We start from the raw sequence: 288,358 nt of genomic DNA on the forward strand, positions 1-288,358 counted from the left end.
TGGCTTGAATCAAAGGAGAAAAGATCTTTGTAAGGTCTAGTGATATCTAAGTTAAGTTTTTCCATTACAGATCTTGGCATAAGATTGTGTGAGGCTCCAGAGTCTAGCATGGCATTGTGTAGGGTTTTATCGTGGATGTTAAGACTGATATAGAAGGGTGGTACCCCTCCTTCAACTGGCTTTCCATTAACATCTGGTCCAAAAAGTAATTTAGGTTGATCATCAAATAAATTTACAGAATCTTCATTTTCAATGACATTTAATGATTTGCTTATCTGAGACCTGTAAGCATCATGTTTTACCAGTTCTGTCAAAGGAACCGAAATTTTAAGTTTGGCAACCTCAGCCCCAGATTAAAGGGCAAAGGTGCTTTATCTGTTTGAACTTTTGGATTTCTGGTAGCAATGTTTTCTATGTTTTCTTCTCTTTTAGGATTTGGGACATTCTTTGCTGATTTTTCTAACACAATCTTTGGGGACTCTTCCACTGTTTCCTTGGAGGGAAGAGAAGTGGAAGGTTGTTCATTATTGGGCTGATTATCAGACACATCCTCTATGGTGGGGCTGGGAGGATTTTGATTTGATCTAGACAGGATTCGAAGGGTTTTGGTTACTGGAGCTATTTTAATTTTGTCAGATTGATTAGGAGTTGTTTTCTGGTTTTGTTCTGGAGCATCAGTTTTTCTTCTGCTTCTTAAATTGTACTGTTTATGTACCTTGAAAATAGCAGAATCATACCCCTGTTTAAAATCGAATGATTCTCCTGTTTGGGTTTGGAATTGTTGGAGCATGTATGATTCTTGATCATCCTGAGTCAGGAAAACTTTTTCCTCATCATCTAGACCCATTAAATTTATCTGAGTATCTTCTTGGGGATCTTCTAAATGTGAGGCTTTTGCATAGTTTTCTTGGAAAGGTGGTCTGATATTCTGGTTAGGAATATTCTTTCCAGCATTTTGGTTCTGATTTTTTCTAAAGTTAGGATTTCTCCCTGAATTAGCCTGTTGGCCATCCCAAGGAGATTTCTTTTCAATAGTTTCAACTCTGTCCAATAATCTATCCATTCCTTTAACTATAGCATCCATATTTTGTTCAAAGGGTGTATTCTCTTCTTTTGCAGGTATTCTTCTCTCGTTCCTAGCTTTGGCTCTTTTGGAAAGTAGGTTAGCCTCAACACTTACTGCTACACTCTGCATTTCTTCCAGAGTGGGGGGGTTTCTTTCTCTTAACTGGAAAGCCATATCTGAATCAAATCCATCAGGAAGTTTGATTAGAGCTAAACTAGGTGGGGGTCTAAGGTCGAGTGGAATGGCACTATAAACACTATTGAACCTAGTGCAATAGTCTTGAACGGTTTCATGAGGTCCCCTTTTAAGGTTCTCATATTCAGATAAAATTTGCAAGGGGTCCTTCCTCTTCTCCCACCTATTCAAGAATTGTTGGTAGAGAAATCTTAAGCTATCTATACTTTGGGGAGCTAAAGATCTAAACCAAGTTCTAACTTCCCCAGTCAGACTTTGAACAAATATTCTCATTTGAACATCAACTGTGTCAATTTCATATATCTCAAAATAGTCGGTCATTTTCTTAGTGTGTTGCTGAGCTGTGTAGGTTCCAGTGCCATCAAAAGTAGTAATTTTACTTTGATAGTCTTGAGGCATGGCACCTAAAGGAGCAGGCATCACAAGGGGAGCATATCTATTAGCCATGATTCTAGGTTGGGTAGTAGTATGAACTGGAGTTGGGGTAACAAGAGGTGTTTGGGTTGTGGAGGAAGAATTGGAGGTGCTGGTGGGTTGTTGAGTGATGATTGGTGGGAGAGGAAGTGAAGGGATGAAGGGAGGGGTGGAGTGAACTTCAGAAGAGTGGGGAAATAATGATGAACTAGCAGAAAGTGATGTTGTTTCAGAAAGTTTAGGTGTCCTATCGGTGGTAAGAGATGACTGAGTGGAATCCTGCAGATATCGATCAATTGACAAATTGGCTCGTTGGGTTTCAAGTTCTCTGAGGAATTCTGGATCTTGGAATAGGTCCAATAGTTCACTATCAAATGTGGTTCTAAAAAGAGAGAATTCAAAATGTTTGTCAAAAGGAAGATCTTATAGAAAAAGCCACTCAACAGGACATGATTGTGATCTGTACAAAGGTCTGGGGCTCAATGAACTTTCTTGTCTTCTAAGAATTCTCGGAATCAGGTTGGGATTTTCAAACACAGGGGGAGGATTTGGATCAAGATTAGCCTTGGTGTAATGAGTTCTACCTAAAGTGAGATTTCAAGTCTTTAAATTGCCTTTTTTATGGCTTTTCAAAATAACTTCTAACAATCCTTTAGGATACTTTAAATTCAACTTTTATATTTCTCAAAGGTTTATTTCAACTGAGGATTCATTCGTCCCCAATGGAGTTGCCACTATGTTATCACTCAAATTTTCCTTAGAAGTTATCAAAAGAAGGAAAGGATCCAAGGCAACCACAAACCAATCTTTTAAGTATAGATTCTAGCCAATATACACTCAAAGAGGGCTCTATCTTTATGATTTAGCTATGTTTGAAAAGATTTTAGGCTAGCTATTAATCTTTAGTGAGGTTGTTTTGTTTGAGAGTGGTGGAGTTCTGAAACAAATGGGAAAACTAGACTTTTAGGCCATTGGGCTATGGAGTCAATCAGGGATAATTCACTGGATCAAGTCAAATTGCTGAGGTATGAGTTCAACAGGCAGGATATAAAAATAAAAACAAACTTTGGGGCCCGAATGGGTGATAGTTATGCTCAAAACTAGAGGGAAATCAATAATCCTAAAGTTAATATTAGAAAGATGGAAGGAAGATAGGTCAGCTAGCATAAGGCAATTAAGAATCCTATACCAGGGACTTATGAGAAAAACTACAGGGATAGAGGAGCAATTAAGAATTCCTTTATCGAAATAGCTTAGAAGAAAACATAAAAATGGTAAACTGTTGATAGCAGAGAGCAATAAAGCTAATTTTGATACACTTTGACTATTTTACCATTTAGATTTAGGATGCATGAAACATTGAAACATATAGAAAACAAATAAAATCACAAGGATAGAATACTTATTTGTGATCACACTGCACGAGAATCTAATGAAATGTCCTCAACTTTCATTCCTTTTCCAACAAAAATCCAAGTTTGATTACAAAATCTTTATCAGTTTGATAGCATAGATTTATAGAGATGTTATAGAATGCACCCAAAATACTTCAAATGAAGAAGTATTTATATAAATTCTGAACTAAAATATCTTGAAAAAATATGAAGATTGGTTTACAAATATCTCAAATTGTTTTTACAATAATAGAACTTCAAAAAAGGACATTCAAAACTAATGAATCTATTTGACACTACTTTTATGGGTTTATGGTTACAAAGAAGAGAAAGTCGAATTTGATACCAACTCTTAGCTGATGATGAAGCATCTTAGTCACTAACTACATCCTTCCTTTGTGCATTCTGCCCCAGAACATCTACAAACATAAAGTCCAATGATACGCTTTTATATCTCAATATGAGATAGATATGTAAAAAATGAAAGAGGTTATTGTAGATAAGAATATTTTTGAGATAAACCTCTCTCAGTTTCCCAAAATTCAGCTCCAACTATTCACAATATTCTCTGCACACAGATGTCAAAAACAGGACTTTGCACAAACTGAAAAAATAAGCTATGAATACATGCACTTATCTCCCTTTTGGTAATACCTGTGTAAAAAGTGGGAGAGGTGTTTGTAGATTTTCCTTTTAGGAACACAAACCTCCTCCATTTTTTCAAAATACATCTTGGATTGGTCACAATAGTTTCTGTAAAACTATGACTTAAATAGGAAATTTTTAAAGAATGTACCATTTCTGCTTTGATTTCATCTTTTAACCTTGAATTTCTTTTAACTGTTTTTCACTTTTATTTTGTATAAACTTCATTGTTTCTAGTGAAAGTGTTTTCATCTCTGTTTAACCCTTACTGCAACCATGTTTACTATTTATTGTTTACTTTTACCACTCTGTTTTTTCATCTGTCTTCACTTTGACATGAATTTGTATGCTCTGTAATTGTCTTCCTTGCTGTTTATCTTCATGCTAGTTTCTTTACTTGACTTGGTCTTCAATCTGATACTCTTTAACCCTGATACACTTTGACTGTTCTTTACTATGTCCTTTTAACTTCACTGTATATTTTAGGTTTTTACTGTCTGTTTCAACAATAAATCCTTTTAATTCCATGTTTCCCTTGCTTGTCTTTTTACTGTATGTTTTATTTTCCATCTCTATTTGAATAGACTTGATAACAATCTTGGAGTAAACAAGTCTTATGACTAGTATTAAGACTGTTTATCCAAGGCTGTGGTCTTTTTATCACCTGTAAAACAAAACAAACTGTTAGGAAAACGTTGGGTTGACAGGGAGGGTCATTAATGGCTTTAGTGAATGCTTTGTTGGGTGCACACAGTAGTCTGCAGTGGCCTGGAGTTCAACAACTGATGGTGGTTGGCGGTTGGGAGTAAGTTGCTGGTCTGGACGTACTCTGTGCGTGCATGGAAGGAAAAAGTTTCTTTTCTCGGTAAAAAGGGAAAACAATGAGTATTTTTGTTTTATGCACAATGTCAATGACTTGTGGCAGGTGAATGGGAAAATGATAGTTGGTTCAACTGACTGATGGGACACTTTGTCGTTTAATGGAGGTGGTAAGCAGGATTGATCGCACCACTTTTGAGAGGTTTGTGGTTTTGGTAGAGGGTTGCGCGATGCCACAAATTGAATGACACGTAGCATCAGTGAAAAGTCAAAACAACTTGTATCAGATGGTTAACATTCAACCAAAAGACCCGTGCAATATGGGTGAGATTCGTTGGATGAGGGAAGGCAGATCGAACGACAGTCGATAGCGGAAAGTGTTAGGGAGTTAATGGAGGGGGCCCGATGGAATAATCAACATAATTAAATGACTTTAATTATGTCGGGGATGACTGTATTCGTGGAGAGGCTATTAATTAATCCAGGTGACTAATTATTCCATTTTTAACACGTCGAGGGTTTTGGCTCTTAATCGCGGTTCGATTAATTAATCGAACTTAATTAACTTTATTATGGTTTATTTTCCAAACCATCGGGATGAGATATTTATTTATTTTGGGATTTTTATTAATAATACAAGAAAGGGTAATTTGTTTCGGGGGTTAAATAAATAATTAGAATTAAAAGTTAATATGAGCATGGAAAAAGAAAATTCGCTAAGTAAATGTTTCCGAAAATGCATTCATCATCCAACATTATGAATTAGGCTAAAATGTGTTTGGGGGGTTTTATGAAGAACCATTCATTTTTCCTAAGTAAAAGAGTGATTTTACCCTGGGAAAAGGATTTGAAGGGAATGAATGAATTATGGAGGGGATGAATTTTGATGAAGGGGCTTTATCACTTAGGCCTTACAAGTTATTGGGCCGAGGGTCTAGTCCCTCCAGAAGTTAGAGAAATTCTCTGAGCCCCTTTAACTTTCAGGTTGTTGGTGTCTTCAGTATTTATGGGAAATTAGTAAAATTTAGGGAAAAAAAGAGTGAGGAAGTTAATTAGTTTGACTTTTGTCCATGATGTAAATGTCTTTATCGTCATCCATATCTTTAAGTGCTTTTTATGATGAAAGTATATGACTTGATATCTGGATAATTATTCATCATACATAATTTTGCAACCATTCATCTACTTACCCTACCTACTTATCCTATCATTTTTTCTTCTTTTATTAGGGTGCACTTAAACTGGCAAAGCCTTATCAAAACCTTTTCTTTTCTTTTACAATGGAAATCTATCTAAGTCTATCCTTATTACATCCAAGGGCTCAGATCAAACTATTAAGCTCCTTTATTCACTCTACCTATCTACTTATCTGCCAAGATTAAATAGTTTGGTCATATTTTATTCTCTATCTCTAAGCATGAAATTCAAAACATGGAATAACCCAGATTAAACTATTTGGTTGCCATGGATTGTGGCATAAGTAACAAGTTGCACAAAATCATTATTGTACAAAAAGTAAAATAGTAGTGGCATTTGGTCTTGCACACTTTCATGGTCTTTTTATTTTTCTTGGGGTTCATTTTCTATTTTTTTCTGACCTTTTCAATCTTTTTGTCCTTTTATTCTTTTTCTAGGACATACCCGCTTTACATTTTTTAATTCTTGATTTTAAATATGGAAAACATTTGCAACAAGTAAAGGTATGTACATATTATAGAACTAAACCAAGTCAATCATGATATATGACACCTATTGGTATAGGAACATAATAGTGCCAACATATACATGTCTTCACTATGGGGCGTATAGTCACTTTCCACATATAAGAGTGACCACACAATGACATTCTCACCTCCATGAAGAATTGCATCATAATTTCATGCATAGGGTAGTCTCTTGGTGGGCATTGTTCCCACACTAGAACAATGTTGAAATTGGCCTAACCTTCACTAACCATCCTATTTCATATTTTCCTATGTGAATGTCATGACGATGGAGGTCCCTCGATGAGTAGGGTTACAACACTACAAAAATGATTGCACAAGCATGCAAAACCCATTTTAACCAAATCAATTGTATTGTGAGCCCCTCAATGGAGATTTCAAATATGGGAAAAGGCGTGCATAATAATTCACAACATTGATAGAGGAGTAGTGGATTGATACTTATCCAAACTATAGTCCCCACATACCACATTAAGCATCAATGAAGGGGAGGGCCCCATAATCAATCTTGGAAGTCGACCCTCTCACAACCACAATGTTAGTTCCAGTGATCCTATGGTGCGTATTGTTAGTGTCAGTATTTTCTTCCTATCATCAATGATCAAATATGCTTTTACCAGGTTTGTTAGGGGTCTCACTGTCAAATTTTATCATGTCACTAGGTTTTCAAAGTAAAATTTGGTCACTGGTTAGTTTTTCTAGGAATGTCTCTATTCTTTTAAAAAAAATCTCACATGCCAGTCACTTACATCACTCAGATGAGTGTATCATAATAAAGAGAATGTCTTCATCATATCAGTCATCATCATCACCATTTCACTCAGTCTAATGTCTTCATTAGGTCATTAGGGTTTCAAGGTCCATCTTCATTTCATGCATAAAATCCGGCATAGGATGAGTTGTGATAAGCAGCTCTTTTCAATAAATTTTTATGAGGTTTCATAAGTGCTTCATGGTTACAATCTCAAGGTTCCAAAAGGAAGAAGTTTCACTGTTCAAAAAGGTAAGAGAAATTCAGTTTTCAAGTCTCCAAAGTGGCCAAGTTTAAAAGGGTGAAAGTCATGTTTTGAAAAGGTATGTGGGGCCCATTTTCACTCAAAAGAAGATCATATTATGCCTATAAAAGCCCAAAAAGTCCCAAACATATTTCATTTTCACCCTCACCTCCTTTGTTCATTGAGCTCTCTCCTCCTTTGGTGAAAAAACACGAGTTTTCTAGCTAAAATTGGCAAAAATATCCTGGCACTCCGCTTATGTGAACTGCACTGCACTTCTGGAGGTGGCGCTACAGTTCTGTGAACTACATTGTGCATATGCCAATGGCACTGCACTTGGGACAACTTACTCACTCTTTTCCTTTGGCAAAGCAAGTGCAATGGTGAGTTTTTTTCATCTAGGGTTTATGTGAAATTTCATGCTTCAAAGCAAGTGCAATGGTGAGTTTTGTTAGATAAGACATTTCAAACTTTAAAATTGCCATCTCATACCTCTGTATATATATAAATCACCACATCACTCACTAATCAACTCATTTACTTTCAGTTTACCTCACCTTTTCACAAACCCTAGTTCATACCTATCACTTTGGACAATTTTCCTAGCAGGACTATTTTCTAAATTCTCTGACTCATCTCTCTCTCTCATTTCACTCCTTTCAAACTTCCTAAGTTTTCTACAACTCCTATCCATCTCCCAAAATTTCCCTATAATCGTCTTCCTTCCCTAACTCCCTCATTTCATCATTTCACTCATTCCTCACTGTTTTTCTATTTTTCTATCATCTAGGGTTTTTATCAAAATGGAGGGAGATTCTTCACCATCAAAAAAGAGAAAAAATCATAAAGGAGGGAGGATCTTGAGGTATGAACCTACAAAATGCAATGAAATCAACTCCTCACCATTCATTAAACAGTGCTTTGAATATGTCAGTTGCCTAGGGTTTTGTCAAAGGGTGGGTGAAGTAGGTTTCCATGAGTAGCTCACTGATTAGATTGCCACCAATCTGAAAGGGGAAAAGGCCATCATAGCAGGGATTGAATTTACATTCTCAGTAGCTTCCATCTCTCTTGCCACAGGGATACCTGATCATGGGGAGTATTGGTTCAAAGGCATGAGCTTAGACCTTGAACAATACCAACCTTTCTTAAAATCACCCTACAGAGAGGCTCATTCACACATCATCCCATTCAGGTACCTGTTGGAAAAGTATGCGCCATTGATGAAGGTTGTAATGAAGTTTTTCACTTGTGAGGGAAGAGTTTCTAGATTGTATGTGTACCACATCAGGATGCTAATGCATTGCACAGCTCTAAAACCTCTCAACATGTGTAATTATTTGTGTAGAAGCCTTATCAAAATGTCTGAGAAGGTACAAATGAAAGGAAAAGAGAATCACCCTAGCCTTTTCCATCACAACTTAATAAAAAGTGTAGTCCTCCATCAGTTGGTAGAAAGGAACATGGCATGGGATACCTTCATAGAAACAACTTTGCAGTGGCATGAAACTACTTCATCAAGTCATCACCAAGACACATCAAAACAATGGGTGGAGGTAGGATCATCAAGCAAGTTAGTGGAGGTTCCCAAGGAACCTAAACCTGAGATGAACATAATATATCAGAGAGGAAAAAGGCTTGGGTTTAATTCTCAAGTTGAGAAAAGGGCGAAACCTTCTACGTCAACACAATAGGGATAACATGTATAGGATGATGATCAGGGATCAGTATTTTACCTAAAAAATGAAAGTGTTGAAAATTTCTTCAGACCTAAATGACCGGATAGAGTTCATTGCCAAGATTCGAACGCCACAAACAGTTCAAAAAATAGACATTGTATGCAAAAGTTAGAGCTTTTGAAAGTTTGGTAAAAAAAGTCATAGTCACAGTTTGACTAGAGTTGACTAGATGCCCAATCAGTGTGCAAAGAATATTTTCCAGTTTTAGCCAGTGACACTGTGACAAGCTTCATCTTCATATTCTCCAGATGGTTTTTGAAGAGGTGACTTTGCCAATGACCTCCAAGGAATGAATAATTGTGGAATTTGATTATTTATTTATTTAATTAATTAAATATTATTATATATAATTATTATGTTATATTATATATAATTTTTTAATTAATTATATATATATATATATATATATATATATATATATATATATATATATATATATATATTAATTAAATATCAAATACATTAAATATTTAGCCAAAGCCTGCATATTTAAATTCATTCATGCGGTCAAATTCACATAATGGTAAGTTTTGGGCCATATATATAATATATTTAAAATTGAATGTGAAGAGCAGAGGGAGGGAGAATGGAACCCAAGACCTCCCCCGCCCCACCACAAAGGCTTTATCATACCAATTACAACGCGTCCATTGAAAAGGGATGCCCATGGCTAATATTTTAAAGCCTTACATTATGCCGATGGCGGGGTGGTGGGAGCTAGCCCTGTGGGCGAGCCCCCACCCCATGCAACCTTATGCGCACAACTAAGGGCCAGTATTAAGCGTGTTTAGAGCATTGTTAATGAATATTAGCAGTTAATTAATCTGTTGATTCAATTGGCGGAAATTATGGTGGAGCCACCAAATTCGGAACTGCTGCCAAACTTAGCGGACTTAACTGGAGTCTCTTTAGAGTTAGCAGAGGTTTTCTAGGGAAAAGATGTTTGAGCCATAAATTACTCAATTCTCAGCCAAATGTCTAAAATGAATATTCATTTTTGACTAATTGGCATGCTAGGAACTCATTAGAGTAGGTTGTAGAGGCAGAAGAGGTCATCTATAGGTGTTTTCGGTGACGTGAAGATTTTTGAAGCCAAGGTCCACCAAGTGTTGGAGACCATTCCCATAGTAGTTGGTAACCAAATTGAGTAAACAAATAGTAATTTATGATAGATTTGAATTTTTTAAACTCATTGGAATAGGTTCCAAGAGCATTAGGTTCATGTAACAAAAATTTTAAGACTATTGAAGCTAATACAAAGGCCCACACTATGAAGCTCGAGCAAGGAGATGTAGCCCAGGAGGGGTGAACTCCTTCAACAAAAATTTGTGTATTGAGTTTTGTTATTTGTGCTTGCTGTGTTTTTATATGTTGTTGTTCATCCATTTAAATTCATGCTTTTAAGTTCATGAAAAAAACTAAATTTCACCAAGTTAGATGAATTGACAATCACATGCTCATGGATAAACTCTTTACGGATAAGCAAACCAAAGTAAAGAAAATTTTATATCTGGAAATGATAATAGCACAACATTAACTAGCAATCAATTTCAGATCAGATGAGGAGCTAATTAAACATGATTTTGAATTAGTTGATTTGGAGGAAACAGATGAACCCTGAAACTTGCAACAAATTATCAAAGAGAAGGATTCCCAAATAAAATATCTCATGGAAAATATGGCAAGGGCAAGATTCACCATTTCCTTCCTTGAGCAAGAAAACAGTCAACTTAAGGCCAAACAACCAATCATGGAGAAAGAGAAATCCAAGGTGCTGCAATACGGAGGCAAAGGTAAAGCATTGTTGGAGGCTGGTGAACATGATGAATAGGAAAAAAAAGTTGGAAAGAAGAAGCCAAGGACCAAGGGACTCAAATCAGCATTGAAGAAAGAAAAGGAACATAACCTACTAGATGAAGACTTGGATAATGAAGATAGAATTTCCTTAGAGATCAATGAAGATAGAGAGTATTGGCTAAGTAAGGTCAATGGCCACCTAGAGAATCTTCATTACAAGGCCAACAGGGACAATAAGCTATTGAGGCACATGGCCTACCACTATCAAACCATAAACATGATTTGCAACATCAAGTTAAAGCAAATGAAAAAGAATCTAAAGGAAACCCTAAAAGACAAAAATGAGAGGGATAATTTTGAGATGCTTGCTGAAGCATCCATGAGAGAATGAAACACCTCATTTTGTACTTCATAACCAATTTTGAGAGTTTTCTGAGCATTTTTGTCTTTTTGAGAATTTTGGTGCAAAATTCAGAAATTGGACTAGTCACAGAAATGCAGCGCCTTGGCGCTATGCTTTTTCCTAAGGGCTCTAAATGAAAAGTGTCTTACATTTTTGGAAATATTATGGCCTCCTCTCAAAAACCATTTCATCATATTTCTTAGATAAGGCTTAGATTTTGAGAAAAACGTGAAGAAGGGGTAAAAAATCATCATTCTGCCACTCTTTTTGACAAGTGCTACGCTTTTGGAGACATGTTGGAAGAATCAATTTTTGAAGGCCTTACCATGGGTCATATTCAAAAATTCAAGATTTTCTAGAAACTAGATAGGAAAGGCTAGTTGACCATTCTCTCAGATTTGAAATTTTACCTCAGGAAGGCACCTAATAGTTGCCTCACATTTGGTGTTGCGCTTCTGCAAATTTCTGAGTTTTTATTAAAAATTTCACTATGTATTTTCTCAGGGTTTTAGTTTGACTTGGTCAAAGTTAAACTTGTGATGTAACTTCAGTAGTTGGAAGTTTAGATGATGTAATAATAAATAAATAGGCATGATAGGTTTTTTTTATGGTTAATTAGGCCTCATAAAGGAAGCAAAACTCAAATCAAAGTCTAAGAGAAGAGTTTGTTTTTGACCTTCTCACTCTCACTTGTTGGTTGAGAGAATCTTGGAAATAGTTCCACCACTTACTGGTTCGACTCCTGAAGGTTTGGAATCTATTTGATTGAGTATATATGTATCATTTCTCATTCAGAGAGAAGGGTTGGACTTTAGAGGAGAGACGTGTACCTTATGCTTTCATACAGTTAATCATGGAGCAGTTGCAGCGATTTTTCAGGAATACTTGTTCAGTGACTTTGTGGTGTTGTTTTCCTTTCATATTAGTTTCTTATTGATGAAGCTGTGGAATCTATTTGATTGAGTCTATATGTATCATTTCTCATTCAGAGAGAAGGGTTGGACTTCAGAGGAGAGACTTGTACCTTATGCTTTCATACAATTAATCAAGGAGCAGTTGCAGCTATTTTTCAGGAATACTTGTTCAGTGAGTTTGTGGTGTTGTTTTCCTTTCATATCAGTTTCTTATTGATGAATTCATCTCTCTTAACATGATTTTCTTTCTTCATGTGGTTTTCCTTACAATCATATAGGCAAAATTCTTTAGATTCAAAGCTCTGTTTATGTGGAAAATCATGTTTATGTATCTCTTCTTCTAGATTAATGAATTCATGCTAATACATGATCATTATGATTTCTTAAGATTTCAGACCTATACTACATTGACCAAATCTTAATTTCACCACTAAAAATTTTTATCTTGCTCCTCTTTATGCCTGCTACTACAAACTTTGATACCTTGACCTAATTGCTTGTTGTCATTCCCTGGTCCAGTAACCTAAAAACCCTAAATTTTCAAACACTCAAACAAAATCCATACATCTAGCCTAAAATCCATTTCTTTTCCAGTCATTGACTAAGAAATCCTTAGAGAGATCCCTCTCTGGTTTAGTAAGGCTAGCTGTTGAACTACAAGTGGTTTGAAGTTACCTCTTTTGATCTCCTCCTTAGCCTGGGACATTGTAGGGGATAACATTTTGGCATCGTTGTCGGGGAAATGACTAATAAATCATTCTTGGGATTAATTCTATTAGAGATTTCAAGAAAGACTAGTTCTGTAGGTGACAGCTTCCAGTATCTAAAGATAGAGTGATTTTACAAATTTCATCAGTTTAAGGTGTGAAAATCATGGCTCCTAAAATACATACTAGGTCAAATCTTGACCCAAATCCACCTTTTATTGTTGATGACCCAGAAAAACTACTCAAAAAAATCAAGTCACCTATCTCTGAAAGTGCAGTTGGAAAAATAAAAAGAACTACTTCTTTGCCTAAAAATTTATTCACTTTTGAGAACCTTTCTTTTGATATTCAGTTAGAATTATCTCTTTCAAGGTCAAAGTTTGAGTCTTGCCTTTTTGAAGTGATATTTGAACCTTTTCAATTTGATTCTCATCTCCTTTCTTCTAAATCCATATTTTCTAAAGCTGATCATGAACTGTGGTTGAACTTTCATAAACTTTAGAGTCTAGCTGGACAGCTACAAATTACCACTGAAAAATCTTACATTCACTATCAACTTGAATACCTAACTACTGTTTCATCCTCTACTACACCTCCAAATACATCAACCACCTCATCTCTTTTTCCACCACCTCCATCAGTGTCATCATATTTACCTACACAACCCATTGTAGTACCGCTACTACATCCTCCAGCAGTCATGGCTCGGTTCACCCCTTTGATCTTACCTTCTCAACTTGATGCTCTACCTCAAAACTATGCCCAAAGGCTCCCTCTGTTTGATGGAAGTTCAGAAATTACAGTCGAGCTGCATACTGACAAATTGATAGATTTTATTGATCTTGAAGAGATTGATGAAGAAGATGCTAAGATGAGAATCATAGCTCAGAGTTTTTTTGGAGATGTGAAGAAATGGTTTCAAAATTTGACAACTAATTCAATCAATAAATCTTAGAGGTTGATAGATTTGTTCTTAGTACGATGGAAAGAAATGAAAAATCCACTGCAGATTTTGGATGAGTACAATTCTATGAAAATAAATCAAAATGAGACAGTCCAAGAATTCACAACAAGGTTTAATATGGTGTATAATTCCATCCTTGACAATATGAAACCTCCTCCTGGTTTAGCACTTCTCCACTATCTTGATGCCTTCGACCCAGACATGGCATATCAGCTTAGGGAGAGAGACCCTGCAACTCTTGAATAAATGCAATGAAATGCAGTAAGTGTCAAAGTTAATATGCTCGTCAAGAAATATAAAACAAAGCCTAAGAGTCTTGAGAAGAAAGTTATCTTTAAAGAAGAGCCCTCCTCATCTTCTAATGTAAAGCTTGATATTTTAATAAAAACCATGGAAAGAATGATGGATAGAATGTCTATAACAGACCAATAAGCAGATCCTTCAGAAAGGAATCCAAATTAACGAGGACAACAACAACAACAGTTCAAAAATAAGTAGAAAGAGCAACAAAATCAGGATCCTCAGGTACAAGTAAGAGCTCCATTTCAGCAGAATTACACTGAAGGGCAAGATGAAGATGAAGAGGAAATTGTAGAAGAAAATCATTTCTTTGAAAAGGATGAGATGCCTACCTTTCTAACTGAGAAAGATCAGTTTTCTGAAGAGTCTTTTGTACCATGTGATCAACATCTTGTACTTGCAAGCGATGACCTATGGGCAGTGCAAACTAAAGAATACCAAAGAGGATATCAAAATGCTCTTAGTCATTTGTAGAAGCGGTACAAGTTGAGAAACATAAATGTACCTGTCACATTGAATGCTAAGAGGCAGAATACACAGAAGGATACACAAAGAAAAGAAACAACCCCTGCAAATCAAAATAAAGAAAAAGAAATTGTCATAATGAGCTGGGATAAAACTAGTGAAGCCTCTACTAGCAATGTGAGGAAAGATAAGGAGGTTCAAAGCAAAATTCATCAGAAGGAGTCTCAAGCTAAAAGGCAGATTGAAAAGAAGGACATCACTAAAAAAGAGGTAGAAAATAAATCTAATCTATTTAGTTTAGAGAATGAAATTTCCACGTTGAAAGTTTCAATTCCTATAACTGAATTAGTGAAGAATGATAAGTATAAGTTTGATATTGCTAAAATGATGAAGGTAGACAAGATGTCAGACACAGTATATATTGCCAATGATGAACCTGCAATTATGTTTGGTCTAGCCTTAGAGGGAAGTCATGAAGATAGTGAAATCCCACCTTTATATCTTAGCCTTAAACTTCATGATTTCATCCTCCATAAGGCCGTGCTAGACTCCGATTCCTCCCACAACCTTATGCTGAAAGTCATTATGGAAAAACTAGGACTGAGTATCACCTGGCCTTATCATTACCTCTACTCATTTGATTCAGGAAGAGTGAAATGTCTTAGCATTATCAAATATTTAGTAGTGTCTCTGGACCAAATTCCGGCTAAGAATGTGTTGATGGATGCAGTGGTCACTGATATCCGTCCTCGGTTTGGTATGTTGCTCTCCCGATCTTGGGGGGCAAAGCTAAAAGGAACCTTACAACTTGATTTTTCATATGCTACTATTCCATTATTTGGGAAGCTTGGAAAACTCTATCGGGAGAAGAAGATGAAATCCAGGATTAGTAGCAAAGAAAAACCGATAAATCACCCCATACATGTTGTACATACTGATCTAGACTCATTCATTTTGTATAGTGATATAAATTCAGTAGATGATGGTAGTCAACTTGTAGAAATTTCAAAAGTTTCAGGTGTCATAAGCAGTGTGCAAAAAGTTTTGATTGCTGAAGGAAAAGAAAAGAAATAAGAGTGTTTGCAACCAGTAAATTATCTTGAAAAGATTGTTGAGTTAGTGCAGAAAATAGAGATCATTGAGACAGCAAGTCATCCTCTGAATAATCAAGCAGTGAAACCTTCAGAAATTCTTTTTTCGAATGAAGAAAATGGTCTTTGGATCATGTTGTTTGATGGTGCATTGGGAAAAGAACGATCTGGGATTGGTGTGTGGATTCATGGTCCATTGCATCATTCATGTAAAATTCCATGCAATGTAAGAATGGTTTCTTATAAGTTAGATTTTGATTGCTCAAACAATGTGGTAGAATATGAAGCATTGATTGTCAGCCTCGAAATTCTGAAAAAATTAGGAGCAAAGAAAATTTTTGTTTCTGGCGACTTCTAGTTGGTAATCAAACAAGTGAAGGGGGAATACCAGGCCAAGCATCCAAGAATGAGAGCTTATTGCAATGCTGTCCTTGACATCCTTAAAACTTTTTTAGAATATACGTTGTCTCTTATTCCTAGAACTTAGAATGTTATAGCTGATTCTCTTGCTATTGCAGCTAGTATGGTGAAGATTCCCATTCATTCCAATCAAAAGTATTCAATTCATGTTAAACATCGACCAGTTGTTCCTGATAATATGAGATATTGGCATGTGTTTTGGGATGACAAACAGATCAATAATTTTCTACAGATGGAAGATGAATTCCAAAATTCCTGGATTGACGATGAATCTAATATGAATGATCCAAAAATTGAAGCAACTGAGATTGAAATATTGTAGCTGAAGGACAATAACATTCCACGAGGTATTGTACCTTTGGAAGAGTTGTTTGATAGAGATGATGTGTTGGCTTATTAGGGCCTGACCCAGGTTCAGAGTTAAGTTAGCCAAACAAATCCCGGTACTACTGGCCTTTTCGGAAACAGTTCGTAGAGCGTGGATTGAGGTCTCACACGAAGTAGTATGGGAGGGTGCTAGAACCAGGTTTCCACCCCTTGGATATGTCTGAGGAGTTCAACTGGATCACAGTTTGACCCTGCGTGTAGGTTGCTTCCCGCACTTTTCTGTACTTCCCAGCCTGATATATTTCCTTCGCGCAGCCCTACCCGGAGGCTGAACGTCATGCTCTACGTTATTACCCAAGACATTACTAGTATTCCAACATTAGTCAATTAGTTTTGCCTAATTGAGTGCTTTAAGTATACTTAACAATATAAACCATTCATTCAAGTGCGCGCAATAAATAAACAATATATTTGCAAATTATATCAATCATTCATTAACCCAAGAACAGATACACATAAGTATAACAAAACTTCTCTTTATTAATTCCTTCCTCGGCTACAGACTCAACTTCACCCTGCACACTTAGCTGCAGGGGTCCGCGCACTCAGTTGTGGAATATTAGGCCTCTGCGCACTCAGCTGCAGAGCCTTCTCCTACTCTACAACCAAAAAACACACTTTCACTTGCGACTTAATCACTTATACTTTTTCCTACTTCATCCCTTTACTCTTTTACACTTAGAGCCTCGCTTTATTTATACAGTCCCATGGTCCACGGGCCATGGGTAGGTCTATCCAACCTACATTACATTAAAAAACTAGCCAAACTAGAGTTAAGTTAGCCAAACAAATCCCGGTACTATTGGCCTTTTTGGAAACAGTCCGTAGAGCGTGGATTGAGGTCTCACCCGAAGTAGTATGGGAGGGTGCTAGAACCAGGTTTCCACCCCTTGGATATGTCTGAGGAGTTCAACTGGATCACAGTTTGACCCTGCGTGTAGGTTGCTTCCCGCACTTTTCTGTACTTCCCAGCCTGATATATTGCCTTCACGCAGCCCTACCCAGAGGCTGAACGTCATGCTCTAAGTTATTACCCAATACCTTACTGGTATTCCAACATTAGTTAATTAGTTTTTCCTAATTGAGTGCTTTAAGTATACTTAACAATATAAACCATTCATTCAAGTGCGCGCAATAAATAAACAATATATTTGCAAATTATATCAATCATTCATTAACCCAAGAACAAATACACATAAGTATAACAAAACTTCTCTTTATTAATTCCTTCCTCGGCTACAGACTCGACTTCACCCTGCACACTTAGCTGCAGGGGTCCGCGCACTCAGTTGTGGAATATTATGCCTCTGCGCACTCAGCTGCAGAGCCTTCTCCTACTCTACAACCAAAAAACACACTTTCACTTGCGACTTAATCACTTAGACTTTTTCCTACTTCATCCCTTTACTCTTTTACACTTAGAGCCTTGCTTTATTTATACAATCCCATGGTCCACGGGCCATGGGTAGGTCTATCCAACCTACATTACATTAAAAAACTAGGGCAGACAACCTTGTGACTCTATCATTCTTTCACACCTCGTGCTCACAATTCACGGAGCTTTATAATAAGATTCGGTCAAAGCTTGGGCTTTGAGCCCTAAAACATGCCTTGGGGGCATTCCATGCCCAACAGGCCCCCAACACAAACATCGTGACTCGCCCTCGAGTCACTCTGTCGGCACGACGATCTTTGTGCAGAGTCTCGCCAACTATTCTCGAACTGCGTGGAGGTTAGCAGTGCACTGAGCTGTTGCTTGCTGGATCTACTGCATACACTGTTCCAAGACCTCTGTGTTAGGAGTGCTTCTCTACATCTGTACTGGTATCTGCTGCATATGTTTATAGTCCCGCAACCTTGTCTGGATCCTTGGAGCGCGAAGACTATGTTTCTACTGGCTAGTCAGATAGTTGGCCCACTCATGTAGGGCTTCAAGCAGCTGACATTCACTTTGTCTGGGAAAGGTTCTCCATTTAGTTTTACTAGCTAGACCGCGCCTCCCTCTGTGACCTCCTTAACAACATATGGTCCCAGCCAATGCATTCTGAACTTTCCAGGGAACTTATTAAACTTACTGTCGTATAGCAGCACTAAATCATTTACCTTGAATGTGCGCAACTTAATATGGTGATCGTGCCAGGCCTTCTCACGCTACTTTTGCACCTGTTGATGAAAGTCGGCCAGGAACCATTCCTCCTCAAGTTCGTCCAACTGTGTGAGCCTTTCTTCCAGGGCTTCATGGTCCGTCATACCTGTGAGCGCTGCTATGCGCAAACTAGGTACAATATACTCCATTAGCATGATAGCTTCCATGCCATAAACTAATCGGAAAGGTGTTTGTCCCGTCAGTTTCTTGCATGTCGTCCTATAAGCCCATAGTACTACAGGTACACGCAGGTCCCAGTCAGTTCATTTCACATGGTGAACCGTGTTCAGTGGTTCGCGTATTTTGTCAAAAGCTTCTACGTGCTTGGCCTTACCATACTTCCTGGTCCCAACCGGAGGGGTCATTTGAACCATTGTCTTGCCCAATCCTATTTTTCGGTCATATTTCCTATTGCGAGGATGGTGTGCGTTCGTGCAGGTTGCACACCATACTCCTGTACCCATCTGGAAAGGTGGGTACACTGGCTGTTTCGTCTGTCATACCTAGCTTTCACCCACATCTGAGGCTTTCCAAACCACATGCACATCATCCTTCTGCATTCGCACCAGTCCTCAAAACTTCTTTGATATGTACCCCACCATCTTGCGGGTGTAGCATGCAGTACCCATTTTAGAGCGTCGAAATGCTATTTTTTCGGTACTTCTCTTTCAAATTTGTTAAGGAAATCATCCATATCCCTCAACCCGTCTTACAAAGGCAAATCTCTTACCTCTATTACCATGCAATGCAGTGACCTTGTCATCATGTTACAATTGAGTGTGGTTACCTCGCGTAACCGGTTATGCCATCATTCTATTTCCTCATCCGAATATGAGGTGCAAGAGCTTTCATGCTCCCACGAGAGTCTGCCATCCACTGTTGTATTCACCCAGTCTTTCTCCTGTGTGGTTATCTTATAGATACAGTCTAGATCATCGTCGCTATCATAGCCACATACTAGCTCTGTGTAGCGTGATCCTTCCGCAGGGTTTAAAGGTACCACTACGCACAATAACTTTTTCTCAAAAATCATATTACGCTTCTTTAGATTTATCACTACATTCATGTCAGTGGCCCAATCTATTCCTAGTAGCACAGGATAGGGATTGTTTTCATCAACAATCTCTATCACTTTGAAATCTGCTAGTGCACTCACACCTTCGATATCTACCGTTATTCCCTACAATCTTCCCATAGGTAGGATCTTTTGTTGGTTTGCCGTTCGTAATTGAATATGAGACCATTGCAGCGCAAGTCTGTCCATGTGCTCCCACGATTTCTTTGGTAGGACGTTCGCATTTGATCCTAGATCCAAAATCACTTGATCCATTTCATATTCCCCGATCTCTGCTGTCAATCTCATCTCTCTTCCTATTCGCATTGTGTGCTTCCTGAGCTTTCGAACTACGTGCAGTTCTCCTGCCATGGTTCCAGCACATCTAGTGATGAGTTCTCACAGCCCCTTCACAGCTTTGCTATCGCATAGCAGCTTCATGTATGTCTCCAAAAATGTAGTAAGCATTGATGGGTCCATTTTCAGTTCCAGTTTGTCTTTACTTCCTAAAGTGGAGGCATCTGCAAAGCTCTTCTTAGCTTCCGTGAATGTCTTGTTAGCGCGTTCTAAATCAAATTCTGGTTCCTTTGTTGGAGCCTTGTGAACCTAGGCACTCTCTTCAGGTTGCTTGCCTTTGTCATCTCCTTTTGTGATACCACTTCGGAGCATGATATTTACATTCGGGTCTTCCTCGTGCGGTGCAGACCTCATCATTTGCAGGTTCTGAGTTGGGGGAGGTTCGAGTGCTCCTTTATCGTGCAACCTCACTATCAACGTGGGACAATCATCCGTGTCATGATCAAACTGGGTACAATATAAGCATGATGGTCTCGTTGGATTTGTATAATCGCAGGCATAATGCTCTGGCCCTCTGCAATTGTAACATATCAGCTGTCCGCGACCTCTTCCTAGACCCATTCAACCTCGACCTCGTCCGCGCCCTTGAAATCTCGCATGCGCCATCCTTGCATTTTGATCGAGGGCCCGTGTTTCAGTTTGAACTCTGTAGGTAGGATTTTGATCCATCATTAGTTCATAACTTCTACAGGTGCACTCATCGTGGCCTACTGACCTATAGAAATTATAGAACAACTGCTGGGAATTCTGCGTATACTTTTGTAATAGATGGCAGTTATCTGTAGCATGCTTCCCTCCTATCTAAAAAATTATGCACCATAACGCAGGTGCCGCGCTCAGTCCTGCTTGTGCCTCTGGTCTCAATGGCATTGGTCCTCCTCCCGCCAGGTAGTTTGCGAAGACTGGACAATGGTCCTTGTCATGTCCCTGACCTTTGCACTTTACGCACCATACCTCCTCGCATGCTTCTGGGTGAGCCGTCCTATCTTGTTTCAAACTCTGCATCTCAAGGCACAAGTTTTTCAGCTATTCATGGATCTGTTGAACTCCCAAGCTAGGATCTTGTATTGGGGTCTCGTGCAGTCTCAATGCGATCTCCAAGGCCTCGGCCTGAGTGGTTAGCTTCTTTGTGACAACACATTCCTTATATGCGGCGTTAGCAATCCTACAAACCATGCACGGTTTTGCCCATCTGTCAAGGTCATATTGGCTTCACGAATTGTACACTTCAGTATCTGATCCAGCTTCTAGGGGGTGTCGCTTGGAAGCATCATGATTTCCTTAAATATAATGATCGACTATGTCTTTGATTTTGGCCTACTAAATTCCTTCTTTAGTACAACTTGGATATCCATGATCCCTATGTTCAGATTGTCATTAGAATGCTTAATGTACCAAGTCAGTGCGTGATCCTGTAGAGATTTGACCAGCGTTGCTTTCTTTATATTGTCATTTGTGACTCCTTGCGCTTCCCATATAGCCTTTACCACGAACCAAAATTGGTCTGGATCTTCATTCCCTACTCCTTTGAACACCGAAAACTTTATCGCGCTAGCCATATTGAACTGTGGTGGTGGAGGAGGTGGTGTGGGTGAAGACAGGGGTGAAGATGGTGAAACTGGCGATGGTGTAGGTGGGAGTGGTATGTGCGGAATTCACTGCTTTATCAAACTAATCGCACTTCTTGGTGAAACCTTTGCGATCTCTTCCTCACTTTCTTGTGGAGGTGAAATCAAGGGGCTAGTTTCTAGTTCTGCGCTACCTTCGTTTCTGTAGATCCTCACACTCCGCGTAGCCCCAAACATCAATTTATTCGCATAACCCACTTTTCACACAGTAGCATTTTAATCCAAGTGTTCAAATATTTAACATACTTACCTCACGGTCCTTTGAGGAAGCATTGTTCTGCCTTGCTATAGCTGATTGAAGTATCTACCATGAACTCGGTGATAAATCCTCCTATAATTCGATCGAGCCAGTGATCCACAATGCACGCGATCTTATCTTCTGATGCTTCCAGTCTGCACACCAACTCTGGAGTCCACACAATAGGTTTGTCGAGTTTACACCTTCCTTGACTGTCTGCTAGCTTCGTGATCCACTCGTACAACTCAGTAGGGAAGGATGCAAAGAAAATTTCATGGATTTCCATATATAAGTAGCAATCTAACCAATCTTCCTTTGATAATCGCGGATACTTGTTTTCCTGAGCCGCGAACTCATGAATTTTTCTATCCAGCCATTCTTCAATTCCTCTCTTTTTCAGATTCCAGTGATACGACATCAAACGTCTCTATGCTGATCCCGGTCCCAGCAATAGAACCATTTGTTGGCTTATTGGGGCCTGACTCAGGTTCATAGTTAAGTTAGCCAAACAAATCTATGTACTACTAGCCCTTTCGGCAATAGTCTGCGATGTGTGGATTGAGTTCTTACACGAAGTAGTATGGGAGGGTTCTAGAACCAGGTTTCTGCACCCTTGAGATGTCTGAGGAGTTCATCTGGTTCGCAGTTTGACCCGGTGTTGTGGGGGAAAGTATCCAACTCAGAATGACCCTAACCCACTCTAAGGGTGACAGTTCCTTAGCAACAGCTGAAAGCAAAGCTATCTAAAGTTTCTTCTTTATGACATGCAAGAGATAAAAGGAAGAGATCCACTTACCGATGTCTTGCGCAAATGGTCGATCCAATCTCCTTTGTTTGCCGCTTGCTCCCAGATCCAAGTCTTTTCACGGGCCCAGCTACACGAGATCCTGCGAATAAGACAAGAAAGGGAAACTACAAGAGGCATGCATTCATAATCGATTCAAGGATTAGCATAAATCAAAGATGCAAGTAAGACAATACACCATTGAAACACATGCGAATAGAAGAACCTCAAATGCTTTATTAATATATGGAAGTAAGGTTCAAGCGGCGATACAACCATGAGAGGTCCAATCCAGTATCACCTTCCCGACGGAGAGAAATCTCTTCTTCACCTCCCTCAAGCAATCACCCAATGCTCACAACTGTAAACCAACAACAATTCTTTGCACAAAATTCCGCCCTCCAGATCCCATGGGATGAGATCCTTATATAGAGTTTTGGAGTGAAGATAAGTCAGCTTGATGTGTGACTTGTTGTCCTCTTCAACTCCAGTTGTTCTTCAGTTCTTCACTCGGAGTTTCTGTCTTCCACTTGGAGTTTTAGAAGCTCTTAACTCATCATTAGGCGAATCTTATCATCAAGTGTCTTTTTAGAAGCTTCCTGGGCACTGGCACTTTGAGAAAAAGATTCCTCCACATGTCCAAGTACGCCCAATGCAGGTAGCCTTTGTTCTACTTGCTATGCAACGCAGGTAGCCTTTGTTGTACCTGCTATGCAGCGCAGATGCCTAGTGGAGCAGCTGCAATGATCCAAAACTGACATGTTATTGAGTGTTTTTCAGTGGAGAACTGATTTGCAGTGCTGTGGTTTGCTGACCTTGTTCCCCTAAGGGTAAGAACAACATGTTTAGGGACTTTGGATCCCTTAGATTATTGACATTTCATGCTCTATGCTGTAAGGCACAAAAATGTCTATAACAGTTGCCCCCTAAAGTATGAGGTCGGTTATTGGGTGAAATGCTTTATTAGGAGGATCCGAAGTTCATTCAATTGCTGGGAGGTGACCTGTAACAAAATACAATACAATACATTATCTTTTCATACTTTCTTTTCATGATCTAGCTGATGCGGGCATTTCCCATGATCAGCTTTATAAATACATTTGCCGTACATAAACAGACGATCGTCTGATAAGAGACGGATAATTCTCTGCTTTTAATTATCATCCTTTTAGTAGGATGCTCATCTGCTGCACATGTCTATGTTTTTATCTCCTGAATATCTATCGCAGCCCGGATGGATGAAACTAGATCCGGGGTCTTCAAACTTGTCCGATCTTCACTCTAGTACAAGTCGATCCATGTGAAAATTTCTTGAAGTCGAACATGGAAAGACATCGCTTGATTACCAGTCAATAATGTAAACTGTTAACAAGCACGAGAGGAATCACCGATAATGATGATGACCCTCAAGGTACTGCAGCACAATTCACGTGGCGTGAATATAGGATCTGACGTCGAACACCACGCAAAGTCTCCCGGTCGAAGGTCATTAATGTATACCTATCGCCAGAAGTGAGAAACTTGCCATTGAGGCATGCAAGCTTCAAAGTACTGAGGGGGTGTTCCTAGATCAACTTCTTGGATAATGAGCTGATGTCGACAAGAAGTGATCCGTCAAAGGAGGGCCTTAATGAATCCCACATCAGTGACACGGAACGGAGCTAGTGATGATGGTGAAAACGATCTGTGAAATATGATTCAGGGTGGCGGTCATGGAAGGATGAAAGATGATGTATGGTAGTGGATGGGACCCGGTTGACACTTTCTGAATGACATCTCTTGAACATATAACGACACTGATGTGATGGATCGGTAGCATTACCCCATGTATGGATGGTATGGCGAGACCATGGTGAAGGGACCGGTGAATGATAATAACCCAACCCGATATTTACGGAGGCCAAAAGTGTCATGTTCAAGAGCGACTTGCTACCATTAAGCTTTGAGGTTCTTCCCAATTTTTCCCCAGTCATTTCTGACCAGTACCTCTTTATTTTTGTCAAGCTTGAGGAGGATAACATATGCTTGATCTATAACCTGCCCTTCGGGCAAGCCCATCGCTATGTTTTAACGAGCCTAGCGATAGGGAAACTCGTTCTTGTCTAAAGACAAGTTTGTCGCTATCTAACATTTTTAACGAGCCCAGCGACAAAGACAACTCGGTCCTTTTCATTTTTAGAGAGTCTGAAAAGGGTACATAAAGTAGACTCCAGGGGTCCTTTTTCGTCATCTAATCCCTTAAGTCCGAAAAAGTATAAAACAATACAGAAGGGATGAATGTTCGATATCTTTATCGAGCCGAACCAGACAAGCGCTCGATCTTTTTGTGCACTAATCCCTCAGGTCCAAAAAGATTAAAATCTAGAGGAGGGATAGATCTTCCGGTCCTTTTAATGAGCTGGAAGGCCAAAACTCGGCAAACTTTTCATTTTTTTACGAGTCAGTGAAAAGAGCTCAAAGAAGACTCGTATTTTGAGGAACGAGTGATAAACAGGGATAGCAGCAGATTCCAGGTACAGGTTGGAATTTTCCAATCACGGCAGTATTACAAGGATGGCTAGGTGAAATCACTCTTCGCAGCTGTTCCTCAAAATAGGTAAACAATCAAGTGGATGTGAATGATCGGCTAAAGGAAAAGTGGAGGTGACGGTGCACAAACACGACCAAGGCTTTTATGGCTAATGAATTTACGGTCTCAAATGGTTATTTACCGGTTCATTTTTTCTGAATGAGCTTGAACACTGCGGGGAAGCCTGCTCACATGTGTGTTTATTTTTTAACAAGCATGAACCCTTGCGAAAACTGCTCGGTTTTGCATTTATTTTTTAACGAGCATGAACTTTGCCAAAACTGCTCGTTTTTACCAGTCATAAAGTAGTAAGGTCTCATGGAAGATTCCTATTGTTTAAAGAGCTTCATCTTCCTGCGCTTTGCCCCATACCCTCTTTTTATGCAAGCTGGGTATCGGCTAATCCTACGAGTTTAACGGGTTAGACCTACAGGTTTAAAGGGAGGACCTAAAAAACTAAAAACAAAATAGCCGCCCGTGCTTGCATTCCAAGAGGTTTGCATGCCCCCAGGTATAAAGTATAATTTCAAGGTTGCCCCTCCTCTCCTCCACTTCTGTTTTTCTTTGGGTGTTCTCATCTACTTGTCGTCTTGTCAGTCCTAATGTTAAGGATACTTGTCTTCTCGTTATTTTTAGCGGGTCTTACGCGGTACTTGTCTTCTCGTCAGCCCAGTTTTTAACTGATCTTTGCGACAAGAGAAGAACACTTCTCAATAGACAAAACATTGGTGGGTTTGAGGGAGGCTTACCTCTTTCAGGTTACCCAAAGATTGGTTTTATTTGCTGGCGCAAAGGAAACTCTTTCTTCGGCGATGTCTATCATTAGGATACACAAAGATGGTTACAATTTGTTGCAGCAATAGAATCTCTTTCTTTGGAGGCTGCCCCTACTTATCCTCTAAAACATTTGTTTTAATGGGTGAGGCTTCCCTTTTATCCAAAGATGGTTACTACTTGCTGCCGCAAACGGATCCCCTTCTTTGGCAGAGCCTACTTATTTAGACAAAGGTGAGTAACGGGCCCCCGTCCTCCCACATAACTTTAACAAAAGAATCTTATTCTAGAACAACCCCAATCCCAATTACCCCTTCTGAGAGCCCATCTCTCTCTTTGTCTTCTTGTCCTTCTTCTCCATGAAGATGGCTCAGAGGAAGATTCTCAAAGATGAAGGGGGGGATGGGGTACGGACTAGTCATATTCTCCCGCAGAAATTCTACTTTACACCCAAGGTTTTTTCTGCCTCCAGAGCAGACCAGGACGCATGCCCCCTGGGTTCCGGCCTTCCTTTCCCGAATCACTCGCGCTCATCAGGAAGAAGCACCGGAGGTAGAGACCTTTCTTGATCAAATAGACCATTCAGGATAGGTATGTGACTATTTGCGATGCGTGATCCCGGAAATGAAAGTTGGTCTACGAGCTTGACCATTCTTCCTTCGTATGGAAAACACATTATTCGAAAGAGTGAGGAGACTATTGCTTCCATGCAATATATGTAGTCCCGTCCAAGGAGTAGGTTATAATCTAAGGGTCCTTGGACAACCATCAAATTCATCTTGACGGCCTTCCCTTTCAAGGTAATAGGCACATTAGGTAGAATCCCTAATGGTCAACTGGTTCCCCTGTCAAAACTCGAGAGACGCCTTGTCTCAGGCAAAAGCGCCGGGCCACCCAGTGCTTTCCAAGCAATAGAGGACAGGATACTCACAGACGCCCCTTCATCAATGATAGTTCCAGCCATCACCATTTTGTATATTTGGACTATAATTCTAAATGGTATACTGGCTGGTAACCGGGGTCTGCCTAGTTGGTTCCAATCAAAGGACGCAACTAGGTTGCTTGGTGGTGGGACCGAATATACGGCCGGATATGATCTTGACGATGCTCCTTCCTGCGATAAAGGAGTGGGTGCTTTGCCCAGATGCTCATCAGAATCGGAGTTGACGAAAAGAATATGGATGGTGTCATCCTTATTCTCTTCGGCGGGGGTGTCAACTGAAGATGAATCCTCAGTGACTGTGGTGTTTGAAGATGAAACTTCTGAAGGGAGAACCGAGTCAACTGCCGTTTCGACCTTTGGACTTTCGTCCGGTCCGGATTCAGTAGGTTCACTTTCAGTGACTGACACTTCAGCTGGCCCTCTGAGCAAGACAACTGTATTTTCGACCAACGAAGGACCTGGCGCGAGTTTTTGATATCCAGGAGGAAGTAGCACCGGTGCCACCGGTTGATCTTCCAAAACTCTCTTTGCCTTGTCTAAAAAGGGACAACGGTGAAGGGTGTGATCGCCTTCACACAGTTCGCAGGGGAATCTCATCCCTCTTCGTCATCTGCGACCTTCACTTTCGTTGGTCGACGGTAAGCATTCAACCTGGTTGTCAGAGGTTGACGCTTCCGAATCGTGCAAACGAGGGGACCAGTCCCTTAGTATCCGGGGAATACTGGGACAATCACGGTGGAGGTGGTCTCCTCTACATATGACACATGGCGATTTGGGCCCGGTCCGTGCTGTGTGTGGGTTTTCGTTAGATGCCTTTTGCTTGCCCCCAGGCGCCTTTGGCTCCTTTTGCTTCTTTTCTTTCTTCTTCTTTTCCTTCTTATTTTCTATGGGAGCTCCGCTTTTGGCGGCTTGACCTTTCGAAGAAGAAGGATCGGAGGAAGGCTCATAAGAAGTGGAAGGCTGGAGGGTAGCTCTAGACTGGTCTAACTGTTGAATCGACTGTTCAGGAACCGTGGTGGTCTGAACTACAGCGGTCGAGAATAGCCAAACTGGCAGGCCAATTGTCAGTCCTGTAAGCGACAATGTGGCCATGTGGGGCGCACCAACTTCTCCCCAAGAGGAGAAAGGGCTAGGGGTCCCATGCTGTGGAATCCCTTGGTTGGTGTGTTCCATGTTCTCAACCTTAAGATCAACGTAGGAATAAGGGGTGATTATGTTCCGTTTAGAATGAATTTTATATGACGATGCTTTTTAAGACACAACTTGCTTTTTCACTTTTTAAGAGTCGAGAAAAAGCTAAAGATGACTCTAGTCTCCTTCGATGTATTAACGAGCCCGAAGTGACAAATGCTCGGATGGACTTTTTCAGTTATAGAGTTTGAAAAAGGCCAAAAGAAACTACTCTGGAGTTCTAGGCAAGGGTGTGCCAAACCTTTCGCGAAACCACAGAATACGTTTTACGGTACGAGTGGTCGATCTTCGTGAATGCTGTGTTCACTGCATCGCGATCAGTAGGGCGGCCGACACAGCTTCCTATGGATAAAGGCTTTGTTCCTATAGGGGTCCCCCAATATACGCGACGGTACGCGGGGGCACAAGTCCGTATTAGTGCTATCGTCCCTCAGGAGGAATCACCCACCTTCGTAGAGATCAACAGTCACTATGTTTAACGACGCCGGTTCACGTCTCTACCTAGACCTCTACTGTGTTTCGTTATGTTTCAAAGCGTTGTTAGATAAATTCAGTTCTTTTTAGGTTGATCTTGCTTAGAAGTTTGCCTTTACGGATCACCATGTGATGTATGATACAACTCCTAAATGCAGTCTAAGAATGATAAGCAAGCTTTTTCAATTCTTTCAACTTATGAAAACCTTAACTACTGAAGGAAAAGAAAGACATCATCTTTTCAAGCAGATCATAGAGCACACACTGATGCACTTTTCCTAAATCGACATGCAAACTGTCAAAATGCACATGCACAATGCAAGTATTTCTTTTCTTCTTCCTTAATGTTGATGTATTACAAAAAGAAAGCTGTTGTATAATTTCGAATTCAATTTCAAGTGAAAGAAAACAAGTTTTTGTCCAACAATCAAAAGAACACCTTAAGATTCACTCATTTCAACACAAGAAATACTGAAATTCGAACCATATAACGAAAGCAAATGCTCAAGCAGCTATGAACAGCAATAAACTAACTCTTAGAATCACAACGACACTTTCTCACAGGTCTAGATTCAAGAGGTCACAACAAGACTAGTTCACTTTCGCTATGGGAAACTGTGAATGACAGCAAGAAATACAATAAGAACAATCACGGTTTCTTCATACAACTGAGGCAGAATGAAGGAAAAGAGAAGTGGTTTCAGCTGGGTATACAGGTTGACAACAGGCTACAAAAACAATACTGAAAACTGGGCAACAGACAGTGGGGAATCCCAGTTGCACAAGGCAAAACTGGATCAGCGCAGGTGCTGCACTGTCAATCTGAGATGCAGCGCAGGTAGCCCCTTCGGGACCTGCGTTGTAGTGCAGGTAGCCTTTGTGGCAGCTGCACTGATGAGACAAGTCACGTCTCTCTCAGATTCCGGGTCACAGTTTGCTAAAAAATGAGCGGTTTTTGGCCAAATCAGAGGCTGTCAGTCAAGTATACACTAGAGGATGATTAAAGGAAGATGAACACTATCACAAAGAGCTAAAAAGAGTCCTTGTGGATCTGCTCTTCAAATCATAAACAGGCCCAGCACTGGGCTAGAGTAGCTGCCCTCTACTTTGCATTCGAAAGACTCGAATGCAGTTCGATTCGGTACTCTCTTTGTTCAAGAAATGAATAGCAAGAAACACAAGCTACCAACAAGACACGCTCCCCAGCGGAGTCGCCAGTCTGTTGTGGGGGAAAGTATCCAACTCGGAATGACCCTAACCCACTCTAAGGGTGACAGTTCCTTAGCAACAGCTGAAAGCAAAGCTATCTAAAGTTTCTTCTTTATGACATGCAAGAGATAAAAGGAAGAGATCCACTTACCGATGTCTTGCGCAAATGGTCGATCCAATCTCCTTTGTTTGCCGCTTGCTCCCAGATCCAAGTCTTTTCACGGGCCCAGCTACACGAGATCCTGCGAATAAGACAAGAAAGGGAAACTACAAGAGGCATGCATTCATAATCGATTCAAGGATTAGCATAAATCAAAGACGCAAGTAAGACAATACACCATTGAAACACATGCGAATAGAAGAACCTCAAATTCTTTATTAATATATGGAAGTAAGGTTCAGGCGGCGATACAACCATGAGAGGTCCAATCCAGTATCACCTTCCCGACGGAGAGAAATCTCTTCTTCACCTCCCTCAAGCAATCACCCAATGTTCACAACTGTAAACCAACAGCAATTCTTTGCACAAAATTCCGCCCTTCAGATCCCATGGGATGAGATCCTTATATAGAGTTTTGGAGTGAAGATAAGTCAGCTTGATGTGTGACTTGTTGTCCTCTTCAACTCCAGTTGTTCTTCAGTTCTTCACTCGGAGTTTCTGTCTTCCACTTGGAGTTTTAGAAGCTCTTAACTCATCATTAGGCGAATCTTATCATCAAGTGTCTTTTTAGAAGCTTCCTGGGCACTGGCACTTTGAGAAAAAGATTCCTCCACATGTCCAAGTACGCCCAACGCAGGTAGCCTTTGTTCTACTTGCTATGCAACGCAGGTAGCCTTTGTTGTACCTGCTATGCAGCACAGATGCCTAGTGGAGCAGCTGCAATGATCCAAAACTGACCTGTTTTTGAGTGTTTTTCAGTGGAGAACTGATTTGCAGTGCTGTGGTTTGCTGACCTTGTCCCCCTAAGGGTAAGAACAACATGTTTAGAGACTTTGGATCCCTTAGATTATTGACATTTCATGCTCTATGCTGTAAGGCACAAAAATGTCTATAACACCCGGCGCGTAGGTTGCTTCGCACACTTTCACGTACTTTGCAGCCTGATATACTGCCTTCGTGCAACCCTACCCAGGGGCTAAACATTGCGCTCTACATTATTACTAGTATTCCAACGTTAGTTAATTAGTTTTGCCTACTTGAGTGCTTTAAATATACTTAAAAATATAAACCATTCATTCAAGTGCGCGCAGTAAATAAACAATATATTTTGCAAATTATATCAATCATTCATTAACCCAAGAACAGATACACAAAATTATAACAAAACTTCTCTTTATTAATTCCTTCCTCGGTTACAGAATTGACTTTGCCCTGCACTCAGCTGCAGGGGTCCACGCACTCAGCTGTAGACTATTAGGCCTCTATGCACTTAGCTACAGAGCCTTCTCCTACTCTACGACCCAAAGACACACTTTCACTTACGACTTAGTCACTTAGACTTTTTCCTACTTCTTCCCTTTCCTCTTTTACACTTAGAGCCTTGCTCTATTTATACAATCCCATGGTTGGTGGACCATGGATAGGTCTATCCAGCCAAAATTACATTACAAAACTAGGGCGGACAACCCTGTGACTCTATCATACTTTCACGCCTCGCGCTCGCAATTCGTGGAGCTTTACAATAAGATTCAGTCAAAACTTGGGCTTTGAGCCCCAAAACATGCCTTGGGGGGATTCCATGCCCAACACGATGTTGCCAAAAATCCCACCATAGTTCCCATAGAAAAAGGTGTTGAGGATGTGAACATTGGTGCAACTGACAAGCCTAAGATTGTCAAATTGTCAATGTCCTTATCTCCTGAGATGAAAAGTAAGTACATTACTTTGATGGCAGAATTTTTTGATGTATTTGCTTGGGATTATTCAGATTTGAAGGTGTATGACAAGAACATTATTCAACACACTATTTCAGTCAAGCCCGATCAAATTCCATTTTGCCAGAAACTGAGGAGGATCAATCCTAAGTTGCTGTCATGAATTGAAAAAGAGGTAAATAATCTTTATAAGTATGGTATCATAGTTCCTATTCGATTTTCTGAATAGATGTCCAATCTTGTAACGGTGAGAAAGAAGACTGGAGAGATTCGTCTTTGCATTGATTTCAGAAATTTAAACAAAGTATCCTTGAAGGACAATTATCCTCTACCAAAGATGGATCATATTCTTCAGAGGGTGGTTGGGTCTTCCAGGAGGTCATTGCTAGATGGATATTTCGGGTATAATCAGATTTTGGTGCATGAGGATGATCAGCTGAAACAACCTTCACAACACCATGGGGTACATTCATGTACACAAAGATGCCATTTGTATTAAAGAATGCAGGAGCGACTTTTTAGCGCGTTATGGACATAGCTTTCGCCAATGAAAAGGATGTATTTCTATTTTTTTATTTAGATGATCTCACAGTTTTTTCTAAATCTGATGACGACCATTTACGTCATTTAAGAATTATCTTTCAGAAATGTAGAAAATTTGGTATATCACTTAATCCAAAGAAGAGCTTATTTGCCATGGAAGAAGGTAAGTTGTTGGGACATATTATCTCCAAGGATGGCATTCGCATTGACCTTGCAAGAGTTCAAGCCATTCAACAATTAGATTTCCCAAGGAACAAAAAAGAAATTCAGTCTTTTAATGGGAAAATCAATTTTTTGAGAAGATTCATCCCCAACCTCATTGAACGTTTGAAAGAGATGACATACATGCTGAAAAACGAAAGCAAGGTAAAATGGTCTTTAAATGCTAATAAATATTTCCATGCAGTCAAATTTGCATTATCTACTACTCCTACTCTGATTAGTCCAAATTATACTTCAGATTTCATCATATTTTCATTCGCCTCTGAGCATACCTTAGCAGCTGTCCTAATGCAAAAGAAAGATTAGAAAAATGAACAGCCTATAACATTTTTCAGTCGAACAATAACAGATGCAGCACTGAAGTACAAAATAATTGAGAAGCAGGCTTTGGCGTTGGTGAAAGCTCTCAAATATTTCCGAGTTTATATTCTACATTCTCACACCATTGCTTATGTTCCAACAACAGTTGTAAAAGAAATTCTTATGCAGATAGATCCAGAAGGTAGTTGGGGAAAATGGATCGCAACAATGCTAGAGAATGTACAAAACTCATAAAGGGACAAGATTTGGTTAAGCTCATGGCTAAATCTAATTTTCATGCATTGGATATCAATTCGCTTGCTGCACTTTCTAAAGAAGAAGAAGAAGACTCACAGTTACAGGTTTCCGACATGTTCACTTCACCTCCTTGGTACTCCAACATTATTTATGTATTGCAATATTTAAAACCTCCACCAGAAGTACCCAAAGGTAAAACCAGATCTTTAAATTTGAAAGCTTCAAAATATTTCATTCTTGATGTTGTTTTGTTTTCGAAAGACCCTCGCGGTGTGTTACTGAACTGTTTGGTTGAAAATGAAGCAAAGGATGTAATGAGATATTTCCATAAAGGATATTTTGGTGGCCATCGTTTTTGGAAGAATACAGCAAAAACAAATTTGAGAGCCGATTTTTATTTGCCTACTATTATTTCTAATGTATATGAAACAATGATGAGCTGTCATGAATGTCATATTTTCTAGGGAAAAATAAAACTTTTTCCATTTCCCTTGCAACCCATTTCAATCACAACTCCTTTCCAACAATGGGATCTTGATTTTATTGGTGAGATCCATCCTTCATCACCAGCACAACAAAAATGGATCCTAACAGCCACGGATTATTTTACAAAATGGATTGAGGCAATCCCTACAAGGCAAGGTACTGATTCTGTTATAATTCAGTTTATTGAATATAATATATTGTCTAGATTTGGCTGCCCATAGAAGATAATCACTAATAATGCTGCCGCTTTCAAGTCAAAGAAGATGGTGGAGTTTGTGCAAAGGGAATGGTCTGGCCGAATCATCCAACAAATCTTTGATTAACATCATCAATAATTTTTTAGAATTCAATAAGAATAACTAGCACAAAAATCTCATTAATTCTTTATGGGCAGACATAGTCAATACTAAGAAATCCATAGGTATGTCTCCTTTTCAGTTGGTGTATGGGATTGATATTATTTTCCCCTCATCTCTTATTGTCCCGGTCATGAAAATTCTGCAGGAAATGGAAGACGAAACAAATGATATGTATTGAAGGATAAATTAGATGATCCATTTACACCAAACTAGGGAGGAAGTTTTTCAAAATAGTTCTAAAATTCAGGAAATAATAAAAAAGATCTATGATCACAAGACAAAAGAAGACAATTTCAATCTGGGATATGCAGTTCGTCATTGGGATGTGAGGAATGAAGAAGAAGGAAAACATGGAAAGTTTGAAAATTTATGGAAAGGACCATACAAAATTTCAGCGTTCAGAGGAAAGAATGCTTTTCTATTGGAGGAATTGGATGGATAAGATTATTTAGGAGGATCGATCAATGGTAGGCTTCTCAAGAACTACCATACTTGGAGAAATTTCTGTAAATTCTCACCACCATTTATATACCATTTTACTTTTATGTTCAAGTGTCCAAGCGGCTATCATAGGAGTTTGAAGCCCGAGGAGAAGGACATAAGGCTTCTTTGATCAATTGCTACTTTTATTTTTCCTTTACAGTATAGTCAGTAAGTTTTCAATTTCAATTTAGTTTTCTGCATTTTTGACTCCATTGCCCAATGAATAAGGCTACCTGGTCAATGGTTTTCTTCACACCTCCAAGGAGATGTGTTATGAAACCAGCTCACAAAAAGATAGAAAAGATAGATCAATGTCTTAGAATTCAGCCTCTTTGATGGGTCAACCTCCTTTACATTACATAAATGAATAATTCTTGGATGATACAAATGACAAAACCTCCTTTCTATATATAGGAGTCTAAGGAGTCACAATATAACCTAGCCGACCTAACAATAATAATATAAAGCCACAAAAATAAAAATAGAGGGATTCTATGGGGCACAGTAATAACAATATGGGGACAATAGGGGCACAACAATATTGCTAAGGGATACAACTACAATAGTAATGGGGTATTCACTAGTATTATAGGGACCTAACATGCCCCTCTCCTTTAAAAAAGTGTTGTCCTCAATGCTTGAGCAGTTCTGGATGCTTCTGTATAAAATTACTCCCATGTGGAATCTTCAGCGGACAAGTTCTTCCACTTGATGAGATACTCCGAAATTGATGGATTTCATAGCTGTCGAGTTCTTGTTTCTATGACTGCTTCCGGTTCCAATATAATTTTTCCTTCCTCCTCAAGTTCTAGCAATATTGTTTGAACTGGGAGCTTATCGCCTATAACCTTCTTTAAACATGAAACATGGAAAATTAGGTGCACTCGAGAAGCTGCAGGAAGCTCCAATTTGTATGCCATAGTACCAATCTTTTGCAACACCTTGTACAAACCATAATACTTTGGTGATAATTTATTATCCTTCTTAACTTGCTTGAGGGAAATTTGTCTATATGGATGTACCCGTAGGAATACCCAATCACCTACATCAAAACTTCTTTCCCTGTGATGTTGATCTGCCTATTGTTTCATTCTATTATGTGCCAACACGAGGTTATCCTTTAAGAGTTGGAGGACTTGTTGTTGATGTTCGATGTGATGTTCCACTGCTTGAACCTTAGAATTTTCTCTTAAATATGATGTGATGGATGTTGGCTGATATCCATAAAGTGCCATAAATGGGGTCATTTTTGTTGCTGTATGGAAGGAATTGTTATACCACCATTCAGCTAGAGGAAACCATTTGACCCATTGTGTCTGTTTATCAGACACAAAGCAACAAAGATATCCTTCCAAACATTAGTTTACTATCTCAGTTTGCCCATTAGATTGAGGATGATAAGATGAGCTATGAGCTAACTGAGTACCAAGACAAGAAAATAATTCTTTCCAAAAATTTCCAGTGAAAATGGGATCTCTGTCACTTACAATAATCTTTGGGTTTCCATGTAGCTTTTGAATGGTTTCCATAAATGCAGTAGAAATTGTACTGGCTTTAAATGGATGTGATAATGCACAAAAGCATGCATACTTGGTAAGTCTATCAACTACCAACATGATGACACTCTTTCCGCTAGACTTGGGTAAACCTGTGATAAAATCCATTGAAACCTCCTCCCTCTTTCCCTTAGACTTGGGTAAACCTGTGATAAAATCCATTGAAACCTCCTCCCAACGTTGGCTTGGAATGGATAAAGGTTGTAATAGACCTGGGGTCTTAATTGTTTCAACTTTATTTTGTTTCCAAACCAAACATTCTTGTACAAAATTTTGAATATCCGATTTAAGGCCATCCCAAAAAAATTCCTTCTTAACCCTGTGGTAAGTTTTTAAAAATATTAAGTGACCTCCTAAGGGAGAAGTGTGCAATTCCATAAGAATCTTTTTTTTGAGTTGGGAATTCTTACAGAGGTATAAGCGATCTTTGTACCATAACGAATCATTTTGCCAGCTAAATGTATCAAATGTACTAGAAACTTGTTGTAACTTTTGAATAAATGCCCACACTTCTTCATCATTCTTCCATTCCTCCCTTGCTTTGTTTATCCAATCTGGTTGGATAATAGAAATGGCGCACAACAATGCCTCCACATCCTCATCCTTTCTTGAGAGTGCATCTGCCACCACATTTTGCTTCTCTCTTTTGTAGATGATTTCAAATTCATAACCCAGCATCTTTGTGACACACTTTTGTTGCTCTTCAAAGGATAATCTTTGTTCTAAAAAGTATTTAAGGCTATCATGATCTGTTTTTACCTTGAAGTGTCTTCCCATTAGGTAGGGTCACCATTTCTTAAGTGCATGTAGTATTTCCAACATTTCCTTCTCATAAATAGCTTTGTGTAAAAACTTTCCCTTGATTGGACGATTTTCAAAAGTAATGGGTCTTTCATCTTGCATTAAAACAACACCAATTCCATTTCTGAAGCATCACATTCCACAGTAAAGGTTTTTGTGAAGTCTGGTGTAGCTAAGACCGGTGCTTGGCACATTGCCTCTTTAAGATGTTCAAAGGCCTTTGTTGCTTCTAGAGTCCATGAACATGCATCTTTCCTCAATAATGTTGTTAGAGGTGCTACTATTCTCCCATAATTCTTAACAAACTTGCGATAATACCCTGTCAACCCGAGAAATCCTCGTAGATGCTTTATGGATGTGGGGATTTTCCATTCCTTAATGGCTTTAATTTTGCTAGGGTCTACCTTAGCTCCTTCATGAGATACAATATGACCCAGATATTCCACCTCTTGTACTCCAAAGAAACATTTGGATCTTTTTGTATATAATTGTTTCTCCTCCAATAGTTGTATCACCCTGTCCGATCTGAATTGGATCCATAGAAGACTGTCAAAGAACCATGACTGTATTAGGTCAAACAAATCTCTAAAGAATTTCAGAACAGTGATCAAAAACACCCTGAACCAGTGGCAATGGCATCCAACGTGGAACGATGAGGACCTCGGTCAAAGCGCGTTGACCAAGGCCCATGGAGACTGCGCGGGAGGCCGAAGTAGCCCCTAGGAGCCCCGAAATGGGAAAAAGAGGTGATTTTTGATGCGCGCATCGCTGGGCGATTAAGGACAAAATGGGAAAGCCCGAGCACTTGGTCGCGTGGGGGAACCGGAGGACTACAGGCGGAAAAGGGAAAAAGCACTAATCATACAAGGCAGGACCTGCGCTTTGGAAACCGATGGTTTTGATCGGGGCGCCCTTAAATGGTAAGAGGTTTTGGATGAGAGCGGAGTGATTCCATACAACGATCGACGCGTGGCAGGCGGAGGTGAGAGAAAACCACCATTGATCGCGTGCTATTGGTCGAGCAAGTCAACCGCGCAAAACATGCGTATGGCGTCGGATCTGGAGGGCCCAGATCGGACGGCTGAGATCGCACCTGATGGGAGGAAGCGGAATCGACAAGGAATTAAGCCGTGTTTTAAAGGGATTTGGAATCCATTTGACTGCCACGGTGGAGGAAGAATGCATCCATGACGTAACTGAAGAAATGAACTGACGATTCATGCTGGCGCCATTGAGAGGAAGACAAGTGGAAACTCCCTCAATGCTGATGATGACGCCGAACATGGAACTCCCAGCGTAGCTGCAGAAGGTGAATCGACGGAGGCGGAAGAGGAACCAAACAGGCATAGGGATTGAATGGCTAAAGCCATGAATAGAGGCAGTCGAATGAGAGGGAGTTAGACACAGAGAGATAGAAGTCAAGAGACAAAGAAGTAGAGCAGTGAACCCTTAGAGGAAGACTGAACACAGAGAACAATAAAGCAGAGCAGAGGAGATAGGGGGCCGAGCTAATGAGTAGCAGCATCGAGCACCAGAGAGCTTGAAGATTCAAGCCATCCCCTAGAGGATCTGTCCGGGCTGAGCACCACATTGGGCTCTTTCCATTATAGACCATAAGGTCACAGAGTTGGTAGGAAGAAGAAGAGTCTTTGTACTCTAGTGGCTTGGGGAATCCAAGACCACACTGTAAAGCGAATCTAATTCAGGAGAACTCACATTGAGTCCCTGTATTGTAAAATTCTCTACCTAAAGGCACAATAAAACAAGTCCACCACTGAAGCTGGACTGGAGACATAGCCCTGGAGCATAGGGTGAACTCCTTATTAAAAATTGTTTGTGTCTTTGTGTTTGCTTACTGTATTTCTCTGATGACTTTCCATTTTATTGTATATGTATTGGCAATCTGATCGATTCGTTGCTTCAATAACACAGAACACACACCAGCACATGAGTCCGTAATACCTTAGTTTAATAAATCTTTAACTGATGTCATTCATAGGGTGAATATGAGATCAAGTGGTATCAGAGCTCTAGGCTGTAAGGTTAGGCAAGCTTGTGTTGGTTAGTTGTGAATGCTCACAAGATCAAAGCTCAAATTAGGAGAAGGAGAGTTGGTGGAAACTAATCCTGAAATTGAGAGAGTCTATTCTTGAAAGACAATGTCAGAAGAAGGTTCTGTAGGGCTAGACCCTCAATTCATAGAGAGTTTCCTAGCTATAAATTCTATGGTTGAAGAAATGTACAGAGACTTTAGAAAGCAAAAGGTGGAAGATGCATCAGGCTCTAAACAAGATAAAGAAGAGGATGAGTCTCACTTCCATGACAAGTCCAAAGGAAAGGGGAAAGAGGAAATTTTTCTCACACCTCCTAATAGCCCTGTGCATAATAAGAAAGCATCTTTGATTAAGTTAGATGTTAAATTTGATTTGCCTATATATGATGGATAGTTGAATGCTGAAAAGTTGGACAATTGGATTAGATAGATTGATGTGTATTGCAGGGTATAGAACATAAACTCAGACAAGAGTAAGATTCAGATGGCAAGCCTACGCCTAGGAGGCATTGCCTTGGTTTGGTGGGAAGGTAGAACCCAAGCTAATATGAAAAGACATGGTAAGACCATCTCTATCTGGAGTGACTTTGTTTCTGCAATCAAAAAGCAGTTCTATCCATTGGTCTACATGCAAGAAGCCATGATGAGCTGGTAAACTCTTCGGCAGCTGGAAGGGAAAAGTGTGCAAGGGTATACTCAAGAGTTCAGAAAGATAGAATTGATATTGGGTATCTCATTAGGCTCACCAGGGACTCTTTTGAAGTACATTGGTGGTCTACAGAGCTACATGAGGCATACCATCCTTATGTTTAATCCCACTAGTATAGATTAGGTATATGTACAAGCTACTCATTTAGAAGCTAGAGGAAAGAATGGAAATCCAGAAGTTGGGGGACCATCCCAACCCATTGTATGCAAGAGCAAGGAGAAAAGAAAATAGAAGTGGAAGGCAAGGAAGGCTAACACTGCATAGAAAGCTAAAGCTTCATGCACTCACTGTAAAAAGGAGGGGCATGATGATGAGAATTGTTGGATTCTGCATCCAGAGATGAGACCTAAGAAGTCTGAGGGCAAGAAAAAGAAGACAACTGCAACTATTCAGAAAGATTTGGGGTCGGAATCAGGAGATGAAACAACCATAGCAGCCACAGGTATAAAAGGTTGTCTACTTTAGAGAACGCTGAAATCAAGAAGCATGTGCAGGAGTTGCTCAAGAAGGGCTTCATCAGGCCTAGCACATCACCATGTGGTTCACCAATCGTTTTGGTGAGAAAGAAATATGGCTCTTGGAGAATGTGCATAGATTACTGAGCACTGAATAAGATAACAATCAAGAATCGTTATCCCCTTCCTTGCATAAATGATCTTTTAGATCAATTGAAGGAAGTTGTTTATTTCACCAAGCTAGATTTGCACAGTGGATACCATCAGGTTAGAGTTGCAGAGCAAGATGCATGGAAGACTGCTTTCAAAACAAAGCAGGGATTGTATGAATAGCTGGTTATGCCTTTTGGCTTGACCAATGCTCCTGCTACTTTCATGAGATTAATGAATGATGTACTCAGACCTTTTCTTGATGATTTTGTTATTGTGTATCTGGATGACATTATGATTTTTAGTAAAATGTGGGAAGAACATTTAAAGCATATTAAGCAGACATTGGATGTTTTGAAAGGAGAAAATCTTTATGTTAAACTCTCAAAATATGAATTTGGCAAAACATCTCTAAACTACTTGGGTCATATAGTAGGGGGAGGTGAATTGAAAATAGATCCCTCTAAAGTGGTAGTCATTGTGAACTGGCCTAAAGCCAGGTCTGCTACAGAAGTGAGAAGCTTCTTAGGAGCAGCACAATATTGGAGGAAGTTCATTTCTAACTTCTCCTCGATTGCAACTCCTTGCATGCTTTAACAGGATTGAATAAGGTGTTTCAGTGAGGAGGAAAACATCAGAAAGCCTTCGACACCTTGAAAGAGAAAATTAGTATAGCACCTGTACTAGCAGTGCCTGATTTACAAAGACCATTTGAGATCCAAACTGATGCCAGTGACTATGCCATGGGAGCAATGTTGACATAGCACGGTAAACCCATATGTTATCATTCTGAGACTTTTATCCTGTAGTAGTTAAGTATCCTACATATGATAAAGAATTGTATGCATTAGTTCAGAGTGTGAAAAAGTGGAAACATTACTTAATGGGAAAAGAGACAGTAATACATACTGATCATCAGCCACTTCAATATCTACACTCCCAAACTAAGTCGCAGCAATCAAGACATTACAGATGGATGGGTTTTCTACAACAGTTTCATTTAGTCATCAGATATAAAAAGGGCATACATAACAAGGTTGCAGACATATTATCTAGACCCATTATAAATGCATCTACCATACTTAAGCATAATTCTGTGCTAAATGAAAGTTAGATTGAACAATATGCTCAGGATATGGACTTTAAATATTTGTATGCAACTTTGAGTCAAGGCAAAAGAGTAGAAGAACTGGACTATCATATAAAGGACCGACTCTTATACCATTATGGGAAACTCTGCATTCCATAAATCGAAAGAGTAAAGATAATTAGGGAAGCCCACACTTCTCTGATATCAGGTCACTTTGGAGTAAGTAAAACAGTTGCACAACTGCAAAGATTCTACTATTGGCCGAAAATGAATGAGACAGTTTCTAGGTATGTAAGAGGGTGTGCCATGTGTGCTAAAAGCAAGCCCAACAATAGAAAACTAGGCTTGTACATTCCACTGCCAGTTCCTTCTCACCCTTGGGAAAGTGTTTCCATGGATTTTGTTGGAGGAATGCCTAAATCTAGGAAAGGTCATGATTATCTATATGTTGTTGTGGATAGGTTCAGCAAAATGTGTATTTTGATACCTTGTAGTAAATAGATCACAGCTGAACAGACTGCAAAATTGTTCTTTGAACATGTATGGATTCATTTTGGATTACCCACTTCCATTATATCTGATTGTGACACCCAATTTGTGGGGAAGTTTTGGTCTAGTCTGTGGGAACTGATGGACACCAAACTAAAGAAAAGCATAGATTTTCATCCACAAACAGATGGATAGACAGAAGTAGTAAACAAGACCGTGATCCAGTTACTGAGAGGATATTACAGTAAACATCCTAAGCTTTGGGATGAACACTTGTGTTATGTGCAGCATGCTTACAATAGAGCCAAACACTCTTCTACACAAAGATCTCCTTTTGAGACCTATTTTGGTTTCATACCAAGGTCTCCTTTGGATTTTGTCTTTGGTAAAGACACCATGGTTGAAGGACACAGTGATGTGGACAAAGAAACTAGGTTCATTGAAAAGATCCAAGAGATCCACCAGGTAGTACAGGAACAACTGGAAAGGAGCCAGGCCAAGTACAAGGCTAGGCATGATAAGCATCAGATGGAGCATAGTTTTCAAGTTGGAGACCAAGTCTGGTTGTATATCAGCAAGGACAGGATGCAAGGTGAAGGTAAAAAGCTAAAGCCTATCAGGTATGGATCTTTTAGGATACCTGAAAAGATTGGTGAAAATTCTTTCTGCCTTGATTTACCAGCTTACATGCACATCTACTCAGTCGTAAATGCAGATTGCTTGAGATTGTTTGAACCTTCAATGATTGAGGACCCTGAAGAGCAAAGTCAATTGCCTTCTATTGATGACCTGCTACCTGAGTATCTTAATGAGTTGCAGGAAGACACAATGCTAGACAGGAAGGTGAGGACGACGCATAAGGGAGACGTTGAGTACCTCAGGATTGGGCTCAAAGGTTCAAAGCCGAGCAGCGCAAAGTGGATTGAGATTGGACAAGTGAAGAAACAGTATCCTCACTTAGTCGATGCTTAAAAACCAACTTTTGGTGGTCCAAAAGCTTTTTCAACGGGAAGGCCGTGATTCGAATTGGATCCATAGAAGACTGTCAAAGAACCATGACTGTATCAGGTCGAACAAATCTCTAAAGAATTTCAGAACAGCGATTAAAAACACCCTGAACCAGTGGCAACAACATCCAACGTGGAACGATGACGACCTCGGCCAAAGCGCGTTGACTGAGGCACATGGAGACTGCATGGGAGGCCGAAGTAGCCGCTGGGAACCCCAGAATGGGAAAAAGAGGTGATTTTTTATGCGCGCTTAGCGCTTAGTGCTAATCGCGCATTGCTGGGTGATTAAGGCAAAAATGGGAAAGCCCAAGCACTCGGTCGCGTGGGGGAACCGAAGGACCATGGCAGAAAAGGGAAAAAGCGCTAATCGTACAAGGCAGGACATGTGCTCTGGGAACCGGTGGTTTTGATCGGGGCGCCCTTAAACAGTAAGAATTTTTTGATGAACGCGGAGTGATTCCATACAACGATCGACGCGTGGCAGGCAGAGGTGAGAGAAAACTACCGTTGATTGCGTGCAATCGGTCGAGAAAGTCATCTATGCGAAACGTGCATATGGCGTTGGATCTGGAGGGTCAATATTGGACGGCTGAGATCGCCCCCGATGGGAGGAAGCAGAATCGACAAGGAATTAAGCCGCATTTTAAAGGGATTTGGAATTCATTTGACCGCCGTAGTGGAGGAAGAACACATCCAAGACATAACTGAAGAAATGAACTGATGAAGCATGTTGGCACCGTTGAGAGGAAGACAAGTGGAAACTCCCTGAGCGCTGATGATGACGTCGAACAGGGAACTCCCAGCGCAGCTACAGAAGGTGAATCAACAGAGGCGGAAGAGGAACCGAACATGCATAGGGATCAAATGGCTAAAGCCATGAACAGAGGCAGTCGAATGAGAGGGAGTTAGACATAGAGAGACAGAAATCGAGAGACAAAGAAGTGGAGCAGTAAACCCTGAGAGGAAGACTGAACATAGAGAACAGTAAAGCAGAGCAGAGAAGACAGGGGGCGCTGATCAGCAGAAGCATCGAGCACTAGAGAGCTTGAAGATTCAAGCCATCCCCTAGAGGATCTGTCTGGGCTAAGCACCACATTGGGCTCTTACCATTGTAGACTAGAAGGTCACAGAGTTGGTAGGAAGAAGAAGAGCATGTGTACTCCAGTGGCTTGGGGAATCCAAGACCACCCTGCCAAGCGAGTCTACTTCAGGAGAACTCACATTGAGTCCCTATACTGTAAAATTCTCTACCCAAAGGCACAATAAAACAAGGGCACCACTGAAGCTGTACCGGAGACGTAGCCCTGGAGCATAGGGTGAACTCCTTATTAAAAATTGTTTGTGTCTTTGTGTTTGCTTACTGTATTTCTCTGCTATCTTTCCATTTTATTGTCTATGTATTGGCAATCTGATCGATCTGTTTCTTCAATAACACAGAACACACACCAACACCTGAGTCCGTAATACCTTAGTTTAATAAATCTTTAACTGATTTCATTCATAGAGTGAATATCAGATCACTGTCAACCTATTCAACATGATCCTTCCAAGACTTACTGTAGTTAGTATATCATCAAAAAATACTAACACAAATTTTCTAAGGAAGGGTTTGAAAATGGAATTCATCAAACCTTGAAATGTAGAAGGTGCATTGGTAAGGCCAAAAGGCATGACTAAAAATTCATAATGACCCTCATGAGTTCTAAATGCCGTTTTCAGAATGTCTTCAATCTTCATTCTGATTTGATGATATCCTAAATGAAGATCCAACTTGGTGAAGTAAATCTATCCATGCAATTCATCCAGTAATTCATCAATGACCGAAATGGGAAACTTATCTTTAATAGTGATCTTGTTGAGCTCCCTATAATATGGACACATGCACCATGATCCATCCTTCTTGTGCACCAATACTACTGGAGCAGAGAAAGAACTTTGACTAGGTTGAATTATACCAGCCTCTAGCATTTCTGCAACCATACGTTCAATTTCACTCTTTTGGGCATAGGGATATCTGTACGGCCTGATGTTTGGAGGAACACTTCCTGGAATTAGATGAATAGCATGATCATGATCACGAATAGGTGGGAGACCTTTGGGAGTCTCAAATACCTTGGAATGATTGTCCAAGACTTTTTTGAGATCAGGAGAAATAGATGATTCCGATGTGGAAACATCTAGCAAACATAATTGTGCAATTACACCTCTTTGTTCATTTTTTAGAAGCTTTGTCATACCGTTAGAGATGATTATCTTTCTCGGTTTCCCTACAATATCCCTTAATTCAGCTTCCTTTCCTTCTGCAAAAAATTTCATGAAAGGTTCTTTAAAATTAAAAGCTATTGTACCCAAGGATTGTAGCCATTGGACTCTTAGTACAACATCAGCACCTCCCATTTGAATAGAAAGCATTGGGCTAGTCAATACATATTCTCCCATGGATAGCTTGATATTATGGCACTTTCTAGAAAAATTTATCATTCCTCCATTTGTAACCATCACTTAACACTCTGGTGCTAGATATAGGAAGCAATTCAATTCTTTTGCTACCTTACAATGAATAAAATTGTGGGTACTACCTGAATCAATCAACACTATTACCTTTTTCTTCTTGATTTGTCCTTCTATCTTGATGGTTTGAGGAGTGGTAATTCCAACCAATGCATTACAAGATATGGTCAGAATCATTTCTTCTTTATCTACACTTTTTTCCTGGAGTATATCCTCTTCTTTTGACCTTTCTTGCTCCTTTTCTTCTTCCTCTTCACAATCTATGTAGAATAATTTCTTCTCAGCACACTTATGACCTTTAGTGTATTTTCTATCACAACTGTAACAAAGCCCTTTTTCACTTTTTTCTTCCAATTTTTGTTGTGTCAACCTTATAGGTTGTGGAAGACTAGGGGCAACAACACTTCCATCTTTATAGTTGTGAGTGGTATGCTTCCTAGTTGCCATAATTTTGCTTTCCATTTTTCTTGCTAACCTGAATGCCTTCTCTAATGAATCAGGTTCCCAAAGGAAAACATCATGTTGGATATTATCCTTTAAAGTCCCTATGAACACATCAATCCTATGCTCCTTTGGAATATTTTTTACCCTTATGTTCAATTTTTGGAACTCCTCAATGTGCTCCATTATTGAACCCTTTTGTTTGAGACTTATCAATTGACTAAAAAAAGTGTTGCTTTTTGTATCCTCATAATGTGTTGTCAATTCTTTCGTAAAAATTGCCCAAATGATAATTTGTTTACGAGAGCAAAGCCATTGATACCATACAAACTGATTTGGGTCCAAATATAAAGTTGCAATACGTACCTTTTGTGTGTTTTGCACATTATTGAGATCGAAAAATTGCTCCATATATAATATCCATGTTGCGGGATCCTTGCCATCAAACTTCCTCATATCAATTTTTGGAATATGGTGGGTCTTCGGTCCAACATTAGAGTCTATGAAATCATGATTAACATTTATTTTGTTCTCATCATGAGTTTCCTTTACTACCCATTCACCATTAGTAAGCATTTCTTGTAGAAACTTTGCCAAATTTGTCTTCAAATCTTCCATGCCTGTCTCCAAATCTTCCTTCAAATCTATCTTCAAATCGTCCATATTAGCTTCCACATCATTCATCTTAGCTTCCACGTCATTCATCTTAGCTTCTACACCTTTCTTTAAACAATCCATATTAGCTTCTACGCCTTTATTTAAACCATCCATCTTAGCTTCTACATCTTTCTTTAAACCATCCATCTTAGATTTTGTTACTTTTTGTGCAAATGACACTTGTTGCACTTGGTCTCGTAATTTTGATATATCATGTTGCATTTCTTCCTCTTCTTCATGGGTCATGCTAGAGCTTTCAGGATGCTTACTAGGTGTTTTCATTTTCTTTCCTCGGGGCATCAATTACCGATAATAATGCTTTACTATGCCCTTTGAATTCCTTCAAACTAATTTTTCAAACCAAGCTTATGCAAAAATTTAAAACTACACGCCTTTTTTCACTTTGTAGGAGCTTGATATTGAATCTGATGTATCTTTTTAATTTCAGATCATCCAGCTCTAAAATTGCGATCTGCAGTAGCCCTCTGCGTCCTCTTTCCAATGCCACCAATCTGATCCAAATTGGATTCTCCAGGGAAGAGTTATGCCAAATCTCCCACAGTGACCTGATTATAGACTAGTTCAGTAGAGCATCCTTGTACGACATGCCACAAGTCACTGTTTCAACCTTTGGCTCTAAAAAATATATACAAGAAACCACTGTCCGTCCTCTTTCTATACCTTCTTACCAAATTTCAATCTGATGCTCAAAGAGAAAGTTATGACGATTTTCCCCAGGTCACCTGTTTGGAATGTAATTCAGGAGTCTGCAAAAATACCAACTTCCTTAGATCATATCTCCGCAAATATAGTGCGAAAAGCTCTGAAATTCGGACCCAAGGTTCAATGCGATTTCGTCTCAAATGGTTTTTTTTTAGCTTCTAAAACATTGCAGAAAAAAAGTTATAGCGAAAATGCCACGATGACCTATTTGGAGCAGTGAAACCCTAGAATCCCAAGCTCTGATACCAAATGTTATGAAACTAGCTCACAAAAAGATAGAAAAGATAGATCAATGTCTTAGAATTCAGCCTCTTCGAGGGGGAAACCTCCTTTACATTACATAAATGAACAATTCTTGGATGATACAAATAACAAAACCTCCTTTCTATATATAGGAGTCTAAGGAGTCACAATATAACCTAGCTGACCTAACAATAATAATATAAAGCCACAAAACTAACAACAGATGGATTCTATGGGGCACAGTAATAACAATATGGGGACAATAGGGGCACAACAATATTAATAAGGGATACATCTGCAATAGTAATGGGTAATCACTAGTATTATATGGACCTAACAAGCTGCCATCCCCAGCTGGAGCCAATGTTAGTGTTAGTCTTTTCTGCCTATCACCAGTGGTCAAATATGCTTTTACCAAGTTTATTAGGGGTCTCAAGGTCAAATTTTACCATGTCACTAGGTTTTTAGAGTAAAATTTGGTCACTGGTTAGTTTTTCTAGGAATGTCTCTATTCTCTTAATAAAAAATCTCACATGCCGGTCGCTTACATCACTCAGATGAGTGTATCATAATAAAGAGAATGTCTTCATTATATTAGTCATCATCATCACCATTTCATTTAGTTTAATGTCTTCATTAGGTCATTAGGGTTTCAAGTTCCATCTTCATTTCATGCATAAAATTTGGCATAGGATGAGTTGTGATAAGCAACTCTTTTCAATCAATTTTTATGAGGTTTCATAAGTGCTTCATGGTTATAATCTCAAGGTTTTAAAAGGAAGAAGTTTCATTGTTCAAAAAGGTAAGAGAAATTCAATTTTCAAGTCTCCAAAGTGGCCAAGTTTAAAAGGGTGAAATTCATGTTTTGAAAAGGTATGTGGGGCCCATTTTCACTCAAAATAAGATCATACTATGCCTATAAAAGCCCAAAAAGTCCCAAAAATATTTCATATTCACCCTCACCTCCTTTTTTCATTGAGCTCTCTCCTCCTTTAGTGAAAAAACACAGGTTTTCTAGCTAAAATTGGTAAAACTCTCCTGGTGCTACGCTTTTGTGAACTGTGCTATGCTTCTAGAGGTGGAATTGAGCTTCTGTGAACTGTGATATGCTTCTGCCAATGGTGTTGAACTTGGGACAGAGTGGCCCGAAACTTTCCAAAACTCACTCAAACTTGAAAATTAGGTTTTCATTCCTATTCTTTTCTCTTCTAAGCTATTCAACAAGTAAGTACCATCATCTTACTCACTCTTTTCCTTTGGAAAAGCAAGTGCAATGGTGAGTTTTTTCATCTAGGGTTTATGTGAAATTTCATGTTTCAAAGCAAGTGAAATGGTGAGTTTTGTTAGATAAGACATTTAAAACTTTAAAAATTTCCATCTCATACCTCTGTATATATATAAATCACCACATCACTCACTAATCAACTCATTTACTTTCAGTTTACCTCACCTTTTCACAAACCCTAGTTCATACCTATCATTTTGGACAATTTTCCTAGCAGGACTATTTTTTAAATTCTCTTACTCATCTCTCTCTCTCATTTCAATCCTTTAAAACTTCCTAAGTTTTCTACAACTCCTATCCATCTCCCAAAATTCCCCTATCATCATCTCCCTTCCCTAACTCTCTCATTTCATCATTTCACTCATTCCTCACTGTTTTTCCATTTTTCTATCATTTAGGGTTTTTATCAAAATGGAGGGAGATTCTTCACCATCAGAAAAGAGAAAACATCATAAAGGAGGGAGGATCTTGAGGTATGAACCTACAAACTGCAATGAAATCAACTCCTCATCATTCATTAAACAGTGCTTTGAAGATGTCAGTTGCCTAGGGTTTTGTCAAAGGGTGGGTGAAGTAGGTTTCCATGAGCAGCTCACTAATTGGATTTCCACCAATCTAAAAGGGAAAAGGACATCATAGTAGGGATTGAATTTACATTCTCAGTAGCTACCATCTCTCTTGCCATATGGATACCTGATCATGGGGAGTATTGGTTCAAAGGCATGAGCTTAGACCTTGAACAATACCAACCCTTCTTAAAATCACCCTATAGAGAGGCTCATTCACACATCATCCCATTCAGGTACCTGTTGGAAAAGTATGCACCATTGATGAAGGTTGTAATGAAGTTTTTCACCTATGAGGGAAGATTTTCCAAATTGTATGGGTACCACATCAGGTTGCTAATGCATTTCACAGCTCTAAAACCTCTCAACATGTGTAATTATTTGTGTAGAAGCCTTATCAAAATGTCTGAGAAGGTACAAATGAAAGGCAAAGAGCATCACCCTAGCCTTTTCCATCACAACTTAATAAAGATTGTAGTCCTCCATCAGTTGGCAAAAAGGAACATGGCATGGGATACCTTCATAGAAACAACTTTGTAGTGGCATGAAACTACTTCATCAAGTCATCACCAAGACACATCAAAACAGCAGGTGGAGGTAGGATCATCAAGCAAGTTAGTGGAGGTTCCCAAGGCACCTAAACCTGAGGTGACTAGAATATATCAGAGAGGAAAAAGGCTTGTGTTTACTTCTCAAGTTGAGAAAAGGGCCAAGCCTTCTACATCAACACAACAGGGATCACATGTACAAGATGAGGAGCTAATTGAACATGATTTTGAATTAGTTGATTTGGAGGCAGCAGATGAACCCTCAAACTTGCAACAAATTATCAAAGAGAAGGATTCCCAAATCAAAGAGCTCATGGACAATATGGCAAGGGCAAGATTCATCATTTCCTTCCTTGAGCAAGAAAACAGTAAGCTTAAGGCCAAATAGCTAATCATGGAGAAAGAGCAATCCAAGGTGCTGCAGCAAGGAGGAAAAGGTAAAGCAGTGTTGGAGGCTGGTGAACATGATGAACAGGAAAAACAAGTTGGAAAGAAGAAGCCAAGGACCAAGGGACTCAAAAGGGCATTGAAGAAAGAAAAAGAACATAACCTGCTAGATGAAGACTTGGATATTGAAGACAGAATTTCCTTGGAGATCAATGAAGATAGAGAGTATTGGCTAAGTAAGGTCAATGGCCACCTAGAGCAGCTTCTTGACAAGGCCAACAGGGACAATCAACTATTGAGGCACATGGCCCACCACTATCAGACCAAAAACATGATTTGCAACATCAAGCTCAAGCAAATGAAAAACAAGCTAAAGGAAACCCTAAAAGACACAAATGAGAGGGATAACTTGGAGATGCTTTCTAAAGAATCCATGAGAGCATGACACACCTCATTTTGTAATTCATGATCAATTTTTAGAGTTTTCTGAGCATTTTTGTCTTTTTGAGAATTTTGGTGCAAAATTCAGAAATTGGACTAGTCACAGAAACACAGTGCCTTGGCACTGCGATTTTTCCTTAGGGCTCCAAATGACAAGTGGCTTATATTTGTGGAAAAATTATGGCCTCATCTCAAAACCCGTTTCATCAGATTTCTTAGACAGGGCTCAGATTTTTAGAAAAGGGTGAAAAAGGGGTAAAAAATCGTCATTCTGCCACTCTTTTTGACAAGCGTTGCGCTTTTGGAGAGACCTCGGGAGAATCAATGGTTGAAGGCCTTCCGATGGGCCATTTTCAAAAATTCAAGATGTTTGGGAAACTAGACAAGAAAGGATAGTTGATCGTTCTCTCAGATTTCAAATTTTACCTCAGGAAGGCACCTAAAAGGGGCCTCAATGTTGGCTTTGCACTTCTGCAAATTTATGAGTTTTTATTTAAAAATTTCACTGTGTAATTTCTCAGGTTTATAATTTGACTTGGTCAAAGTTAAACTCATGATGTAACTTTAGTAATTTGAATTTTATATGACGTAATCATAAATAAATAGGCATGGTAGGTTGTTTTTATGGTTAATTAGACTTCATAAAGGAAGCAAAACTCAAATCAAAGTCTAAGAGAAGAGTTTGTTTTTTACATTTTCACTCTCACTTGTTGGTTGAGAGAATCTTGGAAAAAGTTCCACCACATAGGGATTCGACTCCTAAAGGTGGGGAAGTTGTTTTATTGAGTCTATATGTATCATTTCTCATTCAGAGAGAAGGGTTGGAATTTAGAGGAGAGACTTGTACCTTATGCTTTCATACAGTTAATCAAGGAGCAATTGCAACTATTTTACAGGAATACTTGTTCGGTGAGTTTTTGGTGTTGTTTTCCTTTCATATCAGTTTATTATTGATGAATTCATCTCTCTTAACATGCTTTTATTTATTCATGTGGTTTTCCTTATAGTCATATAGGAAAATTCTTTAGATTCAAAGCTCTATTTATGTGGAAAATCATGTTTATGTATCTCTTCTTCTAGATTAATGAATTCATGCTAATACATGCTCATTATGATTTCTTAATCTTTCAGACCTATACTACATTGACCAAATCTTAAGTTCACCACTAAACATTGTTATCTTGCTCCTCTTTATGCCTACTACTGCAAACTTTGATACCTTGACCTAATTGCTTGCTCTCATTCCCTCGTCCAGCAACCTAAAAACCCTAAATTTCCAAACACTCAAACAAAACCTATACATCTAGCCTAAAATCCATTTCTTTTCTAGTCATTGACTAAGAAATCCTTAGAGAGATCCCTCTCTAGTTTAACAAGGCTAGATGCTAAACTACAAGTGGTTTGAAGTTACCTCTTTCGAACTCCTTCTCAATCTGTGACATTGTAGGGGATAACACATATAACTGATGGGCCCACCCAAGAACATTTCTCATCAAATCAATAGTCCTGACTCACTTGACCACTTAACTTCTCCATAAGACTAGTGAGCAACAACTCAGTGGAAAGGTTCCTCCCTGCAGATTCCATCACCAATAGTATTTTCTTGTCATGTGACTACTTACCTCTTTACTAATACAAAGGTCAATATCACGATGGTAAGGTTCCTCCCCACATGATTCCCTCGCCAGTTCAAAATTCATTGTTCCCTATTTTTATTCCATTTTAGAACATACCTATGACATGACCGAGAGTCCATGGGGTCCACCCCTTAGCCACATCATGTTGTATCACCCCGACCCCCCCTTTTCCTATTCTAAAACTTTGCTCTTCCACATCCCAATGATTGTTCTTTTGGTAGAAAGGTTCCATAATGCTAAAACCTCCACCATACCACCCATTTCCTAATGATCCATCCAGAAGTGTAGTTTCCTCGGAAATGGTCAATTTTATGGTGATAAGGTTCAAAGTGGATGTATAGAAGGATCAACAAAACTATAATTGGAATGCCAATTAGAAAGATTAACAAAGAACATAGCTTTTGACAATGGGTAGTGTCCTAAAAATAGGGTTCCATGGCTAGAACCATGTCTAGATTGGGAAACTCTTCATCACACACCCACTTTCAAGGTTAACATGGCACTGGCAGTAAGCGGTGGTCGATGAAATGGTTCCACTATGGAACCAAAACTAGTTCATCCTACGCTTCAATGGCATGCCTATTTTGTGGTTTCAACAACATGCAAAGGAATCTTGGCAGTGGGCAATCTCCATATATCACTATTCCACAAACCAGAACCATGGCTGGATTGGCCTATGTTGTCTTAGGAAATTTTCCTAAGACAAGGAATTGTTGCTCCATGGGTTTTTCCCTATATCCATAAAATAGTGTGTACCAATCAAATAGTGTATGTGGATTTTTCTAAGATATAAGGAAATCACATACACAAGAATTCTATATAATAAGCCATAGAATGTGTACCTGATACCTTGCAAGATGGTGAAGATCATGGAATTTGAAGACGATGTTGGAGATCCCACTTTTACTCAAAGAAATTTCTCCTAACTACTTTAATCGAAGCCCCTACACATAGGTACCAAAAAACAAACAATGTTTTTTCCTCCACGAAGGGTAGATTAGCATGTATAAACCATAATGAAATCAACATATATCTGAAACATATGTGAAAGATATGAAGGGAAATTCATAAAAAAAATTATTAATAAATGGTAGATAAATATTATACCATAGAATATAGTCGCTCTCCTCCTAAATCCTTGGTATGGCTCCTCCCTTCACTGATTGCAAGATTGGGCTCACGTCACAAGCAAGTGAAGCTCAGGTAAAAAATCACCACAAGATTTTTATCTCTCTTTTTTTCCCTGTCCATGTATCTAACTCTGGATCTAACTCCTCTCCTCTTGATATGGTTGATTATATAGGTTTATTCCATCCTCTGGGAGAATGTATTTGGACACCTAGGGACTTGAGACGTTAGAAAACTTATACAATAATAGAGCCCTAGCCAACTCTTACACAAATAGGTCAAGTTGATCTCCTTGGGAATGAAAAACTCTAAAACCTTTTTCTCAATAATGGGTTTTTTTCTCAATTATAAAATAATTGTTATTTCATAATTATGATATTGTGACAAAATAATCATGAGAAATTACTCAGTTACGTAATTTCACCCCTATAACATCTAATAACTCCCTTGTAGGAACCATATAAGTAAAGGAAAGGTTGAAAGGGGATGCATTCTAAACAACAATTAGGGTATGTTGAACTAGGGTCTCCCTCACTATAGTGGAGTGGAAAGTAGGGTTATGACATATCCCCCCCAATGTATGATGTCAAAAGAGAAACTGATGGCCAAAATGCATTATGTAACACCCTCCTCCCACATTTACCCAAGCTAACCGATCCACTGGGGTAAACATATGATGAAGAGTTACTACGATGTGATTCAAATCCCCATGTACATTTAAGGAAGTGGAACCGACAAAAAAAACCAATCTAGCCTTCCTCACAAGCTACATACTCTTAAGGAGACAACCAACCCTTCCAGGTGCCTAATCCTTGAGACATATTTCCTTTTTGTTGAGATAGAACCCTAGTCGCTCCCATGAAAATCCATGCATGCGACTGAGGCCCTCCATTTTATCCCATAGCAAGACATGCCAATGATTGTGGCATTTGTTAGGCAATTTTGAGCCAACGACCTAGATTTTGTGCCACTTTTTCAGGGCTAGGTCTTAGACCTCTTCCCATAACTTCATGAAACTTTCATAAATGATAAAAAACCATGAATTAAAGCTACTAATGTAAACATTGGTACAAGTACTTGATTGTACCCCCACTAGCCATGACAAACATTTCATAAAACATATCACAAATATGTAATCTATAGGTCAAAACAACATATCTAAGAATAGGGATCTCATACTTATCTAAGAATAGTCAAGAAGAATGGATTCCTTATCACAATAGCTGCATTATCATCTATTAGGTCATATATTCATTCACATTTAATCTACTAATCAAATCATGATGAGAGGCATAGCAAATTATGTCATAAACCATGCTTATAACTAGCATATAACCCACATAAATAACAAGGATATAATAGCCATAAAACCACATATTAACAAGTACATTTATGCAAGAAATACCAAATAAGAAGGAGCTCTTATTAATGTATGCATAACCCAACCAAGTCGGGGACTTCCATGAACCACCTGACCATAGATTAGGCTTAACCAAATCTTTCTTTAAGCCAATCACCCCTGTGGCATATTCCAAGCATGAATGTGGGACTCACAACAAAACAAACCAAGGCTTCCTTAGGCTTTACCGTATATCCACCAAGGGATTCCTAGGCCCAAAACCCTTTGTCAATACAACCAAGCATTACCACAATCCCACCAAATCACTAGGCCCTAAACAAGCATGGATGCGTTCGGATCCCTCCACCTAAACCGTAAGGAATTTGTCGATCTCAACGTTTGGGCTTTACTGTGTATCTCACCATTACTGTTCAATGGATTCCTAGACCTACAAGGTCACCACCCTCTAGGATTTATAGTGTATCCTACCATTACTGGTCAAGGGATTCCCAAGCCCAATCATGGGTATTCACAATCAAACTTATCGTATATCCCACCCTGATATTCCTAGGCCTTACGATTAATCCTGAGATCACCCCACTCAGCTTTGAATCCATCTGAAAATCCAGCTCAACAAAAAAAATAGAACCCCATCACACCATGGCTATTTGGAAATGGCACCACAAGGCTAAAAAACATTGTGACATCTGGCAAGACCCAAGGCAATGACAACAAGAGAATAAAAAACACATATGCATGTACCATGCATGCCAAAACTAGCAAGGAAAGCATACATGAAACTCAATACCTACAACTAATCCTGCTATAGTTGTTTGATCCTGCTCTTCCTTATTTGATCTTTTCTTCCTCTTTCTTTCTTGTCCTTCCTTTGCCTTCTTTCCTCTAATGATAAAGTGCTCCAAGAATGCTCGAAGTTTCCAAGGGTATGAAAGAGAGAGAATAGAGAGAAAGAGCTCCAAAACTAAACTGAGAAAAGTTTGTGAACTGATCCTCAGAATCCTTTTCATTAATGAGGCCTATATTTTCTTCATTTTCCTCGTCACATACAAATTATGACATTTCACCTTCCTTTTCTCCTATTTTCCATTATTTTCATAAATAAAATGACAATTAATGTCTCTTGCCTTTCCAAAGCCTTTGCCAATTTCCTTAGTCATAATAAACCAAATTATCACCCATACTAGGATGTTTTACCCAACATTCCACTTGGAATAATTGTCCCATGACCTTGGTTATTATTTTTCCTTTATTAACTTTATTACTAGGAATTTTGACCAGGGCTGTTACACATAACTAAAACATGTAGCTCAAAATGAAAGGAGCCAACACTAAATGACTGAATTAGAGAAATGCTAATACCTAGGTCTCAAACATAATAATATCAACCCTAGTTCAGGCATACCCATGCTCAGTATACAAAGAAATTGAAAATGGCCACCAAATACCATAGATCCATGGCATGAAATGCTAGGACACAACGACGAGAGATACATACTGGATCCATGTGACAAACCAAAAGATCATAGCCATCACCGGATACAATGTGGATCTATGTCATAGTATACACTAGTAGGACTATGGACACAAAAAGAGAAGTGCCCCAAAGTAATCCTTAAATTAAATCAAATAACACATAACTCCAATGCAACTTGGGAAGGATGCCATATAAGTGTTAGAAAAAATTCTATAAGAAAGTGAGAAAAATATCATTTTTTCTATCGGTGACGAAGATAGGTTAACAAAAATTAAAGTTATCTAAGTTGTAGGCTAAAAAAATTTATTCCTTATTAACAGATCAACAATGGTTTAACAAAAACTTAGACATAAGAACAAAAATATGAAAAAAATACAAACAATAATAAGAACCATACACCCAAATGGAATCAAGTCTTTTAGTAATGAATAAAATGGAAATGAGTACACCTGTGGAATAGGATATAATGACTTCGGTCGCTACATCCTCCTCTATGAGAGGGTTCTTTGTTCCCTTAGATATATTTTGTGATGGTATCCTTTCTCTTGGTATGTGAGTGGGAAAAGGATGAGGATGAACCCAAGTGGAGAGCTCAAAATTTTTGATATCATAATTTCCATGATGAGAAATTGCAATGGAATAAATGGTGGAGAAAAAACTCTTTATATATAATAAAAATGCTAAATTAGCCTTGATATGGTCAAACAAAAATATTTCGTAGACAAAATCAATATCTAACCATTATGAATATTTTATTATTTTTGGGAGAGGAAAAGATTAATGAAATAGTAAATAATATTTATCTATTTAACTAAATAAAAAATTACTATTTGAGTTAATTAAGAAAATTCGGTGAAAAATTAACAAATAAAATTATTTTATTAATTATTTATGGGAGATATTGTCAAATGAGCTAGAAATAATTGTTAAATAATGATTTTATAATGATTTCTAAGGAGAAAATTCATATGATTAGGGATTAACAATTAAATAATAATTTCGTCCATGGGGCATAGAATAGATAGTGATAGGGTGTCTTATTGAGGCACTCCGTGGTGAAAAAGATCACCGATGAAAACCCCGAGGACAAAAATCTAGTCATGCTAAGGGTTGGTGTGGCCCAAGAGGGGTGCAATATGCAGGTGATTTTAATGAATTAGATGCCCTTGGGTCGTGGATACTCAAGTCATATGTCAAGCATGTCAATCATCTCAGGACTCACATTATCTAACAAAAAAGATTTAGTGATTTATTTAATTATTCTTATGGATTTTAGATTTCACGTTTCTGTGATTATTATCTTGTTGCAAATCTCTTTCTGAATCCATCACATTTATTGTATTAGATGATCGACGTTTCGAACCCCCAACTATGGTTCATCTTCAAGATGTAGAGAGAATGTGGAAAACTGATCGTACTAAGGTTAATAATAAATAGGAATATAGGGTTGAAAAGTGGCTGACCGTGCAAACACTAAGAGAAAAAAGGATTCTATAAATAAAATTTATAAAATTGTAAAGTGTGTGATTTAATATTTAATTGGTGAATTTATTGAAGATTAAATGATTATGAAGAGTTTTTAATATGTTAAGAATTGTATAAAATAGTAAAGGATATATTAAATGTTATGTTTTTTATGATTTATAAATTAACAATAATTAAATATATTGTCATGTGGAGTATATTGTAGTTATTTAGGATTAATTAGTTGTGAAATGTTTTTTAATATGTTGAGATGTGTATAAAATAGTAAAAGATTATATGAAAGGTTATGTTTTTTTATTTATGATTAATGATAATTAAATATAATATCATATGGAGTGGAATGAATAATAAGATGTTAGTATTGATGTAACTTTATGATGAAAAATGTATTATGTTATGATAAAGAAATATTAAATATAATTTTTTGGGGCAACTCATTGATTAAGGGTATAATTAAAGGGGGGATTTTGGTAAGATATATTTTTAGAGGCTAAGATCAGAATCCAATTTTTACTTGCAATCCAACCATCATCCCTATTTAGGGTATTTAGGTTTTCGGGTGTTTGTTAATTTCTATGGCTTCTCTAATTTTTTTGTTGAAGTAGTGGTCAATTTTAGCAAGGATGCGAGTGTTTTCAATGCAAATTTGATGTTTGGTTTTATTGGAATGTTCTACAAGAGCAAATTTTTTTGAGTGATTATTTTTACTGTCAGCATAATGTTCTTGGATTCTAGTTTTGATAGATCAATTAGTCGCTCCATTGTAAGGAACCCCACATGATCATGAAATTAAATAAACACCTTTCTTACATTTACGGTCAATGGGATCTTTGACAGACTTGAGACAAATGTGGATGGTAAGGTGGTTAAAATATTATTTCTTTTGAGGATGTGGGAAATATTATCAGTGGTCCCAAGTATGTATGGAAGGTTTACTTTTCCAACAAAGTTATCTGTATTCTTATTTTTATAAGTGTTATGAAATCAACTCACAAAAAGATAGAAAAGATAGGTCAACGCCTTAGAAATAAGCCTCTTCAAGGGGGAAACCTCCTTTACATTACACAAATGAATAATTCTTGGATGATACAAATGACAAGACCTCCTTTATATATATAGGAGTCTAAGCGGTCATAATATAATCAGATCCGACATAACAATAATAATGTAAGGGAACAATAATAACAATAGTGGGCTTCTATGGGGCACAATAGTAACAATATCGGGACTACATGGGTACAACAATATAATAAGGGGGTTGTACTAATAACAATAAGGGGTTACACTAGTAGTATAGGGGCCTAACATGCCCCTCTCCTTCAAAAAGTGTTGTCTTCAACACTTGAGTAGTTACTGATGCTTCTGTATAAAATTCTTGTCCTCCCATGTGGAATATTCAGCGGGTAAGTTCTTCCAATTGATGAGATACTCTAAAATTGATCGATTTTGTAGCTGTCAGGTTCTTGATTCTATGATTGCTCCAGAATCCAATATGATTTTTCCTTCCTTGTCAAGTTTTAGAAATATTTTTTGAACTAGGATCTTCTGCAACTTTTGAATTAGTGGCCACACTTCTTCATCCTTCTTCCATTCATCGCTTTCTTCATTTATCCAATCTAGTTGGATAATAGAAATAGAACAAAACAATGTTTCGACATCCTCATCCTTTCTTGAGAGTGCATCTGCAACACCATTTTGCTTCACTTTTTGTAGATGATTTCAAAGTCATAACCCAACATATTTGTGACCCATTTTTTTTGTTCTTCTAAAGATAATCTTTGTTCTAAAATGTATTTAAGACTATCATGGTCCATTTTGATCTTGAAGTGTCTTCCCATTAGGTAAGGTTTCCATTTCTTAAGTGCATGTAGTATTTCCAACATTTCCTTCTCATAAATAGCTTGCTTGAGATGTAGCCGTAAAAATACCCAATTGCCTACATCAAAACGTTTTTCACTACGATGTTGATATGTGTGTTGTTTCATTTGACTCTGCACCAAAGTGGCATTATCCTTAAAAAGTTGGAGAACTTGTTGTTGATGCTCGATGTGATATTTCACTGCTTGGATATTTTTCTTCTTGATATGTCCTTCTATCTTGAAAGTTTGAGGAGTGGTAATTTCTTCCAATGCATTACAAGATATGGTCAGATTCATTTCTTGATGCTCTATGTGATCTTTCACTTCTTGAACATTTTTCTTCTTGATATGTCCTTCTATCTTGATAGTTTGAGGAGTGGTAATTTCAGCCATTACATTATAAGATATGGTCAGATTCATTTCTTCTTTCTTGATGTGGTCTTTCAATTCTTGAACCTCTTTATTCTTGATATGTCCTTCTATGTTAAGTGTTTCTTTTCGCTTCTGAAACGTCGCAGAAAAAACGTTATAGCGAAAATGCCACGATGACCTGTTTGGAGCAGCGAAACCCTAGAATCCAAAGCTCTGATACCAAATGTTATGAAACCAGCTCACAAAAAGATAGAAAAGATAGACCAACGCCTTAGAAATAAGCCTCTTCGAGGGGGCAACCTCCTTTACATTACACAAATGAATAATTCTTGGATGATACAAATGACAAGACCTCCTTTCTATATATAGGAGTCTAAGCAGTCATAATATAATCAGAGCTAACATAAAAATAATAATGTAAAGGCACAATAATAACAATAGTGGGCTTCTATGGGGCACAATAGTAACAATATGGGGTCTACATGGGTACAACAATATAATAAGGGGGTTATACTAATAAAAATAAGGGGTTACACTAGTAGTATAGGGGCCTAACAATAAGCTTCTTTGTTATCATTTATAATAGCATTGATAGCTTGATGTCTTTTATATCCATTTTTAATGAATACATTTATGAGGTGTGATTTTTCTTTTTCCAAGTGTTCTTTATCAGAGATTCTAACAACTCTTGTTGCTTAGAACTCCTAATTTTTGGGTGGGGTGGTGGTGAGAGGTGGCATGAAGATATTGCTCAGTATGGGTCATTTTTTGGTATACTTGGTGGGATATGGAACCATCAGGGTTTCTGGTAATGAGGATGTCCAAAAAGGGAAGGCTATCATTAAATTCTACTTCCATGGTGAATTTTATGGATGAAGAAAGACTATTCAAGTGTTGTTTAAAAGTTTCCAATGTGTCGCGCCCATGAGGCCATATGATGAAGGTGTCGTCTACAAACCTTTTCCATAATTTAGGTTTTAAAGAGGAAATTTTAGGGCATTGGTTTCAAAATACTCCATGAATAAATTAGCAATAATGGGTGAAAGAGATCCCATCACCACCCCACAGGTTTGTTCATATATATCACCCATGAAACTGAAGAAAGTAGATCTTAGGCATAATTCAACGAGTTTGGATGTGTCAGGATTTGTTAATTTACAGACCATCTCCATAGCTGCATCAATAGGTATGTTGGTATAAAGTGATGTGACATCAAAACTAAGAAGAATGTCATTTTTATCAAGTTTGATGTTCTTAATTTCATTGATGAAATGAGTAGAACATTTTACAAATGAATCAATGTTGCCAACTAGTAAATAGTAAAAGTGGGTGAAAATATTTTTCATTATTTTTCACAATAAATGGGTAATTGTGAAAATAACATGAAACTAAATGAGAAAGATATATTACGGACATGATGGAGACTAGGGTTTTCTTGTGCTATGTATCTCTTCTTTTTACCACCGAGAACCAAGGCATTAATTGTCGCTTAGTGGATGCAGCATGGAGTGGCGATGTGCCTCTAGGTTTTCTCCTGCAAGTGGGCAAACATTTTCTCTCACCTTTCTCTGTAGTGGATCGGTCAATCCTCTACTATGGTTCCCTTTCGACCATCGAGGGAGAAAGAAGATAAGGGTTGAGGTCAGAGTGAAGAGAATGTTCTTATATGACAATTTCCTTTTTGCTTTTCTTCTTTGGACTAATACCTCTTACTAGCCTTATTAGTTGGGTGTGTTGGTTGAATTCAAAGTGAGGGGTGCACCCAACAGGGAGCTATTTAATGTCCCATGCTCCCTCTATTTTGTTTTTTTCCAAATTCTTTGTCTTACAAATGGTGGATATGGGGACATATACATTTCTTGTGCATACACGGGTGCCTTCTCTACAAAGAGATACCCCACATTTTTCCTTGTCTATGCACTCCATTCCTTAGTTAAAGTAGGATCAGAATAATTTTTAGATATTTATCAATAATATCAGTGGGAAAGCCTCTACTCTCTAGACAAGAAGATCAAGCTCTATCTATTCTCTTAAGTAGTATATTGAAGATAAATGGGGATGCCTTCAGAATTTCAATGTCTGTAATTCGAAGGGAAAGTTATCTAAGATTCCTACTAGACCAAGGACTACAATATCATAAGAAACTCAACCATAATATTAAACTCAAGGTTATTTGGGGGTACTCCTAGTGCTAGGAGATCAAAGTCAACAACAAACTTTGAACAACTCAAGCATTTTCTCATGCATGCATCTATCTTGAGGATAGTTGATCTAGAGAAAGACTTATTAGTTTGTATGGATGCTTGTAAAGAAGGCTTAGGCATAGTAATAATATAGGAAAGGCATGTAATGCACTGTGAATTAAGAAATTGAAATGAAAACGAAAGAAACTATGTCACCCATGACTTAGAGCTCGCAACAACGTAAATTAAATGAAATACACAGAAGATGGTTATCCCTCATCAATGAATTTGACTTTGAAATCAAGCATATCAAGGTAAAGAGAATAAGGTGGGAGATGCACTTAGCGGATGTCCGAAGGTGGCTTACTTAGCAACCATAAGCTCTTATGAATTTAACATCAATGAAAAGATAAAGGAAGCACTGGTACAAGACAAACACTTCCATTAAGTGAAGTATTGTCTACAAAAATATCCAGAAGGAGAATCGAGTAATAACTGCACATTCACAAATGATGGAATGCTAAAAGTCAAATGTGGGTGGTATATACCTTGCATTAGTGACTTGAAGAAGGCTAGCTCATTTTAGAAAAGTTTGAGAAAATACCTTATTTAAGTCATCCTGATTTTCAGAAAGTGATAACAACCATCAAAAATATGTATTATTAGATGAGTATAAAAAAGGAAGCCACAAAATACATTTCCAAGTGCATGGAATGTCAATAGGTTAAAGTGGAATGAAAACACCCATTCAAATTGCTACAATTGATTCCAATACTTAAGTGGAAGTAGGAATTTATATCCATGGAACTCATCATGGGATTGTCGTAGATGCCAAGGAAACGTGATGCCATCATGGTGGTAATGGAAAAATTGAGAAATTAAACTCACTTAATACATGTCAAGTCCACACATACGGCCATTGATATAGCGCATATCATCATGAAGGAGATATTCAGACTGCATGGAATCTCAGGTCGGGATGCTAAATTCACATAAAACTTTTGGAAACAAATTTTCATTGTTTTTGGGACTCAACTAGAATTCAACATAACATATCATCCTAAAACAAGTGGAAAACAAAGAGAGTGAATAGAGTGTTAGAATACATGTTGAAAATCTACGTTATGTACTAGCCGAAAAGGTGGGGATATTATTTTTCCTTAATGGAATTTGCATATAACAATGGTTATTGGGAATCATTAAAAATTAACCCCTTAGAGGCTTTGGATGGAAAAAGGTGTAATACATCCATTATATGGGATGACTTGGTAAACAAGGTAACTCTTGAACCTGATATGTTGAAGAAATTGGAGCATGAATTTATTAGTACTAAAAAAACGATGAAGGAAACCTAGGATAGACAAAAGAGCTATGTATATATACAAAGAAGTTCAAGTTGGAGATCATGTATATCTACACATTAAACCAAGAAGGATTTCACTAAAAGTGGGATCCTGGTCTAAGTTAGCACCCAAGTTTTGTAGACCATTTCATATTTTCGAGAGAGTGGGTCCAGTGGCATATAGAATAGCCTTACACCCACCATAAAACAACACAACATATTTCAAATATCCTTACTTAAAAATGATGTAGGTAACTCTAATCATGTGATAGATTGATTTATGATACATGTGGAATCTAAGGGAGAGTTCCAACCCAAATCTCTATGCATCCTTGACCAGAGGAAAACCATGCTTTGTAACTAAGTTCCAACCCGATGAGGTATCCTAGGAGCATGCAGATTAGATGAGGGTGTTGCACCCATTTTTGTTCAATATGTAATGGATGTAAAAGAGATGTACCTATAAAGGTAATTTTTTTGTGTGTTTTGTATGTGGCATTTCATATTCTTGTTATTACATTTATAAACATTCTATATAATTGTGCATACAGTGTGGCAACTATCACTGACGAAAAATCTTCTTAAGCATGATGTAATTATTAATGTTGAAATTTATTAGTAATCTGATTAAGCCTATTGTAATTTGTTAATGCTATATTTTAACATTAGAAACTATTAACTATAATGTTTAATTATATTTTATTTTATTTAACTTGTTGGAGAGAAGGGATGACAAGCCAAATTCTAAGGGAAGATTTCAGTTTCACCTGCTTAATGTGGACTTCCATACCCATGCTTGTTGAATTAATGCCATAACCTTTATGGCTAGGAAAATTTGTTTCTTGTTCTGACTAAACCCATAAATTAATGTGCTTGGACCAACTTTTAGAGTGGGAAAACCAATATACTATTGGGAATGTGAAGTGACAAGTTAGTTGGGTGGTGATATCTCAACTTCACCTCCTCGCCATTTGAAGAGACAACATAAGGATGAAGGCATCATGGGTTAAGTTTGTGCCTTCTTACCTAAATAAAACAGTGCCCTCTCAATCATTACTAGGGACGCAATCGTGCTACCTATAAATATTCCAGCCCAATTCTTAAAAGGGGTTGGATTTTTATTCTAGAAAAAAGAAACTCAATTTGGAATGGGAGAAAATATCGGTGTGAGCTCACAGAGAGACCTTTTACCTGTATTGGACCCGGTTAGCCCCCTAATTTTCTCTCTTTTTTGCCATTTTCCCCTTCCTAAATCATAACCATTTACCGTTGTTTTACCTCTCTTATACACCCTCATCTTGCACAAGTCCAAGAAAGGTGACATATTTTGTATGCACTTTATTTTTCATATTTTTAACTTAATTTAGCATTAATTAATCATTTATTACATGATTTCTTACTTTTAATCACTCTTTGTAACTTATCGATATCTCCAATGTTTATTTGGTAGTTATAGTGCTTACCGTGACCATTGATCCTAGTGTAGGATCGGATCTTGCACTGTTGCCAACCCAGCAAATCCTTGCAGTAGATCTGAACCTCCTTGATCATCACCTCGTTTTGAGCAGCTTCAGCCATGACAACAAGATCGATCCAAAGGCAACCAAGATCAAATTGCCCTGTTTTGAGCCGGTTCAACTATGACAACAAGATTGATCCAAAGGCAGTCGAGATCAAAACTGTGAAGAATGAAAGCTGGAGATTGGCTACGGCCAGTTTTGTTAACTGTCCAAGTTTAAAGGTCTAGAAGCTAAATTCTATGGTTGGTTATGTAATTGGTTGAATGATCTATTTTTTCCCTTGGCCAAAGATCTATATAATGTAGAATGTAAATATGACTAAGGGAGTCTTTTTGGATAGAATAGAGACCCAACTCGAGAGGTGGTAACAGGTTGTTGTATTTTGTTATCGCCCGAATCTAGGCTGGACGATGTATTCACGCATGTACTTGCCTCAGTGAATTAATAAAAGGGAGCTCCGCCTCATGTTTTATAAATCGCATTTCTGTATTTGAGCTGATGAATTGATTGAAGTACTAAGCATCGTTTTTATTCAAAAGGGAAACATGTTGGTTGGCTAGGGCCCAACCAACCCAACACGTTTACCCTATTTTCTGTTTCCTGTAATTTGTGTTTATATTGTCAAGTGTGATTTAATTTCAAGCGCATGCATTCTTGTCTGAGTGAAAGCGGATCTATTGTGTGAAGTAGCTAAATTTCCTTTCCTGCACTTGATTTTAGATTGGTTTTCCTCACTTGGTCCAAGTAGGAGAAATAAACCTGCACCAGTGCACGTTGGTGTGATATTTCCTTTTCTACAGTTCGGTTAGGTTGGTTTTCCTCGCCTCGTCCAAGTAGGAGAAATGAACCTGCACCAATGGATGTTGGTGTGATGCAGCAAGCCTTCTTAGTCTACTTCTCACAATTTTCTTTCTTTCAATAAATGCTTTATGAAAGGATAAATGTATATGGATTGATTCTTTATTTCTGAACTCTGTCAAGATCAGAAACGTTCATTTTTATGTGTGCAATTTGATTTAACAGTATAATAGCACTTGCAGTAACTAAGCACTCATTTTAAGAATTAAAATATAAGTGCAAGAAGCTATGATCCAGAGCAAGAACTAGTTTCTTACCATAGGATCTGAGTGCTTTGAACCTAGAAAATTTCAAGCCCTTGCAAGAAGTAAAACTCTTTTAGTAAAGACACCATTTATACCTTCTATATAAATCTTTGTTCCTGCACTAGTGCAAGCAGACTGCGATAGTGCAGAACAGATTAGTGCAAGAAGGAAATCTCTAAAGGAACGGGTTTAAAGGGCCCATCTGATGAGACTGCTAAGTGTCTCTGCTAACAAAAAACACACACTCAGTAGTTGAACAATAGTTAGCTAGATTGGTTGCCCCTTTATTTTTAATCCCTTTTGCAAATGCATTCTTGCTTGTTCCAGTCTTAGATTATTTTGATGGTTCAAGTTTCCTTTTTCTCTTTTTAGTTTGATTCTGCAATCTTTCCTTTAAAGAAAGTATGGATTTATATTAGAAAGATTCATACCATCTCTAGCATTGCATGTGCTTCGTCTCTAAGTTTACAGATCCCCCGGGTTGACAAATTAAGTGTTGAGGACTTTGCTTAAGTGTAATTCCTGCACCCAACATTTTGGCGCCATTGCTGGGGAGGCAATTTGATTTGGTACGAATTTTTAGATTATACAATAAAGGTAATTTTTCCTTTATTCTTGCAGTATTGTTTGGAAAATATTCTTTGAAGGAATTTTACTAGTGTAAATTGATTTCTGACAACATTTTTTATTAGAGTTTGTTTGTTATTTTTCTTTCTTTTTTGAAATGAATGCCTAGAAAAGGTAAGGGTTCAAAGCCCACTAAGGGCCGAAAGAATTCTGAAAACAATTCTCATATTGGGTCTCCTTCTGTGAGCAGGAAGCCCAATCCAATTCAAACCCATCACGTAGGAACAGTCCACCTGGATTCTAGTGACAACAGCTCAGGTGTGGTTCAGTCTGTTGGAAGTAAAAGGGAAACAATGGCAGACCATGAAGATCATGTGGAAGGGACTGGTGAAAACCAGGTAAGTAGGGAACAATCCACTTTTGTGTTTCCAATTGTGGATCCTGATACTGTGGCACAAATGAAGAATATTCCACCATCAGCTCTCCCTCATTTCCATGGTAAAGTTCATGAAGATCCTAACTCTTTCCTATTCGAGTTTGATATTCTGTGTAGAAGTTATGATTATTCAACTGACACTTAGAAGTTAAGACTATTTCATGTTACTCTCAAGGACTCAGCTTTATTCTGGTTTATGGGGTTAGGAGGAAACACTATAGCCTCTTGGGATTAGATGAAGAGAGTGTTCTTGTCTAAATATCAAGAATATTGCAAAACTCGAGACATGCAGCATGAGATTTTTACAATCATACAAGATGATGATGAAACTCTTGAAGATTACCTAAAAAGATTTCTATATATTTTACAAAAGTCGAAAATTAAGCTTGATTCTAGTACTATTAGAACCTTGTTCTTAAGAGGACTTACTAATAATGCTAGAAATAATTTAAATATGTTAGGACAAGGTAATCTTTCTCAACAAACTTTTGAACAAATTTGTGAATTATGCAGGAAATTTTCCAGAAATCAGTATAGATCCGATAGAGGAACTTGAAACAAAAATAGAAAAACCGAATCTACTAATGCTATGATTATTGGACTAGAAAATAAAATGGAAAACATGAAAATGGATATAATGAATACTATTACCAAACAGTTGGACTCTTTAAAATTTCAGCAAAAACTCATGAAGGAATAAGAGTCATTATGTATTTTCTGTCCTAAATGTAGAGACAAGCATCCTCCTAAAGAATGTCCTCTTAATTTGAAAGAAACTAATAAGTGTGCTATTTGTGCAGAAGACCATGTCATAGAAAACTGTCCCTCTATACCAGGACTTAAAGCTATATTTATATGGGGACAACCTGAAGCTGAATACTTATATGCTATGGGATCAAGAAGAAATTGGCCTCAGGTAGGTGTAGGTATGGCTCCTGAATTTTCTCCACACTATTTTGGTTATAATTCACATGCATATTCTTATCCTAACACTAATCAGTAGTGGCAGTATGGGAATCAATATCAGCATGGGAAACCTTCTCAACCATGGCAACAAGGTTGGAGAGGGCCAACTCATTCTGCATATTCATACTAGCCACCTATGCAGTCATATCCATCTACACATACACCTTATTCAATGCCTCAACTTTCGAGTCAGTCTACTCCACCGTTGCCTTTACCTCCACCATTTTGACCTCCTCAGTTTCCTGCTCAACCTATGCCCGATCCTAACAATAATAGAGCAATGAAAATGATCTATGTAACAAACCCACCTTTACTATTTGAGTACTAGTCTATTCCAGTTGGGGTTCATGATATTCAATTAAGATTGGGAAGGACTGTAACAACAAAAAATCAAAAGCAACCTAGTGTGATTGTTGAAGAGAAAGGAGAAGAGGAAACTCTTAACCATTCTCTGAAAGTTGTCACTAAGTAGCCCTTACCCTCTAAATCCTTTTCATCCTCTTCCAACCAGCCTCCCTTCCCAGAGAGGCTAGTAATGGAAAGAAGTGAGCCAATTTCTGAGACTAGCTTGGCATCAGAGCTTCAAAATCTTTTCATTAAGATACCTCTGCTTCAAGCCATCAAAGAGATCCCTATTTGTACCAATATTATTAAGGAACTTTGTCTCAAGAAACCCGGGAGGAAGAGATTGGAACCCCAAACCATTCAATTTGTTGGTAGGGCAACAAATTTGATGACGGGATGTGTGTCTATGGAAAAATATACTGAACCCGAAAACCCTGTTGTCTCAGTTCAAATTGGTAATGTCCTTGTCTCTAATGTTCTTATATACCTGGGGGCAGCCATTAATGTCATTTCTAAGAAAACCATGGATCAACTTCGGTTATCTCATCTTCAGCCTACTCCCACTATGCTTGAATTAGCAGATAGATCTGAAATTAAGCTAGAAGGAGTATTGGATGATGTGATCATCTCATTAGATTCTTGGGAATATCCTATTGATTTCATTGTGCTTCAACCAAAGAACCCAGTAGGAGGACATCCCTTAAGCTTGGGATGACCATGGCTTGCTACAGCCAATGCATATATTGGATGTTGTTCTGGTGAATGTATATTTCGCATGGATATTCTAGGAAGAAAGTTACCTTATACCTCCCTACCAGATCCATTTAGGACCTTCAAGATACTTTATGTTTAGATCAAAGCGGTGATGAGGAGACTCACCCCTTTTCCCTTATCCATCAGTATACTCGGTCTTCACAATAAGATGAGATTCAAGATTTCCTAAATAATATAGACACTATGCCTAATTTTTAGCTATTGAGCAAGATTTTCAGCCTAGATTTTCAAGATAATCATGATTCTCATTCTTCTGTACCGCTACATTTGACCACCCCCTTGAGTACTCTTGAGCCTGATACTACTCTTGTTGAGATTAGCTCTGGTAAATCCTTGCATATTAGTTTAGATTTGGACTCATCTCAGCAGGAGCAACTTGTGAATTTGTTGCAAAACTATCTCAGTGCCTTTGCATGAGGTTATGAAGATATGAAGGGTATTCCTCCTAAAACTTGTACACATCATATCTATATTTAGGAAGGAACCCAACCTGTTTGACAACCCCAATGGCGAATGAATCTAGCTCTAAGAGATATTATGAACGAAGAAGTACAAAAACTCTTGGATGCTGGTTTTGTCTATCCTATTTCCGACAATCAGTGGGACTCTCCATTAGTGCTAGTACCTAAGAAAGATGGAAGATGGCGTATTTGTATTAATTATCTAGAATTAAACAAAGCCACTCTCAAAGATTATTTCCCTCTCCCTTTCATTGACCAGTTGCTTGATACCCTTGCAGGAAATAAATATTTTTCCTTTTTGGATGGCTTCAGTGGTTATAACCAGATATATATTGCACCAGAAGATCAGGATAAAACTAATTTTACATGTCCATGGGGTACATTTGATTATAGATTTCTTTTCTTTGGTTTATGTAATGCCCCAACTACTTTTCAAAGGGAAGTCCTGGCCATTTTTGCTGATCTAGAATTTGTAGAAATTTATATGGATGACTTTTTTGTGTTTGGTGATTCTTTTCAGGAAGCTCTCAAAAATTTGGAAAAAGTACTTCTTCATTGTCAGGAAGCCCATCTCGCCTTGAGTGACAAGAAATGTAGATTAATGTGCAAAGTAGGAGTGGTACTTGGCCATTTGATTTCTGGTAAAGGTATCTAGGTTGATCCAGCAAAGATCGAAATCATTCTGCATCTTCTTGCACCCAAAACTCAAAGGGAAGTAAGAGGTTTTTTAGGACATGCTGGTTACTATAGGAGATTCATTGAAAATTTTTCTAAGATAGTTGCCCCTCTTTTCCGACTTCTAGCTAAGGATAGTGAATTTTCTTGGACCACAGCTTGCCAACAGTCTTTTGAAACATTGAAGGAAAAGTTAGTACATGCACCAATTTTGAGAGGTCCTAACTGGTCCCTACCTTTTCACATTTCCTATGATGCTTCAGATTTGGCTATTGGTGCAGCTTTAGGACAAGAGGAAAATAACAATCCTATGCTATTTATTATATTAGTAAGAATTTGTCTTCCACTGAATTAAATTATACAGTTACAGAGAAAGAGTTTTTAGCTGTAATTTTTGCAATTAATAAGTTCAGGCACTATATTACAGGATATGAAGTATTTGTACATACTGATCATTCCGCGATTAAATATTTGATGAACAAGCCATTGACTAGCGGTAGAGTGACTAGGTGGTTACTATTGTTGATAGACCAGGAAAATCTAATGTTGTAGTAGATTTTCTTTCTAGATTAGATAATCCTAGTGAGGAAACTCCTGTTAATGATGATTTTCCGGATGAACATATTTTTGCCATGTCAACAGATTCTCCATGGTTTGCTGACATTGCTAATTACTTGGTTACTGGGAAAACACCACCCCACTTGTTCGCTCGTGAAAAGAAAAATATTATTCAGAAAGGTGTTGCATACTCCTGGATTCAAGGAGATCTCTTTCACATTAGTCCCGATCTGATTATCCATAGGTGTGTAAGAGAGGAGCAAGTGTTTGACATATTAAAATCTGCTCATAATGAACCTTGTGGAGGAAACTTCGTTGATAAGCGGACTGCATATAAAGTATTGTGTGTTGGTTACTTTTGGCCTTCCGTGTTTAAGGATGCCAAACAGTATGTCAGGCGTTGGGATAGATGTCAGTGAATGGGTCAGCCTAATAAAACCAATGAAATGCCTTTATGCCGCCAAGTTATGATTGAACCGTTTCAAAAATGGTCTATTGATTTCATAGGGCCAATAAATGCAACGTCATTAAGTAAAAAGCATATCTTGGTTTGTACAGATTTTGTTACAAAATGGGTAGAAGCTAAAGTTGTTTCTTTTGTTATAGAAAAAGTTGTTGTTTATTTTCTTTTTACTAAAATCTTTACTAGATTTGGTGTGCTTAGAGAAATTGTTTCTAACAATGGTCCGTAGTTTATTTCTAATCTAGTACAGGGTGTGACGGAGCAATACAAGATCCGGCACAGGAAATCCACGCCACCCACAAGCAAATGGCCAAGTGGAATCCACAAACAAAGTGATCAAGTCCATTCTTACAAAGACAGTAAATATACATCAAAAAGACTGGGTTGAAATATTACCAGAAGCTTTGTGGGCATACAGAACCACTTGGAGAAATAGCACAAGACATACACCATATGAGCTGGTATATGGAAAACAGGTTCTGTTACCAATTGAATTCTAGATCAAAACTTTTAGAACTGTAGTTCAGTTAGGACTAGATCTCTCTAAGGCACAACAACAATGTCTTCTCCAATTAAATGAGTTAGATGAATTTTGTAGGGATGTTGTTCAGCAGAACATACTAATTCAGCAGCAACGCAAAAGGTGGCATGACAAGTCTATTCAGAAAAAGAAATTCCAACCAGGTGATTGGGTGCTCCTTTATGATTCTAGATTTAAAATATTTAAAGGGAAATTCCATACACATTGGATGGGACCTTATGAAGTGATCCGAGTATTCGAGAATGGAGCAGTAGAAGTTAAAACTATTGATGGAAAAAATTTAGTATTCTTGGTAAATGGACACAGATTAAAGAAGTATTTTCAGCCACTTACCAAGAAATATTTTACATAACAAGTCCAATAGTCATTCAGACGGTAGTGGTGAATGGTAATACCAACCTTTTGAAAACGTGAATTCTTCTTCTTCTTAAAAATTAAAAAAATAAGAAAATAGTAAGGAAAAAAAAATCATTTTCCTGTAATTATGAAAATCAGTTCGCTGACATGATTGCAGAAGGATCAACTTGAAAACCAGCTTGCTTGTAGGAAGATCAAAAATTTTGAATAAAAAGAAAATGTTGCTCGATCTTTAGATATGCTAGTGACCACCAAGTAAAATCAGCTTCAGCAGAACCAACCTTTATACAATTAGGGTAATTAGCATGGATATTTTTATTCAAGGAATGCTTAATTTTCGCTGCAGTTATTTTTTCTTGCACTAGTGCAGGAAGACCTTCCATAAAATTTTCTTCCTTTCTTCATATTCCACTTTTGTAATATTCCCTTAGTTTTCTTCTTCAATCCCAGAATGATTAACCCTCCCATATTCTTATGAGTTTACCTTGTTCGTTTCGAAAAAATGCCACTTTACCCTTGAAGTTTTTTCCATATCCCACTTCTGTTTATCCCCTCTTGTGGTACTATTCCTAGAATCCCTGTAACAGAATTCCTTCCCATTCTGAAATTTCCCTTTTCCCACTTCTTTGTTCCCTCATGGCTTCGTTGCAGGATCTCACGCACAAAGAGGAAAAGGATATGCTCTGAAGTATCAAGAAAGGGCGAAGCAAATTTCCAATATAAAATTGAGAAATTCCAGCCTATATTTTATTTAAATTCTCTGTTCTTTTTAGATATTATGCTTGCACTAGTGTAAGAATGTTGTCCCATATGATAATGCAAGAAGAATGGTACTAGCAGAATAGCATAATTTAAGCGATGCAAGCAGACCAGTGCAAGCATGCACTCTATCAAAAACATAGTATAATTTGTTCTTTTCATAGTATACGTCACAGGAAAGTGGTCGTCATGAAAATTTATAAGGAGTCTTTTCACTTAGTCGATGAGTACTCATGCTATCATATTAACTAGGAGAAAATTATTTTAAAGTACAAAGTGCTTTTAAGTTAAGAATCATGATCATTTTTTAATTAATTCTAAGTTCTCTTTTTTTGAATTATGAAGGAATGTGGAAGTGTTTAACCGTTGCTTGGACATAATTACCCCTTTCCGCCATAATCCTAGATGTCCTTCACTCATAATGATTACCTCACCTAGCTGTTAAAACGCCACCGCAAGTACCAATCCAACCTGATTTCAAAGATGTTGTGCATCCACGGCTATTTCAGTGGAATGAATGGGTGATAAGATGGAAAGTATGGTGGACAGTTGGATCCCTATCTATAAGAACCAATTTTCCCGATGTTGCATGTAAAATTCTCGATTGTTCATAGCTGTTAAATAGTGATGTTGCCTGTTCAAAGCGAACCCTCGTCTCTCAGTAGGGTAGAACAGATTTTCGAGTATCACAATAGTATTGCACTATTGTGAGACTTGGGCTTTCTTTAGTTCTTTCAAAATTTTGATGGGCATGACAGAGAAGTGGCCTTACAGTTTGCTAGAAGTTTCAAAAACGGCCAAGTAAAAGTTGGGCCTCTAAAATTTGAAGTTATAGAAGAATTTATAGCAATAGCGACAGGCTTGGAAAACACTGATGACTAGTGTTTTAAAAATAAGAAACTAGAAAGGAAGCGATGGCAGCATTTCATTGTCAACAAGAAGATGGAGGTAGATTGGAAGGAAGGAGTTCCACGCAGTGCCCTGCTAGGATAGTGGCAGGACCTCTTCATCCTGCAGAAATTTGTAACCTGTGAGGGAAGGTACTACCGCACTTTTGTATACCATTTTAGGATGTTGCAGCATTTTGAAGCCGCTCGTCACATCTGGTGGAGGACGAATTTCCCCTATTTGTTTCTTAAGAGCTTGGAAAAAATGGCCAAAGGTGTGTGGGATGGACAGGCAGACTGGGCCGACACAAAGTTATATCACCATGGCCTGATAAATATTTGGTCCAGAAACAACTAGAAGTTAAAGGCATGACCTTGGAGGCGCTGTTAAAATAGCTACATAAAAAGACATCTGCTGGAAAGGAGACAGAGGACCCCACCAGCACATGCAAGGGCCTGAGTAAGAATGAAAAGGGGAGTCCTTCTTGCACTAGTGCAAAAAGGAAATGATCGGAAGCATCAAAAGAAGGAAGGGCCCCATCTCCAAATAAGAAGACTGCTAGTGCACCTGTTAAAGAGACTCCTTCTACGCCACCAGTACAGGCACATACCCCTAAAAGAGACAACCTGTCAGTCCTTACGGACGCAGTAAAATTTTCAGAGGTCGAAGATGACACTCTGTTGGCAGATTTCATTAAAAATCCCAAGGAAAAGAATAAAGAATTTGATGCAGGCAAAGAACCATAGTCCCCATAGGGCGTTGAATCCCCTCCTTCACAAATACAAGAAGAAGCACCAGTATAAAAAGAAGAACCAAAAGAAGAAGAATCAGGAGAAGAAGAGCTAGGAGAAGAAGAACCAAAAGAAGAAGAAGTGGGAGAAGAAGAACCAGAAGAAGAAGAACCGGAGGAAGAAGAATTTGTTGATGTAATCATGAGGGATATTGAGGTCCCTGAGGAGGAAGACACAACCCCTGTCAAGATAGAAAAAGAAAAATATTTGGTAACTCTTGCTGCTTGGGTAATTGAACTAGAGCTTCAAGTGCAGAACTTAGAATAGCTCATAGCTAAAGCACAGGAGGATAAAGAATAGAGTAGAGAAGAATTAACTGTGGAGATCCAGAAAAAGAAAAGAGAAGTTAAAGTCTGGAAGTACTGAGTTGCGCAATGTTTCAAGCGACTTAAAAAGATGACAAAGAAACTAAAGAACATCAGAAAGAAGAAGTCTGAAACATTGTAAGCTGATGTCAGTATGCTAGAGCAGGATTGAGCTAGAATGCTCAAAGTTTTGAAGGTTTTTGCAAAGGTAAAGAGTTGTGTGAGGACACACAACAGTTTAGGGATGGGAGGATGTTAGCCCCCTAATTTTCTCTCTTTTTTCCATTTTCCCCTTCCTAAATCATAACCATTTACCGTTGTTTTACCTCTCTTATACACCCTCATCTTGCACCAGTCCAAGAACGGTGACATATTTTGTATGCACTTTATTTTTCATATTTTTAACTTAACTTAGCATTAATTAATCATTTATTACATGATTTCTTACTTTTAATCAATCTTTGTAACTTATCAATATCTCCAATTTGGTAGTTATAGTACTTATCGTGACTGTTGATCCTAGTGTAGGATTGGATCTTGCACCATTGCCAACACAACAAATCCTTACAGCAGATCCGAACCTCCTTGATCACCACCTCACTTTGAGCAGCTTCAGCGACGACATCAAGATTGATCCAAAGGAAGTTGAGATCGAATCCCCCGGTTTTGAGTAGCTTCAACCACGACAACAAGATCGATCCAAAGGTAGTCGAGATAAAAACTGTGAAGAACGAAAGCTGGAGATTAGCTACAACCAGTTTTGTTAACTGTCTAAGTTTAAAGGCCGAGAAGCTAAATTCTGTGGTTGGTTATGTAATCAGTTGAATGATATATTTTGGCCCTTGGCCAAAGATCTATATAATGTAGAATGTAAATAGGACTAAGGGAGATTTTTTGGATAGAACAGAGACACAGCCAGAGAGGCGGTAACAGGTTGTTGTATTTTTTTATCGCCTGAATCTGGGTTGGACGATGTATTCACACATGTACTTGCCTCAGTGAATTAATAAAAGGGAGCTCTGCCTCATGTTTTATAAATTTCATTTCTGTATTTGAGCTGATGAATTGATTGAAGTATTGAGGAAATTTTTTATTTAAAGGGACACGTGTTGGTTTGCGATGGCCCAGCCAACCCAGCAGGTTTACCCTATTTTCTGTTTCCTGTAATTTTTGTTTATATTGTCAAGTGTGATTTAATTTCAAGCACACACATTCTTATCTGAGTGAAAGCAGATCCGTTGTTTGAAGTAGCTAAATTTCCTTTCTTGCACTTGATTTCAGATCGGTTTTCCTCGCCTGGTCCAAACAAGAGAAATAAACCTACACCAGTGCACCTTGGTGTGATATGTCCTTTTCTGCAATTCTATTTGGTTGATTTTCCTCGCCTGGTCCAAGCAGGAGAAATGAACCTACACTAGTGCATGTTGGTGTGATGCAGCAAGCCTTCTTAGTCTACTTCCCGCAATTTTCTTTCTTTCATTAAATGCTTTATGACAAGATAAATATATATGGATTGATTCTTTATTTCTGCACTCTGTCAAGATCAGAAACATTCATTTTTATGTGTGCAATTTGATTTAACAGTATAATAGCACTTGAAGTAACTAAGCACTCATTTTAAATATTAAATGCTAAGTGCAAGAAGCTCTGATCCGATGCAACAATTAGTTTCTTGCCACGGGATCTGAGTGCTTTGAACCTGGAAAAGTTCAAGCCCATGCAGGAAGTAAAACGCCTTTAGTAAAGACACCATTTATACCTTCTGTATAAATCTTTGTTCCTGCACTAGTGAAGCATACTACGATAGTGCAAGACAAATTAATGCAAGAAGGAAATATCTAAACAAGTAGGTTTAAAGGGCCCATCTGATGAGACTACCAAGTGTCTCTACTAAATAAAAACACACATGCAATAGTTAAACAATAGTTAGCTAGAGTGATTGCCCCTTTATTTTTAATCCCTTTTGCAAATGCATCCTTGCTTGTTCCAGGCTTAGATTATTTTGATGGTTCAAGTTGCCTTTTTCTCATTTTAGTTTGATTCTATAATCTTTCCTTTAAGGAAAGTAGGGATTTATATTATAAAGATTCATACCATCTCTGGCATTGCATGTGCTTCATCTCTAAGTTTACAGATTCCCTGGATTGACAAATTAAGTGTTGAGGAGTTTTCTTAAGTGTAATTCCTGCACCCAACAGACCCTTTCTTTGTTCTTATATATTGTTACTAGCTTGGACACATAGATTGAATTTTAAGCATTGAGTGACTTTTGTGGTTGTAAAACCACTGGTGCTTGCCTCTTGTTGAGAACTTCCTGTTACTAGGTGCTTGTTCTCACTATGAAACCACCGATGATTTCCTCTTGTTATTGCACCACCAATAAAACAAACCACTAGGTGCTTATGGTTAGATGTGAAACCACAAGTGGTTGTTGTGGCTATGAAACCATGAGTTATTTCCATTATGTTGTTAAACCATCTACAAAGTGATATAAATCTCCCAATCCAATTGGTGTGATGCCCCATCCAATCATTTCCTCAGACTCTCGACCAAAACTAGGGGTGGTTAGCTACGAGATAGATTTCAACTTAGTTGGCCTATAATTAGGAGGAGAGTGAGAATCCCTTCTCCAGTTTCTAGTAAAAATAAACTTAATCAAATAAGTAGCTTTGTCTATGCTCATTATTTATGAATGTTTAATTATGTTTAATTTTCATGAAAACCTATTATGTACATGCCTATGTTTGAATTATGCATGAACGCTTAATTTCTCTATGTATATGTTTGATGGATAGCTAGTTGAGGTGCTTATGGTATTTGACTATATATTATTACGGTTATTTCAATGGTATATGTTTATGGTTATTTTAAAGTATATAAATTATGCATCCCATGTTCATGAATGTAGTTTGAACTATAAGTTGGATAAATGCTAAAATTGTATCATACATATTTTTTGTGTCTGGGCTAAAGAATCTGTATTTTATTTATGAACTAGTTGGACATCCTAGAATATGTATTTTTTTTATGAAATGGTTGAATATCCCATTATTTCTTATTAATGATATAATGGAAGAAATGACCTATATATATCCATACTCTCTCTCATTTCCTTATAGTTATAAATTATAAATTTATCATGTTGTATCCGTTCCTCAGCCATGTCATTGTGAATTCTAGTTTTAATTAACTAGTGGTGCACATTTCATTGTTACGCCAAAACTTGACTAGCCTGTATAAGTAACAACCATGACTGGGGTGGAATTTCATGAAAATTTGGGTTATATATGTGTGATTTGGTTTGGGGCCTTGCCCCTCATCTAGTCTCATTATTTCTAACTGAGCAAATATTATCGCCCAACTAATCATGCACTACCAAATTGTAAAAACATTGTAAAGGTCATGATTCTGGCCTCATCATTTCTAGTATGCACTCTTTTGAGGTCGGTTTTTGGTTGTAATTCACAGAGGCCAAATGTCACCCTTTCAATCTTTGAATTATTGTATTTGGTCTTCAATCCCTTAGGGAATTCAAGAACCCTTGGTTGAGAATGAGTTGATACACAAGGTTGTTGTGTTAGTATTCAACCTCTGCGCCTTTGTTAAAACTCAAAATCTCCTCACTTGTTTAATGGAAAAATATGCATTTGATTGAGTAAAGTATTCATCCTTCAACCTTTGTTAAAACTCAAAATTAACTCAAATTGTTTAGGAAATCTGATTTTACTAGCCGCATATATTGTGAAATGGGGAGGCCACCAAATCTCAAGGTATCGGGCACTGAGACACTCGAATGTTTCATGTAGTGGTTAACACGCCCCCTAACCCAATATAAAAAAGAGGTAGGCCCCACCAAATATCATCCTTTGAGCTTCACGGTGATTAACTCCTACAGTAAATCGTGTCACAGTCAAAAGTTTCAGCCATACATGATGTGGCCAAGATAGGTCCCTACCTGACCTTCAATTATTAGACCATTGGGAGCATATCACTTTAAACTGCTAAGTGAAACAAGCCAACATAACGAGGCCTAAGGGTGGACCCCACTAGGGTCTCATCCTTTGGGAATCATATTCTTTTTTGGTAAACACAAGGTGTAGATGGGATTACCCAACATACGAATTTGGGCCACTAGCTCATGAGCTTGCAATCAATTGGGGCTATTTTGTGCAAATATGAGTGTATTTTCGAGTGGATCCTAGTCTGATATGATGTGGACCAAGGGCTCCATCATGCACATGGTTATTAGCCTATGCTAAGGACACATACAAACACAATGGAAGCATGGACAATAATTTTTTTGTTCTAAGGTAGGTGGAATCACAAGTCAACACGAAATTTCCACTTGGACCAGGCCTGAGGCCACCTAAGTGCCATGTAGAATTAGAATGATGATGTGGTCGTCATTAATAGGCAAAAAGTGTCTTATGCATAACTTTTGATCCAAGAATTGGATTGAGGATAAATTCATATTTTTAGAAATCTCTCATCGAGTTAGATGTGATGGCGATAATAGTTTGTAATTCTGCAAAATTTTAAAAATGAGCATTTTATTTGTAACCTATTTTCGCTTCTATAACACCCTCCCAAATTTTATTATATTCGAATTTTGGAGCCTACTTGCTATCATGTGAAGTGTGATTTCTGGTCATCAAGTGTAATTTTATGTTTTTACACATGTTTCAAGTGTCTTTGTTCCGTCGTAAGTGTCGTCAAATCATCAAGACTAATAGTAGTGCACTTTGAAGTCATAGTACACTTTCTAGTCACAAAACGACACTTTTTGGTTGCAATTGTGCATACATTGTTTGCCGCACTTGGAGATTGTTTGTGAACTAGCATTTTGATGTATATCTATTGTTAATTAGTTATGTCAATTATATATATATATATATATATATATATATATATATATATATATATTAAATTTCTTTTTTTTGATGATTTGAGATGTGTTGCGCTTGATTATACCCCTAACTCATGTGTTTTTACATGTTTCACCATTTTGTACTTAGACATTTTTTTGACTTTGCAAGCCTTCCCTCTAGGCTAGGAAGAGTGCACAACACACTTCTAGGGCCTAATGGAGAACCTCCTTGTCAGTTAGAACTATACCCTGCAGCCATATGAGTCATCTCTCTCCCTCCTAGTGCACAACACATTTCTAGCTAGTAGACCCTCCTTCCTGATGCTTATCTTTGAGCCCTACACTAGTCAAGCCTCTATATCCTAGTTTAGCACACTACAAACTCTTAGTGATAAATGTTGCCTTCCCTTGTGCCTTGCAAGTGAACCTTGCACCCTACATGTGGTCCAAACCTTCCTCCCAAGTGCATAACACATTTCTAATGAGCAGACATGTTGTCTTCCCTGTTGTAAGTGCACCCTATTCCCACCAAGCCTCCTCCTCCTCCATAGCGATGCATGGGACAATATTAATGAGAAGTGAAGCCCTCCTCTATCCCCTACAAGTATTCTCTATGCCCATAAGGACTCTTCCTCTCTCCTTTGCACACCATTGAGCCACAGTCAAAAAAATTGCATAAATAATAATAGAGTAGGAGATTTTTTAAGCTAATTTTTGTTTTCCGTGAGTGATCTATATCTACAAGTGTTCTGTAAAGCATGTAAAATATATGTGAAGATATTTTTCAAGAAAGGTTTCCCATGGAAGCATCTTGAAGTTTAAAGGCACAAAGGAACCTTATTGCAACAATTGAAGGAACGATGGATCTAGATGATCAAAGTGACTCATGAAGACTCCATGATTTCTCAAGACCCTTTCCTGGGGTAGAGGGAAATAATAATGAAAGATATGTTACAAGTTTTGAAGATGTAGTGGAAGTGTCACCACTTATCAAACAACTCCATGTTACATGTCACTATGGGTCCAAGTCATTAATGTCTATGACTTATCATGTTTTCGTCACATGATCATGTGATTTTGGAAATTATTGTAAATGTAAATATGTGGAAATCCAAGAGTCATATATGCACAAAAGAGTCATTAGGAGAAGTCCAAAAGTCTCATGGAAGTAGAAAGGTCATATTAGAAGTTCAAGAGTCATGAGAGTACTCCAAGATTCATGAGGAATATGAAAGGTCATTCATCTTGTTATAAAATAAACCTCATTACTCAAAGAAAGATCTTTGCACCTTGGCTTGTCCACCTAGGCATTAGAGAGAAAGATAGTATTTTTGGAGAGCAAGTAGTGGCTTAATGCTCCATTATTGGCATTATGATACAAGTGTTGTCCTTGATGGCAACTCACACAGATGACAGATCATAGTGCAGTAGGTCAGTAGCAAAGAACTGATGATCAGACTACAAAGAATGAAGAAAGAAAAGTATATACGCAGGTTCACTATATACTAAGTCGTGTACACATGCAGGTTCACTATATACCAAGTCGCGTATATACACAGCTTCGCTATATACCAAGTAGTGTATACACGCAAGTTCACTATACACAAAGACGCGTATACACGCGGGATTTCTGATCAAAAGTCGTGTATGCGTATGCACGCACTTTAATGCACAGAAAAGCGCATACATGTGGGAAAGCTTATTTTTGGGTCTGTGGTATTTAGACCTATGGTTTTGGACCTTGGTATTGCATCTGAAGTGTTGAACCTAGGTATTGGGTCCCTAGTATTGGTTCTAAATGGTTTTGGACCATCGTATTGAGTAAGACCTAAGACTATAAAAGGAGAAGAAGATCATTAGGCAAAGGCATTGAGAAAATCTTGAATATCTGATGATGTATGAGATCCAGTATGCAGTTTATGGGTTCATGATACCTTTCTTGATCTAAGCTAAGGAGAAATCTCAGCGGTTGATGGAGAACAAGATCTAAGGATAGATCGGGGTCTAATGGCTTGGAATGAATCATCTCTATATGGTTTGATCTTGTTAAGTCTAGATCGGTATACTGATGCATGTAATGTTTTGTAAATATTATGATCTGGGTATAACTCAAGTTTGGAATAGGTACAAATCATGAATGAATATTTACAGATGTATACGCTAGTTGACTATGATAAAAGTGCATACATATGTAGGTTAGATACATCTAAGTAGCGTATACCATATGAGCTATGATGTTTGAAGTTACAGGTGGTTCTAGTTGTTGATGAGTTCTGATGACTGTTTACTGGTGTCAGTATTCTTCATATTCAGTTTGGCTGATTGTGTTTAGCTTCAGTGTTGATGGATGAAATCTATAATGGATCAGGATCATAATGACTTATCTTTATGTGATCTGATGGACTAGATCTGGTTGCTAACATATGTATTATCCTTGTATATGTAATGATCTGGGTATGTCTGAAGTCAGGAACTGCAGCGAAGTTATCAGTAAGTAATTATTGACATATACGCTGGTTCACTTTGGTGAAGTTGTGTATACATGCTAGTTTGGCTCTTCCAAGTAGCATATGCATGATTTCTGATGATATAGTTGGTTCTGAATGTTGTTGCAGAGTTTTGTGTTCTGCTCTGTGTTTTGGTGATTGCAGTTTGTTGACTGGGTTTCAGTGATTCAGTATTGGGTGATTCAGAGATTGATGATATTAGTGTTGATTGATGATATCAGTGTTGATTGATGATATCAATGATATTGATGGGTCCAGTATGAAAATTGGATGAAACATGGCCTTTCAAATTATGGTGTTGTGCTTCAGGAGTATCCAGTTTGAAAACTTATGAAACGTGGTACCTGGAGGATGAAAGAGAAGGTTGCAGCCTTCTGTAGGTTGGCACCTACGTACTAGTACATCTGCTAGTACAAGAGCTAAGGAGGTGGTAGCTCCCTTCCAGTAGCAGTTGGAAAATGAGTGAAGGTTGGATCATTCAGTAGGCTGGCACCTACGTACTAGTACATCGACTAGTACAAGAGCTAAGGGTGTTGTAGCTCCCTTCCAGGAGAAGCTGGAGAACGATAGAAGGTTGTAGCCTTCTACAGGTAGAAGCTTGTGTACTGGTATAATACTGCACTAGTACAGAAATATTGTAAAAATAAGTTTCTTATTAGAAGATAGAGACGACTTGCAGCAGGTGGTTTTCACCCACATTGGGTTTCCACCTTACATCATGGTGTTCATGTGTGCTTCTTGTGTGTGATGATCTATTCTGTTTTACTGCACCTGTTTACTGTTCATATGGTTAATAAAAGTTCTGATGCACTAAATAAAGATCAACATTTAATGGATTAACTGAATCATAAGTTTACTGGATATATGCTAGTTTCATTAGACACAGTTGCGTGTACAAGCAGGTTCCCTTCACTGAAGTAGCGTATATGAATCTAAGTATGGAAATGAAAAAGTGTTTGATTTTATAATACTAATTCACCCCCCCCCCCCTAGTATTATTTCCAACAGTCCACCTAGGCATTAGAGATAAAGATAGTGTTTTTGGAGAGCAAGTAGTGGCTTAATGCTCCATTATTGGAGCTAGTTGTGTCTCATTGTATCAATGCATCTTGGAACGTTCACTTAATATTTGAATCGCATTAAGACAACACACTGTCATGCATATATCATGAATGCAATAAGACTATTCTTTATATATTTGCAGTGTATGTTTTTTTCATATGTACTAAGGAAATTGAACTATTTCATTGAATTTGGAGCCCATCTTGTTGAAGGCGTTTTGTAATGGTTTTAATGATCGTTATGTTCATGTGAAATAATTTGTTAGACAATCAATGATTCTTTCATATGTATACACATGTGTCTTTATTGGAATAATACTAATAATTTTCTTCTAAAGGCTCACTTTCTCTTCCCTTTCGGTGAAATAAATTGGATACATATTACAATTGAACATTTCACAAGGCATACTTACTTTCTCATTCAAAAGTACATGTGTGTTTCTCTCTCATGCTAACAACTACAACCAAGGAAAATATTTAAGTATATGGAAGTTGGGCCACATTTCTGGATGGGGCTCCTATACCAAACAATGTGAGGTCTAATTGGGACTCATATCGGGGAGGCCCCTATATTCTAGTGAGATCCAACACTGTCAACATTATGGTGCTAGAAGGATGGTTGCCTTTATATCGCTGACAATTCACCACATCCTAACAACCAATCATCAGTGTAAGGAAGTGGCGGTCTAAGTTTAACTCCAACTCATATTCTTGAGATAGGAGAGTCCTCTAATTGAATTATGAAATACGATTTTTAAGTCACATACAATCAACTTCAGACAATCCGACCTATTAGTCGTTATTTTGAAAATTCTCTTAGTTTACTTCCTTTCATTTTTATTTTACCTCATAAGCCTATACAGAAAGAAACAACGCATCGCGACGTATTGATTTCTTCAGTGTAAGATTTGGTTGTTGCAAACCTTGTAGAGTTAGTTGATTCAACAGAAAGAACAAACAAATAAGGGCAATTATAGGTCCTTCCTATAGCAATCCAGAGAGGGAGTGAAACTTGAATTTTGAGCTAATGGGATGATGAAGAGGGGTGATCACATGAGTTTGGATGATGGATATGGAGTGGATGGAGGGAGGAGTAAAGAGAATCTTGAGAATTTTGGTCATGTAGCTATGGAATCTGCCACTATCTTCAATCCTATAAAATGACAAAAAAATTAATGGACATGTTGTAGATCCATTTCCTATGTTTTTTCCTTTTGATTTTTTTCTTCCCTTCTCCTTTTTTTTTTTGTTTTTGGAGACACGGGGCTACCTCACAAGAGGTCTTCAACCTGTATGCCTTCCCTTGGTGGCTCAAGTGAGGTTTTCACCCACAAACCTTTATTATTTCTCCTCTTTTGTTTTCTCTTGGGCTGCCTCAAAGAGGTTTTCAACCCAAGAGTTGGCCTTAGATGCCTCATAAAGGTTTTCATCGAAGCATTTTATTTTATGTCCTTTTTTCCTTTTTTCAAAAAGGTATCTAGATGTTGTGGACTGGTAGCTATGACACTTCCTATCACATTGGATTCTCTGCTGATTGTACTGATGAATTCTTCCTTGGACATAGGTTTTATGTATACCTTCAACCTGTATCCATTGACAAGAAAGGGAATCCCTTCTTCATCAATAGTACTGATTTGAACAACTCCATTTTCATGACATTTCTCTATCAAGTATGGCCCTAACCATCTTGTCATCAATTTTATTTTGAAATCCTTGAACCTAAAGACATATAATAGTGCCCAATCCCCTTCTTGAAAAACTTTGCCCTTGATATGCCTATCATGATAGACCTTGATTTTCAATTATATAACTTTAGTGTGTAGGAGGGCCTATATTCTAAACTCATCCAAGTCATTCAGTTGGAGTAGCCTCTCTTGTTATGCTTTGGTGACATCTAAATCTAATTGGGTTGTCATTCTCAAAGTATTATACTCAAACTAAATATAAAGAAAAGCTTTCTTTCCATAAACCAGATCATTTGGAGTGAACCCAATGGTTGTCTTCCAAGTTGTGTTATAGGCCCAAGTGGCCTCCACTAATATGTCTTCCCAATCTCTCTTATTTCTTCTCACAACCTTGTTCAGGATGCTCTCCAATGCCCTATTTGTAGATGCTACCTTAAAATATTCTCAATCAGATGTGATGTGAATTCAGATCCCTAATCAGTAGTAAGCATGTCTTTCGAATTAATCACATCAGTGTTATTTGGTTGACGTTTCAAACTAGCTAACATAGTTCAGCCTCAAGGAAAATGTGAAAAAATCTATAGATTTTGATGAATAAATAGCAAGCATGCATCAGAGTCCAGAATTAGCAGTTAGAAACTAGCCATTAGGAAATTAATTTACTTATTCTTTCTTTTCTTTTTTTTTTAATTTCAATTAAAAACTAGCTGTTGTAAAGTAGTTGTTTTAATTATTTATTAATAATATTAAATTTATTATATAAATTATTTATTAAATAATAAATTATTTATTAATAATACTAAATTATTATATATAACCAATTTTTACTTAAAAATAAAAAAATCAAAAACATATAAATAACCCTATTTCTATTTCATAAATAAATAAAAAAATATGCTAATAGAAATAGAATTATTTATTAATATTATTATTATTTATTATAACAATATTATAAGAAATTATTTATTATTTATTAACAATATTAAATTAGTTATTACTTTACATGAAATATTGATTTTAATAACCATTTTTATTTATAAATTGACTAGAGTAAAAAAAAATTAAGTTAATAATATTGACTAACCCTGTTTCTATTCCATACATAACCAATATTTAGAATACCAAAAATAAAAATGTAATAGAATATTAACACATATGAAATTACTTAATAAAAAAGGGGGAATTAATCAAGATAAAAGAGTCGAAATCTAGTTCTTACTTAATTGCCACCCATCGTCCCTATCGAGATTGATAGCATGTTTCTAAATTTAAATATCCTCTCTAAGCTTTCTATGGTGGAAATGATCAACCTTAGAAATGACCTTCGCATCCTCAATGCAAACATGGTGCTTATATTTCTCTGCATGTTCTGCAAGAGCTTATGAGAAAGATCGATTGTGCCTTATGTCTACAGCATGTTCTTGGATTCTCTATTTAATAGAGTGTCTGGTCTCCCCAATGTAGGGAACCCCACAAGAACATGGGATCGAGCAGACTCCTTTCATGTCTTTGGTGTCAATAGGGTATTTTATAGAAATCAGAGAATTTCTAATGGTATTAATGGGCTTGAAAGTAGAGGAGACATTATTCGTCTTCAGAATATGGGCAATCTTGTCAGTGGTCCCCTAATCAGTGACTATCACTTTGGGGTACCCAAATTTGTAGAAGACATTTTCCCTTAAGAATTCAGCCACTTTGTTTGATGTTGCTACCTTGACAGCCTTTGTCTCAACCCACTTTGTCATGTAATCAATGCACGCAATGATGTACTTTTTCTGCCTTGATTATGGATCAATTGGCCCAATGAAATCCATGCCCCACTTGTCAAATGGCTCCAAGGCCACTTGAGGTTGTAGTGGAATTTCATACCTGGGTGTGGGTTTTCCCATCCTCTGGCACTGATCACATCTGTTGGTATACCTTCTTGTATCTTGGTGGAGAGTGGGCTAATAATAGCCAGCTTGTAGAGATTTAAAAGTTTATCTCTTGGCAAAAAAATGACCTCCACGGGGCCTGTCATGATAGACCGAGAGGATGTCAAAGACTTCCTCTTCCCTTAAACATCTCCTTAAGATCTTATCTGGTCCCAACTTGAAAATATTTTCCCCAATCCAAGTGAAAGGGGTGCTTTTCCTTACAATTATGCTCTTCTCCCTAGATGACAGATTTGGGGGAAATTTTGCAGCAACTAGGTAGTTGGCTATGTTAGCAAACCATGGAGAGAGCACTAAGATAGAAAATAGGTGCTCATCTGGAAGTTGATCATCGACCATCCCTTCATCACCTACAGGCAAAGCAAGTCTAGACAAAAAATCAGTGACTACATTTTCTTTTCCTAGCTTGTCAATGATGGTTAAATCAAATTGTTGTAACAATAGAAACTACCCAATGATTCTAGCATTCACATCATCCTTATTCATCAAGTATTTAGCATCGGCATGGTTAGTATGCACAAAATTTTGGTATCCAGTGATGTAGTGTCTGAATTTGTTTAAGGAGTGTACAACAGCTAGGAGTTCTTTCTCAGTTACAGTGTAGTTCAGTTCAGCCTTAGACATATTTTTACTAATGAAGTAAATGGCATAAGGTAACTTACCATATTTGTCCAAAGACTTCCACCACAACTTTTTTGTATGCATCAGCATGGATATGGAAAGGAAGAGCCCAATTTGGACCCCTAAGTATGGGTGCAGTGGTTAATTTCTCTTTCAAAATCTCAAGGGACTCTTGGTAGTTATTTGTCCAGAAAAATTCTGAGTCCTTGTCCAACAATCCAAATAAAGCCAATTTTCTAAAGTCCTTGATAAACCTCCTATAATATCCAACTAAGCCCAAGAAACTCCTAACATCCCTCTCCTTTTGAGGATTAGGGAACCTTTTAATGATGGAAATCTCGTTTGGATCCACTTCTATCCCCTCCTAATATATTGAATGGCCAAGGATAGTCCCTGCATTCATTAAGAATTCCCATTTCTCAGGACTATGCAAAAGGTTCATTTAAATGCACTTCCTCGGGACTTTCCTAGGTTAGATAGAGCCTCCAAGAAGTCACACCCATAGGGAGTAAAATCATCCATGTAGATCTCTACAGATTCATAGACTAGCTCAAAAAAGATGCTCAGAAATTCCCTTTGAAAAGTGGTAGGGTCATTGCATAGATTGAAAGGGAGGATCCTATAAGCAAAGGTACCCCAAGGACATGTGAATGTAGTTTTGTCCTGATCCTCAGGGTTGATCTGGATCTGATTGTAACCACTAAATCCATCCAGGAAAGAGAAGAACTTCTTCCCTACAAGACCATATCTTACACAATATTTTGTCATGCCTCCTCTACTTCCCTGTGTCATATCCCAGAGTGCCCGGAACATGGAAATTATGTAGTGTACCCAACCTGATATGCAGTCCAAATCATCCCTGAAGACTTAATGAAAACACACCTTGAGCCTTCCCTGAAGAGGTGATCTCAAAACCCTAATTTCAGGGCCAGCGCGACTGCAACACTACCAACCCATGTTGTGGCAGGTTGCATCATACTAGTGTCACATTGCTAGCGTGTTTTTGACTTGGATACTCACGCTAATCCCTAAAAGGAAAGTTTTCCCAAAGAGGGAAAGAAGCTTCGTGATCTAGAGGCTTCCAGAATGATGAACTGGAGGTTGTTCATTGTGGATGTGGCCGAATTCTCCCAATATTTCCCTTTGATCTTATCCCTATGAGCTTCCTCCTTGAGATGAGGGCCTTCCCCTATATTTGGAGAGATCCTAACTCCCTCTCCCTACCTATATATTCATCCTCTTCCATTCCTAAATGTCTGGTCTCTGATTATTTTCACCCTTATGCTGAGATAGTGCCTACATGTTATTCATTTTGGCTTGGAAAAGGAGTGCTTGGAGAGCTTGAGCTTGAACTTGGATATTAACTCAAGGAGGGCTTACTAACATCAAGGCCTAGGTTGTGTGCTTCCTCTTTTATTTCTTAATTATACAATTGTTAATTCACTTTCCATACATGCTTGTGTTAATGCATCATTTATCTTAATGCTCCTTGATATGTTAAGTGGATTACATTCGATTATGCTTGTTGCACTTGTTTGCTTTGTTGTGTCTTTGGCCTCTTGTGCAGGTATTCAAATGCTGTGAGCAGTAGGGCTAAGCATGAAGAGCAAGTGATCAAGATCTTCAACAAAGGAGTGCATCGTAGCATCAGAAAGAGGTAGGTCTCCTTCCTCTTATTTCATTTAGATTGTAATTTAGGAAAGTGTCTCGTAGATTGTTACGTTGGTTGCTAGTCCCACTCATTGGGCTAGAGGGATCGTCTCTGTCTGCGGAGATAATTTACCTAGACAACGAAATGGGGACTCCACTAGGGAGATTATAACCTGTCCATCCAACCATAAATTTCTTGGCTTCTATGCATCACTGTAGATTTATGCAATCACTAGTTTTTTCTTGAGAGTGTGGAGCCTGCTCTCACTTTGAAGATTTTTTTATTTTTTCCTTATTTTTCTTGCCCAACACATCTTTTGCTCTGATAGAAGAACTTCCAGCATTGATTTTGAATTTATAGTCATGCTGCTCTACCTTTCATCACTCTTTTCCTAGATTCCCCCTTTTTATTTATTTTTGTTAAATTTCTAAAATCAATTAAATTGACCACGAAAAAACATCCTTCCTATGGAAATACTCCTTAGTAAATATTAGGTTGATACTGATGGCAACATTTCCTGAGTTTTCCAACCAAGGAAACCCCCCTGACAGGAATCCTAGTCCTTTTCCTTCTTTTGGAAATACTGGTGCTCCTTATATGGAAACATTGTCCCTTCTTGGATTGACCATTTGGTCTTCCAGTTTGGTTATTTTCGACCTCAGTGATTCCAAGTGTCCAAACTACTTCTCAATCGAGTTTCTCCTTCCTAGGGCTCGTAAAACTTACTAGGATGGATTCATTCAAAGAATGAACTTATACAACAAGCATATTATATCCCCTTTAAGCTTGTGATTAAAATAATTGGGGTACTCACTAGAAATAGTGGGGAAAAACTGAAAGTGAAACATCTCTTGTATAGGCAGCATGTCGCTCTTGAACATGACACTCATCTATTTCTCATGTCAGGTTTGGGATATCCTCTCCCTGTCTCTTGTCCTTCTAGGTTTGGGTGATCCATTTTACCTCTCATCTGACTATTCCACTTTGTCATCATGACCTTTAGTCCTATTTTCAGTCAAATGTTGCCACACTCTAGAGTCGTGTCGCCGATATGTTCAAGAGAAGTCCTATCTGCACTTTACTACCTATACAATGTCTGACCTTTTGCCACAGTCTTGTATCATACTCATTTATTCCACTTTATTCCTTGTTTCGTGTCGATGATGAGGAAATCAATATGGCCCTCCTTCGATGGGTTGCTTCCTGTTGACTTCATCTCATTATCTAGGAATATGACTTAGAAACTCCCTTTCAGTACCTTAATGGCAAGTTCTTTGCATCCAACGATAGGTTTTCATCATTGGCCTTTGATCGGATGATTCCATGAGTGTTCAACTTCAACTTCATTTTCACATTCACAGATTGTACTATCGTACCTTGAGGACCATTTTCATTATTGGTGGTTTCTCTCGTGCCTGTTAATGGTCCACATCATTGGCTAGTAATTAGGTGGCTTTTTAGCATGTTCGAATTCGACACATTCATTCGCATGTTAGAATTCATAATTTGATTTGGATGGGATGGAGCGCAAAACCCTTAGTTTTTCTGATAAATCTCAGGCTGCGTGGAGTAATGTATTATTCATATTTGTATAAATGTTTCCTCTATACGAATGGCTGTGACCATGCCATGGGACCTTATATCTATGATGATGATCCTTCTGTATCGGGTGGCTACGTCCATACCTTGAATCTTAGATTTCCAAATGATCCTTTTTCATTCGAATGGTTGCGCCCATACCATGGATCTTTTCACATGGTCCTTTCTATCTGGATGGTTGCGTCCATACCGTGGATTCATGTTTTGATATCAGATATGTATATGTATATGCATCCTTGATTTGCAGGTCTCCTGACAGTGTTTGTTCTTGTCCTTGCAAAAGCTCATAAAGCATCTCATCCATCACTCCCTATTCTGCCTTCATGCTTTAGGGGGCATCTGTTACACAATATTTTGTCACACCTCCTGCACTTCCCTGTGTCATACCTGGAGTGCCCAAAACTTGGAAATTATGCAATGTACCCATCCTAATATGCAGTCCAGATCCTCCCTGAAGAATTAATGAAAACATGCCTTGAGCCTTCCCTAAAGAAGTAAGCTCAAAACCCTAATTTCAGGGTCAACGCAACTGTGACACTGGAAACTCATGCTGATGGTAGGTTGCACCATACTAGCCTCACGCTGGCAGCATGGTTTTTACTTGGATACTCATGTTGATCCCTAAAAGGCAAGTTTTCCCAAAGAGGACAAGAAGCTTCGTGATCTAGAGGCTTCCAGAACAACGAGCTGGAGGTTGTTTGTTGTGGATGTGGTCGAATTCTCCTAATATTTCCTTTTGATCTTATCCCTATGAGCTTCCTCCTTGAGATGAGGGCCTTCCCCTATCTTTGGAGAGATCCTAACTCCCTCTCCCTACCTATATATTCATCCTCTTCCATTCCCAAATGGTTGGTCTCTGATTATTTTCACCCTTATGCTGAGATAGTGCCTACATGCTATTCATTTTGGCTTGGAGAAGGAGTGCTTGGAGAGCTTGAGCTTGGACTTGGATATTCACTCAAGGAGGGCTTACTAACATCAAGGCCTAGGTTGTATGCTTCCTCTTTTATTTCTTAATATATACAATTATTCGTTCACTTTCCATAAATGCTTGTGTTAATGCATCATTTATCTTAATGCTCCTTGATCTGTTAAGTGGATTACATTCAATTATGCTTGTTGCACTTGTATTCTTTGTTGTGTCTTTGGCCTCTTGTGTAGGTATTCAAACACTGTGAGCAGTAGGGCTGAGCCTGAGGAGAAAGCGATCAAGATCTTCAACAAAGGAGTGCATCATAGCATCAAAACGACATAGGTCTCCTTCCTCTGCTTTCATTCAGATTGTAATTTAGGAAAGTGTCTTGTACATTGTCACGTTGGTTGCTAGTCCAACTCATTGGGCTAGAGGGATCATCTCTATCCATGGAGAGAATTTACCTAGACAACACCATCTAAAATTTGATCAATGAAAGGCAACGAGAAATGGTCTTTCTTGGTGCCTTTGTTCAATTCTCTGTAATCCACATAGATCCTCCACTTCCCATTCGTTTTTGGGATAAAAACTAGAGGGGACACCCACTCACTATCTAAGATGGGGTATATGAACCCTACATCCAGCAACTTTCGCAATTCCTCCTTTACTATGTCCTTGAGGGCTGGTTTCATTCTCCTCTGACATTGGTGCACAAGTTTGCATCCCTCGTTGATGTAGTTGTGATGAGTATAGACCAAGGGATGCGCCCCCTTCATTTATGTATAGTTCCAAGCAAAAGCATATAAGTGTTCTCTCATCATTTTGCACAACTTCTCTTCTTGGTTGGCTGAGAGAGAGGGGTTAATATTTAAGGTTCTAGATGGACCAAATTCTACAACTTTGACATGGGAAGGACTTGGGTCAATTATGCATAATTCAGTCCAAGGACTACTCTCAAACTCTTTTACAAGCTCAATAAGAGGCATGGTATTGGGGGATTGGTTCTAAAGGATTTGGTCAACGAGGTCATCTTCATCAAGTTTCCCCCCTCCTGTAACAACATCTAGGGTATAGATTGGAAGGGATGTTGTATGATAAACTTCACCTACCTCCTCCTCTTCTATCCATAGGGGTAATTCTTTCTCAATGGATGGCTGAGCAAGAGGGTACAATACCAATTGTTTGGACAATGCCCACTCTTAAAGGTCATGGTCTCGGCCCTACAACTAGTGTAAGCATCAGCAGTGGCTAACCATGGTCTTCCTAAGATGAGTGCATTGAATTTTTTTTTGGGCTAGAGAACCAAGAAATCAGTAGGATACTCCCAAGAGTCAATAGAGACCATTACATCTTCAGCATCTCCCTCACGAGCCACTCTGGATCTATCTGCAAGTTGCACCACTATAGTAGTATTTCTAAAGGATCCTTGGATGTTTAGTTTCAACATGGTTTCTTTGTTCATCATATTGATGGTAGCCCCAAGATCAATCAGGATATGAGGGACAATGATGCCATCAATGTGACATCTACGACTAAACTTCGAGGCTCTAAATATTTTGGACAAATCAATCTCCCCAACATCAAATTAGATAATTGACCAATAACATTGATAGTGGGGGTGTCTCTTTTTTTCCTCCTAGCGTTTTCAAAACATTTCTCTTTGATAAGCTTATTGTAGATGGGAACATCCTTAATAGCTTGGAGGAGGGGTATTTTAACACATAGATTCTTCAATTCTCCCAAAAGTTTAGTCTCTTCTAGGGTGTGCTAGTTAGGATGGATCAATATCTCAGGAAAAGGAGGTGGATTTACTTGAGGGATACTCTCTTCCATTTACTCTTCCAATTCTTTAGGTGGAGATGGAGGTTGTTTATCTAGAAGCACTCTTCTATACTTGAGGTTGATTTCTTGAATCTCCATAGCATAGGCAAGGTAAGATGTCTCTCCATTGTAGACCTATTGTGCTTGCTTGTTATTGGGGTTTGGATTAGGTTGAGCAAACATATGAATTTCTTTGGTGGATTAGTGTTGACTTATATGGGCCTGACCTAGGTTTGGAAGAGTTATTTAGCCAAACAAATCCCGTAGCTACTAGCCCTTTCGGCAACAGCCTGCGGAGCGTGGACTAAGGTCTCACTCGAGGTAGCAGGGGAGGGTGTTGGAACCAAGTTTTTGCACCCTTGGGATGTCTCGATGTGGTCTAGAGGGTTTACGCACTGTTTTGTGGCCTCGCGCTACTCTGCTTCTGCGTAGATCCGGAACAAGGCAATTCCTTGAAACTTATTACTAATGAGTGGTTATAGATTAGATCTACCCTTTTACGGTATTTAAGCAAACATTTAATAGAGATGACCAGTTCGCACACCCATTAAAGTTATAGATTTTCATAAACTCATAACATAAGCATAAGCGCACAGATCAAACAGATATATCAATCATAAATTAACCAGATCCACAATATTTCAGATTCAACACAGTATTTCAGAATCAACTTATCTTTATTCAACTTTTTCACCAGTACCTCTAGATCTTCCCTGCACACTCAGCTGCAGGGGTCCGCGCACACAGCTGCGGACTCTACCAGGCCTCTGCGCACATAGTTGCAGAGCCTCTATCTACCCAAAAAGACCCTCGACTCAAACTTACAGACACAGAGATTGTTGTCTTCACAAACCCATAGCACTTAGATCTATCAACCACAAGAACTAATTTTTTCCTTAAAGCCACACTCTATTTATACATTCCCATGGTCCACGGACCAAGGGCAGGATGACTTACTTCCTATTATTCTATACTATTTCTTTAGCGGACAACCCTTTGACTCGACCTATTACATTTCACGCTCTACATATTTCTGAGATTTACAATATTATTATCCTAACTTATAGGCTTTGAGCCCCAAAACTGTTACACGGGACCTCCTCTACCCAATAGGCCCCCAACACAATCATCGTGACTTTTCCTGAGTCACTCATTGGTGCGATGATACACGTTGCCTAGGCTCTGCGGTTCACCTTCCTGTGAGTGACGTACTACTCCCTCTTTGTCTCCTGCAACGCTTCTTCCAGCTCCTGCTCCAGTGTCACTACCAATTCACGCAACCGATACTACACATTCTGCTCTTCTCAGTTAACACAGAACACCCCCTCATAGGGTTTTAGCTCTAGCTGGGGTGCCGCATACAGGAACTCCTCGTACCAACGTAGCCATTTTCCAATTTTGTATCTTTTGTACGCACTTTCTGCTGCAGCTTGTGTTGCAATTTTGCAAGACCATTGCTATTGTCCGCGAGATCCCAATCGTCAAGGTACATCAGAGACGACCTATTAACTACAATTCCACCATTTGTCTCCGTATTTACAACCTTTCCCTTATCTTTCATGGTTCGTCGTCCAGCCCATGGGTGAGTCAGCAACATCTGGACCAGTTCTACTTCATGTCTATAAATTTCCAGCACATCCCCTACCATCGATGCTGAGTTCTGCGCGATGCCCGCAGCGGGCAATGTCATCCTCTTCAGCAAGCCCAGCACCTTTAATGGCCATATCACAACCCTCGTCCTCACTCCTTGAGCGTAGATAATGAATAGTTCCATAGCAGCGGGAAGGAACAATAACTTACTGTTCTCAGAAGCGTAGCTCGTTCGGTGGATATCCCTCGGTGATTTATAAGTGTCTCAAAATTCAAATTTGTTGGCTCCCGCCTTTTCTGCTGCCCTCATGCTAAGCCTATGGCAGATTGCTTCCGATCTGGCTCGTACCTCATCTCTTAATTGCCCACCGCCCGCTCCCTTTTGCCATAACTTAGACATCTTGTCATGAATAGTGACAGCAATGGTCACTTCTCTGCTTGTCATTACAGCAGCGCCGCCCTTTTCGCGCAACCGTGACCCTTGTGACAGATCAAATCTACGCGCACCCCGATTATCACGCAGCTACTCCCCAGACTACTTTAACGTCCCGCGCTCTCTTTCAACTGGCTGGAGCGATGAGACTATCCTTCGGGCGATTAGTCAAGCGATCGGCCCACCCATGTAGAGCTTTAGGCAACTGCCATTTACTCTTCCCAGGAAGGGGTCTCCATTGAGCTTAGCAAGCTAGACCGCACCTCCATCTGTAACTTCTTTGACTACATAAGGTCCCAACCAGTGCATGCGGAGCTTGCTAGGGAATTTTTTGAACTTGCTGTCATATAGTAATACTAGATCATTTTCTTTGAACGTGTGCATCTTGATATGGCAATCATACCAAGCCTTTCCTCACTACTTTTGTACTTGTTGTCATATAGTAATACTAGATCATTTTCTTTGAACGTGTGCATCTTGATATGGCAATCATACCAAACCTTTCCTCACTACTTTTGTACTTGCTGATGAAAGCCTACTAGAAAGCGCTCCTCCTCCAGTTCCTCCAGTTGCGCGATCCTCTCTTCTAAATTCATATAATCTGCCATGCCTGTCATCACTGCTATTTGTAAACTAGGTACAATGTACTCCATGTGCATGATGGCTTCCTTGCCGTAGACTAATCGGAATGGTGTCTGGCCCATCAACTTCTTGCATGTTGTTCGGTATACCCATAACACAATAGGTATGTGTAAATCCCAATCGTTGCGCTGCGCATTACATACCTTGGTCAACGTTGTCTCCAAAAAAAATTTAAACGCTTCAACAGTCCCATTTGCTTGCGGATGGTACGATGTACTCTATTGATGGTATATCTAAAATTCCTTGGTGAGCATGCTGATAGTCTCATTTAGGAAATGCGTTCTGTGGTCGCTCATTAGAATTTTTGGGCATCCAAATCGCATTAACACATTCTCGAACAAGAATTTCACGGCTGTAGCTGCCATGCAGTCTTTAACAAGATGTGCTTATGCCCATCGGGTCAAGTACTCTATAGCCGTGATGATATACTGTGCCCCTGTCTTTCGTGGAGGGGTGATGGGCCCCACAAAATCGATCGCCCATTTCTCAAATGGTTGTAGCGTCATCTGTGGCTTGAGCGACATTTCATCCCTACGTGATGGTTTCCCACTCTGTTGACATATGTCGCAAGCCCGACAGTACGCTTTCGAGTCTTGATGTAGAGTTGGCCACCATAGTCTTGCGTGAAGAATCTTATGTGTTGTAGCGCTACCTGCGTAATGTCCTATGGCAACCCTCCCATGTGCTTCGACCAGGATCTGTCCTTGCTCGAATTCAGGTACATATCTGCGTAATATTTTGTCGTTGCCCATTTTGTAGAGGTGTTCTACTATAACAGTAAAATTTGTTATGTGTCTCACCAATTCTTTCTTTTTCTGAATGGAATATCCTTGCGGCGAGGTTCCTGTGGTTAAGAAGTGGATTATATCCTCCAAATTACCATCCATGACACGTACTGCATACAGTTGTGCATCTAGTAGTCCTTCCTCTAAGTTTGTGGGCTCTTCTCTGTTCTCAATCCGGGACAGGTGATCTAGGCTTGCGTTTAGACGTTCTAGCTTTACGACAACTTCAAAATCATATTCTTGAAACAATAACAACCATCTACAAATGCGCCCCCCCAACACAGGCTTGTTCACTAGGTATTGGAGCATAGAGTGATCAGTATACATCTTAAAGTGTCCTCCAAGTAGGTGGTGGCAGTATTTCTAGAGCGTGTACACCATCACCAGTCCCTCCCGCTCTGTAGTGGAGTATTTATTTTCATTTTTGGATAATCATTGACTTTCGAATGTGATCGGGTGATCAATTCCTTCCGCTCCTTCCTGTGTAAGTATGGCACCCAACGTGATACACGACGCATCAACATGTACGTGAATTCGATGTCCCATTTTGGAAGGACAAAGATAAGAGATGATGCCATATTTTTCTTGAGTGTTTCCAAACTTTTGTTACATTCCTCATTCCAACAATAAGTAACGTCCTTCTTCAACAATTGTTCCATAGGTGCTGTGATCTGCACATAGCTCTTGATGAACTTCCGGTAGTAGCCAGTGTGTCCTAGTGTGGCGCACAACTACTTGACACTTCGCAGCTCTTGGAGATTGAGTATAACTGTAATATTTTCCAAATCCACCACGAGGCCTTACCTAAAGACCACATGGCCGAGCAAGTTCCCGAAGGGGATGAGGAAAGTACACTTATTTAGGTTTAGCGCAATCTGGTGTCGTCGGCACGTATCCAGCATTAACTGTAAGCTCACAGTATGTTTCTTAACTAGCCCAAATATGGTCCAATCATCAAGATATACCTCTAAGAACTTATGTATGAATTCCTTGAAGGCAGCTACCACGACGCACGAGAATATCGTTGACACGTTCTTTAGTCCAAAGGGCATCACCGTATACTGAAAGCAGCCCCATTCAGTAGTGAACGTTGTTTTGCTTCTATCCTCCGGCGCAATCTTGATCTGGTGGTACCTCGAGAAGCTGTCCGTAAAGGAATAGGCTTCCTATCCTCCCACATTTTCCAGTACCTTGTCTGTAAATGGCGTCGGAAACGGATCATTAACACATGCATCATTGAGCTTCCGGAGGTCCACGCAGATGCGAATTTCACCTTTCTATTTTTTCTCCTACACAACCATAGGACTTACCCAGTTGGACTCTTCCACTGGTTCAATTATTCTTGCTACAAGCATCTTGTCCAATTCTTCACAGACCTTCACTTTGTATTTCAGATTCAACTGGTAAGGTCGCTGCTTAACGGGCTTCGTATCTAGATTCAGGGTTATCTTCATCATTCCTAGGTCGCCGAGAATCCCTTTTAACTCCATGATTTTAGTCGGGAATAAATCTTGATATTCTCGAAGTAGTTCGATGAATTTTTCCACCGTGGCATCATCCCAATAGTCCCCAAGCGTTGCATACTTCGGCTCATCCTCCATTCTGATGTTTACTTGTTTCGTTTTCAGCGGCATGGTGATGTCTGGATCTTCAATTGCTGGTCTGCGAACCTTGCGACTCCCCTTTGTTTCTGGAATATTGATGTTTCTAGGGTCGTCCTCATCATCTTCTACCTGTACATTGTAACATTCCAGGGCCTGGCTCAACTGTCGCGACCAATCTGGCTGCATGATTTCTTCTGGTTCCAATGGTATTTTGAAAATAGCAGCCTTGACCACCTGCAATGCGTCATCCACCGTATCCATCCATTGATCTTCAAAGAGGAATGTTAACAAAAAGCCTTCGCGCAAGATATCCCACTCGCCTGTACCATGCCAGAGCTTGGTTTCCGTATACCAGTTCCTTGGAATGACATCCAGGGTATGATAAAATAAGTGTACCCACTCTGGTTGAGGCTCTTCTCCATAGGCTTGGATCCATCTGGTAAGGTGCATGCACGGGTCATCACGTCCATCGTATTTCTTAGTTATTCGTAGTTCCGGGTTCCCAAATATTATCTGCATCATGCGCCTGCAGCTGCACCAATTGTCAAAAGTTCCTTCATGTGTGCCCCACCAACGCGCAAGCATCGCATGCAATGCCCATCGCAATGCATCAAACCATTGGGGCTCTAGAACCATGCTTTCAAATTTGGTCAGGAATTCATCTACTGCTATTAGCCCATCATACATTGGCAGTTCGCGATCCTAATATTTGATGCAATACAGCAACTTAGTCATCATATTGCAGTTTAACGTGGTTACCCCGTTCAACCAATTATGCCACCATTCGTCTTCCTCATATGAGTCTTCAGTGCAGGAACCTACATGGCCCCAGGATATCCTTCCTTCCACAGTCAGATTGACCCAATCTTGATTTTGTGTGGAAACTTTGTAGATACAATCTAATTCATCATCACTTCCATCATCACGCACAAGCTCAGTGTAATGTGTTCCTTCATCCGGGTCCAGTGGAATGACTATGCGGAGTGACTTCTTCTCAAATATCATTTTCTGCTTCTTTAAATTAATAACCCCATTCATATCAGTGGCCCAATCTATCCCTAACAACGCAGGATAAGGGCTACTTTCATCCACGATTTCTATTACCTCAAAGTCCATTCGAGTGCTCGCGCCTTCCATATCTACTGTAATTCCTTGCAGTCTTCCCATGGGAAAAATATTTTGTTGATTCGCCATCTACAATTGAATAGGAGACCATTGTAGTGTGGGTTTTCCCATGCATTCCCAAGTCTATTTAGGTAGTACATTTGCATCTGAGCCCAAGTCCAGAATGATCTGATCCATCTCAAAGTCGCCAATCTATGTCGTTAGTCACATTTCCCGTCCATTCCGTGACGCTTGTTTCCCCAATTTTCGGACCATGCGAGGTTCCCCTAACCCTGTGCACCTAGTTATCAATTCTTGTAATCCTTTAACCACCTGATTTTCACGAAGAAATTTCATACATGTCTCTAAAAAGGTAGTTAGCATTGAGGGATCCCTCTCTGGTTTGGGTTGATCCTTACTACTTGGGATAGAGACTTCTACGAAGCTCTTCCTAGCTTCTAGATTTGTTTCCTTGCGAACCCCGACATCGTCCTTGGTCACTTTCTTCTTATCCTCCCCTGTAGCGGCACCACTTCTGAGCACCATGTTTATGTTGGGGTCTTCCTCGCACGGTTTAGCCCTCATCATTTGGACATTCTACGTCATCGTAGGTTGCACTTCCCTCTTCTCTTGTATCTGTGCTATCAATGTGGGGCAATCTATCATTTCATGATCGAACTACTCGCAGTAAGGGCATGATATTCTAGTCGGGTTCGTACAGTCCCGCGCGTAGTGTCTTGGCCCTCCGCAGTTGTAACAGATTAGTTGCCTACAACCCCTTCCTGGCCCCATTCCTCCCCATCCTCGTCCATGTCCCTGGAACCCACCACACGCTATCACCATGGCTAGATCTTGACCTCGAGCTTCAGTATGCATTCTGTAGGTAGGTGACTGGTCCATCAATAATTGATAACTACGGCAGTCTCGCTCCTCGTGGCCCACTGATCGGAAAAAGTTGCAAAATAGCTGCTGGGGCATCTAGTTAAATTTTGGCAGTAGATGACAGTTGTCCGTGTTGTGCTTTCATCCCACCTGACAGATTCCACACTAAAGCGAGGGTGCTGTGCTTGGCCCTACTTATGCCTCTGGTTGCTGTAGAGTCGTTAATATGCCATTATTATTGTCACTTGTGAACGTTTATTCTACCCATTTCTACCATTTTTCATCATGCCATTTATTATAATTTATCATTTAAATCCATTTTATTAATTATTTATGCTCTCATGAATAAATATTATTTATTCTCCTTTATTTCTAATAAATTGATTATTATGCATTATTTTACCAATGATAGTGCTAATAAGTTGGTTATAACATTATTCACCATTTTTAGCCTCCAAGGTAACTTCCAGGTTGAAGATTTGTTTTTTAAATCTGCCAACTCAGAAATTCGCTGGTTTAAGGAGTGACAGTTTTGCGGTTGAGATTCTGAGCAAATGAAGATGAATTTGGAAAATCCGGAACATGGGTTTTGTCCAGAACGGGCCCAATTATCTTCATGAAGAATAGTTTGCTCAAATTCGGCTTTTACAGGGAGAAACGCAGGGTTCTTTGAGCACGATTTTCTCAGATTTGTAGTTGCGGCCGCCCTCCAAATCTCAGCTGTAAACCCAAATTCGTCTTGCTTTTGTTGAAGAGATGAGAGGGAATATATTTTCTTGTTGATCATCTGGTTAGAATCAACCCAAATTTATCATGTTGTAATTATCTATGCTCTGATCTTTCTCTATTTAAATGAAACCAAAGATCAGAGGAGGGAGGATTGTTTTTGTAATTTTACACTTTCGGAATAAACTTTGATCGCTGAGTCTCATTGAGACCTGACTTTGTTATACTTTTGTGGATGCAATTAATATAAAAGACTTGGTGTTCATTCCGTCTCTGCGTCTGGAGTAATCTAAGGCGGTGTACCATCGGCAGCTAAGGGCCTGGCTCCGAAGGACACTTGCCTTTGTATCATACGGTGATTTGTGTGGTTTGCTTATTTCTCTTGTTTCAGTAATCCGATATATCTTTTATATGATAGACTATGCTTCTTAATTAATATCTGAATCTGAATAAGTTCTTTAATTCACGTCTCTGTATTACACAAACTGAATCTATTCGAATTGCATCCATTTCTACAACAAGATATTGGTATGAATGTTATCATTATTGGATTCATATAAAATAAGTATTTGTGAGGCTTGAAGATAATATCACTTTGTTCAGAAACATAGTCACATCATACATTACTCTCGGATCGCTACAGTAGTATAGAACGCGTACATACATCGGAGTTTGCTGTTCCATTTGAGTTTGCGGTTCCATTTGATTGCTGTTGTTCCATTTGATTATTGCTGTTCCATTTTACTGCTGCATCATTTATTGCTGTCCCATTTCCATTTCGCCGTTCCGTTTTACTTTCTGCTGATTTATTTACTTGCCTTTATTGCTTTGGTGTGAGAGAAGGTCTAAAGCTGTAGTGAGTCAGCAAGCCGCTGCTTAGCTCCCAGATCTTTGGTACATGCTCTAATTTCCATTCCATTTACTTGCATTTATTGTTTTAGTGTGGGAGGAGGATCAAGGCTGTCGTGAGACACAGCAGACGCTATTATACTCCCAGATCCATGATCCATACTCTAATTCCTTTTCCTTCATCAATTTCTAGAGGAATGGGTTATTGCTACTATATCCTCGATTGATGGTTGTTTGAATGAATGATTTAGTTTAAAACATTTCAGTTTCTTGTTGTTCAAATTAGATTTTGTTTCAAGCGTTCATTTACTTTTGGGTTTTGAGCACTATACTGCAAAACATTACTCTTAAGTAAGTAGCCGCCTCAGACAGAGTACACTCTTGAAATAAAAAGTCGTCCCTGGGTTGATAATTAATGTGAAGGTAATTAGGAGTTCAAAAGACACCTTTTTATCGCTCCACATTTTGGCGCCGTTGCCGGGGAGAGTGTAGCCATTTCTAAAGAGTAGTGTGAATTTGATGACTGCCTGCTAGGGAAGAGTTGGATCTTAAAAACGGAAGGTAAGAACCTGCGTACGGAGCATGTAAAAGCCCTGCTCCCCCGTCCGCTTTCCAGCAGGACTGTTAAAGAACCTAGAGTAGAAATAGATGTTTGAATTTTTGTGTGAATTATTAGGAAAAATAGAAATTTTTTTTAAAATGAATCACATGATTTCACTCAAGTGGTGATGTAAGCACCACCCATTTCACTAACCGATTGACAGGAACATTTGAAGAAGGAGCCTTGAAGAAACACATGAAGAACATCTTATATTATGGTAAGAAATGACTCACGTTTCTACTTTTGAATTTCCTATCAAAGATCTATGAGTGACACAAATGCACATAATTCCCCCATCTTTACCAAATTTTCATGGTTTAGCAAATGAAGATCCACATATATTTTTGTTTGAGTTTGAAATACTTTGTAGAGGATATGATTATTGTACTAATGATCAAAGATTGAAAGTGTTTCCTCTTACTCTAAAAGGAGCAGCTCTCCGATGGTTCATGAGCCTAGGTGGGAATTGCATCCAATCATGGGAGGACATGAAGAGCATATTCTTGAAAAAGTACCAAGACTATTGCAAAGCCAATGAAGATATTTTCTATATGATACAAGGGGAAGATGAAAGTTTGGAGGACCATGTAGATCGATTTCATTATAACCTTCAAAAATCAAAGCATAAGCATTTGGAAAAAGAGATCTTAAAAACACTCCTTCTTAAAGGAATCAAAGATGAATTTTTAGAACTTTTAAATTTGATAGGAAAAGGTGATGTTTTTCAGTTATCATATGATGATGTTTGTGAGTTGTGCATAAGGTATTCAAGAGGAATCTCCAAGGCTGGTAAGAATCCTAGAGATGTTTTTTCTTTGTTTTCCAAATCTGCTACAAGAACAGGAGACATAAGAGCTGAAATCAATGTGTTATTTGAAAATTTTAAAGTTGATTTTATTAGCTCTCTAAATGAAAAATTGGATGTTTTGCAGGTTCATAAAAATGAAGAATTTGATGAAGTGTTTTGTTCTCATGACCGAAAGGAGCATCTCATAGATACTCACTCTTCCTTATCTAGGATGGAAGTAGCATATCAAAGAGGTAAGGAAGCTGCAACAAGGCCTATAGGTATGGTTCAAAACACTTTTTCTCCACTTTCTTACTTGCATAATCCGTTATGGAATACTAATGTGTTAGGGCAGCCATGTCAATTTCAATTTAACCACCTATCTTGTTTACAAGTTGGGCATGGTTCATCTTATGATGGCATGACTACTCTCCATCATCTTGTAGCACAAGCACATTCTCCATATTCTCCACCAGCTCTTTCACAACACCTTGCTTGCCCATCAAAACCATTCACACAACCCAATCAGCCACATCATCAAAATGCTCCATACCATACAAATTTTCCTGCTCAACTAATTCCACACCCTCACCATAATAAACCAGTACAACATGCTTACAATGTTGAGCTGGCAAATTTATCCACCCTTCCCACCCATTCTATTTCACATGTGTTATTAGAGAAAACCTACAATGAGATTCAGAATGTTTCAAATGCAAAAATTGTAGAAGCTATGGAAGAAAATGAGGTTTCTTTTACTATGCATCAACAAGCTATTTTAAAAGCCCAAGAACTTCATGATATGATGGCTATGCGAAATCAAGAAAATAAAGGATACATTGAAGATTGGTTTCACTCCATCACTTGTTTGCAACATTGCTCCACACTTCAACAATTTTTGACATCATCTTTTCAAGGGAAGTTGGCTTCTCATACCCTAATTTTCATTAATATGCATTTTTCAAAGTTGGGTATGTGCATACATGAAGCCTTATTTCGAAAATGGCTTCACTGGAAGTACTCATATACGTAGTTATATTCATCCTTCAATCAAAGTAGGTTAGTGAATAAAATAAAACAAAATAAGGACATAAATAAGTGCATTTTGTTCTTTTGTAAAACTAGGGTTTTTGTTGCAACATGCTATGCAAATCAACATCGGTGATAATTTTTTTTATAATTTGTGTTTGTAGATGAATCATAATGGAAATAATAAGTTCTACTCATTTTCATTTTAACACCAATTTGAAAAAATGCTTGAATTTCATTTTTTTTGGCTTGCGGGCTTGATGAACGTTTTGGAAAAACAGTCGGGACAGTCATGTTTTGAGGGACCAAAAGTGAATATTTTTAAAACCTGTTTCTACCCTAAGTAGCCCTTGATGTCTACTTTCTAACCCAATTTGAATCACTCAATTTGGATTTGAAACGAAAAAGTTAGAGCCAAAACATTGACCAGATGTCTAGCGGGCAGCTCAGGAACAGAGTTGGGACAGTCAGTTTTTGGAGGCCTAAATGAATGAATTTTTAAAACCTGTTTCTATGGTAGATTCCCCTATGAATCTAGTTTACAATGCAATTGGAATCACTCATTTTCGATATCGTATGGGGAAGTTATGATCAAAATACTGACTGCCTATCGTAAATCAGCACTCTTAAAACTATGTCTTTCCAGCTGTTCCTTAAAGTATTTGACCTATCAATTCTTCTTGTCTTCAAAACCTGTTTCTATTGGAGATCAATAAATGAATCTATTTTCATTTCCAATTTGAATCATTCAAATCCGACATCAAACGAAAAAGTTACGCTTGAAATATCAACTGTTGGTCTAAGCCGGGTAATCGAAAATGACTATGTTATGCAGGTTGTTCTAGCTAAAATTGACATATCATATCATTGAATCTTTAAAACCTGTTTCTACTGGAGATAAACCTTTGATTTAGCTCTCATTTGGCTTTGGAATCACTCAATTTGGACGAAAAACAAAGAAGTTGTGATTAAAACACTGCTGGTTAGTATGGTCGACCACTGCTCTCCCGCAGGTAACAAATAAATTTTACTTTGTTATTTTCTCTATGGATTTGTTATAACAGAGTAACTACTTGTTGTTTTTTGCATAATTCTTGGATTAGGGGAGCCCGATCACCTCTCTTTCTCCATGATTGAATGTTTTATTGCAGGTAGATACTCGTTTTTTGCAGGTCTTGGGAAAATAAAGAAGGTCAATTTATGGACGAGTGATTTTTCAAAGAAGTTTTTATAAAACAAAGGAATTTTATCCAAATCATTACCCAACGGATTCATAATAGAACAAATGAAGAATTGATTTCAATTTCAAGATTCATGTCTTGTTACTACTGCCAAAACATTTTTTCAAAAAGATCATTTTTTTACATAATATCATAGCTGTTGTAACTTAATTTACATATTGTTTTTAAATAAAATGTTGTTTTTTCTAATTTCTTTTATATTTTGTGTTTCAGGTGTTGCTTCATTCAAAGTGCAACTCATCCTCAGCATCAATGCAGTGAACAGCTAATTCATTCTTTGCGTGTTTTTGCTATTTTTGCTGTTCCTTTTCGAAATGGAACAGCATTTGTGTGATTTTGCTGTTCCTTTTCGAAATGGAACAGCACTTGCGTGTTTTTGTTGTTCCTTTTCAAAAAGGAACAACACTTGCGTGTTTTTGTTGTTCCTTTTCGAAATGGAACAACATTTGTGTGTTTTTGCTGTTCCTTTTCGAAATGGAACAACATTCGTGTGTTTTTGCTGCTCATTTTCTAAATGGAACAGCATTCGTGTGTTTTTGCTGTTCCTTTTCGAAATGGAACAGCATTCGTGTGTTTTTGCTGTTCCTTTTCGAAATGGAACAGCATTTGTGTGATTTTGATGTTCCTTTTCGAAATGGAACAGCACTTGTGTGACTTTGCTGTTCCTTTTCCAAAAGGAACAGCACTTGCGTGTTTTTGCTGTTCCTTTTCAAAATGGAACAGCACTTGCGTGTTTTTGCTGTTCCTTTTCGAAATGGAACAGCATTTGTGTGTTTTTGCTGTTCCTTTTCGAAATGGAACAGCACTTGTGTGACTTTGCTGTTCCTTTTCAAAAAGGAACAGCACTTGCGTGTTTTTGCTGTCCCTTTTCGAAATGGAACAGCATTTCTATGTTTTTGTTGTTCCTTTTCGAAATGGAACAACATTTCTGTGTTTTTGCTGTTCCTTTTCGAAATGGAACAGCATTTCTGTGTTTTTGTCGTTCCTTTTTCGAAATGGAACAACATTTGTGTGTTTTTGCTGTTCCTTTTCGAAATGGAACAACATTTGTGTGTTTTTGCTGTTCCTTTTCGAAATGGAACAGCATTTGTGTGATTTTGCTGTTCCTTTTCAAAAAGGAACAGCACTTGCGTGTTTTTTGCTGTTCCTTTGCGAAAAGGAACAACACGTGCATGTTTTTGCTGTTCCTTTGCGAAAAGGAACAGCACTTGTGTGTTTTTGCTCATCCTTTGCGAAAAGGAACAACATTTGAGTGTCTTTGTTGTTCCTTTCTCAGAAGAAACAGCATTTGTGATTTTTCGAACGACATTTGCATTTTCACGTTTTTTGTATGTATTTTTGTTTTTTTGGTGTGCATTTTCTTTGATGATCCTTACACGAAACACCACTTTGTGAGTGTTTTTGCTGTTCATTCAAAAGAGCAACACTTTGGGAATATTTTTGAGGGCAACCCTTTCCTTTCTCTTGTGGGATTATTCATAGTTCATCTCAACCACATTTTCCTAATTTTCTTTCATGGCATGAAGTACACTACTTTTATGAGGACAAGAATTATGGATTCTATTGAAGCAAGTTAATATCATTCACGTTATGATCTTTAACAAGACAACTCCTTGATGATAGATTCTTTTCAGAAGGGACACAATTATTTATATACTACTTTACTGCATTGTTTTCTGTTGAACATGATATTGATTGATCATCTTAATACCATGCTGGTTCCATCATCCCTGGTTATAATCTTCTTTGTCTGTAATAAATGAGATTATGGGTATATTTTTTTTCTATTGACATCTTCAACTTCTTCCGCCATCCCTGCTCTTAAGGAGTACTGAGCCTCCCTCTTTTTATCATAAAAATGTGTAATAATAACAAAATTTTGTTCGCAGATGGAGGATAGGGGGTCTCATTACGAGCCAGCCTACCATGTTCATAAGGCTGTAACAAAGTGGCATTCCCATTATGGCCACCACACCAGGGTTATGATCCATTGGATAGCCAAATTATCCTTGGAACAGGAGGTCTCATCACGAGCCGGCCTGATCACTTTTGCTACCTCCTAGTGAATGGCAGTGTGGTTATCTGGTTACCACGCCAGCACACTGATCTCTTCTGTAGAACAACACTAAAACTCTCCATTTATAAATTGAGGATCCTGGCTCATATGGGTTAAAAAGCAACCCTGCCGAGGCTATGGATGCCTGCTGGCAGCAGCGGCTCTGCTTATGGTATTGAAGTTATATCTTTTCGTTAATTATTATTATAATACCCTTTTCTTATTTTCTTTTTATCAGAGAAGTTATTTCCTTAACTTTTTCCCTGTTTGAACATTTATGCATGAGAAATTGCTTTATGATCAATCACATCATTTTCAGCTAGAATACCGTCAGCAAAGCATCTTTTTAGCATATTGTTGTCCTTTTTCGTTTTGCATAAACTATCATCACTCCAAAGCGTCCTATCTCTTATTCATAACTATCTTTACACACTTTTCTCTCAAAATAACCATAACTTTCACCGTCCTATCATTGATAAGTGTACTCTGCCTCCCTTACTGATATATTTTTCATTCCATTGCCTTGTCGTCAGCACCACCCCTTTCATATGCTTTATGGTTATGGAACCCATTTTCCAATTGGAGGGGGGAATGTATGCATTATGGGATTGCATGCGATATGATTACTGCACTTTGCCATACCTCGTTGATTTGAGTTTTTCTAATTGCAATTTTGCATGCATATTATCTGTTGCTATTCAAAGCTAACACTATGGATTCAAGCACATTGTATGCAAAATAGTGCTTTGTTTACAGGAGAACAACAAGTATGGGCAAAATTATATTCACAGCATGACCGCACTATTGCAACTAACAGACGCGGCTTGAGCAACTTGCGAACATGAACAACTCTTCAGACATTATGTGCTTACCTGGATTCCACCTTTTGCATCACTTTCAGCACCAACTCTGCCTACATCAGCTTCAACAACTGCCAGTATTTATATGTCATTCCACATTTTTTGGAGGTAAAACTTGAGGTAAAATTGCATAGTTTTCTAATTTATTATAAATTTAGGAGAATCTACTGAAAATCCATTTTGAGCATTATTTGTCATCCTTCATTCCACATCTTTACCACTTTCCCTTTTTCAGCAGCATATCATTTCCGAGTATGGGGGAGTGTTCCTTCATTTCTTTCTTATGACCATGTCATTCATATTCTTTATCATCCATTGCTCTTCTTATTCATTCTCAACGCCTCCCTTATTTCATGTTGTTTTACACCAAGCGTAGAATTCAACAGCTGGTAGCAACCACCTCTATTTGTTTTCTAGCATCGCATGAGGACATGCTAATTTTTCAGAGAGAGGGAGGAATTGCTATGCATGATGGATGTTTTCTACTTTCTTCCTTATTTAAGGCATACAATTTCATTTTTACACAGTGCAGAAATTGATTTCCACATATTTTAAAAAAAAAAACTATGAACTCAATCCTTGTAATTTTTGGAAAACACATGCGTATCATTAATACAAATCCACACAATTTCAAGAAATATTGGTTCATAAAATTTCGGAAATCATGCACTCTCACCTACAGCCATTTTGTTTATATCTCATGATCCATGCATCAAAACAATCTGATTTTTGGATCATAAAGGCATTCATATATTATAAATTTACTTGCCAAATTTCAACAAAAGTTGGTTTGTAGTTTTTGAGAAAATGGTTCATGAAGTTTGCTGTTACATATATCATATTTTGTTGCAACTTCATATATACATAAAATTGAATGTCAATGTAAAAATTGTTATGCCTTCATCAAGATTACTAAAATTGAATATTCATTAATTAAGGAAGCATTTATTTATTCTCAAATTTTTATTGCTTGGTTAACACATGGTTTTTGTCTTTGGGTTGCATGAGGACATGCAATATATTCAGTTTTCGTTGCATGAGGACATGCAACATATTGAGTGTGGGGGTGTGTAGAGTCGTTAATATGTCATTATTATTGTCACTTGTGAACGTTTATTCTACCCATTTCTACCATTTTTCATCATGCCATTTATTATAATTTATCATTTAAATCCATTTTATTAATTATTTATGCTCTCATGAATAAATATTATTTATTCTCCTTTATTTCTAATAAATTGATTATTATGCATTATTTTACCAATGATAGTGCTAATAAGTTGGTTATAACATTATTCACCATTTTTAGCCTCCAAGGTAACTTCCAGATTGAAGATTTGATTTTTAAATCTGCCAACTCAGAAATTCGCTGGTTTAAGGAGTGACAGTTTTGTGGTTGAGATTCTGAGCAAATGAAGACGAATTTGGAAAATCCGGAACATGGTTTTTGTCCAGAACGGGCCCAATTATCTTCATGAAGAACAGTTTGCCCAAATTCGGCTTGTACAGGGAGAAACGTAGGGTTCTTTGAGCACGATTTTCTCAGATTTGTAGTTGCGGCCGCCCTCCAAATCTCAGCTGTAAACCCAAATTCGTCTTGCTTTTGTTGAAGAGATGAGAGGGAATATATTTTCTTGTTGATCATCTGGTTAGAATCAACCCAAATTTATCATGTTGTAATTATCTATGCTCTGATCTTTCTCTATTTAAATGAAACCAAAGATCAGAGGAGGGAGGATTGTTTTTGTAATTTTACACTTTCGGAATAAACTTTGATCGCTGAGTCTCATTGAGACCTGACTTTGTTATACTTTTGTGGATGCAATTAATATAAAAGACTTGGTGTTCATTCCGTCTTTGCGTCTGGAGTAATCTAAGGCGGTGTACCATCGGCAGCTAAGGGCCCGGCTCCGAAGGACACTTGCCTTTGTATCATACGGTGATTTGTGTGGTTTGCTTATTTCTCTTGTTTCAGTAATCCGATATATCTTTTATATGATAGACTATGCTTCTTAATTAATATCTGAATCTGAATAAGTTCTTTAATTCACGTCTCTGTATTACACAAACTGAATCTATTCGAATTGCATCCATTTCTACAACAAGGTATTGGTATGAATGTTATCATTATTGGATTCATATAAAATAAGTATTTGTGAGGCTTGAAGATAATATCACTTTGTTCAGAAACATAGTCACATCATACATTACTCTCGGATCGCTACAGTAGTATAGAACGCGTACATACATCGGAGTTTGTTGTTCCATTTGAGTTTGCGGTTCCATTTGATTGCTGTTGTTCCATTTGATTATTGCTGTTCCATTTTACTGCTGCATCATTTATTGCTGTCCCATTTCCATTTCGCCGTTCCGTTTTACTTTCTGCTGATTTATTTACTTGCCTTTATTGCTTTGGTGTGAGAGAAGGTCTAAAGCTGTAGTGAGTCAGCAAGCCGCTGCTTAGCTCCCAGATCTTTGGTCCATGCTCTAATTTCCATTCCATTTACTTGCATTTACTGTTTTAGTGTGGGAGGAGGATCAAGGCTGTCGTGAGACACAGCAGACGCTATTATACTCCCAGATCCATGATCCATACTCTAATTCCTTTTCCTTCATCAATTTCTAGAGGAATGAGTTATTGCTACTATATCCTCGATTGATGGTTGTTTGAATGAATGATTTAGTTTAAAACATTTCAGTTTCTTGTTGTTCAAATTAGATTTTGTTTCAAGCGTTCATTTACTTTTGGGTTTTGAGCACTATACTGCAAAACATTACTCTTAAGTAAGTAGCCGCCTCAGACAGAGTACACTCTTGAAATAAAAAGTCGTCCCTGGGTTGATAATTAATGTGAAGGTAATTAGGAGTTCAAAAGACACCTTTTTATCGCTCCACAGTTGCAACAGTGTTGGTCCCCCCGTTGCCACATAGTTCACAAAGACCGGACAGTGATCCTTATCGTGACCCTAGTTTCTACACTTTATACACCATACTTCCTCCTGTGCTTCTGAGTGGGGTGCCTTTTCTTTTTTTAATTTCTGCATTTCTAAACACAGGTTTTGTATTTTCACGTGGATTTACTGAACTCCCAACCCTAGATCTTGTATTGGAGTTTCATGCAACCTCATTGTTGTCTCTAATGCTTCCGCTTGGGTTGAGATCTTTTGTTGTGACAGCGTCATCCTCAGATGTGGTGTTAGTGACGCCACAAACTACGCACAGTGTTTTGCATCTGACAGCGTCATGTTTGACTCGTGGATTGTACTTTTCAATATCTGATCTAGATCCCACGAAGTTTCACCAGGCATCATCATGATCTCCTTGAACCCTATGATCGATGTGTTTCTAATTTTGGTTGGCTAATTTTTTTTTTCAATTTAGCTTGGATATCCGCTATTCTCGCATTCGAGTGATTGCCTGAGTACTTTATATACCACGTCAGAGCGTGGTCCTACAGCGCGCTAACTAGGGTATCCTCTTTAATTTTGTCATCCATAACTCCGTGCGCTTCCCATACTACCATCACCATGCACCAAAACTGTTCTGGATCTTCGCTTCCTGCTCCTTTAAATACCGGTAACTGGATTGCGCTTGTCATGTTTAACTTCTGGTTTGCGTGTTGGTGCACTAGGACCTTCTATGAACTCATATTGTTCATGATTCAATCAATCCTCAGACTCTTTCTCCGTAGGATTCTAGAATCCCGACATCAAAACATTCCTTAGGTAGATCCCAGTCCCGGAAACAGAACCATTTATTGGCTTATATGGGCCTGACCCAGGTTCGGAAGAGTTATTTAGCCAAACAAATCCCGCAGCTACCGGCCCTTTCGGCAACAGCCAGTGCAACGCAGACTAAGGTCTCACCCGAGGTAGTAGGGGAGGGTGTTGGAACCAAGTTTCCACACCCTTGGGATGTCTTGATGTGGTCTGGAGGGTTCATGTGTCGTTCTGTGGCCTCGCGTTACTCTGCTTCCACGTAGATCTGAAATAAGGAAATTCCTTGATACTTATTACTAATGAGTGGTTATAGATCAGATCTACACTTTTATGGTCTTTAAGCAAACATTTAATAGAGAAAACCAGTTCACGCACCCAGAAAAGTTATAGATTTGCATAGACTCATAACATAAGCATAAGCACACAGATCAAACAGATATATCAATCATAAATTAACCAGATCCACAATATTTCAGATTCAACAAAGTATTTCAGAATCAACTTATATTTATTCAAATTTTTCACCAGTACCTCCAGATCCGCCCTACGCACTTAGCTGCAGGGGTCCACGCACATAGCTACAGAGCCTCTATCTACCCAACAACACCCTTGACTCGAACTTACAGATGCAGAGATTGTTGTCTTCACAAACCCATAACACTTAGATCTATCAACCACAAGAACTACTTTTTTCCTTAGAGCCATGCTCTATTTATACATTCCCATGGTCCACGGACCAAGGGCAGACCGATTTACTTCCTATTATTCTATACTATTTCTTGGGCGGACAACCCTTTGACTCGACCTATTACATTTCACGCTCCGCATATTTTGGAGATTTACAATATTATTATCCTAACTTATAGGCTTTAAGCCCCAAAACTATTATGCGGGACCTCCGCTACCCAACAGTTAGGATGAATGAGTTGTGGTTCACATGGAGGTAGAGGCAGTAAATAAGGAGGTTGGTTGATTTGAGGCCTCCACCCTTGCGATGGGTTATTCCATTGAGGATGTTGAGAAGCATATGACTGAAATGGTTAATTAACAGGTTGAGGAGGATATTGAGGAGCATAAGGCCACAAAGGAGGTGTGAACCATGATGGATGAGTGGAAGAGTACCAGGGCGGCAAGGGTGAATTTTGGTTGGGATAGTAATAAGAGTAAGATGCACCTTGCATGCCCCGCTAGTATGGTCGAGGTCCTTGAAGTTGAGGCCTCCTTTGATTTATAAAGCAGAGTTTCTCAGTCCCACCTTTTGGCCCTTGGTATACAACTTTTAAACCATACAAATAAGGACATTCATTTGTGGCATGGTTTTCCTCATAGACTAAGTAGACCTCTATGACATTTTATGGGAATTCAATATTGGGGTGCCTTATGGTGCATTTAGGGCAGAAAATAGCTAGGGCCCTCTCTGCTTCCTCTTGTCTCCTCTTAATCTGCATGGTATCCATTTGCAAATAAAAGGTATTCAGAATTTCACTTTTAAATTCCTCCAACAAGTTTCCAATATCATTCTTGATTGATGTTGTAGAGGGAGAGGAACTAACCAAGGTTTCATTATCCCTACCCTTCTTCCTAGCAGCCCTAGAGTGATTTTTGAACACTTTTTTGATGTCATCATAGTATAACTGATATATTTCTCCCACATACAACATATTTATGGTTTCCAGCATGTCCTCCCTAATCCCTCGTAGAATAACTATCTTGAGTGATTCAGGATCAAGGATGCATCTAGCCCTCCTATAACTGAGCTGAAATCTCTCCTCATAGTTCTCTACAGATTCATCAAGTAAGAGTCATTCTAAATATTTATTATTTGGTTTCTTTGGACCTACAGTAGTCCCTGTACTTGAAATTAAAGGCTTGTTGCATTTAAGCCTAGGTAGTGATGTTATCCCCAGGCCGACCCATAAACCAGCACAAGACTACATCCTTAAGGGTTGAGGGGAATAACTTCAACTTTTGGTCATCAAAGGCATAGACATAGGTCCTACAAACAACATCAAATTAAAGCATAAAAGTATCAAGATCCTTAGAGGTTAAGCCATGGAAGTGTGGAAGGGAAGTAAGGCTTATATTCTTCATTATATCCTCTCCATTAGTCTCTCTGATAGGTAATACCTCATTGTTCATGTTTTCAACCATGGGTTTAGTAGGTGAAATGGGTTCTTCTTCTTCCCCAATAATTTCTTCAAAGATCTCAGGTTGTTCACCTAAAGGGTCTTCTAAATCCCCTGTAGTCAAAGAGGGAAGCCAACAGTCACTGAAGAGGAGTGAAGGCTGATTATTTGAGGGTGTGGGTGTGTTTGGTAAGAATTTTCCTTTAGTATCTATATTCCTAGGAGGCATGAAAGAAAAGTTTTCTTCTTTTATGTGATTTTTTCAAAACTGAATGCAAAATAGAAAATAATTCTTAAGAAAAAATAACATCTACCTAGACACCTACTTGGAAACGATGCCAAAAAGTGCTAAGCCCTGGTATTGCACCAAGAGTGCTGCAACTCCCAAGGGCTCCTTAACTCTATTTATCAACCTAGGGTTTGTAAAAAATTAGAGGTGACAGTGCTATATACACAGTAGATGGGTTTCTACTCATGCCACCCTCAACTAGGACATGTGATCAAAAGTGCTCCAAGACCATTCTTTCTACTGAATTAGAAGAAAATTAACTACTAAAGGTGAAATTCAGAAGCTAGCTCTAATGACAAAAAGGTAAATGCTTTTTAAACCTCAACTTGTATATGTTATCAACTTGTAAATGCTACTGAATCAATTCATGAAAGAACATAAGAGCTATACTACCTGCAAAAAGGGAACTACACTATTTTGCAATCAACCATCTAGCTATCAAATCCACTTGTAAATAATAAATTATCCTACCAAATCATAACTCAATATTTCATGCATCATCTATCTAATTCACACTTGCATATAAATCAATGTTCTACTTGTGTTAAATCTATGATAAAGAAACTAATGCTATTATATCTTGTAGTGAAGGAAAATTATGGTTGGAATGGCCTAGGTGTTACCCTTCATCATGGAGTCCAATCTAGGGGTCAACCTACTCCTGAACTAATTCAATCTTGCATCATTGGTCAAAACATGGGGTAAAACAGGCTGTTACAGGGATGTTATAGGAAGCTAGTACAAGTGCCCTATATTGCTACAGGAAGCCTACCAAGAGGGTTTGGAAGGTAGGAATGATGATATCAAGGGATGGCAAGGTGGATGGAGGTTGTGGTATATGCATGAAAGGTTTCCAAGACCCCTAGCCAAGCTCAACACCTTAGGAAGGTCTCTTTTGGACTAAGAGGGTTGCTCACAGTGACCTAAGGAATGAACTCAAGAATAGAATTTTGGGATTCGTCAAAGAGGGTGAACAAGTCCTAGATGGAGATGGTGAAAGGCCCCTTGCTTGTAGATCCAAACATCCCTGCAAAATCACATGCACATGCTCTTTTATCATTGACAAAATAAAATATCCAATGGTGGAAAATATGAGTTGAATTTAAATACCATCTAATCTATGCCAAAAACTCTGATCTAGTCAATGAATCAACTTCTAATCTACAAAAAACATATGCAAAACAAGATGACTAATATATACCTTCTTCCAAGAAATCATAAACATAACATTTTTGGGTTGTGATTGTAGATTCATCCACTCATGCTCCCATGAGAGAGATGAGATGGAGGTAACAGCCATAAGCTTTTTGAGGGGTTATGTTCTAATGAAATGCAGAAAACTAATAAAAATTCTAAGATAAAAATAAATACCAATACACAAGAGGGACCTAAGCCACTAGGGTTGGGCCCAAACCCAAGAGCCTTAGCCCTCTAGAATTAACTCAATGATTAATCAATAATAAACTTCTCATTATCATTGCATCAATGTCAAATACATCACATAACCAGTCAAAAATAATAGTATCTAGTGCTTGAGCTCAATAGTCTCTTAGATGAAAACAAAGTTTGAACCCTAATGAGCTCTTTGGCATGTTTATTTATACAAGAGGGTAGCTATCAACGACTCCCTAGAAAATAGAAAGGTTTGTGTCCCAAAACTCGAGAAGGGTGGATCTAGATCTTCTTTAACTACACTCACTTGGCTTCCAATGAGGTCATCTCTCCCTGTTGTCTATTATGTGCTCCTGCATTGAAATCATCTCAAAATTGCTCCATTTCCTACATTTAAACCATATTAGGCCACATGACATAGTAAAATATCTTTTACCTCTCTCACTAAGCATAATATAACCAAAATTGTAAATAAATGTGAGAAAGAGATAGTTCTAAAGCTAGAGGATGGAATTATGACCCTTATGATTTACCTATTGATGAGCCTCATCACTTTGAATGATTGTGATGCATATAAATAACTTAATGATAGTTTCATATTAATCTAAATTTAAATCAATTGAAAGTTATTAAATTGTTGTGTATAATAATTATAAGATCACTTGAGGGGATGTTATAAATATTGCAATGAAAAGATTTTATGTATGAACACTTACCACGTTTTCATTGATTGAAAGTACAAATTACAATTGAAATGGTCTTGGTTATGATAATGAAGGTTGAGTATATGAAAGAGTCAAACATCATGATAAGAATCTCATATTTATGAAATTTTATTCCTATATGAAGCAAGTTTGGAAAAGAAAAGAAAAAGGAAGAATATTTTATTTAAATTATTATGATTAATTTCATGGAAATTGTATGTTTGTGATATAGGTGAGATGATGATCTATCCAAGAAGGATAGATGATGGTTATGAAGCTAAAAATCCTAGGGATAAGGCCATTCTGGTGACACTAGAACCCTATAAAATACTTTAATCCCCATAACTTATGTTATGAAAAATGTGTTGTGTTATTTAGAGAAATCTAGAAGAATGCCTTGGTTGTAAGACTCCATAAGTCTCAAGGATCTTCCTGTGTGAGGAATCATTGCCAAAAAATAGATTGCGTGAGGGGATGGCGAGGCAAAGAAGTGGTTTCCTAAACTTGGAAGGTGCGGGACAACAAGGAAGAGGATACTTGAAATAATTTGTTTTCAAATATTCATGTACATACTTATTAGGGTCATGAATGCATTGGGTGTGTCCAAGAAAATAATAAGCTAAACCTGTTCCCTGTGGAAGCCTTATGAAGCAATATACAACCATGCAGGAATGTGTTGGAATGTCAGGAGGTCTAGAGGTAACTAGACTGTGAAAAATGAATGGCATTGCTTGAAGTGACAACTAAGGACATGGAAAATGTTGTTGATATGAAAGTGGCATATCCCTTTTACTACACATAATGGTTCTACATATGGTAGAACAACAAGGAATTTGTTCCTTAAAGGGGGAGGGGATTGTGACACCCCTTTCATTACCCCAAGTTTGTAACATAATTATGAACATATAATGTTGGGGTGCTAGCATTGATGTTGTGATTTCAAACTCTCTTATATGATGTAATGTTTATTTTTATTAATAAAATTGCTAGACCTGAAGAAAGGGGACAAACAATAGATTATGATGCCTTGGGGAGGGGTAAAACTTGACATAAGAGGAAAAATATGTCATGGGTGGATATTTCTCTTTGTTGTGATGGTTATTCTTCCCAAGAAGTTGAAAGTTTTGAAGATGAAGGGTCGAGGTATGATTATAAAAATAAGAGGGAGCAGCAATCAAGGGGTTCTTAAGCTTCTAATTATTATATCTTCAATTACTCTCTCAAAAATCTATCTCTCACTCAGAAATTCGAATGAGAATAGGTGATAAATTATAAGAATTGAATGTGTTGCAATGATTTTTATTTAGACTAGATGGAATTAAGGACTGGGAATGGTCATTTTTTTGTGTGGCGCATAGAGCACTAAAGGGGGCGGGGGGGGGTAGAGGGACTACAAAGATCAGAGAATGACTCTCTTGTGCTATGCAAACCAACCTGGCATTATTGTGAATGCTTATGGGCCTAGTCAAAGATGGAAAGGTTGGACATTGTGTTTTTATTGTATGAAGGAGTGTGGCCTTCACTTTTATGTTAAATCTAGAGTAAAAATTATGGTGCTTACTACTAGGAACAACTGATAAACCACCATGGTTCTTTCTATAGGTACAACTGATAAACCACCTTGGTGCTTACTGTTAGAGAGCATTTGATAAGCCACATGGATAGTGGGATCCATATTCTGAGTGTTTAACCAAGCCTTTGGTGTGAGTCCCCTAAGTTAAGTTCTCCTCAAGGCATCAAGATATGGCATGGGGGTGGCCAATTGTGAGAATAATTACAACACGGTTAAGCCCATAGTGAGGTGGAAAGTGGCTCACCCCTCCTTAGTTTTTAGTATTTTTCTGGCTACAATAAATAAATATTTATTTTTTTGTTAATGATATTTTGGCATAGATATTTAGTGATATGCATGATTGTTTAATTGTGCTTTTCATCAAGTTTATATTTACATGCATTTACCCTTCAGCAAATTTATCATGGCTTCCTAAAATCATGCATCAAATAGGTCATGATGGAATTTCTGCTATAACATTTCGTTTAGGAGGTTCGAGAGGCTGAAATTTGGACGATATTGAGGGGAAATCTCACTGATCATCTAGTTTAGTTTTTAAAATTGGGCTACTATAATATAAGAGATATGCTCTAAGGAAGGTGTTAAATTAGTTTTCATGAAAAGTGTTTGAAGAAATTCCTAAATGGTTCAATGGTTCATTATATACAAATTGTTTGATGAAATGCCCCAATAAAATTGATGTTTTTTGGATGGGGATAATATTGTTGTATGTTAGCATTGTTGTATAAAATTACTGCTATAGCTAATACATGACTATTTTCATGCAAAGTATTTGAATAAATGTGTGTTAAAAGTGTTTTATTACAATTTGAATTCAAACTATTTGATAAAATACCTCAAAGGCAAAAATCAAAAGTTGCGTGCTTAAGTGGTATATTTTAGTTAATATGTTATAAGTAGAATCAGATCATTGTTTCTTATTTTATTTGGTGCAAAATGTTTCACAAAATGTCTACAAGAAAAACTCTACTTAATTGGTTTTGAGATAGGGTCCCCTAGGGTAAATTTTGTAATCAATTTTGTTAATTATGTAAAGTCTCTGCATTTTTTAGGAGTGAGATGAAGGTCATAGGAATCAAAGGGGCTTTAGGAAGGTCAAAGCCCCTTAGTTTGTTAGAAGTTAAGATGTTTTGTGACCCGCCCATGGTTCATGAACCATGGTATTGTAATGAAAGAATTTATATAAAGGAGTCATAGCGAGTCATACGAGGTCAGTTAGTCATTGAAGATCAATGTATGGACAAGTAACCTGAGGTAGAAAAGTCTATTTTCTATTCTTAGGTGAAGGGGAAGGCTCCTGTAGCTATGTACGTGTAGACCTTGGCAAGTTTGCAAGCTTAGTGCGTAGGCCCCTAAAGCTGTGTGCATATGGAAGAAGAGTCTGTAACAGAAGGATTATATCTAATAAAGACTATTTTGGATCAATAATTGTGTATCTGTGTCGTTATATTTACTTATGCAATTTATGTGTATTCTCTCTTTGTTCTGCATTTACCTGAAGAAACACCTAATTGATGCACGAAAGTGGTAGATTTACATATTTACTTGATATTATGAATGTTTAAAGTGTTCCGCGAAGGGTTAGATTCTGTTTTCTGCAAGTTACTATGATTTTTGTATTTTAAGGGTTAGGGTTTGCAAAGGTCGAGATAAAGCCCTAGAAATAACAGAAACCCATCACACAAACCTGAGGATGCATAAACCTGGTTCTGTCATCCCCCAATACTGCTTCGGGTGAGACTGCAGCCTGCGCTACGCGGGTTGCTTCTTAAAGGACCATCAATTTAGGGTTTTGTTGGTTGGCACAACTAACTCCGAACCTGGGTTAGGACCCCTCAAGCCAACAATTGGTTGTTTACAAAGTATTTGATGAAAGGTTTACATGTAAAGTGTTTAACAAAATGTATTATAGATGGAAATCAAGTTTTTACAAGTGTTGTTAGGATAAATTTAGTAAGGGTATGTGACAAAGTGGTACAAAAGTTGATTGTCAATCTCATGAGAAAGAAAAAATTTGACATCATGTATGCTTAATTGAGCATTAAGGCACCAGTTATGTGATAGAGGGGATTGGTGTCTCCTATAGGTTAGTTCCTACAAAGTAGTAGAAGGGTCCATTGGTGTCTTTTTTAGGTTCATGCCCACACATTAAATGGTATTGGTGTCTCGTATAGGTTGATTCCAACAAATCTAAAAATTGAGGGGATTGGTGTCTCTTCTATGTTGGTGTTTACAAATTATTGCAACAATATATTGGATCCTACAAAGAACTATAATTTATAGATTTTTTTGTTTTTTCCAAAAAGGGTTTCCATCTATATCTTTTGTTTTTCTTTGATTATGAGATTGATGTTTTATGGTGCATGAATGTTTAAATAAGCAAAAATTGTATGATAGTGATTCACCTACCCCTCTCAGTATAATTGTGAATCCAACATAGGGAAGCATGAAACATAATTCCCCATTTCTTCTTCTTTCTTCTTATATAGCTTCGTTCATTATAATTCTACTATCCCCCTCACCATTACCTAATCCATATGTCTTAGGTGGTGTATATGGTTCTTCTGGTCTTACATGCTACAATTACAAGCTTGTGGTTGAGTTTTGAGCCCCAATTATGAAGCATTTGAGTAATATAGTTATGGAATTTCATGGGATTTAACTCATACCTCTTCCACATATATTTTGATTAGATCCTAGTAGTTTTCATGTGCTCAAAGTCTATGAGATAGCATCTATAGACTCTGTACTTGAGCCCTTATTTGAAGATTAGAAGGTTGGTGCACTTTGGCTCGAACTTTTACTACAAGCTTGTAGTAAGTAATGGTTAGGTAATGCAATTCCTCCATATGTGCATTGGATTGATATTTCAATGATGTCTTATTATGTATAATGGGTTATGGATAAGGGCTCTCCCTCCTCCATGCTACTACCATGGCGGGAAACTTATTCCTCCTAAAATAAATTAATCCAATTATGTATAAGAGATTTGAATTTACTTGTGATTTTGGCATTAGATTTGAGGATTATAATACCTTTGGTGATGAATTCTAAGAGTTTGAAATATTAATATGAAAGTTGTATATTGCAATTTATTTTTTCCTTTTAGCATGGACTCTTGATTTAGGTTGTTGACCTTAATTGTGACCAAAAAAAAATTGGAACTCAAATGAGCTCTATGAGTGAATCAAAGTTTATATAGTGGAAAACAAAAAAAATCAATAATGAGAACATCTAACATTATTTTTATATATAATGGAAAACAAAAAAAACAATAATGAAAACATCTAACATTGTTTTCCTTAATTTGTAACTTCTAAGTTTGTAATGTAGATCTTTTGAATTACATATTGAATAGGTTATTTATTTAATAATAAGACATGGTACTTTTATATATATATAATTTTAATTTTAATACTAAATTTTAAAAGTTTATTTTGATGAGTTTGGTAAATTCCATCAAGTTATTACACTAGTAAATTATCCTCCAAAGTTCTTCTCTAAAGTTAACTTTATGCTTCGAAAGTTGTTGAATGCTTTTATATATATATATATATATATACCAAATTTTAAAAGTCTTTTTTTAATGAGTTTGGTAAATTTTATCAAGGTATTACGGTATTAAACTATCCTCCAAAGTTATTCTCTGAATTTAACTTTGTGTTTCAAAAGTAAACTTTGTGCTTCAAAAGTATAGTCGTTGAATGCTTACGAATTAGAGCCAAAATATCACACCGGAATTAGAAATTAGTATTTATGTGGTTTAAAACAAACCTTGAATTTTGACTAGACTTGGCAATATAATACTTTCAAAGTAAAAAGATTTAACCCAATAAAATAAATAATCAATGGCAATTAATGCCCACTTGTCTAAATCTACTTCCATGTAATTTGTTTTACATCGGGGGAGGTGGTAGCTCTCATACTTTCTATGAAAGTGTCATAAGGACGCTGGGTTTTTTCATGGGATTGTGTCAGTTTAACTATGTTTCAAAAATCATGTGTAACTACAAACTTTATAATATATAATTAAATAAAGAAACCTAATAAAATTTATTAATAGTTATTAATAAATGAGTAAGGAAAATGAAAAAAAAAATCTTAATAGATATATCGTGAGTATATCTAATTTTGAAATGTATTCGTTGAAAGAAAGACTAATCTTTCTCTTAACTTGGTATCTCTTTCAGTGTCCAGAAGCTTTCTACAGGTCAATTGAGAAATTACAGAGATAAAATGAATAAGAGACACACAAAAGCTCACACTTTCTTAAACCTCAGACATAAAACCTCATTCCTTCAACTGAATATATAGAATATCAAGATAGAAAATATACTCTAATTGCAATCACCTTAAGAAAGAGAGAAGATCTGCAACAACCTCCAAAAAAATTACCACAAGTAACTCCCTATAGAGAGAAACAAATGCAAACCAAATTCTAAATTAAACCTGGCACTAATAATCATAATATTCTAACTCTCCCTCTTAATGATAATGCTAGATACAAGCAATCCAAGCTTAGATCTACAAAATTTAAAGTTTGGTTTGGGTAGAGCCTTGGTGAAAATATCGGTTATATTTCCTTTTGTAGGGCAATACTCCATGTAGATCTCCTTCTTGCAAATGAGGTATTTGATAAAATAGAATTTTCTCTCAATGTTTTTAGATTTGTCATGAGAAACCATATTGTTTCTCAACTTTATGTAGGACTAATTATCATAGAAGAGAAGTGTAAATGTTATCCATCACTTCAAGCTTAGGAAGCAATTTCTTAAGCCATATTGCTTCACAGTTCCCAGTAGAAGCAACAACATACTAATCCTTTGTAGAAGATAAAGAAACACATAATTTTTTGTTACTACTCCAAGAAACCATCCTAGAACCCAAAGAGAAAGAATAACCCGTAGTGCACTTCTTAAAATTCACATCTTTAGCCAAATCTACATCAATAAACTCATGGAAAAAAATATCCTTTCTCTTTCATACACAAGGCCATAAGAAATGGTCCCACTCAAATAACGAAGGACTATTTTACCTACCTACTAATGGACCTTTTTTGGTTTCATCATAAACTAACTTAATACATTCACAGTGTATGAAAAATCAGGAAAGTATTACACAGGTAAAGATGACTACTAATCATTCGACAATACAACATACTATCCACTTCTTCACCTGGATCATCAACTCATAGTTTGATACAAGGATCCATAGGTGTGGAGACGGGCTTACAATTCTCCATTATGAATCATTTTAAGACCTCCATAGCATATTTAGCTTTAGTCAACACAAGTTGATTCTTATCTTGCCATACTTCTAAACCAAGGAAAAAATGAAGGGTACCCAAATCCTTTATTTCAAATTTCAAGCACAATGCATTTTTCAACAACAAAATTAAACCATCATCATTTCCTGTTAGGATAAAATCATCAACATACCAAATGATAATGACAACATTATCACCATCTCAATAAAAACAGAGATTAACATTAGCAGAATATTTCTTTACACCTTTTCCAAGAAACCACTCATAAATGTTAGGGTACCATGCATGATGATCTTGCTTAATACTGTATAGATCCGTCTTTTAATTACACACAAAATTCTCTTTACCCGCTACTCCAAACCCATGTGGTTGTTTTACGTAAACCTCTTCCTGCAAAACACCATTTAAGAAAACAATCTTCACATCCATCTAGTGAAATTTGCAACTGTAATTGGCAGGTAAGGAGAGAACACACTTTATGGTTGTATATCAGGAAATGCGGGAAAAGGTGTTATCTTAGTCAATATCATGATTTTGATTTTTCCAAAAATATAGCCTTATATTTCTCAATGGAACCATCAAATTTATGCTTCAACTTGAATATCCATCTACTTCCAATTATTTTCTTTCCTTCAAGAAGTGGAACTAAATCCCACACATTGTTCTTCATGATGTTATCATACTCTTCTTGCATAGCTTCAATCCATTGTCTAGAACTTGAATCCTCTTCAAATTTATTGAGCTCATAATCAATCAAGTTACTCATAAATTTAGCAAAATTAGCTTCACACCTTCAATTTGGAACTCTGGGTCTAGAAGATCTCCTAGATAGAGTCAATTTGGCTTATTCCCATCTTTCAAGTCTTCTGCAATTCTTTTTATCTACATAGGCATCTCCCTTGCTACTACGTGATGATATTTGTGAACTCCAATCACTTCATCTAACTACTCTTGTTTTATGTCATCACTCGTGACATTTTTACTTTCTTTATCATTTCCTTGATCACTAACTTTTAGCACATTTGGCTACGCTTCCATACCAAGAGTGTTAGATGCCATTTTGTAACCAAATTCATAAAAAATAACGACCCTACAAAAGATGGTTCTTTTTTCACTAAGAAAATAAATATTTATCCCTTATGCTCATTACCATACCCAATAAATAAACCTATTTTTCTGGTTGGTTCAAGTTTTGTCTGCAAATCAAAAGGAATTATAAGAATATGATGGTGAACCAAACACTGAAATAATAAACATAAGTATTTACTCTTGAAAATGCATCCTTAAGTGTAACTTTTATGAATTACTTATGAGGATACATGTTCAATGTGTGCACAATATTAATTTGAATGCATGAAGATGGATTACACTTTTGGGTCAAATGTGGTGATGAAATATCAAATTTTTTCCTCTTTTAACGAATTGAAGCCCTCAAAATTCATATAAGCACTCTGAATTTTGATCCAGAGTAAAAAGACAAATTGTGGAGAATTATGTTGTTGTCCTAATAATATTTTTTACAAAAAAAAATAGTGTCGTATAATAGAAAAAAACCATTAAATGAAATTGTTGTCCTTGCAAAATTTCACACATCTTTAGAGGTATGTGTGTGTTCACGTAGCATAACTTAGTCTTATATATATATATATATATATATATATATATATATATATATATATATATATATATATATATATATATATATATATATATATATATATATATATATATATATATATATATATATATATATATGAGTATAATCTAGACAGAGAGAGCTAAGTTTTTCATATTAAAAAAATATTTTATTATCCACAATTATATTTTTTATTATTTTTCGAAGTTGGTGAAGTAATATTTCAATTGCATTTTGTAGAAACATATGTTCGCGTAAGGTTTTTTTGTTGAAAAATGCAACAAGAGATTGTCAATTTGATTTTTCCTTGATTACATTGAGAAAATTTCAATTTCCAGATCAACAGACAACTTGGTGCAATTAAGGTGTGTGACATGACTTGTGTCACCTAGTTTACTCAGTAAATTTGAGTTGGAGGAGTTAGAGTTCAGTTTAGCATGTGTGATTGCTAATTTGTAGCAATCAAGGTAAGTTATCTCCAGTTGTTTTCAGTTAAACTAGTTCCAACTATTGGAGGAACTAGTGGAAGGCCAGTTGTGCAATGGGACTTCAGTCAAACTCAGTGATCATCCAGTTAATTGATCAATCAACCCAAAATATCTAGTGCATGCAGATAATTTTAGTTCCCCAGCTCTAGTGGAGATTCCAAGGCAGTGTAACATTAGTTGTACACTATTATTCAGTGTACAGGAGTTGCATGTAGTCAGATGATCAACCTTGGTAATTGCACAATCCATTTTGGAGAAATTCCTAAATAGTAGGGGCCTAATTTCTCAAGGAATTACGCAAGGAAATAAGGGCTCAAGTAGAGGCATAAATTGACTAAGTCAAGGTCAAAGCTTCTCAGTGAGCAGAGAGATAGGTTATGCACTTGCAGGATGTTCTCAGTTGAGCAAAGAAATTGTAATAGATCTCTATTCATCAGATTAGTGCAAGTAGGCATTGGGGATTTTAGCAGTTTTCTTTGCCCGAAAAAAATATTGTGTGCATCTGTGTTATTTCTTATTGCATGTTTGAATTTTTTGTTCTAAATTGTGACTTAACTTCCATAGAGAAGTAGAATAGGTTTGTGTCTTGTGATTTTGATTAAAAATTCAAGAATATTTTTAAATATACACCATAATTTCTACAAGGTATAATAGCAGGATTCACATTAGAGTAGGAATTTTGAAGTTGTTTCTCAGGAGGTTCGAATTTGCAGTTCAATTTAGTAGGGTCTCTTTAGAGCTGAGAAGATGACCTTCAACGGGATGAGGCTAGAGTATGACTTGGAAGGCATCTATAATTTCATTGCATGGAAGGATCATATGGGGGCAGTTTTGGATGAAAATGGATTGCTAGAATACATCAAGATAGATGTTTGAAAACCACTGGAATCTGATGCTGAGAACCATGCTTAGTGGAAGAAATATGTAGCCAAGGTGAGGAGAATAATATTGGAGGGATTATGGGACCACATTGTCACCAATCTCCATGGGAAAGAAACTCCTTATGCAATGTGGCAAGCACTGAAAGATCTGTTCCAGAATATTAGTGACCACAAGAAGCTAGCGCTCAAGGATAAACTTCGAAATATCAAGATGCAGAAGAATGAAACTATCTCGCAATATCTAAGTAGGTTCACACAAGTTCATGATGAGCTTGCAGGAGTTGGTGTTACTATTTCATATGATTATTTGGTGAGCCTAGAACTTCTAGGCCTTCCCAAAAGCTAGCATAAATACCAAGATTCGATGAACAGGAGGGAGAAATTACCAAATTGGGAATGCTTGTGGTCTGATTTGGTACATGAGGAAATAAGATAGTATACGGGAGATAGGAATTCATCAAAGGGTGAGGATGAAGAAAAAAGTTCATTAGTTGGAAAGGGAAAGAAGGGAAAAGGGAAGAAATCTCAAACAAAACCAAAATCCAACTAAGGGGGCAAGAAGAAATATTTTTAAAACATTATATGCTTTTGTGGTCATGAATTCAGGCATTATGCCATGAAGTGTCCACATAAAAAGGCAAGCAAGAAGCCTTAGGAGGAATAGAAAGGTGAAGCCTTAGCTTCATAGTTTGAGTTTGAATTTACCCTTATCGCATGCATGGTTAGCACAGTGATGGGGAGCACATGGCACTTGGACTAAGGTGCATCGTTCCACCTGATATGGTGTAGAGAGCTTTTCACTAACCTAGAGGAGAAATATTACAAATACACATTAACCTAGGGGAAAACGGATGGTACAATGCGAACATGATTGGTACAGTCACCTTTCAGAGGGATTCAGGCTCCCCTCTCAGACTCAAGGATGTCATTTTCGTTTTGGGCCTAAAGAAAAATCTCATCGCTATTGTAGTTTTAGAATACCATGGTTATGATGTGATCTTAAGCAAAGGAAAAGAATTCTTGAGACACATATCCAAGGGACATGTGAAGAAGATCGGGGCTTGTGTGAAGAACTTGTATAAGTTAGATGTATAATACTGTGTTTCATTAAGAACTAAGGCTGAGAAAGTGCATGCCTACGATGTCGGTGAAGTTTGGCACATAAGACTTCGCTATTTACATCATGGTTCCTTAAATATTATGCAGCAAATAACCACTGGCCTCCCCAAATGAGTGCTTTAGCAACAAGATGTATGCAAAGGATGTACTTTGGGGAGGTACACAAAATCCACATTCCATAATCAAGAGAACAAAGCACATCAATTCCTAGAAAGGATCCACTCTAATGTCTATGGACCTTTCTCAACTGCCTCCATTGCCAGACAATTACTTTGACATTTTTATTGATTACTTCTCATGGAAGTGTTGGATCTTCTCCATGCATAAGAAAGATGAGACATTCTCCACGTTCGTATAATTCAAGGCACTAGTTGATAATGAAATTGGCAAGAAGGTGAAATATCTCAGGAGCGATATGTTGGTTTGTGTTATATTCTTTCCACGTAGTTAACAGGGGGTTTGAGGGGAACCTGTAACCCCACTTTATGGGGTCCGGGGTAGCGCCCCAGAAAATTTTGGTTTTGGACCCTATGTTAGGTTGGGCAGACCCACCTATGGTTTTGTGCATGATTTTAGCACATGTTTTTTGGACGGGATGGTTTTCTGTCCATGGTATTGGATGCGATGGTTTTTGGTCCATGGTATTGGATGCTTCGGCATGTATAAATATGTATTGTAACATTGAAAGGAACATAATGAAAAAATCAAGCTGGTAGTCCCGGTTTTGGGATCCAGGGGAAAATCTCTGTGTATATATGTTTTAAGTGTTATGCTTTCACATTATTTATTTTCTGTGTTTTAGAATTCATATGTAGGTAATTTATGTACGGGGTTAAAACCTACATTTGGTATCGGAGCAGTTTTCGCTTCAAGGGGATGCCTTTTTTGCTGAGGGGTTTCGCTCGGGCCTGTGGTAGACCCTGTTTAGTGGGAGATTTGCGAGATCGATTCTGGTGGTGAAAGGAGATGGTGAGCAGTGGAAAGATAGAGATCGAGAAATTTAATGGTCAGAGTTTTGAGTTGTGGAAACTCAAGATGGAGGATCTGTAATAATCTGTAAGAAGTGTGGTATAGCACGGCAGAAGACTACTCCATATACACCTCAGCAAAATGGAGTTGCGGAAAGAACGAATAAGATGTTGATGGAAAGGGTAAGAAGCATGCTAAGTGGTGCCGGGTTAGGACAGGAATTCTGGGCAGAGGCGATGGATACTGCATGTTACCTGGTCAATAGGTCACCTTCATCAGCGTTAGAGGATAAGACTCCACAAGAGGTATGGACTGGTAAGAAACCCTCTCTTTCACATCAGAGGTTACTTGGATGTGATGCATATGTACATGTTCCAAAGGAGAAATGAACCAAGTTGGATAGTAAATCTGAAAAGTGCATCTTTATTGGGTATAAGGATGGTTTAAAGGGTTATAAGCTTTGGAACCCAGTCACACAAAAGGTTGTGTATAGTCGAGATGTGGTGTTCAGAGAGGTGAAAGATGTTATTAAACATGAATTCAAACGAAAGGAACCTAAGAAGATAGAGTTTGAGCTAAAGGAGGAAGAATCAGACTCTACAGCAGTGGAGGAATTAGAAGATGAAGAGCCACAAACTCTAGCTGTGAGAAGATCAGTTCGAGAAAGAAAGAAAGAACTAGTATGTAAGTTAAAGAAGTCTCTATATGGGTTAAAACATTCACCAAGGATGTGGTATCAGAAATTTGATACATTTATATGTGGACTTGGCTTCACCAGAAGCAAAGCAGATCACTGTGTGTATTTTAAATTAATTGGTGACCGTGTTATTTATCTGGTCTTGTATGTGGATGATATGTTGTTGGTTGGAAATGACAAAGAAGTTATCCAGGATTTGAAGACCCAATTGTCCTCCAAATTCGACATGAAAGATCTTGGTGCTGCAAACTATATTTTGGGCATGGAAATTAAAAGAGATCGGGCAAAGAGGAAGCTTTGGTTAAACCAGAGGAAGTATGTCGAGACAATATTGCAGAGGTTTAATATGCATGATAGTAAACCAGTGAAGGTTCCTATTCCTGTAGGTGTGAGGTTATCTGCTGAACAGTGTCCCAAGACACTAGAAGAGGAAGAGGACATCTCCCATGTTCCATATGCAAGTGCAATCGGTAGCCTGATGTATGCAATGGTCTGTACTAGACCAGACATTACACATGCAGTGGGAGTATTGAGCAGGTTTATGTCAAAACCAGGGAAGGAGCACTGGACAGCAGTGAAACGGGTTTTCAGGTATTTGCGTGGCCCTAATGATTATGGTTTGTGCTACCAAGGAAGACCAGGATTGGACAGAGTGTTGGATATTCATGGCTTTTTTGATGCAGACTGGGCTTGAGATCTGGATCAGAGAAGATCTACAAGTGGGTATGTGTTTAACCTATTTGGAGGTGCAGTCAGTTGGATGAGTAAGAAACAATCTGTAGTGGCACTGTCAACTACAGAGGCAGAATACATGGCAGCCACTCAGGCAAGCAAGGAAGCAGTTTGGTTGTAGAGATTGTGTTCAAGTATGGGGCTAGTATAGGAAGCTATAAGGATATACTGTGACAGCCAAAGTGCAATTTTCTTGGCAAAGAACCCCGCATATCATTCAAAGACAAAGCACATTGATGTTCAGTATCACTTTGTGAGGGATATGATAGAAGACAAAAAGGTGTTGCTGGTAAAGGTGGACAGTTTGAAGAACACTGCAGATGCATTGACAAAATCTGTGAGCTCTGAGAAGTTCTCTTGGTGTAGAGAGACAATGTGCATTTCAGGGCTGGAAAAATGACTGAGCTCTCTTGTGGCCCCTTGTGGAAAGAAAAAAACAAGTGGGATAATGTTGGGTTGTGTTATATTCTTTCCATGTAGTTAACAGGGGGTTTGAGGGGCACCCGTAACCCCACTTTACGGGGTCTGAGGTAGTGCCCCGGAAAATTTTGGTTTTGGACCCTATGTTAGGTTGGGTAGACCCACCTATGGTTTTGTGCATGATTTTCGCACATGTTTTTTGGATGCGATGGTTTTCGGTCCATGGTATTGGATGCGATGGTTTTCGGTCCATGGTATTGGATGCTTCAGCATGTATAAATATGTATTGTAACATTGAAAGGAACATAATGAAAAAATCAATTTGGTAGTCCCGGTTTTGGGATACAGGGGAAAATCTCTGAGTATATGTGTTTTAAGTGTCATGCTCTCACATTATTTATTTTCTGTGTTTTAGAATTCGTATGCAGGTAATTTCTGTACGGGGTTAAAACCTACAAAGGATCCACTCTGATGTCTATGGACCTTTCTCGACTGCCTCCATTGCTAGACAATTATTTTGACATTTTTTTGACGACTTCTCATGGAAGTGTTGGATCTTCTCCATGCATAAGAAAGATGAGACATTCTCCACGTTCGTATAATTCAAGGCACTAGTTGATAATGAAATTGGCAAGAAGGTGAAGGATCTCAGGAGCGATAATGGAGGTGAGTACATGTCAAATGAATTCAAAAGTTTATGTGTGAAAGAAGGCATTCGACAAGAGTTTACAACACCCCACAACCCCCAACAGAATGGGGTGTCTAAGAGAAATAATCGTAGCATTATGGGAGCAGTGAGGGTGATCTTGCATGACCAAGGCCTACCTTTGCATTTATATGTTGAAACATGAAACACAACAATCTATTTGAATAATTGGAGTCCTCATCGGATTATGGGCCTGATTACACAGGAGGAGGATTTCTCGGGGAGAAATTCGAACGTGTTGCACCTCAATATTTTTGGATCCTCTGTTCACTTCCATGTCTCTAAAGATTTAAGGAAGAATATTGAGACAACAACAAAATTGGGGGCATTTGTGGGTTACACAGAAACTCCCCAAACATACTGTGTGTACTTCTCATCCCTCAGAATGATATTTTTACGAAGGGATGTAAAATTTTATGAGGAGAAAGTGATGTGGTTCTCTCTTGAGAGCGACCTTCAGATCCCTCTAGAAGAGGATCTTTTAGCTCCAAAGGAGGAGCCTCATGAAGTTGTAGAGAAACCAAAAGTTGAGGAGCAGAGAGTGGAGAAAACCACTCAAGCAGAACCATCCAAAGAAGGCAAGAAAAGGACTAGGGAATATGATAGACTTGTGCAAGATGTGAGGGAGAATGTGGATGCTCCTTTAAATTTGTGCAAGTAAAGAAGGTCACCTGATCGATAAACTAGATACATGGCTCTAATGACTGATCTTGTAGAGACTGAGCCATCCTCTTTAGAGGAAGCAGTAGAGAAACCTATATGGGTTGATGCAACAGTGGAGGAATACAAATCCATTGTAAAGACCAATGTTTGGGAAGTGGTCCTGTTGATGGTCTTGGACCCACCAACATGTTAGGGGATCTCCTTGGTAAGAAGTCCCAACTAGACCTCAAACCGTTTGGTGTAGGAATCCTAGCAGTGGGTCGTACAGCATCACCTTGACTAAGGTTACGCGCAAAGGCACGTAAGATGTCCTTGTTGGTAGAAAGGGAGTGACATATGCAGCAAGTCAAGGAAGGTGCATGAACGGTTCGAACACACAGAGGGTGAGGTGAGTGCTCCACTTGGAAACCTATGAAAGCATGGAGTTAAGAAGGGAACACACGACCAAAGATGCATCACAAACTGGAAGGCAAGTAAGCTAGCAATCCAAAGTGATGGTTAAACCAACAACACATTTCAGTAAGATTCATGCATACATATACAGAAAGAGTCTATACACACATGCATAATCAAACATATACATATATTGTTTAGAGTAAAGAAGATAGCTGAAATACAATACAACATGTGCATGAAATGTGTTGGCTATGTTATATTAAGAAGTGAAAGTTCCAGTCATATAGTACAACCATCACCAACCACTAGTTCCGATAACAAAATGTTACAGTCACTTCTGCTTGCTCCTCCAAAGAGATATACTAGCTCTAAATAGTGTAGAAGCCAAGTCTCATTACAATACTCTCCAAGATTTCTCTAAGATACTCCTATCAGAATCTTGCTAATCAAAAGCCTCTACAATGTGTTATGAGGGAATATATATAGAAAAGGGTGGGGTGACCCTTGACATTCCCCTTTGTGACTGTTCATCTACCCTCATGACTCTTCAACTACTCTATGACTGTTACATTCAATTATCGACACTGGAACTTCCACATGACAAGATGTTACATACAATCTGCACATGTACCCATGTGAGAAAAAATAGGCTTGAGGAAGCCACGCAAGACATCACTATGACTCGGACAGTTGTGGTACGACCAACTCTTTGAAATCCTTGCGATGTTCGATGGTGGCGAACTGATGCCAAGCTTTGTCATCCGTTATGGTGTCTGTGCGCTCAATGGTGACATCCTATTGAAAGTGAACTCTTGCCTCCATTGCATCCGAGTACAATGATATGGCTCCTATGTCCAACTCATCTGATAACATGCACATCATCATCTTGAGTGCAACTAGACCAACAACATAGTGATGCATAGTCTCTGTGCTGGTCTCCAAGTGTGTGTTGGTGACCATGCACATCAACTTGTCGAAATACATGTTCAGCTCCAGTCGGACTTGCTTCTTGTCTTTGCCTCGGTGAGTGTGCCAAATGGATGAGATTGCATGTGTGCGGATGATGACATCCATGTTCTTGAATACCCTTGCATGCAATTGACAAAACTGCTCACCCTGTCTGCTCCATGCCAGCTGCTGAATGTATCTATAACTTTTACGGGTGCAGTTTCATCAGTTTATGCATGTCATGCCCCTTGCTGTACATGTTCCTGTTGAAACCCTTCTCTCATCTATAGAGTTGATGTTCTTCCTTGAGTTTCTACTTCAGCACATGCATCTCCTTCACTGTTTCTCTCTCTGCCTTCGCACAATCTCCTTGTCGCGTCGTCACCTCGTAGCCTCAATATACAAAGTTGTCTTCATCACAAGTGGATCTGCTTTGAACTTGCAAATTTTCTCCGCCTTCGTGTTATCAACAACCTTCCTCTTGCATTCGTCACGTGTAGTTGTGCTACCGTCTGCTGCTGCTGAGGGTGCCGCTCATTTCGATGCTATTGCCATTTCATCTTGATGTCCTTGTCTACGAATAACTTGATGTCTTCATAGGTAGGCAAGCTCATAGACACTTTCTTGGCTGCATCTCCAGTTATGATCTCAGTGGTGTCTTTAAATCTTCTCTCCTACAATCCATTGTGCCTATGCCACTAAGAGGCAGACGAACACCTGTGATACTTGGAGACACAACAACACTCATGGAAAGCAATCTCTCCATCGAAAACCACAACAAACTTGAGGACTAACTTGCAACATACCTATGTGACTGATTGTGAAGATTCTGCAATTTTCATCGGGAGGTCGGGCGATTGACTGCCAAAACTGCACAAGGGATAGTCCAGTTTGTTGGGAGGCTAACTGACTACTAGAACTATGCAATGCACAGTCTAGCTTGGCCTAATAGATTCTGAGATTGCATAATGCGCAATTTCAACTCACAGGTTATGCCGACAAAGGGACTACATTGCGCAATTTTCTGGGCTAGCAATCACTTCCTTTCATAATTATGTAAAGAAAGACTACAGGGCACTACCTACCCAGATTTTCACATTTTCTAGGAGGAAGGCAGGGCCTTCCTTCTCAGAATTGCGCAATATTGTCTAGGCAAGACAGAGTCCGGGCCAAGGTAGACCAGACCCACCAATGGGCGACAAAAACATGAGAAGTTTGAATGCATGGTGAAGCTGAGTGTAAACAAGAGTGAATGATCATGCATGCAAATAGTAAGTACAAGATTCAGAAAATGGGAAAGCATGCATGTGTGTGAAGCGAATCGCCGCAATGACGACCGTCAGTGTAAAAAAATGTCATGCATGCGACAATAGTGAGATGAAAATGAAAACTGAAATGGTGCTTATACAAGCTAACATACATGCAAAAGATAGTAGACGTTCATTGAAATCAAGCATACAACACTTACACAATTCGAAACAGAAAAAGAGACAGAAATGCAGTGCAAGACATGCAAAGTGGGCTTGCCCCATAAAAGAAGCACTGAATGTGCCAACAACTCCTAGATTCAATGTGGGATGTCAGAGCTGCAAGTTTGATGTGAGGAATGAGCTCTGCAACATCTGGTTCATAAGTTTTGATAAAATCGAGGTTATGATGCACATGCCACAAATCTATGAAAAGCGACACTTGGTAGGAGGTTTCTAAAATGAGCCTTACATGTAACCTCCAACTGCTAAAAATAGATCCCTAAAGCTAGGGATGCCTTTGCATATTGCCTTGGAAAAAATAGTACATGCATGCAAATCGTTTTTGCTTAGTCCTGGAGGGAAATGGTCAACGTGAAGGCACATGATCAGTTTGCGAGCCTGGGATGAAAATTTGTGTAGTTCCTAGGCTGAGTTGGGCTAGATGTCCCAAACGGATTGCACAATTTTTGGGGTCAGTAGGTGACTGCCTCCCAGAATTGCGCAATTCCTGGGCTGAGTAATAGTACTGGGTCAGATTGTGTAGTTTTCTTGGAGGAAAACTACTTGACTTCTCTGCGTAATTCTAGAGCCCAGTGGGCTGCCAGGCTAATTTTTTCAATTTCTGGAGGGAAGGTTGGTTCCCGTCCAGAATTGTGAAATTTTCTAAGGGAAGCTTGACATACTATTTTGCACAATTCTTGAGCTCAGCAAGCCAGTCAACTGATTCGCAAAATTTCTAGAGGGAAGGTTGGTTCCCCTCTAGTATTGGGCAATTTTCTGGGGAGCTGCATGGCTAGCACATGGTCTAAGTTCAGAAAGACAGTCTATGAGGGGAGTGAAGCAAACTGACATGCATAGGCTAACAATACACTGAGAAATAGCTGAAGCCTATATGCTTGACAGTGCAAGATATGCTGCTGAGGATGGTTGGTAGGGAGCCTCTAAAATGAAGCTAAGGAAAAATTTTGGAGGGTGTTTGTAGCCGCTACAACACTTGGCGATGCACTGGTAGAACTCCAACTCTCTAAATGGACCTTGTTCATGAAAAGAAAGTCTAACACCTCTGGAAGTATTTTTCAGTTCTCTGTTCATCTTGGTTTCCACACTCGCTTGATTGTAAGATGTAGCATCTACCAAGCCCTTGGCTAATTGACACACATTCGAAGCCAAGTCAACACAGTTGTTTCAATTGGGGATGAGGGGTATATTAGTGCACAAGTCATATGATCATCAGAGTTTTAGTTTCATCTCTAGTGTTGCTCCACTACCAGTAGGCCTGAACAGTACCCCGACGGAGTCATGCAGGAACACAAGCATTGCTCAACTGCTAGCGAGCCTGGTCAGTACCCCGAAGGAGTTACTTGCATCACCTCTCTGTGCAGGAAGCCTTTCTCTTCTTTTGCCTTATTCATTTTTCATTTTTTTGAAATTTTTTCACATTTTCATTTTTTCATTTTCATTTTCATAATTGTGCATAGCACTTATTCATTTCAGAGGTGAAAGAGGGATCCCGACTTATTGAGAGTAGAAGAGGTTGTTTCTTTAGAGTAGTTTATATATACCTCTGACATGCTTGTTAAGTTTTTCCCCCTCACCTTACTCTACTTGACTGAGTTGACAAGGATTAACCAAAAAACAACCGACTAGAGTAGGTGACACTAGTTAGCCCGCAAGTGTTGTGTTTTCACCAAGGTTCACTTTGAACAGTACGTATTTTTCATCGACGTATCATGGACTTAAGATAACAAGATATTCATATAGAGGCAAGATGACAGATAACCAAGTATTGATAACTGCACAATTCCTCTTGTACTTTACCCAGCTTGTTTCAAGAGTCATACACAGTTTCATGTGAAACTAAACTATAGAAAAAACCAAGCATACAAACGAAAAGACATAAGTAAATGCATAAGAAAAGCGAATAAGAAAACAAGAAAGAAAACAAACAAACATGAAAAGTAAGAAGCAAACACACATGCAAGCAAACAAACCAAAAGAAAACACTACTCCTACTCCTAAGCTAACGGTGGATGGGCTTGATCACATGAAGTGATACTTCCAATGCAGTGGTCGGCACATTGTTCTACCCTTGTTGGTGAAGGCATGGTTCGTGAACAAGACAGTTGTGCGAACTAGCAAACAAGAAAGATATAAAAATGAAGACAAACACACTCTGAGTTCAAAAGCGTCCATAGAACATAAGTGAGTGAAAGTGCATGACATGCACTCTATGGAATTGCCATGGTGTTGTGCTACAATGCGTGCAGATGTTAAGTGTATGCATTCTCTTGACCATGACATGAAAGAAAATGTGAGAAAGGTATACCACTTACGTTGCACAAGTGTGCTTGTTTTGTAAGATTTCTCCAATGCATGAGTGATGGGATCTTGTAGTTCGAGTGAAGGAAGCATAACCTGTGTTCAATGAATATATATGAGTAATGAGGAGCCTCGCATATTTCAAAATTTTCCTAATCGGAAGTGAAACCAACCTTAGGACAACGAGGACTTGACATAACCATCAACTTAGGCTGAAGTGCCTCGACAGTCTGGGGGGTTTCGACTTCGTCGACAAATAGATCATCATAGACCATTGTCTTAGAGAGATTAACAACAGTTGAATCAATATTGTGATCGGAAAAAGAAGTAGAGAGATCATGACAATCAAGATTAGAAAATTTGGGATGTTTGTCAGCATCCTCATGGTTTGATGAATCAAACATAGGGGTAGATAGGAAGCATGAATGTTGACCCTCTGCGTTTCCAGAAAAATCAAATGAAAAATCAAGTGGATTTTCAATGAATGATTGGCCCTCTCTATTGTCAGATGATGGGCTAACATACGGTGTGTCCCGCGAATGGTCAACAATGGGTGCATCCATGGACGAAGATACACATGAAAAATTAGGGATGGTCGGATCATCAAGGATGTCAGGAAAAGACAGAGGACGTGCGAACATATAGGGATGGTCCTTTGCTACCAATGGATGTTCAAGCTCCCAGTCATACTCTTCATGAATGACACGGCATGTTGGTTGTGCAACACCAACTCCGTCGATGGCTTGATCCTCGTTCACAACAAGTGTATAGTCTGGAATGGAAGAAAACAAGACAGTGTCATCCAGAGGATCATCCAAATACGAAGACGAAGTCTGAGGTACAAAATACATGTGAGAACCCAAAGGAGTTGCAACCAGGCTTGTGCCAAAATTGGAAGGAGAGATGTCGGGAGGATTTTATACTTGAATGGATGTGTGTGCATGCTCTCCCACATCACTTTACGATGATGGAGTTGTTTTATGAGGGGACGATGGAAAATCACTTGTGTCAATGACCATTTCCATCCATGATTACACAACTCTATCACCAAAGTATGTTAAGTGGGGCTTGATCTTGAACTTCTTCTTGGGATTGACTGATTTTTTAAGACAATATTCGAATCTGTCCCAAAGATATGGAAATTTCATTTGAATTTTCAGAGCTTGAAACTGCAACACACGGAAGAGTTCTTAAAATTCCATAGGCAATTCATGCAGGGCCTTCCGTTGTTGTAACAATTTTTGGTCAAGAGGTTCTAGATCAAAATGATGGAAAGTAGATTCAATGAGATCACATAACTGGTCAAGTGAGTGCACGCTGCCAGGAGGCAGACTGTAGCACCACCGTTATGGGGATTTGCAAAGTGTGCATGAAAGTAGTAGGTTGACCTCTTCACCATAGAACGTTGCCAGGAGGCAGACTACAGCACCACCGTTATGGGAATTTGCAAAGTGTGTATGAAAGTAACATGTTGACCTCTTAACCATAGAATTGATCTCCATTCTCAAGGAATACATAGAAGTCTTTTAAGTACTCAGGCCAAGCTACTTCGCCTTCACCATCATACGTGAATTCGAACAAGAGATCAAAAAACTCCCTTGTGATGTTGAGAGGTTTGGCATGTGAAAGACATCGTGGAGGGATGACTGTAATAGAATCCATGATAGATGTGAAAATTTTCAAAACAAGATGAGAGGACATCACTTGTCATCTGGCCCTCCTTCTAGTGCCAAAAATGTTGATGGTGCTAGACCCGCCAACATGTCAGGGGATCTCCCCGGTAAGAAGTCCCAACTAGACCTCAGATCGTTTGGTGTAGGAGTCCGAGCAGTGGGTCATACGATATCGCCTTGGCCATGGTTGTGTGTAGAGGAAAGTAATATGTCCCTGTTGGTAGCAAGGGTGTGACATATTAAATTGATACATGATATATTTTACTTCATTTTAAGTATCAAAGTGACTAGCACCATAACTTAATATTGTACTTATTTTCTTAGTCTATGAAACTAGAAATCAAAATTGTTATATTTTAGTAATAAAAGTTATATTATATAGAAAAAAATTTAAATTAGTGAAATAATTTTAATAGATCCATAAACTGAAATAGTGAATACATGTATCAATAAACTATCCATATGAAAATATATACAAATTACAAATATCATATGAACATCCATAAACTAAAATAATGTCCATGTACATGCATAAATTTTTTATGTATGAAAATATATATACAAAGCTTGTATCACATGTGAATGTGCCCTATGAAATGAGTTTGAAAATATACAAACTATCCACTCTAAGTACCACCAGAACTCCTATATGAGTTTCATCGTGCAAAGAAAGTGTCCATAAGTTGTAACAACAATATAACACATTCAAATTCAAACTAATAAGATCATTATTTGTACAAAATAAATAATATGGAAATAAATGATTTTGAACCACATTTTTAATTACATATACATGAATCTACTAACCTTAGTCGAGTCCAAATGCAAGTCAGATAGGATGGGGGTCTGATGAATCTGGGTTTGGTTCTCCCCTATTTGTGGCTCAATGATTGGGGCTTGCATCGATGGACCCTCATAATTAGTGCCTCTAAACTTAGCATCCCACTCATGTTTCCACATAACAGTGGCATCAACAACACTTTGCATATGGGCCTGCATACACAATGGAAAGGACAAATTATAATTATTCTACAAATTAATTAGCATATATGTGTAACTTAAAATAATAAAATGTTCAAATCTTATGCATAAAAAAGTTTTCCTCAACTCTTGGTCTATGTGGTTGTATAGTGTGACCCCCTCCACATTAATGAACATATGAGGTGGAGGTGGAGGTGGAGGAGAATCCATGGAAATATACTCTAGTCAAGGATGGTCTAGCTGATCAACTACCCCCTTGGATGACCTCATAAGCTCATCCATGTAGTTGGGATGTGTCTACATGTTATGATGAACATACTAATATAAATGCAATCTAATAAGAATTAGAAATTAATATAAATAATTATACATAATTTGACAATAAGAGTCAAAATTTCCATATATATATATATATATATATATATATATATATATATATATATATATATATATATATATATATATATATATATATCTGGTCTGTGTCACGCAAGTTGTGCGCCCTCCAAGTCTCACAAATGACATCACAATACATACATGCATATTTCAAAATCTAGTCAATGGGTAAACTCGTGAGAAATGCATCATCATATAAGGGCGCTAGTGGGTCACGAGGCAATGGTGGTGGTCTCTTATTCTCTCCATCCAATGCAACGCCCATGTCCAATGTTGTCTGTAATAGTCTCCCTAGTCTCACCATCGAGCTGCGACAATGCCTCTAGCTCTGTTGGTAATACCACGCTCTAAGACAGTAGTGGAAACAATATCAGAGGTGTTGATACATGTACAGGGTCCCTACGAACCCCCTCGCGCTCATAGGTACATCCCAAGCCGGTTCCACAATAATAAGGTCTACTATCAGTCTAATTTGACCTCGTATATAAAACGAACTCTGCATATAAATTCTTGGAAAAGTAAATGGCGACTTGGTCATGGTGGGGGAACTGGCCCAAAGCTCCAATTAATCTATCATACACAAAATGGGTTGCGTCAACATTCATAAAATATTTTAGTGGAATCAGACCTTTCTGTCTAATAGGTCGATCCAGAGGGATGTTGAACAAATTCCTGTGCACATCAATGTTCTTGGTGGCCTCTTTAACCACCTCCCAATTATCTAGGCCTACAACCTCATGCCTACTAATCCTCTCTATGGATTGTAGGAGGTGGCTCCGTGGGACCGACCTCCAGTATGTCTTAATCAATCTAATTTTTTTTATCCAACATCAAAGATAAACAACGACAATTCGGTGAATTGGCAAGGATCTTATGTATCCCTTATGTGATCCATGTATGATGGGTCATAACATCCTCCAATGTGATATGAGTTGTAGTATCATCCCACAGAGGGATCGATGTTGCACTTTGATCCTCAACTTCAACCTACTGAGGGCTTGCAAATCATAAACATAATTTAACATATATAATTAAAAAAATATAAACATAATAACATATACATTAAATTCAAACACATTAGTTGAAGGCAATTTAAAAATTAAAGACAATTTCAAGATATAAACACATAAAGTTTAAAGAGGATTTAAAAATGCAAGAGGTGTACCTGAAATAGGAAAATAAGGTCCACTAGTGGTAGCATGATCATCAACAAAGATAGAAACCCTACCTCTGACACTCAAACTAGCGTCAGAGGCATGATCTATGAGTGGAACATGAGCTCTAGGTGGGCTATGTGATCTATCACAAGCCTGACCACATATAACAAAACCCCTCGCATTGTGATGGCCTTGCGATTGGGGCGTGTATATGGGATGACTCGACATAATACATATAATACATATAAACTAATCCAAGAAAAATGTTGACTAAAGTATTACATATAATACAAAACTATTACATATAATGCATATAAACTAATCCAAGAAAAAAAGATTGACTTAGAAACAAGGTTGGCAAAAGAACCATTTCTAAACTCAAGTAGAATAATCTTGTGTGAAGTCTAAACATTAGAGTCTCTTTCTTGATAATTTATTAACCACAGTATTGAGTTCCATGTAAACACTATTGAAAAAAGTGATCAAATATACCTTCACACTTTTTCTCATTTCTAAATAATGAATTTTATTCATATCGCATAAATACGTAAATATTTTTGTAAAAATTTGAAATAAACTTATTTACAAAACGAATAAAATTTCAAGCCAACCAAATACTCCAATAAACTTTAAGTTCTTAATGTTTGACTTTAACACATTACATATACTAGGTGCAAGCACATGAAAACAATGTTTCTTGTAATAAAACAATATGGTACAAATTAGAAAAAAGTCTAAATGTTTTTATTCACTAGACCAAATGCAGTTTTCATGATGGATTTTATGTATCTATCAATAATACATTTTTGAAAAATAAACTTACACACACACACACACACACACACATATATAGCATAACTATAACATAATGTAACTATAACATTTAACATAACATAACTATATAGTTATGTTAAATGTTATAGTTATGTACAATATATATATATATATATATATATATATATATATATATATATATATATATATATATATATATATATATATATATATATAATTTAACTATAACATCACATAGCTATATATTATAGTCCTATGTATAAAATATAACATAACATAGTTTTATAACTATTTAACATAACACAAAATTATTTAACACACACATATTATGTTAAATAGTTATAAAACTATGTTATGTTATATTTTATATATAGAACTATAATATATAGATATGTGACGTTACAATTATATATATATATATATATATATACACACACACACACACACAGATGTTATTCTATAATTATATATAGTTAATAAAATTAATTAAATAACAAAATTTTATTTTTTAGATTTTTAATTTTAAAGATTAATATTTTATTTTTAAAACTAGAATCATACTATATTTATTATTAAAAAATATTTAAAATATAAATTTATTTATTTATTTATTTGTCGATCAAAAACACTAAATTTATATTACTATGAAGAGAACAAGTACATTCAGTTTATCATCAACTTGTCCTGCCTCACTCCGACTGGATTTGTTGGTGAGGAGAGTTGGAATATAAAGCAAAAGATTTAACAATTTTCACCTTATTTCTGGAGGGCTATGCAGCCATACAAGCCAAAAAACTAACAAAATTAGAACACAACCTGTCACATTCATTTCAGGGTGGAAGACATGGTGGGTGCATGTTTGCATGAGCTAGTTTCTCCCTTTGGTCATGTTGGTGAAATTCAATATGCTCCAGTCATGCTTCAATCTCCTACAGACATTCATTTGTTCGTCACTGGATTCTACAAATGTTTGCCAATTGTTCCAAGATTTCCTCCTGAGTGGACTGAATATCATTCAAATAGACAACATTTTCATTACGATCCATGTACCAATGGTCATAGAGGATATCCAGGTTGGCTTGGGTCCCTCTCAATTGTGCAAAAATTGTTCCATGGAGGCGACCTGAACAGCACGACGAAGAGGCAACACAGGGTTCTATGCTAACTCCTCCTCCATTTCTAAGATGGATGAATAGGCCTCGTTGGAGGAAAAGGCTCCACCGCCCCTACCCTCTAGGTGGCTGCGATACCCCCCCCCCCCCCCCTAGATGGGGTCTACCTCTTTGCCTCGGCATACCTACAAGCACTAGAATAATTCCAAGCAATCCAAGACCCCAATCTAGCAGGCGCTTTAGCTTGTGATAACACAACATAGTCCCAAATACCCACCATGAGACTACATAACGCTCGGGGTTTAGGGGTTCATCTCCACCATACCAGGACAAAACCGCCTCGAACTCCCTGACACAACAAAGATAATTAAACCCCTCAAGAGAAAATAACCCCTAAGACATAACAATATACTCCCCACAATCCAGCAAAGGGGATTTCCCAAACCACTGGGGATCTCCTAACTTGACGCTCGAGTTGTCATGAACCAAAAAGAACAGGCATCTCTTCCCCCAAGATCCTGCTATATCTCTCCCCCTAGACCAATTGTGAGTGCAAACGCTAGAGAAGTTTTAAATTGGTAGAAATTATAATGTTAGAGGCGTAGATTTCTTCTTCCAAGGGTTTGAGACACCCTACAGGTATCACAAAATACTTCCCACCCATAATAATTCGAATGACTACTAACGCAAACCCCTATGTTACAAACCCTATGAACGACTATCTTAGCCCAGCAAGGCCCACTTCTCACTTGAACTATACCCAAAACAAAAACAATAGGAAGGTAATCGATATAACCAACAAACACCGACCTAAGAGACCAAGTGTTACCCAAACAAGATTGATGAAATATTGCCACAAGTACAAAAGGAGAGATGCCAATGGGTGAAGAAGTTGTAACCCATAGAGGAAGCAGACACACACCAACATAAATTCCCCTGACCTCAGTGCACCTGGCTCCTAAACAAAGTCTTAAGAATAAAACCATACGCAGGGTTCGATTGCAACAACGAACTCCTTACCACCCCAACCTTTCAACTTTCAAAGCAGACCTGACGAGTAAGCACAACTGGCACCACCTTGCTCAACATTTTTTCTCATCACCTGCCGAAAACAACATGTGACCTTCCTTCAACCAAGTAGACAATATACCCCTTCCTTCTCTAGAGACTTCCTTTGTCAGGAAGAGAACCGCCCACCTACTCTCTTTAATCCATGTGTGTATCATAGTTGGATGGGTGTGGGGATCCCAAGGCCCCCTAAATTGTGGGTCAGCCACCCCCATCGACGGAAATTTAAAATAATAAAATAAAATAAATTTCATAGTCTATAAATAGAGTTTCACTATGAGCAACCATATTCATAATGTCAATCTCAAGATCCTAATTTACTTATTTGTTGGTTATCATTTCATCGTTTTCTGTTTTGGATTTTTTTGGGTATATTTTTGGTCAAATTTGTTAGAAATTTAAAATGCATTTTAAATAACAAAAAATTAATAAATAAATAAATAAATAAAATATTTCACAAAATTCTTAAAGAAAAACTTTAAAACCTAAAATAATTAGAAAAATCATTTTTTACTATTCAAAATCAAAAAATATGCATTTAATAAACAAAACATTGCAAGTAAGGAAAAAAAATTAAAACCTAAATTATAGTTTTTTTTGTGGTTTCAAAGTGTTTTTTAGGTTGTTTTGAAGGGTTTTTTTTTTATGGTTTTCTAGGTTGGTTTTGTGGTTTTCTAACTTGTTTTGAAGGTTTTTTTTTAAATGGTTTTGTGGTTTTCTTAGTTGGTTTTATGATTTTCTAAGTTACTTTGAAGGGTTTTTTTGTGGTTTCATGGTTGTTGTATGGTTGGTTTTTTTAAAATCAATTTGTTTAATTTTGCAAAAGAAATTAAATAAGAAAGAAAAAAAATATAGAATACCTACCTTCATTTGATCCTCTAGGATTTTTTGGCGGGGTTGTTGGAGAGACTGATTTGAACGCTCCATGCTTCAATTATTCGATCAAGCTCCAATACTCTCAGTCGAGATACCTAAACTCTCTCGGTCAATCTCTCAAATTTCCAACGGTCTATACAAATGGCACACATAGACCGCAAGCAGGGTATTTAATAAAAAATGGCTTAATCGAGCCTTAGGGATCGATCAAGCATTATATCTCGATCGAGCCATAAAGTCCAATCGAGGGTTTGTTTTTAACCCTCCGTCCAATTAATTTTTTAGTGCCCAAGGAGCTCGATCGAGCCATATATTTTTCCACCTAAACACACCCTCTCTTGCCAAAAGGTGTAATCTAGCTCCATGCTTTCACCCATTAAGACATGCTTCTTCCCAAATAAAGTATGGCTTACCAAGATTCTCTAACATGCATCGTTTAGTTTCAACAATGCTCCTATTTCTCCTTTCATCTAGTTCATTATGTTGGGGAGTAAAAGGAATACAATATTCCCTCTTTATCCTAGACCTCTTATAAAAGGAAACAAACTCATTAGATTTGTAATCTCCACCATTATCACTCTTAATATCTTGATGTAATCGCTAGATTGATTTTCTACAAAATATTTAAATTCACAAAACTTATTAAACACGTCACTTTTATGTTTCATAAAATAAATCCAACACTTTTTAGTGGCATCAGCTATAAAGATAAAAAAGTTCAAATATCCAGAAATAGGAGTACTCATCAGTCCATATACATCAAAGTGAATAAGGTTTAAAGGTTTCCTCACAATTTTTTCATCATTTATCAAGAGGGAATCTCTATGATGATTTACCATGAAACGAGCATCACATACACCTCCTCTAGTTTCATTAAAATTGTGGCAGACCTCTTACTATCTTCTCGACTTTCTTGAGACTGACTAGGTTCAAATAACTAAATCTCATGTGCCCTAGACCTACCAGTGATCCATCATCTTGCATTAACATTGTATGACCAACAATACCTATAATTAATTTGTATATTCCATAATCTCTGACTCTATTGAAAATCACCTTATCATATTTAATGTTAATGATAGTGCAACTACTTTTTCCAAACTTCACTTTCATTTATTGGTCAATAATAACACTTACTATAAACAAATTATTTTTTAGACCAGGAACATATTAAACATTCTTAATCAATGAAATACCTCTTCTTGGAATTCAAATAGGAATTGCACCTATTCCTTTTACTTCATGGACTTGATTATCACCCAAGAACATTGATTCTCCTGATATTTATTTAAGATTTCTAAATAGCGTAGTCTAAAGAGTCCATAAATTAGCCCAAAAATAATGGAAATTTCGGCAAGATTATGATAAAATTCGGTAGAAATTTTTTAAAGTTTGGGCTTCGGCTATCAAAATTTAGGATTTTGGGTGCCCCAGGGGTTCTTGATGGTGTTGAATCGATTTCTACCATTAAAAATTGATTCAAACATTCTAGCATTCTGATTTTTTGAAAAAACAATTACCAAATTCCGGCAAGAAACATTAGAGGAAATTTCAGCCTAAAAGTGGTCTCATAAGGAAAAATAATAAAATAAGAGTTATGAATTTTGGAGGGAAAATAAGAAAACTACATTTATTAATTGTATTTTAGGTCTATTTCCTTATAGTTTTACTCAAATTTCAAGCATAGATACTTGTTGGATGCGGAATTAAATTCCACAACCAACAAGTACCCATTATGCATACTTTTGAGAAGACCCGCATTGATAAGAAAATGAAGATACATTAAAAAAAATGTGTTCAACGTGTTTTTTTAATGTATATTCAATTTTTATCATTGTGGGTCTTCTCAAAAGTATGCGTAATGGGTACCCGTTGGATGTGGAATTTAATTTGGCATCCAACGAGTGTCTACGCTTGAAATTTGAGTAAACCTATAAGGAGATAGGCTAAAAATACAATTATATATATATATATATATATATATATATATATTAGTTTCTCTTATTTTCCCTCTAAAATATTTACATGTACTTCTTTTTAAATTTAAATGATTTTGATTGGTTTACATAGTACGACATGGAAATTACATGAAAATTTCATAGGCACCTTTAGGCTGAAATTTCCTCTAATGTCTGTTGTCAAGGCGAATTTGTGACGTTGGTAGACAACATCTTTGCAAATAACTAATTGTAAGGTATGATGTGCCTATTTGCACCAGATTCAATATAACACATGTCTTTTTGAAACTCATTAACATACAACGTAGATAACAAGGATAAATTTTCAAACTGATTTAAGAACTCCTCAACTTCATTGGCAAAATTACCTTGATGAAACTCAAATTGATCCTTACCATGTTATTGATCATGTCCTTTTTCACCCTCAAACTTCCTTCTTGGATATTCTCTCACATATTCACATTTTTTATTATATTTGAAGCACTTAATTTTTTAGAGGCTTCTCCTAGATGAAGAAGACTCACCCCAATTGAATGACTACAAAGAATTTTTCCCTCCTTTCCTTTTTAGCCACTTATTTCTAGGTTTCGTTTACTTTGACCACAAAGCAGCATCTTCTGAATCTTTATTATTTTTATCTTTCTTACACATTTCCTCAGATAGGAAAATATCATGCGACTTCTCAAATTAGGAAACTATTTCTCTACCTGCAACACTACTGACAAATGTTTCATAATAATTAGAGAAACCATTTACAATAATAGAAACCATTTCATCATTTGAAATTTTATTGCTTGTATCATGTACCTAATCCCAAATCTCTTTGAACCTGTCAAGATAGGAATAAACTCATTCTCCCTCATCCATCCTACAAGCTTCTGAGGAACATCCTTTGCAACATGCTCGATGAATCATACTTGTCCCATATTTCTTTACTTATCTTGTAGTCTCTTTCATGCACAACCAAAGACGATCTCAAATTAATTGAGATAATCATTCAAACTTTGTTATCCCTCTTTAGCCACTCAAATTGCTCAATGAGATATTCTAATTGTTTTGGTTCCAACCCATCAACCAAGGAATAAATATCGTGTTTTGTCAAGATGAGCTCCATGAAATTTTTCCAAGAGAATAATTGGAGGTGCATTCCAATTTCTAAAAATCATTAATTTTAAAGTTATCCATGTAAAAAAAATGGAAAACAACACCTTACAATTTGATAAAGTATTAACTTGGCTCGGAAATTTTTAAAAAACGATGCCTTACTTTTCACACTTGTTTTCTTGGAAAGAAAAGCTAGCTACAATCACATGCATGACATCTCCTGCTAGCCAAGAATATGCAGGTCATCTCCTTAGTGATATGTAGATTCGTACAATAGCTCAATCTAGTGGCTTCCATGTCAACAAACTTTTATGGCGGTGGCTTCTTACTCAACAAACTAGATCACCATCAATGCACTGATACCATGATAAAGAGATGAATCTCTCTCTTGAACTTGGTCTCTCCTCTAACCTGCAGAAACTCACTACATCTTAATTGATAAATTACACACAAAATGAAGAAGAGACACACATAAGCACACACTTACTCAAACATAAAAATGAATTCATTTAGCTGAAATATATAGAATACAAACCTTCATCAAGATAAAAAAATACACTCTAACTATAATCACCCAAAGAAAGAGAGTGGATCTCCAAGATCCAACAATCTCCCAAAAAAAAATACCACAACTAAATCTCTCTGTAGATAAATAAATCCAAAAAAAAAACCTAAATTAAACTAGCACTAATCATCCTAACACTCTAACATCTGCGTATAATTCCATATTTACCCTTGTATACTCCACTTAACACAGATGCCTCCTTGAAGTACAAGTTTTCACTCTTTATAGAACGTGAAGTGTTTTGTTTCAAATTACAAAACTATAATAATTACATCGTAAGGCATTTATTTTATGAAGAACTCCCCCAGTTGTCATTTTGCACTCTTCTGCACCATTAGATTCAATGTTAGATGATTAAAATTTCTTCCACCATTAGATCCCACTGATTTAACTGTCAACTGAATCTTGATTTTTGCAACAGTTCAACTTGTTAATCTTTATTATAATCCATGAATCTTGATTTGTGCATCCTTCCATCAGTGCATTCCTCACATTGGAACTCTATGCTAGAGAAGATAACCATGGGAGTTCCCATGATCATGGTGTCCCATGTTCACAAAACAATCTTTTAACTCAAGGGTCGTAGAACACCTAGGTATAGCCATCAAAATGTGTGTGGATGAAACTACTATGACGGATGAAGAGGATGTGAAAAATGCAGTGAACATTCTTCTTGCTCAACAACTGAGCAAGATTGCGAGAATTGTTGTGGATAAAGACGGGCCTTCTAGAATGACCTTCATATTTTGTTCAATAAATACAAAATATGCACACAAGCTCCATTTCCACCACATTTGCACGAGGTCTACAAATAAAAGGGTAAAAAATAACCATGAACCATGATGATCTCTCACTTTTAATGATCAAATTTTCGTATTATATACTCGCTGCATCTCATAGTTTAGAGAACTCATTCACATTTATAAAGTAGCAGCATGAAAGTTATGTTCTAATTTCCATTGAATTGTCATGAGATCCAAACTTTCATTTAGTTTTCTAAGTTGGAGGAAGATAGATCTATGTTAATTCCAGTGGGGATAGAATTGAATTGAAACTCTATGTTACTGAAATTTTCTTCCTTCTCTGCAGGAAATTTGACTAGTCTATCAATCTAAATATTTCTCTTATAAGCATATTTTCACTATTATAACTGGCCAAATCTTTCTCTTATGCACATATTTTTGCTATTATAACCGGCCATATTAATCCAATGAAATTCAGTGAGCTATTAAGATTCGGGTCTATCCTCTAATATTTGCTTGAAAACCAAAATCAATGAAATCTAGTCATTCAATTCATTTATTTTGTATTAATAAAAAATATAAAATACTGGAAACAAACATAGGGTACGCTTTCAAATTAAATTTACAAAACAATCCTAGAGTAGAGCTACTATGGAATTTTAGATTTTTAATTACAAGTGTATTAGTAGAGCTAATAATATGTGATATGAAATTTTAGACATTTAATTACAAGTGTATTATTAATAATTATTAACTCATGATACAAATTTAATTTCTTTAAAGTTTTTAGTATTGCTTATATTAGTTAGAAATAAAGTATTGAGATTTATTTTAAAGGTATTTATGTCTTTTTTTTTTAATTGAAAAAATATCATATTCACAAGTATTGAATTAGATTTTTTATTTTTATTTATATCATGAAATTTTTATTATTTATTATATTTTTTGTTATATGTTTTCCTAAATGTATATATATTAACTTAAATATTACTTTTTAGCTCTATTATAATAAATTTCTAAAATAACAATAAGTCAATTTTATTGTTTAACATAAAAGAGTGTCACACATTTGTAAATGGATGTGATATACTCATATTTATTTTTTTAACTATATACAGTACATTCTAAATCCAAAATGGTCTCATACAAAATTGTCATTATTTTTTATGGTTTACTAATTATTATTGTCATATATATATATATATAATAGAAATGGATTTTTTTTAATATTTATAAATTTTATACAAAATTATAATAATATATTTAAGATAGATTGTTATTTTTATATGTATATATATAGTGAATTTATATATTTACATCAACTCCCCTAGCCGGTCTCTTCTGCACTGTCAGATCTAATGTTAGACAATTGAAAGTTTTTCCATTGTTACATCTCATTGCTTTAACTATCAATTGAATCTTTATTTGTGTAACCATCCAACTTCTTATTCTTTATTATAACCCATGAACCTTCACTTTTTTGTTCAAGAAATACAGAAGATGCAAAAAAGCTCTATTGCCACCACATCTGCATGAGGTTGTAATTTCCATTGGACTATCATGAAATCCAAACTTTCATTTAGTTTTCTAAGTTGGAGGAAGATAGGTCTATGTTAATTCTAGTGGGGATGGAATTGAATTGAAACCCTATGTTAAGGAAATTTGACTAGTCTAGCAATCTAAATCTCTCTCTTATACGCATACTTTTGCTATTATCACTTGCCATATTAATCCAGTGAGCTATGTTAAGGAAATTTTCTTCCTTCTCTGTAGGAAATTTGACTAATCTAGCAATCTAAATCTCTCTCTTATACACATATTTTAGCTATTATAACCTGTCATATTAATCCAGTGAGATTTAGGTGTATGCTCTAATATTTGCTTGAAATTCAAAATCAATGAAATCTCGTCATTTAATTCATTTATTTTGTATTAATAAAAAAATATAAAATATGGGGAACAAACATAGTGTAGGCTTTCAAATTAAATTTACAAAACAATCCTAGAGTACAGCTACTGTGGAATTTTAGATTTTTAATTACAAGTGTATTAATAGAGCTAATAATATGTCATATGAAATTTTAAACATTTCATTACAAGTGTATTATCAATAATTATTAACTGATGATACAAATTTATTTTTCTTAATGTTTTTAGTATTTCTTATATTAGTTAGAAATAAAGTATTGAGATTTATTTTAAAGGTATTTATGTCTTTTTTTTATTATTATTTAATTGAAAAATATCATATTCAAAAACATTAAATTAGATTTTATGTTTATTTTTATTATTTATTATTTTTTTTTGTTATATGTTTTCCTAAATGTATATATTTTTATTAAATATTAATTTTTATCTCTATTGTAATAAATTTCTAGAAGTACAATAAGTCAGTTTTACTGTTTAACATAAAAGAGTGTTACACATTTGTAAATAGATATGACATACTCATATTCGTTTTTTAATTGTCATTATTGTTTATGGTTTATTATTTATTATTGTCCTTTATTTTATATATATATATAATTGAATGAAAATGAAAATATAAAAAATATAATAGAAATGTTTCTTTTTTTAATATTTATAAATTTTATACAAAATTATAATAATATATTTAAGATAGATTGTCATTTTTATATATATCGTAAACTATATATATATATATATATATATATATATATATATATATATATATATATATATATATATATATATATATGTATATATATATATATATAGATAGATAGATATAAGTTGTAAGCCATTCCCTATGGGACGAACTCCCCCAACACTCTTCTACACTGTCAGATCCAATGTTAGATGATTGAAAGTTCTTCCACCATTACATCCCATTGCTTTAATTGTCAACTGAATCTTTATTTGTGCAACCGTTCAACTTGTTAATCTTTATTATAACCCATGAACATATTGCAGGTACTTCATCGATAAGAAATTAATCCCTTCCAGATGTTAAAGTTGTTCAACGAGCCTCTCGGCTTCACCCTTCTCTAGCTTTTGAAGCTTCAGAAGGAAAAATGATCCTCTTAGCTCGACCCTTCTCTAGCTTCTGAAGCTACGAAAGGAAAACCCCATTTGGAGGCGTTGTCTATGGGGCAGTTGTTGCAAATCTCTCATAATATTTGTCGAGGCTACACAATATAAGGGGGAAGTTAGAGTTGGAGGGAGAGGTGGAATTTATTTTCTTCGTTCTTCTGTAATTTAACTTGTGAGCATAGCAAAAGGCCTCTGTTGAGTGAATTTCGTAGTCAGAAACCTAAGCTATCTATGCAGCAATCGAGTAATTAGTTAGTCGATGCTCTATTTTGGAAGATGAATCATAAACCAGATGACAATTATTATTTGTCTTGTCAACATCTTAATTTCAGCTGACGGGATTTGTGCCAAATCTGTGGGGATTTGAGGCCTAAAGGTTCATATCATATTTCCACCCTTCATTTGAATTTGAATAATCAAATAATCAATTAAGCAAACATCATTTTCATTGTATTGATCCCCTTACCTCGATTCAATTTTGATGGAAAGTGTATTTATGGTCCTCTTTCTCATGTTCAGTGTCTTTTTCTATTACAAGACATATTTGCATCTAAGAGTGACCCCACCGCAATGACAATAGAATGGGCGATGATAGAACTCATCTATAATATGGAAAGGATGAAACGTATCCAAGCTGAATTGAAGGAAGTAGTGGGGTACGACGTAATGGTGGAAGAAAGTGATGCATAACATCTTCCTAAGAATTGCTCTAATTTCACCTAATGGATCCTTTCCTCATCCCTCATAGAGTCGATAATAATTGTGAGATTACGTGATTCGTGACACCGAAGTACTCTCAAATAATAGTCAACATGTGGGCAATCGGAAGGGACCCTTCTGGAAGGAACCCTTGAAATTTATGCTAGAGATTTCTTGATAAGGAGACGAGTATTATGGATTACATGGGACAAAAATTTGAGTTGATTCCATTTGGTGCAAGAAGGAGAATGTGTGTGGGGCTTCCTTTGGCCAGTCGGATGATCCATCTACTGTTGGCATCCCTCCTCCATCCATTTGACTAGGTTCTTCCTCGAGGCATGAGTGCTGACAAAGTGGAAATGGGCGACAAGTTTGGACTCACACCGGTGAAGGCGGTGCCACTGGAAGAGATTCCAATGCCATGCCTACCTTCAGAAATGTATTTATTAGATTAAAACTAGAACAGAACTGACTCTACAACAACTCCTTCCTCAACATAGCTTCTATCATTTTGATCACTTTAATTGTATGTGGTAATGAACTTCTACATCCATTCGATTTGTTGTTCTGTGATGATTATGATGCCTATGTAGTAATGAACTTTTTCATAGATTTGTGTGGTGTTTATTTAAAAATTTGAAAAGAGATGAGAATGGGTTTATGAAAAAATAAACTATTTCAATGGGTATTTCAAGATTGACATTATTTTATTTATATGCAAATAATTTTTACATTTAAATTAAAGTTAGCTTTAATGTTGTTGCATTCAAACATCATGGAAAATAGTAGTTGAAAAGACAAAAACATAAAATAATAAAACTAGCAATTGCACCACATGTTGCAAAGGAAATGTCGATGGTAGCATATGGAAGAAGAGAGATGTGATATGTTATGCGATCTAAATTTTCCCAATTTGGAACTATTTCCTTTGCAACATAAATTTATGCCTCTACATTTAACAATGTTTACATAAATGGAGATTTGTTTCCCTCAGTCTTGTTTTAAAATTAAAAGCAATAAACCTTAAAATAATATTCCATAACATGGTGGCATAGATAATAACAATTACCTAGATGACCTGTACATCTATTTTTATTAACAAAAGATCCTATAAATAATAATTGAATAGATTGATTGGACCTCTACCTCTCTTGACACAATCTTCCATGATAAATCTACTCCCCAGGTAGTTGTTGCATATAGGAGCATTTAAATCTGATAAGAAAAGTGTGATACTTTGTTGTATTTTTCTCTGCAAATGTGATAACAAGACATTTTCACCAGTTCCACAGTTGCTACCAAATCTCTTTTTGTTGGAGCTGTTTTCTCAATAGACTTGTTTTTATTGCTCTTGAAGTGATGAAAGTCATTGTTGTTGCATATAGGAGGATTTAGATCTGATAAGAGAAGTGTGATACTCTGTTATAATTTTATCTACAAATTATAAATGGTTTAAAGTTTACATAGCTTGTTCAATTTTTCCTCTAAGCAAGTGAGCAACTATATGAAAAATGTTTTAGAATTGAGTATTTACAGCACACACACAGTAAGTTAAGACAACCTTGAGGATTTTTTTGTACAAATTTTATTATAACATTTCCCTTCATCCAATAGATACTACAAAGCCTTTTGAAGAAAGCGTCTATTCTAGTATATAACTTGATCCACAATCAGAGAAAAGGGCTAGGGATGTCACAAGCTAAAATAAATGGTTTTTTTCATTGCCGCACTGATATATTGACATTCTTAGTTGAAATTGATCCTATTAGCTACGTAGTGGTTAAAGACGCTAGAAAAATTGAAATAGGTATCTGGGATGGCATCCAGATTTCCTATAGACCATCCAACTTTCCCATCCTATATAACAATTTCTAAAAATAACCACTCAAGTTTCTCTCCAATTTCTGAAACCCCCACCCATGCTGGGGAGATCACAGTGTAAAATAAAATGTTCCTGTGCTTTTTTTAAAGGGTTCATATACATAACATATACAGAGAAAGTAAATATTGAGATATAATAACTATGTTTTGAATCATTGTGACAAACAAAACATCACATTATCTCACAAAATATATCCAATGATGTAATGGTCTGAGATGATGATTGATTTTTGAATCATGATAACTAGGTGACAATCAAAACTAAGTTGTAGCCACAAAAAAAACATCGCATCAGCTCATAAAATATATATAAGGCTACAATGAACCCCCATACATAGTGCTGGACATCACAGGTATTTTATTGCACATAGAACACCACCCTAAAAATTCTATACTCTTGATAAATTAAAAATAACCTAGAATGTCTAAAGTGGATGCCAAGGTGGGTGGTACAAGAATTGAAGATGCTTTTTAAAGGGTAATGGAATTTAGATACTCTATTTGATATAACTCACAATTCTACTATTATTAGGTGTAAATCACTATTAAGGTAGGAAGATAGACAAAATAATGTTATAGAAGCAAGAACCCAAAAGATGTTGTTCATTTTCATCTGTTAAAACCAAGCATATTAAACATGCTTCTCAAGGTAGTCCATCGATTCCAAGTTACATGATTGCTACTGAGTCAGCAAAAGCAAAGCTTCATTGTCATTCTTCAAGATTGAGTCAATATTTTTAGGAGAAGAGAACTCCTATAATAAGGAGACATTCTCTTCCAACAACTCCTAATGGGAAACCTGATTCAGTATCACCAAGGACTCAAAGATTGTTGCCACAAGTTCAATCAACCAGGAGGCACATAAAAATTGATTGATCTTTGGCATAGGTAAGAATTCAAATATCTCATGATTCGGAGATTTATCTTTGTCATATTTCTTTGGAGAAATTTTTTTAAATGCTGACATTTTATCTTTTTTATTTCAGAAAAGGAAATCTCGATTCAAGTTGATTGGCAAAGGTGATCGGTATGTGAGCTTCTCTTTATATTTTGTGCATTTGGAGTGCCTTCTCAGTTAGTAATGAATGTCAATATCTGCAAATAAATTTTATATATTATGAGTTTAGATTAAGTGTGCTAGACTTGATATTCACTCTAAATGTCTCGTGAACCCTAAAATGCACCAAATTATGTTGTATACATAAATAATATATCACGTTTCATATTCATGACATGACTACCAACGTATATTTTTATGGGTTCACATGGGACACCTAATTCATTGACTATAAATTGTCAGATTGCATATTGTTTTTAGCTTCAAAAGTTTTGAGAAGGGTTTGGATATTATGCATGCTTTGAGATAATTTTTGTTCGATTTTATGATGAATAATAATATGGGTTTTGAGTTCAAAGACAATGACTTGTACTTGAGAAAACACAACCAAATTTTTCTTGGAAGGAAACACACTAAATTTTCTCAAGAAGAAGTGTAATTGATGTTATTCTCGGGTTCAATTTTTGGATGGGAGATATGTGCAATTTTATTAAATGCTAGATATTAACTCGCATAAAAATCAAAATTTATTTACCAAAATTGTTATAGTCTTTTGTAGACACATGTTTCAAACTATAAAAAAATTGCTTTGTACTAATTAAGGTTGTCTATAGCAGGAGGAAGTGATCAAGAAGAAATATGGAGGAATTGTACCAAAACAACCTCTGATTTCAAAAGTAGAAAATCACGATCTATTTATTTATTTACAAGGCATTCATGATATGCATAATCAGAGAAGGTCTTTAACTTCAACATAGGCCTCATGATTTGTAAAGCTCAAGGAAGCAGTATTGAAGTAAGATTTCGTTGTAGCATGGTTGATGGATGTCATAAAATAATTTGGACTTGCCAATGATTAAACTCTCATGGGACCACAAAGGTCATTATATGCAATTTCCACATGCATGTTTTTTATTCATCCATTGTTTTTTGTCAAATTTATTCCTATGTTTCTTGTCTAAAATGCAAAATTCACAATAACTCTTTCATGTTTTTACCATTCAGATAGACGAGTAGGTTATATAAATTTTGAATCCATTATTTTAAAACCAAGGTGAGGTGTGGTATTTTTATGTGTCATGCTTATGGACCACACTTGCTTGATTTTCAAGATAAAATCATTTAAATGTTGTTGAATGATCTCTACATTATTTTCAACTACATGACATGGGTTAGATTTACTTAAGAAGAATATGTTGGATTAAAACAAGAACATGGCAGACACCAAGGAGATTAGTAGTAAAGAGTAGTGTGATCTTTTGAATAGTTTCAAGGATCATGAAGGAAATAATACAGAGACGAGTCAACATTCAAAACAGAAACACAGGAAACTTTCTCGAGAAGAGGTGTAGTTGATGCTATTCTTGGGTTCAATTTCCAGATTGGAGATATGTGCATTTTGATTCAAGGGTGGATCTTAATTCACATAGAAATTCAAAATTTATTTACAAAATTGTTATATGCCTTTGTAGACACATGTTTCAAACTATAAAAACAAATATTTGTACTAATTAAGGTGTATAGAGCAAGAGAAAATGATAAAGAATAAATATGGAGGAATTTTACCAAAACAACCTCTGATTTTCAGGGTAGCAAATCACTATCTATTTCTTTATTTACGAGGCATTAATGTTTCCATAATCAAACAAGGTCTTTAACTTCAACATAGGTCTCATGATTTCTAAGGCTCAAGGAAGCATTATTTTAGTAAGATTTCATTGTAGCATGGTCCTTTCCTTTTGTTGATATTTTTATGTCTTTCAAGAGTTGTCAAAGAAGCATTAATTAGTGTTATATGATATTTCCTTACGAAGTTTCCTTTGCAACTTCTAGTGCAATTTCTAGTTATTAATTGACAATAAATAATAAGAATAATGTACTAAAATCACTAAAGAGACAAATGTTTACAAGCGAGCAAAGTACAATAAGTAGGAGGATGAGTTTTATGAAATAATTTGGGTATTTTACTTACAAGTCCTAAACTATTTTATGTTGTATCAAATAATACGTATAAATTTAGAGTTGAAACCCAAGCTATCACTACATGAAAAGGAATGATCAAAGCCTGTTTAGATGACAAAGCATCCAATTATTTTTTCCATTATGAAAAATATAGTCTCATTAAGTAGTTCATATTCATTCTTCTTATTGTCCATTATACTATAATATATAAATCAATGCATTTCCAATTCTAAAAAAAATACCACAATAATTCAATAGTTTTTAAAAAATACTTGAAATATACATTTGCACCCAAAAATGACATACATTGATAATGTTTGTATAATTATGTGGTATAAACAAACATCTCTCCATTTGAAGTCAAACACATGCAAGAATTCAACAATCATTCAATGGATACCTCAAACTACCTTAAATGTAAGCACTAGTCAAAACTACTACGATGGTGTCGATTAGAAATTGAAGACTTAATAATTAGAAATTTAAAGCTCAAGGTGTCAGAAATGCTTGTACAAGCAATAGCCAAGGACTTTCCAACCAAAATAACCATTCCATTAACCCTATGCATTGATATGACATGAATTGAAAGGTGAGGGAAGTGCTTAGTGCTGTAGCATTTTTTGGTTCTAATTAAACAAAATATTTAATCATGTTTCTATGCTTATAAGACAAGTATACAAGGAAATTTCACAAATCTTATGGAGGTCTACAAAGATCAATTATTAATTTCCCATTGATCACCATTCATTCCTATATTCACTAATTTCCCCTTCATATATCCATACTCATTCATTTTCATAAAATCCCCTTTCCCTATGGTAAAAATCCTTTTTACCTAGGAAAAGTAAAAACATCATGAAAAATCCCTTCTTACCATATAATTCCCCTTTTCACATAAAATTTTCCCTTCCACTCATATTTTCATATTAATACTAACATATAGTATTAAATCCATAATATTTCCCTTTTTCCCGTATTATATAGTCCCTTTATATAATATCCGAAAACCCTTTAGTTTCGTTAGAAACTATGCATATCGCATCACAAATCGGTGGATTGAACAAACCCTTTTAAAACAATGCATATAGCATAGTTTTATAAATAAAACTATGTAAATAAATATATCACATCGCAAATCGGCGGAGCCACGGGCCTTTTAAAATATGCATATATATTATAGTTTTGTAATAAAACTATGATATAACGTATATATTGCAGCGGCGGATAACACAAGTCCTTTATATATTAAAGCCTACCCCCACCAACTCTAATAGTAATAAGCGATAGGCCACAGACCCGATCATATATATTGCAATTAAACGCCACATTACATCTGCCTTATTTCCACTCCCCACCAAAACCATAACCCTTTGCCCACTGCAATCACCGATATGCGATAAGGGGCCTAGACCCAACCCAACATATAATATAGTTCAATGTTGTATCACGTTCGTGTTGGCATTATGACACAGGTTTGGCGCCATGACACAAGTGTTGTCCTTGATGGCAACTCACTCTGGTGATAGATCATAGTTCAGGCTATCAGAATGAAGGAAAAGATATATACGCAGGTTCACCTTGACCAAGCCATGTATACATGCGGGTTAGACGTTCCAAAGATGCGTATGCGTATACATGCACTTTCACACAAGGAAAAGCGTGTACATGTGGGAGAACTTATTTTTGGTTCGTGGTATTTAATTCTTGGTATTTGAACCTACGGTTTTGGACCATGGTATCTCGTCTGAAGTGTTGATCCCAAATATTGGGTCCATGGTATTGATTTCTTATGGTTTTGGACTATGGTATGATGAAAGGCCTAAGACTATAAAAGAGGAACGAGATCATTTGGTAGAATAATCATCTGAATTATTGAATATCTAATGCAGAGCTAGATCCGGAATACTGGTGATTGGTTTATGGTGCATAGCTAGATCTGAATGAAGGAGGAACCTAAGCGTAAGGAGAAGTCTTGAATAAGTAGAATCTTTGAGTGATTTTTGATCTGTTATATTTGGCACAGGCTTGATCTATAATTCTGATAATCTGGGTATAACTAATGTCTGAATATTTGAAAGAGTGAATTATCTTTTATAGGTCTGTATGCAGGTTCATTTCATCAGAAGGGCGTATATACGCTGGTTCAGCAAATCAAAACAATGTATACGCAGGTTGGTCTTAACATAGAACCGTATGCACGCAGCTTTCTGAATATTGAAGTAGCGTACGTCTCTTGAATTATGTTCTAGCTACTTTTGTTTATTGCTGCAGTGTTCTGGGTTCAGAATTGGTGTGTGGTTAATGTTACTATGTACTCGGTACAGCTGTCAGAGAAGTGTCTATTTGACTCAATGTTGATTGGTGAAAAGGAGATTGTTTGATGCAGAAATTCTTGATGTTTGATTGATGTTATTCATGGATCCAGTCTGAAAATTTATGAAACGTGGTACCTGGAAGAAAGAGAAGATTGTAGCCTTCTGTAGGTCAGCACCTACATACTAGTACCTCAGCTAGTATAAGAGCTAAGGGGGTTGTAGCTCCCTTTCAGGAGAGGCTGGAGAACGAGAGAAGGTTGTAGCCTTTTGCAGGTAGAAGCCTATGTATTGGTACAAGTCTACACCAGTACAGAAACATTGTAAAAAGAAGTTTCTAATTAAAAAAGATAGAGACGAATTGCAGCAGGTGGTTTTCACCCACCTTGGGTTTCCACCTTATATCTTGTGTTCTTGTGTGTGATTGTCTTCTGCTCTGTTTTACTGTTCCTGGTTACTATTTATATGATTCTGATGCACAGATTAATGATCAACATCTGTAGAATAAATTAAATTATAAGTTTGCATGGTATACGTTGGTTTCCTTATCTGTAGTTGTGTATATACGCGGTTTTCTCTAACTGAAGTAGCGTATATGATCTGGGTGTGAAATTAAAAATAATTGACTTGATAATACTGATTCAACCCCCCTCTCAGTATTATTTCCAACAATTGGTATTAGAGCAAGTCCTTCAGAAGAAGCTTGATTGCTTGAAGGAAGATCTATCATCATGAGCAACTACGAGAGAGAAGCATCGATCAGGCCACCAATTTTTGATGGGACCAACTTCGTCTATTGGAAGGTAAGAATTATAGCCTATCTTCAATCTCTTGGTACAGAAGTCTGGGATATCATAGATACAAGGTACACATTTCCATCAGAAACTCCTATAGATCCGGCTGGTAAGAAGTAGTATGAAACAAATGCAAAGGCTATCAATACTCTATTAGGGAGTCTATCTCAAACAGAATTCGTCAAGGTTATGCAACTCAAAACCGCAAAAGAAATATGGGACAAGATCGTTCTGAGCTATGAAGGAGATGAACAGGTAAAACGAGCAAAACTTCAAACCCTCATAATTTAGTATGAAAATCTCAAAATTCACAATGATGAAAGTGTGGCTAACTATTTCCTACGTATAGATGAGATTGTTAATTGTATGAAAAACTTGGGTGAAGAAATAAAAGAGGTTGTTTTGGTTGAAAAGGTTCTAAGATCTTTGTCTTCTAAGTTTGAATCAAAAGTTTCTGCAATAGAAGAAAAACAGAATCTACAGAGCATTACCATGTCGCAGCTACACAAAATTATAACTGCTTATGAAATGAGGAAAGGGGGACCATCAGACAAAAGAGAAGCCACATTCAAGGCCTCAGGAAAAGGAGATTCCTATGACTCAGGACATATGTCAGAAGAACACAAAATTCTAACTGCTTATGAAATGAGGAAAGGGGGACCATCAGACAGAAGAGAAGCCACATTCAAGGCCTCAGGAAAAGGAGATTCCTATGACTCAGGACATATGTCAGAAGAAGAGGAAGAATCAAATTTTGTCAAGAACCTTCAACGGGGTTCTGGAAGATTCAGAGGTAAGTTACCTTTCAAATGTTTTGCTTGTGGAAGAGTCGGTCACTATGCTGCCAAGTGTCCTCATAAAGATAAGCTTGACAAAGGTAAGGAACCAGTTAGATGGAACAGAAAACAGAATGTAAATAAGAAAAGCTATTACACTCATGAAGACAGCGATGGACTTTCAAATAGTGATGAAGATGAACAAGGTAATAATTATAGACTTTTAATGGCTTTTGAAGATGATGATTTCTTGGATGCTATAGATGAAGAAGGTCTTTATGAAGAGATTTCTAAACTCAAAATTTTCTTAGAAGAGAAAAACATGATTATAGATACTCTGACATCCCAACTTGCTGAAATGGAGAAACACAATGAAAAGTTAGAATGTGAAATTGTGGGACTTAGAAAGGACATTGAGAAAACAAAAGCTCTTAATCTTAGATTTTCTAAAGGGTCTGAAACTTTAGATGAGATTATCAAAGTGCAGTGTTCTCCTCTAATCAAGACAGGTCTTGGGTATACCAAAGAAACATCTCAAGCACAGAATCCATCTACCTCCAAAAGTTATCTTGAAGCTGCAAGGAGAAGTGAGCAAAGGCCCAATGGAGATCACCAGGTAAATCAGGGACAATTTACCTCAAGAATGAACAAAGACTACCAGGTAAATCGGGGGCAATCTACTTTAAGGATGAACAGAAGCTACAACCAGCCACAGGTAAAATGTTCTCAATTTGCCTCAAGAATGGATGTCAATAGAAACTACAATCATTTGGTTGGTAGATTTGGTAATCATAGGATTTTATTCAATGGCCAATGGTTCTCTTGTCATAACTTTTGTCACAAAGCAGCTCAATGTGTTGCCTATAAGACAATCATGACTAGAGAAGCTCAAAAACAAAGAAGTATGATTGGGATCATGAAAAGAACCTACAATAACTTTTCTGCTCTTGAAAATGAAATAGAATGTTCTATTTTTAACAACTTCAGTCATGAAGATTCTGAATGCAGGAGCAGGTTTCGGCAGACAACTCAGAAGGAACAAGCCTCAAGTGCGAAAACATGGAGAATGAAAGAACCACAACCAGAAATATGTGGTATAGCCTTATATGCGGAAGGGCAGGAAAATCAATGGTACATTGACAGTGGATGTTCGAAACATATGACAGGTGATAAAGAAAAAATTCAGTCATATAGTGCCTTAGAAAAGGAGAAGAAGGTCTCATTTGGAAATGACACCCCTGCACTCATAAAAGGTAAAGGTTATGTTCTTTTAAAAGAAAAGGTCAAAGCGGGAAATGTTATGTATGTTGATGGCTTAAAGCATAATCTATTGAGTGTCAGTCAAATGTGTGATCAAGGAAATGAGGTGATATTTCGATCAAATGGATGTATTGTTCGTGAGCTTGATACAGGAGAAACAGTGATCAAAGGCATAAGGACTCCAAATAATCTATACATTCTCAAGGGAGGACAACAACAATGCTATCTGAGCAATAATGATGAACAATAGCTATGACACAGAAGATTGGGGAATCTAAGCTTCTCTCAGATAAGGAAAGCATGCAAATATCAGGCAGTTCGTGGTCTTCCAGACATCAGAATTCGATACAATACAATATGCAAATCATGTCAGTTTGGCAAGCAAACCAGAACTAACTTCCCTAAGAAGGAAGGGTCAGCTAGCAGGCCACTTGAACTTGTCCATACTAATGTATGTGGTCCATCTAGGAAAACATCACCTCGAGGAGAAGAATATTTTATATTATTCAATGACGATTTTTCAAGGATGTGTTGGATAGGACTTATGAAGAACAAATATGAAGCCTTTGAAAAGTTCAAATCATTTAAAGCCTTGGTGGAGAATGAATCAGATCGCAGAATCAAATGCCTCAGGTCTGATCGAGGAGGAGAATTTACCTCGAATGAATTTTTCGATTTTTGTGAAGAACATGGAATAAGAATGGAATTCTCTACAGCTAGGACTCCTCAGCAAAATGGAGTAGTGGAAAGGATGAACAAAACTGTTCAACAAATGGGTCATGCTATGCTTGATGAGTCTGGAACTCCCACAACCTTTTGGGGTGAAGCCGCATTTGCAGCAATTACTATTCTCAACAAGACAAACGTCTGGGTAAACAACACTCATACTCCTCACGAACTATGGTATGATAAGACTCCCACGGTAAAATACTTCAAAATTTTTGGGAGCAAATGCTACATCAAAAATACTAATGAAAATCTTGGCAAGTTTGAACCTAGAGAAGATGAAGGCATTCTCCTTGGTTACTCCCCACAGCAAAGCATACAAGTGTTACAATAAAAGGCTTGGAAAAATTGTTGAAAGTATTGATGTAGTGGTTGATGAAGAAGAAAGCACTCCTAGGTAGGTAAGATCTGAAGACTTTGAAGATGATGAGGACTATCCATCAACATCAAATCAGATTCATGATGAAGAAGAAACCCATGAGGCACTAGAAGAATAGATAAGGATAGAAGAAAAGACTCCATCCAGGTACGTTCAGAAGAATCATCCAGAATCTCAAATTTTGGGGCAAAAAGAGGCAGGTGTACAGACAAGAAGGACCATTTCAGAAGCTTCAAGCTATCTAGCATTTCTCTCCTCCACTGAACCACAAAATGTAAGAGAGGCATGCAAAGATGAATGTTGGGTAAAAGCCATGGAGGAAGAACTTGAGCAGATCGAAAATAATAACACTTGGGAGTTGGTTCCTAGAGCGAAGGATAATAATGTCATAGGAACAAAATGGATATTCAAAAATAAGCTGAATGAAAATGGAGATGTGATTAGAAACAAGGCCAAACTTGTTTGCAAAGGGTATGCTCAATAGGAAGGCATTGACTTTGAAGAAACTTTTGCACTAGTTTCCAGACTAGAGGCCATAAGGATGTTCCTTGCTCTTTCTAGCTTTCAGAAGTTCAAAGTATTTCAAATGGATGTGAAGTCTGCTTTTCTAAATGGAGACTTGGATGAAGAAGTGTATATTGAGCAACCAGATGGGTCTATCCTTGGAAATGATCCAAAGCTTGTATGCAGACTCAAAAAGGCTCTCTATGGCCTTAAAAAGGCTCCAAGGGCTTGGTATTATCGCTTGGATAAATATATCCATCAACAAGGTTTTATAAAAGGATCAACTGATATAAATCTTTATATAAAAATTGACAATGATAAGTTGCTAATACTTGTTGTGTATGTTGATGATATCATCTTTGGTAGCAACAAAGAAGACATGAGTCAAAATTTTGCCTTAGTAATGCAGAAAGAGTTTGAAATGTCTATGCTTGGTGAGCTCACATATTTTCTTGGTTTACAAGTCCAACAAAAAAAAGATGGCATCTTTCTATCACAAACCAAGTATCTCAAGCAGATCTTGAAGAAATATGGGATGGAGGATTCGAAACCAGTATGTACCCCTATGGTGACAGGATGCAGCCTCAGCGCAAATGATGAATCAGCAGCAGTACATCAACCAACCTACAGATCCATGATTGGTAGTCTACTCTATCTAACAGGTACCCGACCAAACATTATGCATGCAGTGGGAATAGTTGGAAGGTTTCAGGCAAATCCAAAGGAAACTCATCTTCAGGCAGTTAAGAGAATTTTCAAGTATCTTTAAGGAACTCAAAACTATGGCTTATGGTATCCTAGAGGTACAGATCTCACACTTCATGCATATACAGATGCAGATTGGGCAGGAAGCGTGGATGACAGAAAAAGCACTAGTGGTGGTGCATTCTTCATGGGTCCTAGATTAGTATCTTGGTTCAGCAAGAAACAAAGTTCTATTTCTTTATCTACAGCTGAAGCAGAATATGTAGTTGCTGCATCTTGCTGCACACAACTCCTTTGGATGATGCAAACATTGCAAGATCTTCAAATCACTTGTACTCCACCTATCTCCATTTTTTGTGATAATACAAGTGCTATCAGTATCTCAAAGAATCCTATCATGCATTCAAAGAATAAGCACATACCGATCAAGTATCATTTTCTCTGAGAACAAATGCTAGAACAAAAGGCCAAATTGGAGTATGTTCCCTCTAAGGAACAAGTTGTTGATATTCTCACCAAACCACTGCCCAGGGAGACATTTGAATACCTCAGACAGAAGCTGGGGGTAGTTGATGCATTATCTTGCTGTTGAATCCTGTCTGTGGTTGTACGCGAGTTTCATGAGGAGGATCCGCGTACATACGCCAGTTTCTGTGGATAAAGTCGCGTATATGTTGGTTTGAAGGAAATCAGTGGGGACAGACTCTGGTTGAAAAGAGTCTGATATGGGTCTGACAGAGACCATCTGGCACGGGTTCAGGGGGAGCAGATAAACTTCTAATAATGCATTATTGGCATTACCTTAGAAGCTCTTGGTTCGTGTACACAAGCTGTTTTTGGTTTCAGGTGGATCAGGTGCAAAAGGAGAACAGAAGGAGATCATGGTTGCTGATCTGAATAGTGATTGACAGATGCTGTTGATATTAGTTATTGGTGACTTTCATAGTCTTGCTCTAGATATTTCATCTCTATGTCATGTATATCTTTTATTATCAAGGTCATGTAATGGCCTATTTTGGTTTCCCCACTATGCCTGGGATGAATGATGTAATGTACTTGGTTGACATTTTCTGATATATCCCCACTTGGTTGGGTGATGGATGTATGTATAGAGTCTTTTGGTGATAGGAAGGTCATTTATGATGTATAAGTCATGGTTCTTCTTGAAGAACATCTTTTTGCAGATCTTGCCTATAGTCAGGGGGAGCATGGTTAGCATAGCACAGCAGAGATTTCAGCATGTACTCAGGGGGGAGCATAACCTTTTTCCCTTGATGACAAAGGGGGAGAATGACTTTGAGGATCTTGGGGTTGCCATCAAGTCCAAAGGGGGAGATTGTTGGCATTATGACGTAGGTGTGGTGCTATGACACAAGTGTTGTCCTTGATGGTAACTCACTCTGGTGACAGATCACAGTTCAGGCTCTCAGAATGAAGGAAAAGATATATACGCAAGTTCACCTTGACCAAGCCGCGTATACACGCGGGTTAGACGTTCCAAAGACGCGTATGCGTATACACAGACTTTCATGCAAGGAAAAGCACGTACATGTGGGAGAACTTATTTTTGGTCTGTGGTATTTAGTTCTTGATATTTGAACCTATGGTTTTGGACCATGGTATCTTGTCCGAAGTGTTGATCCCAAATATTGGGTCCATGGTATTGATTTGTTATGGTTTTGGACCGTGGTATGATGAAAGGCCTAAGACTATAAAAGAGGAAGGAGATCATTTGGCAAAATAATCATCTGAATTATTGAATATCTAATGCAGAGCTAGATCCGGAATACTGGTGATTGGTTTATGGTGCATAGCTAGATCTGAATGAAGGAGGAACCTAAGCGCAAGGAGAAGTCTTGAATAAGTAGAATCTTTGAGTGATTTTTGATCTGTTATATTTGGCGCAGGCTTGATCTATAAATCTGATAATCTGGGTATAACTAATGTCTGAATATTTGAAAGAGTGAATTATCTTTTATAGATCTGTACGCAGGTTCGTTTCATTAGAAGGGCGTATATACACTGGTTCAGCAAATCAAAACAGCATATACGCAGGTTGGTCTTAACACAGAAGCGTATGCACGCAGGTTTCTGAATATTGAAGTAGCGTACGTCTCTTGAATTATGTTCTAGCTGCTTCTGTTTATTGCTGCAGTGTTCTGGGTTCAGAATTGGTGTGTGGTTACTGTTACTGTGTACTGGGTACAGCTGTCAGAGAAGTGTCTATTTGACTCAGTGTTGATTGGTGAAAAGGAGATTGTTTGATGCAGAAATTCTTGATGTTTGATTGATGTTATTCATGGATCCAGTCTGAAAATTTATGAAACATGGTCCCTGGAAGAAAGAGAAGGTTGTAGCCTTCTGTAGGTCAGCACCTACGTACTAGTACCTCAGCTAGTATAAGAGCTAAGGGGGTTGTAGCTCCCTTCCAGGAGAGGCTGGAGAATGAGGGAAGGTTGTAGCCTTCTGCAGGTAGAAGCATGTGTACTGGTATAAGTCTGCACTAGTATAGAAACATTGTAAAAAGAAGTTTCTAATTAAAAGAAGATAGAGACGAATTGCAGCAGGTGGTTTTCACCCACACTGGGTTTCCACCTTATATCTTGTGTTCTTTTCTGTGATTGTCTTCTGCTCTGTTTTACTGTTCCTAGTTTTTTTCTATGATTCTGATGCACATATTAATGATCAACATCTGTAGAATAAATTAAATTATAAGTCTGCATGGTATACGCTGGTTTCCTTATCTGTAGTTTTGTATATACGCGGTTTTCTCTAACTGAAGTAGCGTATATGATCTGGGTGTGAAATGAAAAACAATTGACTTGATAATACTGATTCACCCCCCCTCTCAATATTATTTCCAACAGTTCAGCCCCTATCGTGGCCCTTTGTAATGAGCCTACCCACTGCAAACTCCGATTGCGATGAGAAATATCCGTCCGAACCCGATATCATTTATCCGCCCGATTCTATTAAAATTCAAGTCCGCCATATGCGATTTTTCAAAGATTTTCAATGTAAAATCGATTTTCAGTTCAACACGGAAGTCACCCAAAAGCATCATTTTTACCACTAATCTCAGTTTAATCCCAGATTAAATCATTCCCGCTCCACCATTGATTCACCTTTTCCCGATAGTTCAAAAGGAGACTGTTTAACTGTTTCAAGGCCATTTTTTCCCTATTCTGCCTGTTTTACATAGCGCAACCCAATAATGCCTCTGCGGCCCATTTAAGCCATCATTTAGCCTCCGATATGCCCTAGACTCCTCCGATAGCCTTTGAAAGCTCAGCTGAGCCATTGAAAACCTCCTCTGTCACCATGTTTTTCTTGATGAGTTCTGTATTTTGCAAGTAATAAACGTTGTTTCAGGTTTATAAATAGCAAAGCCTGCATAACTATTTGAAGAAACAAATGAGCGATTTACTGTGAAAAACACAGTAAAAATTGGAATGCACAGTAAAGATAAGGAGTGTAGTCAAAATCTACTCAGCCAGGTCAAAAAGGATATACAGAGTTTAAAGCAACATCAGATAAAAGGTTAAAATGAAGCAAATCTGCCAGCGTGAAGGATTCAAACCATATATCAGCATAAAGGGACAAAATATCAAACAACTAAAGCCAGCACAACCTAAATAAAAGGGGATAGCAAGAAGCAGTTCAATAGCTACCCCTATCTTCTTACTATGAAGATCTTTTCCTTTCCTAAAATAAATATTAATCAGTTTTAGGATATTTCCCAAGTTTTATTATTGTATAAATAACTCTCTTTTTGAGATGTTATAGGTTCAGATTTTAAGATTCATAGTTCATTGCTTGTAAAATCTTGACTGTTGGTTCCACTTTGAACCTGGAAGTCACCTTTGAAGGAAGCTTTTGTAGATACTTGTTGTACTCAGTCTTTCTGGGGCCTTAATACAAAATAGAGGATTTTGAATCTGGTTTTACACAGTTTTGTGTTATCCTGTAAGTTTTTCCAGTTTTCAATCATTATGTGTTTTCTTCATATGCTTATGACTTGCAGAGATATCTAGGTAGGAACAATTAGAGTATCAATTGATTCCTATAAGCTCCTAAATTGATCATCTATTAATAGAATGGATTAATGCAACTGTTTGTGCCTCTAAATCCCCTCTAATCATAAATCTTCAGCATCTTGTGTAAGCTTAAGTATACTGCCTTGAATCTTTTGAATGTAATTCATAAGGTTTTCCAACTTATGATTGTTCTGTTTTACAGTCTGGAAACTGTGATAATCATATTTTTTGTTGTCTTCTACTCACCACTATTTTGATCTATATCACTGTGTAAAGTCTTATAGCAGCCCTCTGCTGAAGTAATTAATATATCCCAAAGGATTAATTACTTCAATCCTACATCTTCCTTCTTTCATTGGTCTTCCAAAATTAAAACCAAAAACCCCCAAAACAATTATTTTAGATGCTCTAGTATTGGTAGCTTAACCAACTACTATCTCAGAGGTACAACACTTAGAATATAGGGAGAAGTTCAAGTTAGAACATAACATCTCAATTGGATCATTTCTTGCTACTCTATATACTTAACAAGGACCGTCTTTTATGCAATATTACCTTGTTTGACTATGAACATTTTAGGCTTGATTTGACTATGGACATGAAAGAGAATATATATTTAGCATATCCTTATACGAAATAATGTTTCCATGTATAGAAAATTTGTTGTTCATGTGAGGCATAATGTGGTTGAGTCATTTGATGAGGCCAAGGTGCTACCTTTGATAGTGGATGATTGATATTAGAATTGATTTGACTATGGACATTCAAGAGAATAGAGAATTATCATATCCTTATATTAAATAACACTTCCATACATAACCAATGCATTGTGCATATAAGGCATAGCTTCCATCAACTATGGGCATAATGTGGTCTAAGCATATGAGAGGTCAAGAGCCTAATTTTGACATAATGGGTAATGGATATTATGTTTGATTTCACTATGGGCATACAAGGGAAGAGTATTAGCATCTCCTATGAAATAATTTTTCCATGTATAACTAACACATTATGCATATAAGGCATATACTCCACAATGTTGGGGTCTGGACTTTGGCTTGGGCTTCGATGAAGCACTCAATTTTGGGTGTAAGATGATTAAGGTATATGATGAGGCCAATGACTTAATTTTGATGTAATGTGTAACGTACATTAGGCATGGTTTGATTGTCATATTTAATGATGATGTTGGCATTCTTATGTTGGCATTGATGTAAACCTCAGTGATGACATTCATAGGATGAGATGATTGTCCAGTATTGGAATTGTTGTGCATGTCGATAGTTGTGGTTGAGTGTGTTTCCTTCTCCGTTGGATCCTAGTGAGTGCTAAGCCTTGGTAAGAGTATTGATGGGGTTGCTACCTAGATAAGGTTAAGGATGGATGTTATAGATTTGAAGGAATTTTTTCCTCGGTTCTTAAGCTCAAATAAGGATACTACATGTATAGTTGGATAAGCCTCTCAGATACATTTCCAATGGTATATTGGTAAAACTCCTAAGAGATTAAGAGTTATCTTCGTTCAAAGTTTTTTTGGGTTCTAAAGGTTCATGGTTCCACAAAACACATAATTGCATACCCCCCCTTATTAACTGTCGGACATACAAGGGAGCCCTGTAATTAATATAAACCATTGGATCCAAGCATCTGAATATTGGATTATGGTGTGCTTCAAGGAATGTGGGAAGGGATTAGTTGCAAAAGTGAAAAATTACAAACCCCCCTCCATTAATAATCAAGCGAGTGGGGGGGGGGGGCGCGGCGCAATTAACACTGATCATTGATCGAGTGACAGTGAGGCTAATCAATGGTCATCTAATGTAGGAGTTGTGCGGTTCCACCAACTAATAGAAGGCATGGGATGTTTATTTTACCATATGATTTGATGTCACATTGCAAATGTTATATTGGACAAGTCTACAAAGGTTCAGGACTAAAGGCACGGTTAACAAATTTTATGGGATGGGAATATTGTCGTGCCCTAAAGGTTCTAAATTAGATGAGACTAGAGTTGGTGAACTCCATGGTTGACACACTCTGCAAGATAGAAAATCCTTCCCACAATGCAAATGAAGTGACTTCAATGACCAATCCTTTTGAAATAACAAAGGAAAATATCAAAAAACCAATGGACCCAGGGATTTCTTCCATACCAATATGAGGTGGTAGCTATGACAAGTGGTGATATGTGATTATAGGACACTAATGGTGTGGCATCAGTTGGCTTGACATGTTAGCATGATGATTACATGGCATGATGTGGCAAGGCATGAGGTAGGAAGATTTGGCATTTTCAGGGGCCCAGGTGGCCCTTTACTGAGTGACACATGGCACCACTCATAGAGTGACACATGGTAGTGTGACGATATGAGATGACAACATGGAAATTTGGCACATCATTGTGGCATGGAGGTAAGAGTAAAAGGTTTCTAAAGTTTTAAAACTAGAGATTACCACAATTGACATTATTTGCCAATGAAAACTGTTATGTCACTAGACAAACAATTTCACATCCCACCATAGAGGTCCTAAGCCTATGACATGGCCAAGAGACAACATGGACCCATGATAAGAATACATGTGGAAAATAGGTGGTAGCCGAGAGATGACATGCTACATTATTTAAGTGACACGTGGTAGGTGGCAATAGCCCCTTTGGGTGGCCAGGTGGGTTAAATCTAAGTGACACATGCCACCACTCAAAGGATGCAATGTGGTAGTATAGTGTTAGAAGGTGACATAGAATACGACATGGCATATTATTAGGATTCATGCCAAGGGGTCGGTTAGTAAATAGTTTTTAGTCTTAATGATTTTTGCAGTGGGGCCAAAACATGCTTGAGGACCATTAAGATATTTGAGCATCTCAGTAGTTTGCACAAACATGGGAGTAAAAAACACAAGAATACTAGATTATGTGGCTAAGAAACATCATATTTAAGACTTTGGTTCTTAAGTAAGGTCACATGTTTTAAGAGTTAAAGGTTGAGGGAGTAGCATATTAAAATTATGGTGTTGATAAGTGCCTTTCGTGCTTACGAAATAAGTCCTCCGTCATGATTATATGAGAAGAGTGCTAATGGGGGAGGAGCTCTAATATCCTTCGAAAGTTAAGGGCATGTTTTGAGGTTGCAGTCATGTGGTGTAGAGGGATGAAGATCAAGGTGCTCTACTATTGAAAATTTGTTGGAAATTGTTGGTTGTCCCATTAAATATTTGAGGCTAAGACTGAGCGCCAAAATGAAAAATGAAAATTAAAAGCAGACCTACATATGTTTAAATGTGGAGAAGTAAATTGAAGCAATGGGGATTTGTTAGAGAATGTATGAAATTGCTGAGAAGGTCGAGTTGTGAAGGGTTGAAGCTATGAAAGGTTGAGCATATAAGAACTAGAGGAAAGCATGTGTTGTAGAACTAAAGTTTTTGTGAGAAGTTGTTGAAGGTTGAGAGTGTGAAAGCCTGAGTTAGTGGAATGATTAGTTTTTGTTGCAAAACACAAGAAAATTATGAGTACATAGAGAGAGTTCAAAGAGTTCTAAAGTAGGCTAAATTAGGAAGAAGAGTCAAGAACATATCTATATGTAGATTTGAGATTTTAAATGTTGTCGATTATTGGAAGAATATATGAGTGTTGTGATGAGATATATAACTAAAGGAAGAGTTTTTGATATAGCTATGAAATGTTCTTATCAGATTTGAGTGTGAGGAGAGGTGCAAAGTAGAGATAGAGTTTGAGGATGTTGATTGTATCATGAGATATCAGGCTAAGTGAGAGTTGAAGTTGAGAGATAAATAAATATAAATCTGAGGTTTAATGCAACAGAGTACCTATGGAACTCAGTCTAAAAATTTTACGAAAAATGGATCTACAAGGTTTTGTAAGTTGGTGCGTGCACACAGGGAGTTGGTGATTTCTTCAATTATGTGGCTCAAAAACAATTTGGGGGTTGGTGCCTCCTATAAGTGGGTACTTGCAAATCAAGGACTTGGTGCTTCCATCAAGTCGGTGCCTGAAAATCAATTCAGGGTTGGTGCCTCTTGTAAGTGGGTGCTTGCAAATTAGGGAGTGGTTGCTTCCTTCATGTGGGTGCCAGTAAAAGTAATGTGACAATAGGATGGAGTGTACATTTACATAACAAAAAATACAAGATTGGTGGTTTTCTCCCTATGGGTTTCCATGTGAAAATTAGTGTCTCATATGTGTATAATGCTTATGGTGTTGTTTGTTGATTTTGGGGTAGCATCGGATGTTCTCTAGCTCCAAAATTTTGTGGAGGAGGTAGAATACATAGGATCTCCAAGACCCAGAAATCATTTGGGGAAATGCACCCAGATTATGAGTTATTAAAATAATTAATATTTTTAATGGGGTTCCTAAGTCTAAACTTAAGAAAATAAAAATATTAATGGGTATTAATAAAAATATGGGTGAGAAGCTTCTAAGAAGCGAGGATCAAGTCTGTTTTAATCTTAGCCATTTATTAGGGACTTAATCTCGGTTGTTGATTCATTGACAAAAAAAGTATAAGAGGAGGCTTGAGGGTCAGTTGGAGATACACCAAGTGATCAGTCAGTTCAATTTTTCTGGGGCGAGGTTTGTTGAGAAAATCGAATAGGTGATATGAGTTGCAATGAGAGGGGCAGAAGCAGAGATTTGGATCGAAAAGAAGTTCCAAGCCTAAGAGTACCAGGTAGAGAGGCAGCATTAGGATCAAAGAGGCAACGCAGAGCCCTATGCAGCCCAGGAAGGGGATCACGTAGTGCTAACGCAGGCCAAGAGGGTCTCTTGCAGTGCAAGTGCAAGATATTTGTCAAAAGTTAGAGATTTTACTGGAGAAGCTAGGTTCTGAGCTGGGAGTGCTGAACAAAAGTCTTCCTCCAGTAAATTGATCCAGCAGAAGGAGTGACGTAGTCTCCTGGAGGCAAGATGCTGGCCCAAGCAGATATTGTGCTTGGATTATCGTAGTGCTTGTCGAAGTCAGGCCACTCAGTGGATCAATTGTGACTTAGAGAATGAGGTAAACCCCTGTATGTATTTCTTGCTACCGATATTTCTTTGAAATGTTAACCAGTGTGAGAGGCAACCTGTTGTACTCAGATTCTACTTGCTTAATAATACAAACCCTCTATCTGTTGCACCGGTTTTCCTGCATTGGGTTTTTCCAGGTACATGTTGTCCAAAAATAACGGTGTTTCTTGTATGTTTGTCTCATCTATTATTTCAGTTTATGATCTGTATCTCAGTGTAGTCTACAGTAGTTTTTTTAATCATTGTTTATAAATCAAATAAATTGTTGAATGACATAACAACTATGGGATGCTAAACCAGTGACTGCAGTAAGATTTCTATTTGTAAAGATTCAAAAATGTTCACATGGTATCATAGCATTGCAGATCATAGGACACTAAAGACATCAGCAGGGAGATCCTATAAATTTGTTGCAGATGAGCAGTTGGAGTGACGCAAATCCAAAGAAGTGACGTAGAGGCTCACGCAGTGCCTGTGTCAGCATTTCAAGCCTGTAGAGGGTGATGCAATACCCAAGAGGGGCTCACGCAGTGACTCCATCAGCTCTCTAGGCCAGCGCAGATCCTGAGAGGCTCAAATCAGTCAGTTGTCAAGGCTGGACGAGTAGAGCAGATTCAATCAGTGGAGCTGGTGGGACGTTGTTGATGCTGGTGTAGAACAGTGTTTGTGGAGACAAAGTCAAGGTAGAGGGAGTCACTACCTTAACAGATTTCTAGCCAAGAAAATCTAGATCCGAGTTGTAGAAGCAAAGGAGGATTGGAGAGGAGCGATTCGACATTTGGCAGGAGGATTTCTGTGAAGGAAATCATGACTCAGAGGGAGTCTAGAGGAGCTTGTTCCTTAGAGGATTTATAGCACCAAAGAAATCCATAGCTGAGTCTTGTTGGATTAGCAGCAGGAGAGGGAGAAGAGAACCAGTCTATCTTTTGAGAAGAGATGGCAGCAAATGGACTGAGGGATCAGAATAGATTAGATGGAGAATCCAATTTTGTCATCTAGAAGGCCACGATCCTAGCAGTCCTAGAAAAGAATCAAATCAAGGACTATGCCTTGAAGGTAGTTATTTTTCTAGTTGATGCTAATCCACGGATGAAGTACGAGGAGGCCCAGGCGAAGGCAAAATGCATGATTCTATACGAGGTCAAAGATCATGTTGCTGACAAGGAAACAACAAGAGAGATGTGGGAGATGCAGACCACCTTGTACCAGGGGACTTCCTTTCAACGAAATATGCTATTGGAGAATCAGCTAAGATAGTACCAAATGTAGAAGGGAGAAGAGATCGATCCCTTCCTCCTCAGATTGTAAGGGATTCAAGACCAATTGGTTTCTGTGGGGTCTACACTAGATCCCGAGTTCATGGTTAGGACTGCCATGAATGTAGTCATTGAATACTGGGATACATTTGTCCAGAGTATCTTAGGCAGATATTCTCTCCCCAGTTGGAAGGAGATGTGGGCAGCTCTTCAATAGGAAGAGCTTAGGAGGCTGACCAAGGCAGGGAGTAGCGGTAAAGGAGCCCCGGTCAAGAAGGAGGAGGAGGATGCATCTCTTACATCATCAGGACAACAAGGGCTGCAGAAAAGGAATAAAAATGATATATCCAAGGTCAGATGCTTCAGGTGTGGGGAACTAGGACATTTCGACACTCAGTGCCCCTGGAAGAATGACAAGGAAGAGGCTTTTGACTCAAAGGATGCTCCAACAAAAGATGACAAGGAGGATGATGAAGAGTATTGTGCCATGAGTGCTCATGCAACTCTAGAGAAGAGGTGGGATGACATTGATTTGTAGTCAAGAGGACTACATAAGGGGGCAGGATTATTGAGGTGCCCAAACTCTTGGATCACATACGACTACGGGAGCCCTTAATGATAATAGAAGAATGACAGGATTCAAATGGTGTGAGGGATGATGGAGCAACAGTGGCAGAGTGCCAGAGTCTAAAGCAGTGAAGTGGAGGTTAGAGTAGTGCAAGAAGCACAGAGCAGACTTCAGCAATGCAGTAGCAGTAGAGGGTCAGCACATATTAGCATCAGAGGTAGCTTCAACATCACGAGCTATCCAGACTAACCAGTATGTTAGCTTTTGGGTGGATTTTCAGTTTCTTTCCTCTGAGCAATCAAGTTGCAGTGCAACAGTTAGCAGTGGTAGTGCTATGGGCATCATGATGCAGCGTTTTGAGAGGGATCTGTAGTACATATGCATAAATGGTAGTGGAAGTGTCATGGGTAGTAGTATAGGTGCAACAGTGTAGTGGATGAAGCATATCAAACCAAGCATCAGTATCACAGAGGACCAATGTCATGGATCAGTGTGATGTTTCTATTGGGAAGTATTGCTAGAGCACATTCCTCGCTAAGAGGGAGTTTTGATTTTGGGGTAACATCGGATGTGATCTAGCTCTGAAATTTTGTGGAGGGTCTAGAATACATAAGATCTCCAAGACCCAGAAATCGTTTGGAGAAATTCCACCAAGATTGTGAGTTCTTAAAATAATTAATATTTTAAAGGGGTTCCTAAGTCTAAAATTAGGAAAATAAAAATATTAATGGGTATTAATAAAAATATGGGTGAGAAGCTTCTGAGAGGTGAGGATCAAGTCTGTTTTAATCTTATCCATTGATTAGGGACTTAATCTTGGCCGTTGATTCATCAATAGGAAAATTATAAGAGGAGGCTTGAGGGTCAGTTGGAGATATACCAAGTGATCAGTCAGTTCAATGTTTCTGGGGTGAGGGTTGCTGAGAAAATCGAATAAGTGATCTGAGTTGCAATGAGAGGGGCAGAGGCAAAGATTTGGATTAGAAAGGAGTTTTGAGCCAAAGAGTAATAGGAAAAGTCGCAGCAGTAGCATCAGAGAGGCAGTGCAGAGGCCTACGCAGCCCAGGAAGGGGATCACGCAGTGCTAACGCAAGCCAAGAGGGTATCTTGCAATGGCACTGCAAGATATTCATCAGACATTCGAAATTTCGCTGGAGAAGCTAGGTTCTGAGTTGGGAGGGTTGAAAAAAACTCTTCCTCTAGCAAATCGATCCAGCAGAAGGAGCGATGCATTCTCCAGAGCCAAGGCATTGGCCCAAGAATAGATTGTGCTGTGATTTTCGCATTGCTTGTAGGAGTCAGGCCACTCAATGGATCAGTTGTGACTTAGAGAACAAGGTAAAACCCTGTATGTATTCTTACTACTGAGATTTATCTGAAAGGTTAGCTGGTGTGAGAGGCAACCTATTGTACTCAGATTCTTCTTGCTTAATAATAAAAACCCTCTATCTATTGCACTATTTTTCCCGCATTGGGTTTTTCTAGTGACGTTTTGTCCAAAAATAACGGTGTCCCTTGTGTGTTTGTCTCATCTATTGTTTCAGTTTATGATCTATATGTCAGTGTAGTCTGTAGTGGTGTTTTTCATCACTTTTTATAAATTAAATAACTTGTTGAATGAAATAACAAGTAGGAGATGCTAAACCAATGACTTTAGTAAGATTTATGTTTGTAAAGATTCAGAAATTTTCACATGGTATCAAAGCATTGCAAATCATAGGAAACTGAAGGCATTAGCTGGGAGATCCTATGAAATTTCTGTAGAGAAGTAGTTGTCCCAAGTGACAACATTTATTTAGAGGTAGAGGGGTAGCTGAAGGAGTGGCGGAGAGATAGAGAAGTGATGCAGAGGCTCACGCAATGCCTGCATTAGCATTTCGAGACTGTAGAGGGTGACGCATTACCCAAGAGGAGATCACGCAGTGACTGCATCAGCTCTCTGGGCCAGCACAGAGCATGAGAGGCTCAAATTAGTCAGTTTTCAGGGATGGAGGAGCAGAGTAGATTCGATCAGTGGAGCTGGTGGGATGTTGTTGTTGTTGGTGCAGAACAATGTCTGTGGAGATAAAGCCTAGGTAGAGGGAGTCACTTCCTTGACATATTTCTAGCCAAAGAAATCTAGATCTAAGTTGCAGAAGCAAAGGAGGATTGGAGAGGAGTTATTAGACATTTTGCGGGAGGATTTCTGTGAAGGAAAGCAGGAGTTAGAGGGAGTCTAGAGGAGATTTTTCCTTAGAGGATTTCTAGCACCAAATAAATCCAGATCCGAGTCTTGTTTGATTAGCCATAAGAGAGGGAGAAGAGAACTAGTCCTATTTTTTTAGCAGAGATGGCAATAAATGGACTAAGGGATCAAGACAAATTAGATGGAGAATCAAATTTTGTCATCTTGTAGGCCAAGATCCTAGCATTCCTAGACAATAATCACATCAAGGACTATGACTTGAAGGTAGTTGTTGTTCCGATCGACAACGATTTGCTGAAGAAGAACGAGGAGGCCCAGGCGAAGGAAATATGCATGATTATAGATGGGGTCAGAGATCATTTGGTCCCACACGTTGCTGACAAGGAAACAACAAGGGAGATGTGAGAGACGATGACCACCTTGTACCAGGGGACTTCCGTTCAAAGAAAGATGCTATTGGAGAATCAGCTGAGATAGTACCATGTGTAGAAGGGAGAAGAGATCGATCCCTTGCTCCTCAGGTTGCAAGGGATTTGAGAGCAACTGAATTTTATAGGGTCTACACTAGATCCTGAGGTCATGGTCAGGATTTCCATGACTGAAGTCACAGAAGACTAGGAGACATTTGACCAAAGTATCTTGGGTAGAGATTCTCTCCCCAGTTGGGAGGAGATGTGGGCATCTCTTCAACAGGAAGAGAACAAGAGGCTCACCAAGGTAGGTAGTAGTGGAAGAGGATCCCAGGTTAAGAAGGAGGAGGAGGATGTAGCTCTTGCATCATTAGGACAGCAACGAAAGAAGAAAAGGAAGAAAAAGGATATATGCAAGGTCAGATGCTTCAAGTGTGGGTAACTAGGAAATTTCAAAACTTAGTTCCCCCAGAAGAAGGTCAAGGAAGAGGCTTTTGACTCGAAGGCTCCTCCAGCGAAAGCTAATAAGGAGGATGATGACGAGGATTGTGAAATGAGTGCTCATGCACCTCTGGAGAAGAGCTAGGGCGACATCGAGTTGTAGTTGGGATGACTACCCAAGGGGGTAGGATCCTTGAGGTTCCCAAAATCTTGAATCAAATACAACTATAGGAGTCCTTAATGACAGTAGCATAATGACAAAATTTAATTGGTGTGAGGGATAATGGAGCAACAGTGACAGAGCTAGTGCCGGAGTCTAAAGCAGCGCAGTGGAGGTTGCAATAGTGTGGGAGGCACAGAGCAGACTACAACAGTGCAGTAGCAGCAGAGGGTCAGCATAGATTAGCAGTAGAGGTAGCTTCAGCATCACGAGGTATTTAAACTGACCAGTATGTCGGCTTTTGGGTGGATTTTCAGTTGCTTACTTCTCAACAACTAAGTTGCAGTGTAGAAGTTAGCAATGGCAGTGCTATGGGCATCATGATGCAGCATTTTGAGAGGGATCTGTAGTCCATATGCATCAACGGTAGTGGAAATGTCATGGGCATCATTACAGGGTGCAACAGTGCAGTGGATGAAGGGAAGTAGGCCAAGTATCAGCAGCACAGAGAACTGATGCCATGGATTAGTGCGATGCTTGTATTGGGAACTATTGTTAGAGCACATTCCTCGCTAAGAGGGAGTGTTGAATTTTGGGTAGTATCGGATGTGCTCTAGCTACGAAATTTTTTCAAGGGGATAGAATGCATAAGATCTCCAAGACCTAGAAATAGTTTGGAGAAATTCCACCCGGATTGTGATTTATTAAAATAATTAATATTTTTTATGGGGTTCCTAAGTCTAAACTTAGGAAAATAAAAATATTAATGGGTATTAATAAAAATATGGGTGAGAAGCTTCTAAGAGGTGAGGATCAAGTCTATTTTAATCTTATTTGTTGATTAGGGACTTAATCTTGGTTGTTGATTCATCAACAGGAAAAGTATAATAGGAGGCTTGAGGGTCAGTTGGTGATACACCAAGTGATTAGTCAGTTCGATTTTTCTAGGGCAAGGTTTGCTAAGAAAATCGAATAGGTGATCTGAGTTGTGGTGAGAGGGACAGAAGTAGAGATTTGGATCGGAAAGGAGTTCCAAGCCAAAGAGTACTAGGAAGAGAGGCAACAATAGCATTAGAGAGTCAGCACAGAGGCCTATGCAACCCAGGAAGGGGCTCACGCAGTGCTGACACAGGCCAAGAGGGTCTCTTGCAATAGCAATGTAGGATATTCGTCATAAGTTCGAGATTTTGTTGGAGAAGCTAGGTTCTGAGCCGGGAGGGATAAACATAAGTCTTCCTCTAGAAAATCAATCTAGTAGAAGGAGTGATGCAATCTCCTAGAGGCAAGATGATGGCCCAAGTAGAGATTGTGCTATGCTTTTCACAGTGCTTGCTGGAGTCAGGCCACTCAGTGGATCATTTGTGACATAGAGAACGAGGTAAACCCCCGTATGTATTTCTTGTTGCTGCGGTTTCTCTGAAAGGTTTGCCAATGTGAGAGGAAACCTATTGTACTCGGCTTCTACTTACTTAATAATACAAGCCCTCTATCTATTGCACTGGTTTTCTTGCATTGGGTTTTTCTGAGGACGTGTTGTCCAAAAATAACAGTGTTCCTTGTGTGTTTGTCTCATCTATTGTTTCAGTTTATGATCTGTATGTCAGTGTAGCCTGCAGTAGTTTTTTTCATTACTATTTATAAATTAAATAACTTGTTGAATGAAATAACAAGTAGTAGATGCTAAACCAGTGACTACAGTAAGATATATGTTTGTAAAGATTTAGAATTTCTCACATTGTTGTGTGATCTCTAGGTTTCTTACATGGTTGATTGCTAAATGAATTGGGAAAGTGTATATTGGTAATAATTGTTAAAATTGGTAGCCCTAAGGGTTAACTCAGTTAGTTGAGTCCTCACCGTTAAAGCACCTCTATTATTGATATGTCATAGGTTCAATTTTGTCAAATCTCTTAGGGTCATGCTCTGTTTTTTGAGTTAGTAGAAAGTGATCCTTTCAAGTATATATTCTTGGTACAAATATTTCATGGACGTGGCAGTCACCGATATCCATGACAGTGAACCACATGGAAAAAAAACATCATCAAAATTGGTCATAATATTGATTTACTCCCCCCCTCTTAGTATTATCTTGGTTTCCATAATTGACATCAAAGCAGGTTCCTTCAGGAATAGTTTAACTGCTGAAGGGTTTATCCAAGGAATTATGGCCAAGAGATGGAAGAATAAGAAGAAGTCATCCCATAATAAGACAAATCATACCAAAGTTTGTGTTTGTACAAGAAATGTACCAAATTTCGTAGAAATTCCAGGAGATGTTGATGAAGACAATCTATTCTTGATCGTGGATGGAGAAGAACAATCAGATGCAGCATAATCCACTCCAAAAAGAAGATCACAAGGGACCATGGCTAATCAAGATTGCCTTATCCCAATGGGAATACCATTTTTTAATAAATTATTTATTTTTGAGTAGTCGTGGGAGGTATTACCTAGTTACACAAGTTAGAAAGAAAAAATTAATTTAATTTGTAAAGAGACGTGACTCTTAGACACCCTAAAATCACTATCAAAGGACACTTGAACTTCTCATTTTCACACTCACTCATCATTCGCATTTCTCTCTCTCTCTCTCTCTCTCTCTCTCTCACACACACACACACACACACACACACACACACATGTGGGAAGTAATTTGATGAAGAGGCTGAAGTTTCTAAGGAGTTGAATTTTTGAGATAATCAATGAGTTGAATTTCTGAGATAGTCAATGTTTGACTAGTTGAATTTTCTGGGTGCAATTACTTAATGATTTTCTAGAGTGTCTTAAAGTAATATCATATATCATTAGAAGTAATTATCGGTTGTAGAAAAATGTTCTTGTCTAATTAGCACTAGAAAATCAACATGATATCAGAGATTTGAGGGAGAAAGGCCTCAACTGAGTGTTAAATTTTTGGGGTGGTTATAATCTTTATGTAAAACGTATTTACTTTTACTACTACCTAAACTTATGCAAATAATCACATAAATTATGGAGGAACAATTTAACAAATTCAAACACTATGTGGGTGGATTATAGCACCAATGAGTAAATTGTTAGAAAATATGTGTGGGGTGAATAGAAATATAGATCCACCAATGTTCATAAGAAATTAACATAGGATATTTAGAGTGCATATCAGGGGATTATCCAAGGATCGAGCATAAACTCAATAAGAGTGATTTATGTTCAAGAGGGGGGAATTGTATAGATATCTAGAACTGTGTTATATGATCAAAAGAGCTTCTACTTCAAAGCGAGAAAACAGTCAGGTAGAATGATGAAGTACACTTACAGGATACCTAGATTCTGATTAGGCAGGAAGAGCACATCAAGTTGCTCCTTCAATTTTGGTTGTGATATGATATCCTAGATTATTAGGAAGTAGACATCTATACCACTCAACATTGCAAAGGATGAGTATATTGAATCTAGTTTGGCAAGTTGTGAAGCATTGTGGATTTAGAAGTTGCTTACAAGATTGTTTGACCAGGTGTTGGAGGTTACCATGATACATTGTGATGATCAAAGTTGTGTGAAGTTTTTGGAAAACTTAGTTTCCCATGATATTTCGAAGAACATTGAGATCAAGTAACACTACATCTGAGACATGGTACGAAAGGGAGCAGTGAGGCTCCAATATATTTCTACAAACGAGCAGGTTGTTGACATTCTTACAAAGCCTATGTTCTAGATGAAGTTTGTATACTTTAGGGGCAAGCTTGGAGTGGTTGGGAATGCCTCCCTTTTTTAGAGGGAGTGTTGATGTTGTAGCATTAGGGCAGGCATCCTCCCTAGGTAGAGGTTATTGACTAGGTGCCATGTAATGTGGCTAGGGAGAATGACCCAAATAGAATTAGGGCCTAAAACGCTCCCCCAGTTAGAAGGTTTTGACCATTTTTCCAAGGGTTACTTGGCTAGTTGGTAGAGTGAGTGCCTCAAAGCATTGGAAAACTATTTTTACCGTTAAATTTCTATGTGACGACATAAGGGAATGATAAATGGGCCCAGGGTTTCAACATTGGTCAATGTCAATTGACCTCGTTTCAAGTGATGACTTGGTTAGTTGGTGACCCAGGACTAGTTTTGTTTTTACCTCGGTCAAGGGGTATCCAACCATATCGCTAAAGGGTATTTGGATAGTAGGTGAATAGATCCTTTGTATGATTTTGATGAAGAATACTTTCCACATGGTTCTAGAATAAGACATGAAGTGGATGTATACATTAACATAACAAGCTCATTCAATCTTTTCTTGGGATGGAGAAAATTTCACCTTAGCAGAACTTCTATGGAATTCAAGGTGAATACCTCCCTAGATAAGAGGGAGTATTGATTTTTGAGTAGCTATAGGAGGTACTCCCCAGTTACACAAGTTAAAGAAAGAAAAAATTAATTATTTTTAAATTTAATTTGCAAAGATACATGCATCTTGGGCACCCTAAAATCATTATAAAAAGACACTTGAACTTCTAATTTTCACACTCACTCATCACTCACATTTCTCTCTCTCTCACACACACATGCGGGAAGTAATCTAAGTAAGAGACTGGAGTTTCTAAGGAGTTGAATTTTTAAGACAAACAATGTTTGACCAATTGAATTTTTTTAATGTAATTACTTAATGATGTTATGGAGTGCTTTAAAGTAATATCATATATAATTGGAAGTAATTATCAATTGCAAAAGTTTTTCTTGTCTAATTAGGACTAGAAAATCAACATAAATTAGGATATTTATTATGAAAGGTAAGAATGGAAACCTACTTAATGTATCTTGATTTAAATGTATGGTTATTTGTAGAGCATGGAGTAAAGAGTGAATATGATATAGAAGAAAATAAGGTTATCTTAAAAGGGCTATAAAATTCAAACTTTGATAAAGTGAGACATTATGAGACTGCAAAAGAAATGTTAGATAAGTTGTAATGCATATATGGAGGAAATCAAAAGGCACCAGTGAATATTGAAGAACTTGATTGCTCATATAGTGAATCATATTCTAAAGAGGATTCCCATGTAAAAAATGGCCAAGTTGTTGATCATCATTCAAAAAAGAAAGCTAGAAGTGAAGAAGATACTAAGGAGATGTAATATAAAGCCAAGTTGTTGATTTGATGTAATCGTAAATAAAGAGGTCATATTGCTCTTAAAATTTTAAAAGAAAACTTTGAAACTAGTTGTTATGAAGAATATAATGGATGTACATTTAGTAGTGATGAAGAAGGAGATGAAAGTGAAATATATCTTAGTTGTGAATATGTTAGTACCTCTGATGAGATAGAGGAATATCTTGATGAGAACATATATTTTTGAGAAAACACATATCTTCTATAGAAGAGATCAAAAAGCTTTCAGAAATAAATCTAAAGAAAAAAACGTAAACTTTGAAACGTGAATTGATACGATTACCTGTGTTATCACGAAATCACTACTAAGGGCTGCAACCAAGTAAGATTTTATGTAACTCTTTCAACCAGACTTTAGACTAGGAATTAGCCTTCCTAGTCAGAGAGGGCTCTCTCACAGACTTATAATAGAAATCAATCCCAACAAAAGATGGCTAACTCTTCACTCATTCATGAAAACAACAGTTGGTTGAACACATATCAAATTGGTCTTCATTGGGCTATGGAGTCTTATACATTTAATAAACAAAAGCACAGTCCTTTCATGGAAGTCAAGGCTCTTTGCATTAGATGTTCAAACATATTTCACACAAACCACAGCTTGCCAAACATACAGGAAGTCAGAGCATTAGAAATGAATTCTGAGTGATTATGTTATAACAAGGCTGTACAAGAACATATAAGATAAAACACCACCATCATATTTGAACAAAATAATCCATTGAGAATCTTGAGAAGAAATAACCACTGTTTTCCTATTACTGTAACAAGTCTTACATTGGCCCAAATAACTCTGTTTTTGTATAAAATGTCCAACCCCTATTTCATCCATTTATAGGAATACATTCCTCCCTTTCTAGAGGGAGCTCGAAAGCCCTATTAACTACTCCTACATGCTATTTAACTAATGCATTAATTACAAAGTGCTGAACTGTAATTGCACACAATCCTAATCAAACTAAAACACTAATTCCATTCTCCTCGTATGCTTGATTCTTCTCGGATCTTTGACAGCTGTCCTCCTTCAGTTAGGCTGAGATGGCTGAGCTACGGATGCAATGAATGCTGACTTTGGATGCTTGAAAGCGCTGATGGCTCATTAATTGACCAAAAGATGTGCTCCTATTTTAACGGTCTCTGTCTCCCAACATTCTCCGAAAGTTCAGCAACATGTCTCAGCTCTTTTAATAACCCCAGGTATGAAATGCTGCCATGTTTCTGATGTGCTGTAGGTGGTATTGATAGACAGGTGTTTCTCTTCCTCAACTCCCGCTCACAGTATCACACTAGCTGCTCTGCGCTTAAAATCATCACCTACAGCAGTTTCGTAGCGCGCTACGAAACTGCTGTGTGATTTCAAAAACACAGTCTTCTTCCCTGCCTTTAAAAAATTCACCATGCCTAATTGATGCTTTGGACAAGGTTATGAGAACAACCTGTAAATGAGTATGGTTAATAGCCTCAACCTTTCTGCACAGCGTTTAACACATTTACAGTTAGTGCAAGGGCAGCTGGTGAAGTTTTTTGCTTGATTTGCTCTGTCATGATGATGGTACTGCTTAAAACATTTCACATGCTACCCTACCTTTAGGGTTCATCTATTCTTCCTTTAGTGCAGTCTCACAGCCACACTCTGTACTGTCTTCATTTTTTGCCTTCATAGATCTGTTCTTTGTAATCTCCATCTTTCTTTCAAAAGGGAGGGTTATTATTGACAAGATTTTCCTTTGGCTAGTGCTTAAACACAATGAAGACATTACTATCAAAACAAACCGAAAGCAGAAATATGTTTATCATAGAAAATTCTACTTCATGCACAGGCATCATCTTGAAAAGTTGACCAGCCAATGTTCTTAGCAACAGAACACGAGCTCAAATGCTGAGGGTCCCCTGTATTTCTTAGATCCATCCATGGTGCCATAGCTGGTCTCATACTATCATAATGAATGGCAGTATCCACCAGAACGGAATTGTTTAAAGCGGTAGGCATAAAACCTCTGACATAAGAGCTATTCGGAGGCATTAAATAAAAATTAAAAACAAGTCTGCTACCAAAGGACTTGTTGTTTCCAAACTGAATGCTATTGGCATAGGATCCATGTATCCCCAAATCTTCTAACACTGGCATAATTGTCTCTGTTGGAGGAAACCTGTGTTGAATGTTGGAATCGACGTCCATCCAAGGCTGCAAAAGGTCTTGTGAAGGATAACCGCCATTGATTGATGGATAAAACAGAGGAGAAACCTCATGTTGAAAAACTGGTAGATGATATCTAGCAACCTTTGGATACAAGGGTTCTGCAAGATCTTGAACATCATCAAGCCAAGACATGATTGAAGATTGATTGAAAATTTTCTGGAATTCTAAAAGTGCTTACAGACATTTCAGACAAATCAAAACTCATTTGTATGTCCCTAAAGATTCATGGTTCATTCAATTGTTGAGAGCTCTTGTTCTGAATTGTGTCTACCAGGCGATTCACAACATTTACAAGTCCTCCAAGAACATCTATTAAATCCTGACCTTGCTTTCTCTTGAGCTCTCTATCGAGCTCACTAATTTGTAGTTGCACTTGTTTATTTACCTCAATATCCTTCCAATACATGTCCCTGTCTAGCTGGCTGGAGCATATCTGTGCTTGAGTTGTTTTGCGAATAACCGTTTGTATATTCTGACAATTCTCACGAAGTACACTAATTATGACATGTTCCCTATCATCTTCAATTGAACATCTTCCTTTCTTATGCCTTATGGTAAAATCTAGTGGTTCATTACCACTTCCTGAAACCGTTGGATCCTGTATCTTGACCATCTCATCTTGTGAGTCATCATTGGAAGTAAAAGATTATCTGCAGCCACACCCATGCTGTCAAAGGTAGCATCAGGATATGCAGTTGGTGTTTTATCTAGATTTGCATCCATCGCATCAAACAACTCCCTTTCTGTACTTGATGCCCAGCTTGTTGGAACTATCAAAATCCCAGTGTAGTATGCAGGACTCTCATGGAAAAAAAAACTCTGTGGGGTTAGGACTTTGTCCTGCTTGCATACTTTGTCAAACACATAACTTCCTGGCTTTTTCAACTCAGTGTCCACTAAGAAGGAATTATTACGAATATTGTAACAAGCAGATCTGATTTTCCCCGGCAGGGCGCATTTGATGAGATTTCCTTTGTCATCCCTAATAGCTGAGATTTGATCTCCATGTCGTCTGAAGAACACAATAGAGGCCATGGAATGGACAACAAAAATTATATCATCCCCAAGGACAATAAACAGAATACTGCCAATGTCAAGAAACTCAAAGTTGTGTACATAGTAATCCCTATAAAACTTTGGTAGCTTCACTTTCTTGCCCAACTCTCGGAGACGCAAGTTGTGGAAGTATGAATCTCGCTCTATCAGCTCTTCTTGCATTTGAGGTTTGTTTCCATTCGTGAGTAACTCTGACGAAGACATCACTGCATTTAGACCATATTTGGTTGCGGCCATGCCATAAATTTTTTCATTTTCTTCTCTCGGCCTTTTCTTCTTTAATTGATCTGCCATATTTCGCAAGGGGTGGAAGCGTTTAATTGAGGATGAAGCTCTCTCTATCATGCCGCCTCCTAAAGCAACTTCTCATCCCAGATATAGACAATAGGTCTCAAATACACTAACAATTACCAGTTTGTATTTGGAGTAGTAATTCTAGATCATACTACGACAATCTGATCAAGGCGGAATTACCTTAAATAATACGAACACCTTTCCGGCAACCATAAGCAAATTTCGACCATGTGTCTCTGTCTTTCGTCGGTGGCAGAGCTAATGAACGAACAGCTAATATCGTTTGCCACATCTCTATCCCGGTGTCATTAATCATGGCGACCCTGTGGCAATCAAATTCTTATAAAAAACCACTTGACACTTGGCTTTTAATCACTGCATTCCATAAGAGAAACTTCTAATGCTGATATTGTCAAACAATTTATGCGCATTCTCCATGCTAGTTCACGGACATGGCAATATATAGCATCCATACGCGCCTTATGATCAAATGCGCAGCCTTCCAAGAGGCCACGAATTCTGTGGTTCTGAATATTAAAATAATGCCAAACTGGATTTGACTCGGGCTCCAACTTCAATAACAGTCTGATGGTGTTCTCAAGCTAAGATACATCAGATGCAACAGGCCGAGGCTCGTACTGCATTCAAGGGTGCACAGTCCTTCCCTTAGTTTCACAAATAGATATAATGTCCTGTACCATTCCAGCAACTTCCTCCAAGGAATGATTTGAATCCTTTATGTCACCAAGGTCGTCTTCAAAGGAGTTTTGTCTAGCAGTCTCTTCATGTTTCACTGAACCAGGAGCGCCATTTGTTGAACCTACCTTAGCAAACTTCCCATTGAATATTAAAAGAGCTAATCTCCAAAATATTGGTACATGGTGCACAATGACAGATGTAAGCCTACGAATGAGTCTTCCTCTGAAAGCATCTGCTTCTTCACCAGTCACTTTTTTAATATGAGACTCCCCTCTTATATCATTATCACCCAACAGAAAGGAATAATCTATCGAAGACTGCACAAGCTCTTATTTGATTTACCCAGAAGATTGGCCACTAAACCATAGACACTGTTTTGCAACTGCCAATGAGAACATTAAACCAATACTAGTATACTTCAATTCAACTATCAACTTTACATACAATCAATCCACTCAAATTATTTTTTCGGTGCAGAGAGGAACAAAAGATCTGGATTTCTCTTGAGCAATTGGGCAATTTGGAGGGCAGCTTACCAATGCCACATATGCAGCTTTGTGTAGTGCTTCTAGAAGTTTCCCTTAAATATCTGTCATTTCCCAATTTCGCAGCGCAGCCAATGCAAGGTCAATGTTTTCGCTACGAAATCACTAAAACAGATGGCGCTGCTAAACTGCTAACGAATTTATACGCTGCGAAACTGCTAAAAAGAATTCAGGCGCTGCGAAAACACCCGGTCTTTAAACTAGGCTAAAAATTTTTGGCAACAGCATTTTCAGTGATAACAACCTGTTTCGTTGAGGTAGCAAAAAAATCAACCAATTTTGAAAAGTGGTGATGCAAAATATATATATATATATATATATATATCTATATATATATATATATATATATATATATATATTAGCATAGTTATTGACACTTTAAACTTTTGTATGTACATTAGTTTTTAGAATGTTAGTGATTTGCATGCTGATTTTAAAAAGTGTTGATTGTGCATCAGGCCCTTTTTTTAAAAGGCTTAATTTTTTACTTTAATTTTTCTAATGTATTAAATGTGAATAATTATTTTCTAAATTTAACAATTTTTTAAGTGGTCTTCTTCTTCATATTTTCTTGTTTTTCTTTTAATTTTATTTTTTTTGTAGTAAGGCTTTTATTTTTTTTGCATAGTTAAAGAAAAAGGTTGATACTTTAAAGTTTCAATATTTTACATATTTGTATATCGTTAATTAAATTTTCAATGCACATCAAATAATTGTCTCTAAAAAAACAATAATTTTTAACAATTGACATAAAAATAAACAGTTTGAACATAAATATAACTAAAAAATTACACATTTTGATAATTGTTTTCAAGAAATAACATGTCAAAATCACAACTTTTATAGGAAAAATTTAACAAAAAATGGTTAAATAATAGTTTTTTTTATGAATTTCATGTCAAAAAATAATAATAATCACAACTTTTTTCAAATTAAAGCGAAAATCACATAATACAAATATTAAACATATAACAACATTAACTGAATACTTTTTCTTCTCATAAAATGTCAAAGTAAAAACATTACAAGTATAACTAATTAATAGTTACAAAAAATGAGCTTGATTTCCAACCATAACTTAAATTTAATCAACAATATCACATAATCCAAACTCTTCATCCTCTAGATCTTCATCATTGTCTTCTTCCAAAATATTGTCTGCTCCATTTTTCTCATTCTTCTCTTCTGATTGATCTTTGGTGTCTGCGAATCTCCCAATGTATGCCTTTCCAATCATTCCATCTAATGGTGGTTTAGGTTTCTTTGCCTTTTTTTCCACATGAGATTCATTAGCATCCCCTTTCCTCAACCCAATTTCTTGCATTGCATCTGGAAGAAATTGAAGAGCATTAATTCTTTGCTGAATAAATTTGCACTACACTCAATCTTTTTCAATGACAATGCAATTCCTTTTGTAGGCAACATTCTAGTGGTGTACCTAATTATCAAGCACAAAAGAAATAATGAAGTAAATTAGTATAATGACATAAATTAAGAAAGAAAATATTGAAATTCAATTCTATATAATAAAACTTACCGGAGCCTAAAAATAAATCCAGATGTCAATCTACTTCATTTGAACATAAGTATACAAGATAGTTAATCAATCACTGTGGCTTTTTATAAATATTAACTATTTCTCCTTTTGCTTCTTTATCTTCATATGTTAGTTTTTTCACAACATCATCTTAAACCAATACTTGGCTATGACTCTTTCCATCTACCCGATTAAGAAGCATAGACTTATAGCTATCATCTTTTTTCCAACTATCAATATGAATGAACTCACAATCATTTATAATTGGTTGATCTTCACGATTAAGAAGATTTGACTTTTTCCTATAACATAAAATAGTAAAATTTCAATTAACTTGTACATAAATACATTTTTTAACATTAATCAAACATACAATTTCAACATCTTACCATTTAAGATGCATCCTTGAGTTTGTTTTCCCCTTGAAGCTTGTCAATAACATTGCCAATTGTGTGTCTGAATGAAATGTCACAAATATCCATAATGGTGATGATGTGACTTCTATAAATCCCACCACCACTTTACTAAGAGCTTGATAAGTATAAAGGTCACTATCATAGTCAATGTTCGGGATATTGAAACCATGGGGAATATCAGCAATAACTAGGGAATAATCTCTTTTAGGTATGAGTTTAGCAATGTCTTCACAGTCACCTTGTATTACTTGATATTGAATAGTGTCAAGCCCATTCCAAATAAAATGAGTAAGAGTTGGATCAAGTTCAACATTCCTAAGACGTTGCTTTCTTAGTCTTTCGATCTTAATTTTTTCAATAAAGCTTCTGAAACTACCAGGTGCTTCATTTGCATCCTTCCTCATCTTTAATAAAATAAACAAATATATGTATAAGTTAAAATAAAAATAGTATACAGATGAATAAAAATGAATGTATAAATCAACATACCTTTTTAAATGCAAGATAAAAATCTTTTAGTTTTGATGTAGAACTTGAATCTGGATAGTTGTGTACAACATCATCCCAACTATCTTCATTAAACAATTTAACCATTTGTTCTTGTATTTCAAGTAACTTTGTGACTGAATAGATAAAGTTTAAAAAGTTAATATAATGATATGTATAACAAATACTACCAAGAACAATATGTTATATTTAAAAGAAAATTATAATCTAGAAATAAGTAAAAATAATTCAACAAACTTACTTTTGAAATTCCTCACACATTTCATCTAATGATAATTCTCCTAACTTTACACAAGATAATATTGCTTTGAAAAGTTTTTCATCATTCACTCCTTGAAATGCTCTCCAAGGTGTGATAGTCATATCTTCTGGAAGGTGCTTCATTTCAGGACCTGATTTACTGCTGCTACATATCAATGGTTTAGATTTTTTGACCTTCTAGTTTTTAATGTTAATGTTCTCCCACGTGCTAAAAATATCATTAATCAATTCCCATATCTCTCCAGTTCTAAATTCTAACTGGAAAATGTTATCAATACTTCTGAATATATCAAAATTTACTTTGTCGCCTTTTGAATTGATGTTTTCCTCAATTTGATAGCCTATTTACATACAACATTCCTTTCGAAATTCTAGAGTAACATTTATCTTATCCCCACCACATTTTTCTTCAAATTCATTATGAATAAATCTAACCCTTTGGATGAAAGTCATAGTGATCCAGATCTTAGGGGAGGCCCCCAATATCTAAAAGATTGAAATGGATTTTGGGAGAGAGGCCCTTAAGATCTAAAAAATTGAAATGCCAGAAGAAAAATAAGAGAATACCCAATAAAAAAAACCACAAATAATTTTTTTATTAAAATAGAGAATAACTGTAAAAGCTACATTGTGGTGAACAAACTGTCCTTTTACAAAATAGCACTTGTTATTTATAGTATTTTTCAATTACAATACCATGGGTCAATTCCATGGGTGAATGAATACCATGGGTGGATGTTGCTTACAATACCATGGGTGGATAAATACCATGTATGGATGCCACTTACAATACCATGGTTAAATTCCATGGGTGGATGAATAACATGGGTGGATGCCATTTTCTATTCGAATCATTCCTCCCTCCTTAAGAAGCAATGGTCCCCATTGTGTGAAGTTCCCTCCCACAAAGCCTTTGTTGAATATGAAGAGCCACTAAAGAGAAGGGTTTTATGTGGTTAGCCCATAACCATGATGAACAAAGATCCGAGGATAGAGATACCATATAATGCTTGTGACCAATTGTGATAACAATAGTGTGCGGCCTAGCAAATGGACTTCGATGAAAAGTGGGCTTGTGGATAACCCATAACAATGATGAATGAATATCTGAGGATAGAGAGACCCTGTAATGCTTGTGACCAACTGTGATACTGACAGTGTGCGACCTAGCAAATGGACTTCGATGAAGTGTGGGTTTGTGGATAACTCATAACAAAGATTCGAGGATAGAGATACCTTGTAATACTTGTGACCAACTGTGATACCAACAATATGTGGCCTAGCAAATTGACTTCGATGACAAGGATTTTGTGCAGTTGACCCATAACCATGATGTTGGTCATTGATGAAGTAGTAGGTGCCTACATAGCATGGGGTGGGAGGGCACGTCTCCAAAGAACCCAAGCTGAATGCTGCTATGCTAAAACTGATGAATGTGAAGCAGGTGCCTACTAAAGTGGGGTGAGAAGGCACGTCTCCAAAGGGAACCCGCTCTAATGCTACTCCAGAATTAAAATGGACATAACTTAGTCAATATAACTCAGAATAATTATTATAACCTATTTTTGGAAACAGAAGGACCATTTTGCATCTTCCAATGTGTTGGAAATCCTTATTTGGACACACTAAAATCTCATATTTGTGCTGCAACTTTTCTGTCGTCAAAAAAGTTCTAAAAAAATAGTTGATTTTAAATCAGCGATATCTCTCACATGCAAACTTCGATTCAACTCATTGTCTTTTTCAAATTGAGCGATTTTTCGAGAGGAGCTTAGATCTACAATCAATTTTATGAAATTTTGTACCAAATTTGCAAAAAAAATAGGAGAGACGCCGTCCACGAATTTTCGTCAGAAACATTTCTACAACATAGCTAATTTTAAATCAACGATATCTCCCTCATTCGGACTTTGATTCAGCCGATAATTTTTTTGATTTGGGTATTTTTCGCAAGGAATCCAGATATGTTATTTTTTTGTAAATGTTTCCCTAAAAATTTCATATTTGATCTGCAAATTCGCCGCCCAAAAACATTTCTGTAAAAAAATGAAAAAAGAAAAATTCTTCCCGCTTGTACCAAGAAAATTCTCTGTGGAGGATGTAACACATGCCTAAAGTTTGTTAAATATTGCTGCAAAATTTGAAACTAAAATATGCATAAAACCCTCATTCCCATGGAATCATAACTTGCTCTGATACCACTGATCTAGATCTTTGGGGGAGGCCCCCAAGATCTAAAAGATTGAATTGGATTTTGGGGGAGAGACCCCAAAGATCTGAAAAATTGAAATGCCAGAAGAAGAAAAAAAAGAGAATACCCAATAAAAAAACCACAAATAAATTTTTTATTAAAATGGAGAATAACTGTAAAATTTACATTGTGCCAAACAAACTATCCTTTTACAAAATATCACTTGTTACTTATAGTATATTTCAGCTACAATACCACGGATCAATTCCATGGGTAAATGAATACCATCGGTGGATGTCACAATACCATGGGCAAATACCATGGGTGAATGAATACATGGGTGGATGTCGCTTATAATAGCATGGGTAGATAAATACCATGGGTGGATGCCACTTACAATACCATGGGTAAATTCCATGGGTGGGTGAATACCATGGGTTGATGTCATTTTCTATTCAGATCACATAGACATCATATACTCATTATATATATATATTATAATACCATGCCAATAAATTTTCTTTTGTATCTGATAAACGAACATAAATGATGCATTTCATTGTTTCAAAACATGGTTTATTGGGATATTCCTCCATCAATTTCCTTTGAGCTTCTACAGAATGGTTCCCCCCAAGCACATAATAATTGTATTCAAAACATTTTGACTTATAAAATGCTTCTTTGTTGGGAACTTGAATTGGATCAACAAGAAGCACATAATTAACCACATGAGCATATGGATTGTACCTCATCAATGTCTTCAAGTTGTGAACATGCAGGTGGTGTGGATTTCTGATTTGATATTTAAATTGTCCTTCACTTGGCTTATAGATTTGTCTCACATTAAGCTAAAATGTACGACCATCCTCAATTAAGTTTGTCTTTGTCAAGTTATGTCGAATGGAATTTTGTTTTGTTTTAATAATTCCATCCTCTAAATCAATTCCTGGTGTAATGATTTCCCTTCTTTCTTTTGAATTTTCACTAGGATCTTCACTATTGGCCTTGACTTTTTTAGAATAGTCAAATTTCATTTTCTTCCTCCTCTTTTCTTCTAGATAAGTAACAATCTCATCATTAACTAGAATAGAGACATTCCTGGGCATTTTTACTTTTGGTCTTTTATGGCTCTTCTCCTTTCTAACATCAGTTCTAATGTCATCCTTAGTAATGGCAACATATTCTTCAGCGTCAGTTTCAACTTCCTCATCTTCAAAAGTAACCTTTCTACCTTTTCCATATTTATCCATTATAGGCATTCTTTGTTGATCTGTTGGATGTAGTTTTGTAGCATCATGAATTACTATTTTTTTATTGTTTGCCATATCTTCTTCTGACCCTGAGTAGAAACTGCTCACAACATTCATAATATATTTCTCTATGAAATGAATGTCTCCCAACATAATTGAAGATTTTCAATAAAATTTTGTCAAAAAAAATATCATATGTCAATAAAAACTAAGTTATAAAAATATAATGATACAGTTACAATAACGCAAAACACACAAACATAAATAACAATACTTACCATATCTTCTGCAATCTCATTTATGATCTATTTACACATCTTTGTGGATTCCTCTATCGTGTCATACATTAACAATGATAACTGATATTTAATCTTGTCATGTGATTTGGGCAGTTTTGTAAGTACATAAACAAATTCAGTGTCCGGTATCAAACAGATGTCTATTACTTTTCCCAGCACCTCATAAAGTCCACTATCATTAGGGATATCAACATATAGATATATCTGCAAATGTTGTTTGCCTTCTCTATCTTTCGCATACCATACATTTTCTATAAGCTTCAGTTATTTTGATTTCTTCCAGTAGGAAATCATCTTTTTATTGTTTGAGGTACTTGATAGATTTGTAGTTATTAGCTCAGGCTTAGTTCGTTCAGTAGTGTTTTTTGAGGATCCACCTTTAATTTTAGCAGTCTTTGGTCCAAAAAGATTCATATAAATATTCATTGGTGTCATTTTCCTGCAAAAAATATACACATATATATAAATCAGTAAATTAAAAACAAAGAGCTTAAATAAACAAACAAAACAAAACAAAATCTAAAAATGATAAATAATCATAAATCATAAATAGCTTTGTAAAACATAAACTTAAAAAATAAAAAATAAATTGAATTAAAATTTAAAAAATGCATTCCCCTCACGCCCCACCCCCGCAGCCCATCAGGCCTCCACCCCCATGAGTCCAATGGGCCTCCACCGCCATGGGCTCATTGGGTCATGGGGGAGGGGCAGGACGGGGCTACACGCAGCCCTTCCCACCCCACCCCCGTGGCCCAACGGGCCCGTGGGGACGCGGGGGTGGGGCGAGAGGGGGATACATGAAGCCCTTCCTACCCCACCACCACAGCCTAACAGGCTCGTTGGGCCATGAGGATGGGGAAGGAGGGGCTGCATACAGCCCCCTCCTATCGCACCCCCGCCCGTTGGGCCACATGGGTTGGGAAAGATGGGCTACATGCCCCACGGCCCAACGGACCTGTGGGGGTGGAAGCCTAATTCTAAGAATTGTCCCTCACCCTTGGCGGGCTAGGCCACGGGGGTAGGTGCCACCGGCGAACACGACCAAGCCCACCATGCTCACTGCGGACATAGTGGCCTCCTTCCTGCCATGGGGTTGCCAAGTAAGCCTAGCTCATATAAATTTGTAATTTCTAAAAAAAATCTAAATTTCATTAATAAAAAGTTAAATATTATTTTACTAGAATATGTTTTTGGTCTGGTATTTTACACGAAGATAACAACCCAAATGACACATAACTACTAGTAAACCTATTGAAGTTTAAGACTTGCACACAGTAAAAGGGAAACTAACCTTTCAAATGCAATAATCTTCCATTGAATATGTTCTCGATAACAATTTATCTGCTCCACCAAATCGCTCCAAGTCTTTTAACGAACCTCGAAAATCCTTGATTTGATGTGAGTAATAGTGATAATGAAATTTATGATATAACAGAGATTACAGAAATTTTTTACCACATGGTGAATGTGGGATAATTTGTTTTTATAAAAACTTTAACATATAAATCTTGTTATGGCAATATAGTAAATTATGATAAGGCTAATATTACGGAATTGTTTTACCTCATGGGGAATGTGGTATTAATTTTTTTTTTATAAAAAAATTAACATATAAATTGTGTTATCGAGTTATAGCAATTTATTTTAAATGTGTAATAGAAGATATAATAAAAATTAAAAGAAACATTCAATTGTCTAGTAAATGTTATATAGTTTAAGTAAAAAATTAATTTAGGTAAAAGATTTAGTTTACAGTTTGAATTTAAAATTTTAGTTTAAAATATTAATCTCATAAGAAAATTTTAGTTAAAATTTTTCAATAAATTGTAGAAGAAAATTATAGAGCAAATTACATGAAATGAAATTTTTGGAGGGAAAAATTTCGGCGAAAAATTTTAGAGGGAAACTTTGGAGGGAAATTTTCATTCTTTAAGATATATATTATCATTAGGAGAGAGTGCAATTGTATCATTCAACCTCTTCTGTTTGAAAGGCATGGATTCTTCTGATAGTGAAGTTTCACTTTGTGAAGCATCATTATCTTCGTCGCATAACAACTCTATTCATATTGCTGAATATAACGGAAATTCTTCCACTATGAATAGAGAGTCAAATATTCCACTTAGTCCTAATCATAAGGACTATGAGAGCAGTAGTGATGAAGGGCAGGATGAAGAAATTCAAATAAATAAAGAGTCACGGTTTCCACTTAGTCCTAATCCTATGGACTATGAGAGTAGCAGTGATGAAGAGCATGATGAATATTTTCAAATAATAAAGAGTCGTAGTTTCCACGTAGTCCTAGTCCTACAGACTATGAGAGAAGCATTGATGAAGAACATGATGCAGAATTTCAAATGAATAGAGTCATGGTGTCCACTTAATCCTAATCCTATGGACTATGAGGGCAGTAATGATGAAGAGCATGATGAATAATTTCAAATGAATAGAGAGTCACGGTGTCCACTTAGTCCTAATCCTATGGACTATGAGAGAAGCAGTGATGAAGAGCATGATGAATAATTTCAAATAAATAAAGAGTCACAGTTTCCACTTATTCCTAGTTCTATGGACTATGAGAGTAGCAGTGATGAAGAGCATGATGAAGAATTTCAAATGAATAGAGAGTTACGGTTTCCACTTAGTCCTAATCCTATGGACTATGGGAGGAGCAGTGATGAAGGCTAGGATGAATAATTTCCAATAATTCGAGAGTAACATTTTCCACCTAGTCCTAATCCTAAGGACTATGAGAGAAGTAGTAATGAAGGGCAAGATGAAGCACTTAGTCATAATCCAAAGGACTATGAGAGAAGTAGTGACGAAGGGCAGGATGAAGCACTTAGTCCTAATCCTAAGGACTATGAGAGCAGCAGTGACAAAGGGAAGGATGAAGCACTTAGTCCTAATCCTAAGGACTATGAGAGCAGCAATGACGAAGGGTAGGATGAAGAATTTCTAGTAAGTAAAGAGTCACATTTTCCACGTAGTTCTAATCATATGGACTATGAGAGAAGCACTAAAAATGCACATGATGAAGAATATCCTATAAACATCGAGTCAAATTTTCCATTTAGTCCTAGTTCTAAGGAATATGAGGGTAGCACTGAAGAAGGGAAAGATGAAGAATATCCTCCAAGTCAGTATTTCAAAAGCACATATGATCATAGTGAGGATAATATTCCTCATAATGATGATGACAATTCTTATACTAATAATGATCCAATGATGGAGATGTTGCTAGCAAATATTGTATCGAGGAGTAGGAGAAGACATTTTCATATCAATCCAATATGTTCTAGTTATACATGGGGTAGAGTAGAATATATCACAAGAAGAAGTTCTATCAATGATCTCATTTCAAGTGAATGTTGTCAAAAGGATTGCTTGAAACATATGGATTTCAAGTTTGCATTAGAGAAAAGAAAGAGATATCTATCAATGAATAAAAGCATGCAAAATTCATATTTAGTTGGGTGCATGCAATCTACATTGTCAGGTTATGATTATCATATTGGGTCTTTATTTATTTGTAGAAATCCGTTCAAAATGTTTAATTCAATGGGTAATTTTCATTTGTCAAGAATCCAAGAAAATTTGGAAAAGGATCCCACATTTTATTCAGAAGTATGTCATAAACGATAGTTTGGGACATTATCAAATACTACAATGTCATGGATGAAAGACTTCTTTTCAAAGCATGGAGAGTGTATGCAAAATAGAGAGACAATGGATATTCTAGATAATTTATCAAGACGAGAAATCTACAACTTATACAAAGAATATGCAGAAGGTGTTTAAAGGAAATGGTTGATTTATTACATATCAATATTTTGTGAAGATATGGAAGAAATAATTTAAAAATGTTCGTATTCCTAAGAAGACAGTACATGTGCTTCTCTTAAATAAAAAAGGGATACATGTGAAGGGGAAGAAAGAGGTAAGAATTCATAACATTAATTTTTAAAATTGTATAGTTATCAACTATGAAAACATATTTATTAATGACTTTCTTTTATGTTGTGTAGATTCCATTGTCAAAGCGCTTCAAGAGCATTGCAAAAAATAAACAAGTGAAAGGAAAAAATTGTACAAGCATCAAAAGAAGTGTTATGAAAATCCAAATAAATATTTGGGTTTGATCATTGATGGTATGGACCATAAGAAAACACTTCTACCACATTTTGTTCGCACACCAAAAAAATTATAGGAGGAAAATCGTATTCAGTATCACTTGGTTGGTTCTATGGTCTTCAATGAGAAAATGTTGACAAGGGTATACTTCACAGCTCCAAATATTCATAATGATGCAAATCTAACAATAACCATAATTCATGATGTGCTTTCTCATTGGTTTGGTAATCTTCCTGAATTTTTGTATCTACAATTGGACAACACATGTCATGAAAACAAAAATCAGATTTTTTTTGGATATCTAAACATGCTTGCGAACTGAGAATTTTTCAAAAGGTAAAGGTTGGTTTCCTTCTTGTTGGGCACACTCATGACCATATTGATCAGATGTTTAGTCATTTTTCAGTCACATTGAAGAGGAAGGAAGTTGGGAGCTGTTGGGCATGGAATCCCCCGAAGGCATGTTTTGGGGCTCAAAGCCCAAGTTTTGACCAAATTTTGTTGTAAAGCTCTGCGAATTGCGAGCGTGGGGCGTGAAAGTATAATAGGGTCACAAGGTTGTTTGCCCTAGGTTTTGTAATGTAATGTCGGCTGGATAGACCTACCCATGGTCTGTGAACCATGGGATTATATAAATAGAGTGAGTCTCTAAGTGTAAGGAAAAAGAAGGATAGACAAGAGTAACAAGTCTAAGTGATTGAGTCACAAGTGTAAAGTGTGTCTTTGGGTCGTAGAGTAGGGGAAGGCTCTGCAGTTGAGTGTGAAGAGGCCTAGTAGTCCACAGATGAGTGCGCGGACCCCTGCAGCTGAGTGCACACGGATAAGTCGAGTATGTAACCGAGGAAGAAATTAATAAAGAGAATTTTTATCATAATTATGTGTATATGTTCTTGGGTTAATGCATGTTTGATATGATTTCAAATATATTGTTTAGTTAGTGTGCACACCTGTATGAATGGTTTATATTGTTAAGTATACTTAAAGCACTCAAGTAGGCAAAGTTAATTAACTAATGTTGGAATACCATTAAGGTCTTGAGTAATAACGCAGAGTGTGACATTCAACCCCTCGGTAGGGCTGCGTGAAGGAAGTATATCAGGCTACGAGCTAAGGGAAAGCACGTGTAGCAACTTGCATGTAGGGTCAAACCACGGACCACTTGAACTCATCAGACATCTCAAGGGTGTGGAAACCTAGTTCTAGAACCCTCCCATATTACTTCGGGTGAGACCTCAGTCCGCGCTCTACGGACTGTTGCCGAAAGGGCCAGTAGTACCGGGATTTGTTTGGCTAAATCAACTCTGAACCCAGGTCATGCCCCAATAAGCCAGCATGAGAATTCCATCATAAATTGAATGTATTAAGAAATCATACGTGCAAGAGCCTATTTTTGATGTGTTGGAAGAAAATGTTGACATGCGAAGGTTTATTCTGGGATCGAATGGTGAGGAGAAATGCATTGAACAACTTAATGACATTGGCTTCCAACATAAATTTTTTATCAAAAAAATTGATGGGAAAACACTAATATGGGGCAAGTAGTATTCAACTACTGCAGAATGGGTGTCGTCATCAGGTTTGTCATTTTTGAAGTTCATTCCAGATCATCCAATATTTGTGTCAAATATATTGTTATTACAATCAGTTGCTGAAGTTCATAATGCATGCAGGTAGAATAGAGATATAAATTATTTGCCTAAAAGAAATTAAAAAATGTATTAGATATACATATGAGTACTTTGATATTGCTAATTCAATTTGGTGGGAGTATTTTTTTCAATAATCAAAGTCATATCATTTCAAGAACAACAAATGAAGATAAACCTTTGAAAAATCCATTTATTTGGCCACAAAATGTGTCAAACAAACAAGAGGAAATAAACATTGTTGAACAGAAACAATCTCAAGGTATTATTAATTCTTCACAGGTAGAGGAAAAGAAATTTATATTGGTTCCAGAAGATCTCATGTACAACATGAAGCCATGTAAGACCTTTACAGGGGTTCAGTATAGGATATTAAGGAGGGTTGCATGATCGCAGTGCTAGCAGATGGAGATCCCAATGGCTATCCATTCTAGGTTGCTAAGGTTATAAAAGGTCATTACAAAAAATGGAGATGTTGCAGGTGTTGAAGTACATTGGTAGGCCATAAATACACACCCATTCAATGGTTTGTACAAGCCAGAGATGGTCGCTGGTAAAAAAATTGGCAGAAGGAGAAAAAGAAAGGGTACAAATATAAATTGTCGCCGTACAAACATCTTAAAAAGAGGATGTTGACATACTTCTTTATGGCATCAATTTAACAAAGAGAGGAACTCTTCACTTCAAGACGATAGAGATTCTAAAGAGGTTGTTACCAGAAGAAACAATGTTGAGATGGGAGTCTGTTGAAACTAGTCGTAGATCTAGAAGAATTTTGAAACCTGAAATGGTGGGCATGAATGTGGACTGAGATGGGGCACTAGTTGATGAAAGAGAAGAATATGGAACATCTTCATATGCATCCAGTCATTCATCTGAAGATGTGAATTTTGATGGTGTGCAAGAGAATATGTGTTATTTTGAATAATTGTATAAGACAGTTTATAAAACTGATGTTTGCATCATATCTGGAAATAAAAGTTTTGATTTCCATATGGTGAAAACTGAAGTTATGAGTCATTTTTATTTTTTTTGGATTAGATGTTTCAATTATGATGATTTTTATTGTTTAGAATATCTACAATACAACAAGAACTTAGATATATAATTTATGTTTCATTCAATCTACAAGTATTAACATTTTGATTAATTTAGTCATGTAATTTGTTCATAATGTCATGGTTTAAATGTGTTGAAAAATTATATTTTTTTAATTATATGGCTGAAAATTTTCCGATTTTTTTATCTTTAATGTTATGGTTGAAAACAATTAGAATTTTAGTGATCTTTAGTGGCATGTTATTAAATGTTTAACAACATGGATGATAACGATGAACCACACTGGTTGGTTCGAAATGCGTCGACAGAAATTTCTCCATGTGATTTTCGCCGAAGAATTCTTCAAAAAAAAACATGGATGAAAACTGATGGAATTTTAATGTGTTTTGGATCACATTATTTTATCTTTATCTTCATTACTAAAAAATGTTGAAAATATACCTAGGAAAGAAAAATGTTATTTTACCAAAAACATTAGTGTGTTTGTTTCCTCAAAAACAATTGATTTTTGCACAAAAAAAAAAAGCGTTTTACAACCATTTTTTAAATATGTTGAAAATTAACCCTAAAAAAAGCATCGTTCCAGTATACACACTTTTCGTTTTTAGCACTGTTTTTCATGTTTTTTGGGGTTTTTAGCTAGAGTTCCCATTTCAAAGTTTACATTGTTAGCAAAAGGAACAGCTGCAAGAACATGAAAGCAAGGAACTTGAGTATGATCTTAAAGAAGAAACTATGAGGTTGATAGAAGAGGCAAGAAGAGTTAAAGAAGTAATGGGAATCAATCTAAAAGAAAAATAAGGTCATTGTGGGAGATTAGAAGTTGAGATTGTTTCAATGAGAAATAATCTAGAAAAGGTCAATGACAAGCTATCTCGAAATCAGAAGCTTGAAATAGTACCAAGTCGTTGGATGATATTCTTAGCAGCCAAAGGTCTCCTCTCATTAAGACCAAACTGGGTTATGAAGGAGATTCAAGAATCAACAAGGATGAAGTTAAATAAACAATAAATGCTAATAGTGTCAAAGGAGTTAAATTTGGAGATTAGTAGTAGCTAGGAATGCAAAAAGAAGACAGAAAGATAAATAAAAAAACATGTATATTAGAAACAAGAAAGAAATGGAACTAGAAATCAACAACAAAAAGGATAAGAAAATAATATAAATTAGCAGAAGAAAAAGAGGACAGCCTACAACAATTAGAACAATCAAGAAGGACAAATAAAAAATCATCAAAATTTTGATCTCCCTTAAAGAAAAAGGCATCAAGGAATCAAAATCTCTTCTTCTCAAAAGAAAAATACTCACAAGTATCCAAGTTTCTTTCATGGATATTTTTTTTCTTGTAATATCTTTTGTCATAATGTTATCCTTTATAAGGCCTATGGAAATCATGCTAGAAATGAGTCTTATCAGTCCTCAAGAGTTAGGGATAGTAAATCTAAAAAAATCTGTGGGAGTACCCTTATAAGCAATAACTCTTTTCCTCCATTGTTCAAATACATTGAATACTATATTTTTAATAATTATGGGAACAAAGAAGTTGAGTGTAGACATGGAAAGAACAAACCTCCCTCTCAAAACAATGCAAACAGAGACACATATTATGTTAAGGATCATCAAGGATAGACTCGTTTGACCAATAAAAGTAGCATGCTAAAGGAGCAAGAAATTAGCAGAGATCTTATTTTTCTCATACGGAAAGTTAGAGTAAGATTAAAAGTTCCAACCCATTTTACTCCTTAATGAATCTCCCTGAAAATTTCAGATATGATAATCATGGACATCAAGCAAGTGAAAATAATTAGCCCAATTAACTCTCCAATCTAGATCTAGAAAAAAGAAAGCATGAAGATATGGAAAAGAAAGGAAGAATAACAAGAGAAGTGAGGTCTAGTTGTTTGTTCTCGAGAAACAAATGACTAGTGGTATATATACAATAGATGCTTGAATCACATGATAGGATATATAATAAAATTTATCTCACTAAAGGAAGTCAAAAGAGGTAGTGTCAGTCTTGGAATTAATATATCAGCCAAAATAATTGGAAAAGGACTAGTTGTCCTTGACAATGAGAAAAAGAAGGCTAAATATGTCCTATTTGTTGAAGGTTTAAAGTGAATCATTTAATTATAAGTCAAATAGATGATATTGGACATGAGGTAATTTTTTATTCTATAGGTTGCAAAATAAGGAAGGAAGAAATGGGTAGATTGGTAGAAACTACAACAAGGACGCCAAGCGATGCATATGATCTTGATAAGACACGTCCAAAGACTGCAATAAGAGAATCTTATCTCTCTCATATTATCAGTGAAAGACAAGAAAGGGACAAAAACACTTCAATATAGAAATGGAAGATAAAAATATTTGAAGGGTTTGTTGCAAGAGAAGAACTGTGAAATAGCATTGATTGAAGAGATAGGTCCACAAGAATTCTAACAGGATATCAAAAAGAAGCATGGTGCACAGGCTTAGGGATAGATGCACAATCAACGATTGGCCTCAGAAAGAGTTGATTACTCAAGCAAAACAATAAATAAAAGTAGTAACATACTTGGCTTATGGAGCAAATGGAAAGTGTGCATAAAGGGAGATGTCTCTCTCAACATGGTAAAGTTTCCAAGAGGAGAGAAAATATACTACTATGAATGTTTTGTACTTCATTTCAATTGGTATTCATTAGTTTATTAGTAGCACCCATGGAGAATGAAACTTCCTTGGGGATAAGATCACAAACATTGGAGTCAATGTAGCAACTAACCTTGAAGAAATGGAGGTGATGGTAAGTATGCACAAAGAGAGTGTGAACAATCACACCAAAAGTAGTGGAATTTCCAGTATATTTATTGGTAAAAAGATGAATTGGAAAATGAAAAGTGATCAGCGATTGGCTTTTCACATTCAAAAGGGGAGAATGAGTTTACAACAGCAATGGAGAAGTGAGAAAAGGTTGAAGGTCCCAATTTTTGTCATTCTAAGGCAGTATTATCAAAAACATATTATATTCCCTTAGGAAGAGTAATCTGAGTAGCCAAATAGTTTCAAGAAATGAATGAATAGTTGAGATAAATATTATATGTACAGGGGGAGCATATCAAGTAATCCAGTACCTAATAAAAGAAAGGATCAACAACTACAAGAAGCCACAAGTACATTTCAGTATTTTGGATTGGAAATCATCGTTATCCCCTGACATTGATGTCAAAAAGGGATAGATAGTTCTCAAACACAAGCATTAGTTGCCACTATCATTTGAAGATTGGAAATTATTGGTTTGTAGGCTTTTTTATCTAAGATTACAATTCATTAAGGTTGTAGTTGAGATTGGATGGAAGCATTCAAATGTCTCACTAAAGGGATATGGTCATCTTGGTACATAGATATTGTTGCCCTTTCCCATTGATGTCAAAGGGGGAAAGAGATTTTAGCCATAAGGATAATTAGTATTAGTTGGTTTTAGTAGGTGATTTGGTCATTTGGATTGTCATCAATGCCAAAAGAGGATATTTTTGGCATTGTTATGTTGATATTGATGTCAACCTTAGTGATGAAAATCAAAGGAAGAGTTGATTTTTAGGTATTGGCATTGATGTGCATGTTGACAGTTGTAGTTGAGTGTGTTCCCTGCTTAGATGGGACCTGGTGAGTGTGGAGCCTTGGTAATATTTTTTATGGATTTTGTTACCTAGCTAAGGTCAAGGATGGAGGTTATATCTTTGAAGGAATTTCTTCCTCGGTTCCTTAAATAAAATAAGGATACTATGTGTATAGTTGGATGATGCTCTTAGAGACCTTTCCAATGGTATATGGCAATTGGTAAAACTCTTAATGGATCAAGACTTATCTTAGTTCAAATTTTAGCAAGGTTCCAAAGCTTCATGGTTCCACAAAATGACAAATTATGGACCCCTCTCTATTAATTATCAAACATACATGAGGGGCCACAATTGATATAGGTTCTTGGATCTAAACATGTGGAAATTGACTTATGGTGTGCTTCAAGGAATGTGTGTGGGGTTAGTCATAGAAGAAACAAATTCTTGACTTCCACCCTTTATTAACTATCAAGCAGGCAAGGGGCCCCATAATTAACCCTAATTGTTGAGCAAGTGTAGGTGAGTCTAATCAAAATCTAGTTGATGTAGGAGATGTATGGCTCCACCGACTAATAAAAGGTGTAGGAAGATTATTTTCAAGTTATTTGACATATGATTTGATTTAGTTCCACCAAGGTTAGATCGAAGAAGTCTACGAAGGCATGGGAATGAAAACATGGTTAGTAGACTCTGCGAGATGGGAATAGTCCCATTAACAGATTCATGTTTTTTTTGCGTCTCACCCCAAAGGTTTTGAGTTGGATGAGGCCATGGTTGATGAAATTTGTAGTTGATAGAATCTACAAGACAAGAATTCCTTTCTACACTGTAATTTACGTGAATTCAACTATTGAGCCTTTTGAAATAATAAAGGAAAATGTTAGAAAACCAATGGACCTTAGGCTTTATTTCATACCAAGATGAGATGGCGCCTATAACAGGTGGAAATACATGATTGGAGGACACTAATTATGTGTATATTTTTTATTTCTATATATTTTTATTAAAACACTTCGGTAGATCTACGGCGATCTACCGAAGTCTGTAGTTTCTGATACCAATCGTTACCTTATCCCTCAATCAAGGGCTCAGTGGTAACTTCGACTCTCTGGAATTAGGGTTTTCCATAGAGATTGTGACATACCCAAAGGTTCTTAACATGCCAACATTCTGGATCTCGGAGGTTCTGGCAAATCGATTCTATTGAGGTGTTGAACTCAGAGACTATGAGGTTCTGATTAATTTCTACTGCAAATTCAAAGTTCAATGGTGAATATCTATCGTGGAGTTTTCCTAGCGTTTATTCCATGGCCATATAACTATTATATGTGGTCAATTTTAATATGGGTTAGAGTTCCTGCTCGTTTGGAGTTCAAGTAGGCAATCTACTGAAGGCGATCTGGTTTCAAGATCCTACCTCTACGAATGACATTGGTAGTAGCTCTTGCCTTACACGTGGGCTGAGAATAGTGCCATTGCCTCAGTTCATTTGCATCATAATTCATCTAGCAAAGTGCTTTCTACGGTTGCCTTCGGGCTCTTCGGGCACATGCTTAATTTCTTTCCTATTTCGTGAGATCTACTGTACCCAGGGCGATCTACCGAAGGAGATCTACCAAATTCTGGTGCTGTTGTTCGGTCTTTTCAGTTCCTATTTCGCGAGATCTACTGTACCTAGAGCGATCTATTGAAGGCGATCTACCAAAGTCTGGTGATGTCATTCGGTATTTTCAGTTCCTATTTCGTGAGATCTACTAAACCCAAGGTGATCTACCGAAGTCTAGTGTTGTCGTTCGGTATTTTCAGTTCTTGTTTCGCGAGATCTATGACGATCTACCGAAGTCTGTAGTTTCTGATACCAATCGTTACCTTATCCCCCGATCAAGGGCAAACATTGGAAGAAACACTTTGACTCTGATTCCAGATGGCTCCCAGCTTCGCAAAGATAGTTGTTGGCTCAGCTCCATCCACCTCTGGGGGGCAAGCTCCTGCCCATATGATCAGTGAAGCCCGAACTCTCACTATCCAGGTGGTCCAGGCCTCAACCGATGAGGCTTTTAAGTTTTCTGAAAGTGCCCTAATCTACCGGTTCAATGGTTTTTGGCCGCAGCTAACAGCTCTCCACAGTTGGATCTTGGAGGTATGGAAGCCTATCATTTCTGATAAAATTAATATCTACCCCTATGCTAGGGGTTTCTTTATAGTGGATTTTGAAAACCCTAAACGAAGACAATGTATTCTAGATTTCAGCCCTTGGTTTTGGGAAAACTCAAGCCTATTCATGAAGCCATGGAACCCATCATTCGATCCCTCAACAACAGTCATAACCTCAGCGCCAGTTTGGGTGAGATTTCCAAACCTACCCTTGCATCTCTGGAATTTCTCCTCGCTAAAAGCCATTGGAAATGCAATTGGAAAATTTTACTGCAAGTGCCTAGAAACAGAAGAATATGCCAGAACCACCTATGCATGCATCTGTGTGGAAATGGATTACAGCGCCAGATTCCTAGCTGAAATAAACCTAACAAGTAAAGACTATGTTTGGAACCAGAAACTCGATTATGAAAGTGTCCTCTTCAAATGTCGATCTTGCTTTGAGACAGGACATATATCCAAAAATTGCCCAAAATCCTCCCAAAAAAATTATGCTAGAAAGAATCACCACAAATCTACATGGTGGGAAGGAGCACAAAAAGAACATTACACTGTCATCAAGGAAGAATACTCTCTAGAAAACTCTAAATCGCAAGAAATCGGGCAAGAAAGAAACAATTCCCAAGACAAGCACGGGGAAAGCCCCACCCAACAGCAAAAAAGTGAACTCGACAACCCCTCAAGCATCAAAGCAGATCTCCCAGACCAAACTTCTTCTCCGACTATCTTCAAAAGGATGAACACAACAGATCGCGAAGCTAAGACACCAATGTCCCAAGAATCAAAAGAGATGAAGGAGATGCAAGATAAAGGAAGTTGGAAGACCATAGAGAAAGAAAAGAAAGCTTCAGCACCAATCTCGCCAAGAATGACGAGGAGCCAAACAATTAAGAACTAAGAAAATTATAGGTCCGATAGACCAATTTGGTCTCAGTGGATGTTAACCACCACAACCATCATCATCATCATCATCATCATCATGACATGGCGTGATGTGGCAAGGACACATGGTAGGAAAATTTAGCTTTTTTTAGTGCCCAAGTGGCCTTTTCTCGAGAGACACATGGCACCAATCATAGGGTGACAAGTGGAAGTGTTATGACATGAGATGATAGCTAGAATGACATCATGGCAACGCTGACACACCATGATGACGTGAAGGTAATAGTAAAAATTTCACGAAGGTTTAGAACTAGAGACTAACACGACTTGTAGGAATTTACAGGGTAAGTTCCTCAGAAAGAACACCAAAAAGACACCGCTCACAACCAGATCTCAAATCAATACACCAATATTTTTGACGTGGTTAAAACCCTCAAAGTGCAAGGAGGGAAACAGTCCACGGCCTGTCCCAACGTGGGTACTACAGGCAATTTATTAATCAAAGAATGAAAATTTACATAAGCTTCTCTCATGCACGGAGTACCCGAACAATGACCCTCCATGCGCTTTAAATAGAACTCATGGACCAATCGGGTGTCAAGCCACGGATCAAGTGTCGGTAATATCGAGGTGAGAGTGAACCGTCGGATCACTACATATCGTGACCGTCGGATTGTAAGTTACAAAATGTACAACGGTAAAGAAACACACTTTACCTAACTCTAACCTAACTCTATACTAGACCAAGTTGAACTTAACTATATCCTATGTGTCGGAATATCCTAACATCCCCCCTTAAGAACAACTTGGGATAGGATTGAAGGATTTACAAATATGACACAATAGGAGAAGGAAGGAGGCACTAGATCCTATCCCCCCTTAGTGACAACTTCCTGAACTCCAAGCATATATCGAAGTTTAGTGAACTTCGCCTCTGTGAGAGCCTTTGTGAAGATGTCTGCAACCTGATCATCTGTTGGACAATATTGCACTTCAAGAACATGGTCATGAATGAGCTTTCTGATGAAGTGCATGTGTAGTTCAATGTGTTTGCTGCGCTGATGCTGGACTGGATCTTTGCATAGCTGAATGGCACTTTGATTATCACACCAAAGTGTGGTTGGATGCTGCTGCTCAAAGCCAAACTCTGATAGGATCTGACGAAGCCACAAGGCTTCCTTACTAGCTTCCACGGCACCACGATACTCTGCTTCTGCTGACGAAAGAGAAATGGCAGCCTGTTTCTTACAAGCCCATGTAATAGGTCCTGAACCAAGAGTGAAGACATAACCGGCAGTAGACTTCCGATCATCAGGGTCACCAGCCCAATCAGAATCAGTGAAACCAACTAACAGAGGAGCTGCTTTGGCACTGTAATGAATCCCAAACTGTATTGTACCTCGAACATACCGAAGTATTCTTTTAGCTGCTTTCCAATGACTTTCACGGGGGTTTTACATAAAACGAGCAACAAGGCCAACAGCAAAGGAAAGATCAGGACGAGTATGGGTTAAATACAAGAGTTTTCCTACAAGTTGACGGTATAAGGTAGCATCAACTTCAGGAGAAGTACAAGAGACTGAAAGTTTGACTCCAGACTGAAAGGGAGAAGGGGCTGGCTTACAGTCTTCCATGTGAAAATGACGAAGAATGTCACAAGCATACTTGGACTGGGAAAGGAAAATACCCTCCTGGGATTGCAAGACTTGAAGACCGAGAAAATAGTGTAAGTGTCCTAAGTCTGTCATTTTGGCAACAGGGGAGAAGGTTTCAGTGTAGTCAATGCCTTCAACCTGTGAAAAGCCCTTAGCAACGAGACGAGCTTTATGTTTATCAACTTTCCCATCTGGTCCATACTTGGTTCTGTAAACCCATTTACATCTAACAAGTTTGCGTCCCTTTGGTAGAGGAACAAGATCCCATGTATCATTTGTCATCAATGAATGATATTCTTCATTCATGGCTGCTTCCCAATGTGGATGGTCTGAAGCTTCTGCAAAAGTGTCAGGATCATGATTTACTGGAGCTTGAGCCAGTAAAGAAGAGGCTCTTTCAAACTGAGAACGTGTACGTCGTTGATCTGTAGGATCACCGGCAAGATCACCTGCTGCATCCCGAGTAGCACGGACCCATCGTGGAAGTTGAGGATCCTGAGAAGGTGGGGGAGGATTATCATCCTCGCTTTCATCATCTGAAGAAGAAATGTTTTCAAAAGTAGAAGAGATAGGAAGAGGTGGCACATCAGCCGGACCAGGCTCGCAGGCCGATTTATTTTCATCAAACTTTACATCTCTTCTAATGATAACATTTTTGGACTTAAATGGAATAAGTCTATAACCTTTTACATCTTCAGAATATCCAACAAAAGTACATTTCTCACTCTTAGGTTCTAAGGCTTTATGCTTTTCATCTGGAATATGGGCCCATGCTTCACTTCCAAACACACGAAAGTGACTTACATCTGGTTTAATGGAACTCCAAGCTTCTTCTGGAGTGATATTCTCTAGAACCTTAGTAGGAGTGCGATTGATTATATAATTTGCACAATTAATTGCTTCGGCCCAAAAACTAAGACTGAGTCCTTTAGATTGCAGCATACAATTAGCCATTTCCTTTAAGGTGCGATTTTTCCTTTCAGCTACACCATTTTGTTGTGGAGTGTATGGAACAGTATGTTGCATTTGAATTCCATTTTCAGTGCAAAAGTTGATGAATGTGTTTTTAACATATTCTCCACCATTATCAGTTCTTAGCTTAAGAATTTGATGTCCAGATTGTTTTTCAACAAAGGCTTTGAAGGCCAAAAAGGTGTTAAATACTTCGCTCTTGAGTTTTAAGAAGTATACCCAAGTGCGTCTGGAGAAATCATCAATGAAAGTTAAGAAGTACTTGCAGCCAGAGAATGAAGCAACAGGAAGAGGACCACATAAATCACTGTGCACAAGTTGTAAAGGGGCTGAGGCGTGCCAAGAGGCACGTTTGTCAAAACTGTCCCGATGATGTTTTCCGAGTACACATCCGGAACAAACACCATCTCTGCAAGATACCATAGGAAGACCTGTCACCATATTTTCTTTACATAGATGTTGAAGGGAGCGATAGTTTAAGTGACCAAATCGCTCATGCCAAAGTTTGCTCACTTCATCATTATGAGCAATAAATACTGAGGGGAGATTTGATGACCCAAAGTTGTGAAACTTATACAACCTTTTGGAATCATCAGCAAGACCAGTAGCTAGAATCTGCTTAGGATCTTTTAGATCCTTGATTACAACATCATGAGGTGAAAATTCAACAATTTTACCTTCACCTGAATGAGTTATCTGATAGATAGATAGAAGGTTGCAGGATAAGGTTGGAACACATAATACATCATTAAACTGACTATTGTCTAGATGAACAGTTCCAGTCCCTACAACATTAAGAGATCTATCATCACCAACATATATATTTTTGGTGTTACAATCATTTAAAGAAGAAAACATGGCTTGGTTTTTGGCCATGTGACAAGAGGCTCCAGAATCGATGATCCACTCATGAGAATGAGAAGAAGAAGAAGATACATTTAATGCATAACCAGACTGAGATGATTAACAATGACATGCAGAAAGTGCCATTCCGGAAGTTGAAGTTGAAGTAGGCTCCACATGGATGTTATGTTTCTTCATTGCGGCTTCCAAGGCTTCCATCTTCTTAAAGCATTTAGATTCTAAGTGGCCATCTCGATTGCAAAAGTTACAATGTCTATCAGTCTTCTTCCATTTGTTTTTATTGGTCTTATCATTTTGCTGAAATGATCTTTCATTTTGAGGCTGAGATGGTTTAGGACCATTCTTTTGAGAATATGACTTCTTAGGATTCTTTGAATTTGGTTGCTGTTGGGCGGCTAACGATTTCGTGGAAGCGTTTCCAAGATTAAGAAGACCAAGGTGTAAGAGTTTTTCTTGTTCTCTTATTAAGGAATCACAAAAGGAGTCAAAGGAAGGGGCCTTGTAGTCTTTTCCTTGACAAATGAAAGCTTCCCTTGTAGAATGGAAAGTGGAAACAAATACAGAGTAGGCTGGTCCCAACTTAGTAAGGATGGAATAAATAAGGTTACCATCTTCTTTCTTAACTTTAACACCTTCCAAGAGATATCTAAGGGTCTTGAATTTGGACAAGAAATCTTCAATGCAAGAAAAATTATTAGGATCCAAAGTAAGCAGCTCATTTTCAAGTTGATGGGCTCTAATTTCATTTTTAATCCCAAAAACTTTAGCGAGTTTTTCTAATGCTTCATGAGGAGTCTCAAGGTCTGCAATGTGGAATCTAAGATCAGGAGAAATAGACATCCCTATCAAACCACGTGCTTGATCTTGTCTATTTTCCCATTTTGCAACCTTGTCTTCATCTTTTGGTTTCTTCTCTTGGTCTGTGGCTATTCTGAAGAGACCTTTACTTCTAAGTAAATCTTCCATGTAGGCTACCCATTGGAAGTAGTTAGTGCTGTCAAGAATGACTTGGCATGGACTTTCCATCTTTAAAAAAACTGAAGCTAAAGATGCTAAAAGTAAGTGTTCCAATGGATATATCTCGAAAAAATAGGCGGTTTTAAAAAAAACAGCTCTGAAAAAGGCTTCCGGATGAAGAAGTTATGGCTTTTGAAAAAAAAATTGTTGAAGTTGCCGGCAAAGTGCGCGAATGTGCGGGAATGAAAAAATCCGCCCCCACAAAATGGAGACTTGAACCCAAGACCTCTACTCTCTTAAAATAGCTTTGAACCAATTGATCTATACAAAAAATTTGAGAGAGAGAGAGAGAGAGAGAGAGAGGGGGGGGGGGCCTTGGTTTGCGTGCTTGCCTTGAGAAAGCTCTTTTTCCCTACAAAACACAAAACCCAACATGAATATGCAAAGAAAAACGAACCTTGCGGGTCGAAGTTAGCTTTAGCCAAAAAACTAGAAATTTTAAAAAAAAATCTCAAAGTTAGCTTTAGCCGAAAAACTAAATATTTTTCTCAATGTTTCTGATTTTCCGAGATCACACTAAGGTGCAGGGAAAAGAGCATACGCATGAGAAAAATCCTTCCTTTATATTTCTGATTTGCCCAGATCGCACAGAGTCGCGGGGCAAAGAGCATATGCAGAAATGAAAGGTATAGATCCGGTTAAAAAAAAAGGGCTAAATAAACCGAAACCGAAATAAGCAGAGAGAAAATAACAGTAAACTGCAAAAAAAACATTGTATACCTCCCGATCTGAAAAATGACGCAGCTAGGGCTACCGGAAACCTTTTCGCGTGAAACGAAAGGGGTTCCTCACTGGAACAGATGCTCCAAACGCAACAGAGCAGTCTTCTCGGCCCGAAAGCAGTCAGAAATAGCAGATCTAGGAAACGACAGCCGCATGCAGTTCTACCGGCTTCAGATTTGGATCACCAACAGACGCAGCCCTCAAATAGCTCTGATACCATGTAGGAATTTATAGGGTAAGTTCCTCAGAAAGAACACCAAAAGGACACCGCTCACAACCAGATCTCAAATCAATACACCAGTATTTTTGACATGGTTAAAACCCTCAAAGTGCAAGGAGGGAAACAGTCCACGGCCTGTCCCAACGTGGGTACTACAGGCAATTTATTAATCAAAGAATGAAAATTTACATAAGCTTCTCTCATGCACGGATTACCCGAACAATGACCCTCCATGCGCTTTAAATAGAACTCATGGACCAATCGGGTGTCAAGCCACGGATCAAGTGTCGGTAATACCGAGGTGAGAGTGAACCGTCGGATCACTACATATCGTGACCATCGGATTGTAAGTTACAAAATGTACAACGGTAAAAAAACACACTTTACCTAACTCTAACCTAACTCTATACTAGACCAAGTTGAACTTAACTATATCCTATGTGTCGGAATATCCTAACACGACTGACAGTTTTTACAGACAGAAACTAGTTTATCAATAGACAGACATTTTCATGTCGCATTGTGGAGGTCATGAGTCTTCGACATGGAAAATAGACAATGTGGACCAATGATAAGAATACATGTAGGATACAAGTGGTAGCCAAGAGATGACATTACACACTAGTGAAGTGACATGTGGAAGGTGGAAATGGCCCCTTTGGGTGGCCAAGTGGACCAAATATGAGTGACACATGGCACCAATTAGAGGATGCCATATGTGAATGATAACGTTAGCAAGTGGAATGGAAAATGGCATTGCATATTATTTGGATTCACGCCATGCGGCCAATTAGTAAATATTTTTTAGTGTTAATGATTTTTGCAGTGGGACTAGAACAAGCTTGCGGGCCATCCACATATCTGGGCATCCATTCCTCTGGGTAGTTCGCACAAACATGAGAGCACAAAAACCTCAGATACCAAATTATGAGGCTAAGCACCGTTATATTTAAGACTTTTGTTCTCAGGTATAGTCACATGTGTTAATAGATGAAGATTGAGGGAGTGACATAATAAAACTATGGTGTTGATATGTACTTTTCAGGCTTAAGAAAATAGCCTTGGCTCAAGGTTATATGGAAAGAGTGCTAATGGGTGATGAGTTCCACTATCCTCCAACAATTAAGGTTGTGGTTTGAATTTTCTATCATATGGTGTAGAGGGTTGAAGTTATACCACTCCTCTATTAAAAATTTGGTGTTTTGGGCACCAAAATTTAGCTAAAATGACAGTTAAGGACGAAATCTCTAGGATGGTTGAATTGCCTTAGTCCATTGATATTTTCAATAGAGTGAAATTACCAGGGGTAAAACCACAGTAATATTTCCATGTTATTTCACATATAGAGGCTATAGAAAGCACAATGTTTGATGGAAATTTTTGACGATTGATGGAAATTTTTGGTTGTCCCATTGAATATTTGAGGCCGATACTGAGAACCAAAACAAAAAATGAAAATTAACAGTAGACCTATAGGTGTTCAAATGTGGAGCAAAAATTTAAGCAATAGGGATTTGTTAGAGAATGTATGAAAGTGCTGAGAAGAAAATGTTGTGAAGGGTTGAGACTATGAAATGTTAAACAAATAAAAACTAGAGGAAAAGTATGCGCTATAGAATTAAAGATGCTATGAGAATTTGATGAAGGTCGAGAGTGTGAGAGGTTGAGTTAGTGGAATGATTAGTTGTTGTTGTAGAACACAAGAATACAATGAGGAAAGAGAGAAAGTATGAAGAGTGTTAAAGTAGGTTGAATTGGGTAGAATAATCCAGAATAGATATGTATGTAGATATAATATTTGATAGGTAGTTGATTGGTAATGGAATAAGATATAAATATTTTGATCATATTTGGAACTTACTACAAGATTTGTTGAAGCAGATATTAAAACCTATGAATAGATCTAAGTGTGAGGAGTGTTGCATAGTAGAGATAGAGTATGAGGATGTTCATTGTATTTTCAGATATCAGGCTGAGTGATATTTGCAGTAGAGAGAGTAGAAAATATAATAATGAGGTTTAATGTAATAGATCACTTATGGATCTCAACGTAAAAATGTTTTTAAAAAGGGACATGCAAGGTTCTTCAAGTTGGTTCCTGCACATCAGGGAGTTGTTCCTTCCTTCAAGTGGGTGTCTAAGAAACAAATGGGAGTTGATTCCTCCTACAAGTGGGTTCCTTCAAATTAGGGACTTGGTGGTTCCTTCAATTCATTGCATGAAAATCAGTTGGGGGTTGGTGCCTCCTGCAAGTGGATGGTTGTGAATCAGGGTGTGGTTTCTTCATTTTGGTGGGTTCCAATAAAAATAATGTAATATCAATATGGAGCTTACATTTTCATAATAAACAAAACAATATTGGTGATTTTCTCCCTTAATGGGTTTCCACATAAAAATCAATGTCTCATATGTGTATGATTTTTAAGGTTTTGTTGTGTGATCTCTAAGTTTCTTACATGGTTGATTTCTAAATGAATTGGAAAAGTGTATATTGGTAATAATAGTTAAAATTGGTTATCATATAGATTAAACCCACCTCTCAGTATTATCCTAGTTTCCAACAAATGATCCTTGCAGTTTATGCTTGTGATGGGGTTATAGAGCTTATGTTTGATTTGCATATGGGATTTTGTAATCAGACTTGGCGGTAAAACTTGTGATTAGACATGGTATAGTGGATAAAGTAAGAGATACCATACGAATTTTTTGTTTAAAAGGGAAATAGGTATTTCAAAACATGGTTGAGAGAACACAACCCTAAGTTTTTGCTAGAAGGGTCTAGATATGATAAAAGGATTGAGGTCTTAAAACACTAACATGATCAGTGAGAGGTTGTTTTGGCCCTTGTGGAAAATTTAGTATAACCCTAGGTGGGCTAGTCTTACTCAAGGAAATGGTATGATGATCATTTGACTTTTTTGTCGATGAATAAGATTGAATGTGCCTAGTTGAGGCATCTCCCATTTTTCTAAATAAGTGTGATATATGGTTTATGATATGTGGTATCTCATGATTAAGAAGGAAAGGACCGTAAATAAGGATCCTATTGATGCTAATAAGATTTCATTTCTCCCGACGGCAACATTGGCATATGTCTGATAAACAATAATGACTCTTGGAGGCATGATCAAGAGGGATTTTATCACTTCCTTCAACCATCGTTAATGATAATCACCTTATAGAATTATGCTACTTTGTTATGACATTTCTCTTGTTTTATCATTTAGATTATTGCTTATCCTTCCTGCATGAATATTTGAATATTTGATACTTCTAACTTCTTGATGAACATGTGACAAACAGATCCTTCTTGAGGATCAAATGGATACTTAATGGTGTAGGAAATGAGAGATAGTGTAGGAAGAAAGTTGGTGCAAGAAAGAGGAAGCTATAACAGGAAAAGAAACCTAATGCAAATATATTCTTGGAGCTAGTGAAAATTATTATTGGCACATGCGAGATGAAAAAGTGTATATTCTACAAGGTATATGAATATTATGAGGTATGTATAATTAGTAGTAATATCGAGATGGAAAATTAAACCTTGGGGTATGACTGGAATGTCACCCTCAAAGAAGTCTTGATTCATAAAATTTTCTTGAGTAGTGCTTACTAGTCACATACATATGTGAGTGAGTCTGATTTCTGGTTCATGTGATATACTAGTCCACTTTATAGTAATAGTTAATATGACTTTGATATATGATAACCTGATACTATTGATAGTACTTGTAATGAGTATTGTAACCCTAATGGTAAGAGTGTGGTTGTAAGATTGATACCTAGGATCTACTCCCTAGTTGAGTAACTATCTCTTTGTTTGATCTTGATAAGGCTTTAATATGATGTAATTGTTGTAATGATTTAAAAACTTTGAAAAAATGGATGCCTTAACTTGATGGTGTTAGACCCTTGATGAATGATTGATTACATATACATGTATGAAATTGAATCCAAATTGAATAAATAATGATGACTTGTCATTATAGTGATATATTTATATATAGGAACTTGATACAGCTTGACTTTTAGATCTAATATATGACAGCCTTGTATGAATATGCTTTGAAGAAACAGTGATCTTGATGCATGAAAGTAATATTGATGTTGACTGAAGAGGTTTCCCTTTCAAAGGGAGAGACCCTTGATGAGATACAAACACCTATTGCATAATATTGAGACCCATGATTACATTCTTTTGTATTTGGATCGATGAACATTTGATGTTGTTGAAGGTATGTCTTTGTTAATTAATTTTTGTAATAGTAGTTCACTGTTGGTAGGATCCACTTCTTATAGAAAAGGACTTCCTTGTTAAAGGAAGTGTATTGCATTAACGAATTATTGTTGCTAGAATTGGTGGATCTTATAATAAGAAATCAACCAAATAGATCAGTGTGTTGTGGGCATACATGATGAGTTAGATAAAAATTATATAGTTTTGATAATGATATCTTCATGGATTGAGATAATTTTGTTGTAAGAGACAAGATTTGGCTTGTAGTTGCTTCCTCCCTATGTTAGATGGAGAAAGGATAAATATGGTATTCTATTCTTTATGATATGTATTTTCTCTAACATAATATTTAATTTTATGTATTGTATGAACTAGAAAACAAAAGACTACATAAGGCAATGTGGTTGAACTAGTTAGTATGTTGTTTGAGTTAGTATCGGATATGAGCACTTTGATATGTTCTTTATCGCCAGAGAGTGACTTGGATTGATGGATGTGACCCTCATGGGTAAGGATCAGGGTTGATCAAGGACACTGAGCTATGCTCTTCCCCCTGTCTGAGCTCATAGGGTGAGGAATTGATCCTCAGATCTCATGGGATTGAGGGAACACTTGCCTTTCCCAGTATACCCTAGTTGGCATCTAGTTTCCCATGTATCTATCCAATGGGTTATAGCTACCTCATTTAGGTGCAATCCTTACCATTTATGGTAAGTGGCACCCTACTCAAGTTAGAGATGTAGTTGTTCTACCACTTGATCATTGAGGGTAAAGATGGGAAGATCAGTTAAGACAATAGGATATGTGAAATCCTTACCTCTCATGGTAAGTGGCATCCCTCCTATTGTTTGTTGATCTTGTGTGGTAACAAAGGCTCCCTGCTATCATTTCTCCTAGGTGGTAGCAGAGGCTCCCTACTTCCAATTCTCTTGGGTGGTAGCAAAGGCTCCCCTTTGGAAATTTTCTTGGGTGGTAGCAGAGGCTCCCCGCTGGAAATTATCCTGGGTGGTAGTAGAGGCTACCCTATGGAAATTCTCCCGAGTGGTAGCATAGGCTCCCCTCTGGTGATTTTCCCATATAGTAGTAGAGGCTCCTTGATGATGAATCTTTCGAGCTATGGTTTCTTAGTTCCCTTGAAATGATTCTTCTTCTTTATATTTGAGATTGTTAAATACATGGATATGGGCAGGGATGAGCCAGGACGAGATATAACTTGACGATGATAATGATTCTAATTCATATGACCGAATTGATTATTAGATATAAGGTAGTATCTGAAAGCCCCCCTATGATGGTTATTGAGTTGATAGGTCAGTCGCTGAAAGCTTCCCTATGATGATTATTATTCTTCTTTAGATCAATATTGTTCAACTAATGATCAAAGGAAACAATTTATGTTAAGATATGATGAGATAGATTTCTTATTAATATAATTGTGGGAAATTTCTCCGAGACTAGCAAGGTTTGGAGAGGTGATCTCCCCTACCATTGGTTATGATATCCTCTTCTTTCATGAGACGATATGAGATGGGTCTTAATGATACACTTGTTTTCCTTTCTTATGATTGAGATATGTTCATTCGAGATTGTTATGATGAAACTATGATGAGATACTATTAATAAAGCTATTGATGATAATTCGTCCCTAGCTAGTAAGAGGGAGTGTTAATTTTGGTAGCTAGGGAGAAATTCCCTAGCCCACATTTAACTTCAAAATATTACATCAAGATGAATTTCACAATGGTCACCAAGTTGGTTTCAATTGGTTGGAGGGAAAAATATTAATTTGATAATTATATAGGTCAGCTTCAAATAGGTTCATGTTAGCTTCCTCCAAGGGTCGTGACCCTTTGTCTACAATAAATATTTATAAATACCCAATTGGGTTTATCACGGAAAGTAAATTGGCATGGCATTTTGTTCTGAGATATTTGACTATCTTTCTCTCTGTAATTTGTGCAAGGGTTGTGATCTTCCTTAGGGTTTTGCATCTCTCCATGGCTTAGGGTTTTTCATCTCCCCATGGATCATGGTTTCACATCTCTTTTTGGCAATGGCACTAACATCTCCTATTGACACAAGACTCTCATATGACCTTAATGTCATGTGATATCGTTCTCTCTATATGGCTATGGTCTCGCTCTCTGTGCATCAAAACTATGATCTCACCCTCTGTCCAACAAGACTATGATCTCACTCTTCTACCATCTATGATTTCACTCTTCTAAACAAATACGACTCACACTCTTTTTCACTATAAGAGTTTTCATTCGAATACATGGATTTGGTCTTACGAACACACTCTCTATTTCACTGCAGTGTCATATGGATTCGTTCCTATGATAAATTTGACCTTTCCACTCTAGTTTGGTATCATTATATTTGTTAGGATCTCTGAACTTCTCTCACCCATGTTACAAGATTATATACTCTCAATTTCACATCTCTATTATATGATCACTAACTTGCATCTATGTTCTATGATCTCACACAGTGTTATGTTCCTCTCTAGTATTGTTGGAATTAATACATAGTATTACAAATAGTCTCATATCAGTGACATACATACGTGAGTCTCGGAAAAGTGGTCTTGGCACAACAATGTAGTATGATCTTGACACAACTATGTATGTTATTGTCTCGCTCCAACTATTTTATATATATGAACTAAGTATTGAACAAAAATGTATATGGCATCACAGTTCAGCTATATGAAGCGTTGTTGACATCAGTTGTTTGTATGATATCATAAGGCATTGATTCACAGTTGTATGTATTGCAATAATTGACATCATAGTCTCTAGATAATATTTATGTGATACAATTGGAATAAATACTCATAGTCTAATTTGTCATTCTTTGCATAATGTTATATGTATGGAATCATATGCATCTCAGTATTGGTATTAGTGTTGTGAACATCTGGATAACATCCCTATTTTATCTTGAAATCATGGATTTTTGGCCTAGTCAATGTTTGTCGATTTTTACCGTTATTTTGATGGTATCTTGATTTTGCCGATTTTTACTGATATTTTCCCGATTTTTTAGTTTTCCAGACCCTTGTTGATTTTATCTCAATGTAGATGTTCACAACATTGATTGGTATGACATCTCTACTCCATAATTATTGCATATTTGTGCTTGGTATTGATACTCAGATAATATGTATGGCTTATCCATGTCCTATGTATTGTTGCTTCAACGTGTATATATATATATATATATATATATATATATATATATATATATATATATTCATATGCAAAGAAATATTGGAAACATATATTTCATTATTGTAGCTCAGAGCATATATTTCAAATAGGTTCATGTTAGCTTCCTCCAAGGGTCGTGACCCTTTGTCTACAATAAATATTTATAAATACCCAATTGGGTTTATCACAGAAAGTAAATTGGCATGGCATTTTGGTTCTGAGATATTTGACTATCTTTCTCTTTGTAATTTATGCAAGGGTTGTGATCTTCCTCAGGGTTTTGCATCTCTCCATGGCTTAGGGTTTGTCATCTCCGCATGGATCATGGTTTCACATCTCTTTTTGGCAATGGCACTCGCATCTCCTATTGACACAAGACTCTCATATGACCTTAATGTCATGTGATATCGTTCTCTCTATATGGCTATGGTCTCACTCTCTATGCATCAACTATGATCCCACTCTCTGTCCAACAAGACTATGATCTCACTCTTCTACAATCTATGATTTCACTCTTCTAAACAAATATGACTCACACTCTTTTTCACTATAAGAGTTTTGATTCGAATACATGGCTTTGGTCTTATGATCACGCTCTCTATTTCACTGCAGTGTCATATGAATTCATTTCTATGATAAATTTGACCTTTCCACTCTAGTTTGGTATCATTATATTTGTTAGGATCTCTGAACTTCTCTCACCCATGTTACAATATTATATACTCTCAATTTCACATCTCTATTATATGATCACTAACTTGCATCTATGTTCTATGATCTCACATAGTGTTATGTTCCTCTATAGTATTGTTGGAATTAATACACAATATTACAAATAGTCTCACATCAGTGACATACATACGTGAGTCTCAGAAAAGTGGTCTTGGCACAACAATGTAGTATGATCTTGACACAACTATGTATGTTATTGTCTCGCTCCAACTATTATATATATATGAACTAAGTCTTGAACAAAAATGTATGTATGGCATCACAGTTAAGCTATATGAAGCATTGTTGACATCAATTGTTTGTATGATATCATAAGGCATTGATTCACAGTTGTATGTATTGCATTAATTGACATCATAGTCTCTGGATAATATTTATGTGATACAATTGGAATAAATACTCATAGTCTAATTTGTCATTCTTTGCATAATGTTATATGTATGGAATCATATGCATCTCAGTATTGGTATTATTGTTTTGAACATCTGGATAACATCCCTATTTTATCTTGAAATCATGGATTTTTGACCTAGTCAATGTTTGTTGATTTTTACCGTTATTTTGATGGTATCTTGATTTTGCCGATGTTTACTGATTTTTACCAATATTTTCCCGATTTTTTAGTTTTCCGGACTCTTGTCGATTTTATCTCAATGTCGATGTTCACAACATTGATTGGTATGACAACTCTGCTCTATAATTATTGCATCTTTGTGCTTGGTATTGATACTCAGATAATATGCATGGCTTATCCATGTCCTATGTATTGCTGCTTCAACGTATATCTATACATCTATATATATATATATATATATATATATATATATATATATATAAGTATCGTATATATTAGTATGGATTCATATGCAAAGAAATATTGGCAACATATATTTCATTATTGTAGATCAGAGCATATATTTCAAATAGGTTCATGTTAGCTTCCTCCAAGGGTCGTGACCCTTTGTCTACAATAAATATTTATAAATACCCAATTGGGTTTATCACAGAAAGTAAATTGGCATGGCATTTTGGTTCTGAGATATTTGATTATCTTTCTCTCTGTAATTTATGCAAGGGTTGTGATCTTCCTCAGGGTTTTGCATCTCTCCATGGCTTAGGGTTTGTCATCTCCCCATGGATCATGGTTTCACATCTCTTTTTGGCAATGGCACTCGCATCTCCTATTGACACAAGAATCACATATGACCTTAATGCCATGTGATATCGTTCTCTCTATATGGCTATGGTCTCACTCTCTGTGCATCAAAACTATGATCTCACCCTCTGTCCAACAAGACTATGATCTCACTCTTCTGCAATCTATGATTTCACTCTTCTAAACAAATATGACTCACACTCTTTTTCACTATAAGAGTTTTGATTCGAATACATGGCTTTGGTCTTATGATCACGCTCTCTATTGCACTGCAGTTTCATATGGATTCTTTCCTATGATAAATTTTACCTTTCCACTCTAGTTTGGTATCATTATATTTGTTAGGATCTCTAAACTTCTCTCACCCATGTTACAAGATTATATACTCTCAATTTCACATCTCTATTATATGATCACTAACTTGCATCTATGTTCTATGATCTCACACAGTGTTATGTTCCTCTATAGTATTGCTGGAATTAATACACAGTATTACAAATAGTCTCACATCAGTGACATACATACGTGAGTCTCAGAAAAGTGGTCTTGGCACAACAATGTAGTATGATCTTGACACAACTATGTATGTTATTGTCTCGCTCCAACTATTTTATATATATGAACTAAGTCTTGAACAAAAATGTATGTATGGCATCACAGTTTAGCTATATGAAGTATTGTTGACATCAGTTGTTTGTATGATATCATAATGCATTATTCACGGTTGTATGTATTGCATTAATTGATATCATAGTCTCTGGATAATATTTATGTGATACAATTGGAATAAATACTCATAGTCTAATTTGTCATTCTTTGCATAATGTTATATGTATGGAATCATATGCATCTTAGTGTTGGTATTAGTGTTGTGAACATCTAGATAACATCCCTATTTTATCTTGAAATCATGGATTTTTGGCCTAGTCAATGTTTGTTGATTTTTATCGTTATTTTGATGGTATCTTGATTTTGCCAATGTTTACCGATTTTTACCGATATTTTCCCGATTTTTTAGTTTTTCGAACTCTTTTCAATTTTATCTCATTGTCGATGTTCACAACATTGATTGGTATGACATCTCTGCTCTATAATTATTGCATCTTTGTGCTTGGTATTGATACTCAGATAATATGTATGGCTTATCCATGTCCTATGTATTGTTGCTTCAATGTATATATATATATATACATATATATATATATATATATATATATATATATATATATATATATATATATATATATATATATATATATATATATATATATATATATATATATATATAGATATAGATATAGATATAGATATAGATATAGATATAGATATAGATATAGATATAGATATAGATATAGATATATATATATATATATATAGATAGATATAGATATAGATATAGATATAGATATAGATATAGATATAGATATAGATATAGATATAGATATAGATATCTATATCTATATCTATATATATATATATATATATATATATATATATATATCAGTATCGTATATATTAATATGGATTCATATGCAAAGAAATATTGGCAACATATATTTCATTATTGTAGTTCAGAGCAGTGGTGACTCTACTAATAGTATGACAAGTTAGTGATGACAATATTGTGTGTTCATAAACAAAGTTGTGAACAAGGCATGTATAGGCCCTACGAAGCCATATGATATTTGTACCTTGATCTTCTTTGTTGAAATTTCAATGAAAATCTAATAGAAGAAGAAGAATTTGGATGCGTTTTCTCCCTTGTCGGGTTTTGCCCTTGTCCCTGACAAAAATCTTTGTGTCCTTTGTGCATGTTTTTCTTCTATTTCTCCCTTATGTTACATTGCAATATTGAAGTTATTGTTCTTTCTATATAATTGTTAGTAATGTTAAAATGGTGAATGTGATGAAAATAATGAAATGCAATTATTTAAAGCAATGAACAATGTAGCCCTAAGAAAAAATAACAGATAGGATGGAAACACTTTAGGTAAAGTGAAATAGGCCCACTCTAGTATGTACAGAAATAAGTAGTATGATATTGACAACATAATAAAATGAACAGAAACTTTGATGAATAACAATATAAATTTCATTATCTCAAATATTTCACATTGTCACATGGAATAGGCATAACTAGATAGGGTTGCAATAATTTATTTTAATTGATGGAATTGTTCTTGTGGGAGAATTGGAGATGCTAACTCATTCCCTTTTGTATACTAATTATACTTTTCAATAATGACAATTGTTATTGTCTCTTTCACCAATATGCTTGGCTTCATTATCTTGCAAAACTATAGCATTTGTACCATCACACACACTGAAAACACATATTGTGATCCATAAATTGTTAGAAAAAACAATTTGTAAATAAGTCTTTACTTCATATGAATCAAAAACATTCTTAAGTAGTGGGACTCAAGATGACTCAATCCAACTAAGAAATGTAGGCTTATTATAGTGGAAAAATACATTGGAGTGAAAATTCAATTGAATAGTAAATTCTTAAGTAAAAATTTTGAATGTATGGTTGCCTAGAAATGTTTTTCCATCTTCTTTTCTATTGACCAAAATGTTGGTCCACACATCTTACAAAATATTTTGGAATTTCAAGCCTTTGGAAGCAATAGGGATAAACCGTGGCTAATTAAATTTCTCATCAGTGGCATGAACCAATATTTCCTTAGGTTGGATACTGTAAACCAAGTTTACAATCAAAAGTTATCTTTGAGGTCTTGTGCCTCAATAAAAAAAAGTACAATGGTGTTTGATAATTTAATTGATCTTAAATTACTTGCATAAATTATCAGCCAGGGCTAGTAAGCTGATGAAGTGTAAGTGTATTGTATGTACTAGAAGTCTTTGGTTATTCACACAAATTCTAAATTAAATTGAGTTATCAAAATATAAATTCTAAATTAAGTTATTTAAATGCACATGAACAAAATAATTATTCCTAAATGATCACACTCTTTTACTGAAAACTACTTATGGAAAATCTCACACTCTACTTTAAAAGAAAATCTCACAACTCTGCATATAAGTAAATCAATCCCACACTTATTGTAAATGAAAATTAATTACACTCTTCACACCAATTATACACACCCAATTTCAAAGGGAAGGGCTACTACTAATCTCATCACACGTCTGTAAAAATAGCATTCATAATTGTTTGAAACCAAAATGAAATAAATCTCTTCTTAAATACATCCACACTTGTTTGAATTATAAATCACACATGCTTGAAATGAAACATCTAATTCTACAAATAAATCCTCCATTCTATAAGGAAAATAATTTTTTGTCTAAGTATAAAATCATATCATTGCTATCACTACTTCTAAACTTAATTCATGTGCATCCAGAATCTATAAACAAAAGAAATGATAAGTAAAACAATCATAGTTTGAATCTGAAAGAAATTAAAAACACATCTACTCAATTGAACAGAACAGAAAGCTTATGAAATTATACAGAAATTATATCTACTAGAAATGAACAAGAATCCTTACTACTTGAGGGGGCCCTCCACGAGAAGCAAGTTATCACATTATCAATCAAACAATCAACCATGCATGGAAACAAAAAGGTTCTTTCATAATTTGGATATTAAAAACAGAGTTTAAGTCTTCACTGTCACATAATTCTTAACAACATTTCATTCATGTCGAGAGGTTTATTTATAAATCTCATAGCATTAACTGTTCAAAGCTCTATGCCTAATCCTTGTCAACAAAATACTAATTTTAACTAGAAAAGATAATATAGCATAATTCGCTCATGATTTTCTATTATCAAAGAAAATCATGAGGCGCATATCTCATTCTCGCTCGCTTGTTACCGATTTACAGAGGTTGACTTTATCTTTGATTGCATCATTGGGACCTGCTTCCATCAATCTAGTTCATGAGAATAGGAGGAAATCATTGAGTGCATCAATTGCCACCTATCCATATATTTCACTTCCCAGTTGGCACCTTGGAACCTGTCAAACCATGGACTTGGCTGCAGAATCATGTGTTAGTTGTAGAATCATTGCAATTCGGTAGCTAAAGAAAATATTAGACTAAATAATAAATAACATTATCAATTTATGAAATACAAGACAATTATATACCTACCATGTCATAATCCTGCATTTTGATGCCCACTGTGTGATTATGGAGGTCAAAAAGAAATAAAGAGAGTGAAAAAGGGTGTCAAAAAGAAACAATTATGAGGCTCAACATTCCCAAAAATGGAAGTCATTTCATGTCTTCATGAAAAAAATTCAAAACTAATGAACCTTGCCTGTTACTAAACCCCTTCAGAAACTTGAGCTAAAACATACAGATTTGTCTTCTTTGTCTTTTTCTTAGTGACTACCGTCCTTGGTTTCTTCATTAGAATCATATACTTCATACTTATGACTTTTATCTTAAGGGATTTTTTCTTTTCCTTTAGGATTTTATTATTATCATACCACAAAAAAATATGTAAGAGAATGTTGTCATTTTGAGTCCTCTATATTTCATTTTGCACTTTCAATGTTTCATGTTCCTATTTTAAGTGTCTGTTTAGTGTCTCCAATTCAAAAATTTCTTGTTTGAGAGTATTCACAATTGGAGGTTCTTGTGGACTATCAAACTGAATTCCTTTTTCTTGATTTTAGGATGTAGTGGTCTTTTCTGTAGCTTTCTTCTCCAAAGACTCTATATAATCATATATCTCTTGTTGAACTGGGTCAATTTCAAGTGTTCTTCTTACTGTATTAGCAATTGGTGATGAAACTGGTGATAAAACAGGTGATGGAACTATAGGCGATGGAATATTCAATTCTTCATCTTCCTCCATATTGACAAACTCTACATATTGTCGAGATGATTCTTTTGTTGATTTTTTGAGTCTTGCACTTCTCCTAACAGTAGATGAGGCTTTAGTAAGAGGAGTTTTCTTTTGAACCTTTGTTTGTTCAGTCTTTTCCTGTTCTATTTCCTCTGATTTCTTTCTAGACATACTTTCTTCTTTATCATTGTTTTTCTTCTTCTAATATTCTTCTTAATATTTTCTAATACATCAACAAGAGGAGTTTCATCTTCTGAGGGTTTCTTTGGTTGTAGAGGTAGGTCATCTTTAGGGTTTAGAGATAGCTTTCTTCTACTTCTTTTTATTTTGTTGTTGGGTTCTTCTTGTTCTATCTCTTTAAAATGATTCCTGACTATAAAACTTTCCCAATCATCTCCTATGCTCTCGAGGTGGGCTTCAATTAACATTTTTATTAGACCATGATGATACAAAGTATTCTCAATAAACTGTATTTTCATTTGAGTATTACTGGTCATTTTCTTTAGACTATTGAGTAGGAAATAATGCATATTAATTTCATTACCCTCAAGAAAATGCATCATCAAACGTATGTGATATACAGTCGAACCTTCCTTCACAAGTAATGAATTTTTGGATAACCAACAGTAAATTTCTCCATTTTCTTTTAAGATTTGTACTTGGGATGCCTTTCTTAAAAATTGAAGTATCCATACCTGGGTTTTTAAGAAATTTCTTCCATTCATTTCCTTCAATTCCTTTGTTTTTGAACCATATCTCACCAACTCTAGGTAATCCAGTTACTTCTGCCATGAAAGATTTTTTCACCACTATTTTAATATCCCCAATTTCTGCTTCCACTCCATCAAACGCTCAGGAAAAATACTTGGTCACCTCTTTGTCATAGCCATCGAATTTTTCTACAAATTCCAACCATTGTGCCTACTGTAGCATCTGTTTGACTTGTGGATATCCTTCCATGAATTTCTTCCCATTCAGCTCTGTCCTCACAATAACCCTCAGGTTGGCAAAGTTTTAACCTACAATTGCTTCCTTTGACAGGGTTATGGAGTGCAAATGATTTCGGTAGTCTGAGAATGTATGAGAGTGAAATTTTTTAATGGAAATGGGTGAAAAGGCCTTCAGGAAAATGGAATATGAATGAGAGCAAAATTATCAATGAGACATGATTTATGGAGCGGAGTGTTTGCATAATGATGAATGATGAATGGGCTTACAACCAACTTCATTGATAAGACATAGTATTTATAACTCAATTCGAAGTTGGAATAGTAATGATTATTTTGAATGGCGGTAGAAACATCTATCTTATTTCATAATCTAATGTTTTTTACCTTTATTATTTAATCTAATATTTACATACCTTTGGACTTATAATTCTAATGCTTTGATTGACCTTTGTAGATTTTCCTTGGATGCCTTCAATTACAAGCTTGATCATTCTTTTCTGCCAAAATATTCAATTATCCTAGTTGATGATCCTTGTCAATATTAGTTGCAGAATTTTGTTAAAGCTACAGATTCTCAACAATTTTGTAGTTGCTTATTTTGAAAAAGAAAAATAGGGTTTCAAAGAAAATGGGATTAGAATGGGGTTTAAAAAGAAAATCTAGGGTGCCAAGAATTCTTGGTTTTCATCCTAAATTTTCTATATAAACATGCCAACAATGTTGTTTTTCATGTTTATAGAATTTTTTATCTATTTTTTATGATATATATATATATATATATATATATATATATATATATATATATATATATATATATATATATATATATATATATATATATATATATATATATATATATATATATATATATATAGATAAAACAAAAATCTTTTCAAATCAAGTTGGAGAGGAAGAGAAATCCTTCCTAACCATCTTCAAATCAATATTGTCTTTTATATTTTTTAAAAATTCCTCCTTTGTCAATGGCTTGTGATAAATTCTCAATCGATTACCATTTACAAGGAAGGTCACTATTTCTTCATCAATGGTTTTGATCCTGACTGCACCATTATCAAAGAAAATTTCAATCTCATAGGTCCCAAGCCAATGAGTTTGAAATTTTCCTTTAAAATCTTTAAACTTTGAGTCAAAAAGTAATGCCCAATCTCCTGGCTGAAATTTCCTTTCTTTTATGTACTTGTCATGCCACCAAGATCTTTGTTGTTGAAATATGTCAGTTCTTTAAATAGCATCATGTCTTATCTCATCTAGTTCATTCAGCTGCTCTATTCTTTATTTTTGTTCTTCAGATAGATCAAGACCTAATTTAATTGTTATCTTGAAGGTCTTTACTTGGAACTCAATAGGAAATAAGACTTGCTTCCCATAAACAAGTTCATAGGGAGTATGTCCTATAGTGTTTCTCCATGTGGTACAGTATGCCCATAAATCTTCTGGAAGATTTTCTGCCCAGTCTCTTCTATGCAGATGCATAGTCTTGGTAATAATTGCTTCAATTACTTTATTGGTGGATTCCACCTGTCCATTTTCCTGTGGATGATATGGAGTGGACTTTTGATGTTTGATTTTGTATTCATCCATTATCTTATGTACTCACTTGGATGTAAATTGAGTACCTGAATCATCACAATTTCCCTCGTGACACCAAAACAAGTAAAAATATTCTCAAAAAGAAATGAAACTACAGCATTTTCAGCAGCGAAATAAAGTGCTTTAGCTTTTACCCATTTTGTAACATAATCATTGAAAACAAGAATCCACCTTTTTTGTTTTGATGGTGGATTAATTGGACCACAGAATCTAGAGCCCATTTCTCAAAAGGTTCAATGATTACCTGAGGTTGCAAAGGCATTTGATTTGAAGGAACAGGCTTCCCCATTCTTTGACAACTATCACATACCTTGACATATTCTTTGGCATCCTTGAAAAGGGAAGGACAATAATATCTAAGAGAAGGACTTTGTAAGAAGTTCTTTTATTAGCGAACTGTCCTCCACATGGTTCATCATGACAAGTCTTTAATATCTCTAGTACTTCATCTTCTCTAACACATCTTTGAATGTTCAAATCTGGACCTGTTTTGTACAATTCTCCATTTATCCATGAGTAAGATGCACTAATTTGAATTACCTTTATTTTCTCTCGAGGATACAAATATCATGGTAACTTCCTTGTAGCCAAATCCTATAGTCAAATAATTAGAAATATCTGCAAACCAAGGAGATTTAATAGACACTGCAAAAAGATATTCATCAGGAAAATTATCTTCTACAAGTACATCATCATTATCACTTTGAATCCTACATAGAAAGTTAGCAACAGTATTTTGTTTTCCAAGTCGATCCAAAATAGTAATATTGAATTCTTGTAACAACAATAACCATCTTGTAATTCTTCCATTAGTGATTGGTTTATTCATTAAGTACCTAATTGCAGAATGATCTGTATGTACAAAGGTTTCGTAACCAATGATGTAATGTCTAAATTTATTAATGGCATGGACAACAACTAAAAACTCCTTTTTTGTTACAGTATAATTTAACTCTGCAGGAGTCAAATTTTTACTGGTATAGTAAATGGCATAAGGAGTTAAATCCTTTTGTCCTAATACAACTCCTAATGTTGTATCTGAAGCATCGGTTGAAATGTGAAAAGGTAACTTCCAGTTTGGTCCTCTTAGAATGGGTGCTTCAAAAATATTTTCTTTCAATGTTTCAAAAGATTTTTGGCAATCAGAATTCCAAATGAATTCACAATATTTTGTGAGCAATTTGAAAAGTGGAGAAGCAATTTTTGTAAAGTTTTTTATGAATCTTTTATAGTAACCAGTAAAACCAAGAAAAATTCTGACATCTCTTTGACAAGTTGGAATTGATAATTTAGAAATAACTTCTACTTTAGATGTATCCACTCTAATTCCATTCCTTGAAATATGGTGTCCTAAAACAATCCCCTCAGTAAACATCATGAAACATTTTTCATGGCTTAATGAGAGATTTTCTTCCTTACATCTAATGAGAACTTTTTCCAAATTTTAAGAGCTTATTCAAAATAATTTACATGGGCAATAAAATCATCCATGTAAACTTCCACACAGTCATGAATTAGATCAGAGAAAATTCCTAAAACTGCCCTTTGGAAAGTTGCAGGTGCATTACGCAACCCAAAAGTAAGTACTTGTTAGGCATAGGTTCACGATGGATAGGTAAAATTGGTTTTATCTTGATCTTCTGGAGCTACTTGGATCTAGTTATATCCACTAAAACCATCTAGAAATGAGAAATATTTCCTTCCTGTCAATGTGTCTAAAACTTGATCTATGAAAGGAAGTGGAAAATGATCTTTTAAGGTAGCTTTATTCAATTCCCTACAGTGAATGCATACTCTCCATTTTCTATTATTTTTAGGAACAATTACCAAAGGTGAAACCCACTGGCTATCTGATATTGGATAAATAAAATCCACATTTAAATTTTTTTTGTAATTCCTCTTTAACAATTGATTAATTTGAAAGGCTATTTTCTAAATTATGGATCACAAAAGTCTTAGATCTAAAATTTCTCACGAATTTGGATTCATTCTTCTCTAAGGCTGTCAGATTAGTTTAGCCTTTTCTTTAATGTAAATATGATGTATACAAGTATAAAGATCAATTCCTTTCATGTCATTGTATTCCCATGCATAAGAAGAAATATTCTTGTAACATTTTTATCAAGTCTTTCTTTTGAAATTCTGACGAATTATTATTGATATTCAAGGTTTTTTCTAGGAAGATTTCTATTGGAGAATTGCCAAAATTTTCCATAGAATGTAAAGATAATTAAGGAGACGATAAATATTCAATATTACATTGTTCTTGAAAATTTTGATTAGATTCACAATATGAGGAAGACTCATTATTTTCCATTAAATTCAAAATATGATATTCTTCATCTATTTGTGAAGTAACAAATATTGGTCATATATCAATATCATCATCTATCCATTGTTGTTTTTGCAGGAGGATATAATGTGAATTTCTTTGTTGAACTTCCATAAAAAATAAACATATCACTAGATCTACAACTTATAAAAGCATCAGTTGTAGCTAACCATGGTCTTCCTAGAATCAATGGATGTCCTCCTAAATTATTCTTGGGTGTTAGAATCATAAAATCAACAGGATACTCCCAAGAATATAAGGATACAAATATGTCTTCTAATACACCATCAGGTTTAATAACATATATGTTTGCTAATTGCAACAATGTAGGTGTATATTGAATATTAGGAAGTTTCAATTGATTCATAGTTTGTTTACTCATGATGTTTATAGATGCTCCTAAATCAATTAATGTGTTTGGAATTCAATACCATTGATATGTGTTTTCACAATGGGACTTCCTAGATCAAGATATTTCTGAATTGTCGATTTTCCCATCATGATATCTGCAAATTTTCCAACTAATTGAATTCTCTTGATTTTTTTTCTCTTTCTTCCTGGGATTTTAATACTCAACTCCCTGATTGTCTTTGCATATATTGGTATTTATTTGATAGATTTTAACAAAATAATTTTTATGCAAACATTCTTTAATTCATCTATGATATCATAATTAGGCAATAAAATCTATTTTTCTACCCCTATATCAATTTTCAATCTCTCGGTGGTGTTTTGATAGATACTAAAGGTTGTTCTATGATGGGAGTTAATTTTATTGGAATATCATCAGAATGTACAGGGGTGGTTTGTTTTTAGATTTTTCTTCTTGATTAAGATACTTCTCTTTTTCAAAGAGATTCTCCTTTTTAGATTCTTGAATAACAAATGATGGGGACTTCTTTTCCAATATTCTACCAGATCTAAGTTGGACATTGTTTAGATCTAATGGAGTTATCATGTAGGTTTCGAAATTTTGTCCTTCCATATTGTAAATAGGTTGTGAATTTTTATTATTATTTGGATTTGGAAGTGGTTGAGCAGGCAATTGATTTGGTCTTTGAAGGAATGGTAATGAATGTTGTGGATTTGGATACTGAGGTTGAGTTGATTGAACATGTTGAGGAAATATGGTTGTGGAAAAATAGGGTAAGGTTGTTGATATTGAGGATATTGAAGATATTTCTCATTTCATCCTTCTGCCCAAGGTTGAGGCGAAGATTTCCAAGGCATGGGTGAAGTCCAATTGTTTTGTGATGGTTGTGCACATGCTTGAGTGTTAAAACCCTAAGTCATATTTGGTTATGAATTTTCCCATGGTCTCTTAGCAATAAAATGGAGGGATCTACTTGATTTGGTATTATTTCCTCTTGATAAACATATTTAAGACCTCGTATTGAAGAACATTCTTTTGTATCATGATTTTATGCACATATAACATAAGTTTCTACAGCTTTTAAGTGAAGAGGGCATCCTCTGAGAGCATGTTTTTTTCTACATTTGGGACAAAAGATTGATAATGCAACATTTTTCAACATTTTTCTTGTTTTGTACTTTAAGGGTATCTATTTTTTCACTAAGACTTCCCAAAATGTTTGTTTTAAAGTTGTCAATAAAATTTCCTAATTCAGCCCTACTTAATGTCCCAGTTGCAGATTTATTAATCCTAGACATGAGAGGATCTCGTGGATTTTCCTCAGCTCTTTCCTTACCTCTTGAAATGTATATGCATAAATCACAAATTTCTCCAAATGATAATTGAGAAATATCTCCCTTACTCATCAAATTGAGAAGATCAATCCACTCATCTCTGATGGATTTTAATAAGAAATCTTTCAAAGTTTCTTCATCTAGTTCATGCATTTTAGCCCTTTTAACATTATAGGAAAATCTTTCAATGAAATCTTCAATATTTTCATCTTCTTTTTGAATTATTTTAAAGACTTCATCCTTAAGATTACAGTAGTCCTTATATTTCTCTAAGAATGTAGATTTCATATCTTCCCATGTTCTTATAGAATGTACTCCTAAGCCCGTCAACGATTTTAATGTTGCATCCTTAAGAGTTGATGGAAACAATTTCAACTTTTGAGTGTCAGGCAAGTAATCATAAGATCTACACAAAGCTTCAAACTCAAAGACAAATGTTTCAGGATCCTCACTTATTAATCCATGAAAATTTGAAAGGATGGAGGGTGAGATGTTTTTCATTGTAGCTATTGTATCTTCATCGAGGACAGGAAATCCAAAGGGTTTTGGATCTCCTCTACCTCCTCCTCTCCCTCTTCCTCCACCTCTTCCTCCTCCTTTTCCTTCTCTTCCTCCTCCAATCATATTTTGTTCACCATTAACATTATGTACCTATCCTTCCCCTTATCCAGCCATTGTAGATTCTTCAGAACTAATATAGGATTCCAAAATTGGGTTTTCTAATTCCTCTTCTAGCTCTTCTGGTTATGGTTATTCTATCAATGGTAAATTAAAATAATTTTCTTCCTCTTATTCTTCGCTAGGGATTTCTAGTTCTTGTCCTATAAGTATTTCTCCAGTTGAAGAAAGGAAAACTACTCCTTCTGTTGGGTGTTAGGGTCCTATAATTATAGGAAATTTGATGATTCAGATATTATTTGTTGCTCTCATGATGAAGCTTTTGGCTTGCTGACTTGCCCTGCTTCGTCTCCATTTTGCATCATCCTTTACTCAGCTTCCTACTTTATCACTCACTTTCCTTGTTAATTCATTTGAATATTACCCCAGCATAAGCCGAATACCTGCTTCCAAATCATTAAGAATAGGTTTGTGTGAAAAAAAGGTTATATATTGCAGATCTTCTAGTTTTAAAGCCTTTGATTTTATTGAAATTTGCATAAAAAATAAGCACTAAAGCTTAGCTCCCGCTCCATCTCCATGCAACCTACATTCACAATACCTAATCCTAGCACACCTAACACCAAGCACAAGTGGATAGCTGGCTTATTTTGTTGGAACATAATGTAACTACGGGCTTATATAAACCATCATGAAGAATGTTCCCCTATGAATGTGGGATAAATCCCATAAAGTAATATATATATATATATATATATATATATATATATATATATATATATATATATATAATCCATCTTTTTACCCCTTACTTCACAAAACCCTATAAATATAAAGTTTTGGACTTTATATTAATTTCTCCCAGCAAGTCTATACTACCTCTTCCCCCTGTAAAGTCAACCAATGGCCCACCCCACACTAATAATGAAACCCCCTTCATTTTTATTTGCCTCGAGATTCGTAGAAATAAATGAACGGTTAAAATTCTATATTGCATCCTAGTTCATCCAACACTTAACACTTCAAAAGTATGAGAGATAAGTTGTTTTCCCCACCCGCCTTTTTGCTACGTGGCAACCCCACGTTATATTGCATCCTCCAAAATAATACCACATACTACTTGCGTCCCATGTGAAAACCATTAACTTTTTTGGTTTTGAATCTTATAAATGTTACGGGAATATAGGGCGGATTAATTTCAAGTGAAATACAGAGATATGAGAATGCTTTAATATTTCAGAGCTACAGGTTAAACCATACTTGAGGTAAAATTATATAGCTACAGAAATATGAGACTAAGTTTGTGGAATGTGATTCAAAGGTAAAATGGTTTTACAGCGACACATGAAATAAAATTCATGGATGCCATGAATTTATTTGAGAAAATAAAAGGGAAGATTTCACATGAAATTAATGTACATGTGAGCAAAGATAGCATTCATGTAAATGCATCTCACTATAGAATATCAAGGTGAAATCAATTTACAGGCATGGTGAAATCAATTTACAGGTGTAAGATCATGTTGCAGGTGAAAGTAAAAGAGTAATGTGAGAATACTCTTCCAACCATACAAATCAACACATGGTTTCGCAAAACCATCCAGGTATTCTACAAGGCTAAAAGGAATTTACATACAGATAAAATGAATTTACAGAGGAAGGAGTAATAGAAACAAAACTACACATGGTTTTGTGAATTCATGGAAAGAGAAAACAAAACCACCGATTGGAAACAACACATGGTTTTGTAGAAATTTAATTATAAATTTCATCTAAAATATTTTGGAGATATTATTCAAATATGTATATTATTATATATTTTCCAAAATATTTTGTGACACTAATGGATGATAAAACAGCATGGAAAATCACAGGATCAGCCATTAGTTAGGGAAGTCTCAGATTGTCAAGTCAGAGGATCAACAAGAAGATGAGTGAATTACTAAGAAAAAGAGAGATACATCTGCATCTACTAGTTCATCTGCCAACACAGCCACAAATTTGGGTCCACATCCTACCTGCGCCCACTTCCACAGCAACAACATTTTCATAGCACATTCCACCAGAACTATTAATCTGCAATAATCAGAGCTTTTTAGTTCATCTATAGTCTAAAAATGTATTGTCTGTTAGAGAGAGCATTTATTGTAAACAGTTTGTAAATTTTGTATAAATACTTCTACTTTTGAAGTATTAGAGGTTGATTGTTTGAGATCAGAAATATTAGAGCTTTTTAGTTCATCTATAGTCTAAAAATGTATTGTCTGTTAGAGACAACATTTATTGTAAACAGTTTGTAAATTTTGTATAAATACTTCTACTTTTGAAGTATTAGAGGTCGATTGTTTGAGATCAGAAATACTAGTGATCTATTGGAGCATTGTAAGTTTTTTTTAAAGCATTGGAGCATCAATACACCATTCATAGGATTATTGTAGCTTAAATATTGGTGATGCTTTTCTTATGTTAAATTGTTTCATTTTCATCTCTTCATCGTAATCATCTAAATTCCAATTGAAAAACAGAAATGTGATGAATAGGATTTACTTTTGAGTACCTTATTCTGGCTGCTTTTGCAATCTGTATGTTTTCTACTAAAGGCCACACTAAAGAATTCTTGATTGCTCTTTAGTTCTGCCTGATTGACTAAATGCCACACTAAAGAATTCTTAATTGCTCTTTAGTTCTGCTGAAGGTTTTCATTGTTCTACCATTCTGAAAGATCCAGTAAATATTCCTAACTTTCCTTGAGTTTACTCTGTGAAAAATTGATGCAACCATCCAGTTTACCTTTTGACTCCATTGCCCAATAGATGCTAATTAAATTGAATACAATCAGTCTTCCAAAACCCAAATCAAAACCCAAAACCCAAGTACAATCATAACTAGTCTAAGATTTTCAAGCAACAAAGATAAATTTTACAGAGAGAGCCCTCTCTGGGATTGGAAGGGCTAGATTCCCATCCCGAAGTTGATTTTATGTTACATTCTTGTGGTATGTCCTACAACCTTCAAATTGCAGGGTACTAACATAGTGGCAACCATACTAGGGATAGAACGTTTTATCTTCCTCAGAAAAGTGCATCAAAGTTTAGATCTAATTGTTGATGGTGTACAACGATTAGACACCAAAAGGTTGTACCTTTCACCTGGTGACTCCATTGTTCAAGATCCAGAGCTTCAAAGTTCAGAGTGATTCCATAACCAAAGAATCCATATTCCAAAGCATTAATGGTGATATAGGATGACAGGGTTTGTGGCAAACCTTTCATTTCATGAAATTTTAAATGAATTCAGGGACGAGTTATCAGAATTTCGGCTTGATGAAGATTTTTTAAGAGATATGTTTCTTATCTTCAAATCAAGAAAATTTTCTCCTGACGTTAAAATATGTGTTCTTGAGTGAGTTGCTGAAAAAGATGAAAGTGGCATTAAACTTTTGCATTCTCAAATTTAGTGATATAATTTTCGAGATCCTAAAGAATTCTTGGAAAATCTTCCTTCTCCAAAGCAAGAGGAAATTGTACTACCTTTTTCCTGGCATATTAAGGATGATTATGCTTTCAAGTACAAAACTGAAGAAGTAGTTTCAAGGTTTAATATTGAGGTTATAGCTGATCAATTAGTCATTGAAGGCCTAGAAGCAAATATCATACATTATGCTTTTGTTGATCCTATAGCAGATTACATGGAGTTCCTTTTCAGCTCAAGTTTTCAAACATTTTTTCTCTATAAGGACCAAATACATCATAAGTTGCCATTATATATCACATCCTTGATTATGTGGACACATGATCAAATTATACTTCTGAATTTACTGACAATTAGTCAAGCAGTCCATTTGTTTCTGTAGCTTCTTGACTGGCTTCATTGGACTGGCTTCATTGGATTTTTTGTATTATTTAAGTCAGCCGGATTTTCAAAAATATAGGGTAGGTAGGAGGGTGCAAATAAGCTCAGGAATCTCAGCATTTTTTTAGTTTCAAATTCAATTTGCTTCTCAACTTTCAATTTAGTGTGTAGTTCAATGTTCAGTATGCAGAGTGGTTTTGACTTCAGTTTGAGAGTTGGCAGAACAAGTTGCAGATTTGGGAATAGCCCAATGGAGAAGAAATTGATATATAAACTCAAAGATCTTCGGTTCTTGGCACCTCCAAGTAGACTGCCATCCCCAAGATGGAGGTGATGTTAGGGTCCTATAATTATGGGAAATCTGATGATTTAGATATTACTTGTTGCTCTCATGATGAATCTTTTGGCTTGCTTACTTGCCCTGCTTCCTCTCCATTTTGCATCATCCTTTACTCAGCTTCCTACTTTATCACTCACTTTCCTTGTTAATTCATTTGAATATTCCCCCAGCATAGTTCGAATACCTTCTTTCAAATCATTAAGAATAGGTTTGTGTGAAAAAAAAGTTATATATTGCAAAGCTTCTGGTTTTAAAGCCTTGGATTTTAAGTGGGTAGCCTTGGGCTTATTCTTTTCAAAACATAATGTAACTATGGGCTTATATAAACCATCATAAAGAATGTTCCCTTGTGAATGTGGGATAAATCCCATAAAGTATATATATATATATATATATATATATATATATATATATATATATATATATATATATATATATATAATCCCTCTTTTTACCCCTTACTTCACAAAACCCTATTAATATAAAGTTTTGGACTTTATATTAATTTCTCCCCGCAAGCCTATACTACCTCTTCCCCCTGCAAAGTCAACCAATGCCCCACCCTGCACTAAGAATTAAACCCCCATCATTTTTATTTTCCACGAGATTCATATAAATAAATGAACAGTTAAAATTCTATATTGCATCCCAGCTCATTCAACACTTAACACTTCAAAAGTATGCGAGATAAGTTGTTTTCCCCACCCACCTTTTTTCTATGTGGCACCACGTTATATCACATCCTCTAAAATAATACCACATAATACTTGCCCCCCATGTGAAAACCATTAACTGTTTTGGTTTTGAATCTTATAAATGTTACAGGAATATAGGGTGGATTAATTTCAAGTGAAATACAGAGATATGAGAATATAGTAATATTTCAGAGCTACCAGTCAAACCATACTTGAGATAAAATTATATAGCTACAGAGAATATGAGACTAAGGTTGTGGAATCATATTCAAAAGTAAAATGATTTTATAGTGACACATGAAATAAAATTCATGGATGCCATGAATTTATGAGAAAATAAAAGGGAAAATTTCACATGAAATTAATGTATAGGGGACTAAAGATAGAATTCATGTAAATGAGACTAAGGTTGTGGAATCATATAACAAAACCACAGATTGGAAACAACACATGGTTTTGTAGAAATTTAATTATAAATTTCATTTAAAATATTTTGGATATATTGTTCAAATATATATATTACTATATATTTTCCAAAATATTTTGACACTAATGGATGATAAAATAGCAGGGCAATCACAGGATCAGCCATCAATGAGGGATGTCTCAAATTATCAAGTCAGGGGATCAGCAAGCAGTTAAGTGAATTACTAAGAAAAAGAGAGATACATTTGCATTTTCTAGTTCATCTGCCAGCATAGCCACAAATTTGGGTCCACATCCTACCTGCTCCCACTTCCACAGCAACAACATTTGCACAGCACACTCCACCAAAACTATTAATTTGCAGCAATTAGAGCTTTTTAGTTCATCTATAGTATAAAAATGTGATGTTAGAGATAGCATTTATTGTAAACAATTTGTAAATTTTGTATAAATACTTCTACTTTTGAAGTATTAGAGGTCAATTGTTTGAGATCAAAAATATTAGTGATCTGTTGGAGCATTGTAAGTTTTTTTTAAAGCACTGGAGCATTGTAAGTTTTTTTTAAAGCACTAGAGCATCAATACTAAGCAGACCATTCATAGGATTCTTGTGGTTTTTTTTAAAGCACTGGAGCATTGTAAGTTTTTTTTAAAGCACTAGAGCATCAATACTAAGCAGACCATTCATAGGATTCTTGTGGCTTAAATTCTGGTGATGTTTTTCTTATGTTAAAGTGTTTCACTATCATCTCTTCACTATAATCATCTAACTTCCAATTGCAAAATAGAAATGTGATGAATAGGATTTAATTTTGAGTACCTTATTCCGGCTGCTTTTGCAATCTGTATGTTTTCTACTGAAGGCCACACTAAAGAATTCTTGACTGCTCTTTAGTTCTGCCTGATTGACTGAATGCCACACTAAAGAATTCTTAATTTCTCTTTAGTTATGTTGAAGGTTTTCATTGTTCTGCCATCATCCACTTATTATTCTGAAAGATCCAGTAAATATTCCTAACTTTCCCTAAGCTTACTCTGTGAAAAATTGATGCAACCATCAAGTTTACCTTTTGACTCCATTTCCCAATAGATTCTAATTAAATTGAATACAATCAGTCTTCCAAAACCCAAATCAAAACCCAAAACCCAAGTACAATCATAACTAGTCTAAGATTTTCAAGCAACAAAGATAAATTTTACAGAGAGAGCCCTCTCTGGGATTGGAAGGGCTAGATTCCCATCTCGAAGTTGATTTGATGTTATATTCTTTTGATTTGTCCTACAGTCTTCAAATTACAGGGTACTAACATTGGTGATGTAGGATCTTCTTCTTCTATTACTGCTTTAGTTTATGAGGTCGGTGAATCTCTGGGTTGGATTTCGGATCTGAGTACCTCACGATATTTATGTTTTCTTACAAATGATGGAATATGAGTTTGAGTGGGTGGTGTGGCACTACAAGGTCGTGGTGGGGTGAGTGATGATGTTGGAAATAAGCTTTTACCTCTACCTACAAATATACCTCTAGAATCTCTTTCCCTATGAATATAATTTATTTTTTTTTTAAGAAAAGACTTCCTCGGCAAGGGCGCCAAAATGTTTGGCAATTTAATTCATCTTAAATTACTTGCATAAATTATCGGACAGGGCTTGTAAGCTCATGAATTGTATTATATATACCAGAAGTCTTTGGTTATTCACACAAATTCTAAATTAAATTGAGTTATTGAAATATAAATTCTAAATTAAGTTATTGAAATGCATATGATCAAAGTAATTATTCCTAGAAATTGAAATGATCAAACTCTTTTACTGAAAACTACTTATGGAAAATCTCACACTCTACTTTAAAATAAAATCTCACAACTCTGCATATAAGTAAATCAATCCCACACTTATTGTAAATGAAAATTAATTACACTCTTCACACCAATTATATACACACTCGATTTCAAAGGGAAAGGCTACTATTAATCTCATCACACATCTGTAAAAATAACATTCATAATTGTTTGAAACCAAAATGAAATAAATCTCTGCTTAAATACATCCACACTTGCTTGAATTATAAATCACACATGCTTGAAATGAAACATCTAATTCTGCAAATAAATCCTCTGTTCTATAAGGAAAATAAAGTTTTGTCTAAGTATAAAATCATATCGTTGCTATCACTGCTGCTAAACTTAATTCATGTGCATCCAGAATCTATAAACAAAGGAAATTATCAGTAAAACGATCATAGTTCGAATCTGAAAAAAATTAAAAACGCATCAACGCAATTCAATAGAACATAAAGCTTATGAAATTGTACATAAATTCTCTTATCAGTAAAACAATCATAGTTCGAATCTGAAAAAAATTAAAAACGCATCAACGCAATTCAATAGAACATAAAGCTTATGAAATTGTACATAAATTCTATGTACTGGAAATGAACAGGAATCCTTATTGCTGGAGGGGGCCATTCATGAGAAACAAGTAATCATGCTATCAATCAAACAATCAACCACCCATGGAAACGAAAAGGTTCTTTCATAAACTGGATATTAAAAATAGAGTTAAAGTCTTCATTGTCACGTACTTCTTAACAAAATTTCATTCCTGCCAAGAGGTTTATTTATAAATCTCATAGCATTAACTTTTCAGAGATCTACACCTAATCCTTGTCAACAAAATACTAATTTTAACTAGAAAATATAGTATTGCATAATTCGCTTATGATTTTCTATTATCAAAGCAAATCATGAGGAACATATCTCATTCTCGCTTGTCTGTTTTCGATTTACAGGGATTGAATTTATCTTTGATTGCATCATCGGGACCTACTTCCATCAATCTGGTTCATGAGAATAGGAGGAAATAATTGAGTGCATCAATTGCCACTTATCCATATATTTCGCTTCCCAGTTGGCACCTTGGAACTTGTCAAACCATGGACTTGGCTGCAGAATCATGTGTTAGCTGCAGAATCATTGTAATTCGGTAGTTGAAGCAAACATTAGACTAAATAATAAAGAAAATTATCAATTTATGAAATACAAGACAATTATATACCTGCCATGTCATAATCCTGCATTTTGATGCCCACTATGTGATTATGGAGGTCAAAAAGAAATAAAGAGAGTGAAAAAGGGTGTCAAAAATAAGAAATTATGAGGCTCAACAAATGGATTGGAATAGAGCGTAAGTACCCTCCTATAGTGGATGGCATAAGTAGTGTATGGACATTTATAGATTAGATTGAACAGAAAATTGAACCAGAGAAGGTGATCCCAACTATGGTCATGGAAATAACTCATATGACTAATGTATTTTAGGAACCCATTAAGCATGATAACAAAATAGGTCCATTATTGAGCCTATCCAAAGAGTTACTATTCTTATGGAAATCTAGTAGGTTGATGACTAGTTGAGTATGTTCCCTAGTGCTTGTTTAGTTTACAACATTACCATGTGTGATCTTCATCCTTCCGCACAAGATCAATATGTAGAGGTAAAATAACTTGATTCTTTTTCACACACTAGGTGGTAAATAATCCTATAGGTGCACCCATTTTCCCTAAATGAGCTTACACTAAATATTTAATTCCAAGGTTCATTATTTAGTTGAGGGAATGGGCATTAGAACTTAAATCCTTCCAATAGTTAAGTGTCAAATATTTAGATTTTTTTGTATAGTTGGTCCTCCATTGGAGGAACCATATCTGAATACAAAGTTGAGTGAAGATGTGGGACTCTGTGGAGAGTTAGGACAAAGTTGACTTGAAGGTAAGTCAAATATAGAGTTTTTTTGGGCTTGTTATGCTCATCATTTTTGGATCATGACATGGAAAGGTGGCATAAAATCAACATAGGAAGAATATATGTAGTGCCTCATAGTTTAAAAACATGGAAATAATAAACCCATAAATAAGGAAAGAGTCAATTATAGTTGGAAAGAGTTAAGAAGCATATTTTGAAGAAAGGACCCATAGTTTTAAAGATTACTACAACTAGGTGATTCTTATACATAATGATATGTATTTATGTAATAATTTTAGTTAATTAAAATAGGGATTTTGATTACGTCAATATGCTTACATGAAAAATTGTATAAATATCATTATATGGGATGGAAAATGATTGGTTGGTTAGTTGATTTGTAGGTTGGGTGATTGGTGGATTGACTTATTCCTCTACTACATTAGTTGTGTTGGATTTTCACAACCCATAGATGTATGATGTTGGTAATCCACTCTTTTGTGCATAATGTATATATTTCATGTTATAGAATATAATATGGATCTACCTCCTTTTCTACATGTATTGTGTTTTATGATTTAAATGGATGATGCTCATGCAATGTTTCTTAAGTATACTTTCATGGTTTATAAAAAATACGTTATGTGTTAACTAAATGTTATGGATCTACTTAGTGTTAGATGAATTGAAACAAAATGGTAATGAATAAATATTATTGCAATAGTATTCCTTTGTTCCATATTGTTGTCCACATATCCAATGTCTTGGTAATCCCCCTTAGGTAAGACCTTATTTCATGGATAGATATTCTTGGTGCTAAATTACGATGGGATTTTTTGAAACTTGTGTAGACCATGGTTTTCCAAATTGAGCCATGATTAGGATTGGAATTATTATTGAATTCAAATATCCAAATTCCACCCACATCATTGATCACATTCATCAGTGTCAAGGCAAGATGGTATTGAGTAACATACCCTTATTTCATGATCTTTTGTTGGATTGGTTCAATAAGTTCCTTCATTCTAGAACCTATGTACAACAACATACCACTTAGGGAGAAGATATTATTAGAACCCAGGTGAATATTAAGTATCAGCGAAGCAGTTAGTTGTTGTAGAAACTCCTTGTAGATTCAAACTACAGATTGTCACATGCTAAAACAATTGACTTGAATCTACTCTACTCATCAATGGAAACAATAAATGATTGGTGAAATCACGAAGCATAAAAGAGAAAGAATTCAAGCACACATGACACAATAATTTTCATGGGAAATCCACAACTAAAAACCCATGTTATCTGTATATTGCATTAATTAGAAAATATGAGAAGATTACAATGCTATGCTGAATGCTCAAGCGCGACCAACCTCTGCACTATCTCAATCTATCTCATTGCTTCACAAACAAGCTTCGGCCAATACTTAGCCAAATCTGCTACCTACCAAGCTCTTATTTCCTTGTGATTTTAAATAAGGAATTAGCCCCCTATTAAATTGGGAATTCCTCATCCATAACTGTGCAATCCTTATAGGCCCTTCTATGACTACATGCACCACTTGTACAACTTAGAAAATTATACAACTGATAGCACACTTCCCTTTAACTCCAATATCAATTAGTTAACTCACAGATCACACATGCATGAGTTTTTTGTGGTTGAATTATCAGTTAACTGGTTGAACACTGAAGTTGCACCCCAATGCTAGACCTCCTACTAGTTCCTCCAATAGTATGAACTAGTTTAACTAACATTAACTCAGTTTAACTGAATTAAACTATTACAACTCAAAATAAACTCAACCAGGGATCCTATAATGTAGGATACACTCTAGATGACTCAAGTTAGACCCTCAACTCGAATTAACTGAGCTAAAAATGTCAAATTAACTTAGTTAACTAATACAATTTGTCATGTGACATGGAATTACAATTTTATTCCTAATTTAATTCAAGGACAAAATTAGATTAGGATTTTCTTGTTGCATTTTCAACATTTCTTGTTTCCATTTTCAACAATTGTACATTATCATTTTGCATGCCTTAGTGTAGAAAGGGTTTCCCAACCTAACTATGTCAATCACATGTAGTTGATGGTATTATTGGTCTCCTAAATGTTCATGTAACCAATTTGGTCATATTCATGTTCCTAGAGGTCCTATTCCTAACAAAGGTCAAAATGTTACATATGTTGTATAATGGGCTTGGTGACCACACTGGGGAGTGTTTTCGGTTCGCATATTTTAATTTATCTCTTTTATCTACTTTCATGCTAGTTTTGATGATCTTAGTCTTTGTTTTGACCTGGATTTCTAACTCTTCTAATCAAAGCTACTGTAACACACCCTCCCAATGCATTATAATGCATGTTACTCTTGTTCGTAGGGCATTACCCTTGTTTTTAATAATTTCTCTAGTCTAGAAACCTGCATTACTACTTGTAATCCTATGTTTTTCACTTTGTCCATGAATTCTAGTGTTTCAACTTTGCTTGTATATTATTTGTTGGGTCTGTACTACATGAAACTTTAGTTTTTCTAACTGTGTCCATTTTCTTTTAAAAAGATAGCTTAGTTGCATCATTGAAAGAAAAGAAAAGAAAAATTATTTCTCTCCATTTTGGCTTGTTTTTTAAGTTTCAAAGTGAGCATTAAATTTGAGTTTCAATGTTTGCATATGGTGTTCAGTGTTAGAATCTGCATTAGAATTGGTTTTTTAAACAAATTTTAGTAATCTCTCCTTGTAGATTCACTTTCTCATAAAAATCAATTTGAATAGCATATCTTTTTATGGTTTTAGTCAGGTCTCACAATTTCATATCTCAATACCCTTCTGAAGACACAATAAAGTACCTTTAAAAGCAACCATGTAACAAAATTAATCAGCAACTCTTTTTCACAGGAAAAAACATATTAGTTTAGGCTAGGGTATTGGGTTAATCTATGCAAGTCAAATCCCCAAGGCTATAAAACCAAACTAGTTTCATTAAAGAGTGAAAATCATGTTGCACTCACATCAACTAGGACCGATGCTCTACCATAAGAGTACATAAGAGTAAAGCGCAAGGCAACATCAAATTGTGAGAGAAGGTAACCCATATTTAATTGCATTACGGTAGGTATTATATGTACTAGGGATTCTTTCAGGAATTTCGAAGCTGATTCGGGGACTCAGGTATCTTTCCCACATAACGTATTACCCACTACCGTGACCCCCCCCCCCAAACAATTTATGTGATTTGAGGTAAAGAGTGGTGGCCATAATCCTAAGGAAACATACACAAGGTGACTGGGGTGAGTTTCCCTAGTACCTGAGACAAAAAACCTACTTCATATTTGGGTTTTTGGGACGGTACTCATATTCATGAGAGTGATTGGCCCATTCTTACCAAGGTTCGAGTGTAGCTTAGGAGTAATCGTAACTGTCTCTTTCCAAATTGGCTTCCTCTTGTAGTCCTTTGATACTAGATTCCATCACCAACTAGTTGTGACAATAATAAAAAATGTATGATTTCCAACTGATCTCGTAGAGTTTTTCTTTTTTAGGTGTGTGTTATTTTTGTTACTAAACTATATATATACATCACTTAATAAATTTTGTAAAACACATATTATTCACCATGGCTACCACTAGACCTCGTCGTTAGTCTCAATGGATACAAGGCCTTCCTTCATATTCTGTTGAGAAATTTCAAGTGAACCAGATTACCCTGCTACTTAGGGGAGTCAGTCTCTAGTTTCGAACACGGAATCAAATTTTACTGACCCAGAGTCTATTCTACCTCAGGACCCTTTACTGAAGGTCTAGTACCTCCTTATAATCCTCCACTCACATATCCTCTTGGGCCTGTTGTGCTTTAGATAGCACCATTTCCTATAGTGTCTTCATCAGTTTCCACTTCAAACATCCTGATGGTTGCTAGTGAGTCATGGTCTTTTGTGGAAATTTACTCCACCACCATTCAACCCATCTGTACCAACTTCTACACAATTTGTTGGTTATCCTATTGTTCAACTCATGACTAGTCTAAGAACCCTAGCTACACCAAATTTGGGTGGTGCACTGCAATTTCTTCCTCCCACCATCCCACCTCCTTTTGTGTAGACTCTTGGACCTCCATCCCTCACTCCACTGGGTGTTATCTGTTTTCCAACCTTCAACAATCCTTTTGATTGGAACCCTCTGTTAAGTTTCTCTCCCTCTCAATTATAATATGGGGGATAATGTTTCTGGTACTTATTTGCCCATTGGGGGTATTCCTGCACCCATGCAACCTGTGGTACAACCAGGTGCATCTCTGATTGATTCTTTACCTATTGGTGATTATCCCATTAGTGTTAGTCTCATTATCATGAAAGGCAGTAGTCCTATGCCTAATGTACCTTATGTGGCTAGTGATGTTCCATATCCTAGACCCGTTGCATCTCGTTGGGGCCTCCCAACTCATCCTTCGGTACCTGTTGGGGGAAACCTCTATCCCGGGGTGAACCAATTCACCGGTGGCCTTCCTAAAGCTATGGGCATGCATTATGGCCCATCGCTTTATACGACCCCACATCAACCTCAAGGAAATTATTATACCTCAAAACCTATGTACCCAACAGGAAACCACTTAATGAGAGGGCCTTTAAGTTCCTTAGGTCATCCTGATTTTCCCCAGTCATATTCGAAGGCACTTACTATATTTCCATTTTTTTCTACTCTTGACATCCTGGATTTGTACAAATTGACAAATCACCCCATCAACCATAAATTTTTGTGACCTCTAACCCCGCACAAAATACTTGTCAACATTCTAAAGTTTGAGGGAAAATAGGGACATGGCCCGACGACACATGTCACTACATACCACCTTTGGTGTGTACCCAATTGAAAATTCCATGATTGACGATAGTATCTAGCTCAGAATTTTCTTGCGTAGCTTGACTACCAACACTTCCAAGTGGTATATTGAATTTCCATGTGCCTTTGTTAACAATTTCAGCACCCTCATGGAATTTGTAAAGCATTTCCAGCTACCCATCCATTACGAAATCAAAACAGAACTTTTGACAACCCTACATTGGAACACCTCTACCCGCATATATGATCATATTCATTAATGGAGACGATAGTGAAGGTTATTAAAGGCACCCATTCCAGACTACCTATTATCAGATTAATTATACAAATATCTTCTACCTACCATTGCGAAGTATGTTTCCATGTATGGAGCCATTATAGAAGACCAGCTTATTTGACGTGCCCAACATCTAGATCTTATTCACTTGTAATCTGGCATGCTTTATGACTTGATCCCTAATGCTCATCACACTTTAAATAATCCTACTACTTAGAAATTTGATCTACATTTTAATGGTTTCATCAATGATACCACTGAAACATTTGTAAACTAATTAAGTGGGTAAATTTCTCACTTATCCATCACTGCTTCCCCCACCTCAAATGCAATAGCTCACCTAATTTCTCCTCCAACCATTGTGATTAACTCTATGCATTCTACACAACAACCCAATGGTAAGAAAAGTAAGAATAAGAAAAAAGTGATCCTTATGAAGAGAAACAACCTATTCAAAACACTCAAACTCAAAAAGCACCCACTACTGCTAAATCTAATAAAGGAAAAGAGAAAGTGGTTATGTTTCCTTATGAGATTTTCCATGAGGATCATTTAACCTAGAAATGTCCTCGCTTATAGGAATGCACTAATCTCCTTGCTCAAAATGATTCCAGGACCCCTATTGTCCTTAATAACCCTTTCCCTACCCAACAGTAGTAGTAGCAACAACACCTCGTTACGAACCCACCCCCACCCCTGCAAGGGGGAAATGGTGGTTCTCATCCCCCTCCTTCTAGAGAAGGATCTTCAACTGTCTATGCTTTGAAGGATCTTCAACTGTCTATGCTTTTAAGGTTGTTTATTTACAAACTTGAGCCAAGAATTATGGGAATCTTGTCCCAAACACTATGGATGCCTCATCATCTTCTACTCTACCTCCCTCTAACAATTCACATATCGAGATGCTTAGTGTTGACCCCATGATTCACCCCCCCAAAGGGACACTTCCACATACTACACACAATCTGTTTGCCTGTGTTTCCCAGGACTATAATATTGTAGAATATTTTGAGCAGGCACCTTGTGTCATGTCTGCCCTCAAAGTATTATAGATTTGTCCCATACAATGGAAAAAATTGCTTTAGGCTATAGTCGGAGTTGACCCTCAAGATTCCAACCTAATTGTTTTCGACATAGATAAAATTAAACCAAACCTTTCCCACCAACTTTCATTTCAAGTGTAGGTTCATGCGAAAGGAAAAGTTGTTCACCACACCATCATTGATGAAGGTGCATGTACCTATGCAATGGCTACTTCCTGTTGCCTTGCCCTAGGTTCGCTCACTCTTTCCCTGCCATCAAATTCCTTGAAATATTTTGACAGCCACACTTTCACTCCTAATGGATATCTAGCTAGTTTTCCCATCATCCTTGGTGGGAAAACTATTTATTTTCATATCAAATTTGTGGACCTCTCGCTCAATTACAATCTTCTTCTAAGACGTAGTTGGACTTATGAAATGCAAGCCATTGTCTTATTGGTTTTTCGGCTTATATATTTTCCTCATCAAGGGAAATTGTGACTTTGGATCAATTATCCTTCTGCACCCCTGAGTCTAGTGGCTGGTTCTCTTGACACCTTTGTCACCATTGGTACTAGCTTGTTGAAGAGTTCCTTGCTTTTAGGTTGTTTACCTCTTCCACCATCCGAGGTTCCTCTAACCATTTTAATGGTCTCTGTTATTCTTGATGGCCCTATAGAACCTTGGATCCTTCTGGCCCCTTCCACCATTGATTCTTTTGGAGACCAGCTGCCACACTCACCTGCAGAGTTAGCTTATCAAACTATACAATCAACATTTGAGTCTCTTTCTTTCTTGGGGAAAGCCAATGGTACCACCTACTCTCATCTCGCAACTCCCTCTATTGATTTCCTTGATAATATCTTGTCTTATGATGAGGTGATCACGGAATTCATGTCTCTAGACGAGTGGCCTTGGGATGAGTTTCATCATCATGCTTTAGTCTCTTTTCAAACTAAATTGGGCATGTCTCCTCTACAAATCTTGTCATTTGATTGACCTGATATTGTACCTCCCCCCTTCATGACTATTTACGAGTTATATGCAGAAGGAAACTTAGTACCTTGTCAAAGGCAATGCTTATTGACATCTCGATCAAGACAGGTATCGTGGAAAACATCCATATTGGAGCGGATTTCACTCCCAAGGATATTTATCGCTTCACCTACCTATTTAAAGAGTTTCACAATGTTTTTGCTTGGTCTTATGAAGAAATACCCGTCATAGATACATCTATCTTCAAACATGAGATCAACACATATGATGTTTCCAAGCCCATCCAGAAAAGACTTAGACCAGTCAACCCTCGCAAGTTAGCTGTCATCAAGGGATAAATTAAAAAAAATCTCAAAGATTGTTTCATCTACCCCATTCCTTTGATGGAATGGGTGTCTAATGTTGTCCTTGAAAATAAGAAAGAAGGAACCATCAGTGTATGTGGTGATTACTGTTATTTGAATATTTCTTTTGTTGGGCTATGGTTGCCATTAATTTCAACCCAAGCAACATCAGAATAAGCCTCACTTTTTTCGACCATTATGACATGGAAATCCATGGTTTATTGAGTCTGGATCATCTTTGTTGAATTCATCTTGCCAAGTTGCTTCCTATGGTATGTGGCATACCATAAGAGCCCTCTCGGTTTGGGAGTTAAACCTGTTTGATGTTTAAGCCCCCAACTTGTGGGCATAAATCCCAAAGGATGATAATGTGGCAACTCCTCTTTGGTCAAGTCAAATGGTCGAGTGTGGTTCTTCTCCATCAAGTAAAATAATGGCAAAAGGTTTTGGGGGAATCAAAGGCAATTGTAATTTAATAATTATTTTGAATTTACAAAGTGGTTTTGATTCCAATTTAAAATTTAATCTTGCTCCCTAAAGGTAGACAACCTTATCAAGAAATTATTTTGGCTCCATAAAATTTAAAATTTAAAATTTATCTTCCTCCAAAGGTTAAGTCGGCTCATTCTTGGAGGCATCTAGTCATTCAATATAAAACTATATAAGGGCATTCAACTAGCCCTCACAAATCATCAACTCCACAAAAAAAATTAGAAGCTCTTATATGAGAGGATTTGGTTTTTTTTTCTCTTTTGAGTTTGGGATTCATTGAAGACTTTCTACACATCTCGGCCCTCATTAGGGCATCAAATTATGAAGTCTAAAACTTATCTTTGTGTGACATTTCAGTGGAGGTCTTCCTTGCTATAGTCTTCCATCTCTTCAAAAGAATCGAAGTTTGTGGGTTGAGTAACCTTGATCCAAGTTTTGAAGTGTATGAATTTGGCCTATGACATTCTCTAATTTGATTTGGGCTTGCAATTTGTGGTTTTGATTGAGATCCAAGCTACGGGTATCAAAGGAGTGAGTACCTGAAATTGATTGATGTCTATACCTCTGCGCCTTGATCTACTGCTCTCAATTCAAGAACAACCCTAGCGTGGTAAGGTTCTAATTTATTCTAGAAGACTGTGGTATAATCTTCCAAGTTCAATCTCATGTGTTAAGCTTCGCTGGTCTATAACTCTTGGAATTTTGTGGTTATAGAACATGGATCTCTACACAAATAACTAGAGTTTTCAACTATGCCTTCTGTTAGGGAAACATCTTGTGTAAAGTCAAATCCCTTCCATGAAATTTTAGATATGCGAATTTGGATATGTATCATTAGCCTCCAAAACCAGAATGTATGTCATATTTATGAAATCAATCTATGTAGTTGTCTGAAAATAACTTTGCTTGAGGAATTTAAAGTACCAGTGGCCTTGGAATATTTGAGTTTGAAGTGTAAAATTTGAGGAGGGTCGTTTTCTTAATTACTATGCACTCGACTTGAATTAAATTTGCTACCAAAATGTATGTCATATTTATTGGCTTAGTGGGTCCTAACCCAGGTTCAAAGTTAGTGCGCCAAACAAATCCCTACACTACTGACCCTTTCAGCATCAATCCGTGGACCACAGACTAAAGTCTCACCCAAAGCAGTATGGGGGGATGTTGGAACCAAGTTTCTGCACCAAGAGATTAGTGTGATGTCATTTTATGCCCTAAATCTGCCTTCATGCAAATCGATAAGCCTTTATGGCTTATCGATATAACTCCCTTTACTCAGCCTCTAGACCTCCGCAAAGTTCTACGACTGTCTTTCGCGGACCTTGAATAGACTAATCAGTTACTTATGTGCATCAGAGATTACTCTTAACCCAACAATTACTTAGATCAGCCTAAGTGTTCGATAACTTTAACATACAACAAGATAATCTTCGCAATAAACAGTTAACATCAATTTCATTCATATAACAATATAAATCGTGTAAAGTCGTGCATCAATACATCATTATTTTATAAACCCATCATTCATCACATCATAAGCACATTCATTTATAACAGAAGTAAATAGATGAAACACGGGAATTTATGCAACAATCTTCTTTATTAATATTATGTTTAGCTTACAGACTCAAGACTTCCCTGAGCACTCAGCTGCAAGGGTCCGCACACTCAGCTGCGGACTCTACTCTAGGCCTCTACGCACACAACTGCATAGACTTTCTTCCTACTCTTCTGTGCTAACTCTCTAGACTTATCCCATAGAAAAACTTCATTACTTCTTCCTTGGACATCCTAAGACACACCTATCTATACAATCCCATGGTCCGCAGACCGTGGGTAGATCCTCAAAAAGCCGACTCAACTTACATAAAGAAGGGTAAAATCCTTTATGATTATTTAACTAACTATGTGCTTCGCGACCATAATTTGCGGAGACTTTACAATTTTATACAACAAAACTTGGGCTTTTGCCCCAAATTGACCCTAGGGGACCCCATCCCAACACTTTTGTTAGGGAAACATCTTGTGTAAATTCATATCCCTTCCATGAAATTTTAGATATGTTAATTTGGATATGTATCATTAGCCTCCAAAACCAGAATGTATGCCATATTTATGAAATCAAACTATGCAATTGTCTAAAAGTAACTTTTCTTAAGGACTTTAAAATACCAGCAGCCTTGGAATATTTGAGTTTGAAGTGTAAAATTAGAGGAGGGTCATTTTCTTAATTATAATGCACTAGACTTGAATTAAATCTTCTACTAGAATGATTTTCTATGGATCATATGCTAGAAATTTATATGCATTCTTAAATCCCTAGTTAAGCCAACCACTGTCATATAAGCTTGGATTGATGCATCTTGCCTATATGTCTCGTCTCTTGAAGAAAGTGTTGTTGAATTTGAAGATCCCTTTTCAAAGTTGATAGTAGTAGCTAGAACTCATTTTTGCAGTAGTTAGAATTCTACTTTTGCAGAACTATTGTAGTGGCATTCACAATAGAAGAGATAGTAAGAGTTTTGGTGTTAGGTCTCACAATGATATTATTTGCAATAGAACAATAGTAAGGGTTTCATATTTGGTTAACTTATTAGTATGCAACAGTAAGGGCTTATTCTAGATATTATATTGCAACAAGAAGATTTATTGTTTTCTCTGTTGCAGCAAGAACATAGTAGAGGTTCAATCATCAACAAAAAAAGTGCATAACTTCACAAATGTCTCTTCATTCTCAAAAATTGCTTCAACATATCTGCATTATGTCATTTTGGAAATGTACATCTGATAGAAAGATTTATTTTCATGAAGGTTTTTTATCTAGGTTGTAATTGAAGTAATGGTTTTGTCATTTTTAAAGAGTTTTATTGTATATTTGAAGAAAATGGTTGAAAATTCATGTAAGTGAGTCATTATCTCTAGTACAAGAGCCCACTGTTTCTTATTTTACTATTATTTCTAGCCTTGGTTGGGTGGTGCTAGTCAAGCGGTTGAAGTCACCTTCAAATTGGAGCCCGAAAACACTTTAGGGTGGTAGGGTGGTGCAAGGGAAAGTTGGAGCTTGTAGGTCTTTGGAGTGTCCTTCCAGTGGGTGTTGGTAAAACAAGGTGTAGAAGCATCTTTTCAGGAGTTGGGGTTGCCTGATAATACTAGAGCACTTTATCTAGAGTATTAGGGAGTTGGGGCTTCCCTTTTCAGTTGGAGTTGAAGCATTGATGTACTCGTAAAATTATTATAGAAGAATTCAATGTTTTTTCTCCCGGAAGGGTTTCCACCTAAAAAAGTTTAGTGTTCATTGTCTTTGATTATGTACATTTATGATTTTAATTTGATGATGAAAATAATTAATTCTCTAAAAAGAAAAGATTAACTAATTTTAAGTGAAATATTGATTCACCCCTCTCTCAGTATTTCCAACAGCTTGTCCAACAGATAATTATCTGACACCTTTCATTGACTATTATCAATGGTTGCATCAGATTACAAGTTTTTCCTTTATGGATGGTTTTTCTGGTTACAATGAGATTGTAGTTAAACGATTCGATCAACATATGTTACCTTTATCTTTCCATGGGGCACATTTTCTTACCCCAAAATTCCTTTTGGTATTAAGAATGTGGGAGCCACTTTTCAAAGGGCCATCAACTATGCCTTTCATGATATCATAAATATTGTTCTTACTTATTTGGATGACCTTCTTACTCATTCCAAATGCCATTATGATCACCTAGATCATCTTCGAGTTATTTTTCTTAGGTGTCATTTCTATAACATCCATCTGAATTTGACAAGTGCATTTTCTTTATCGAGTCTGGATGTCTCCTAGTGTTCACCATCTTTAAACACGAGATATAGGTTGATACCATTTAGTTCAAGGTAATTCTTCAATTTCCCCCTCCTCAATCAATTTCTCAACTCCAAAATTTGCAAGGGAAGGAAAACTTCTTACGTCATTTTTTTGTCAAATATGTCGAAATCATGAAAGGTTTCATGTGCTTACTGAAGAAATGAGTTCCCTTTTTGTGGAATGAACAAGCTCGAAGACAATTTGACTCCTTGAAAAAGGCTTTAACATATACCCCACTATTAATTCCTCCAAACTACACTCATGACTTTTCATATTTGGATGACCTTCTTACTCATTCCAAATGCCATCATGATCACCTAGATCATCTTCGAGTTATTTTTCTTAGGTGTTTTTTCTATAACATCCATCTGAATTTGACAAGTGCATTTTCTTTATCGAGTCTGGATGTCTCCTAGTGTTCACCATATTTAAACACGAGATATAGGTTGATACCATTAAGGTCAAGGTAATTCTTTAATTTCCCCCTCCTTAATCAATTTCTCAACTCCAAAATTTGCAAGGGAAGGAAAACTTCTTACATCATTTTTTTGTCAAATATGTCGAAATCATGAAAGGTTTCATGTGCTTACTGAAGAAATGAGTTCCCTTTTTGTGGAATGAACAAGCTCGAAGATAATTTGACGCCTTGAAAAAGGATTTAACATATACCCCACTATTAATTCCTCCAAACTACACTCATGACTTTTCATTGTATCTTGTAGCTTCACCATCCTCTATAGGCATGGTGCTCATTCAAGAAGATGACTCTCATTGTGAGCATGCAATCTATTACATCTCTAAAGTCCTTTCTAGGCCCAAACATAGGTATTCACATGTGGATAAACTTTGTTTGGTAGTAGTCTTTCTTGTCAATTTCTTTCAACATTATATACTCCTGTGCCAAACCACCGTTATTGTTGAAAATAGCAACAACAAATGCTAAATATAGAAGTGCTAAATTTAGTACTGCTATAAATAGCATTTCAGGATACCTTCCTATTTTAGTTAGTCCCTGAACTAAAATAGAGAAGTAAAATTCGAATTTGATCTTAGCAGTTGTTTGTAAAATAATTAATTAATTCATCTTGAGTTAATTAGTTGTAGAAAATCAAACATGAAGTCTATGTGGGGACATGCAACAGTTTCTCCATTGATTGAGGAATTTATCCATCAGTTAAAGAGATAAGGATGAGTTGTAATATTGAGTTGTAATTAGTTGGCTCAGTTAACTGAGTCAAGTCTAGTTATATTAATTCAAACAATTTGTTGAATTAATTGTGAGTTCAGTTAGTTAATGCATGCATGCATGTAACTGTTGCACTTCAGATAACTGAATATTCTCTCATAAATAACTCATGCATGTCAGTTCAGACAGAGACCCAGTTGAGATCAGATGGAGGGACAATGTACTATCAGTTGTAGGAATATTCCATTGTGAATATCTCTTGCATGCAGAAGGAATTCATTCCTTAGAGATTGCATAGTTACTTCTTCAGTTTAGTGAGTGTGATGAGGCCAATTCACACATGTGACATCATTGGACCCCAAGAAAAACTGTGCAAGGAAATAGGAGGCTTGGAGGGCTGAGGGAAGGCATATCTAGTGTCTACCCAGTCTGTGAGCTGTTTTTTTTTATTGCAGAGAAAGCAGGATAGCTTGAGAGCTGATTCTTTTTGTAACTTGAACAATATTTCCACTTGTATGATAATACAGAGATTGGGGTTTTAGGCTGAGGCTTTCCTCAGGTTATTTCTTTTGTGTTATGTGTGATTGATTTCTCATTCTCAGTTATATGTGTTCTAATTGATCTTGCTCATATTCCATTAAGCTTCCGCAAAGTTTGTTTTAGAAGTAGATCTTGTATTTTGCCTTAGTATATTGCATAATCTACTAATCTACAGTGGGAATTTCTACATGGCATCGGAGCCAAGGTGATCAAATCGAAGAACAATATACAAAAAGGGAGAAGTTTCAAGTTCATGAATATAGAAATCAAGTTCTTATCACATCTCAATTTCACCAATGGCGTTCAACGGTTTAAGACTCGAGTATGCCCTTGATGGTAGCTCAAATTATATAGCCTGAAAGGATCTCATGGAAGAAGTATCAGAGGATAACGGTCTAAAGGACTTCATTGATCAAGAGGTCCCCAAGCCGACTGATGCTACAGAATTGGCGGAATGGGAGAAATGTGTGGCTAGAACAAGGAGAATCCTTCTGGAGGGAGTTCAAGACCACATAGTCTCGAGTCTCCATGGGAAGGAGACACCATTTTCGATGTGGAAAACATTGAAAGATCTATATCAGAACAACAGTGATCAGAGGAAGTTGGCACTGAAAGACAAGCTTTGGAAAATCAAGTGTGAAAAGGGCAACATGATCTCTAGATATCTAAACAAGCTCACCACCTGCAGGAATGAGCTTGGAAGTGTAGGGATCATGACCGTTGATGATGACATGGTGAGTCTTGCACTCCTCAGTCTTCCTAAGAGTTGGCATAGCTATCAAGAATCAGTTAATGGAAGAGAAAAATTGCCATATTGGGAATGACTTTGGTCAGATCTGATGCAGGAGGAGATAAGAAGAAGCACTAGAGATGGATCCTCATCAAAGCAAGATGATGAGGAAAATCTAGCCTTAGCGAGTAAGGCGAGGAAAGGGAAAGGGAAGGCGTCCCATCCCAAATCCGGTTCTTCCCATGGTGGGAAGAAGTTTGAAAAATCGAAAGTGTGATGCTTTCATTGTCATGAAGTGGGCCATTATGCTACGAATTATCCACAGAAGAAATCCAAGAAGGGTTCCTCGAAGGGATCTGATGGTGAGGCACTGGCCTCATAGTTTGAGCTGGATTTCTCTCTTATCGCATGCATGGTTTCATCCATGGTGGGATGTGTGTGGTACCTAGACAGTGGAGCTTCATTCCACATGTCAGGTGACAAGAATCTTTTCAGTACCTTGGAGGAGAAGGATCTCCAGATGCGGATCGAGATGGGTGATGATGGAAAGTACCGTGTTTCAGGTGAAGGTACGGTTGTGTTTCAGAGGGAGCATGGAGCTCCCCTCACCCTGACTGATGTAAAGTATGTACCAGGTCTGAAGAAGAATCTTGTGTCTGTCACTATGCTAGAAGATAAAGGCTATGATGTAGTCTTTAGTAAAGGAAAGGTATTCCTGAGGCATATCGGTACTGGACAGACCAAGCGAATTGGGATTTGAGTAAAGAATCTCTACAAGTTGGAGGTAGACGACTGTGTTGCATTGAGTTCCAAAGCTGAGATGGTGCAGAGCCAAGATGTTGGCAAGCTATGGCATAGAAGACTGGGCCACTTGCACCATGGAGCCCTCAAGATCATGCAGCAAATTTCTACCGAACTACCCAAGGGAAAACTAGAGCAGAAGAATACATGCAAAGGTTGTACCTTGGGTAAGTATGTGAAATCTTCCTTTCTGAATCGAGACAGTAGAGCTGGAACAATCTTGGAGCGATTTCATTTAGATGTTTGTGGACCATTCTCTACAGCCTCCACCGCTAAACAAAGGTACTATGTTATTTTTATTGATGAATTTTCTCGTAGATTCTGGATCTACTTTATGCAAAAGAAGGATCAGACCTTCTTGAGGTTTTCTGAGTTTAAAGCCTTGGCAAAGAAAGAATCTGGAAAGAAAATAAAATATTATGTAGCAACAATGGTGGAGAGTATGTCTCCCAACAGTTTAAAGACTTCTGCGCTGTAGAAGGAATTAAACGAGAATTGACGACACCCCATAACCCACAGCAGAATGGGGTGGCCGAAAGGAAGAACATATCTATTTTGGGAGGAGCTCGAGCAATGTTGCATGACCAAAGCCTACCACTGCATTTGTGGGATGAGGCATGCAATACAGCAATATACTTACAGAATAGAGGCCTTTTCTGGGAAGCGACCAGATGTGAGTCACTTCCGAATCTTTGGATCATCAGTTTACTATCATGTGACCAAAGATGCCCAAAAGAAGATGGATCCAACAGCTGAGTTGGGAATACTTGTGGGGTACACGAATACACCCCACAACTATTGGGTGTACCTACCTACCAATCAGAGGATAGTGGTATGCAGGGATCTAAAGTTCGACGAGTAGAAATCCATGTGATTATCACTTGAGAGGGAGCTCAAGTTGCATGTAGAGGAGGAACTTTCAATTCCTAAGGAGGAGGAGCCTCAGATTGATGTGGAGTAGCCACATGTAGAGGATCCAGGAGTGGAGACATCCACTCATGCTGAGACTTCTAGAGATGGTCGGAAACACTCAAGGGAAGCTGATAGGTTGATGTTGGATGCACGAGAGAGTGTGGGACATCCATCTTCTCAACGCAGATAGAGGAGGTCGCTCGAGCGGTACACTGGGTACATGGCCCTAGTTGGGGAGTGTGTAGATACCAAACCTTCTTCATTCGAGGAGGCAGTGCAGCAACCAGTCTGGGTTGATGCAATGGTAGAGGTGTATGACTCTATCATTCGGAACAATGTGTGGGATGTGGTCCCAATACCTCAGGGTAAGTTAGTGGTGAGTTCCAGGTGGCTTTACAAGGTAAAGCAGGCAGTTGATGGTAGTGTTGAGAAACATAAGGCAAGGTTTGTTGACCGAGGTTTCTCACAAGTCGAGGGGATCGAATACGATGAGACGTTTGCTCCTGTAGCAAGGTACTCATCTATAAAGGTCGATGTTGGCACTATCAGCTCAGATGGGTTGGAAGATCCATCAGATGGATGTGAATACAACATTCCTTAATGGGAATATTGAGGAGGAGGTGTACATTGAGCAGCCAGAGGATTTTGAGACCTTTGAACGTGAGTCACATGTGTGCCAACTCAAGAGGGCTTTGTATGGGCTGAAGCAAGCACCCCATGCTTGGTACACCAAGATCGATAGTTATTTCACCAAGTTGGGCTTCACCAAGAGTGAAGAAGATGCGAACCTTTACCACATCATGGTAGAAGGTAAACCATTGATCATTTTTCTTTATGTCGATGATCTGACTTTGACAGGTGATGATCAACTGATACAGTCTTGCAAGGAGGACCTTGCAAGAGAGTTCGAAATGAAAGACATGGGTCTTATGCACTACTTTCTAGGCATGGAGGTGTGGCAGAAATATGGTGAAGTATTTGTGTCTCAAGGCAAGTACGCCAATGAGATTCTCAAACGCTTTCACATGGAGAAGTGCAAGCTACTATGGGGTAAAATGCACGGGATGAAATCAAAGGCCTTCCCAGGACCTTCGATAGACTGTAAGATTATCTTCACAAGCTACCTGTTACACACATTTTTATCTATCAAACATAAATTGACAGGGTATGGAAAGAGGATCACCTTCGGTTCCTTCTAGATTCGCTTGGGGATCTCTGTGCAGTAAGAAGAACTCCTTCTAAGCCGGCTCCAAGTCAATTCCTGCACAAAGGACAAAGAAAACCAATCACAGCATACACTTCTAAAAACTAATGTAAGAATCCATAACAAACATGTATTAATGTATAACTTAACTACTCAACTTGACAAGCATCAGAATGAACAAATAAATGGACAATATCACCGACACTTTGGAGTAGGGAACACAACTGCAGTTCTATATTCAGAATGGAAGAGTGATTACAACAATCTGTTGCATCAGCCTTCCTTACCCCTTCTTCTTCTCTCTCTCTCTCCTTCTTTCAACTAGCTCCTTTGTTAGGGTCCCACCCTAACCCCCTTATTTATGTCATTGGATCACGTCATAGTCAAGAGTCAATAAAGCCCATATTAATATTTGTAAGTGGTTAACCCGCAATTAATGACAGGACCACAGTTAGTTGCAAATGGGTTGTAGTATTAGATAGATGGTATTAATAAAACCCATGGTATTGGCCCGTGGTATTGCATGTATGAGTTATATATAAAGGATAGAGACTCCCTGCGAGGAGCATTTGTCTTATTTTGTAGTCGAGCTCTGCTCTATTGGAGGTTGCCCCCTCGAAGAGGCAAGTGAACATTACTCTCTGAATAATAAAATCATTGCTATTCTGTGTTTTGGGTATCTTTTCTTCGCATATTCTGTATTTGGGTATCATTTTGCAGGTTAAGAGCATAACAAGTGGTATCAGAGCACTTTCCAGGGCCGGTGGGATCTCCAACTCTTAGCAAAAAAAAATTCGGCTAGAGACGTGTTCCAGCGTCTTTAAACCACGGGATCTGTCGTTGAGCGCATAAACCTGCGGATTTGGGGAGGCATGCACGCAGGAAATACAAGAGGTGGTCACATCCGTTGGACTCCCTTGTAACCCCTGTGGGTACCCCTTCGAGTAGTAGCGCATTAGACAGAACCGCGCATGGACTATCTTCCACGTACCCTCTGGGTATATCGGAAGCCCCCTAGGCTCCCTTGAAACCTCGCCATAGATAAACCGTCGACCGTCTTGTGGCTATAGTACACCGAGAATAGCACTCGGAGAGATTACTCGCCCGTACGATAGGGTAGTCGGGTTTTACGGCTAAGGGTACGGTAGATCCTCCTTAGTTAGAGCCCTGAAACATTGGGCTAAGTACTACTGCCAGACTCTTATGTATATTGCGATCTTTAGCACCTAACACTCCTCAAGACCATAGTTCCCTTTTCTATCGTGGGATCGCACATCATCTATATAAGATCCGCTTGTGCAAAGAAGTGCAGTAGCAGCAGTAGACATCAGTCCCGCAGTCTCGAGTTCGCAGATCAGTCATTCTGATTGATTAGATCCATCCGATCCGCAGCAGCAGTCTGTTCCACCGCCCAGAGCTATCCGATCCGCCATTCAGATCTCTCAGATCCACCAGATCAGAGTTGTTGTGAAGGGTTCCTATATCGGGGTATAATTTTCGCAGGACTTTTGGCCACGTTGACATTTTGAGGATTTGGCAACTGGAGTATTGATCAGGAAGGAGTAAAACTCCGTTAGGAGTTTTCAAAAAAAAAAAGAGTCTGAGATCTTCCGTGGCGCTTATTTGTGATCTAGCCCATCAGAATCAAGATGACGATCTGAGCACGGTGGTACCATTCAATTATTAGTGAAAATGTTTTAGGCGGTCCCAATTGTTCATCAGGTTGGTGTATGGTAGAAACTAGAGCCCAAGCGATGGCCAATGAAAGGATGGACAAACTTGAAGAATCCATGCAAACCCTCACCAATCAGCTTCACGGACTATGTATCCAGGTCCAGCAATTAATCCCGAAGGGCAAGGAGCAAGCCCACGAGGAGGCATATAATGGCAATGAATACAATGAGGGTGAGTCTAGCCACTCTCCTCACGTCTGGCACACCCACCAACAACCCAGTCAGCGACCTCCCAAGTTGGATATGCATAAATTTTATGGTTCTCACCCGTTGGCATGGATAGCACAAATGGAGCAGTATTTCAAACTAAATCGCATCTTAGATAATGCGACTCAGCTTATGTTGGGGAGCATGTACTTGGACAATGAAAGGTGGCAATGGTGGGAATGGCATCAACGTTGCAATGGACCTTTTAGGACTTGGACCCAATTTACAAAAGCTCTTCAAGACCGCTTTGAACAGGAAACCTCTTTTTTGGGTCGTCTTACTAAGCTCCGACAGACGGGTACAGTGGATGAATATATTACAGCTTTTGAAGCCTTAGCCTTCCTCACTTGGGGTCTCTTAGATGTGTTCTACACAGAATGTTTTATCAGCGGTCTTACAGAATCCATCAAAGCTCAAGTCTTACTGCACCACCCTCCCACATGGATAGAGGCTTGCAACATAGCCCGTAATGTGGAACGTGCATTAGCAGCCCAATACAGTCGCCCAAATTTCTCCACTAAAGGTCGCCCCCCACAAGCTCACAACACGACTCAAACACTTAAGGTCCAAAAGGTGTCACCTGCGGAAATGGCTGAAAGAAGAAAGCAAGGACTATGTTACTACTGTGATGAAAAATACTCCCCAGGTCATAAATGCAAGGAGCCCAAATTTTTTCAAATAGATGCCACTGACTACAGCTCAAAAGAGGAAGATCCACCACTTGAGGAACATGAGGCGCTAGTAGAAGACAACCAAAAGGACAATGTCTTTGACGAACCAGTTATTCGTTGCATGCGTTGGCAGGGATTTCTTCCCGTCAAAATCTCAAAATTAGAGGTTTTCTTAAACATCGCCCAGTAGTAGTCTTGATTGATAGTGGAAGTACACATAATTTCATCCATCAAAAAGTCGTAGAAGCAGTGCATTGTTTTGTACGAGCAGTTTCTAACTTCCAAGTCCAAATTGCGGATGGGGGCACAATGAAATGTGAAGGCCGCTGTGAAAATGTCAAAACTCAAATGGGGGATTATCAGTTGAAAACCCACATGTTTGCCATACACATGGGGGGTTGCGACATTGTCCTCGGTGCTGAATGGCTCCGCACTCTTGGGCCAATCACAATGGATTTCCAGGAGTTATATATGAGTTTTAAGTAGAACAACTCCACACATACCCTCCGTGGACTCCAGGCAGGAGCCCCCTCTATCATAAGCTCGCATAGGATGGAAAAATTGTTAAAAAAGGGCCATCATGGAGTGGTAGCTCAATTTAATGCCATCTAGGTCGTCGAAACCAAGTCTCTGCCAATTCATCCTGAGATGCAACAGATTTTAAATAACCATCTGCCGGTCTTTGACAAGCCTCATGAGCTTCCACCCTCGCGAGGGGAACATGATCATAGCATCACCTTAGTTCCAAGGGCCCAACCCCCAAATGTGCGGCCATACAGATATCCGTTCACCCAAAAGAATGAAATAGAAAAAATAATCAAGGAACTTTTGGAAGCAGGTGTCATTCGTCCCAGCATTAGTCCTTATTCATCCCCAGTGGTCATGTGCTCAAGAAATATGGGGAGTGGCAGATGTGTCCCGACTTCAAGGCCCTCAATAAGTTGACAGTCAAAGAGAAATTTCCCATCCCGGTGGTTGACGATTTGCTGGACGAACTCAATGGGGCTCAATTCTTCACTAAGTTAGATCTTCACTCAGGCTACCACCAAATTCGCATGAAGGAAGTCGACATTCCCAAGACTGCTTTCAGAACTCATGAAGGCCATTATGAGTTCCTGGTCATGCCATTTGGTCTTTTTAATGCCCCCTCTACTTTTCAGAGCCTTATGAATCACATTCTCAAACCATATCTCAGGAAATTTGTCCTTGTCTTATTCGATGACATCCTCATCTATAGTGGCACTTGGGCTGCACATCTTCAGCATGTAGATATACTCTTGCAACTGCTCTGCAAGCATAAATTATTTTTCAAGATGTCCAAGTGTTCGTTTGGCATGGAAGAAGTTGAGTATTTGGGCCACATTGTGGGGCGTGAAGGTGTCAAGGTGGACCCCAAAAAGATCCATGCAATGCAAGAATGGCCTCAACCTAAGACCTTGAAGAGCTTGAGAGGATTTTTGGGTCTCATAGGCTATTATCATAAATTTGTCCGCAACTATGGCCGCATAGCGAAGCCCCTCACTCAACTCCTAAAGAAAAATTCCTTCTTCTGAAACGAGGAAGCACAACAGGCATTTACCGCTCTCAAAAACGCCATGTGTTCCACTCCAGTCTTAGCACTACCTGACTTCACCAAATCCTTTGTCATTGAATGTGATGCTTCGGGGACAGGTATTGGGGCAGTCTTAATGCAGGAAGGGCGACCTTTGGCCTTCACAAGCCAACAACTAAGTGGGAGGAATCTGGGCCAATCTACCTACGAAAAAGAAATGATGGCCATCTTACATGCAGTCGAGACGTGGCGACCTTACTTATTGGGGCAACGTTTTCAAATCCGCACAGATCATCACAGTCTTAAATATTTTTTGGAGCAACACCTATCCTCCCCACAACAAAATAAATGGCTCGCAAAAATTATGGGATATGATTATGAGATCATTTACAAGAAAGGGAAAGACAATAGTGTAGCAGATGCATTATCTCGCCAATTTGAGGAAGAAAGTACTCTGCTAGCAATTTCCCTCCCCATTCTAGAGTGGATTGAAGAGGCTCGCAATGAATGGTTTTCACACCCCAGGCTATCCCAACTCATTTCTCAATTGCAGGTAGATCCAAATTCCACTAAGGGCTACTCGTGGCAGGATGATATTCTTCGCTACAGGGACAGAGTCGTAATAGCACCAACATCCACCCTCAAAAGTCGCATTTTGGCAGAATTGCACTCATCTCCCATTGCAGGACATTCGGGCTTTCAGAAGACATATGCTCACACCAGAAGATCATTTTTTTGGACAGGCATGAAAAAGGACATCCTTACTTTCGTAGCAGAATGCAATGTCTGTTAACGCCACAAAGGGGAAACCGTCAACACACCAGGCACATTACAACCATTTCCCATTCCGACATCAATTTGGACGGAGGTTTCTATGGATTTCATTACAGGTATTCCAAAGTCCGGGAACAAGTCAGTCATCATGGTGGTTGTGGACCGATTGTCGAAGTATGCTCATTTCTGCACCCTACCCCATCCGTTTACACCAACTTTGGTCGCTCAATCTTTCATGGATCAAATTTTCAAATTGCATGGCATGCCCACTTCTATTGTGTCCGATCGCGACCCGATCTTCACCAATAATTTTTGGCAGGAACTTTTCAGGATACAAGGCACTCAACTAAAACTCAGTACTTCCTATCATCCGCAAACGGATGGTCAAAATGAAGCCGTCAACAAATGTCTAGAAACCTATCTTAGGTGTTTCACTTCAGAAAAGCAACACCTTTCGGTACAGTGGTTACCTCTGGCTGAATGGTGGTATAACACCAACTATCATGCCACCACCAAAATGACTCCCTATGAAGCAGTATATGGTCAACTTCTGCCTTCCCCTACTTCTTATCTCAAGGGGTGCTCCAAAGTACAAGCAGTGGATCAACTCCTACAACACCGCGCAACCATGCTCGCCCATCTTAGAGAGAATCTTCATCAAGCTCAGAACCGCATGAAGCAACAAGTCGACCAGCATCGCTCAGAGTGCCAATTTCAAGAAGGGGATCAGGTCTTTTTGAGGCTACAACCATATAAGCAAACATCACTCAAAGACAAGGGTTGTCAAAAGCTCTCTCTAAAATTCTACGGACCATACCAAGTACTTCAGCGCATTGGAGAAGTGGCTTACAAGTTGGCTTTGCCACCTACTGCAAAAATCCATCGAGTTTTCCATGTATCGTGCCTCAAGAAAGTGATTGGGAACATGCCGATTTCGAACCAGTCTACCTGAATTGGACGAAGAAGGGTCAATCTGGCTTCAACCAGAACAAGTTCTAGACACACGAGACAAGCACCTGCGTGGCCGCATGATTAAGGAAGTCCTCGTCAAATGGAAAGACACCTCTCTGAAAGATGCAACTTGGGAACCAGCCACTATTCTTTAGTAGTTTCCACAGCTTCAGCCTTGAGGACAAGGCTAGTCTTAAGGGGGAGGGCATGTTAGGGTCCCACCCTAACCCCCTTATTTATGTCATGGGATCATGTCATAGTCAAGAGTCAATAAAGCCCATATTAATATTTGTAAGTGGTTAACCCGCAATTAATGACGGGACCACAGTTAGTTTCAAATGGGCCGTAGTATTAGATAGATGGTATTAATAAAACCCACGGTATTGGCCCGTGGTATTGCATGTATGAGTCATATATAAAGGATAGAGACTCCCTGCGAGGAGCATCGTGTCTTATTTTGTAGTTGAACTCTGCTCTATTGGAGGTTGCCCCCTCGAAGAGGCAAGTGAACATTACTCTCTGAATAATAAAATCATTGCTATTCTGTGTTCTGGGTATCTTTTCTTCGCATATTCTGTATTTGGGTATCATTTTGCAAGTTAGGAGCATAACATCCTTCAAGAATATGACAGTTCACAACAGCTCTACGAGCTATCCTTCTAAATGCTCTGACCCTTTTGCAATGGCCCTCTCGTTGCTTATGTAGCAATCAAGTTAGGGTTGCCAAGCTCCATCTAGAGTTCATTAGGGTGAAAACCATGAACCTTCCTTGTTTACAAGATTTTCCCATTTTCCTTCATTCTCGGAAGAGAATTTCTCCAAATATCTTGATTTTTGGAGTTTCCTTGCTTTTCTTGCATAAATATAGGGATTTAATATCTAGATATTTTATGAGCAGATTCGTTGGCATAACCTTCTGAACATCACTTAAGTTCACTAACGCTCCCCCTTGTCTAACAACATGAGTTAGCAGAGTGACTAACGCTCCTTTATGCTTGGTAACAAGCTTTATAAAGCAGGTTGTCAGTGTATAGAAAGCGTTAGTGTGGATTTTGGGCTTGCAATTGTGGTCATTGTTTCAGTCACCTTGTCTTTCACCTCTAAGTTGATGAGGAGGTCAATTTGTCCTATAACAGATGCCCCCTAAAGTATGAGATCAGAGGCACAGACGATGGCTGAAATACTTTATGAAAAAACAATGTAATTTGCTGTCAAAACCTTTGTATAGAGAGAGCGAAGTTTCGGGCGGTAAGGAAAACCTGATACAACACAGATACATATATATAAACTGTTAAAATCATGTCCTGAGTTGCGAATTTCCATGCTCAGTAGCTATGTCAGAGTAATTTTCTCCTTGGAGATATAATAATGTTGGCTGCCAATCTAGCATAGGGCGGATCCAGTGTCATAATAGATCATCCTGAAATAGCTGTCTCCAAAGAACAATATCCACAGTTTGGGAGAGGAAACAAGGCTGAATGATGCAAGCCTCTACCCAAGGTCTTGATTCCTGCTTCACTGAACAGCATAGATCGATACATGTGATAATATGTGTTGATGTCGAACATGCACGAAATCATCTGATTACCAGCCAATAATGGAGGCTGTTAACAGATGCAAGGAAGGCCATCGATAATGGTGATGGTCTCCAAGATGCACAGTGCAAACTAGCGAGTGTGAAATATTTTTTGTCATCGAACACTCGTAGAATCGCTTAACCAAGAGCCAATAATGAAAACCCGTGATAAAACACAAGGTAACCTGCCACTAATGTCTGCAAGCACCAAGGAACTGAATGTGTTTTTGGGTTATCTTCCTAGAGAGAGTGTTGAAGTCGATAGGAAGAAACTTGTCGAAAGGTAGGCAATGACGTGTCCTACATCAGTCGACACGAAACCGGACAAGGATGATTTTGTTTTTTGAAGAATCTTTTGAGCTTTTTGGTCTAAACAACGGAGGGCATGATGAGAGGATATGTAGGATCAATTGATAGAGGGAACAAATGGGGACCCTTGAACAATAGAAGGCACAACAACGGTTTTAACCGGACAACACTAGACTCATGAACACTACAGAGTGTTTAAGATACGAAGATGCAACTACATCAGGGTATATAAGCTAAAAACTCATAGGTTGGCAGGGTTCATATTGAGAGGCTATCAAAATGAGTGTTCATCTGAGGGAGTGCCATGTTCAAGGGAACGTTTGTTGCCAAACCACGCTTTCGAATACAGGATATAGTTGTATTGTCCACTTTTCCCGTCTGATTTTTTAATGAGTCCAAATGGGTAAACTCATCAATATTTTCATGTTTAAAGAGTCTGAAAATGATCACAAAAAGAACAACTCTTTGCCCTATCTGATTATTTTAATGAGTCCAGACAGGTAAACTTGTCGATTTTTTCATCTTTTAAGAGTCTGAAAAGTATCATAAAAATAACGAATCTATATCTTGTCTGACTAGACAACTCGATGGTCTTTTCATCTTTAGAGAGTCTGAAAAGATCATAAAGAGAGACTCCATGGTGGTCCCTTTGTCATAGTTGTTAACCAGGTGCGACAAAAGGTTAATAGTATACCTGGATCAATTACTTTTCTGTATTTTAATCTATTGAACCTGGATAAAGAGAAACCGTTTTTCAATAGATGTTGACCTCATTTTGTTACGAGTACAAGGTGACGGACTAAACTCGTGTTTTGTCGTGACACTTTAACGAGCTCAGTAACAAAAACTAGGGATTTTTCATTTTTTAACGAGTAATAAAAAGTACCTGAAAGAATGCTCAGGTAATCTTTAGCATGTTTAACGAGCAGCAAGACACAGCTCGGGATTTTTTCAGTTTAAAGAGAGAGAAAAAAGGTGCCTAAAAAGGATGCTCCGTTGGTCTTTTTTAGTTTATGAGCTGGAAAAAGATCAAAAAAGAGGTGCTCAGAGCAGCATTTGCATATTTTTAACGAGTGCAAATGATGAAAAACTCGGATATGGTTATGATTTTTTTAAAGAGCGATAAAATATCACAAAAAGTGCTCTACTAATTGTGGTATATATGTTTAACGAGCCCTACTACAAAAACTCGGAGATGTTTATATTTTTTAAAGAGCAATAAAATGTCTCGAAAAGTGCTCTATTCGTCTTTGTAGTAGTTTAACGAGCCCAAAGAATAAGACTCGAGGTTTTCCGGATTAACGAGCAAGAAAAATACCATAAAACGAATGCTTGAGCTTTCTTGATCTCATGATTGACATTAGAAGGGTCTATGCCATGCATTTCCTCATAAGACCAAGGAAAAACATCACGGAAGTCCCTAAACGGGTAGGTGAAGCTCACAATTTCCTCAGGATTGTGATTGGCTCCACTTTGTATGTTTTCCATGATGTTTGTCATGACAGAAATATCAGGGAGCAATGTTTGTGAAATATTGCCCCTGTTTCCTTTCGAGTCCAAAAGTTAGATAGTCGTATACGGTGAGGAAATGATTTCATGTGCGTCAGGTGACAAGATTTGAAGAGGTATCATGTCTGAATCAGATATCAAAACATGATGGTGCGAATCCTCCCAAGGTCCCTCTTCTAACCTCGTGATCTCTCTAATAGCTTCGTCCACCGATAGGACTTGATTGAGTGGATTGAAAGAAGGAGCAGTTATGGGAGGGATAGTGGCCGTACTGTTGGCTAAAACCAAAGTGACTGGAGATTCGGGTGCAATTTGAATGGCTTCGCAGGCCAATTCAGTTGGTGAGAGTGACATTTATTCTCCGTAAGTGTCAATGTTTGAAGGAGCCAATAGGATCCATGGATCGGTCTTTTCATGAGGAATAGATGAAAGCATATTGACCATTTGTGAAACCTACAGTGGCTGAAGAGGGAAACAACTCATGAGGGAAGAAGCCTTTAGTAGACCAGTACCTACACTGACGTAATTGTCAGTTCCACCTCCTACTAGGGGTACAGAGCCACTTGGTAATGGTGAATAATCAGGGATGTAGAAAGACAACTGATCTACTGTAATGACCTTTCCATCCAATGGAAATTGGATGATGTGAAAGACAGTAGATACGACGGCCATCATGGCATATGTCCAACTGCGACCCAGCAAGAGATTATAGTCGAGTTTTCTATCTATGACTTCTACGTCCACTATTACAGTTTTCCCAGCCAAAGTGATGGGGAAACTGGCTAGGTATGCTTTTGGGATAAAGGTGTGACCATCGAAAGGTTTAAGGGAGTTCGACGGTGGGGATAGGGTTGGGGAACCTAGGGTGAGCCAACATGAAGCCGACATGACGCAGGTTGAAGCACCTTCGTCGATGATAGTTCTATGTATACCTTTACCTTTCGAAGTTATATGCACCTGGAATGCAAGCTAGTGAGAAAGGGGAGGTTTACACTTGTCCATGTCGAAAATAGTAAGCATGAATCCATAGGGTCAATACCTCCAATAGCCGAAAGCAAAGCTTTCTGTTGGCTAGGGCATGTTTGTAATACTTCGAGCGCCGACATAGTCGACGACGCTTGCGCAAAATCCTCTATGATATTGTAGTGTTGGGCAGCAAGTGCAGATGTATTGTGCATTGTGCGTCGAAGTGCCCCTTTAGGGGGTCGAAATACAAAGTCCTCAACCGGCCTTTTGATATGCAGATCATTGGGTGGTGATGGGTTTTGACCTGAGGATGGTTCTGCTACCGGAGCGACAGGAGCTCCATAAGATTTGGCTCTTGTGGTGAGATCTACCGTTCCAAATGTGTAAATGGTAGAAGATCCTTCTCCAGCTGAAGGATGTTGTGAACTGTCGCTGCCCCCTGACATGGGTTGCGGTTGGTTGGCAACGAGATTTTGCTGCTGTTGAGTAGGAAAAGGATTTCTAAGGACAGCAGGTGCCTTACTAGAATCTCTTTTGGCAAGGTAATCTGTGCATTCTTGAAGACATGACAACGCTAGGTTACGTGATCTTCAAGACAGAGTTTGCACGAATAGTTGGTGCCTTTATCCTTTTCCACATCAGTAGGCGCAGCGGCCTTCTGTTTTGGGTTGGGCTGCTTTGTTGACTGCTCTTCAGAAGGAGCGGTCTTTTTCTTATTCTTCTTTTTCTTGCCACCGGATTTCTGTGTAGACTGCACAAAGTTTATCGTAGTGGCAGGAAGAGCAGTCGTTTTGGCGGTAGCGGAAGCATTGGGGTTACCGAGAGCATGGGGGATTATGTTGTAAAGAGTGCCAGACTATGAATATATCAAATCCAAGTGCTGGGCACGACGTATGGATTGGTATTCTGTGACCACACCACCTAGAGCGACATCTCTAGCAATTTGCGGAAGTAACAACTTGCAGAACCATTCTGTTAAGAGAAAGTCTAGGAGGGGAGCTTTGACTAACCTCTGCCTACGTCTTCATTCATGTATATGATCGGAGATGTGGGTGGCAGTATCCTGACGAAATGAAGTGAGGAACTCTATCCCAGTCTCATAGCGGCTAGGTAGCTGGAAGTGCTTCAGTAATTCCATCGCTAAATTATCGAAGGTATTGACTGATGTGCATGGTAACTCAATATATGACTTTGTTGCATTGCCAGTGAGGGTGCGGGGAAAAAGACGTAACCGGACACTATCATCCACCATAGAGTTAGAAACACTCCAGAGATGGTAGGTGGTGATATGAGTGCCCGGATCCTCCCCTTGTTTTCCGTCGAACTTAGGAATGTCCATCAGTATTTTATGTGGGATCGGCGACCATTGTAAGTTGTGGTAGATGGGGTCGTTTGTCAACTTGTATAAGTCGGGAATATCCAATGTTGCCAAAAAAGGAAAATTGTTGGGTGCCCCCGACTCGGACCATGGTGATGACGGATGACCTAAGGAGCTCTGCGCTCCTCCCATCGTTTGGTTCCCCATGGTGTACATGGGTTGCGTGGTGTAGCAGTTGCTTTGTGGTACGGTGTTGTAGAGTGGATTTCCATGAGGATTTTGATACTGGGGTATGAAGTTGCCCCCAGTATAAGCGGTGCCCCCTTGACTCATCTGAGTTTGTGAGTAGGGTGCCCCCATGGATTGGGTGGGAATCCCTTGTGGATTTCCAACTGACACAGAACTAACCATATGGCTTTGATTGACAGAGGGAACACTCATGTCAATCAGTGACTATCCATGCATGCCTGAGAATGGCAGGGGAATTGTGACATTCCCCACCAGCATGTGCATATTGGGAACCACCCTAGATATCTGAATCTAGGGGTTGGAACTATACATTGGCGGCCGACCTTGTTGTTGGTAAACTAGAACCATGCCCATAGTGTCGTATTGAGTGTTATATGGAGCACTATATGTGGCACTAGTCGAAGGTATGTTTTGTGGCACCATAGGAGTGGAGCCTAGCATCTGCTAGGTTCCACTTATAGAGGGTGTTATGTGAGTTGCCATACCTATGACGAACGGGATAGAGGGATTCCACATTACCGGTGTTGTGATGACCGTCGACTAGGGAAGTGGTAGAGGACGAATAGTGTCTCTATAATTCCACAACCCTTGAGGCGTCAACTGAATAGATGAGAAAGTTCCACCTACTAAAGAAGGAAGTACAAGTACCACGGGAGCAACGATAGGATCCGAAGGATTTTTAAGTGGAGTGTTAAAGTGAGGAAGAAACCCTTCCGTGAAGAAATCCTCTGGCAGACTAGAATCGTCAGTCGTCCACACAGATCCCATTTGCGATTTAGGAGACTGATTCCTCGAAGATGAGGAATCCAAGTCAGTGGAACTCAGCGGATCCTCCACAATGAGTGGAGGAAGTCTTAACAATCGTTTGGATTGATGATGAGGGCCGGATGTAGCCACAGTGAGTGTTAAGTTTTAGCAGATAAATTTTAATGTCATATTCCTTAGAGTCTCGAAAATAGTAGCACTCAGGTGCCTAAAAAGAAAAAATACACTAAATATGTCAATTAGCAAAAACAGGGAAATTACCTCGTCTGATAAGCAACAATTACTGGAGATGAAACCCAGTCTCTCAATGAGCAACAAAGAAGGATGGCCAAATGTATGGTTATAGTTACTTTTGAGCTTCGCCCAAACCTTAGATTGATGGGCCAAGTCTCTCGTGAAGACGAGCACCCTCCCAAAAACTGAAGACAAAATAGATCCGTCCGTTTGAGGTACCAGGACAGCCCGTCCCAGTCACCTTAGGTAAGTACCTAGAAGTTTTGGCCACTAGAGATACCTCAAATCACATACATTACCAGGGGGGACATATTCGTAGATAGCATGCTGTGTGGGCAGGATACCTGAGTCCTCGACTCAGTTCCGAAATCACCGAAGGGACCCCCAATACATAGAATGCCCAAAGGAGTTGTAAAATAAAGCGGGCTACCTTCAATTACAGTCTGATGTTATCTCATATTTCACTCTGTTGTTAGTGGATTGGTCCTGGTAATATGAGTGAAGAAGGATTTTTCACTTGTTAACGACACTAGTTTTGATTTTCAACCTTGGGCAGTTCACTTACATGCTTATCCCAAGGTCCTAATCTAGCTAATGTTGGTTTTCTCAAAAAAGAGTAATTGATTGATTTTAATGTAAATTTTAGTGTACTTGATTATTTGTCTTCAGTAGGGGTGTTGACATATGAATATGATGAGACTCTCGACTCAATAAACCATGCAGAACAATGCTCTGAAAAAAAATTTCAATTTCTTATGCAAACAAGTCTTATTCTACACATGTATCATTTCACATATTCATGGATTTGTCAATGCATCTAAATCCATTCAACACTTGCATAACCGAAAGTTTCTTTTCTCAATATTCCCTAACAACTACTGAAAACCAAAATGAAGCAGCCTACAACTATTTCGACAGAAGGAACAATACAGTTTATCAGCCTTTCTTTCAAAAAAAATGTATTTAGAGAGAGAAAAACTAAAACATTTTCTTAAAAATAAAATTTCTAGGACACCAAATTTAACATGATATTGTTGCAGATCTTACATTAGCCCCTGAGACGAGTTCCCCCCCTTTTGGTCCACAGAATCTTCTGGAAAACATGGAAATGGGTAACTAACACTCTGTCTCTTTGTAAACAGAGAGTTAGTTTGGCCACTAACGCTCCCTATGCACAGTCAAAGAGCTTTATAAAGCTCTGTGTAGACTAGCAACCTGCATTAGTGAGGGAAATAGCTCAACAAAGGGTATTTAGGATCAGTTTCTGAGGAGAATGCAACTTTGCAAGATGCAACAAGTTAGATGGTGGATCAGAAAATGATTTGAAGAAGCGGGAAGCTCATAGAAGAAAGAGAATATCTGAGAGGAGTCTGGGTAACCGGGTAGTAGATGTATAGTCCCCAGCGGAGTCACCAATTCTACTATGGGGTAAAATGCACGGGATGAAAACTACCCTCAAAGGCCTTCCCAGGACCTTCGACAGACCATAAGATTATCTGCACAAGCTACCTGTTACACACATGTTTATCTATCAAACATAAATTGACAGGGTATGGAAAGAGGATCACCTTCGGTTCCTTCTAGATTCGCTTAGGGATCTCCGTGCGGCAAGAAGAACTCCTTCTAAGCCAACTCCAAGTCGATTCCTGCATAAAGGACAAAGAAAACCAATCATAGCATACACTTCTGAAAACTAATGTAAGAATATGTAACAAACATATATTAATGTATAACTTAACTACTCAACTTGACAAGCATCAGAATGAACAAATAAATGGACAATATCACCGACACTTTGGAGTAGGGAACACAACTGCAGTTCTATATTCAAAATGGAAGAGTGATTACAACAATCTGTTGCATCAGCCTTCCTTACCCCTTCTTCCTCTCTCTCTCTCTCCTTCTTTCAACTAGCTCCTTCAAGAATATGATAGTTCACAACAGCTCTATGAGCTATCCTTCTAAATGCTCTGACCCTTTTGCAATGGCCCTCTCATTGCTTATGTAGCAATCGAGTTAGGGCTGCCAAGCTCCATCTAGAGTTCATTAGGGTGAAAACCATGAACCTACCCTATTTACAAGCTTTTTCCCATTTGCCTTCATTCTCGGAATAGAATTTCTCCAAATATCTTGATTTATGAGTTTCCTTGATTTTCTTGCATAAATAAAGGGATTTAATATCTAGATATTTTATGAGTAGATTCGTTGGCATAACCTTCTGAACATCACTTAAGTTCACTAACGCTCCCCCTGGTCTAACAACATGAGTTAGCAGGGTGACTAATGCTCCTTTATGCTTGGTAACAAGCTTTATAAAGCAGGTTGTTAGCGTATAGAGAGCGTTAGTGTGGATTATGGGCCTACAATTGTGGTCATTGTTTCAGTTACCTTTTCTTTCACCTCTGAGTTGATGAGGAGGTCAATTTTTCCTATAACACAAGCCCATGCAGACTCCTCTAGATGGGAACTATAGGAAGGAGGATGCTACTTCAGGTGAGGTAGTAGCTGCTACTGTTTATTAGTAGTTGGTGGGTTCACTTATGCATCTCGTGAACACACAACCCGACTTATGATTTGCGGTGAACCAGTTGAGTCAAGCTATGGTTTAGCCTACCAAGATGTTTTGGAAGGCAACGAAGCATGTGCTAAGATACCTCAGAGACACATCTCAGTTCAGATTGTGGTACAGACAGACAGAGGGAGTGAAGCTTCAAGGCTTCACAAATGCGGATTGGGCAGGGAGTCCAACAAACCGGAAGAGCACTTCTGGAGGAATATTCAACTTTGGTTCAGCTGCAGTTTCCTAGTACAGCAGGAAATAGAGGTCAGTTGCACTTAGCTCAGAAGAGGTTGAATACATGGTTGCTAGTCAAGCTGCATGTGAGGCCATTTGGATGCGGAGGATTCTAGTGGGATTGTTTGGTCAGAGGATGGATCCAACCGTGATCTACTGCGATAATCAGAGTTGTTTCAAACTCTCTGAGAATCGAGTTTTTCATGACAGGTCCAAGCACATTGATATCTGGTATCACTGTCTTCGAGACTGTGTGGGCAAGAGGATCATGTTGTTGTTGTGTGTTTTAACTGAGGAACAAGATGCAGATATTTTGACGAAGGAATTGTCAAAATGAAAGTTTGAGTTCCACAGAGACAGGATTAGGGTTACTGATAATCCCTTTCTTGTTGAGAGGGAGTGTTGAAATAGCAACAAGAAATGCTAAATATAGAAGTGCTAAATTTAGTATTGCTATAAATAGAATTTTGGGATACCTTCCTATTTTAGTTAGTCCCTGAACTAAAATAGAGAAGTAAAATTCGAATTTGATCTTAGCAGTTGTTTGTAAAATAATTAATTAATTCATCTTGAGTTAATTAGTTGTAGAAAATCAAACATGAAGTCTATGTGGGGACATGCAACAGTTTCTCCATTGATTGAGGAATTTATCCATCAGTTAAAGAGATAAGGATGAGTTGTAATATTGAGTTGTAATTAGTTGGCTCAGTTAACTGAGTCAAGTCCAGTTAGATTAATTCAAACAATTTGTTGAATTAATTGTGAGTTCAGGAAGTTAATCCATGCATGCATGTAACTGCTGCACTTCAGATAACTGAATATTCTCTCATAAATAATTCATGCATGTCAGTTCAGACAGAGACCCAATTGAGATTAGATGGAGGGACAATGTACTATCAGTTGCAGGAATATTCCATTTTGAATATCTCTTGCATGCAGAAGGAATTCATTCCTTGGAGATTGTGCAGTTACTTCTTTAGTTTAGTGAGTGTGATGAGGCCAATTCACACATGTGACATCATTGGACCCCAAGAAAAACTGTGCAAGGAAATAGGAGGCTTGGAGGGCTGAGGGAAGGCATATCTAGTGTCTACTCAGTCTGTGAGCTATTTTCTTTTATTGCAGAGAGAGCAGGATAGCTTGAGAGCTGATTCTTTTTGTAACTTGAACAATATTTCCACTTGTGTGATAATACAGATATTGGGGTTTTAGGCTGAGGCTTTCCCTGGGTTATTTCTTCTGTGTTATGTGTGATTGATTTCTCATTCTTAGTTATATGTTCTAATTGATCTTGCTCATATTCGATTAAGCTTCCGCAAAGTTTGTTGTAGAAGTATATCTTGTATTTTGCTTTAGTATATTGCATAATTTGTTGATCTACATTGGGAATTTCTACAGTTATTGGTTTGGAGAACCCTATGAGACATTTTGTCTCATCATATAATTAAAGGAAATTATTCCAAATGGATATTTATGATCCAATAATTTTACTTAGTCTTCACCATCGTACAATCCAAGAAATCCTTAGTCTTTGCTAAGTTATTATCAAATCTTACCCGATTCAATATAGATGAAGTAGCCCATGATATTATTCCAGATGAATTAGTTTACATGGTCAACTCTTCTAATCCATGGTAAGGAGATATCCTTGTGTATCTTCAAACCCAATGTTTCCGCCAACACCTATCTAAAAGATGGTCGTCACCGTATTCACCACCATGCAAAACATTATTTGGTTCTTACTAATACATTATATCTTCGTTGTGTTGATCATGTTCTTTGATGTTGTCTTTCTCATGATGAAGTAGAACATGTTTTAAATTACTACCATGCTGGGGCATGCAGAAGTCATCTTTCGGTCATGGCTACTGCCCAGAAAATCTTGCGCACTAGATACTATTGGCCGACTCTTTTCAAAGACTATATAACGATAGTCCAATAGTGTCACCATTTTCAAGTTATTACAAAAAAATGCATGTGCCCAATTCCCCCCTTCACCTAGTAGTTATTGTTGATTTCTTTTCTAAATGGGGTATTCATTTTGTTACTTGCAATCCCACTTCATCTAATGATCATGGTTACATCATCGTTGTCATTAACTACTTCATGAAATGGTCCAAAACCATTGTTAGGTTCCTACTTTCAAGACTGATGGTGAAACTACCACTTTATTCCTATTCAATCGGGTAATATCGAAGTTTAGTGTGCCCCACACTACAGTTACAAACCATGGATTGCATTTCCAAAATCACATAATGTCTAAGTTAATGTTTATGCTTTGTTTTTGCCAAGATCATTCATCTTCCTACTATCCACAAGTTAATGGCCAAGTCGAAACCATTAATGGAGTCCTCAAAACCATGATTTGATGGTTAGTAGGCAATCACAATTCCAACTAGTATAAGATGTTGTATTCTACACTTTTGGCATATTGTACCTCAATCAAGACTGCTACAGACTTTACATTGTTTTAACTAGTTGATAGCCTGAAAGTAGTCCTTCCTATCGATTTTTGGATTCCATTGTTGAAACTCATTTTTTAACTCCTCCCCAACACCTTTGTTGAAGAGGAACATTTGTTGTCACTTCATCAGTTGGATGAAACTTGTCAAGATGTTTCACTTTCTCTTGAAGCTCACAAGTGACAAGACAAATCCCAGTATGAAAAATTCGTTAAGCCTCACTCTTACCAAGAGGGAAATCTTGTTCTTGTTATAACCAGAAGAATGACCTTTTGGGGGCAGGAACATTTCAACCAATGTGGCTCAGTCCCTATATTGTCACTTGGGTCCTTTCCAAGGGGGGCTATGAACTCATGGACTATTTTGGAAATCTACTCACTGAGCCCTGCAATGGGCTCTATCTAAAAAATTATTATTCTTAGTATCGCACTAACTACGTGCTTTGTAACTTTATGTATAAAGTTTTCTCTTTTAGTGTGCTCCTTTTCCTTACCTTTTTTTGGCTAAATTTGGTTATTTTCCTCATGCTTGCCTCTATTTTGCACATATGTCTTCAATACCCTTACCATACGTTGGATATGCAGATGGTGTCAGTCATCACACTCGGCACGTTGCATCAATGTCTTGGGTTCTTTATATGCCTACTTTAGAGCTACTTAGTTCTAGCGGAGTCTTCCTTGGTCATGTTACTAATAATGTTTTTGAGTACGCTTCTATTATCAAACTCCTTTAAGAGGCTATATCTCTCACCATTTCAAACTTAGTGGTCAAGTTAGACTCCCAGCTAGTGGTTATGCATTTGAATAATCATTATGACATATGTAATCCAATATTGTTGCGTCAATTTTTAAGGGTTTGTCTTTTGGAATGGAATTTTGAGTTTATTACTTATAAGCATGTTCCAAGGGAATCTAATTCATTATCTGATTCATTAGAAAATTATGTGTTAGATTGGAATCTAGCACATTTATTGTAGTTGCAAGCATGTGTGTACATTTCCATCATATAATTACACAAAAACATCAAATATACGAAAACATTAAAAAATGTGTGCATGTGTGTGAGAGAGAGAGAGAGAGAGTGTGTGTGTGTGGGGGGGGGGGGGGGGGGATTATATCAAGCTTGTAATACATCCTAAAAATCCCCAAAACTTGTGTGTTTTATGCAAAATGGCTTCATAAAGCCCAACATGACACCCTAAGGCTACAAAATATATCCTCTAATCTTATTGAGCCTTCTAGCCATGATATCACATCACTACTTGAGCTATCCTCCTAAGAGGTACCATAAATATTTTTGGCACACCCATTATATGCCTCTACAGATGGATTATTATCTCCCTGATGGGAAGAGGTGGAACACCCATCATGGGTCCCTCGAGGTTCCTAAAAACCTCTCGTAAGATCTGTGTATCATCCACCTCTTCAGAAGTTGTCACGGCCCCTGCTACTACTCCGACCCCAGCTAGCTACTCACCCCATATCGCAAGTCGAGGCAAGCCTGATGGATGAACAGGTGCTACATATGTGGCATGCCAAATCTCGAGTAGTTTTTTACATCTGAACAAAAAAATGCATAAAATTAAAAATCCAAAAAAAGACTTTTTATACATTGATCTATCTTCTTACCTATTGCCCCCCACTGAGAGCCCAGTGGTAGTATCACTTTTGGGTCCATTGTGAAGTTCATCCCTACATAAGGAAAATATTTAATCATAGGGATATGGCTTTGAAACCATCTAAAGAAGTCTACATTAAAATATCAAGTAACTGGTCCCCCTCATGTTCGAGACATCAATGAATACCACCTCTAAATTCTTGGCTCCTTGGGACCATCTACCACCAGACCCACCTGTGGCCACATGATAGGAAATATCTCTAGGAAGAAAGAGACAATGAGTATACCATGTGAAAATTCTCTTTGGGCCCTGGTCTTGCATATTGTCAAATCTTCTTTAACCCACATGAGAAGACTCTCACACCAATCAAAAACCTGTGGTTGAATACAATCAAGTGCCCACAACATTTGAGCTTTCCTTGCTACATGCAGAATTTTTCTCCCTGGAAATCGAACAATTATCCATAGAATAGACCTATACAATCTCTCTCTTGTCCCGTCGATCATAATCCATTGACTAACCTTGGGTGTTCCTGGTGTGTGAAATTCCACTATCAAATCACCTTTGGTACGGGGATGAGCTCTTTCTCCTATTAAGTATGCATGTGCACTTGCATGACAAATTAGTGAGGAAATAGATATCATCCATGTCTACGCTAAGTTCATTATCCCCAACTCTAAATAATGCTTGGTGTTCATCCCACATTTGTATGATTTTGGCCAAAATATCTTCTTAAATATTCACTAGATCGATCTGTGGGTATTTTAATGGACCGCATCTCCTCAGTGTTTCCAAACACGTCGAATCATTCAACATTTGCAATTCAGATTGCTCATGGACCCTCTCTCTCCATAAAATCATCTTGGAAGAGATTTCATGCACAAACAAACCCTTTGTATCAGTCCTCATCCCATTCGAAAAACTTAAGAAACATGAAATTTACTTTTCCTATCATTTTGTCACGCTAACATGAGCCTATTTTACTTATCAACACATTATAATGCGGTACCATCTTGCCAGAAATGAATTATAATGTGCCCGAGCCTACAAAGAACCCGCATTACCTATCAAATCAAGCTAAGACTTGCTCAAACTTAAAAACTAATCGATGAAAACTTAAATAATTGGACTCAGAAAAAAGCATATCGTTTAACCTCTTACCTGGAACTGAGGAGAGCTAAAATGGTTGCCTAGATTGGTTAGAATCTGTCTTCGGAGATCTTTTACTTTTTTCTCTATAAATGTCTCTCCATAACTTGCATTGTATAAATGAGGAGTTTTAACTCCTATTTATAGATTTGGAGGTATGACTAAACCCTAATTTGGTCATTTTTATGCAGTCTTGTCACATTTTTTATTCTTTTAATCTCGGTAACTTAACTGCAACATTTTTTTGTATTATAATGTTTTTTTTAAGTGGTTTTCTAAAAATATTGACTATTTCATGCCCAAACAAGCCTTCTTTTTAGGGACTTCTTCTCACTCGTAAAATGAAAAATCCTTGAGTTAACTTCTTCAGGCTCGTAAAACTCCTACAAAAAAAAATGAGCCATTATTTTTCTGTCTTTTTCTCGCTCCCTAAACTAAAAAATACCACAAGTTTTCTTCACTTGACTTGTATCAAATTTAACAGAGAATATCAAGTTTACTTTGTTCCCCTCATACTTGTAACAAAATGAGGCGAACATCTATTGAGCATAGGTTTATCACTTTATCCGGACGCAATGGAATAACTACAGAAAAGGAATTGTGTCACGTATACTAATAAATATTTGTCACACTTGGTCACCAACCATGACAAAGGTAATCCTTGGAGTCTTCTTTAATCTCTTTTCAAACTCTCTAAACATGAAAAGACCGTCAAGTTTATAATTTATAGACTTGTTAAATCTAAGCAAATTGGCTAAAAATTGGAAGAGACAATGGTTATTACCATCTATATTAGATAATTTTTTTGGCAGTAGCCTATTGCCCATCCCTTGAACATGGCACCTTCCTAGTATATTCTTGTTTTGTCAGCTTCTCTGAGAACCCTACCACATTATGAGTCTTGCCTTGATATCCTAATGCCCCTGCATCTTCGTGTCCTACTCTTAGTTTTCTTGATTCTAAGTTGCTCGGTATCCTTAGTGGCGTGCCTTTTATTGTTCAAGGGATCATGCACTCTTTATTGACCTAATCGACTATTTCATCATATGCCATATTTCCCTAATTCGGTTCATCCTATTATTCTACACTATCTTCAAGATCAATTATTTTGTCTCATTTCACATTAGTTGATGTAGGACTCCTTATTTCCTACCTTTGATAGATCCCTTCCTATCGACTTCAACACATTATCTAGGAAGTGGATTGAGAAACATCACAGTACCCTGGAGCTTGCAGTCCTCAGTGGCAGGTTTTTTTTGTGTTTGTTTAGGATTTTTCACTATTGGATCCCACTTGAATGATTCTATGAGTGTTCTACATCAACTCCTTTATTCACACTCATTAGATTGCACTGTGTATCTTGGATACCATTGTGCTTATCGATGGCCATCCTTGCATCTATTAATGGTTTCCATCATTGGTCGGTAATCAGATGATTTCTCACATGTTTGACTTCAGCTCATTTATTCAAATGTGTAGAATTATCCTATATCGCGACGGTGATGAAGACCTTGGGTATAGGCTTAAATCACTCAGCCTTGTTTCCTCTCCCAAGTGGTAACTATTATTTTTTTTGGAGACAACTTATCAAACAGATTAAATTATGACATTTATCCACATTGTGCTTATCGTTGGACATGATTTGTCATAGATCCATCGGACATCATTCTTGTTTACCTACTGAGCATGGGAATTCTCGACTCATACCATGATTTTATATCTAAGATATGTTGGTTTTTTGTCATCCTCCTTTTGTTTTGACACTCTAAAACTCTCTCTCGTCGATTGTTTTATAAATTATTTCAGCCATCACCTTCTTCTGTGACCTCACACTCTAGGGGGCATATTTTATCCATGAAAATACCTCCTCATCAACTTAGAGGAGAACATCCAACTTTTGCCTGAGATACACCTCTTTCTCTAGCCTTTTTTAGACTATAACACGCCCTTTTCTTCTTCCACAAAGTGTTATAACATTGGAATTTGTCATGAAACCTGTGTTACCCTAGCCAATAACGCTTGTCTGCTTCATTAGACATTTGTTATCAAACTTTCACGCAGCCACGAGAAAAAATCATAAGTTAATTAACTATGACACCTTAATTCACTCAAGTAAACTCTAAAAAGATGGAATGGGATTGCCTCACACTCATCTATACATGTTTCATATCTTAACAAAGCACACTAAAGTGGGATAAAGCAACAAAGTTGAGGAAACATATTCCATCCTATGGTTTTTGCCCAAAATGTACCAAAGGAGAATTAGGGAAACCTTTGTAGCCTCCATCTGCATATAAATTGAAGGCTAGGTGATTGAGATTAGCATCAAAATTCATGTATTTTTATTTTATCAAGATCTAACTTGAGAGAGAGAGGTTTTGGAGCTAGGAGTTTGAGAAGGTCATGATCCAACCTATTATGGTTGTAATCTTCCTTCTATTCATTTTGAATATATATATATATATATATATATATATATATATATATATATATATATATATATATATATATATATATATATATATAGAGAGAGAGAGAGAGAGAGAGAGAGAGAGAGAGAGAGAGAGATACCGATGTTTCTTCCATATTATTATCTATCATTCATGCATCTTGTGTCTATTTGATGATAACTTGGAAGATGGTCTAATTCTTATATGTTCAATGATGCATTGTTCTTTCACTTATTAATGTTTTGGATTGATTAAAGTTTATATGTTATAAAGGTTATGTTTTCTCATTTTTGTGTGCAGGATTGATCCTTGGAGCTAGTTGGGATAGATTCTCAACCACACTGACTTCTCCAACCAATCTACGCGGAAGGATCAACAAGTTACCATTTACCTTTGCTATGTCACTTATAGCTTATTATTTACATTTTTTTAATGAGACATACCATAACTTAGTAAATCCCTTGATCTATTTGTCTTAGGTTTTTAGGAAAACCTAAAAGGGTTTTCTAATTTGTCCGACCAAACTTAAATCCCTACAACAATATATATGCCATAAAGGTGATTATATCATTTTCCTTCCATATAATGCAATTTCCCATGAAGGGGAAATGGTCATCGTGAATAGTAAATAAATTGGGGTGTTTTATTTTAAATTGAGTTAGTTAATGCTTCAACAGCTAATTCCAAGAAATAAATGGTGTAAAGGTTTCATTGAGATAAATAAAAAAATTCAAAGACAATAAAATTTTACATGTATCTTAGTTTTAAAAAATGAAAATGAATAAATCTAATTAGTTAGGATCATAGATCTAGTCCAATTCAACCTCGTTTATTAAACTATCATAACGAGGGGTTGATGATGTGATAAATGGTTATATTAAGTAATTAAATTTTAGCAAATAAAAAAAAATCCATCATCTATATATATCTAGGCTATATTATCAACAATGTAATAATAATAAGTCATCTTCTTTCTTAAAATATGTGACTTACCAAACTTTGTATTTATACATATATATTATGCTCAATCAATCATTTTTGTATAATAAGTCATCTTCTTTCCTAAAATATATGACTTACCAAACTTTGTATTTATACATATATATTATGCTCAATCAATCATTTTTGTATAAATTCATATAATAAATAAATATTATTTAGTATGGATATATGAGATTACTTTATGCATTCATGATGTTAATGAATCATCTAGTTTATTTCAATTAGTTCATTTTATATACATATTTTTAATTATTCATGATGTTAATTAATCATCTAGTTTATTTCCATTAGTTCATTTTATATACATATTTTTAATTTTTCATGATAGTAAAAAATGATTGTAACTACTTTTTAAGAAATTGGTTTAATTAGTTAGAAGATGGGAAAATTTATTTTTCTAAATAACATTCAAATAAAAAAAATATAAAAAAACAGCAAGAAAGAAAAAAAATTATAAAATAAAACTAAAAACACAAGAAAAAGAGAACAGGAAAGGAAAAAAATTATAAAATAGAAATAAAGTTTTATATATTCTCAAAAAAATATATAAAAATTATCTTTCTTCTATATAAATATATCATAAAAATAAAAATAAAATTTTATATATAAGCAAAGAAATATAAAAGTTGTCTTTCCTATATATAAATATATCATTATGAAAAAATTTATTGAATGAAGAATGAGTCCCCACTACACTACGATTTGCATCATAGGTAAGGACATTATTACATGGAAAAACCAATATTTATGATATAAGTATTTATTTTTGAATCGAAAGGAAATATAAATCTTTTTTTACCTGGAGAGACTTTTGTGTTGAAAAAGTAAACCTTAAAGGGAAAAGACATAAATATTTAGTAAGATAATAAGAAATTCCCAAATTTTCTTTGGGAAATTAAAAACGAGTAGTATTAACATTAAAATATTGATAAAAGGTGTGTATATATATATTATATTTCCAATAAACTAAAATTAAAGTTCCCTAATGGGGTGAATGAGTAATGTGAGGAGGGTTTTGGGGAGGGTGTTGGTCACCTCATTGTTTTATTTGTCATTAAGGTCGGGTGGGGTGGCACACTTCTGTCATGGAGTGATGTGAGTGGTATTTATAAAATCTATAGTGATGGTTAAGTTGTTTTATAGGTTGATGGAGGTGTTGGAGTGGTATGTGGGTCTGAATATTGCATGGTGGCAAGGTCATTGGCTCTACATCCATACAGCTGATGCAAAGTGGTGGTATTTTTGTTTCTAGTCTATTTTCATTGACTGAAAGGTGTTGCTAAAGGACAAGGCAAAATATAATTTTTTCGTGGGGTGTTAATCATCCATATTTGGTTTT

Source organism: Pinus tabuliformis, chromosome X (genome assembly GCF_031772625.1).
Source record: "Pinus tabuliformis cultivar Carrire ecotype Pingquan chromosome X, CPIR1, whole genome shotgun sequence".
Classification (NCBI taxonomy): domain Eukaryota; kingdom Viridiplantae; phylum Streptophyta; class Pinopsida; order Pinales; family Pinaceae; genus Pinus; species Pinus tabuliformis.